At 39.7% G+C, this 288,358-nt stretch overlaps 2 protein-coding genes across 2 annotated transcripts; both read right to left on the reverse strand.

Annotated features, from left to right (window-relative positions):
- Positions 1–40,116: 40,116 nt before the first annotated feature.
- Positions 40,117–234,830, reverse strand: LOC308504800 (contactin-associated protein-like 3). Its single transcript, XM_081066133.1, is given in 26 exon segments — positions 40,117–41,208; positions 46,335–46,406; positions 46,623–46,679; positions 46,682–46,809; positions 46,811–46,846; positions 62,172–62,263; positions 63,035–63,168; positions 64,381–64,611; positions 66,079–66,318; positions 68,154–68,372; positions 70,953–71,123; positions 77,076–77,203; positions 82,666–82,822; positions 86,340–86,537; positions 97,546–97,665; positions 100,942–101,048; positions 106,886–107,057; positions 121,939–122,085; positions 124,756–125,017; positions 127,413–127,556; positions 128,613–128,797; positions 129,385–129,588; positions 144,345–144,492; positions 185,739–185,932; positions 198,651–198,761; positions 234,676–234,830. Coding segments are annotated over 26 exon segments (3,936 nt in total). The 5' UTR covers positions 234,761–234,830; the 3' UTR covers positions 40,117–41,014.
- On the reverse strand, positions 182,988–183,378 carry LOC308504799 (mitochondrial import inner membrane translocase subunit Tim8 A-like; the record flags this gene model as incomplete). Its single annotated transcript, XM_081066132.1, has 1 exon — positions 182,988–183,378. The coding sequence occupies one exon, from the start codon at positions 183,376–183,378 to the stop codon at positions 183,091–183,093; it is 288 nt and encodes a 95-aa protein (XP_080922258.1). The 3' UTR covers positions 182,988–183,090.
- Positions 234,831–288,358: the final 53,528 nt, after the last annotated feature.

Here is a 288,358-nt window from a genome sequence, read left to right on the forward strand (position 1 = left end):
AAATAATGTTAGAATTCCCGAATGGGGTCCTCTACTTTTCTGGAAGTCTCAGGGCACTTTTTGCTCCCCCCGTGGCTTCCTAATGGCACCATGCATTTCCCAGACCTCCTGCCAGTGTACCATCTCCTCGAGGAGGAGCTTTGTATCTTATTCTATTTTACCTTAAGGATAGTAAGAATTACTTAAAGGTTCATTGAATACAAGATGAAGAATAACAATGTCCAATGACATTTCTTTGGGGAAAGCCTCTTGCTCACTAATCACTAAGCGAGGTGTACAATTGGAGGCCTCCTTTGGGAGATCATTGGTGGCTTTGACCGAGAGATGATTCCTGCCTCATTCACCTTCTTGAATAAAAATCCCCAGGGCTCTACTCCGAAGGACCAAGTTAAGTACCTGCTCCAACAGGTGTGGCCTAAGCTATTTACCACTCTTAGCCTGGTATTGCACGTTTCTAAAATGAGGAAAATAATATTTCTTAGCCTCAATTTCCCTGTCTAAGGGAAAATAGGATGGAATAGTAGCTGGTCTGTAGGCTGTGAGAGGGTCATGTGTTATAATCTAGGCAAAGTGCACACAACACTAATAACACTACCTCTGTTTTAAAGATGACCCACAAACACGAGGATGTTCATGAATTAAGAAAATGCTACATACCACCTGAAATTAATAGCGGTGGAGAAGTCACAGATGATTGGCTAGAACTGTGGGTGACTTGACCCTCCCCTCCCCGTTCCTGCGCAGGATCCCTCAACTCTAAGCTTATTATGAAATTGAAATCTGCCCAGTTTACACCTATCCACAAGTATCTCATAATGAAAATGTTCATATTCTACCTTATTTGTTAGAAAAACAAATGCTTTGGGGACCTGGTCATGGGAGAAAACAACTTCAAGTGTTTAAATTGTTTATCATAAGGGCCTTTTAATACAACCAATAGAAAAGTAAGGTTCATTTCTCCAAGTCTTCCTGAATTCACTAAATGTACTTAATCATAATTAAACCTTAAATGATATGTGAGATTAATGTGATTGTTGAGAAAACATGATAAATTACTTTTAGCTACCACCTAGATTTTTAAATATTGGAATACTGGGAGTTTACTTAAGATCTCTGAGTCTATTGAATATTTTATCTCTAAGACAAATATAGGCTTATAGACAGAAAATGGAAGTGAGTGATTTTGCATTTAAATTAAATGTGTATCAATTGATGTGCAGTATAGATGCCACACTAGAACTTGAAAGTAAGCTGGCAGTGAAAATGGAGCAAGGTCATGCTTTGTGATTCTTGTACAAAAATTCTCCACACAAATGAAGCTCGTTGACTCTCTGGTCTTTGTTTAGAACTCCTAAGTAGAAAATGTTTAGGGCAGCACTCAGGTCCTGGCCCTCTACTCAACTATAGAGTGGGCCAGGGCAGTTCCACCCAAAGCAGGGCTGGGACTCTGGCCCAGGTTCCGGCCCTAATCCCCATCTGTGCACAACTGTGGGACTGATTTTTCTGTCAGGCCTGAAGGCCATCTTCCCACTCTCAGAAAGCATCACAGTGGAAGACACTGAGGCTGCCTTGGAATCTGGCAGATTGCCATGTACCTGCTATCTGGGCCCTATAGGAAGACTCTGGTTCTAGATCTTGTTTCCCTTGCCTGAAACTTGCTTGCTTTTATCATGTGAGCTTTCTTCTTTTGAGGATTTGGTGCTGCTTTTAACCACTAATTTCAATGACTTCCATAACCACTTATTGGGACACCTACTTTGTGAATCCCTGCTAAGAATGCAAAAATGAGGAAGACACAATCCTCACCTCCAGACTACAGAATCTACTTGGGACAATAGGAGAAGGAAAACAGAATGTACCAGAAAAGCTTTTGCTAGACAGCCCAGAGCAGGTCAAATCTTATCAACTTCCTTTGAATCACTCTGGGTATTTTCAAACTTACGGCAGTGCATGGCAAAGGTGGCTGCACATCACTGTGCGCGAGGACCTGGCTTTGGTGACAATCCCTAATACTGTAGGTAGGTGTGTTGTGGTTACTAAGTACCCAAAGAGCTTTTATTTTGGTAACTGCACTTCAGTTTTCTATTTCCATTAGTGGGTTGTCTCTATGGGAATATCACTCATGGGCCCCCATGCTCTTCTAGACAAGCAGAGGCAATGAGAAGCTCTCCCTAGAACCTGCATCGTGAAAAAAGGGACACAAAAATAGAAATAATGGATAATTTTCAGCTGTTTCTTAAATTGTGTTAGGTAAAACAATCTTATTTTAATACTTTTTTTTTTCTGATCAAGTTATGGAGAATTTCTGTGGCTTACAAACAAAGAATCCTGATGGACACAGCCTATTATGGCTGGATCACCAATCCTGGGGATGGGTTACCTTATGAAAAACAACATATACCTCGGTGGATGTTAACATCCTCTTCCAAGAACAATGGAATAGCTTGTATGAGATCAACCCTCCTCTCAAGAAACATATAAAAACTAAATACAATTTAAAAGGCGTCTGTTTGACAGTTTTAGAGAACAACCAAGGAATCCAAGAACTGAGGGCCTAAAACTCAGAGCAAAGGGAAGCTTTACTGTCATTATAGTGAGGCCAGCATTCTCACTGCTTTCCCTCCAGGTAACTGCAGTGGGATGCCAAGAAGTCAACAGAATTTGGAGCTGAGAGATTTGACGGTTTTATATGGCTGGGGAAACAAAAGTTGGAATTCAGGGCTTCCAGTCCAGCAAGGACTAAGATTCGGGACAGGGGGAATGATGGATATCTAACCTATATCTCCAAAGATGGGATCAGACCAGTCAATTCAAGGGGCTGGAGGGCCAGGCAACAATGGTCTAGGGTACAGGAGTGTGACTGACAGATCACGAGTGAGCGTTCAGCTCAGTCTGAGAAAACTTACCCAGATCCCAGAGAAATGGGAACCTCTGAAGAAGAGAGGCAGGAGAGAGCTAGGGGAAGTTGAGTGGAGCCAGCACGAGAGCCCCCCTAATATACATTCTCAGGATCTGGCCCATCTTCCAAGTCCCTGCAAGTGTCCACTGCTGTACCCTTCCACATTCACTCTCCAGCAGAATTATGAGAAACAAAGTCTCGTGAAAGAATAAAGGATCTAACTGAATGTAAACATTCCTGGTAGGATAGCACTGCAATCCCAGTTATAGTGAACCTGAAGAAGACCCTCTGACAACTGTCAGGTCTGGGGCTCTCTAATGGGACACTTACGAAAGAACTAGAGAAGAGTTCTAAGGACAAAGAAAAGTAGCTGCCGATATTCTAACCAAATGCATACAGAATGTCTGTTCCTTGTGATAAAGGAGAGTGGGGTAGGTAATGAAGGAAGTAGAACTTTCTGTTGTTGCCAAGGCTGGCCCAGTATTTTTGGGGGAGTTTGGACATGAAGTCTGCCAAGTGCTGTGCTGTCTGTTGGATCTACACAGCCCCCACCCCTCAGGAGTCCTTGTGGGGATCTAACACTCTTGCTCACTGACCAGTCCCTTCATAACTGCCTGAGGGACCTGTTGTTACCTTTACAGGACTCCAGACCGTCAATGCTTCCAGGCCCCTGCAGACAAAGGCCTGCCCCAGACAGTGACTGAGAGACCAGTCTAGAATGGAGCCCCTCTGGCTGAGACCTGGGAAAGAAAATCAGGGAAAAGGACTGCAGATGGGCATGAAGTCAGGGAAGATGGAGGACGGAGGAAGACTTCATGGGACAAAGTGTCAGGGGATATGGAAAGTCTATGAACTTTTGTGCCCCTTCCTCCTTCCAGCTATGAGCAAGTGACAAGTTCTGAAAGTCCAATGAACCTTCTATGCCCTAGACTTTACATTAAAATATCCTTTCTTTCTTCAGTTTTACTAGAGTTAAAAAAAAATAATTATCTATTTACAAATGCACGGGTATTATAAGAGCCCGTAGAAATGGGAATTTAGGAAATGGGGACAATTGTAAAGCAAACTTTGATCTCTAAACCAGATAGTTAAAATCAATTCTGTCTCCTTTCAGGATGTAGTCTTGAGGCCATCTGTATCCTCCCTTTCCCCACCAAAACCAATAATGCTGTGATGGTGATGATCTTAGGTCCACAGAGCTAAGGGTCAACTCCACTTGGATATCAGAAAGGAGGACTTCATGGGGATAGTGACTGTAGAGTGAGATGATGTATATCTCAAACTAATTGCTCAAAAATAACTGTCAACGTCCTTCAGCCAAAGACCACCACGATATCTGGAGTTGAACAAATTGGGTTTATTACTTGTTGCTTGGGGAACTGCGGGGTACCTCAATATGGGGCTGTTAGCTGAATATGTGATTAAGCTTTTTTGGGGTAATTTGGGGGAGGGTCTAAAGAAGCAAGCTTACTTTGGATTGGATATTGTCAGAAATCAGAAGACAATTCTATGATTATCTCAATAAATCTTAAATCTAAAGGGAAGGTAGATTACAGTGAGGATAAAGCTTTAACTGTTAAAGAGTAACAGTCACTTATTTAGTAAAAGAGAAGATGTTTGCTATTTTGTAGGTTGCATGTAATCGTCTCAAGTGGATGTTCTGTGAGAATTGTTTTGTATGTGCATACAAGAGGAGCATAACCGCTCAGCCATAAGCGTCAGACTAGTTTGTAGTAAATTTGAGGTCCAGCCCAAATCCAGCCCGGGTTAGATCAGTTTCTGGATGTCCAAGGCTACTTTTTTCTCTTTCTCAGAAGGGAATCATAAAATCAAGGTCATGCAATACAGTTCCTACATTTTACAGATGAGGCAACTCAGGCCCACATAGATCATGCAACTGCTCAAGGTCACAGAGCTGACACATGTAATATGTAATATTAATATTACATGTAATATGTAATATTACATGTAATAACACATGTAATAATTATAGAACCTAACAACACTGCCAGGTTCCAGACATGTTCTGTAGCATTTCGTGTTTATTATGTCACTTAATTCTTACAGCCACCCTCAAAGTCAGGCATTATGAGGAAGTTAAGGATGGAAAGAAAGCATTTACTACTTTGCCCAAGTCTCACAGCTAACACTCCACAGAGCTGGGATTCTACATGTGACTCTGGATGTTTAGCTCCAAGCCTGTTTGCAGTGCTTCTGCTGGTGGAGAAGATATTCACAGATGATTTTCTGTGTGGTCAGACAACCGGTAGGTCTTCGACTTCTTATCCATAATATTAGTTACTTCCAGACACCCCATATGGAAGGCAATCATTTCTAAGTTTTCTCAAAAGTAAATCAAAGAACACTTAATCAGGAGATCAACTGTCTAAGAAAACAGCCATTTATAAAATAATGTACACAATCAAAAAGTTGAAACACACTCAGAAAAAAGAAAATATCAGTCAAATGACTACTAAACAGAATGCAATAACGATTAACTTGGTAAACTTTGTTTCTATATGCTTGCTATATGAATGCTTACTATTTATCAAAGGGGATAAAGCTTTCTATGTAGACATCTAATTTCTTCCATGTATAAGTCTAGAGAATATTGGCTTTGCTGTTTTTTTGATGAGATAGGGAAACAAACAGTGAAATTCAATGCTGCTATTGATGAGTAGACCATTAATTTAACATTAATCAATGTGACTATTAAGAGTTTATTGAAAATTCATACTCTTGCTTCTATAATAGTGAAGTATAATTAATTATAAAAAGATGTAATAAATATATTTCCTAAATGGATATATAATTAAATTTTAATAAACTAGCTTCTTGTGTATTATATAGTACATAAGGTCATTAGCATTTTCTGAATATACTTTGGGATATACACTTAGTAGTGGTATTTCTTGAAAAATAAAAAATGCAGCGAAGTTAGAGAGTGATATAGATCAAAACCAGTCCTTTCTGTTCCCTGTGTTGGCTATATGTGAACCATTGCCTATTTTGTGAAGGTGTAAATTAAAGGAGAAAAAGGATATTGTAGCTTTTATGCCAGTGAGCCCCTATGGATCTGGGCAGAGCCTGTTTCATTAGGACGAATGTAAAATTGCCACATTAGAGCTTGGTCTGAGCATACTAGAAGGCAATTGAATAATCCATTCAAAATACAAATGTGAATTTTTATAAATGCAGGATTTATGTTACCATTAAATTGTATTATACTTAGATGTGTTTTATTTGTTCCAAGGTTATGTTTGTCAAATCTTACACAGTTGTTAGAGTTATAATGATGGCTCGAAACAGAACAAATAATTGTCTAGTTGTTTCACTATACTGACGAGACCTATGCCTACTTTCATTCTTAGAATAATATATGAAACCATGATTACATTTGCAAATGTGAAGGATAACTTCATTTTGGTGTCTTTGGTTTTTCTTTCTAAAAGTGAGTTTACTATTCATTTGTTCTTATACAAGCCCTATGAGAGTGAATAAAGTAAAGTATTCACTTGTTGTAAACTAGGGTCTGGAAGGTAGAAAATAAAGGAAGTTCCAGTCACTGAGGCGCACATAGAAAGTCAATAGTGAAACTTGTGGTATTTCCCCATTCCCAGGAGCTCAGACTTGGGAAAACTTGTGTTGACAGATAGTCCCATAGCTCCCTGTACACCCAACATGGAGGCAGCTTGTAAATCTAACCTAAAATGAGAGCATGATTCTCAGATGCACGTCAATGAGTCAACTTAAAACAACTTTTGTAATCTCTAGAGCGACCAGTAAGAAGATAACTAAAAAAAATAAAAAAATAAAAAATTCAAGAATTAAACTAAAATGGTAGAATAAAAATATGTATTTACAACAAAAGAAGGCAGTTGAAGAAGAATGAAGGAACAAAAAATGAGAGGCAACATAAAGAAAACACAGCAAATAGCATCTGTAAAGTCAACCATACCAATAATTACATTAGACGTGAATGGTCTAAACACCTCAATAAAAAGACACAAATTGTAAGACTAAATACAAAAAAAAAACACAAAAAACAAAAGTCTGTGTTTAAGCTGTTCGGTCTACAAAGCACACACTGAGACTCAAAGATACAAACAGTTTGAAAGAAAAGTGAAAATAGATGTACCATACCAACAGTAGTCATAAGAAAGATGAGTAGCTATGTTCATATCAGAGAAAATAGACTTTAAAATGAGAAATATCATTAGATAAAAATAATGAAAACATGAAGAAAACATAATAATTATAAACTCATATGGACATATGAACATAGCCTAAATATAAGCAAAGTAAAGCCTGACAAAGTGGAAAAGAAATACAGACAATTTGAAAATTGTACTCAAAGATTTTAATACCTGCTCTTAATGATTGAAAGAACAACTAAACAGAAAATTAAGAGGAATTCAGATTTGAACAGCACTATCATCCAACTCGACCTAACTAAACATAAAAGGACTGAAATAAAAAAAAAAAAGTTCTCTGAACACAGTGAACCTAATTTAGAAGTCAACAACAATTGAAAATTTATAAATACCCGTATATTTAGAAATTTAAAATATTTTGATACTGAATAAAAACAAAAATACAACACATAAAAATGAATGGGATACAGCTAAAAATATTATTAACTTTAAATGCCTATGTGAGAAAAGAAGTGTCTTAAATCAGTAACCTAAACTTACATATTAAAATAGTAGGAGAGAAAAATTGACCGAAAGTAAAGCTGAAGAAAATAAATAATTAAGATTAAAGTGGAAATCAGTGAAAGAGATAAAAGAAAAATAATAGAGAAAATCAATAAAACCAAATTATGTTCATTGAAAATATTAGCAATTATTGACAAAGTTTTAGATAAACTACTAATAAATAAAATAGAGAAGACAAAAAATATAAGAATCAGAGATGCAATAGGGTCATCACTACGTACCCTACAGAAATTTTTAAAGATTATAAGGGAATGTTACAGTCCTCATTATGCCAATAAATTTTGGCAGCTTAGATTAAATGCTCAAATTCTTTGAAAAACAAAAAGTACAAAAATAGACTCAAGAAGAAGTAGAAAATCTCAATACTCTCATAACAGTTAAAGAAAATGAATCCATAATTTAAAATCTTCCGACAAAGATAAATCCAATCTCTAGGGTTTTACTGGGGAATTCTACAAATATTTGGGGAAGAAATAATTTCACTCTTTCACAAAGTCTCAGAAAATAGAGGAGGAAGGAACACTTCCCAACTCATTTAATGAAGCTAGTAGTACTCTGATATCAAAGACAAAGAAATATATCACAAGAAAACATCAAAAAACAAACTATGGATTAACATTCCTCACAAATGCAAAAATTCTTGATCAATTCTTAAGGGGTGGGTGGGTCACATTTCCAGGAGAGATTGAAATTGCAATTAAATTTTAGTTTGCTGTTATGGAGGGAAAATATTCTATTTTGAGCCTGTTATTTCAGTTTTAATACCATATACTAGCAACAAATAATTCAGATATAAAATTAAGAAAATAATTCATAATAACTTCAAATAGAAAAAAGTAATTAGAAACAAATATAACAATATAACAAAAACAATGAAAGACATACATGTTTAAAACTGAATCACATTGTGTATAGATAGCAAAGATTTAAATAAGTGAACATATGTTTCATGTTCATAAATTGAAAGATTCAGTATTGTCAACATGGCCATAACCCCTAAATTAATGTCTAAATTCAATGCAATTCTATCAAAATCTCATCAAGTCTACTGTGAGAATTTACATGGTGATCTTAAAATTTATCTACAAATGCAAAGAACCTAGCCAAACTGATTTTGAAAAAGAACAAAATTGGTCGACTTATATTACTGGATTTTAAAATTTCGTTTAAAGCTGCAGTAGTCAAGACATATAAATTAATAGCTCAGAATCAGAGGTCAAAAACTAAATCCTTATATTTATGGAAATTGAGTTTTGACAAAGATGTAAAGATGATTCAATAGGAAAAGATGGTTTTCCATCGATGGTGCTGGAACAATTGGATATTCACTAAAGAATGTGAACTTAGACCGTATATAACATTAACTCAAAAATGCGTCACAGGGCTAAATGTAAGAGCTCAAACTATAAAACTTCTAGAACAAAAATCTTTGTAATCTTTACTTAGGCACACATCACATAAGCGATATCACAGCATGATCCTGTGTAAGATAACCTTGATGAATAGGGCTTCATCAAAATTAAAAACTTTTGTACTTCATAAGCTCCATTAAGGACATGGTAGAGACAGGGAGAGGATATTTGTATGTTATAATTTGGAAAAAAACTAGTATCCTGGATATATATAGAACTCTTAAAACTGAATAATAAGACAAATAATCCAATTAAATAATGGATAAAATATTTGAATAGACATTTCACCAAAGAAGACATAAATGACTAGTAAGTGCATGAAATTATGTTGAACATTATTTGTCATTAGGAAACGCAAATTAAAACCGCAATGAGATACTACTACACATCCAGTAGAATGGTTATGAACAAAAAGACTGAGAACACCAACGGTTCACAATGCTGTGGAGAAACTGGAATATTTGTTCACTGATGGTGAAAATTTAAAATGGTGTCGACGTGAGAAACGTCCAAACCTGCAGAGAACTCTAATGAGTTTATCAGAGCCAAAATGATGACAATTGCCAGGAAGCAAACTCTCAACGGATTAAGAAAATACTCCAGAGAAAGGCAGTTTTGCAGCTGATTTTATACATTAGAATGAAAGGAGAAGACATACATGAAATCCACTGATGGTAGATTAAGGGGGTGTGAGAAAGCAAAGCAGGGGAATCTCTGGGATTGGATTAAAAGTAAAACAGAGAGACACATACTTCCTTTACACTGGTGGGTTCAGGATAGTTAATAATGAACATTTTACAGCACATAGAAATTGTATTTGGGGAACAGGATAGCAATGAGCCATTCTGTGGGGTTGTGTGCCCTGGAGGTCCAGAAAAAGGGATAACTCTGACATTCCATGAGTGTGTTATCTTAGAAGCAAAAAGACAATAGACAGGCTCACATAAGGTTAAGAGTGACTTTTGTCTAGGAAGCTACATGCCAAAGTGTAACTACCTGCCGTGACCTGCTTTTAGTTAGGAATTTTTATGTTCAGACCATCCTGTGTGGTTACTTTCGGTTTCTGAGTTTGTAGGGCCTGCCTTGCTGGCCTCCTGTTTGCCAGGTTTAGTATGTGGCCCCTTTTCATCCACAATTGTATAGGCACTTTGTAAATAGTTTCTTGAACTTAAAACATACATTGATTATAAGATTCAGCTATTCCACTTATACGTATTTTACATACCTAAAAGAAATGAAAACCTATTTTCACAAAAAAAACATGTATAGAATGGTCACAGCAACAATAGTCATGATGTCCCCAAACCAGGAACAGTGCAAATGCCCATCAACTACTGAGTGAATAAACAAGTTGCAGTTTATCCGTATAATGGAACACATTTCTAATTATTCTATAATTAAAAGGAAAGAACCACTGAAACCAGCTGCAACTTGGATGAGCCTCAAAAACATGCCAAATGAAAGATGTCAGGTGCAAAAGGCCACATATCGTAAGATTGCGTTCAAATGAAATGTCTATAAAAGGCAAGTTTATAGATGCAGAAAGATTAGTTGTAGCCTAGGGCTGAGGGTAGGAGCGAGAACTAACTGCCAGCAGGCACAAGGGAAAATTTTGAGGTTATGGAAATGTTCTAATACTGGATTGTGGTGATGGTTGCACAACACTATAAATTCACTAAAATCATTGAATGAAACACTTATAATGGTGAATTTTGGGGGATCAATATTATATCTCATTAAAGCTGTTAAAAAAAAGATTAATGGAAAAACTCAGTAACAGATCATGTTGTGGTTTTCTATTTTAATTCATAGACTCTTGTGTTTTTTTTGTTCTGTTTTTCTTTCCCCATTTTATTTTGCATATTTCACAGATTTTTTTTGTTGGCCAAACCATTTCTAGTTTATCTAGAAGAAAAAGAGCATCACCCTTTTCTGGGGTGCTGTGGTGTCCTCCGTGTAGCCCCGTAACTCATATTTGCTTCACCCTCAAGTTTAAAAACTGGTCAAGCCACAGGGAAAACAGAGTTTCAAGTCTTCATACTGTTATCTCCAGCCCCGGCAAGCGTCTGCCTGTTTGCGTGGGAAAAGCTTTCTTGTTCTGCACTTTCACTTTTATCTCAGCACAAGTTTCATCTCCCGCTTGAAACCGTCTCTGACTATAGTCTCAGCAAACTGTGGAAATCTCCAGTGTTTCCACGTTCTTATGTGCCAAGCTCTCAAGAGCCATTTCAAACTGTAGAATCTGTGGTAGGTTCTGTCTTCAGCACAAATTGTTAAACCTAGAACTCAGAGACTATACCTTGCTCATGTTTGTGTTATTTTTTCACTGCATGCAGAAAAACAATAAAATAATTTTTATTATGTATTTGAATTGCTAGTTTTAGAGATTAGGGAGTTAAAATAAGGTCTGAAAACCTGAAGTGCATCCTACTGTTTAAAAATACAGTGTTTATTTTGTGGATTTCTCTTAATGAAACTGTGTACATTTTAAGATTATTCCATTTTTATTATAAGTTGTTAACATATATATATATATATATATATATATATATATATATATATAATTGACTTTCACTCACAATATCAAATATTCAGTTCATTATGTTTACTCATTTATGTTGATTTCATCTGGTTCTAAGAGCTCTTTTGTTCCTTAGAAGATTGGCTAATTCACTGAAGTCATCCTCTGACAGACTACTAGATTTGGAGAGAAACCTTGAGTAACAATTCTTGGTAACAGGGCCTTTTAAAAATTGTATTTGTTCCAATGCAAAAGTTTTTGCAGAATTTTTCTTACCAAAAGAGTCCACAACACACACACACACACACACACACACACACACACACACACACACACACTTGAATCCTGCTTGACACATAGCATTTATGTCTTTATAGGTCATTTGGCACCTCAATAACTTGGTACTGTTAGCTGTTTTTTTGTGTATTTGTGAATTCCCAAATTGACCAGAGAACTCCAAGGATTCTTACTTATAGTCATCTTCTTATTACCCCACTCTTCCTAGCAGAGTACCTTACATAAATTGGCATTGGATAAACAATTTTGATTGATTGATTGATTCCTGAGACTTCCATCAATCACTATTTGAAAATGGTAGAAATGATCATCCTGAAATTGAAGCAGCTCCCTAAGAATTATGACTTTATATTCACTTTCTGACTCACGATTATAAAATCAAATTTTCTTGTCAGTCAAATCAGTTTTTAGAGCGATGTAAGTCTAACTCAGATTACCGGTAATTCGAGTTTTGTGCATCTATGTCACTAGATAACAGAAATAACATGAAATAACATGTAACTATCAGAGCCATATATTTAGCTGGCATTTGAATTCACATATGCAACTTGATAACTTCAAGGCAGGTTGATAGTAAAAGTGGATCTAATCAAGACAGCCTAAAATCTTTATTGATTTAAGACCTCAGTGATTTGGGAATTCTTTGAACTCACTTGATTCTCCTCAGAGAACAATAGGGATGAAGGGGATGGAAGGTAATTTAATACCACTTGAATCCACAGTAGAACTGAAAAATCATCTGATACTTCTATTATCAGTTTTGTAACTTACATAGTGAAATTTACCATGTCTAAATCTGCACTGGTAGTATTAACCTATTTCTGATTTTGGATAAGAAGAAAAAGAGACCAGTTTAAAAAATTCCAATGCTGTACCTTAGAATTGCCTGGGGAGGCACTCTTAGGCGATTACATCAGAGTTTCTGGAGGCAGAAACCAAATATCAGTATTTCTTAAAAGGTTCCCAGGTTATTGTAACATGTAGTCAAGTTTAAGAACAAATGCTTAGTAATACATTTTTGTCGATATTTCTCATTGTTTCTAATTATTGTTGGTTAAAATAGTGATGTGGTAAAAACATTAACATATTTTGCTACTTGGTAAAATGCTAAAAATATAAGTTATAATCAGAATGAGATAGCATTTCACATCTGTTAGAATGGCTATTATCAAAAAGACAAAGATAACAAATATTGGTGAGGATATGCAGAAAAGGGAACCCTGTACAGTGTTAGTAAACTGGTGCAGCCACTATGGTGGTTTCTCAAAAAATTAAAAATAGAACTACCATAGGATCCAACAATCCGACTTCTGGGTATTTAACTGAAAGAAACAAAATCAATATCTCAAAAACATATCTTCACCTCCATGTTCATTGCAGCATTTTTTACACATCAAGATATGGTGACAACCTAAGTGTCCATCAACAAATGAGTGGATAAGGAAAATGTGGTGTATATATTCAATGGTATGTTATTCAGCCATAAAAAAGGAAATTGCTACTCGTGATAACATGGATGGACTTTGAGGGCATTATGTTAACTGAAATAAGACAGAGAAAGACAAATACTGGGCAATGTCACTTATATGTGTAAACTAAACTAAACTAAAACAAACAAAATATTCACTGGTGATTACCAAAGGTGGGTGTTGGGGGTCGGTGAGATGGGTGCACATTGTTCTTTCTATAGAGAAGGGAAAGAAGTATGGGCCTGCCTTACTGAGAGGTAAATGGAGCCCAGAGAAAGACTACGCTAGGGGGAACTTCACTGCCGTGTACAGAGCACCAACCAAACAAGAAAGGTGATTCCAGGAGTTAGTGAAAAAAAAAAAAGGAAAAAAAATGCTGTTCAGGTTTTCACCTTTACGGTATCATTGGGCAATATTATTTTATTTTATTTTTTCATCAGAAGTGACCAAACAAATTAAAATGGTGAAACTGCTGTCTAGGACCAAATCCTTGTCCCATCTCTACACCCTGGCTCCCTTCCCAATAGCTCATAGAATGGATCGTGTGCCCCTTATGTTGAGGTGACCAGCCATATGCTCTCGTGCCTCCTTGAAAGAAAAAAAAGAAAAGTATGTTTTTTTTGCCATTGATTTAGCCATATGAAATTCATCTCATTATCCTTTTCTGGGTCTGAAGCTGTTGTCTTTAAAAGTGCCATCTCATTGTGTTTTGTATCAGTTACTGCTGGAGAAATCTGAATAGCTTATGTATATGTTGCGAGAGCGAGGGCAGTCACTACATTTCAGTCTCTTCCTGAAAGCCAAGGGGACATTAATCCCTCCGCAGGGCCCTACGTTTGTCCCTGCATGGTACTTGTGACATGAGTGGGGAGCAAAGTCCTGACACACAGGTTCAGATAGAGTGTGTAACAAATGACCCTCCAGAGAGGCAAATGCTCTGGTAAGCACAGAAGGTTATACAAAATAGAACAGAATTGAATAACAAACCAAGTCCCAGAGTCGATTGAGGTGGAGAAGGTCCCTGGTCTGGGAGAGGTGACTGGGCCCATGTTGGGTCTGTGGAGAGCTGGTCTTGCAAAGAAGAACTTCAGAGAGACCCAGAGTATCGCGGCGTGCACCTCTCAGAGGCTCTGTCGGATCGTCGCCCAGACGAATGTCCTGGAGGGTTGTTCTGGAGTGTCTCCCTCAGAGCCTCACACAGGGTCTTAGGCAGAGCAGCACCCAGTCAGACCACTCATGACGTTGCTCTGGAGTTCTGCTTTTATCCCCTTTGCCTTGGACTTGTTTACTTCTTAGGTGAGAACCAGAAGTTGTTTGCCAGGAGTTGTTGGTGAATGTGTTTATGACTCAATTTTGTTATGCTCAGTTTCACACATAATAAACATGTTTACTTTCACTTTATTCTTATCAGTCTCCCACATGTGCAGTCATAGTCCTGTCCCTACTAATAAACAACTTGTTTTGCAAACCTCAATCCACATATGTAATATATTTTATATGCTCTATACAGTACAAAACTTCTTAAATTTTATATAATTTTGAAACTTTGCTTCTTTGGGGTTGGAGCACACCAGCCACCCCATCTGGCTGTGAGAGCTCTCGGCATGCAGTCTGTGGTCTGGCAGGGTGCTGATTTTTGAAAGTTTCTTTTGCTACTCAGTACTTCCTTTTCGGTGAGGTTTCTGTGAGGTCTGTTAGGTATATATCCTGCAGCTTACTGGCTTAAAATGTACTCTCCTCTAGTGTGGTCTTTTTTGGGGGCAATTGGGGCCAATCGTTCCTCTGTGCATTTTAAGTCTTCCTCAATAATCACCAACTTATGAGCTACGTCTTCATACTCCTATCTCCCTCTTTTGCAATGTGGTTCACTTCTTTAAGTTGGATTTCCTGAGTTCCATCTTTTCTTCATCTTTTCAGGCTCAGTTTTCAATAGCCTTCATACCTCTTTCGCTCTCATTGGCAGCTTTCTTAGCTTTCTGCAACTGTTTTGGTACTGAAAATTGAAAAGTACCTTTAAATATAAAGAACCAGTCCCTCAAAAAAAAAAAGTGCAGTAAAATTCGTAAAGTGTTGAGAGGAAAAAAATATCTACCTAGAATTTTGTACCTTGCAAAGTTATCCTTCAGGAATGAAGGAGAATAGACATTCTCAGACAAACAAAAATTAAGGAATTTGTTGCCAGTAAATTTGCCTTACAAGAAATGTTTTTTTTTAAGTCTTTAGAATTAAGGAAAATAGTATAGGTCAGAAACTTGGATCTACATAAAGAAAAGGAAGAGCATCGGAAAAGAAATAAGTGAAGGTAAAAAATTTTCCAGTGCCAGTCATCCACTAATAGGGCTTCTTAAAATGTACTTTCGTCAGTCTCATGCAACAAAGCTATGGACCTTAGATCAGGGATAGATGGAAGCTGTAATATCCTCGGAATAATTTTGCACTTGGTATGATAATCTGAATGAAGCTATTTACATAGCTGAAAGTAAAAGGGAAAATCACTATGGAAATTCTGTTCCGTTTTTAGAGAGAAAATTGGAAATAAGCCCCCAAGGCTCAAATTCACTCAAGATAAAAACAAGTACTGCTACACTTACTCAGGTAGCAGGATATAATAATAATTTTTGCCTCAAGTATGATAGGCTCTACTTTCTCTGTTGTGTTTTCATAGTTTCCTGAAGATAAATATATATTTACTAACCAGCAAAAATTAAGTCAAAGACTTGTCCAAGAGCTGATAGGCTACCAAAAAAGCGATAGGGCTGTAGAGCCCAGGAGTACATACCTAGATAGAGCAAGGAGAGAAAGCGTTGGGCCATCTGTAATGGAGGAAAGTTACTGTCATCATTGTGTTTAACAAAGAGCCTGCCATAAACAGAACAGTGATAATTGGGGCTTTTGTCTGTAAGAATTTCAACATCTGCTTGTTTGGCCTAAAGCCCTCAGATATGTAGGACAGAGGGAAGATACCTGTTAGAGAAAGGGAGACTCCAGCTTCACATCCAGAAGCTCCTAGGTAGCTTGGAATGGCTTCCATAGAACACCATGAATTTTGGTGCTGAGTAAATATGCCACTCTACCCCTGATGCCATGCTGGGGAGACGGGACTAGGTGTGTTCTGAGAAGCATGTGCCTCAGCACTTTCACTTGGAACCTAATTGCAGAACTCAGCTCAGCTGAGTGTCCCTCATACAATATACACTGACCCTGCTGCTGTGGACATCTGTTTTGTTCATGCCAGGAATCCACGGCGCCTTATAATAAAATATAAAGTGTGGCTGGCAGAAAGAAAACTGGCATACGATTCTCACGTCTTTATGCCTAACAGAATCAAAACTTGGAATATGACAGATTGAAAGTGGCAGGGCCGGTTCTCCCTATACACGGGCTACTGAGGTAGCTATATCTGCAGTCAAGTTCTGCCAAGAGAAACTCTTTTGGTTATGAAAATTGAGCAGCTAGGATCAAGGGAAGAATTTGTTCTTAGTTATGTCTGTATAATCTAAAAGTCACAATTTCAAATAGAAAAAAATTTAAAATCCGCATTGATTAGATATAAAATGAAACAGAGTACTATAAGCCACACACTTAGTGGATTTGCTTTGTTATTCTTAGGCGTCCTTCCATATTTTCCAGGGCCACTTGGTATATGCTCAAGTGACTGCATCCTTAACAGGGACCTGGTTAACATATGTCCTGGATATCCTGCAGGGAGTGAAATGTGTCCAAGCACTTTACTGCATAGTTCTCTATGCTTCATTTCAGCTAATCCATGAATTTTAAAGATAAAACAGCACTGGTTCAATCTGGCTTTTTCTTTAATGAATTAGAATGAAAAAAGTTGAATTGTCCAAAAAGTTTTCCCAAAACATATATTTCAAGAAACTCCTAAATCTATGCTATCTGATTTCCTACTATTTTTTCTTCAAATTCATTAATATTAATTGATACTTAATTATGCTGCTTACTCCTTGATATGGAAAGGGACCCATCAGTGCTGACTTGAGAATAGTAACAATGGCATGTATATATTTAGAACAGAGGCCATGGAGATTGTGAGCACACTGAATGCTGAAGAAACTGAAGGCGCAATACACAGGAAAAATACCAAATTCAGATAGATGTCACACACTAGACACAACTGATTTTATTCTCACTAATCACTAAACCGATTCTACCTTAAAATGTGTTCTTCATACCAGAGGGTAAGGGGGTGGAGGGCGGGTGATGAGGGTAAGGGGGGTCAAATATATGGTGATGGAAGGAGAACTGACTCTGGGTGGTGAACACACAATGGGATTTATAGATGATGTAATACAGAATTGTACACCTGAAATCTATGTAAATTTACTAACAATTGTCACCCCAATAAATTTAATAAAAAAAAATGTGTTCTTCCTCTCCCTTGTCCACATCATAGCTTGTAGATAGAACTAGTTTTTTTATCTAAATTTTATCCATCTTCATGTTCTACTCAAATTCTGCCTTATCTCCAAGCACCCCTCCAATGGCAGCATCTCCTCTGCTTCTAGACTTCTGGCCAGGACAGGACTGGAGCAGGAGGATGAGGGACCCTATCTCCACACGGGTTGGTTATCTTTTCACCTGAAGCAAGTTAACTCGTATTCTTTCTTGAATCTGACCAGGGTCCAAGGCAAGTGAATATTTGTTCACCATTGATTGATTTTTCCACTTTCTCTTCCATACAATTCATTCCATCCTTCCTTTATCTTTCAAATACAAAAACAAAAACAAAACCTACTTTGTTCTCAATGATATTTCTGTGTGTGTTGACTGACCAATAATGCGTGAGTTTTATGAACACTATTCTTGAACCTCTGAGTATTGCTCTCTCGTGTACAGGTCAGTGGTAAGCAGGCACCCAATGAATCTTCCATGAATACCTGTGCCCCCTATTGTTGATTTTAAATTCTCCAAAAATCTTGTTTTATTCTTCTCAGGTAAAATGTATATGACTCTCTTTTGGACTAGATATGGTCAGCTAAATCTCTTGCTATGCAGATTATGGCCCAGCCATAGGATACAATGAACTGCACAACCAACATTGTCAATGGTCCACCAACCTATCTGGTCTGAGGTGAACGATTTCAGTAGTGATTTGCTGTTGGTGGGCTTTTCTCTGCCTGATCAGAGCAACAAAACTTCTTCCATCAGCACAGAACCTCATCAGAAAGAAAACAATAAAAGGAAAGATTAGGCATAGAATATTCTCTCTCTCTCTCTCTCTCTCTCTCTCTCTCTCTCTCTCTCTCTCTGTTCATTGACACCACAACTGAAGTATTAAATGTCTGATAGGTAGCCACCCTCTCTGGATTCAACCTCTTGTTGTACAACTTTATGCAGGTGATTTTACTTTCCTGAACGTTTCCCCATCTACTTAGAAAAATGAAAGTTACATCACAATTGGGAAAAATGGTCTCATTCCTAAAATAAATACAAATATATTTGCTCAGAGAGGTATTGTGAGGTCTCACCATGTACTGTGTTTCCCTAAAAATAAGAGCAGGTCCTATATTAATTTTTGCTTCAAGAGATGCGTTAGGACTTATGTTCGGGGGATGTCATCCTGAAAAACCATACTAGGGCTTATTTTCTGGTTAGGTCTTATTTTCGGGGAAATACGGTAGCTAGCAAATCAGTTTAACTCCTTAAATAAAATAGCAGTGACAGGAGACTTACATTTCTGTGTATAATTAACACATTGATTGATCAATATCCCAGCATGCCCTTTGAACTTCCTGCATGAAGAGGTAAAGAAAAATCAAAAGAAAGTTCAGTTATGGAATATATTTTCATTTACAATTAGGAAGACCTTTCTGTTTTATGAGTTTCAAATATTTTGCATATTCTAGTGTGATAAAACTTCAATTCAATTTAGATCATGTCTACTCAGCACCTGTCAGCACTCTTCTGGGAACATTATGTAGCACCAAGAAGACATTGCTTCTGACATAGTGAATTGAATTACTGAAATCAATAGCTTAGTAACTTGCCAGTTTGGTGTATCAATGTGTATTTTGAATATTTTAAACTCAGGAGATACAATTGTTTTTCTGTTAGAACAGAAAAGACATCCATCAAACTCCTTTTTTACTTTCCTTTGTTGAGATGAGTCTTAGAACATCAAAAATGTTTTAAAAGTCACAAGTGATTGTGGGGCTAAGAGGTGCCGTTTTCTGGAGGCTGTCCCTGGTCTGGGGTAGAATTTACTTAGTGAATACTGACAGTACTGGGAAGTGCTAAGTTCCATTAAAATTGGTCCAAAGGTGATTGGGCATTTTAGGGAGAATGAGGGAGTAGGGAGCAGGACTGAGCAGGGGCTCCAGTAAAGTGAGGGAAATAAAAAATTATACAGTGGGTAAGAAGGTTGGGTTGGTCAGTGAAAGTGATTAGACAGCTTGCCTGGTGGCTGGCAGCTGCCAAGCTTAGTACCTATTCTATTCTCCCACAAAGGCTGGGACCCAGAGGCCCTATCCTTCCTGAGGATTACATTTCAAAGAAATGGTCTTGAGAATGATACTCCTGATTTGTAGAAGATGGAAACACACACATATATATCTATGGGGACAGAGCCCTAGAGAGCAGTTTCCAGGCTCTCGGCCTCACGTGGAGGGGTGCTGGCTCAAGTGCTGGCTCAGATGGCCATCGGTGGTGGCTAGTTGACTGTCAGCTGTAGCCGGTTAGTCAATTGACTACTGATAGAACTGCCGTGACTGCGCTGGAGAGGGAAGTCGGTCGGGTGACAGAAAAGTGGACAGCAGGTCGCACGTCATGTGAATCCAGTCTCCAGGGAGACCATAGTGGTATGACTCCCCTACCTATGGCTCCGTGGGTGTTCCTTTTTGGCCTCACCATGTCCTGCGTTCTTATGTGGGGAGCGGGAGCTGAGACCCCGCAGGCGGCCCCGCACTACAAATGGCACAGCGAGCAGGGTCTCTGAGATGACAATATCTCAAAGAAACAGAGGAAGATTTATAATGATAGGACTTTTTAGTAAATGCTCTAAGAAAGGGTACTCCAGGGCCTATCATCATATGTTGACTAGAAAAAACATAGCATATTCTTTTGAAAGCCTTGAGTTTTATCAGATAGGAACTGTCGTGCAGGGCGGCCTGTGGGGTCTCTGGTCCGGCTCCCCACATAAGAACGCAGGATATGGCTAGGCCAAAAAGGAACACCCATAGAGCCATAGATAGGGGAGTCACACCACTGTATTCTCGCTGGCGGTTGGGTTGGAGACACAGGAAACAGGAGCCACACTATCCACAACCTGCTGTCCACTTCTCTGCAATCTGTAACCCGCGCTCCACCTTGCTAGCTGCAATCCGCTCTTGCCTGCTCAGCTCAGCCACCATCTTCTTGCTAGCCCCCATTTTTTTGCTAGTGTAGCCACGGCAGTTATATTAGTGGCCAACGGCTCACTGGTTAAAGCTGACGGCCAACTAGCCACAGCTGATGGCCATCCAATCACAGTTGATGGCCATTTACTACCTGAGCCAGCACCTTTCTATGTGAGGCCGAGAGCCTGGAAACTGTTCTCTGGGGCTCTGTCCCCACAGGAACTCAAAAGAATTGTTCCAGGGATGGGGCCTTGGGCTGACAGAAAACACAGTAGGGTTGGTAATAAATACCTCTTCCTGCAAGGTTTGAATGGAGTAGTTATGTGCAAAGCATTCTTTTGTAGTTGCCAGTCCCTCCTCTATTCAAGAGAAAGAACAGATCTCTTTCTACAGGAGAAATACTACTTGTCATTCTGAGCTCCTGAGGAAGAAGATAGCTGTTGCTTCTAACCACTGTGTGATTCCAGAGGAGTCAAAGTCACAGAAAAGACAGTAATATCCAAGGCAGGGGTACAACTGTCCCACAGGGTGGCGATGCACTCAAGAGACAAAACATGGCTGTTAGAACTGATATAAAGAAGCTGAGGAATTGCAAAGGGAATTGTTTTTTGTATTTCTTTTTCTGAGATTTCATTGTTAGTATATAGGAATGCATGGACTTTTGTACGTTGATTTTGTAGCCAGCAACTTTACTGTATTCATTGATTGTTTCTAACAGCTTTTTGCTGGAGTCTTTAGGGTTTTCTATATATAGCATCATGTCATCTGCAAAGAGTGATATTTTAACTTCTTCGTTCCCAATTTGGATGCCTTTTATTTCTTTCTCTTGCCTGATGGCTCTGGCAAGGACTTCCAACACTATGTTGAAAAGCAGAGGTGATAGGGGACAGCCCTGTCGTGTTCCTGAACTTAGAGCAAAGGGCTTCAGTTTTTCACCATAATTATGAGATTAGCTGAGGGCTTGTCATAGATGGCCTTTATTATGTTAAGGTATTTTCCTTCTATATTTATTTCATTAAGTGTTTTAATCATAAATGGATGTTGTATCTTGTCAAATGCTTTTTCTGCATCAATTGATAGAATCATATGATTTTTTGTGCTTTATTTTGTTTATGTGATGTATCACATTGATGGATTTGCGGATGTTGAACCATCCTTGTGCTCCGGGGATGAACCCCACTTGGTCATGATGAATAATCTTTTTAATGTATTGCTGCATTTGATTTGCTAGAATTTTGTTTAGGATTTTTGCATCTTTATTCATCAGAGATATTGGTTTGTAGTTTTCTTTTTTTGTGTTGTCCTTACCAGGTTTTGGTATCATGGTAATGTTGGCCTCATAAAATGAGTTAGGGAGTACTGACTCTTCTTCTTTCTTGGAAGAGTTTGAGCAGGATTGGTATTAGATCCTGTTTGAAGGTTTGGTAGAATTCACTAGTGAAGCCATCTGGTCCCGGACTTTTGCTTTTGGGAAAGTTTTGGATGACTGATTCAATTTCGTTACTGGTGATCGGTCTGTTTAGATTTTCCAGTTCTTCATGATTCAGCCTGGAAGGCTATATGTTTCTAAGAACTTGTCCATTTCTTCTAGGTTATTGAATTTGGTGGCATATAGTCCTTCTTAGTATTCTTGCATGATCCTTTGTATTTCTGTGGTGTCCGTGGTAACTTCCCCTTTTTCATTTCTGATTTTGTTAATTAGTGTCTTCTCTCTTTTTATCTTAGTGAGTCTAGCCAAGGGTTTGTCAATTTTGTTAATCTTTTTAAAGAACCATCTCTTTGTCACATTAATTTTTTCTATTGTCTTTTTGTTCTCTATTTCATTTAGTTCTGCTCTGATTTTTGTTATTTCCTTTCTTCTGCTGACTTTGGGTTTCATTTGTTCTTCTTTTTCTAGTTCTTTAAGGTATATGAAGAATGGGTTTTATGCCAGATGTGGTCTCCTTGCCCTACTCCCAGATTTCAGCTTTCTCCCCGCATTGCAACATTCCTATCTGGCTTTTTCAGTCATCTAACTCCCATGCAGCTTTGAAAAATAACTCCCTTATCCACAATGACTGTGTCCACTTAAAAGATACCAATCACCTCTCCAAACTTTTATTGTATCTGAATTCCAGGAATGGTGGTTCTTCAATATCAGTGAGCACTGGTCTACTTTCTTTCTACATTTGCCAATTATTGTGCCATATGTATGCCTTAGTAAGGATGGCTTTGTATCATATATTGAGGCATAAAAGCAGCCTCAGCAAATTTAAGAAGATTGAAATCATACCAAGCATATTCTCTTATCACAAGGCTTTGAAATTGGATAACAACTGAAAGAAGAAAGCAGGAAAAAACACAAATACATGGAGATTAAACAACATACTTTTAAAGAACGACTGGGTCAAAGAAGAAATTAGAGGAGAGATCAAAAGATATACAGAAACAAATGACAATAAAAATACATCCTACCAAAATTTTTGGGATGCGGCGAAAGCAGTTTTAAGAGGGAAATTTATATCATTATAGGCCTACCTCAAGAAACAAGAAAAATCCCAAATAAATAACCTCATGTTACACCTCAAAGAACTAGAAAAAGAAGAACAAGTGAAACCCAAGGAAAGCAGAAGAAAGAAAATAACAAAAATCAAAGCAGAGCTCAATGAAATAGAGAACAAAAAGACAATAGAAAAAATTAATGTGACAAAGAGCTGGTTCTTTGAAAAAATTAATAAAATCTACAAACCCTTGGCTAGACTCACTAAGATAAAAAGAAAGAAGACACTAATTAACAAAATCAGAAATGAGAAAGGGGAAGCTATCACAGACACCACAGAAATACAAAGGATCATTCAAGAATACTATGAAGGACGATATGCCACCAAATTCAATAACCTAGAAGAAATGGACAAGTTTTTAGAAACATATAGCTTTCCAAGGCTGAACCTTGAAGAACTGGAAAATCTAAACGACCATTCACCACTGAAGAAATTGAATCAGTCCTCCAAAACCTTCCCAAAAGCAAAAATCCGGGACCAGATGGCTTCACTAGTGAATTCTACCAAACCTTCAAAGAGGATCTAGTACCAATCCTGCTCAAACTCTTCCAAGAAATTGAAGAAGAGTCAGTACCCCCTATCTCGTTTTATGAGGCCAACATTACCATGATACCAAAACCTGGTAAGGACAACACAAAAAAAGAAAACTACAGACCAATATCTCTGATGAATACTGATGCAAAAATCCTAAACAAAATTTTAGCAAATCGAATACAACCATGCATTAAAAAGATTATTCATCACGACCAAGTGGGGTTCATCCCTGGGGCACAAGGATGGTTCAACATCTGCAATGTGATACAACACATGAACAACATAAAGGACAAAAATCATATGATTCTATCAATTGATGCAGAAAAAGCATTTGACAAGATACAACATCCATTTATGATTAAAACACTTAATGAAATAAATATAGAAGGAAAATACCTTAACATAATAAAGGCCATCTATGACAAGCCCTCAGCTAATCTCATAATTATGGTGAAAAACTGAAGCCCTTTGCTCTAAGTTCAGGAACACGACAGGGCTGTCCCCTATCACCTCTGCTTTTCAACATAGTGTTGGAAGTCCTTGCCAGAGCCATCAGGCAAGAGAAAGAAATAAAAGGCATCCAAATTGGGAACGAAGAAGTTAAAATATCACTCTGCAGATGACATGATGCTATATATAGAAAACCCTAAAGACTCCACCAAAAAGCTATTAGAAACAATCAATGAATACAGTAAAGTTGCTGGCTACAAAATCAACGTACAAAAGTCCATGCATTCCTATATACTAACAATGAAATCTCAGAAAGCGAAATACAAAAAACAATTCCCTTTGCAATTGCAGCAAAAAGAATAAAATACCTAGGAATAAACTTAACCAAGGATGTGAAGGATTTATGTGCTGAAAACTATAAGACATTTTTGAAAGAAATTGAAGATAACACAAAGAAATGGAAAGACATTCCGTGCTCATGGATTGGAAGAATCAACATAGTTAAAATGGCCATATTACCCAAAGCCATATACAGATTTAATGCAATCCATATCAAAATCCCAATGGCATTTTTTAAAGAAATAAAACAAAAAAATCATCAGATTTGTTTGGAACCACAAAAGACCCCGAAGAGCCAAAGCAATCTTATGAAAAAAGAACAGTGCTGGAGGTATCATACTCCCTGACTTTAGCTTGTACTACAGGGCTACAATAATCAAAACAGCATGGTATTGGCAGAAAAACAGACACATAGACCAATGGAATAGAATTGAGAACCCAGAAATAAAACCACATAAATATGGACAGATAATTTTTGACAAAGAAGCTAAAAACATACAATGGAGGAAAGACAGCCTCTTCAATAGATGGTGCTGGGAGAATTGGATAGCCACGTGCAAAAGAATGAAACTGGACTGTTATCTGTCACCATGTACCAAAATTAATTAAAAATAGATGAAAGACTTAAGCATAAGACCTGACACAATAAACTGCATAGAAGAAAACCTACGTACTATACTTATGGACCTTGGGTTCAAAGAGCATTTTATGAATTTGACTCCAAAGGCAATGGAAGTAAAAGCTAAAATAAACAAATTGGACTGTATGAAACTTAAAAGCTTCTGCACAGCAAAAGAAACCATTGACAAAATAAAGAGGCAACCCACTGAATGGGAGAAGATATTTGCAAACAGTTCCTCCAATAAGGGGCTAATATCCAAAATATACAAGGAACTCATGAAACTCAACAACAAAAAAACAAACAACCCAATTGAAAAATGGGCAGAGGACCTGAAGAGACATTTCTCCAAAGAGGACATACAAATGGCAAATAGACATATGAAAAAATACTGAACATCACTAATCATCAGAGAAATGCAAATAAAAACCACAATGAGATATCACCTCACCCCAGTCAGAATGGCTATCATCAACAAGACAAATAGCAACAAGTGTTGGAGAGGCTGTGGAGAAAAACGAACCCTGATACACTGTTGGTGGGAATGCAGACTGGTGCAGCCGCTATGGAAGGCAGTGTGGAGGTTCCTCAAAAAATTACAAATAGAATTACTATATGACCCAGCAATCCCTCTCCTGGGTATCTACCCAAAGAATTTGAAATCATTTATACATAAAGACACGTGTGCTCCAATGTTCATTGCAGCTTTGTTTACGGTGGCCGAGACATGGAAACAACCAAAATGTCCTTCGATAGATGAATGGATAAAGAAGTTGTGGTATATATACACAATGGAATACTATTCGGCGTTAAGGAAAGATGATATAGGAACATTTGTGGCAACATGGATGGATCTTGAGAGTATAATGCTAAGCGAAATATGTGAGACAGAATAAGCAGAGAACCCTATGATTTGACTGATATGTGGTATATAAACTAAAAACAAGACAAACAAATGAGAAACAAAAACTCATAGACACAGACAATAGTTTAGTGGTTATCAGAGGGTAAGGGGGGTGGGGGAAGGGAGATGAGGGTAAGGGGGATGAAATATACGGTGATGGAAGGAGAACTGACTCTGGGTGGTGAACACACAATGGGATTTATAGATGATGTAATACAGAATTGTACCCCTGAAATTATGTAACTTCATTAACAATTGTCACCCCAATAAATAAATTAAAAAAAATGTTACAAAAGAGCTCACCAATAAAGTCAAAGTTTTCCAAGATCTTTTGGAGAGGCAAGATGATGTTTTGGGCCATGTTATTACTGCTGATGAAACATGGATGTGCCAATATGATCCTGAAAGAAAGCCTCGAAGTGTAGAATGGAAGTCAGCCAATTCTCCACAACCAAAAAAGTTCCATCAGTCCAAATCAAGAGTCAAAATTATGTTGATAACCTTTTTTGATATCAGAGGGATTATTCATTATGAGTTTGTACCAACTGGATCTACAGTCAACCCAGTTTACAATTTGAAGTGCTGAAAAGGCTTCATGAAAAAGTTAGACTGAAACGACCTGAACTTTTCACCAACAATTCACGGCTCTTGCATCATGACAATGCACCAGCTCACCTGGCACTGTCTCTGAGGGAGTGTTTAGCCAGGAAACAAACAACTGTATTGGAACACCCTTTCTGCTCACCTGACCTGGCTCCAATGATTTCTTTCTTTACCCAAAGATAAAGGAAATATTGAAAGGAAGACATTTTGATGACATTCAGGACATCGAGTGTAATACAATGATAGCTCTGATGGTCATTCCAGAAAAAGAGTTCCAAAGTTCCTTTGAAGGTTGGTGTAGGTGCTGGTGTTGGTGGATAGCTTCCCAAGGGAAGTACTTTGAAGGTGACCATAGTGATACTCAGCAATGAGGTAATACGACGACAGCTCTGATGGCCATTCCAGAAAGAGTTCCAAAATTGCTTTGAAGGGTTGTCTAGGTGCTGGCATTCATGCATATCTTTTCAAGGGGAGTACTTTGAAGGTGACCATACTGATATTCAGCAATGAGTTATGTAGCACTTTTTCTAAATGAGTTCGTGAACTTGATTGTCAGAGCTTGGATACATTATTAGATTTATCTTTAAATAATATCCTTTGATGACCAGCTATTACAGAAGGGAACCAATAAAACAGTTCTTCCATTTTCTTTTACTTGTAACCTTGAGTTTTCATTGGATATGTCATTTCGATTTTGTCAGGACATACAACATTTTTATTATGTCCAGGCTACAATCCCCACATTTGTTTGAGTCTCAAAAGTAATATATACAAAGGTCATTGCCAAACTTTCTGCTTTATTTTGCTAGCAAGTCTTAATTCGAAGATATTTATTCTCTAAGAGTTTCCTCAATTAGGATTCACAGGAAAAACATCTGAGTTTTTGCATATTCAAAACTATACGACAATTAGATTGATGTATAATCCTGGGTTCAAGTATGAAAGTTATTTTAAAATTCAATATTTAACTAACAATGTATAATATATAATATATTAATTAATAAACTGTATGAATATTATTATATTATACATATTATAATATTATATTATATCATATTACATTATAATATGATATATTATATGCCACAACATTTTAATATATAACATATTAATATTATTAATATTAATTAATATATTGATCATGTTTCTTAATTAATTAAGTTTAATTAATTGTATGTTCATATGTAATTAATTATATGTTCAGAAAATATTTTTTTGTTTGTTTGTTTGTCTGTTTTTTAACCCTTAAGACGGTAGTTGTGGTGATAACCTACTCTTACAATAACAAAAAGAACAAAAGCCACATAATCATGTAAATGGATACACAAAACATTTAACAAAATGCAATACATGTTTACAATTAAAAAACTCAGCAAATGAGGAATAACAGGGAATTGCCTCAATCTAAAAAAAAGTCTTCTATTTCAAAAAAATAAAACAAAACAATTTTCATTTTTAATGCTGAACAACTAAATGCTTTCTATCTTATTTTCGGAACAAGTTAAGGATTCTGTTTTTGCAACTTCTATTAAACAATTTACTGGAAATGCACAAAGACCTTCTAGAAAAATTAAATATTAAAAGCCTCAAGTTTGGAAAAGATAAGTAAAACTGTCTTTATTGACAGATGACATGGTCATGTATTAAAAAACAAAATTCAACTGAGTAAATTTTAAGTAGGTCATTGGCTTTATTCAACAATTTAGGAATTAGGCAGCCTCTGTTATAGCAGATAGAAAGGAGTTCTGAGGAGCTATACAAAATGAATGTCTTTTATATGCAGAAGAAAGCAGGAACAAAAGAGCTATATTAGGCAAAAAGATAGATTGGTTATTGCAGTTATTTTCCTTTAGGGGATGATAGAGGCCTATCTGACAGATTACCTAAACAAGGCTGAGTAGGCATTTCCTGATTGACTGGTTTAGGCTTCCATTTCTTTTTCTATTTTTTTTAATTAAAGTTTATTGGGGTGACTATTGTTAGTAAAGTTACATAGATTTCAGGTGTACAATTCTGTAATACATCATCTATAAGTCCCATTGTGTGTTCATCACCCACAGTCAGTTCTCCTTCCATCTAGGCTTCCATTTCTGACAGAGTTGCAATCAAGTCTTGGTTCTGTGGTGACATAAGACGTAGTTCAGTTACTCCATTTTGAGTCTGCTGTTTTGTTTTTAACACCTGTCTGTAGAAAACTACAAGAGTGGAAGTGAAATCAGGGACATGTTAGTCCAAGTTTATGGGGATAATGTCATGAAGAAAACAGCAGTGTACAAATAGATTAAACATTTTTCTGAGATGAGAGAACACATCACTGATGAAGAAAGTTCAGGGCGGCCAGTAATGAGCAGTTTCATTTTGCAATGAAAACATTGCAAAAATTTGTCAAATTGTGTGTCAAAATAGTCGACTGACTGTTAGAAGCATAGCAGACGAAGTAAACATCAATAGACAAACAGTAGGAAAATCTTAACTAAAAATCTTGGCATGAGTAACATGCGTGCAAAAATGGTGCAAAAGAGCTCACCAATGAACAAAAGCAAAGGAGAGTCAAAGTTCTCCAAGACCTTTTGGAGAGGCAAGATGATGTTTTGGGTCATGTTATTACTGCTGATGAAACATGAATGTGCCAATACAATCCTGAAAGAAAGCCTCAGAGTGCAGAATGGAAGTCAGCCAATTCTCCACAACCAAAAAAGTTCCATCAGTCCAAATCAAGAGTCACAAATATGTTGATAACCTTTTTTGATATCAGAGGGATTATTCATTATCAGTTTGTACCGACTGGATCAACAGTCAACCAAGTTTACTATTGGGAAGTGCTGAAAAGGCTGCTTGAAAAAGTTTGACAATCTGAACTTTTCACCAACAATTCACGGCTCTTGCATCACCACAATGCACCAGCTCACCTGGCACTGTCTCTGAGGGAGTTTTTAGCCACTAAACAAATAACTGTACTGGAACACCCTCCCTGCTCACCTGATCTGGCCCCAATGATTTCTTTCTTTACCCAAAGATGAAGGAAATATTGAAAGGAAGACATTTTGATGACATTCAGGACATCGAGTGTAACACAATGATAGCTCTGATGGCCATTCCAGAAAAAGAGTTCCAAAATTTCTTTGAAGGGTGGACTAGGTCCTGGCATTCATGCATATCTTCCCAAGGGGAGTACTTTTAAGGTGACCATACTGATATTCAGCCATGAGTTATATAGCACTTTTTCTAGAATGAGTTCGTGAACTTGATTGTCAGAGCTTGGATAAATTATTAGATCTTTTAAATCATATTATATTATATTAAAAAATATTATATTATATATTATAATATGTCACAATATTTTAATATATAATATATTAATATTATTGATATTGATTAATATATTAATTAATTTATGATTGTGTATGTGGCAGTTTTTCAGTTATTAGTTTCTAAAATCAGTACTTTTTAATGGCAACAACTTGACCAAAAATCTGTCACAGAATTTTAAGACCTATTAAAACAAAGTTTAATAAGGGAAAAAAAAGTTAAACCCGAAGTATACTTATCAAAATAATTGCATATTAGTCACTACAAGGAATTTGACAGATATGCAGAGCACACAAAATCCCTAATGCTCAGAAGCTAACTCAAAATAGGACAAAGATAAGGAGAATATCAGTATCTGCAAACACATGTTTTCATACAAAGATGTTAAAGCAACTGCCAGGGAAACGAAAGCAAGCAAGACAGATGCAGAAAACAAAAGAAGAGAAAACACAGGTTTATACTTTTGTGCATATGAGAATGATAAGTAAACCTGAATGGCATTCAAATAAAAACAAAATAGAAAAATATTTTTAACCCGACAAACTGAAGGAACCATAAACCATTCATTCAAGAACTACCCTAACTAGGAAATTAGTGACACATGATTTAAGGAAAAGTTCACAATGTACTAATTTCTTTTGGTTGAATATTTAATTAATAACTAAATCCAGTTTTTATGCATGATGAATTATCATGCTGTAAAATGCCATGCTTTCTAGAATCATTTTACTTCATAAAATGTTTACAACCTCAAAAATTCATCTGAAGACAGCATATTAGAAAAGGAAGAAAGAAAATAAGATAAATGATGAAAACACAACAAGCTTGTTTACAAGAAGCTGGACAATTGTGAGAGATATGAAGACAATTCTATGCCATTGATTAAGCACAAAAAGCTTTATGTTTTCTAAAAAAAAAGTTAACATGTTTATGACTATCCCAGAGAAAGAGAGTATCCTATAGTAATCGTTTTCAACTTTAGAAGAAGTTTCTGAAGCAATTTTTTAAAATATACTATTTAGAACCTAATCTAAGTTTCTGATAAATGGGCTTCTCTGTTCCCCATCTCCACAATAAACCATCACTTATTAAAGTATAATGGAATGGAAATGCACAGTTCTTAATTTGTATAATATTTTGATAGAGTTAATAGTGGAGATTCTGAGTATATAGATATGTTAGTAAGGTCTTCTTTTTAGAACTTTGACTAATTATTTTTTCTTAATTAGCTAGAGGCTAGAGTCTAATAGATTTTGTTGGTCTTTTCAAAGAACCAGCTTTTGGTTTTGTTGATTTTCTCTACTGATTTCCTGTTTTCAGTTTTATTGATTTGTGCTCTATTATTTTTTCCTTCTGCTTTCTTTGGATTTAATTTGTTTTCTTTTTTCTCATTTTCTAAGGTAGAAACAGATTATTGGGCATTGTCATGATGGAGGATGATTTAGGACACACTTTAAAATACACCTTCTCTCAACCGTAGCTCACACCCGACTGACCACCGAACAAGTTGAAACTTGTCACACACTGTTACTAAGGTTTGATGCGCCACTTCCCATATTGAAGATCCCTGCCTTTCTGTTGGATGGCACTCAGCAGCAGCATTCACTGTATTTTGTGGTCACAATGGAAAAGCTCCATGTCACACATCACTTCTGGGATACTGCAATTTCTGTCACATAATAATATTACAGAGTGGACTTCTGGCTCTTTCCCAAAGTCAAAATGACAATGAAAGAAAAGTGTTTTGAATCAATTCAGGACACCAAAGCAGCCATGAGAGTGAAACTCACGAAAGAGGACTTCCAGAACTGCTTCAGAAAGTGGCAAAAGCGATGGGAAAAATGTGTTCAAAGTGAGGGGGAGTGTTTTGAGGGGGATTAATGGCAATGTGTCTTTTACTGTAATACATTTTTTAAAATTTAAACATTCACTGTATTGTTTGATCACACCTCATACATGAGTTAAAGTATGTTTTATGGTCCAATCTGTCTTAGTGAATGGTACATGTGAGCTTGAGAAGAATGTATGTTGTTCTATCACTGGATGAAGTAGTCTATAGATGGCAATTATATCCAGTTGATTGATGGTGTTGTTAGTTCAACTACGTCCCTATTGGTTTTCTGCCTCCTGAACCTGTCCAAGTGTTGAAGTCTCCAACTATAATAGTGGATTTATCTATTTCTCTTTGTAATTCTATCCAATTTTTCCTCAGGTATGTTGATGACGCAGAGCATACTTTATCATATGTAATGACCTTTATCCCTGATAACTTTCTTTGTTCTGAAATCACTTGCAGTAATTAGTCTGCAATTACTAATACAGCTACAACTATTTTATCTTGATTAGTATTAGCATAGTATACCTTTCTTCACCCCTTTACTTTTAATCTATATATATTTTTATATTGAAAGTAGGTTTCTTGAGGAAAAGATATAATTGGTTCTTGTTTTTAACACACTCTGACAGGGCTGTTTAATTGGTGCATTTAGACCACTGATATTCAAAGTGATTATTATGATATAGTTGGATTCAGTATCTACCATATTTGTTACTGTTTTCTATTTATTGCCCTTCTTCGTTGTTCCTATTTTTGTCTTCCACTCTCATTCTGCCTTTTGTGGCTTTACTTGAACATTTAATACAATTCCATTTTTCCTCCTTTGTTAGCATATAGATTTTACTTCTGCTTCCTTTTTTATTAATATACTTTTATTACTCCAATCATTTTTATTGGCCCAGTTATATTTGTGCCTATTATTGTAAAAACACCATAGTTCTCTTTTGGAATTAAATAGGTGAAAATAAATAATAAATATATAGACTAATATATGTATTGTACATAAGAAAATGAAGACTTAGATCTTTAATTTGGGAAGAAAGAAGATGAACAAAAGAGATTTAAAATTAAAGACATATTTAAAAAATACAAATGTTAAGGGTAGTATTGGATCTTGAGATTATCATAGTAAGCGAAATAAGTCACACAGAATAAGTCGAGAACCATATAATTTCACTGATATGCGGGATGTAAAACTGAAAGCAACAAACAAACAAGACAAACAAAAACTCATAGACATAGACAACAGTTGAGTGGTTACCAGAGAGTAACAAGAGCAGGGGTTTGTAGAAGAGGGTAAAGGGGGTCAAATACATGGTGATGGAAAGAGAAAAAAAAGTGGCATTGCAATCTTTATTTTATTGATGCCATTCAGGAGACTAAACTAGCAAGTCAGAGGAAAGGGGGAGACAAGGAGAGTGGTCTCCAAAGACCAAGGAGGTGAGTATGTGTGAAAGTATGAAAGGGCTCATAGATAGCCAGGAGAATCAGGCTTGAAGATCGGGCCCTTGGCTGGGCGGTGATGAGGCCCTCTCCAGGAAGAAGGCGGCCAGGAAATTCTCAGGGAATTCAGAGGCCTGCACATGAATTGCATGTTGTTCTATACAGATGAGGCCCACCTGTGTTGGAAACTGTGCTGGAGTTTAATTCTCTTGGAAGAAGTATAGAGAAAGCATCATCTTCAAGTGCACAGGTGAGTTCTAAGGCAGCATCTCATGGCTCTGTGTCCACTGACAAAGAAAGCTACAAAGCAGCTAAGTGTGGCCCTACCTGATCAGCTGTGCTGACCAGCCAGAGGGGGACATGTACCCCACAGCAACAGGCCATGTCAACCCATATAAATTCCCAGGGGGGAGGAAAAACTGGGTAAAAAACAAAAAAGAAACTATTCCAAAGAGATACTGTCAGAAGAGTCCAGGGAAATAAAATTCATTCCCGTAGATGCAGATCTTTTTATATGTATAATCTGCCTAAACAATTATTTCTGATTCTAGTGTGAAGACATGTACTATGATTATTGTTTACCTAATAACTGTGAGAAATAATATGCGTTGACAAATTATATAGCTTTTTATGATGTAGTATATGTTACAGAATAGAAAGTAGTAGAATATTTGTAAAATATTTAGGAGTATGCTCTCCTTCCAGATATGGAAGGCTCAGTGTCACATGTACACCCACATGCTTTTCCCACTCCCCATAAGTTTGGATAATATTTATAAAATACTAGAATTAATACCCACGTAAATCTTTAGGAAACCTTTCCAGTGAATATAAGTCTGTGCATTTTTGAAAAATTTGAGATTTTATGCATTTAAATAAGATAAATGAAGACTGTTCTATTTAGATGATTATTTAATTATTTAATAAACTATGAGGCTTACAGAGTTTCTTCTCTAAATTGGAACTGTGTACCAGAAACGAAATTTTCGTGAAATATAAGTAAAGTTTGTATTTAATCTAAGCTGTAAACTCAAGAAACTATCTCATCTTAAAAAAAACTCAGCTGAATAAAGAATAATCTAAAACATTGAAAAATGTATGGGTAAGGTTAGAAGTAGCATCTTCTGAATGCAGAATTTAAAAGATAACTTAGACATAAGGAAATGTGATAAAATTCAATGAGAAATCTAGAAATATACTACTTTGACGTTTTACTTTCCCAGTAGAGACATAGTGACTAATGCTTGCATTTGGGTCTTATTTCTCCTAGGAATATGCCTGAGTTCCTCAATCCACACATCAGGGGGGAAAAAGAGAAAAAGAAATATCAAGGACTTGTTCAGGGCAATATAACATTTACCTCTACTCCCTCGCCAGATCCTTCTAACAGGACAATAAGTGGATTTTTAACAAGACTCATGACACAGACAACAGTTTAGTGATTACCAGAGGGGAAAGAGGAAGGAAGGTGGTATATGAGGGTAAAGGGGGTCAAATATATGGTGATGGAAAGAGAACTGACTGGGTGGTGAACACACAATGTGTTATATAGATGATGTAATACAGAATTGTACACCTGAAACCTAAGTAACTTTACTAACCATTGTCACCCCTATAAACTTTAATTTAAAAAAAAAAAAAAAAGATTTCTTTTAACAACAACAAAAGACTGACGAGACAGAGAAGAAAACAACACAATTTTGCACATTAGAAAACAAATTCCAAAACATGAACCCAATCCTAAACTGGCAGAGGGGAAACCTGCAGAACTGCCCAGAGCCTCAGGCACCGGTGACAACCCACGCCTCCAGAAGGACGGTGAACCTTCCCTGAAGCAGTGTCCGGCACCAAGACATGCGGCCCCCAGGTCTTAGTGAACCTAAACTCAGAAGTGCCACATCATCACTTTTGCTGTTTCTCCTTGTCCAGCCCGCACTGGAAGGGAAGGGCGCATAGGGTGGGATGCCAGGAGGCAGAATCATTGGAGGCTGTCCCAGGAGCTGCCCACTTCCATCAGTATCACCTTCCTAAGAGAGTCTATGTGAGAAAAGACCATCTTTGGTAGAATTAAGTGAAGTCAGTCTTAGAAATGAAAAATGTTAAATGTAGTTTTCAGAGCTTTGTTAGAGATGGAGCCTGGAGCAAATAATAGAAAAATGCACCCATGCAAAAAAATGAAGATGTTATGAAAACCTTGCAGTATACGTAACTGTTATTCACCTGACTGATTTCTTCCTCTCAAATTCCCAGACTCTTGAATAGCTATTTTAAGAGTTATAGATAAAAGTTCAAGATCTTATAAATGCTGCTTGGCCTCTATTTTACTTGACATGTTGACCTCATTTCATTATTTTCATTTGTCAATCTCCTATAATAGCAGATATCATTGTACTGAAGTTGATGAGTTGACTCATAGCCTTGCTTGTTATATGTTGGTTAATTATGAGAGTTGTGATATTATCCACTATTTAACAGAAAACAATACCGGCTTCTAAACACTAGGTAACATTTTTCATGGATTGTGACTGGAAAATATGCCATAGATTTAGGTATAGATATTTAATTGAAGACAATTATTAACACAATCACTTCTGTTTGCATTAAATAGAACTAAATTTTATTTCAATTTATTTATCTTATTAAGTTGTTTGGTAAGAATTTTATTGAGACATCATCAAAATGGTGGCGTGAGGTGAGCCTCTGTAAAGCTCCCCTGGAGTTTACAACTAATCGAACAACAATAACTACACAAAGGATTCCCTACACAGCAGAAGGCAAGACGAAGAGGCCCACTACTGAATTCACTTAAACGTGGGAGAATCACTTGAGTGGGGAAGAAGGGAAGGGAGAACTGCGGAGACAGAGCTGCGCGGGCGCAGGACGCAGACCTAGCTCAGTGCTCGGAGCCCGCTGCATCCCGGAACTACCGCAGCTGCAGGAGAGGGAAGGACTCGGACTGCTAGGGCTCCGCTTACGGCCCACAGGGCTGAGGGGGCAGCATATAACACGGCTGAACCCAACGCTCGCGGCAGAGACCTCGGAGAAAAGACTGAGGGAAGAAGGCTGAAAACAGTGGTTTAAGCCCTCACTGATGAGCAGAAACAGAAGCCTTAGGCACTGAGACTAGCCGCCCCCACCCGACCCTCCCAGAGCTCGCCCAGTCCCCACCTGCCCGGTGCTAGAAGCGGGACAGTAGCATTGTCAGATCAAAAGAACAGAATATTTGTTGTTCTGAGAACTGTGGACCGCAGACACAGATTCGCAGCCCAACTAGTTCCGGCAAAGGGGAGGGAGCTGTGGAAGCAGGACCAGCTGTGGTGGTGGTCGCCGCCATTGCTCTGGGCCACCTCTCACAACTCACCATGCCCCTGGCCCCACCTATCTGGGTGGATCCCTGCAGGAGTAAACAGAACTGCTGAAACATACGGGCTCTGAATCTGGTGCAGAAAGAGCTTTGGACCTTTAAAAGCCCTCTGCATCACCACAGGGATGTGGTGCCCTATGACCCACGAGAACTATTAACAGAGGAGAAGCCCGTTTCCCAGGGAATCCCACTATTGTGTGAGAAACTGGAATAGTGCACAGAAAACATAGCACTACTGTGTGAGAGAGGAAAAAAAGACTGCAGTCGAGGAGAAAATAAAACATTCTACCAACAAGTATTGGAAAACAAAAGAAAGACCTCTTCCTATCAACCTGTTGCAGAAGCCACTCCTGTAGATGTCTAGGAAGAGAAATAATAAATCAGTAATTGCCAAGAATAACCAAGGCAACAAGACTGCTCAGAAAGAAAGTGAAAAGTCTGCAGAAAAGGAACTTAAAGATATGGAAATCTGTGACTTAAATGACAGAGAATTCAAGATTGCAGTTCTGAAAAAACTCAGCGAGATGCAAGAAAACACAAAAAGGCTATTTAATGAACTCAGAAACGCAATCAAAGAACAACATGAGCATTTTACGAAAGAGATTGAAATATTGAAAAAGAACCAAATGGAATTCCTGGAGATTAAGAACTCAATAGAAGAAATTAAGAATGAAATAACCAGCTTAGGTAGTAGAGTTGACCAGATGGAGAAAAGAATCAGTGACATCTAAGATAGAAACCTGGAAATGACACAGATGGAAGAAGAAAGAGACTTGAGACTTGAAAGAAATGAAAGAACTCTTCAAGAACTTTCTGACTCTATCAGAAAGAGCAATATAAGAATAATGGGCGTACCAGAAGGAGAAGAAAAAGAGAAGGGAACAGAGAATATATTCAAACAAATTCTTGATGCGAACTTCCCAAACTTGTGGACAGAACTGGATCCTCGAATCCAAGAAGCAAATTAAACACCTAATTACCTCAACCCCAACAGGCCTTCTCCAAGGCACATTGTAGTGAAGCTGTATAAAATCAACGACAAAGAAAGACTTCTCAAGGCAGCCAGGGAAAAAAAGACGGTAACTTACAAAGGAGAGCCCATTAGATTATCATCAGATTTTTCAGCAGAAACGCTACAAGCCAGGAGGGAGTGGAACCAAATTTTCAAACTATTAAAGGAGAGAAATTATGAGCCAAGAATAATATATCCAGAAAAGATATCCTTTAGATATGAAAAAGGAATAAAGACCTTTCCAGACATACAGAAGCTGAGGGAATTTTTTTAATACAAGACCTGCACTACAAGAAATACTAAAGGATGTTATTCGACCACCATCAACAGGGACAATTTGTGGCAACATAAAAAGGGGGAGAGTAAAGGCCTGAACCGGAATATGGGAATGAAGAAAGTAAGCATGCTGAAGAAAATAGAATACTCTAAATATCAAACTTTCTTTTACATAAACTTAAAGGTAACCACTCAAAAAAAAATCCAGAACTGAAATATATACTGTAAGAAAACAAGAAACAGAGGGAAACATCATAGAATACCACCACACAGAAATAATAGACAACAAAAAAAAGGCAAAGAAACAATGGAGACACACCGTTACCAGGAAACTAAAGACAGAATGACAGGAAATCCTCACACATCAATAATCTTCCTAAATGTAAATGGACTGAACTCACCAATAAAAAGGAACAGAGTAGCAGATTGGATCAAAAAACTAAACCCAACAATATGCTGTCTCCAAGACACACATATCAGCTACAAGGACAAGCATAGACTCAAAGTGAAAGGCTGGAAATTGACACTCAAGCAAATGGTACCCAGAGAAAATCAGGTGTAGCCATAATGATATCAGATGAAACAGACTTCAGGGTGAAAAAGATAACAAGAGACAAAGATGGACATTTCATAATGGCAAAGAGGACTATACAACAAGAAGACATAACAGTCATCAATATTTATGCCCCCAATCAGGGAGCACCAAAATATACCAAGTAGTTACTAACAGAACTAAAGGGAGAAATTGACCAAAACACAATTATACTAGGGGACTAAATACATCATTGACAGCTATGGATAGATCATCCAAACAGAAAATAAATAACGAAATAGCAGCCCTACATGACACATTAGATGAAATGGACATCATTGACATATATAGAGCACTTTATCCTAAAACATCACACTATACATTCTTTTCGAGTTTACATGGAGCATTCTCAAGGATAGACCATATATTGGGACACAAAATCAGCCTCAGCAAATATAAGAAGATTGAAATCATACCAAGCATTTTCTCTGATCACAAGGATTTGAAATTGGATATCAACTGCAAAAAGAAAGCAGGAAAAACCACAATTACATGGAGATTAAACAACATACATTTAAAGAACGACTGGGTCAAAGAAGAAATTAGAGGAGAGTTCAAAAGATACGTAGAAACAAATGACAATGAAAATACATCCTACCAAAATTTTGGGGATGCAGCCAAAGCAGTTTTAAGAGGGAAATTTATATCATTACAGGCCTACCTCAAGAAACAAGAAAAATCCCAAATAAATAACCTCATGTTACACCTCAAAGAACTAGAAAAAGAAGAACAAGTGAAACCGAAGGTCAGCAGAAGAAAGGAAATAACAAAAATCAGAGCAGAACTAAATGAAATAGAGAACAAAAAGACAATAGGAAAAATTAATATGACAAAGAGTTTTTTCTTTGAAAAGATTAACAAAATTGACAAACCCTTGGCTAGACTCACTAAGATAAAAAGAGAGAAGACACTAATTAACAAAATCAGAAATGAAAAATGAAAAAGGGGAAGTTATCATGGACACCACAGAAATACAAAGGATCATGCAATAATACTATGAAGGACTATATGCCACCAAATTCAATAACCTAGAAGAAATGGACAAGTTCTTAGAAACATATAACCTTCCAAGGCTGAACCATGAAGAACTGGAAAATCTAAACAGGCCGATCACCAGTAACAAAATTGAATCAGTCATCCAAAAACTTCCCAAAAGCAAAAGTCCGGGACCAGATAGCTCCACTAATGACCACTGTCACAAAAGTAGTAACTGGAACAATTCCCATAGTTAATATGAACTCTTTGGTCTCCTAGTACGCAAATATACCTTACTATGAAATGAACTAGTTGATGTTGGATGCACTGTTGGAAACTGACTGCAAGATCCTAGAATCCTGACTACAGTGATAGATTTAGTTCCGATCATACAATCTGCATCTCCCTTAGCGTAAGCATCCTTCCAGTAAGATTCCAAATAGTAACTAGATGAGATGGTAATTCAGGGAATGGTTTGCCCAATCAGTTCAAAATATAGAAAGGGAAATGGAGAGGTTCAGGTCAAAGTGTGACTTTTCCCTTAATAAATAAAAGACAGTCACAAGAAATCAAAAGATTGTTGTGATAACCTTTAGGAAAAGAGAATCACAGGATTACAAAGAAAAATGACCCAATCACTTCACATTTAAAGGAAATAAATTTAGAATTATATTTCATTCAGATGAAATGGATGAAGGATACATGTGTAATAAAGAGTTTCTATATGGGAACAAGTTTAATTAGAATATGTCATTTTTGTGAGATCATTAAGTGATCATTATTATAATCTACAAAGACTATAATGACAAATCACAAAGAAAAATAAGCAAATCATAGCAGATTGATTGGAATGCTTTACACATTTTGCTACCGATGAATTTTCTGTTCGATAGCTAAACTCAAAACTAGAATTTCAGAGCCTACATTCAATACTCAATTTCATTACTAAAATGTATCCATACTGATTTTAAAAAGATGAATAATAAAAACAATCAGCCAAACCCCCCCTCCCCGACCATCCCCAGGTTTCTAATGCATTTTTGCCCACTGGGCTCTGGTTCACAGGAAGTTGGAAACCCAGCTGAAGGCCATTTGAGAAGCACTTCCTGGTTTACAAATGTCATTAGGGGATTGATAAAGGAATCATAATGCAAGTTTCCACATAACATGAAACATTAAAGCCCAACTTTGACTTTTATAAAGTTCTGTACCACATTTTTAACAGAGTAGGGCCACAGCTTAAGTCCTTATTCTCACTTAAAACCCAAGGTCATTATGCAAAATACATTTCAGTTTTAGGAGATCGGGTGAGAACAGTCAGAAACTGCCGAACAGTGATTGATGAGTGCACCTAAGTCATGTTACCTCAGTAGATCATTAAGAAGCCCTGGGCAAAGCCTCCTGGGACCGGGCGTGAGTAGGCTGAGGGCTCAGCATCCCCACCGCCTTTCCCAGGAGGACGAGATTGGGGCTTCCTCCACTGGCAGCTCCTGGCTTGACAAGAAAGTCACATCATCACAGCAGTAAGTAAAACCACTGCCGCCGATCAGAAGAAATACTCTTTCTGGCTTTCATTGACTGTACTTTGCATGTTGAGTTCACGTTTCAGAGCAGCCTCAGTATTGTCTCCATTTTCTGGAATATTCGACTCATTTTTTTGGTATAACCATCTCTGTTGATAAACACGTATTGCTATGGCAGTGGTGCAGAGCAAGGTAAATATCACAACCGCTATCACACCTAGTGAGAGAAGAAAAAGGAAAAACACAGAACACAAACTGTAAACGTTGGCCTAACTGGAATCTATCCTAGCGTCGTTTATATCACACAAACAGATGGTTCCCAACGTACAGTGACTCGGCGTTCGATGTTTTGATTTTGCCATGGTGCGAAAATGCTACTCAGTTAGGCTAAGCTATGATGTTCGGTAGGTGATGCATATTATTAAAACATGCATTCTTGACTTCGGATGTTTTTAATTTACGATCAGTTTATTGGCAATCTCGTCATAAATTGAGGAACATCTGTACAACATCAGACAATTTGAAACCAAGGGACTTATAACGTGAAGGTTACTTCTAATTCCCACAACCTTTAGATACAGCAGTTTTATGCCTTTATCTTAGACAAACCATGACTGGATTTCATTTAGTACAGTCACACTTACATTCAGAAACACAATGTGGCCTCTTAGGTCATGCCCACACTTCATGCTAATGAGCAAGCAGGTCTTAATTATTTTAAGAGTATAGAGTGTTTAGCCCATTCATAGAGTAATTATGTATAAGTATTTTAATAAAATGTGATCACATTTTGGTGCTGATGAACTGCTGACCTGCAGTACTGTGGTACATGTACCGCTATCTCCACCAGGCCAGTGGAGTCCTAAGGGATCTCTGTCTGGGAGTGGGGCTCCACACCTCTGTGCAATCCCCTCCTTTCCTGTGGGTGGGGCCCGTGACTTGCTTTTAACTGGCAAAAAAGGATAAAGACTGTAGCTAATTACGTGTATCTGACTTTTAATTACGTCACGGAAGATTGTGGCACCTGTCTTGCTGGAGTCTCTCCCTTCCTGCTGGCTGTATGGTGGAAAGAGCCATGCTGAGAAACCCCACGTGGCAGGGAACAGCAGGCGGCCTTCTCAGTGCTAAACGCAGGCTCTGGCCATCAGCCAGCAAAATCCAGAAGCTCCCAGTCTTACAGCTGCAGAACACTGCATGTTACCACCAACCATGAGAGGCAGGAAGTGGCTTCTATCCCAGTGCGACCTAGAGATAAAACCCCCACCCTGGCTGATACCTTGATGGCAGCCTCACAAGACCCTGAGCACAGGACCCCAGTGAGCTGTGCCTGAACTGACATGCAGAAACTGTGAGATAAAAATGTGAGTCGGGTTAAGCCGTTTAGTGGGTGGTAGTTTGTCATGCAGCAATAGGTAATTAATATACGATAGTATTGCTAATATTCAGTTAGATGGAAAATAGATTATTTGACATCTTGTATTGGAAATGTTTCAAGTATTGAAAACATTAGCAATGTCAGTGGTTCCCAACCTTCGCTGCACAGCAGACAATAACTCAGAATCTTTGGGTGGGAGACTTGGACATCAGCATTGTTTTAAATGTCTTTTAGATTAATTTAAAGCACTGCCAGGGTTGAGACTGGCCAGCTAGGCTGCAAAATGTTTACTTAAGCTATCATATTAGTGAAAAATGAATGTCCAATCTATACTGCAACAAATACGTAAAAAGAAGAATTCATTAGTCAATATACTTTAAAGATGATTGATTCAGGCATTAATTAATATCTCCAATTAGCAAATGTTAGAAAATTCCTGTTACTGCTTAGTTACGTAAATCAAATTTCTATTGTAAACTGAGCGCTCTTCATTGTACTCTGGGACAGACACAAGCAAGTATAATGGAGCCCAAAACACTCAAAGATTGGTTGTGCGTAATTAGTCACAGGAATTCCTGAGCACTGCTGCTAGGAACCCAGAGCCCTGCTAAGCTGGAAGGAGGTAGCATATTCATGAGTTTGTGAATATTCTTAAATATTCAAAGGTAGACTAACCATGATGTGCAATATATTTTGCATCTCACTTGGCAACAATACTTTTAACTATTTTTATGTTTAGTTATAGAACTTTGCTTTAAAGAGCTATATCATCACCAATTTCAGTGTCAGGGACCGGTCACTCTCAATAATAGTGACCAGGCCACTGGATAATACATACAATTACTGTCAGCATTATACTGAAACAGCCAGGATTTCATGTGTGTGATTGTTTGTTTTATCAGGTTTGGTAAGTTCTAGACAAACTTCTATGTTCATCCAGTATCTAAAGAGATTAAGATAATTTGAATAATGGATCTGATGCATTCCAGAACCTTCCTATCAGCAACTCCCATGTAAATGTGTTTTTGACAGGTTCATGTCTTCCTGCCTATCTACACATGTGTTCCTTTCTCTTTCCATCTATCTGTCTGCCCATTTACACTATGAACCCCTTGCCAGAAAGAAATTCATAGATACAGAGAACAAACTGATGGTTGCTAGATGCGAAGGGGGTTAAGGGGACTGGGTGGAAAAGGTGAAGGGATTAACAAGTACAAATCAGTAGTTACAAAATAATTGTGGGGATGTAAAATATAGCATAGGGAATATAATCAATAATATCATAATAACTATGTATGGGGTCAGATTGGTACCAGATTTACCAGGGTGATCAATTTGTAAGTTATATAAATGTCTAATCACTATCTTGTACACCTGAAACTAATATAATATTGTATGTCAACTGTAATTGAAAAAAAGGAAAGAAAGAAAAGAAAAAAAGAAAGGAAGGAAGGAAGGAAGGAAGGAAGGAAGGAAGGAAGGAAGGAAGGAAGAAAGAAAGAAAGAAAGAAAGAAAGAAAGAAAGAAAGAAAGAAAGAAAGAAAGAAAGAAAGAAAGAAAGAAAGAAAGAAAGAAAGAAAGAAAGAAAGAAAGAAAGAAAGAAACTCTCTGTGATCTCTGGTTTACCTGGTTTGAATGTTGTTTAGGCTAATTTTCCTTTCCTATAGTGTTGCTTTTGTTTGCAAGAGGGAAAACGGTAATGCAAAATGCAGAACATAGAGAAATCCACCTATTGTAATTATCCTTTAAACAGATCAAACATTGTACACGTGGGTACAGTCTGTGATTGGTTAGACAAAGGGCTAAGAACTCTTCCTAGAACCATACACTGGAGGTCAATATACTCAGCAGTTGGCAAAACAGGGAGCAACCAGTCTTTGCACAGATTGAAGCCAGGTGCAAGTGAATTGTGGGGCCCAGGAAACTGAGCTGTTGTGTCCCTGAGATCTTCCCTACTCTGGTTCTCCATTCCATCCATCAGGACTCAGTAGGATTTCTCAGGGGAATGACACTGGCTACTTACTTACTTTGTACATCTTGCCATTGATATTTAGCCAAAAGCAATAAAGCTCCAAAGACCACATTTTTTTTTGTTCTATTATCAATTTGACTATTATCTTTGCTTTCTCTAATAAAAGGGCAACTAAAATATTTTACAAATTTTTGGATTCCTATTCTGAAAATATTAATCACATTTTAAGATGATTTATTTTAAATTAGCTTTTGCATTATAGTGAAATCTTTTCATTAAAAAACCAAATTAGAGTGATTCAGGATTATGATTTAAAATATTCCTTTTAGATATGCATTATGAATAACATTTATGTTTTTTGTGTGTTCTTTGAGTTATAAAATTGGGGTCATATGCCTCACTCATTACAAAAATGAAGTATCTAACATAGCAATGGAAATGTTAACATTCTTAAATAGATTTGGTCAGCCCTTTAAAGCATCTGAATTTTTCCTAATTGTCTGGAGAAAACTTGGGTCTGGATGAATGCAGGTAAATGAACAGATCCTATCTGAACAGGGGAGCAGCCCCTTGAACAATGGACAACCAGTCAATCACCCACTCTATGAGTAATTACCTTAATTTGGGGTAGCAATAGAATAGACAGCAGTTTACTTCCTCCCCACCAAGGAGAGTTTGCAACTGATTCACATTTCAACAATCTAATTAAGTGAAATAAAGTGTCTTTGAATGATGAGGGAGATTTGAACATTCCATTTTTGAGTCAGACCTGGATAAATTCAGTTTCAGAGAATATATTGAAAATAGTTAAGGTGCAATTCTATCTATCTATCTATCTATCTATCTATCTATCTATCTATCATCTATCTATCTATCTATCTATCTATCTATCTATCTATCTATCTATCTATCTAATCTATTGTTGCCTAAGTTAAGATTAACACTAATTAGAAAAATGCTAATTTGCATAGTTTAGCAGTTTCTCCTAATATATGTTTTATTTTAAAATGTTTTGGGCTAATGGACTGAGAGGTGCATGACTATTTTGAATTGAAAAACTAAAAGTAAATGCTATATATACTGTGTTTATAACGAAAATAAGACCTAGCCGGACAATGAGCTCTGATGCGTCTTTTGAAGCAAAAATTAATATAAGACCCGGTCTTATATTATAGTATATTATATTTGCTCCAAAAGATGCATTAGAGCTGATGTCCTGCTAGGTCCTATTTTTTGGGAAAACACGGTATATATATATATATATATATATATATATATATATATATATATATATATATACATACACACACACACATATATATATCACGTGTTTACATATATACATATAAATAAATTTATATATACATATAAATAAATTTATATATATATATATATATATATATATATATATATATATATATATATATATATATCCCCTGACAGCTATCAATATATTAATGGCCATTTTCAAATGAAAAACCTTCTCATTATTCTATAGTTTGGCAACTACTCTTTAAAAAGTGTTTCAGTGGCACCACCAGTTCCTTCGTCAGAGATGCAGAATCCGGTATTACAGGTAACCCCTGTTTGCCACAGCGCTTCTGTAACACAGTTTGGCTCTAACAGTTTGAGAATTAGAGAGATCCTCAAACACGGAACATAATAAAAGCTTAATAGTGATGACGAAGAAAACATTATTCAATACATGTCGTCATACTTTGGGTGAAAATTGCTTTAATCAAGATATTTCACTGAATTATAAAAATATGATACTTTGTGTTTTTGATTTTTGGAGCCTAACCCCTTTTGTAGGAGCTCTTGTTTCGCATAACACGGCAGTTTTAGGGCCCTGGCAGCCGTGCCGCACGGGGGCCACCTGTGCACCACACGTCACAGGGGTGTGGCCTGCCTCTGAGGCCTCCGTGGCGCGGTTCTCCCGTGGGGATCCCGCTGACAGCGACAGCACCTCCGAGGGTGCCCTTCGCGGGCCTGTTACCTCCAATGACCGCGGAGCCATGTCCGTCCGCTCTGACCCAGGGCTCGCCCCCATCTGTCGGTCCAGAACGACCTACAGTAGAAAAAGGCAGAACGACAGGGGGGTGGAAAGGCGGACTTTTGAAAATCCACAAACAGTTGAAAGCAGACAATCGCAGCCATAGAAATGAACGAGAGCCGAGGCACTGAGACTGGAAAGGGCAGAGAAGGGGAAGGCGGACCCACAGAGGACTTCGGGGAGCCTCGGGACGCAGAGCGGCTGGCAGGCCGCGGGCGGAGGGCCACGCACCTGCGCCACCTGCGGGCGGCCGGGTCGCCGCGCGCGCCGGGGCTCCGGGCCCCGCCCCCGGGCACAGCGGGACGCGGCCACCTGTCCGCGGACGGCGACTGGGCCCGGGCGGCCGGGGAGCAGCGCCGCCTGCAGCGGGGTGGCGGGGCCGAAGCGCACGGCGGAGAGGCAGCCGGTGAAGCCCCGCGCCGGCTCGCAGCGTGTCCGGGTCCGCGCCGGGGGCTCTGCGGGCCAAGAAGAGGGCACACACGTGAGGCGGGGCCGCGGGGGGGCCGCGGGCAGGGACCTCTCTGCGAAGCCTGGGCGCGGCCTTCCTCGGGAGACGCGACAGGGCCCCCTGTGCCTCGGCCGAGGACCCGCGGGACGGCCTGCCCGCCGCCAACTGCACTTTCCCCAGCGGCGTTCACCGTGACAAACCAATGAAATCCCCCGCCACTTCCGTTTTCAAATGATCATTAAAGTGGGCAACCTAAATGAGCAAACTAAACAGAAACAGTCTCAGAGATATAGAGGAAAAACCGAGGGTTGCCAGATGCTGGGGGGTGGGGGTGGGGGAGAAGCCGAGGGGACCAGAAAGTGCAAATCAGTAGCCACAATATTGCCACGGGGATACGAAAGACACTTTGGGGAATGTAATCAACAATGTTGTGAAAATTTTGTAAGTGTCAGACGGGCACGTGTCTTATTAGACAGACCGCTTCATGGACGGTGTAGATGCCTGACCCCTGCAGTGTACACCTGAGGCTGAATAATATTGAATGTCAACTATAATTTAACATATATATAGTCACAGGATGTGGAGTACAGCATAGGGAATAGTCAGTGGTACTGTAACAGCTATGAACACTGCCACAGGGGTAGTACATTGGGGGCTTATCACTTTGTGAGGGGTGTAAATGTCTAACTATTAGGTTGGTGCAAAAGTAATTGTGGTGTTTGCAGTTATTTTTAACCTTTTAAACAGCAATTACTTTTGCACCAACCTAATATTACATGGTTTTGTACACCTGAAACTAATAAAAATATTTTAAAAATCATTAAAATGTTTCAACAGGATTTGTGGCCAGTAATCAAGGTGGTCACAGTGAAATGTTTGTCGGGTTTGTGGACAGTAGCGCTCTGGGATCCCTACTGCAGTTCTAATCTTTACACTTCCTAGAGAGCTCCACAGAAAGGGAATGGTGACAAAATACAATGTACCACTCAAGTTTCTTTCTTCAGTAATAGCTATAGAAATGAAGCTAGGTTATTTGTACCCTACCACAGGTGCCGCCTGGGAGCTCCACACCCACTCCCTCTCCACTCCTTCAACAAGGGTGTTTCCCTTTCCATAAATCGAGGCTTGCTCCCCACCATCCTGAACACTTCCCCATTCCCCTACTTCCGTCTCTCCCCAAGCTGACCTAAGAGCAGCCATTACACAGGAGAGCAGAACATCAATTCATTCATTTCAGGGATTAATATGTCCCTCGGTGCACTTGCTCAGTGGACACTATATCAGACTAAGGGCAGTCAGTTGGAGACTTCACATGTTTCCGTGTGTCAGTCAGGGACATGTCCATGTACCCAGCAGAGGGAAACCAGTCACCAAGACAGGGCATGCATTGTCACACATCACCTTCACGGTGTGTAGGCCAGCTTGTTGAATCTCCTTTTCCTGACAACCATAGAACAGCTACCAAGAATTTACCAAATGGCTTCCATAGACAGTGCATTCTGCTAAGCAATTTAGAGAAGTTATTATTTAATGCTCACAGCATAACACCACAAGTGCTTTTATTCCTGCTTTAAGTTAGTAACAAAAGAGTTTAGTGAACGAAGGTGCTCAAGTGGGGAGTGAGGAAGCTGGTTCTAGGCCAGTTGTAGTAACCCCTTTCTCAACAGAATATTGTCTCTTTTACTATGTTAACACCTTTTGGATATGTCCATGATTGCTCAGATCAAGGGACAGGTAAATGGGAGTCATTATACTATTCTTTCTATTTTAATGAATGCACATAAGGTCAACAGAGTATACGTACATATGCTGTAAGTGCTTTTTGGTTGGGGTAATGGCCAGTCTCTAAGTTCATCCTGGGAATCTCAGCTCTGATCCAGTCTTTCGTGGCCTTGTAGTTAAACTCTCAGAGGACAGTCTTTATTTCCTTTGAGTTTAACTTTGAGTTTTTGAGGGACACTGCTCTTTTGTCTCCATTTCCTGAGAAAGTAAATAACCATAGCTTTGTTGGATATGTAGTAACCAATACATACATGCTAGACGCTATGAAAAATAAAGGGCTCTTGTTAAAACTATAAAGAAGAGTGAGGATTTAGAGCAGCATTTAATGGCTTGCCATTACACATTTACACTGCTAGTAAGCAGCTGAAGCAGACTTTTGGACAGGGGCATTTGAACTCTGAAGCCAGGGTGTGTGACCACACTGCAGCCAGCCTCGCCTGGTACATCAGTTACAAAGGGTCACTGTTCTTGGATCATCTCACAGAACTGGTGGGAAGCTCCTGGGGGGCATGTGTTTTATTCCTGTCTCCCCCTGCACTTAGCTTAGTGTCAGTTGCATAGGATGCTTCATACGTTTTATAATCACAGGATTAATTTAGTCCCATGACCACCTTTGCGAAGTCAGTTTGGGTGTTCAAATGGTTTTTAAACTGTGGCACTTTTCAAGGTGTGGCCTGAGGAGTACAGAGAACCCACCTTGTCATAAAAGATTACTGCATTGGCTCAAACTAAAAACGCACTTCCAGAGTTGGCTGCCATCTTGTGCCCCTGAGTTTTACTAAATGTCAGGGTATCTAAAGATATCCTCATTGTCACTAAAGTGAAGCAGCACACCCTGAAGCTTCTCCCTGAAGGATGGTAGAATATGGCACCCCAAAATACGCCACGTTGGCATAAAGGTTATTTTGAGCTAAAGTCACTTGAAAAACAGCAGGTGCAAGAGGGACACTCTTGACCGACGTTTTCTTCCTGAAAGTGGAGATAAAACTTCCATGAAAAAGCTTCCCTCTCTGTACCAGGAGGAAAGAAATATTTTTATCACCAGAGGCGGGGAGTCCAGCCAGAGAAATCTGTACATACAAACCTTGTTAAAATAACTCCTATCTCCCTTTAGTCTCCCCATACATTTTAGTTACCTATTCACAATCACTACTCTTTGTTCAACCTGGTATTAAATACTTGGGCCTATCTGCCTTTGGGGCCTTCATTTTCCAATAAGGGCTCCCACGTACATTTACAAATCTATATGCTTTTCTCCTATTAATCTGTCCTATGTCAATTTAATTCTCAGGCCCAGCCACCAACCCTAAGAAAGGAGGGGTAAAGTTCTTACTTCCCTACAAACTCATGGGAGGTATTTTGAATCTTATTATAGGTCTCTCCTTTTTTCTGTTAAACTTTATCTCACTATTTTAGTCTGTCATTCGTGAAAGACAAATCTGTTCTGTATTTACTCCTTCTGGCTTGATCTAACTTTGAGACTTTCAGCAAATGCATTGGGAGCCATTTGGCCTTACAAAATTCTGTTCAGTGATTTTTAAAGTTTTGAAAGTAAGTGTTTGCTATGTTAAAGACCTCTATATACATTAAATTAGGGGCATGTTTACATTGTTATAATCATAATGAACATCTCTCTAAAACATGTAGCTTTCTTGGACAGGTTGATTATATGAGACATGAAAAAGCTTTATGCACGAGGAATTTCAGGTAGATTCTTAAGTATACTGAAGTAAAATGAGCTTGGGACAACTCAACTAAATGATGGTTGTAAATTAGAACGGTTCTTTAAAGATTACTTTCCTTCAGAATTTTGAATTCAGACAATACATATTTCTTAAAGAAAGGCACTCTTGCTTGTATATACTTGAGAGACTGTAAAGAAGAAATAAAAAGACACTGCAATAGTAACATAGGACTTTTGCAAGGCTAAAATACTGAAAAACAAAAAAACAAACAAAAGCCAAAAAACTACATACAGATCAATTAAAAACTTAAGCTGTTGAGCAAAAAGAGTGACCAGGCAACATTTGCTTTCTTGGTCAAAGTCTGACATGAGTGCTTCCAGACCAGGGTAACACATCCAATCTAGGGCAGGCATTCTCTTAACGAATTAGACCAATTTTGTGGATTTATTTTTTTTAGAAGTAACCTAGCTTCATTTCTGTAGATATTACTGAACTTAGGTTCAGCTGCTTGCCACTTGTGAGCCAGTGATGAAGAGACAAGAGTTGGTGGAAAGAAAAGGTTTATTCAAAATGCGGCATTCTGGGAAGATGGCGGACTCCTGTCTCAAAGGACATCTTCCTCGTTTGGAGAATGGCCAGAGGTTTTTAGGTGCATAAGAAGAAGCAAAATAAAGATGATTCCTGGACACTGATATCTGGAAAAAAAGCAAAGCAAAGCAAAACAAAACAAAACAAAACAAAACAAAACAAAAAGCAATGCTTCCCAGAGTCTGGTTTGTCCCAAGATAGTTATCTCAGACTCTGTTGTAGGAGTGAATCTCAACCTGGTTGCCGGCAAAGCAGATGTCGATTAAACAAATTAACGAGGTATGCATGCAGCCTTGGGAAAACAAGGTCATTAAATCCAGTAGGAGGGGAGGGAAGCAAAGAAATTTAGTTTTAAACTAAATTACATTGTTAATTGAACTAGAGTGTTAAATCTTGACAATAGAAAAATACAGTGTCACTCTTACAGAAATTGTGCTATTACTGAAGAAAGAAACATTGGTAGTACATTATATTGCATTATATTTTCCTGTATTTCAAAAGTCTGTACTTAATATTTATACATATAAGTATATGTGGATTTGTGGGTGTGGGTGAATTTGTATGTACCCAAACAGCCCATCCTTAATCATGCAGATGTAACTCTGTGTGCTCATGCATGTGTGGGTGTGAATATACACGAAAGGTTTAGTTCTCACAGTTTCCTATCCCCTTTATAGTTTCCATCCTGAGGTTATCGCTGTGATTCATTTTTTTATTGGAGTAATTTTCTAGTATTTTCCTCAGATAGGATGCATAGTTAACATTTAATCTCAATCCTTTTTTGTTATCCAAAATCTTTTTTTATATTTGTCAGATAAATTATATATTACATACTTGAGTTGCACCCCATTCTTCATAACAATATAACAATATTGTTCCATCATTTTTCTCCCTATTGTTACAAATGAGAAGTAGGATGCTAATGCCAAAATAATTATTTTTTCATTGTAATAACTTCTGTCTGGAAAGTTTGGAAGATTTTTCTCTGTGGTTTTGTAATTCAGGAATTTTCCTAGATGTGTGTCTTTCCTTGTCAGAATTGATGAGTCCTTTCAATCTGCAAGTTTTCCTTTAGTTCGGAGAAACTGCGTTTTTAAAAACGTATACAATTATTGTCTTTGCTTCTAATTCTTTTTCTGGATCTCCAATTATTTATGTTAGATATCGCAGAGCTAAATTCCAAATAACTCTTATTTTCTCTCCTAATTTCTATCTTTGTCTTTTTGCTCTGTAGTGAGATATTTCACCTACATAATATTCCAGGCTACTATTTAAGGATAATCAGTGACGATTCTTTCCTTTAGACCTTTCAGAGAAATTTTGAAAAATCATATTTAATTCCTAGTGTGTGTGTGTGTTTTATTCAAATCTCCTTGAGTGCCCAGTTTCATCCTAGTTGTTCTATCTTCTTCAATACTGTTGTTTCCTCGAAAATAAGATCTAACCAGAAAATAAGCCCTAGCATGATTTTTCAGGATGCTCGTAATATAAAATAAGCCCTACTGTATTTCCCCGAAAATAAGACCGGGTCTTACATTAATTTTTGCTCCAAAAGATGCATTAGGGCTTATTTTATATTACGAGCATCCTGAAAAATCATGCTACAGCTTATTTTACGGTTAGGTCTTATTTTCGGGGAAATCCAGTAGGTCTAATTTGATGTGGGGAATTTTATTTGTTTTTTTTCTTCCTCCCCACCCCACGCTTGCTTTTAGAGTCCCTTCGGGATGGCCGTATTTACTTATTTATTGGTCTGCTTATTGGGGAGCCATGGTTGGAGATCTTACATCATATACAGGTCCTGACAATGTGAACAGTGCAGCTTCTCTGCCCATGTCAGCAGTGGACCTGCGGGAAGACTGACCACAAAGTGTAGGGAGAGGTCTCTCACTGTGACCCTCGCCCTGATATTGGTAAAAGAGATGTGGCCCGATGATGATGATGACCCAGCTCCTCCTTGGATCTGAAAGGAGCAGCAAGGATGGGCACAGCCACACTGAGCAGTGCTGACATTCCCCTTGGAGGTCCCAAGTTCTCTGCAGGCCAAGCTTTCCTCAGTATCCACAGGCTTCACACTGCACTCTGGCTCTACTCGGCTATTCTCCAGCCCTAGGGCAAATCCCCACCCTCGTTCTGTCATTCATACCATCCCAACCCCTCCTACCTGGCCCAACAGCTCCAATTCAGGGGTACAAGCAGATCGAATTGGGATTGGAGGCAAGTGTTATGGTATAAGTTACCATTGCCTGACCCCGGTCCACACAAAGTCAGCATCAGAGTTAACAGTTGTGCTTAGAAAGACATTAAGTGCAAATCTATCTTCCTTATTAGCTGACTCCTGGAATTCCGTCACTAAGCTTCCTTCTTTTGGCTCAAATGTTTTCTTCCCTTTTAAAATGTAAAGAAAGAAACTTTAGGAGAATAGTTGGTATGTTATTGGAAATTTACACGTGGCGGTGAAAACATTTGATCAAGTCCAGCTTGAGACTGCAGGAATATTAAAAGAGGAAGTAACAGCATTCCAGTCAGTTTCATACTCAGGAGAGGAAAGGAAGGTGGTTTGAGTATGGCCATGAAGCAACATAATGTTTAGTAAAGAATGGCCTAAAAACCAAGGATACACTTCACTTCCACTGCAATTTTGAGTAGAACCCCTAAATCATTTTAGATAAAAACAGAATTAATCAGATTTTTCCTCTTAAAAATGTCTATGGTAAGAAATCTTGACAATCAAATTTCCAACCATTTAGGACATAAACATTCTCAATTATTTCAGGTGTTGGGGAGCATTACACTTAAAATACAGCAGCAAGTTGTGTAGGTGAGATTTTTGCTTTTGTGAGGAGTGGGTGTTGTAGCAAAAGGCCCAGCATGAAAAGGAAGTGCCAAAGAACAGCGGGCAGTGCTTCTGAAATGCACTGGCAGTGAGCACCAGAGCAGGAGGAACAGGAGGCAGAGTGTTTCCAAGATGTGCTGAGGCTCTCAGTGCACCCAAATTCACGAAACACAGAGGATGCTTGTGGAATAGCAAGTAGCAGTGAAAAGCATCAAAAAAGGTAAATATGTGGATAATCTGAAGTGAATACTGACTGCTTAAAACAACAGCAATACTAATATCTTGTGGAAAAAATAACGTGTGAAAGTAAAATGAGAGGTGTAATCAAACAACATGGTGAATGATTACATTTAAAAAAATTGCAGTTAAAGACACATTGTCATTAATCCCCCTCAGAATATTCTCCCTCGCTTCGAACACACTTATCCCATCGCTCTTGCCACTTTCTGAAGCAGTTCTGGAAGTCCTCTTTCCTGAGTGTCTTTAGTGGCACTGTCGTGGCTGCCTCCATGTCCTGAATTGTTTTGACTCTGGGGAAGAGCCAGAAGTCACGCGGTGCCAGATCCAGTGAATAAGGTGGATGAGGACACACCGTTATGTTTTTATTTGACAGAAATTGCCATGTACCAGAAGTGATGTGTGACACGGAGCGTTGTCATGATGGAGGATGATTTAGGCACACTTTAAAACACACCTCTCAACCATAGCTCACATCCAATTGACTACATTGAACAAGTTGAAACTTGTCACACACTGTTACTGAGGTTTGATGTGCTGCCTCCCATATTGAATATCCCTGCCTTTCTGTGGGATGGCACTTGGCAGCAGAGTTCATGGTATTTTGTGATCACAATGGAAAGGCTCCATGTCACACGTCGCTTCTGGTATATAGCAGTTTCTGTCAAATAAAACATTACAGTGTGTCCCCATCTACCTTATTTACTGGATCTGGCACCATGTGACTTCTGGCTCTTCCCCAAAGGCAATATGATTCAGGACATGGAGGCAGCCATGACAGTGCCACTAAAGACACTCAGGAAAGAGGACTTCCAGAGCTGCTTCAGAAAGTGGCAAGGACGATGGGATGAGTGTGTTCAAAGCGAGGGGGAGTATTCTGAGGGGGATTAATGGCAATGTGTCTTTTACTGTAATAAATTTTTTAAATTTAGACATTCACTGTATTGTTTGATCACACCTTGTACATGACAACAATGGCAAAAAGTGTGGGAGAATAAATAAAATGGAAATAAAATATTTTCAGGTTCTTACATAGTTTGGGAAGTGTAAATTAAAAGTAGTAATAAATCAAGGTTGCATAATGTAACCTTAGAAGTAACTGATAAAAAATAATATAAGGAGGTACAACTATAAAAGGAATACAGGGTATGGACAGCCCAAACTGGAAATACCCAGCTGCGTGTCAACATGAGAATAAACCAACTGTGGTATATTAGTGCAATATAAGCGGACACAACAAAGAAAACAAATGAACCACTGTTACATTCAACAGCATGGACAAATGCTAAAAATACTTTGATGAATGAAAGCAGCTAGACTGAATTATCAACCTGCTATTTATTTTGGAGTTGATAAAACAGAGTGAATTTCATTTATTCTAAATAAATGACAATTAGAAAATACCAGACAGATCTTTTCAGTCTGTCTTTTGAACAATTCAGGGTTGGAGGGACCTGATTTTTAGAGTCAGAAAGAAGTGAATTATTCCCTGTTCCCTGCCACCCCTTCCCATCACACCAAAGTATCTCCGGCACTTGGACTAACGCGTGGGAAGAAATCAGAGATGAGATCAGACACCAGGCCCCTTTAACCAGCACTGCCAGCAGAAATTTACTGGAAGAATAGTCTTCAGTAAATAATATCAACTCTTCCTGCAATGACATGTAAACAGTCTCTGCCACCTTTCACATGGCAAGGCAATACTGTCCGAATCCAACATGTTTGCTGCTCCTAGACATTAGCTCTTTTCAAAATTGTGACCAGGCTTGTCCAGCCTCCTCTTGATATGCCCTCATTCCATCTCAGTGGTCCTGAACCCTGGGCCCTTCCGGTTCTCTCCTCTCTCTCTTCCATCAAATCCTGTTTTTGAATAAACTCGTTCACACTTTAGAATAAATGTCAGATAATGGGTCATTGATCCAACTCTCCCAAGCGCATGTGAAGAAAAGGCATCATCAAAAGAAATAAATATGTATTGGATTTTTTTCTTATTTTTGAGATATAAGTCACATACCATAAAATGCACCTTCTTAAAGTGTACAATTCAGTGGGGTTTTAGTATATTCACAAAGTTGTAAAACCATTACCAGTATCTAATTGCAGAATATTTTTATCACTCCAACACAAACTCTGTACACATAGTGGTCACTTTCCACTCCTACCTCCCCTACCCCTATACCCAACACCTGGCGAATCTAAACTACTTTCTATTTCTGTGGACTTGCCTATTCTGGACTCTTCATATAAAGAAATCATACAGTATGTGGCCTTTTGTGTTTTTATTTCATTTAGCATAATTTTTTTCAAGGTTCATCCATGTTGTAGCACATATCAGTATTTCATTACTTTTTTAGTCTAATACTCCATTATATACCCCTTTATTCTTTAGTTGATGGACACTGGGGTTATTCCCACTTTCGGTTATAATGAATAATATTTCTATGAAGATTTATGTATACTTTTTGTATGTGGACATATACTTTCAAATTCCTTGGGTATATACCTGGGAGTGGAATTGCTGGGTCACATGATAATTCTATGCTTTACATTTTAAGGAACGGCCAAACTTTTCTACAGTGGCTGCACTGCTTTCATTCATCAAAATATTTTTAACATTTGTCCATGCTGTTTTATATTCCCCAGCAGTGCATAAGAATTTCAATTTCTCCATGTCCTTGACAACACTTGTTACTGTCTTTCTGATTATAATCATCCTATTGCCTGTGAAATGGGTTCTTGTAGTTTTGATTTGCTTTTCCTTGATGACTAATGATTTTGAGCATCTTTCATGTTGGCCATTTGTATATCCTCTTTGAAGAAATTCAGATTCTTTGACCATTTTTAAATTGGGTTATCTTTTTGTTGTTTAATTTTAAGGGTGCTTGATGCATTCTGTACAAAATTTCCTTACCGGATTTATGCTTTGCAAATATTTTTCTTTGTGTAGGTTGTCTTTTCGAAAGCTTTTAATTTTGATGAGGCCCAGTTTATCTATCTTTTTCTTTCTTTGCTTGTGCTTTTGAAGAACCATTATTTAATGGAAGGCTTTTGAAAATTTTTTATATAAAACTGTTGCCTAATTCAAGGTCACAAAGACTTAACAACTGTGTTTTGCTCAAAGAGTTTTATACTTTTAGCTCCTATATTTAAGTCTATCATCATTTTGAGTTAATTTTTATACATGATGTTAGGTAGGGGGGCAATATCACTTTTTAACTTGGGATATTCATCCAGCTCCAGCACCATTTGTTGAAAAGACTGTTCTTTCTTCATTGAATGGTCCTGGCATCAAAGTCAAAAATCAACTGACCATACATATATAGTTTTATTTCTTGATTCTCAAGTCTATTCCATTGATCATTATCTGCATCCCCATGCCAATGCTACACAGTCTTGATTACTATGGCTTTGTACTAAATTTTGAAGTCAGGAAGGGTGAGACCTCTACCTTCACTCTTCTTTTCAAGATTGTTTTGGTTATTTGGAGCATCTTGCATTTCCATATGGATTTTAGGATCAACTTGTCAATTTCTGCAAAAAAGCCTATTTGGATTTTGACAGGAATTGCACTGAATCTGTACATCAACTTGGGAAATATTGCTATCTTAGCAATATTACGTTTTTCAATCAGTGAACATGAATGTCTTTCCATTTATGGAAGTCTTCCATAATTCCTTCCAATGTTCTGTAGTTTATTTAAGATTTTTATTGAAAATATAACTAACATACAACATAATATCAGTTTCAGGTGTACACTATAGTTAGTTAACATTTATATACCTAAAGAAGTGATCACCGTAAGTCCAGCAACCATCTGACACCATATCACAATATTATTGGTTATATTCCCCATGCTGTACATTACATCCCCATGACTTATTTGTTGGTTTGTAGTTGTTAGTATACATTTGCACTTCTTCTGCTAAAGTTATTCCTAAGTATGTTATTCTTTTTGATGCTATTGTAAATGGAATTTCATTTCATTTCATTTTTGTGTTTTTCATTGCTAGCGTATGGAAATACATTTTTGTATATTGATCTTGTGTCTTTGCCAAACCTGTTTATTAACGCTACCAGCATTTTTTATGGATTCCTTACAAGATCATATCCTCTAGTAATAGTGATAATTTTACTTCTTCCTTTTTAATCTGGATAGTTTTTACTCTATTTCTTGCTTAATAGCCCTGGTGCAAACCTGCACTACAATCTTGAACAAAAGTGATGTGAGTGGACATCCTCATCTCGTTCCTCATCTTAGGTGGGAAGACTTGCATTTTTTCATCATTAAGTGTGATGTTAGCTGTGGGTTTTTTGTAGACTTCCTCTTCACGTGAGGAAGTTCCATTCATTCCTAGTTTGTTCAGTGTTTTTATTATGAAAATGTGTTGGATTTTTTTCAAATGCCTTTTCTGTGTCTATTGAGGTAATCATGTGGTTTTTGCCTTTACAGTGGTACCTCGGTTTTCTAACGTAATCCGTTCCGGAAGACCTTTCGAGTTCTGAAATGTTGGAAAACAGCCGACAGCTAGACCTCAGGATCTTGCACTCAGCAGAAGCCGTGTGACATGTTCCACTTCCGAGGTGTGTTCGAAAATGGAAGCATTCCCCTCCAGGTTTACAGTGTTCGTAGGTGTTTGTAAACCGAAATGTTCATCAATGGAGACATTCGAAAACCGAGGTACCACTGTATTCTATTAACATGGTATATTACATTGATTAATTTTTATATGTTGAACGAACCTTAACTTCCTGGGATACATCCTAATTGGTCATGGTGTATAATAATTTTATGTTATTGGCTTAGACTTGCTAATATTTTGTTGAGGATTTTTGCATCTACATACATATTCCTGTAATTGTACAAACTCTTCGTGTCTTTCTGCTCTGTAACTTTTCTTCTAAATGAGACAAATTCATAGGCAGAGCATAGAAAGATTAACACATGTCACATAAGGCAATGGAGTTTTTAATATTGAAACTCATGCAGACCTCAGTAGGTAATTTCCACAAATTATTTATTACCTAATTCTCTCAAGCTCCACTTGAACATACACTCTTTCAGGAGATTTCCTTTCCTCACACAGAAAGTTGACCTATTAAGGTTTGTCTGCATGACCAAGTTGATTTGAACTATATACAGCTCATTGTATTCTCCCCCAGGAGGAGGTAGAAAGACACATCTTTAGTCTGTACACTTCAAAACGGATTTTTGTTTTGTTTTGATATTTTGGGTTTTAAACAAATTTCTAATGCACAAAAAAACAAAGTCAATAGAATATTAATTATACAAAAGCTTCTAGAGAACTAAAACTTAGCAAAAATGCTCGGGCACCTTACTTGGTTATATTTTAAAGCTCTCATACTTTAAGACTATAGGCCTTATCAGAGTCAAGGCTAGAAAGAAAATTAGAAATCTTAAGATTCATAATTAAGGTAAGAATGTATTGAAATTATCTCATGCTAACTGGGAAAACTTAACCTCGTTCATCATCATTAATAAGACCATTGAAAAACGGGAGAGCAGTGTGCTCATGAGAAGACAATCCTAAGCCACTTTTCCAAAGCACATTAGAGTAGGTATTAACAATGATTGACTAGTTATAAACATTTTATTGTTTATATTCCCTATTATATTGCAAGTGCTTTGGGGGCAGGTACAGTATGTGTTTTGCTGCTAGGCATTTGAAATGTCCAATGAAGTGTAAGTACTACTAGGGACCACCATTTTTTGAATGAATGAATAACTAGATGAGTCAAAATAGCTAGTAAGTACTGATTAACTTGCCACAGCTGGGGACAATTCTCTTTGGAAAATTAATGGCTCCTTTCTTAGCCAATCTGTTGGTCTATTTTACTATAAATTAATGAAAGGTAGTTCAGCTTATAATCTCCAAATATGAACACAAAACTTGTCTTCTTGTACAATTGATCTGGAAGAAGTAGTGGAATTAGTATAGAAGCCATCTTAAAATAAAGCTATGCAAAACATGAAAAGTTTTATTAGTCTTTGATCAAGATGAATACCTCTAGGTACAGATGAAATGAATATTAATCATTTTATTAGACTAAATTGCTTCAGGCTCTAAACTTCATTGCTGAATTTCAACTTTAATTGTAGCCTGAGAGAGAAATGCTTTTGAATATATCAGTCTTGAAAAAAACATTAACATTTTGAATTCCACTCTATTGTCCTCCATATATTAACTTGTAGGACAATAAAATTTACATAATTAAATTGTTATTCTACTTTTTTATTTGTATGATCCCTTTCATATAATGAAGTCTATTTCTTATATCAGTTTCCATTATGTATTGCTATTTCTTCATAGATAATCTATTTGAAGCTCGATTGTCTTTAAAAATAGTCCTTTGTCAATTTCACACTTCCTGATGGTACCTTTCTACCTTGTGTCACAGACATTTATGAACATGCCTCCTCTCTCTCTCCTGTTAGATGGGCATCGAGGGCAGGAAGTTGTGTGTGCGTGTCTGTAGTATTTATTGACCATATCGGTCCTCATAGCTGGGAAGAAAGCACACACAGACATCTGTTCTGGCAACCAAGGAGAGATCAGCTTGCTGGGACAGAGAACCATCATTCCACTCACGACCACACACCCTCCACAGAAGCACAGCTCTCAGGCTTGTATACCCCAGATGATCAACTACTCATTTTGCTCAACCCAAGATAGAAACTATCAGCCAGGGCAGAGAGTAGAGCTCAACATCAGATAAAAGAGGGAGCAAATTCTTCTTCACTTGGATGTTATAAACAATTAGAATATAGTTCAGCTGTCAGCCAAGGATGGTCTCCATCCACTGTTCTCTACAACTCAACTTGGTCTGTGAAGTTTTAGCAATCTCATAACCTTCTCTATCTAAATGTATACTGTTCTTCTCATAGGTAAAAGTTGGGGGAGCAGTTTCTTTCAATTGTCTTTGTGGTTTTCTATACTATGCCACTGTTTTAAATAGAATTTAAACAGCAAAGCATTCTGCACCCTCCTAATGGCTTCATCTGCATCTTAAACAGCAGATGACCAGTTGAGACCTTTCCCTTAGGCTGAACCATGTAAATGTCACCCATCTGTTTTTACCACTCACGGAGTACCGTGGGGGAGCACTAGGATTTGTAAAGTTTCCTGTGTCTGAAAAACACGAAGTCCTGACTTTGATGTTCATCATCTGTTTGAAAGATGTTGATCGCTTTAGTAGTTCCTGTGCTTGTCTTTGAACACCCATTCACGTGCCTTCGCTAACATTCTCAACTTAGTATACCTACATCTATTGATATACATTTATATGTATGACAGAAGAAATGGGTGTGTGTGTGTGTGTGTGTGTGTGTGTGTGTGTGTGTGTACATATGATATGATAGAAGAAATGACCAAAAGAATCAATGTATAGATGGCTGAATTGGTAATAAAGATTCTATCCATTATTTAGGGGTAAATATAGCATTTGAGTATCAAGTACCAGAGCAGGAATAATAAACACGCCACATGATGATTTCCCCCTAAATAACATTTAAATATCAATGAAACGTGTACTTTATATATGGTCACAAAGAAAAGAAATACTTTCCAAGTTTTTATTTCAATTAATTCCTAGTGACAAGGGGAAAAATTAAGGCATAAAAATTTGATGCCTAAATTGTAAAGTATGTTTTCACTTTGGTGCTTGTATGGAGAATGACTGGCAGCCATAAAGAATGTTTGGGTGACATTTAAGGCATGACTTTACAAGAGTAGCTCAGAGCAAGACCACATCTCACCTCAGCCCTAACCATATCCCAAAGCTGATTCATTTGTTTAAAGAAAATAGTCTCTTTGTCTTTAAGATGCAAATCTAAGTTTTATCAGTAAGTAATTTCTGCATTTGACCTGATTAATATATAATTGATACCTTCTTTGATTTTTCTCTTTTCTGAATTATTAGAGAAATGCCAAGTTTCATTATGAGTGATTGCCAAGTGACAGGGTCAGCATGGAGGCATTTTTCAAGGACGGCTCATGGTCCACAGACAGGCAGCACTTACTCATGATTACATGTACACTCAGATAAGAGGACGGCTTCTGCCGGGACTGCCACTCACTGGGAAATCAGGAGTATGACAGGGAGCTGCTTTCAGCATAATGAATGCTTCCTGGTCTGCAACCTAACACTTCCCATTCATGTCATGTGGGAAACACTGTTTCTGCCACTTACCTAAAATCGTCCCCAATGTAAGGGATTTGATAGCATTGAATTCTGTCCCCGATGACAGGATGACTTCTCTCCTTGCATTCTGGTTAACCTAATAAATGTCCCACGAGAAGCAAATATCAAAATGGCAAACAATTTTGATGATCAGGGGATGGGAATCAGAGAGGGATGAAAAAAAAAAAAAAGAAAGATAAAAATAACCCATACATTCCTGCTATCACAAAGGTTAAAGGAGAAAACTTTTTATAAACAATTTTTATAATATCTCAAATTCCACTCCACCTATCCTTTTCCCTCAGATTGTAAAATCCACAAAGAGATGCAATACGTTATTTTAAACCTTCCAGCTTTGACTTATTTCAAAAGGTAACCTGTAACAGGAGCAGAAAATTTCATTATTCATACAGATTCACTATATTAAAGGTTATTTTTTAAAAGCCAGGACAATGCATGATTTAAATACTCTGATGTTTTTAAAATGTATTCCCACTTTAAGCAAAATTTTGTCTTTCTCCTGTACTTAAATTTCTGTAACATTTGTTCTTTTGTAATCCAATTATCACTATGATAAACTAGACAGCACTTCCCTACCAAGTAAAAAACCAATGAGCACAGCTAGGTATTTTAAATGGTCACAAACTAATAATAACTTTGATGGTCTCTTGCTAAATACACAAACATTGCTAAACAGAACAAAACATCTGACTACATTTTTTGTCCTAGCAACACTTAGAAAAGGACAGGGCCAAATGTATATCTCTTTTGTGAAGATTTATTATTAATTTTCTGCATTAGGTCTTACATTCTGATCTGAGCAGCACAATTTTGATTCCCGTCCCTGTTGCTGAACTCAGGCCCTTACCTCTACAGAGACCACTGCTGCTTCTCTGTCAATTGTCACCTGGTGAAACTGCCCATCAGCCAGGCTTTTGACACCAAAGTTGAAAACATCAGGTTCTTGGCGTCTGTCTAATTTATACCTGATCTGCAAACTTCCTAAAGAAGAAAAATAACATTTTTAGCCAAAATAGACTTCTGTAAAAACTGTCCATGCAGCTTCCAACACATATTTTATTTTTATTACTTAATGCAATTTGAATCTGTTGAGCATTTATTTGAATGTACCGAGAGTCACTTTTCCTGGAATAGTGATTATTTATGTACTATTCTAGGGCCAAATTCAGGATCCAATTACACTACTTTAAAATTCAACACCAGAGGGTCTTCTTTTCAAAGTTCTTCCATTTCCTTAACTAAAGGAAAAAGTCTAAGTTAAGCATATGGAAACTCCAAGCTAGGTTGTAAGTTAACTCATGTGGTATTCATATTATTAAATGCTAAAACCTCAAGCAATATTGCATTAACATTCTGTTTCTATAAGCACAACTTCTAATGTGACATTTCAATGCATTTTAATGTATTGCTGACATTTGTATAATCAAATTTTTTTTACACAACCATAATTTTCCCCTAATATTATGCCATAATCAAAAAACGGAGAAAAGAGTGATTTTGCCACAATATCCAAATCTCCCAATCTACACACTGCCCCCGTTTACAGGTGTGCCCTCTACCCTCCAACTCCCCTACTGCCTGTAACAGAGGCAGTGGACTCAAAGACTAGAAAGCTTTTCCAGAAGTTTTCTCTCCTCACTGTCCGTGAGGAAGCTTAAGGTTTGGTTTTGTTCTGCGGTAGGAAAAGGCTTAGAAAGTCCCAGCGGCCACGGATTGGGTGATTCTCATTCCATTTTCCTTTGTATGTAAATATGACACGAATGACTTCTCATCCACTGATGAGGAAACAACAGTTTAATGCAGACGGATACTGGCTTTTAGATGGCTTAATGTACTTTACTTCACTTAGAAAGAGGAAATATCTTCCAGGTATAAAATGAGGTAATATATTTCAGAATGAACTGCAAGACTAATTTATTCATGTACAGAAGACCTTTCAGCAATAACAAGAAGCACAGCTGCAAATCAAATACATAAAATGATCAACCTTTTATGGGAGAAAAGCATCTTAATTTAATCATTGAAATGTTAACTTGAGTGATAAAATTTGGGGTTATAAAGAAAGTAAAAGCACCCAAATAACACAAGAGGGTGTTTCCTGGTTTCCTGGTTTGTAGTTTAGCACCAAAAGGGCCCCCTCATGATGGTCCTAAGTGTTGAAGTCATTCTTGTTCTTACATTAAAGACACTCACCATTGGGGGCGAGGATGACAGACAGGTACTCCTCCTGGAAGGAGTTCACATAGAGCAGTAAGCTGGGTGTCCCAGTCGTCCGGAAGCTCAGTGTGGCCGTTTCCTTGGTCAGTGTCAAGTCCTCAGGAAACAAGGCCACAAAGGAGCTGGAGTTCTTACTGACGGTGTAGTTGTAATGCTCTTGAAAATTGTAGGTAACTGACGAGCCACTTCCAAAATACGCAGAAATTTCTGGAATGACACCCATTTTTGTTTGTTAGTATGGATGATAAGGGGCCACATACTAAACCTGACAAGCTCAGGGGATGCCTGCAAGGCAGGCCCTATAATCTCAGAGACCAAAATTAACCACATAGGATGGTGTGAACATAAAAATTCCTAACTAAAAGCAGATCATGGCTGGAAGTCACGTCCTTGGCCTGCAGCTTCCTTGACTTTACCTTAAGTGAGCCTGTCTATTGTCTTTTTGCACCTAAGGTAACATGCCCTTGGAAAGTCAGTCATCACCTTTTCTGGACCCCTCAGGGCACAACCCACCACACCAGAGCAGGAAAGTACAGAATCCCTCATTGTTGTTCTTGTCCCAATTACCATCTCTATGTGCTGTAAAATGCTATTAACTATCCTGTACTCACCAATGTAAAAGAAGTATCTGTCTCTCCATTTTACCTTTCATCCAATCCCCGAGATTTCTCAGCTTTGCTTTTTCCCACCCTCTTAATAATATACACCGATTGATTTTGTGTAACCCTCCTTATGTCTCCTTCTTTGATTCTAATGTATAAAATAAGCTGTGAAACTGCCATTTTCAGAAGCGTTTTCTTATCCATTGAGATTTTGCTTCCCAGCAATTGTCAGTTTGGCTCAAATCAACTCATTAAACTGCTCTACAGTTTTGGGCGTGTCTTACATCGACATTGCAATATACCGGGGCTGCCAAACAAATGTATACAAGTGGACACTTTGGTCAACGTTGCTCAAGCAATAGTTCACCATAATCAGGAGTGCCTGGACGCTGATGGTAACCACTTTGAGCACCTCTTGTAATTGCAGAAGTCAAACGTAACTTGTATTCATCTTTTGCTATTGGTATATATTATTACGATTTTAATAGTATTTTTTTCCCCTCTCTTAAAACATGTATACATTTTTTGGCAACCTCTGTATAAGTGTAAGGGTTTTGCTTTATGTATATTTAAAGAATATTTTTAATCCTTAAATAACTCAAGAGAGAAATAATAGCATGCTTTGTTGTTGTTTGCTTTTTAATTTATAAATTACAACATTAAAAAAAGTATGGGTAAAAAGATAACTAATCCCCCCATACTACCATTACCCAGGATTGAGTAAAAATATTATTGCTCCCCAAATGTTTCATCTTAGATTTATATAAAATTAAATGTCCAGTGTACATGTATAGTTAAAGGTATTGTTTTCCTCAGGGCGTTTGTTGCACAGAGGTCCTCTGAGAAATTCAGAGAGGACTGATACCATATCTATTAATAACAGAGGCGGTTACCGACTTCTCCAGAATAGAACCATACCTCCTTCCAAATTAGGCAGAGGGATTTGAGACAGAAACAATCAATTCTGTTTCAGCCAGCACGGAGAATCACCATATCCTTCCTTTACAGAAACGATCTTCATAGTCTTTAAGACAGGCATCATTTCCCTGTAACCCTCCTCAGTCACACTCACCATTCTCACAGAATGGCCCATCATAGGCAGAGAAGGCACAGTCACAAGAAACACCTCTGCGTTTCTCTCTACAGCTCCCTCCATTGCGACACAAGTGTCCATAGCTGCTGCAGTGTCCTGGGCACCCTGGCTCCACTCCGGGCGTCATCATGGCTCTTTCTTCCAGATCCAAGGCCAGCCCGTTCAGTTGCAGAGCCCGAATGCATCCCAGGAAGCCTTTCTGTCTGGTTGCTGTCCCACCTACAAGGGAAACATTGCAAATGCAAACGCAGTCCTGGACTCTTACTCCGGATTTCCTCTCTATGTCAAACGGAGGCCACATAGATAATGTACAAAAAGTAATGTGTTACAAGTTTTATGAACAAATAGAATTTTGAAAACATAGGCTGTGATCAAATATTAAGACTCATCGAATGACACTGACTAAACATTAACAAAAATATTTTTTTAAGTTGAACTTGGTAAATATTTCTTCTAAAAATATTTCAAGTTATAGTTCAAAAGATTTTTCCACTCATTGTTTTATAAAGAACAAATTAAAGATCACCAATGATTTTTAAAGTTTAAATCTAAAAACAATGATATGTATAATAGTGGTTATATAATTGAAAAATTTTGCAATATAAAATATTCATATTTAATATATAATGTATATTATAAATTTGCATATATGTATAATACTAATTCTTACTTAGAAGAGCTCTCAATAATACAGCTGTGAAAAGGAATTGAAGAGGGAGCAAAGAAAGAGAAGCTAGAAGGGGGAAACCAAAAGCTAAGATGTCAAGGCTTCCTAACTCCATCCTGTTGGCTCTGAGGTAAGGTGGTATTACATAAACTGAACAACACATACCTCTCTCTATTTCTATCATGTCTCATGGGAGCCTATTCTCAAATATGGGAGCACAGAAGTCACCTAGAGTACAAGCTGAAAATAGATTTGGGGCTTATCCCCAGGGATTAGGTCTCTGTGGGCCTGGGGTAGGTACCGCAAATCTGAATTTTCAATTAGCTTCTTAGGCTTTTGAAACATCCTCGTGGGGATGCTGATTCTAGGTAGATTTTCATGCAAATTTTGTGCCTAGAAACTACATTAATTCACGCTCAGGATTATATATCAGAAAACAAAATTGTTTAATTTGATCCTCAGTTTGATGACGTGAAGTGATGCCTTGACTCAGAACTAGCAGCTGCTTGGAGATGAGTTTTATGGATATTGTGGGTATCCTAAGGCAAAGCAGACTGTTAATTAGTGATTTATATCAATTTTTAATTGGACTGTGTCCTTATTTACTTTAAAACACATGAGAAATGGCCAAATGAGAATTACTTCCTTAATATGTTTCGTTTCCAAATTAAAATAGTTGTCTGAAAAGTAATGTAGCAGACATATTTCTTCTCCCTTTGGGAAAAATAAGCAATAATAAAAAATAAGCAAGTAGATTAAAGGGAAGCCTTCCACTAACTAGAGGTTTAGTCTTTACAGAATGGGCTGTGAGGGTAAACAGCCAGCCTGGCTCTGAATATGACATTTGCAATGAGAGAGCAGAGGTGGGGGCAGGGCTGAGTGCAGCCAGGCTCTGGGCTGAGCCTTGCTGTGCAGACACAGCGAGCTGCCTCTGCTCACCTGGTCTCCTATGGTCTATTTTTAAGGGGACACAGAAGATTCTGTCCCAATTACAAAGCCGGTTCTTTAACTGCACTGAGAAGTAAAATGGGAAAAATGGCTAAACGTTGCTAACTGTTTTGTAAATAGTATCGATAAGACGTAATTGAAACAAACACAAATCATCTATGGTATTGAGTGCGAGCTCGGCAATCTGTCCAACATGGGTCTGGATACCTCTTTCATTTGAATTTCTGTGGGCAAGTCACTGATCTCTCTGAGCCTCCACTATCTCATCTATAAATTGGGTACAGTAATCAATGGAAAGAAATACTAAATACTGAGCTCTTGGTACATGTGCTGATTGAGTAGTTGACCGCACTTGCTATCATCACTGCTTTTATAGTTATGATTTCTCTCTGTCCATCTCTGACTCAGTGCAGCCTGGCTACAGGACAACAAGACTCACCCACAAAGAGCTGGCTGTTGAGCTGTAAGCGGGTGTGCCCATCAGCAGGTGCCGACTGGGTCTTGCTAGGGAGCTGATCCACTTGAAGTGATGCTTCTTTGACGTTCCTCTCTGCCCTCACGTGGTGCCACCGATTATCGTTAAAGGGCGTGGGAGACTGCACTGTGACCTCACAAGGCCCATTCCCCACATCAAAGGAAAAGGTCACTTCTGCAGGAGCTTGAAACATAGATACAAAAATTGCTCAAATTAATTCACAGGGGAGAAAATTTAGTCCCGAGTAGACATGAGAAAAGCAGCATGACATGCTCCTTATGAAAGCATGTTGTGAGAGTGTGTAGGGAAGTTGTTGAAGAAAATTTGCCTTCATTGGTTGATGTTAAATTTTGTCTATTAGCTTTTGTTTGTTACTGCATGTGAGATGATGGTTAGCTTAGGGTTAAAAGAAGTCTGTGCTGTGATTGGGGGTTGAGTAAATTCCCCCTCTGGTCTCATTCTCCCGTGTAGGGGAGATACGAGATGATGTTGCTTTCTGTCTGTTTCGCCAGCATCAGCAGATGAAGTAAAGTAGTAGTTAAGTTATATCAGGACGACGTGACAGGCACATTGCCAGGTTTTGGAAGGCGTTGGGCTGATGGTCCCAAGCAGGAACAGTAGATATTGCTTGTCCGGATGAACACAGCTCTTCTGTGATAATATTCTTATCACAGTAACTGGTGGACCCTCCCGGAACTGGCCATTCCCGGAGGGGGAGGCAGTAACAAGGAGCTTGGCTCTGAGGTACATCTGAGAAAGTGCATAAGACAGACTTCAGGTGACATACAGATTGATTGCTGTCTCAAGAGATTGCTATTCAGAAGATTTGCTATTTTCAGGACTGCTTTTCAGAAGTGGATTGTTTTAGAGTAAGAGATAGTCACCTGCCTCAATGGACAGTAAAGGCTTGTTTTGTTGTTAAGTTATCGTCATTCTAGCATCTTTAGAAATCTGTATGCTGTTTGCAGCTTGCAGCATCAAAAGATGCCCTAATTTCCTGGAACAACACCACCAGCTCCTTGAATAGTAGCCAGAAGAAAAAATAGTTGAAGTAGCAGCCATTTCATCACCGAAGTCTGCGTGGTTGCTCACCCGCCCGATGGCCCTGATGGGCAGCAGCGGCAGCAGTCCCGAGCCTAGGAAGGAAGGACTCGATGGCAGAGAAGAAAGAGAACACGCCCGTGACGGCGCTCTGCGTGGGCTTGCGTGCTGCAGAGGATGCACATCCTGGACCTGCTCTACTTGCAAATACTTCACTGATGCCAAGCAGCATGTACTGAGGGACCCTCCACCACATAAGCCAGCCAGCAGCAAAGTACGCATTTCCGATGGACGGTTCATGGCTTTCTCTTCCCGAGGTCCGATGTTTCACTTGCCTAAATGCCAGCAGTGAAGACAGAGCACATCACACAGAACATTCCGATGGCGATCCTTTCTAGGGGCGACGGGAATAAGTCATTTCTTCCCAAAGTGGAACCAAGCAGCTTTTCCTTGAAGGGGATGGACGGGAGGATGAGCAGTGCGCCCAACGTGCTCAGCCAGGCTGCCGGACACGCGTGGAGTGGTTACAACACTAGTCATTTCTGGACTCTTCAAATGAAGACCCTGTAGAACATATGTTGCCTACATTTGAAAAAACACTGTCCAGTAAGGTATCAAAGCCAAGAAAACAGGGATAATCCTGACCAACGCTTTCACGTGTCCCGCGATGTCTTCCGCCAACGGCCGTCCACGAGACATCGGACACGAAGAGACTGTTGAGGAGCTCGCGGGAACACCCCACTGCTGTCCTTCGCCCCACCCTGCACTCCCCAGGTCGCTTCTGGGGCGGGCGCGACCGTGCCGGGCCCTAACGTCCCGGGGAAGGCGCTGCCGTGGGGTGGGGGGCTTGGTGATGAAAAAGCCCTGGCTGCAGAGGGAAATCAGCGCGGACACGCCGGGTCCCCGGCTCCCCGCGGAACGACTGCTCCCAGATGAGTGCTCCAGAGACCCCACCTCAGGCCGCTTCTTGTGCTGTCGGGACCTGGACCCCTCACCCGGGGGCACCGAAGGCGCCAGCTTGGCTTTGACCGAGCTCACGGCCCGGGCGGGGGGGGGGGGGGGGGGGCGCGCGCACCCTGCGGCGGACTCGGGGGGGCCGGGGCGCCACGCGCGTGGGGGCCGGCCCGCGGGCGGAGCAGGAGGTGGCCAGGCCAGGCCGGGGGGCGCGCCCAGCCCACGCGCGTACGGGCGGGCCCGCGGGCGGAGCAGGAGATGGCCAGGCCAGGCCGGGGGGCGCGCCCAGCCCACGCGCGTACGGGCGGGCCCGCGGGCGGAGCAGGAGGTGGCCAGGCCAGGCCGGGGGGCGCGCCCAGCCCACGCGCGTGGGGGCCGGCCAGCCCCACCTGCGGGGTGCGGCCCGGGAGCGCGGCGGCGCGGGGCCCCCGATGCGCCCTCCCCCCCTGGACGTGCGTGAAGGACGGCCAGACCCCGCGGGCGCGGAGGCCACGGGAGGCGGCGCGCTCAGCCTTCGTAGGGTTAAAGCCCCCCGGGAAGCAATGACAGCAGGGAGCTGAGCTTTGCGAACAAGAATAAACACTGTCTAGTCAGTCCCGGCAGACAATTGTGTAATTCAGTAAGCAGTTATTTGACCAGCTTGGCTTAATGTGCGCTTCACGTCGAGTTAAGGCAGCCCCAGATTGTACACACTTGTGTGTTTCCTGAACCATGGTTTTACTCTCTATTGCTGGGCACCCGTGGCCTTGTCCCGAGTGGGCGACTCACCGCGTAGCTCGAGCCTGAGGAAGTCTGTGATCCCCAAATTCTCTATGAACACCCCAGAAGAAGCTGTCGTCTTGAAAAAGAAAGATACATCAGCGCTAAACTCTTCTCGGAATGGAGGGAAATGCAGGTATGAAGTCTCAGTATTGAAGGAGGCAGAATTCCAAAATGACTCTGTTTATAAAAATTTAAAAAAGACAGTGAATATAATGAAACAATAAAATTATATTTTACATTTCCGACGTGTTTTTTTTTCCATTAAATGCATTAATTATCTATGTAAACCTTCATTTTGTTTTTTTTCTGAACATGTAGCCATGACATGTATGTCCAAGTAGTGATTCTTTCCAGGATTAAGATTCTGGACATGGCTGCAACTGAGTGAAGGGATAATCACTTGGGAAATGGCCTGTGTTTTGTTTTAAGAACAATATTACTTCTTATAATAGAGTAAAATTGACTTTGGGGGGTGAATTTTAATACATGCATTGATTTGTGTAACCAGCAAAATCAGGATAAAGGACATTTCCATCGCCCCAAACACTCCCTCCTGCTATTGTGTTCCAGTCACACCCTCCCCCCACCTTAAGCCCAGGCTGCAATGACCTAGTCTGTCTGTATAGCTTCTTCCCCTTTTCAAACGTCACATAAATGGAGTCATGCAGTATGTAACCTTTTGAGATTGGTTAGCATGAAGCCTCTGAGACTCATTCAAGTCCATTCCAAAATTCCAAGTCCATTCAAGTCCATTGATTTAGTATTCCATCATGGGATGTACCTGTTTATTTGTCCAGATTTGTTGTTGTTTCCAGATTTGATCAATCACAAATAGAGCTGCTATAAACATTAGTGTAAAGGTTTTTGTGTGAAGCTACATTTTCATTTCTCTAGGGTAAATACTCAGGAGAATTCCACCTCTTAGGGTCATATGGTATAAGGTGTGATCAAAAAATATGGGGAACGTTTAAATTAAAAAAAATTATTACAGTAAAAGACATGCTGCCATTAATCCCCCTCAAAATACTCCCCCTCTCTTTGAACACTTATCCCATCACTCTTGCCACTGTCTGAAGCAGTTCTGGAAGTCCTCTTTCATATCTTTAGTTGTGCTGTCGTGGCTGTCTTGATGTCCTGAATCGATTCAAAACATTTACCTTTCATGGTCATTTTGACTGGGAAAGAGTCATAAGTTGCACAGTGCCAGATGTGAATAAGGTGGATGAGGACACATTTATATTTTTATTTGACAGAAATTGCCGTACCAGAAGCAATGTGTGAAACGGAGCGTTGTCATGATGGAGGATGAAGTAAAGACATTCATGAAAGAGGACTTCCAGAACTGCTTCAGAAAGTGGCAAGAACTATGGGATAAGTGTATTCGAAGCGAGGGGACGTATTTTGAGGGGGCTTAATGGTAACGTGTCTCTTAGTATAGTTTTTTTATTTAAACATTCACTATTTTTAGATCACACCTCATAAGTATATGTTTAACCTTATAAAACTGCCAGTTTTCCAGCGTGGCCGTGCCATTTTTAATTTCCATTGTCAATGTATAAGAGATCCAGGTTGTGTCATATCTTCACCAGCACTTGGTATTGTTAGTATTTTTTTTTTTTTTAGCAATATTGGTGTAATGGTTTTAATTTGCCTTCCCTATCAGCTAATGAACATCTTTTCATATACTTATTTGCCATTCTTATATCCTCTTTCACGAAGTATCTGTTCAACTTGGGGAGAACTGACATCTTTCCTATGTTAAGTCTTCCAAACCATAAATACAGTATCTCCATTTATTTAGACCTTTTGATTTTTTTTCTTCAGCATTTATTAGTTTTTAGTTCACAGATCCTCTACATGTTTTTGTTAGATGTATGCCTAAGTATTACATTTTTGGAGCTGTTAAAAATGATACTGTCTTGTAAATTTTGATTTCCAATTGTGCATTGCTAGCATTTATGATTGATTTGTCTGTATTGACCTTGTATTCTGCAATCTTATTGAGTTCACTTATTAGTTCCAGTCCTTTTTTTTTGGTAGATTCCTTGAGATTTTCTGGAATTTCTGGAGACAATCATACATACCATGTTTCCCTGAAAATAAGACCTAGCCAGACCAACAGCTCTAATGGGTCTTTTGGAGCAAAAATTAATATAAAATTATATTATATTATAATTTAATATAACATTATTATATTAATATAATATATTATTTATTATATTATAATAATATATTGTATTTATTATTATTTAGTATTATATATATTATATATATTATTATTTAGTATTATATTATATTATTATATATTATATTATATTATACCTGGTCTTATATTATATTAAAATAAGACCAGGTCTTACATTAATTTTTGCTCCAAAAGACGCATCAGAACTGATGGTCCGGCTAGGTCTTATTTGGGGGGAAATACGGTATATCTTTGAATAGAGTTTTCTTTCTTGTATTCCAAGCTGTATGCACTTAATTTCCTTTCTTACATATTTGCACTGGCTAGGACTTCCAGTATGATAGAAGTGGTAAAATTGGATATTCTTATCTTGTTACCAATTTTAGGGGTAAAGCACAGTTTTTCACCAATAATTATGTTGGTATCTGTTTTGCATATATACCCTTTATTAGGCAAAGGAAGTTCCCTTTTATTCCTCGTTTGCTAAAAATTTTTATTTTGTATGCCATTATAATGTAAATTATGTTGAATTTATTATAATTCAAATTATCATGTTCATACCGATGCAGAAAAAAGCATGTGACATGATTTTTCTTCTTTAGAATCTTAATATGTTTGATTACACTGATTAATTTTCAAATACTGAGTCAGCCTGGGATAAACCCCAGTTAGTGATTCTTTTAAATGTTCCTGGATTATTTACGAATGTTTTGTTGAGGATTTTTGCATCTCATGATACAATTATCTGTATTATTTTTTATTTTGCACTTTCTTTGTTTCATTAGGGTATCTGGGCATTACTGGCCTCATAAAATGTTGGAAATAATTTCTTCTTCTATTTTCTGGAAGAGATTGTGTAGATATGGTGTTATTTCTTCTTTTGTAGAATTCACCAGTGACATCATCGTGGTTTGCATATATTTTTTTTGGAAGATTTTAAGTAAAAATTCAATTCCATTAATACTTTTAAGTCTATTCCAATTGCCTGTTTCACTTTGTGTGAGTTTTGATATTTGGTGGTTTTCAAGGAATTGGCCCATTTCATCTAAGTTGTAGAATTCATGTGTGTAAAGGTGTTTGTAGTATACCCTTATTATACTGTTGATGTCTGTGGGGTCTATAGTGATATCCCAACTTTCATTCCTCATGTTGGTAATTTTTATCTTCTCTTATTTTGAAAGTTTAGCAGTTTTATTGACTTTTTTTTAAAAAACAGAATCGTTGTTTTTTTTTTTTTAATCTCTATTGTGTTTTGCTTTTAATTGAATGGATTTCTGTTCTGTTCTTATCTTTATTATGTCCTTCCTTTTGCTTGCTTTAAGTTTATTTTTCTCTTCTTTTTCTGGTTTCCTTTGATGAAAGCTTGGATTATTGAATTGAGATATTTTTCTTTCATAATGTAAGCATTTAGTATTCCTCTACGCACTGCTATAACTGCATCCCACAGTATATGTTTCATTTTCATTTTCATTCAATTCAGTATATTTTAAAATATTTATTGAAACCTTGACTCATGTATTATTTGTTTGGTGTTTGATTTCTAAATATTTTGAGAATTTCTCACTACATGTGTTATTTTTAGTTTAATTCAGTTATGTCAGAGAATGTATTTTGTATGATTTGAATTATTTAATATTTGTTATTATGACACAGGACATGCTGTATCTAGGTTAAAGATCCTGGGCCTTTGAAAAAAGTGTATATTCTACTTTTGGTAGTGTTCTAAAAATGTCAATTAAATTCAGTTGGTTTGTGGTGACAATTAGGTTCTATATCCTTGCTGATTTTCCCTCTATTAGTCCTATAGGTTAATGAGAAGAGTATTTAATTCTCTCATTATAATTATGGATTTGTCTATTTCTCCTTTACATCGTGTCAGTTATTGCTTCATGTATTTTGAAGCTCAGTTACTAGAATACACATTTAAGATTTTTGTCTTCTTGACCCCTTTTTGTATCAATTTTTTTTTTGCTTTCAAGCAAAGATTTTAATTTAGAAACTCCACCTTTCTTTTAATTAGTGTTTGTGTAGTATATCTTTTTTCCATCCTTTTAACTTATTATGTCATTATATTTGATGTAAGTTTCTCGTAGACAGCATATAGTTGAGTCGTTACAATGTATCTTTTAGTTTGCTTAGACCATTTACATTAAATGCAAATGCTGACACAATGAATTTAGATCATGTTATTATGTTTTTCATGTTTGTTCTAATTTTTGTTCTTCTGTTTCCCCTTTTCTGTCTCCTTTTACTTAAACATTTTTTAGTATTCTATTTTTATTTGTCTATAGTGGTTTCTTTATTTGTTGTCATAGGGATTATAATATATATACTTAATTTTTTACAGTCTTCTTAGATTCTGTCTTTACCACTTCAAGTGGTTTGTAAAACCTTACCATCAATTTCATCCTTTTAGCAAGTCCCCTTTGTGTTGTTGCCACATGTATTAGGGCAAAAATGTAATATTACATATATTACATTTATGTAAATTAAAAACCATATGAGATAATCTATTTTTCTCTTTCAACCCTGAAATATATTTAAAATAACTCAATAGAAGAATGGTATTGTAATGCAGCAATTCAGCTCCCACTACCTGCACAAGAACACAGGACATGGTGAGGCAAAAAAGGAACACCAACGGAGCCATGGATAGGGGGTTCATACCACTATATTCTCGATGGCAGCTCGTCTAGACACAAAAGCAAACATCTGCCAGCACCCCAATGAGGGGTCTTCCTGCACCCCAGACTTGCTGGCGGCCGGGCAAGACAGTAAGTAGGATTAACACGATCCGCAATTGACAATCTGCACTTGCTAACCGTACTTGCTAGCCTCAGTCTGCACTTGCTAGCTTAGCTACAGCAGTTATATTAGCCATTATATTATAGCCATTATATTATAGTGGCTAACTGGTTACAGCTGATGGCCAACTAGTCACAGCTGATGGCCATCTACTACCCGAGCCAGCACTTTTCCATGTGAGGTCAAGAGCCTGGAAACTGCTCTCTGGGACTCCGTCCCTATAGGTATATTATATTTACTCAGATATTTACCATGTCTAATGCTGATTTTTTATTCCTGATGTCCCAAATTTCCTTCTGCTAATTTTCCTTCTGTTGGAAAAACCTCCTTTAGAAATTCTGTTAAAGCATGCTTTCTGGTAATGAATGCTTTCAATTTTCCTTCATCTGAGAATTTCTTTATGTAACTTTCATTCCTGAAGGATGCTTTTGCTGAATATATAATTTTGGACTGGCAATTCTTTACTTTCAGCATTTGAGAAATGTTTTGCCACTTCCTATAGCCAGTACATTTCTGATGAGAAATTCACTGTCATTTGAATTGGTGTTCCCCTATAGATAATGCATCATATTCTCTCTGGCTGATTTCAAAATTTTTCTCACTGTCTTTAGTTTACAGAAGTTTGATTATGATGTATCTGGACATGAATTTCTTTAAGTTTATCCTGTCTCAGGTTCATTCAACTTTCATCTGTCTTTTGCCAAACTTGGAAAGTTTCCTATGTAAACACTCATAATTGCAAGGCGGCATTAATGAACAGGTACATTTGACAGGTTCTGTCCTCTCATTTTCTCATTATCTTACCAATTTTAGACATCTTAGCATGCAGCAAAGTGCTTTATACTCAGTAGGTAAATATTAAATGTTTGCTGACCAAGTGACAATATTCTAGTGGATTCCATGACTTCACGGCAGTAGTCTGATTTAGATACTATAGAAGAGACACCTAATCCAGAGGTAATATATTTTTCTCAATTAAGATGACAATATACACTTATTTTATAAATTAATACACCGTCATGAAATATGGATTATTAAGAAAGACAGTGTTCTTGTGAACCCACGCAGCTAAATTTCTCATGAAACATTGACCTGCATTTATTGTCAGGACTCAAGACTCTTCCTCTGTCACTACTTACTGTCCCCCCAGCAGAGCAGAGGCCCCAATGTATAGGCTGTTTCAGAATGTGGTCGGCCTGCGTCTGTCATCACAACCCGAGTGACCGGCAAGTGCTTCTTACAGGAGAGGACAACTGTGTCGCTGGTCCTAGAACACAAACACAACCACCTTCACCTTCCTCCAAATGACATACAGAGAAGTAAAAGTCTTTTATTGCAGTTCAAGAAGTAGTAAGCTAAATTTGTAAATGCCTAACAGTAGGGAAATCAAATGGCTCATCTATACATTTACAGATATAGAAATGTATTTAATGAGGTCGTCTGAGGACCAGAGGCCATTGTCCATCTCCTTGTCCACAGAGAAGAAAGCTGGCAGGTCCCAAATCCTGTCATGGGCACACGCTTGAGATTACATTTTCAAGGTGATTAAGCACTCATTGCTCTTTCCATTTTAGCCACTGTGTTATACTTAAAAGCAGAACTTACAATGGAAGAGCAACCTGCCTTGAAAAAACACCTGACTGACAAGAGTTAGATTTTCAATTGTCAGAATTTTGTTTTACTAAAGGTTCAGAAATGCCTATCATGGTTATTAGGCATTTCCTTACTTGTTGATGCCATAAATTTAAAAACAAAGACAAAGCAAAATGCTGATTCAAAACCAAGATGTAAGTGTGACACGAAGCATTCTTAACATTAGTGTGTGGGTAATGCATGGAGAAGTGCTCTGTCGGTGACTGTCACCATGCATTCATGCGACTAATGCGTACTGCACATCTTCTATTTGCGAGGCCTTGTGTTTTGGGGATGTGGATATAAAAGCTACCATCGATGTCCCCAGGAAACCTAGTGGACATCATAAATAACAACAATAAAAATATCATCATGTAAGTGACATTTGGGGAAGCATTAATGTTTGTGGTTGCAAGACAACGAGGACTGGATGAGGGGCAGAGAACTGGGTGGTAAGCTGGCTGCACCCCAATGTCTTCTCTGGACAAAGTAAGGAGATTTTCTACACTTTAAAAGCCGTTCATATTTTTTTCCTTGTGTACTTCAATTACATCTGTACTTTTGATTTATGGACAAATAATAGTTTGTCTAATTTATCATTCTGACGACCTGTACCTGTGTAGAACCTTGTTAGTTTTTTAATTCCTAACAATTTCAAAGCCACCACTCACTCCTTCATGTGCAAGTCGAAGCATTAGAATCTGCTGCTTTCTCAGGCCAAACAAAATCGCAATTTTATCGGTTTCAGACTAATAGCTTTGCTGCCTCAAAAACCTGCATAACCTAATAGTTAACCATTACAATCCTGTTTAGCCATTAAAATGTTCTTTTAAAGTGGAAATGTTTTAATTATTAAGATTTTTATTTTGTTTACAAATTTTGACACAGTGACTGGCAGTGCATATTGTAAGATATGGATTACATATCTTGAAAGTTAAAAAACAATGTTTTTGAATTAGGTTGTTTATAAAAATCAGACTAAATAAAACAACCTGAGTTTATCTGGGTAAGCCCCTGTGATCCCTGCAGATGGAGTTACACAGGCAGGTCACCCCAATGACATAACACCTGGCTTTGCTGGGAATGGCTGTCACAAACCAGAAGGTGTCACTGGATTATGGGAAGCCAGTCTGGAAATTAATTTTGTTATAAATGTGGGGATAATGCACAAAATTAATTCCTGGTATTAAATATCAGTAAGTGTTACAAATAAGTACTTTAATTCACGTGATTGTTATTTTGGTAGAATACCCTAGAAGAAAAATGTCAGTGCATTACTTAACCGAAGATTCTTGAATTTCAAAGAACAATTTAAAAGCTACACTTTTTAATGTAGTGAAAAGCTACACTTTTAATTCTGTTTTTACCACTGACAGTGCATATAGAGCCTGAAAACCCTGAAGGAAAATCATAATTCATGTTGTGTATATGAAGTCAGATGTTATAATAGAATCTTTTTCGTTTTGTTGTTTGCAAAGTGCCTTCCTGAATCTGAGGGAATTTTAAACAATTCATATTTAAAAGTTCTTTATTAATACCAGCCATTCCCAACTGCCCATACTTTTACATAAGACATTATTTATTAATTGCCATGGCCACCACGTTCGTTCAGAACTGCCTAATCTATAGTCATATCTGTTTTTTTTCTTGCTTCTCTATTTCTCCCCCCAAATTTGTAAACATTGAATACCTAGACATGATAATTTCTTATAAGTTTTAAACCTTCAGTAAGAGAACTTCCAAATCACCTCCTTTTTGTTTTAGTGCCTAGTGCTCTAGAAATTATTCTTACTGTTCATTTTCAGTAGTCGTGTTTGAGATATAACAGAGCTTTGAGTTGTTGAGAAAGCTACAAGGGAAAAATACTGGGTCAACTTTCACGTCTTATAATTGTTCAGTAGAAAAAGGGACTGGTGACAACACAATTATCATCACCCAGAATTCCATGTTTTGAAAACGCTCGGGCTCTCTGTTGGGTTCTGCTGTGCTTTTGCTCATCTCATTGGCAAACCCAGGCTGTTTTAATTACTGCAGCATCTTCAGTCGGGTAAGGCTGGTCCCCATCCCTTGTTTCCATCTTCAGAATTGTCTGAGATACTCATGGGTTTTCTTTGTAGACAATCATATTTTCTATGAATAATGCAATCTTTATTTCCTTGTTTTCATTTTTTTGTTTTGAATTGCTATATATATAATCATATATATATATAATCATTATAATCAATGTAATATATATCAATATATAATCAGTATATAATCAGTATATAATCAATATATATTATAATAATATATTAATCAATATATAATCAATATAATAATGTATTAATGTATATTAATATATTAATATATAAATATATACATTAATATAATCAATATATATAATCAATATAATAATATATAATCAATATATAATCAATATATAATCTCTATATATAATCATATATATATATAATCATTCTATTATTCATTTCCAACAGAGTTGCATTATAATCAGAGAAACTGTACATATGATAACTATTGTTAAACTTTGTTTTGCTTTATTGAACATAAGGGAAATCAGTTTGCAAAAATGTGCCATTGTGCTTGAGAAAAGTATGTATTCTATAATTTCATGTGTCTAACAAATCAAGCTGTCAGTTTTCATTTAAAAAATATATCCTATTAATTTTTGTCTGCTTGGGTTACCAATTACTAACAGATGTATGTTTAAACATTTTTCTATCATGGTTGATTTGTGAGTTTCTTCTTTCAGTTCTGTCAATAGTTTTCTATATACATTTTGAGTCATTTTTTATTAAAGCATACAAGTTTAGGATTATTAGTTTTATCCAGTGCAATTAAAAAGTGTCAGTATAATAATAGTAATCTTGTACACATTAAGACTTTTAAAATTTACTTACATTTTTTTATATTTTCCTGGTAAAATTTTTTCTAGCATTTTACTTTCAATATTTCTAGGTATACAGACAAGATATACTTGGTTTTAATTCAACATGACATATCTGGATTTAAATGGATATTTTGTAGCATTTATTGTGCATGATTATTCATACATTTTGATCTTATTTCATACTTGTTGCTTCCTCTTCTTTTAAAAATCTTATTTGCTATCTTCTCTTGGATTAATTACATTTTTTAAATCCCATTTTTTCTCTTTCCTCTATTGATTTGAATACTACATGCTCTGTTTCTATTCTTTTAGAAGTTACACCTAAAATTGTAATGCCTACACATTAAGCAATGTAATGCTAATAAATATTTACAAAACAAGTTTTAAACTTCAATGAAATTTTCATTTCTGAACATTCTTTTAGTTCCTTTGTAAAGCACAATCGTTTTTGTTAATAGAATCAGATTTCTTATGTTTCAATTCCATATGTAGTTATATGTTATTCAAGTCTGGTATTTACCTGTTTTATTTTTTAACCTCTGAGTTTATAAATTTCTTTCCTCAATATTGCTGCTTTTGTCTGAGACTTTCTTTATAGGATAACTTTCTTTAATTCTGAAAACTATTCTTAAAAATTCTTTTTTAAGACTTCTTGTGGAGGCTGCTGGTAGTAAATTTCTTCAGAATATGTTTGTCTGCATCTTCATTTTAACTCACTTTTGAAAACAGTGAACACTTAGAATTTGACAGTTGCTTTGCTTTCACACCATGAAGGGAGTGTCCCGTCTGTGGGCGTGGATCATGCTGTTGAGCAGAGTAAGCTGGCTGTCTAGTTGTCTTTCCTTTTAAGGGTCTTCCCTTAATCTTTGCTCCTTTTAACGTTTTCTTTAGTGTTCTTTGATTTTACAATGTGTCAAGATATGGATTTATTTTTATTTATCCTGCATGTTATTCTAGTACTTTCTCAAATCTGGAAATTTCTCAGCTATGTGAATACTGCCTCTTCTTAATTATCTTCAATCTTCTCTTTTGAAACTTAATCAGACACATGTTCAGTCTTCTCCATACCACTCCTCTAGGTCACTGTTTTCTTAGTTACCACTTTGTTTCTCTGTGCTCTACTCTGTCCTTTATTTACATGTATTTTTTCATTTCACCAATTTTCTGATCACTTGTGTCTATCATCTGGTCCAACAAGACTTAAATTTCAATGATAATATTTTCATTTCTAAACTTTCATCTGGTTCTATTGCAAACCAGTCATCTCTGTTAGTAGTATATGACTGTTTTCCCATGTTTCAATGCCAGTGTTTATTTTTCAGACAGCTCACATATTTATTTTATCTTATGTTTTTAATGTATCCATCATCTGTGATTTTTAGGCATCCAATCGGTCTTTGTGGTTTCTTCTGCCTCCACTTCTCTCCTGCAGTGTTGTGTGTAACACTGGATTGGGAGCTCATGTTCGGTGGCATTTTGTCTGTGGGAATCCTGTGAGGCCCGCACAAAAATATCACGTAACTCAACAATAAGCCATTGGTGCCTCCAACCTCTGGCCATGTGTACTTAATTCAAGGATCATCCAGGTCATGTAAATCTGGACGCTAAATCAGTGTGAGGGCAGGTCTGTAGACATGAGTTTTCAGGGAGCTATTTTTTTTTTTCTACCTAGAGTGCTAACTGGAAGATTCATCCTTTTTCACTTTTTCTTTGGGTTTGTAGCCTTTTGAGATCTCTAGCTCTATGGGCAGTTAGTTATATGTTCTATATATCCCCTTTCCTGGACTGAAGGTCTTGTCTAGTTTCTTCTGTTTGGCCGTTTAAAAACCCAACTAGAAATTAGGGGTGTCAGCAAACAGTCCTGGGTCAGCCTTGGGTGGTTTATCTTATTAACTGGGTTAAACTTAACTTTAAGAAGCCTGATACTTTACTTTCAGTGAATGGGAAACATTAATCTAGTATTCCTCTTTTGTCTTACTAGAAGAGTAAAATGGGTCTGATTATTTGTTCACAGGTAAACAGAAATAGCTACCTTTATATTTTAGGCTTCAGGTTAAGTCCATCATATATGTCAAAGTTTATCCTTTTCACTTGCTAGGGAATATGTTATTCTCTTTATTGTACTGTCTTGTCCAATGTCTACCTAAAGTACACAGCTTAAGAAATAAAAAAGTACAGTTTGCACAGGGAAATTATATGGAAATCACCATTCATTCCGGCCAGCATCACAGTTGCAGTAATATTGGGACTCAGTGCAGTTCCCCTCTAATCCACAAGTACACTTTTGAGCATCAGGCAGAGAACCTCCCCAGTAAGTGTGTGTTTCATTGGTTCTTCCAACCCACCAGCTCACTGGGCTTCCATCTGAAAGACAAGTATGAGAAAGGTGACACCTACTTTGGCCCCCACTACCTGCCTCCCCAATAAAGTTCCCTTATTAAAACATATAGAGTTCTCTATTAAAACATAGAGAGGCTATTTTAGAAGTGAAGATATTTTAACTCTGAATAGGATATTTTTTAAAAGGACTTCCAACTCTATAAATATATCTTAATAAGACTTGCATCATCACTATATATTTTTTTCCCTTATTAGAAAATGATCAACTAGTCCCTCACTCATTCAGGCATAATATTTACTTATTTTTCTTGAGGATTCCAATTATGTAATTTATTTGGAAATTACATTAAAAATTGTCATCAGAATAAAAACCAGAGTATATACTGAATCTGAAATCTGTTTGAGATCCTAATAGGCCATTGATAGAATTTAATGTTACTATGCAAAATATGGATTTCTTGCACTATATTCATTAGCTAAATACACTGGTACTTCATAGCATGTCTAGAAGTTTCTTGGAGACACGTGCTACTTTTTATACTGAATGGGTTAGCTCTGTATTTGGAAACCAAAGCAATGGCCCCGAGAAGCCTTCTTGCAGCCTGAGGTGAGTCTCAGGCTCAGAACAACGGTGAGGTGTCTCCAGCTCAGTTCAGGGCAGCCCGCTCCTCGGCACAGCCCACAGTCACGTGACTGCAGCGCCTCAGCTCTAAAGGACCGCGCGGTTCTGCGAAAGGCTCACTGAGGCCAGTTGTGGTTACAGCACAGCAAACGGCAGAGCCCGAGGGTGGAGGGGAAACGGTTTCTGGTAAACAGAGGGAGGGGAGGAGGGGAAACTGAAGTGACATCCATCAGTTGGCTCTGCGAAGATGCCTGTCCATTTCAGTGTGCTCCTTCAAACCCTTAGGATGGTCCCCCACCAAGAACCTGGAATATAGACTAGCCTCTCCTTAAATTGCAAGGCCACTACTCATATGGCTGTCAGTTCAATGAGACTTCTGCTTCGGCTGACAGCCCCTCAGCTTGTAAACACCTCGTGCATTCATTACCGCCCACAGCAGGCCCAGTGGGTGAGAAACACGCCACAAAATCAGTATCAACAGTCTTGTTTTTTTAATGTGTTGAAAACACATTAAAATACATCTACCCAGGGAAGAAGATCCTTTTAGCTCAGACATTTAATAGTTATTTTTCAAAATACCATTTTAAAAACATAATTATTCAACACATTCTTTCATAGATCGAAGAGCAAAGAAATCATTATACACAAATGCACAACTGTGTATTTACATTGGAATTTTTCATTTTCTCTATAAAATAAGAACCATCCATTGTCTTTAAAGGTAAAAATGCCTTTGACTCCAAGATTTCTCTGAGTAACCTAGAGAACTTGCGTAAAAAATAATTCAGAATAACAGGAAAAAGAATTCGAGGTTGGATTGGAAAGAAACAGAAGAGCTGTCAGTGACCAGGGTGCGCGGCTCTGCCATCTCCATCATTTCAGCTGCTGCTTCACTGCCCTTCTCTCCAGCCACAGTTACAATCCCAGTGACGGAGCACCCCCGGGATGGTGCCGTAATGGTTTCCCAGAATCAACATTGCCTATTCTGTAACTTCCTCGTTGGCCACCCATAATCATGTCCCCTGAAACTATCTATAACATAGAAACCTTAAGGATACTGAAGGAAAAATGTTCCAGGACTCTGACAAGACCTTAGGCCCACGTGCTCTATCCCAGCCCGCCTGAAAACCCAAGTGACCACATGGGCGGCGGCCCTGAGGCCTGAGACTTGCTCTGTCTCCTGTGCTGATTAACATAACCTCAATTTCCTGACAACTTCTGAGAATTTAAATAGCAGAAAATTCTTGGGATAGAACTGACTTTTGACTGACATCCTGCAGTCTATCCCTATACAATTCTTAAGCTATTTGCTTCCAGGCTGCAGTCCCCTTGTCCTGTTCTCACATTGCAACATTATAATGAGGGCTCCAGAGGAAGGTATTGTTTATTTTCACTCTCCACACCAGGGTAGGTGGCATCGATGCCCTGCACACCCATTTTGTGTCTACTGATAATGCAGAGCAAATTAGTGCAACAATATTAAGGTGTATTAGGCTACACTATTTGCCTGCCTCATGTCTCCCCTAACTAAGAGCTTCTGGAAATATACAGGTCTGTATTAAATTTGTCTAAATTAAGTTTCTACTGAAAATTCTCCTGTGGCAGAATATAAGAAATGCAAATAACTTGAGCATGTGTAGACGAAGACATCTGTTTTGTTTTTTTAGCAAGTATTCAACAAGTTTAAAAATCTTTTCTCTTTCTGCATTTTCCCCTAACCCCAATGAAATCCTTTTTTGTTGGTGGTGTTTCTGTTTCATGTTTATATCAAAGGGGTGACAGTGAGTAGTCACTTGCAAATCAGTAGGTAGACACCTCCCTGTGGTGTCCACATCCTGGAAAGGACCACATGCTGTACTTGTGAGTGGCATTGGCTGGGGCTCACAGGGTAGTTTGTGTTCTGAGTGTTAACGATAGGCCCCAACGATAGGCCCCAGCACTGCTCTCCCTCTGTCTAGTCTTCCCTGGTTAGACAACCCAATCCGTACTGTTCCATAGCACTGCCTTTCTCTCCCAGAGGCGGCTTTCTCATTCTTCTGGGAACACACAATTTCAGTTCGGTGATCTATTAGGCAGCAATCAACTAAGTACATACTAAACTCTTGGGCACTAACTATAAATTCAATAAACTGGAGAGATGCAATAAAGTAGCGTTTATTATACTTCATGCGATTTATAGATGTTGTCCAATTAAGTCCTGGTGAGGTTAGCTTTAAAGACTCGGAGAGATGAAACAATTTCCCAAGGCACACAGCTGAATGACAAGCTTGGAACTTGAAGTCAGAGGACCCTGCCTACCGCCCTCTGCTCTCTCCACTCCCTGATCAGAGAAGGGGCAGACCAGCCTCTAGGAAAGCAAGGAATTTCATGAAGGCAATGGGGTTGCCCATTCTGACAAAATGAGTTATTTCAAAGAAAAAAAATACAAAAACTGAATGTTTAAGAGTAGATTAGATACAAAAATTGAACTACTCGCAGTTATGTCGTGTGAAAGCGCTGCATGATACCGGCATTGCTCCCTGGTTAATAATCACCCAAAACACAAGCGGCATTGAGTCTATGAAAAAGAATCTCAGGGAATAATCTCCTGCAGATAACTACGCCATGAAGTCATCAGCATTCCCTCCTAAAAGGAAACAGAATGAAGGTGTAGCTGCCTTTCATGGTGGACGAGCACTGACAGTCCAAAGGCCTTGAAAGAAGGCTTTTACTGCCCAGATGAGTCTGAGAAGAGACCTCAGGTCATTTACAGCTTTGAGCAAAGAGCAGCAGATATAGACCTTGCTCTTTGCTCCAAGGAAAAGCATCCTGTAATTTTCAGACCGTGGTTCATAGGGCATAGATTCTCGGGCACTTGTGCAGGCCACTCTGACCTGTGGGAACTCCAGCCCATGAGGGCAGGTTGCTCTGGGTACTCACCATGGTGATGTGAAAGCCTTGACTTCTTGGGGTGGAAAGCCAGCTCCTGTTGGCAGTGGTCCGCACGGTCAGTTATGGCCTGGAGCTGGTCCATGCTGGCCCTGTACTTGAAAACCACAGGAGGGAGGTTCTCTTCATTGGAGCTTTTGGTCCTGGCCAAGTGGGAGCCATTGTGCTGCACTGAGGTCCATGCTGTGTCTTGTGGGCAGAAATGGGGTTGGGAAGGAGAAAGGAGATTGTGACTAGAATAATTAAAAACAAATATGGAAATCAGAATTATCTTCTATGTGAGTTAAGAATTTTATTTTTGCAGCTATCAGATCTCTTTGAGATCGGAATCAAAGCAAGTGGGATTCTTCCAATATTAAAGTAGAAATTCTGTTTATTGCAATTTGTATTACCCTGAATGTAGTTAACATTGTCAGGGAGCCAATTTTTATAATTATGTTATAATATTCAAAGTTATAAATAGATATTATTTTTGGCTGTAAAAATGACTTTTATTGTGTGTATATTTATCTTTTTAATAAACATGTTCCTCATCTGCCTGAACATCTCTTTCTCTGATAATCACAGAAGTGTATAAAAGGAACATTTGAGGAACCAGCAGCCTACATGATCATACAAAATAATAAAAATAAGGATTTTTGACAAAAATTGGGTGATAGTGCATGAGCAACTCAGTCAGTGGCCAGCACTAAAAACCACAGTTCCTTGGAATATCTAATATAATTCCTGGCAGTGACCATAGCTACACAAGCATCTGCCGGCAAATTATGACGTATGCCTATTTCATTGATTACTATACTTTTAAAAGAGATTTTTAAAAAGTTAATACACACTCCACATATTCATAACAGAAACAAACCCACAGACAACAACAAAAACACCTCTTGACTTTCTTACCTTCTCCCATACACCTCCCATCATGAAGGTATACAAGGTCTCACCGTACAAAACAGCCATGGTTCAGGGGTTAAAAGGCGGACTGTGAATTGCTATAACCCAACTATGTTTATAACGTCAAGTCACATAACTTACTCTGTGGTATGTATTTGGAAAAATGATCAGTTTACATGTAAACTTTCCAAATTTCAGAGGCAGGAAATAGTCACATGGAGTTTATTTTTATTATTTGAAGTAGCTATTACATGGACAAGCTTCAAAATCAAAACAGTGCTCCCGGGAAGCCGCTGAGGGGTTCCACTGGCCGCATCCCCTGTCCTGCTGGGGGTTGGGGCCTGGGAGCTGTCTAACAGCCACACAGGTGCTCACAGACCCCTAACACATCAAATACACCCCAAGATCCAGGAGCAGGACCCAAGGGCCATGGGGAGAACGCTGGCTCAAAGCCTATGGAAAAGCATCACAAAATGTGCAAAAACTAGCAAGAACAGGGACAAACTGTGAGGCAGCATGACTAATTCAGTTTCATAGTCAATTAGGAAAAGAGACAACAGGTCCTCCCCCTTTCTCTGCTCACTCAAGGGAGCTCTGAGTGTTTCTATAGCAACTCGAACTCCATAGATTTATCCCCCCTTTAATCATGTTTTCACTAGACTTGTAATATTTCAACATTTTCCTGGAAAATTACCTAAATGGGCCTGGTGTTATTTTCTTGTAATTACATATTTCCATTCACCCTCAGGGTTTCTTCCATCAGAAGAAACAAGGGTAACAGGCAGCACACAGAAGACTGTGTCAGGCTTAGGAGTTCATCGATTATAATGCCATTGTGTACTTTATTTTCATGGTTTATGGCACAAAGAAAAATGATATGCCTGAATAGTTCGTAAAGGCTACTGGTCAGTATGATAGATTTACAGTCTCACATCGTTAAAATGTAGTAACAGAAATTTTTTCAAGTGGAGAAAAGGGAAAGGTTAAAAAGAATCTCAAAACTGCCCTTCTGGAAAGAAGAATTTAAATGATTGCCCTTTCTAAAAATGTTATTTAGAAGACTCCAATAAAAAGACATTATTTTTCCCTAATTTCCACAACATATTATTTTCCTAGATTTCAAACTATTAGTGGGAAGGGACCTTTGAGATGCAACAGTAGCCTTAGCTTTCAAGCATGAGGAGACAGACCCAGGAATTGAAGTGACCGGCATGATGGAAGAGTACTTAGCTGCCATGTACTGTAGTCTGAAGCACAAATCAGATCTGAAGAAATTAATTGTAGTAGTGGACAAATTTAACCAAGATTTGAACTGCCACTGAAGGGGACCACAGGAGAACACATTGCTCCCACTCCCTGGAGCCTTGCATTTGCACAGAAAGGGAGACAGGCGGCGCCCAGCCCCCCACTCGCCCAGGCATGGGAACCTGCTCAAGTTAGCTGGTGGTCGGTTTGGTAAGCAGGACAGAAGCAATAACTGTGACTCACCATATTTGACACCCCCTAGTTTCTGCTTATTTTGCCAAATTATACCCACTTTGCAATTTCCAACACTTCCTACACTTTATAATACGCTTCTGAACTCTATAAGGAGTCTTTTATAGGAAATCAGGTGGTTGGATGGAAAAAGAAACATCTTTTTTGTTACACCTTCAGGTAAACAAATCCAAAGTACAACCACGACAGTTGTTTCCATCTCCCGGAGGAAAAACGAAGAAAATGGACTTCATTATGAAAAGTCAGGTGCCCGTAGAGTTGGGGGGTCTATCCCATTTGACCTGGAAATTGATGTCAGGCAAAGTGAAGGCAAAATCCCTCCTCTCACAGATGCCTGAAACGAAGTCCATTTTGTGTCTAAACACCACCTCTTTTTGGAAATGAATGCAGTTGCCTGCATTTCTTCAGATGGAAAAGGGGTTGTAAACATTCTGAGAAGACTGGGAAGGCAATATGTGACATGATTTAACTCATTGCATTCTATCGCCAGCTAAACAACTGGTCAAGAAGAAGAACTCAGGATGATAAATAAGGACGGATTGATAAAAACACTAGCAGCCACTCCTAGATCCACAACATAATCTGAATACTGCATTGGGCTTTTGAGAAGTCTAGCCCCAAAACAGCCTTCTCAGAATTTCTCCCACTCGGTTACTATTCAGAGAGAAACGTTGTTAGAGCTGGCTGTCCTCTTTTTATCCAGTCCAACTCTCTAGCCACACAGATAAGGAAATGGAAGCCTAGAGAAACTCACTTGCCCAACTTCACGAAACTGTAAAACTTGGCCACACATTTCTGAGCAACCATGAGTTGCTGAGCTTTCTGAATAGGTCAAGTTCTCCTGGGCTGCTGAGGTCGGCATCCTTCCCCCAGCACCTATGTGTCTGAGCCCTCTCTTATATTTCCAATGAAAAACTGCAGGAGGAAACATAACTAGATCATTGGCATTTGTGTGCACATGGAGCTGGTAGTGGCCAAGGGCGCTGCTGTGAATGCCCAGTGGGTGCCCTGAGGAAGACGTGGTAAGCTCCGACCTGTCCCTGCCCAGATCTCAGAGGCATTGGGTTCCACCATGTCATCTGTTTGTCAGAGCCAAAGAGGATTCTGTGTTTGTTTTACTGCGGGCCTGTAGTCACACAGCAGCCTAGCAGTCTGTCCCCTCCAATCTTTCCTTAGGGAAAGGTGACCCTGCGGGATTGTCCCTCATCGGGGTTGAGTTTATGCTACTCTAAGTCTCCAAGTTTGGTCCTTGTAAGCAGGGTCTGCAGTCAAAGACGGGTAAGATTTCTCACGGGAGAAACAACCTAAGCCAGACGGGACCCCCCTAGGACCCCCATGAGCTAATGTAAAGTTAGGAGGTAGCTGTGCCCCTCCTTCTGAGAAGCTGCTGACGCATGCCTCAACTGTTGTCCTTTACCCTCAGGTGTAATGGACCCATTAGAACAATAGCATCTCGCCCCTCCTGTTTGGCTCAGGGGATAATCTTATCTTGTGAGACTTGTTCCCCCAGGGATTGTATGCACCACACCTTGGTCATTTGGGGGATGGTATGCATCGGTTGCTTTGGGACAATTATGGGATTTGGAATGAAGGATTATTGTGTGGTGTAAGAGTTTCGCAGACCCTGCCCCTAATCATGTGATTTCTTTTGTGAAAAATCAATAAATACCCACGGTGACCCGATTCGGGGCTCCAGTCCCTTGAGGCTGTGAGTCCCTTGGTGCTCTGTGATTTAACTATATTTGAGTCTCTGTCTCTTTATGAGAGTTTAACCCTCGCTGCCTCCCTCGCCTTCCCATGGCTTGTGTTGTGCAGGATGCAACACGGGGCAGAGATGACAGCTCTGAGCAGGCAGTCTCCAGGCCCTGGGAGGGGCCCTGAGATAGCACTCACTCCTCACTGCCCCACACCTGGGGGTCTCTCCTGACCAATAATGGGATTAGGGTCTGCACAAGGGATGCCCTTCTTGTCACAATTTCTGGGGCATTGGCTTACTTTTCATGGCTTACTTTCATATTTTCAACACAAGAAAACACTATGAGATACAACTAGATTCCCCCCAGGAGAAGGCAGCAACTACACAGCTCTCTTCCCTTGGGATTTTAGACGATGAGCTTTTCACTTAACAGGTCACACTGAATAGACTTTTACGTGTCTTCTCAGTCACAGTGCAGGCACCTGCTACTCCTCATGAAAGGACACTTACTCAACACCACTTATGTTCTCCAGAGGCGACACATATGTGGGCTTCGCCCAGTGCTGGCACCTCCCACGTATATGCTCAGTCATCATGAGGTGTCACTAGTGTCTGCCCTGGCATTTCAGCATGACAGCAAAAAGGTTTCGTCAGAGACAACGCTATGTACACACTTATAAAATTAGACATGAACAGAGCACAGGGTCATAGTCAATAAGAGATTACGGGTTACAACCCATAATCTAAACATTCTCTGAGCCTCCAATTCCATATTTGGTAAATGGGGCGAGAGACCCAGGCAGCACCTAAAGTCTGAAAGCTCTTTTTCCAGCCATCTTCAAATGCTGAGGCAACTAGCCCCGCAGGCTGCTGGCGTAGCTGCTGGCTCAAAGTCTGTATGTTTATTGTCCATCAAGACCTTCACCATATCCATCTGTAGCGGGCAATGCTGTGTGGCAGACCAAAGGCCGGGAAAATGAACTTTCCCAAAGCATTTGTCTGTTTTCCTCTTTCGGTACAGTGACAGGACTTGTTCTAAAATTTTGCATCTACTGTTTTAGGAGCTGTAGGAGGCCCGCCAGTGGAAGCAGGAAGGATTCTTTCCAGGCAAAACCGACTTAAAAGAGATGCAGGGTCGTGGTGTATGACAGTCATCAAAAAGCAGCTTCTTCCTCTTTTTTCTTCTCTTTTCTTTCCTTTCCTTTCCTTTCCTTTTCTTTTATTTCCTATCCTTTTCTTCTTTTCTTTTCCTATTCTCTTTTCTTTTTTTTAGAATCCAAACATTTCTTTATTATAGAATTTTCTGTAAGAAAACTATTTTCAAATAAAAGTTGCCACACATGATAAATGTACAATCACGCCATGCTTACTGCTATCAGTTTTTTTTTAAAAAAATAAATTTATTGGGGTGACATTGGTTAGTAAAATTACATAGAATTCAAGCGTACAATTCTGTAATACATTATATACTACATTGTGTGTTTACCACCCAGTCAGTTCTCCTTCCATCATCATATATTTGATCCCATTTACCCTCATCTACCGCTCCCTCCCCTCTTACCCTCTGGTAACCACGAAACTATTCTCTGTGTCTACAAGTTTTTGTTTCTTCATTTGTTTGTCTTGTTCTTTGTTGCTTTCAGTTTTATATCCCACATATGAGTGAAATCATGTGGTTCTCATCTTTTTCTGTCTCACTTATTTCGCTTAGCATGATAATCTCAAGATCCATCCATGTTGTCCCAAATGGTACTATTTCATCTTTTCTTACAGCAGAGTAGTACGTAAGAAGCATAGTATTATGGGTCTAGTGGTACCTGTTTTACAGAGAATTAGAAAAAAGTAATAATGTGAGTTATATGTAAGGCAATTGGGCTGACTGCCATTGTTATGACCTAATGCTGGAGGCCTGACAATTGCTGACATAGGAAAAGTTAAAGAAACACAGTTGCTTGGTTTGCGTAAGGGTGACTAACTCAGTGATAATACCCATAAGTGGAAAGTGCTGGATTCCTGCCTTGCTGTGTCAGTTAATCAGGATCTAAAACTGTGTGTGTGGAGGGTGGGGGGGCAGGGGACAGGGGCGCAACAGACCGGTCCTTGGCCCCCAGGTCATCCTCATGGACCCGGAGTTGAGTCACTGCTCTGACTGCAATCTGTCTCCTCCCACAACTGTTCTCATGTGATGTCTGAGAACCAGAGCTTCTGAAGCACACATCTATGAAAACAGAAAACAAGTATGCTGTACATTCAGGTGGGCACATCAGTCTTCTCTCAGTGGGCAGAGCCACTGGGATTCAGTCCTCACCCTGTCATCCAAGAAACTGTGCTCTGTTTCTTTGGTTTAGAAAAGGGAATTGATCTGTTAGCAAATTTGTCCATTCAAAATAGCATACTTTTTTTTTTTTGTACTAAAGGTACTGGAATACATGCAAAATATGTCATAGCATTACATTTTTGAAGGTTATTATCAAAGATATAATTGTTGCTATTGGTTGAGAATCTAATTATTTATGTGTTTTTCCAAGTGTTAGTAACTTTTTGTAATAATTAGAGAATATTTAATTGTCCACAGACATTGTGGCATCGTGGAGAAGGCAAACTTCATAGTGGGAATATTTCCAGGCTGGGAACAGATGACCAGGATCTTCATTTTTCCTCTGTCAATAACTAGATTTGTCACAGGTACCTTATGTGACCCCAGATCAGTTGGATCATTTCGCTGTAACTTTGGTTCATTCCTTGCATTTTCCCCAGGAATGCTCTAGATTTTTTTAAAACTTTTGATTCAATACTTTGTTGCATAGCTTCTGGAGATATTTGTTGGGTCTTTGGATGGGCCTCTGTGCTTCTTTGTACTCAGCACCTTGCTTTCCTTATGGCTTTGAGTTCAATAGAAATCCTTAGTATTTAATATTATTTGGAAATCTTTGCTGAAACATGTTTAACTCCTGTTCTCCATCCTGTTTTGTGTGTGTGTTTTCCACAATCTGTTCGATGTTCCATCTCGATTCTACTTTATGGAATCTTAGCATATTTCTCTTGTCACATAGAATATCTTCTCATGAATATATTCTAATTTTAGGAGTTTTCTTTCATGAAAGTAAGGCATCTATAAACTCTAAAAAACTTAATTACCCAAAAGGCACTCTGATACAATAATCTATATTTACTGTTTATTCATTTGTAATGTAATATGAAGACAGACATAATTATCAAGTTTTCTTTGATAATAAAAATTTATACAGCAATGTCAACCAGTAAATTACGACCCTAATTTTCATGAATCCCTACACACACACACACACACACACACACACACACACACACACACACCTTAAAGCTATTAAAACTTTCCAAGATTAGAGAGTCTAGAAGATACTTAATTTACAGTTTTAATGTCTTGTATTTTACCTCAATTTGTGTGAACAAATCTTATTGCATTTATGGACACACCAGGGCCACGGAGTTTCCGTGGTAGGTCATTAAATCTCACCCAAAGAACCATACACATGGGCATACCAGGCCCATTGCTGGGACAGTGAAATGAATAGTGGCAGCAAAATTCCACATCTGTGCTGGTTTTGTTTCTCCGTCAAAGCCCTTTGCTCCCTTTCCATTTTAATTTTTGTGAAGATAGAGAAGGCTGTGCACACTGAGACCAAAGTCCCTCAACTCCATGACAGTGGTTTCTAAAACCGGGTGCACAGCAGAAGCTCTAGGGAAGCTAAATGAAAGTACAGCTTTTCCTGGGATGCTGCCCCTCCAGGGACACATGTGTGGGGACCATGAGGTGCCCTGTGCTGCTGCTGCGGGATAATGGACAGTGTCCACCAGTGACAGTAAAGGAAGTGGGAGCCCGCTGGTTAAATTCATTTGTCAAGTCACATTCCAAATATATTTTTAAAAGTTTGTACTGCCAATGATGTTATAAGCAGCCGTGGGCTTTAAGATGACATGTTACACTAGTTTTTATAGTCGAGCACACAACTATGAGAATAGAAAACAGGTATGCTGCGTTCAGGTGGATACACAGCCTTCTCTCTCAGCGGCAGAGCCACTGGGATTCAGTCCTTATCCTGTCACTATCTAACCAGATGCTAACAGGCAACCCAAACTTCACATATCCACCACAGAATCTTGGTCTTCCCTTTCAGACGTGCTCCTGCCCAAGAATTTCCCATCTCATTGTGATATCTGCACCTGAGCACACCTTGACACCTCTATTCTCCTCCAGCCACATCCCCTCACTGGCTCCACACTCCAGCCTCCCTCCCCCCCTCCTCTGTTCCTGCCCTACTGTACTTCACCTCGTCCTGGCTCAGTTACTGGAGCGATCCGCTATGAGTCCCCTTGCTTACTCCAGGCACAGCATGCTGGTTACTGGCTCAACCTGTACTGTCTGCATGGGTCCTGGACCTGCCACTTTCCAGCTCCGTGACTGGAGAAGTCACCTTCCGGTGCCTCCATCCCAGTCTATCCAGCACTCCAGGCTCCCGTGGCCACAGGCCTTCTGCACTTGCTTCCTCCCTCTGTCTGGAGACTCTTTCTCAGCTTTCTTAGGGCTGCGTATGTCATGTAGTTGGCTCACATATAACTTTCAACCCGAGTTCTTTCCTGACGCCTCTATTTGAAATTGGAAGCCACCCTACCACAGTCTGTGACCCCATTCTCTGCTTTATTGGCTTCACAGCGCCCAATCCTTCCATTGTGCCACATATTGATTAGGTGCTGTGGAGGGTCTGGTTGCCACCCCACCAGGGGAAGGATATATCCTGCGTCCCCTCTGTGCTTACAGCCTTGCCTGGGTGCTGACTGCACTCGTGTCCAATGGTATTAAGAAGCTTTTTTGCATCTTTTCATTTTTTGCCTTTACTTGGACATTTCTTCAGGTCACCCTGGGGAAGGAAACGATTCACTTCCTCAGCAGACAGTTTTCAATGCCATCATCAGCTATAAACTGACCAGGGATTGATCAGATTTCACCTTTCCCTCCATATTTAGAGGCTCTGGGCATCTAGGGCAGAGGCTTATATATTATAAACTTGCTTATGTGTCATCAGGTATTATCCTAAGTTAACTGTAATCAAAAGCTGAACATCTGTTTGTGCTTTCTTTTTGCATTTTGACAATAACTCATCTTTCCTTTGGTCGGGGGGGCCAAGTATCACTCTGTAAAGGTAACAGCAATTACAGGGAACCAAAACACATCAGTCATTGTATCAAATTCGTATTAAAACGAGTTGCCTTTGAACCAGTTTTCCATTCTAAAGTGGCTTTATAAATATGCACAACCAACCTCATGGCAGAGCCCGGACCACATGTTCACCTGTGATGATTAAAATAGTTTTCTTTTATTACAACTATAAACTGCAGACAATCAGGAAATCAGATCTCAGTTACTCCTCTGGGCAGAAAATGTAACTTCATCTCTGCCTTACCCACCTGTCAACAATCATCAACCAAACAGCTTCAGTCACTCCAACCTTAGTCATCCTGGAAAGTGCCAGTTGGGATCACTTTCACTTTTCTGTAGATGTTGGAATTTTTCAGTGTATATGGAACCCTGCTCATAGGATTAATCCAAGACAAAATATAAGAAAATCTTCAATACGTCCTAGACTTCTGTGGTAATTAAGCACTGATCAAAGGGAAGGTATTACTGGGATGCCAGTGTCTTTATTTAGCTTTCTTTGTTCTTGGCATGCACTTGATCCATGATAATGAAAGCAATACAAAGCAGAAATTGAGTAACTTGAAGTCCTGTTATAACCACTGGAGCCCAAAATCTGGGAAGGTCCCCTTGGCCGTTTTCTCATGTATTTTACTAATCACTCATTTTTCAGTAAAGGTAAGTCAAAGTATTGATTGCTATCATCACACTACAATATTTCGCTGAGTATTTATAGTAAAGAGTTGGCCAAAAAGCCCCAGACAATCCATACCGCATCCACTGGGAGCCCTGAGGGCTCTTGCATTTTCTGTGCCAGCTTCGGGGACTGTATTCAGGCTGGAAGATACACTGGACCCAATTCATATCAAATTATAAACCCACTCACACAATGCTCAGATTTTGTTTCATGTATGAAGTGGGAGTAAGCACAAAAACTGCATGAGGATTTTAAGCTACTCACAAACCAGCGTCGTGAATTTACCTTTAAATAATACCCTCCTTGTGGAAACTGCAACTCTATTAGGGTGACATGTATCCATAATAACAGATAAATCACATTTATAACTAAGTTATAGTTACCTTAGAACCATCCATACTTGATTTTTTTCCTGAACATTGTCTCAGAATTTTCAGTCAAACTATGTGGTTGTTGATGTCCCTGTTATGTCTACAGACCTTTAGACAAACACAGAAAGTATAGAAAGAAGAGTTGTCCCCCTTCTGTTTGTGAAATGTCCTGTGAGCATAGAGAGATTGTGGGCGCGCGCACACACACACACACACACACACACACACACACACACACACGGCGCAATAATTTGTATCAATTCTATTAGGGCAGCTGTCCTTCACTACACTGGAGATTTTGATCTTTTTGCAATCCTATACTTGTAGGCCCAGATGTAAAATTTAAAAGTGTCAAAGAATTAAAGGACTTGTTTATGACATATATGTACTTATCTACCACATACAATTGGGTTTCTAGGGAAAATAAAATATTACTTATACATAGTTGCATATGGACATATTACTGCATGAAGTGTACACAGTTTAAAAAGTTATTATCTCCTACATAAATTCATGTGATTAAAGATTCAAAAGAATACAAATGGATGTTTTCATAAATTTAAAAAGTGAATATTCTCCTGTCTTTAGCACTTATTGACATGAACTGAAAAAGAAAGTTCATCCTTTTCTGTTTCAGGTTGATAAGCAAAGATCTATTGTTAATTTTGCACAAAAAGAACATTTCCAGGAAATAATGATATAACTTTTAATTACCATCTTTTAACATTTAAAACATTATGTTTAATAGTTCTGTGCAATCACATTATGATGCCATAAAGCTGCTGCTAGGCAAATTCTACACCCCCTCTTGTTTGTGCAAACAGTAGGCATTTACATGAGTTTCCCTCTCCTAACAAAGCTCATTAGCATACCTGTCATGTTGCAATAAACAAGAGCTGCTCCCAAAGGGCCACTTCCATCTGAGTCGATATAATAGAGGCCTGAAGAGTCCCCTCGGTGCTTGTGGGCTTCACATGACTGCTCGTAGAGAGCTGCAAAGGACAAGGATCTCAGACAGGGCTGCAATGGCATGGCTCCCTCCATGCTGTCAATGAAGTGGTACTTTCATTTCCCCAGTGACACTCATTCTGCATTAGTCTCAGGGACACTTTCTCCAGGGGGCTGTCCCCCTACTTCAGTCAAGCAACGTGAAGATTCTGAAGCACAGAGCGAAAGCTTTTAAGGGGGATCACTGCGGGGAAGTGTGGATCTGAATCCTGCGTGCTCTAGAAACACAAGATTCTTTTCAAATCTGTGGTAACTGGACGTACTCCAGCTTGGCTCTAGTTCTGCCAACAATATCTGAGCATTTGAAGTACACTGGCTTAACCCCCTAAATAATCTGTTATTATCTAATACTCATGTTGATTTTTTAAAATTACTCGGTAATTATACCCTTTGTTTACTTAAAACAATTTACGTGTGAAGTGCACTTTTTTCAAGATAAATTTTACAAATGAGCAACTATTCTTCATTCAATTTTTAGTTTGTTTTAAAAACATTTCCTGAAATGCAAATGATTATTTAAGAAAATTAAAATTTGAAGAAATATACATGAAACGTGTCGTTGTAATTTCAATTTATGCTGATTTTTGATTGAATTTTTTATATATACAATAAATGTTTTGCTATGTACCAGGCAAGTGACTAACATCTGCAGAGCTGGACTTAGTTACTATTTAGAATACATTTACCTGAGTAACCAACCAAGTAACATCTCTCATGTGCGTCATTTGTTTCCTTAGCAGGAGAAATCCTCTGCTAACCTGAAAAGCAGCTACTTGAGGCTTCTGGGGCAGACGAGCAGACTGGTTCTGGCAGTGCTGGAGTGGGTCTTTAAGCCAGCCCTCATGACGGGACCTGGCATTCACAGAGACAGACTCAGGGAGTGGTCAGGCAAGACCCACAAACCAGAGCGATCCCAGAGGGGCACAGATGGGCACAGAGGGAGAGAATTGACGCCATTCTACACTCACTAGATTATCTACATTTTGAAACTTTGCCTAACTATTTCAAATATTAGAGTTAAGAAAAACCTGCGGACGGGGTGGAAGGATAGTTTTTTTCTCTTGTTACACAATAAGATTAAAGGAATGTTGGTATGTCCCAGGACGTTACAAGAGAAAGCATGCTTTTATTAAATACGGCCAAGTGTCAGCTGTGTCGAGTTAGATGGCTCCAAATCAACAGCACAGCTATTGCCACCTATTCTGAGGGACACACAGGCAGTATGTATTACTTTCCCACCATGCTTGTATGTTGGCCACCCATATTTACACCTCTGTAGATATATAAACATGCTCATAACTCTCATAACTGCTTAGAAGCGTGTCCAGAGGGACACACAGAAATTGATCGCAGGACTCATATTTGGGTTGGGGCTGGGATCGCCCAGAGAATGAGGTAGAGGAGGAACGATTAGGAGGAAACCTGCCCTAAATGCAAATGTTCACATGTATCGATTGTGTACTTAGACCAAAAATGCACTCAGGCCCAAAAATAATGGCTAGTCACTTACTGCTGATTTGACAACATCTCACCGTCATTTAGCATGCCAGTTAGAGAATCACAGCAAAGTCAATTCAATTATTAAACCTAATCGAATGATTAGGGCCACAAGTGAAAAGAATCTTTATATACCAGTAATACCTATTAATTTTAAATCAGCTGTTTGGAACGATGTTTAGATCACAGTTACTGATTAACACTTTAGCGAGCATTCCTTAATCATTAATATTCAGTAGGCATCTGCTTTGCATAAGACACCTTGCTAGGAGCGATGCAGGGCGGGGGGCGGGGGGGGGGTGCTGTAAGAGACTGACCCCAAGCCTAACAGGGACACTGGCCTGGTCACTTAGCCTCAGGTTTCCCAGATGTCCAGCTCCTTTCAAATGAAGATTTGCCTTGGCAAATTCTTACCTGGCATGGTAATAGTAATGGAGAGGCAGGTGGAATTACTCTGGTTGACTTATGGGGTGTTTGGGGGTGAGCCACCTCCCGTGCCAGCCAAAAGGCTTCTGGCTCCTCTGTGGAACCCCCAGGCTGGAGCCCAGGGTTCTCATCCCAGCATCACAGACTGCTGCTCTGGGGTTCGGGTCCCCTAAGGTGGGATACATGACAGTCCATGCTCTGCCTTTCTCCCACACTTGATGCAGAAACAATTAACTAATTCACAGGGAAGACTTCTTAAGAGTGCAAAGTATTCCCCCAATGGGAGGGGTTGAATGTGGTGGGATCGGTGAATCTTCATGCCATGCTCTGTCCTATAGACCGAAAGGGAGGAGAGGTGCTACGATAGTAGGGTTCAGAAATGTCACGTAATACACAAATAAGAAAAAACTAAAACAAAACATAAACAAAAGCCAATCATTAGAAAGCTGTGAGGATTTCAGGGGTTCTGTCATAAGCTTCTAATAGTTAATGAATCAGTGGTCAAAAAGTTTTTTTAAGGTTTAAAATGGACAGAACAATTCTTCAGAAAAGAGACTGGTGTTCAAGATAGAAGAGATGCAATTGGGAGGTGATCAAGAGCCCTGGCTGGGAGCTGTGTGACCTTGAGCAAACGACTTAGTCTTTGTCTTTCCTCAAGTGTAAAATATAGATAATAACAACACTTACCTTCAACGGCTGTTTCAAAGATGACGGGAGTTGAAACATGCAGAGAATTAAAATACTGCAGGCACATGATAAGTTCCCAGCATGTTAACCGTCATCAGTATCACCATCATCGTCAGAGAACATCAAGATTGCATGCTACCTGATCATTTACTTGCTTCCCATCAAAATCAAGAAACCCTGCCATGCCAGCTCCCATCCTGCACTTCTTCTGAGACTCTCCTCATTTAATTTTATAAATATTGAGAATTGGAAACTCATTCTCTTTACCTTGGCAGACAAGACTTGAGAACTAAAATTGGGTCCAACTCAAGGAACAGAGCAAGATATAATATTGTGCATTCTAGATATTTTTGACTATGTTTTATTTTCTTATACTTATTTTTCTTGGCCACATTTTTGTTTCTTTTCTCTCTTTTTCTTTCTGTTCTATTTGATAGGTATTTCTGTTAGTTGCTTTAACATCATTAGGAAATAAAATTGATTAAAAATAAACTGGACAAAACTCGTCTCTAAAATATGTATTCGTTTTGTTGTCACTTTCTAGCCCACAGTTGCAAAGACACAGAGACTTATACAGAAAATAATGAAAAGGAAAATAGAGGTACAAGGAAATCAAAACAGAAAGGAGAACACGTGAGGTGTGAGCTTACGGGAATGGCAGGTCGCACCCGCATAACCAGTGTGTGCGCAGTTACAGGAGAAGGAGTCCCAGGACTGGGAACATTCACCCTTGTGCTCACAGAAGCTGGGCAAACACCTAAAGGAAGACAGACACAACTGCGGTTTCCCACATTCGGTCATGATAAAATATGCATCTCAACACCAATCTGTTACAGTGAAAGACGGATAATGGCAGTGACCTGAACAGAAAACATGAACAAAAATTGTTGGGTCTATCATCAAAGTTTCCTAATGTCCTACCAACGATAGACTAATAAATCCATTAGATGCTACCAAGTGTCATGTGCTTGTGACAGATACATTTTCTGCACGTTATATCAGAAAACGTGTTTGCTTTTTCACAAGGCAAGATTACTTACATACATGACTGGGCTATAAACTGCTTGCAATGGCCCTACCTGCTCCCATGCCCTTGCACCAAAAATAATATCAGCTGAAGAAATGAACAGGATAAAGTGTAACAGAGATAAACGGAAAGCTTACATTTAGTTCCAAAATGACTCCATTAATAGTTTAAAACTTGAATTAGTTCTACTCTATTTCAGTTGTTCTGAAAGTTATGCTGAACCTTCTAGATCTAATCTATGAGCCCTTTCACAACGTTGTATGAAAGCCAGTGTTAGGGAGTTAAATGCAGACCAAAATCTCGGGCAGGAGCTCTGCTCTCAGCAGTCCTCCCTCTCCCCCTCGGTCCCCCTAAGAAGTGGCCCTCTGCTCACTTTATGACACAAAGCACCTGTGAGTTCTCTGCGACTGTTGGTCCATTTGTAGAACCAGCAAGGTGGGGGCAGCCAGGATTATGGTCCACATGAGTCATAAGCAAGAAGTGGTGGTGACCCTCAGAGGCCTGGCACAAGAACCCCTTCCCCGCCTTGGGCCCACAGTCAGCGAAGGAGCTGTAAAGGGGAGGTGTAGCCCCAGTAGGGGTGGCATTGGCGGGGGGATTAGATCTCTTGCAGAGAACCAGCTAGGAAGGCGGGAAAATGGAGGCCCTGGGGCCTGAGTCTGGTCCATCTGGCTCCACCTTGAGGATCTGCTGAGGGAGAAGCCCTTTCCTCCACCTCAAAACTCACCATGCCGACCCTCTGTGGTGGTCAGACATGGCTCTTAAGCAGGATTCTGAAAATGGAGACTAGGGAGGAAGGTTGGGGAAGTCATCACAGCTTTGTCAATAACAAGGAAGATCTACATTAACTTGGAGTGTCTGGGTCCTGGCGAGGTCACACTGCCTCTCTCATCAGACAGTTAAAGCTCAAAATATTGTCACACATAAGCCTGACACATCTGCAGGAGTCATGGAACTTATTAGTTACCTCTTGAGCTCAATGCCCTTTCTTTTCAAGGAGTCAAAGGAATGAGAAACTCTATAGCAGCAACCACTCATGCTATTTAGGAATAACCCCAATTTCATTCAAAAGGACACACATCAATACTTCCTGCTAGGCCTTACAGCATTAAAGTGGCAGAAGCCAGATTCTGTATCAAGAATGAGAAGGTGGGCTTCTTGGGGTAACAGAAGGCTGTCTGTACCCCAGGGATTATGGGACAGGCCAACCCGGGCCCCTGAGCCCCTCCCTGGTGATTGTTGTCCCCACTTCCTTGGCCCTTTAACTCTTTCTTCAGTAGCTGCATTTCCTGAATTCCATCGTGCCTGAGGTCAGCTTTTGTACCCCAAGCCTCCTGCTATCCAGGCGAGACCGAGTGTGCACAAGAAGGACTAGACAGAGGTAGCAGATGCTAGTAAGAATACTAAAGGTCAGCGTGCCTGCCTGTGGAGTGTGCATACACGCCTGTGTGTGTCTCATCTGACCTGAAGAGTTCCACTGCTGGAGACCTGGGATTGAAGGTGAGCCATGGTGTCTCCACTTACACCCAGACAGGCGGGCTCAGTCTGCAAGAGTTTCTGTAGGAAGGACAGCCCTGGCTCCCACACACCCTACATGGGCCAGGTTTCTTCAGGATTTCAGGAAGATGGTGACCAGATGTGGTCACATACATATATCATACATACATTCAGCTTGGATGGGGCTGAACCCCTTTGAACTTTGAAAAACTGCTAAGAGAACAGAGGCTTGAGCCTGGGGGGGGAACCTCCTTAGGCGAGTCACTGAGTCCTTGAGGGCTGTGAGTGGTAGAGGCGGGCACACTCACTCAGAGCAACAGGGAGAATCTCAGATTAATGGGTGGAAAGCCGGTTGTGACAGGTGATGCCAACAGACCATCTGGTGAATGGACAAGGGTCTTGTTCTCAAAAGATTGAATAGAAGCAGGATCCTCTTCTTGATGATGAGGGAAAAGAGAGATCCCTGCTTTGAGATGGAAGCTGCAATACAGTCATGTTTAAGTTTCTTTTGAACTTTAAGATTCTTTGCTTCTATGATCCTCAAGATATCTTAGGATTTAGTAACTGAGCCTCTTGCCTCTCTGTCCCTCCAAAGCTTGTGTTTCTCCTCCATCACTATTCCACTGAGTGATACCAGCCTTCATCCAGCTGCCCTACCACCTCCTGAGGGTTAGCCTGGCTCCTCCCTCTCTATCATCCTGTAGCCATACAGCAAATCAACTCGTGATTCTGTTCACCAAATATAAATCATCCATGCTTTCCGATTCCCTCGTTCAGGCCATCATCACTTCTCCCATGAGCAAGACGCCTCTTATGTGGGCCCTGGCCTCCACTCACACATACCTTCCCTCTCTTTTGGCTGCCCACACTCAAATTATCTTTCACTTGTGGTCAGAGTCCTGTTAAATACACAAGTGGCTCCCTCGCCTCAAGCCCTTCAGTGGTCTTCCAGGGAACTTACATCAACTTCCAGATTTCTCGTTGGCCACAAGGCCTGTACAGTGCAGACCCTGCCCAACTAGGCAGCGCCATCTCTTGCCACGTTCAGTTCCTTCTCAGTTTCACAATGTCAATACCAGCCATCGCTGAATGGGTCACATACATGACTCCACTTTGGGCTTGGGCACAAGGCTGTTCCCTTCACTGGCCATCCCAGCTCTGCGTCACTTGACTAATCACCCACCCTTTGCCCCAGTTTAGACATCTCTTCTGCCTGATAGTCCCGCTTTGTCCCAATACAAAGTAGGCACCCCATCGCATGTCCCGCAGCCCCCCACAACTTCCACCTTAGTTTTTTTACTAGTCTGTAGCAAGAATCGACAAAGTCTTTCTATAAAGGGCAGAATAAGAAATATTTTAGGCCTCAAGGATCCTACAGTTTCTGTTGCAACTATTCCACGCAGATATTCCTCAGACGAAGGAAGTGGCCATACCCTGTCCCAAAAAATGTTGTTTACCAAAGCAGCAGTGGCTGTGGCACTTAGGTTGTGGATCCCTGGTCTATAGCAAAGCCACAGAGCATTGGCCGCAGGGGTGTTTCAAACTGTGTTCGGCAGACCCTCCTGCAGCTGAAGGGGCGGCCTCAGCGGGGCAGGGCTCATCTCTTTTACCAGCTTCTTGTTTTCCTTTTAACACATTGGAACGCTCTAAAATCACACTTGAATAGATTCCATACTGTTTAATGACTGAACATGACCGTGATAATAAAGAATACTTACCTAAAAATGTTTTGGGATAAGATTTTTAAAAATACACTAAAACTTTAGGTTTGTGGTAATCAATTTTCTTTTAATGCTATTTTCTACAAAAAGACAATTATACAGCGTACAATGCTGGACTGAAGGCCCTGAAGTGGAAAAAGTGGCCCCTTCGGCACAGTCCATGCCTTGGGGTGTACAGCAGGCATTCACGGGAGCTGAAAAGAAACCTGAAAAGGACAATGTAACCTGAATTATGTGACATGAGATCCTAAGGTCCAAAATGCTACTGGTGTAAGACACGATCCCTTCTTGTCGCGACCTTGTCCCCAAAGCCTTGCCCAAGGACCAGGCCGCAGGCTGTGTGAAGTGTTGTCAGGAGCCACAGGAAGACAGCACCGCGAGGGTGAGGCCTTGTGAGGCCTTGTGTGGCTCAGGAAGGCATCCTCTGTTCCCTCTCCCGCCCCGGAGTTCAAACATCTTTTCATACAGTGTCCTTTGGGCTAGGAGTGCTGCTGTGTATCATGAGTTACTAATTCCTGTGCCCAAAGGATAGATGTTATAAAACCACCTGCATTTGAATAATAAGTCTTGGCTTCACCTGAGTACCTTTGGACTTGCTCTGGGCAGGCAGGGCAATGGGCTGGGTGGCGGCTGGGAACAGGGCAGAGCGTCTGAAGACAGCCCAGGCGTGGTGTTGGCTTTGTCGCTCTTTAAGTGAGTCTGTTTTATGGTGCACTGGATAAGCATGTGGTAAGCATGATTGAAAGGGCTAAGGAAAATGAACAATTTTAGTATTAAGAGTAGAGGAGATGCTGACAAATATTTTCATACCCACTTACAGAGTTGCCATAAACCTCAGTTTTAAAGAAGATAACTTAACATCCTAGAGGCCTCCACAGATTGGTACATATGTTTGAAAGTCCCTTTTAGATGTCATAAGGAAAATCTTTCTGTTTGGGTAATATATATGCACACACGCATACATATATCATACATACATTCATTGTGTTGGCAGGGGCTAAAAGTCTTTATGCACAAAAAGGGATTCCTTGGGTAAGACATAATGTTGTGAGGAAATTCTCCAGGCACTAAAATAACTTTCTGAGAGCTTCACGTCACTGAATTGATAATGCAGCCACTATCAGTGGGCTGTGACTCCCCAACCCTTTCAACCCTGAAGATTATTCCCATGGGTTGGGGGCTGTACCCCACCAGCAAGCTAACACCTCTAAATCCTCTCCTGATACGACGATGCAGGATTCCAGAGCTGTCTGCAGTTATAACTTACAGAAGATATCGTAAACCAAATGTTCATAATCTGAAAATTAGGATCGAGAGTTTTTGTCTAAATTGCTTACATCTTTTTCGCCCTGCAAATGAACAGAATCTGAATGTCTGAACATGAACATCTGACTAAAGAAATCAAGTTCTTTCTTATGAGTCCATATTCCACATACTGGGTATTTATGTTTTTTAAATACATCATGCACTGCATTTGTAACCTGCAGTTTATTGGACATGACACAGAATTCTAATTACTGCTATATTCAGAATAGATTTACTCCACAAAGTACTCTGCAGACTGTGAACTTTGGGTCGATGTGCAAGGATGTCTGGAGTGTGCTCCTTTAGTCAACATAATGTAATGCATTCCTACTGCAGGGAAGTCAGACGTACCACTCACAGGAAATATTCTAACACGTAACGGCTAAGCTATCGCTTTTAACCAAAATAACTTAAAAGTCAACTTGAATGACAAGATAACCTGAAAAAAGTTTGCAGTGGTTCGCAATTTAAAAGGCTGTTGTTTTAAAGCTTTGCTTTTAAATCTTCTTCATTGAACAGCACTGAAGCAACTGGGTGCTCTCCACTCTGTGTTTATACCATCACTAAAATCCCCGAGGCCTCAACCCTCCTCAAAGGAAGAGTTACTTTTCATTTTCCCTGTAGAAAACGGAGTGTGGGGTGAATCCAGCTGACCACACATGATTTTGATTTATTGGTCCTTAATGTTCCCTTATCTCTTTAGAATAATCTGTTCTGTGCAATGATAGAATTTTAAAATACTCATCAGTATTTATACTTGTCAATAATGATAGCAGCATTAACAGTATTCTGTAAGAATTATATAGCTTAACGTCTTATTCATAAAAATTTGTCTTCTAAGAAAATACCATTTGAAAAGAACAATTGTTTAAAATTAAAGATGTTGGTTTTTCAGTTTTCAGTGTAAATATAATTTTTCCCTATGGAATGGATATCAGGAACAGAGAAGTTTCGAGAAGAAAGTGCACTTTTCTTCATTTGTTTTTATTCCATTATTAAAAAATTGAAAACAGGCATGCTGAAATGACAAGGGGAGAACCTTACCTGTCTGTGAGGCCACAGGAGTCAATCAGGAGGTCACGAAAACTCCCCAGCACCCCCTGCTGTACTGAGATGGGATCCACTGCCTTGTCGCCGATGGAGATGAGCCTCAGGCAACCCTGAAATCCCCCCAGGGGACTTCCACATCCAAAGCCAGAGCTGTTGCTGGGACAGCCTATATGAACATGGAGACACATACAGGAGAGAATCAGTAGTTATGACAAAAATGTTGCACAGTGCTTCTGCAAGATGGCTGCCTCTCCTTGTTTACAAACACATGAGAGTGAGATTTCATAAACTCTTTGGGAAGGTCACTATTACTCATGGATGAGGTGGCGGACAGCTGACAAGAACAAAAGTTTTCAGTATTAGTAAAGCATAAAAATAACAACTATACTCAGGATTCTGGACAAATGAGAGAAAGGTAAGATGTAAAATCCTACTTAATAGAGTTACTGCACATTTAATTTAAGCAAAGCTTAATTTCTTTTTTGAAAGCACACATAAGAAATGACTCCTTTTGACATGATACCAAACTAGATGAACTAAAGGGCACACAACAGTAGAGTCAGAAAGAAATGACAAGCATAATAGGAACTGCTATATTTAAAATGTTTGAAAAAAATTTTAAATTGAAAATGGACCCAATGCTCTCCATTTATCTAAAATGTATGTTACAGATTTACTGTGTGTGTGTATGTGTGTGTGTGAGTGTGTGTGTGTGTGCGCACGCACACTCGTACATGCATGCATGCACAGGCATATTTAAAAATACTTCATAATAACTGGTCTAAGAAATCTAAGAACAGTTAATACTTTTTTAATATATTTTTTTAGAAATATAAAAACAAATATATTTTTAATTAGGCACTTTACTCAAATATCTTTCACCATTAACACAAAAAAATTAACAAGTATCTCACAGTGATATGGCATTGCAAACAATGGAGAAAAATTAACATGATAGAACGTTCCATTAAAAAGGAATGAATGGGCTTTGATTATTTTCAATAATAAAAGTCACATTTTATGAGGTCTGCTGCAGTCATTACCTGGTTTGCTGTAAATTACAAGATGCAATTCCTATATAGTGGTTTTATTTTCTCCCCTTGGGCTTCCCAAGAAGATAATGCTCTTCTGACAATTATGAGCAAGGATATGGCTTTGAAATCAAAATCAAAGCAAGATCAAATCCAGAGCCACCTCCTCCAAATGTGGGGTCAGCAGGATCTTGAGTGCTCTTCCATACTCTCCTGAAGTACCCTCTAAAGGAATCACTTTAGATTTGAGTTCTGCAAGATTAGCAGTGTAAACAAGGAGAGCTGAACGTTAAAGAAAGAGGAAAGAGGATGCAGACATTGGAAACACTTTTGTTTAAAGGCAATGATTGGAGGAAAGAGTGGACACTTATTTAGATCCAAATTCCCATAGGTCCTCCCCCTTTTTCAGGACTGAAGCAGAGGCCTTCCCCAGGAACTGCCCCAGCTGAGGGGAGCTGACTCCCCTGCCATGGACAGCCAGTGTCCAAGTATGCAATGAAGGGGTGCGATACAGTGGTCCACACCCATGTTCTCAACTGGACGTCCCTGAAGGGCAGCGCTGATCCAGAGGCTCCTGGAGAGTCTTCTGAGGCTTCTGCTGCAACTGCACTGCAGTGCCTCTTGTCCCAGCTGCTCACTCAACTTTCCAGGGGTTTCTCCCAAGAATTAACCCCAGGAATCTGCCACATGCAAATGCCCATACAAAGGCAGCTTCTGGGGCAACCCAACCCACAGCAACACAGGATAAAATCACAAAGCATTTATTTAATTGAGTATTTTATTTTCATATGCAAACATGAAATCAGCACAGAATTTTAAAATAATTTTTCATTCCAAAAATTCTGAAGTAAATTTTATGCATCATGTGAAATTTAACTATTTTATTTATTTACCTTATGAAATTATGTTTAATATATATCCTTTGCAGAACTGTTGTCTTTTAACTTGCTAGATGCAATGTCTTTATTATTATTATCATCATCATCATCACCATTATTAGCTTCAGGTGTACAAAACAACATAATGATTAGACATTTACACCCCTCACAAAGTGATACCCCACTCAGTCTACTACCCCCTGACACTGTGCACAGCTGTTACAGTACCACTGATTATATGTTATCCTTTACATCCTGTGACTATGTACAGGTGACTATAGATGTAAATATACATATACATATATATTTATATTTATTTACAATTGATATTCAGTATTATTTTATATTAGTTTCAAGTGTACAACACACTGGTTAGACATTTATACAATTTATAAAGTGCTCCCCATGATAACTCTAGTACCCATCTGACCCATCTGACCATTCATAGTTTTTACACTATTGACTATATTCCCTTTACTGTATTTCATATCCTTGTGACTATCAATTTGTACATCTTAATCCCTTCACCTTTCTCACCCATCCCCCAGCAATCCCTCCCATCTAGCAACCATCAGTTTGTTCTCTGTATCTATGAGTCTATTTCTAGTGTGTTTGTTCATTTATTCTGTTCATTAGATTTCACATATAAACGAGATCATACAGTACCTGTTTTTCTCAGTCTGACTTATTTCACTTAGCATAATATACTCTAGATCCACCCATGTTGTAGCAAATGGTGAGATTTCTTTCTTTTTATGGCAGAGTAATACTCCACCATATAAATATACCACAGTTTCTTTATCCAATTGTCTATTGATGGGCATTTCAGTTGTTTCCATGTCTTGGCTATTGTGAATAGTGCTGCAGTAAACATAGGGGTACATGTATTTTTTTTGAATTAGTGTTTTGGATTTCTTTGGATAAATATCCAGGAGTAGAATTGCTGGGTCATAAGGTAGTTCTAGTTTTTATTTTTTGAGGATCCCCCATAATGTTTTCCACAGTGGCTGCACCAATTTGCAATCCCACCAACAGTGCACAAGGGTTCCCTTTTCTCCACATCCTCACCAGTACTTGTTGTTTGTTGATTTATTGATGATGGCTATTCTGACAGGAGTTGTTGTCACGCAGCAGCCTACCTGTCTGCCCCCTCCTACCTACCTCTAAAGAAAGGAGAGTCTGTGAGACTAATCCTTGCAGGGACTTTGCTTCACCTTTGTGCTTACACCTTACGTCTCCCTGTTTGGCCCCAGAGGATGGCTGGTCAGCCAATGACGAGTAAGATTCCCCACGGGAGGTGGGGGGAAACTCAAGCCAGGCACAGTGGAGTGGGGACCAGCAGGAGAAACCACGGAGTTGACAGAGGTGGGATAGACCCCCATGTTCCCCTGGTAAAGAAGAGCTTCTGCCTCTGTGGCTGCATTCCTTCCCACAATCTGCTTGGGAAGAGAGTCAATGGTGTAATAACATCAGTTCTCCATCTATCCATTTCAGTAAGTTTAAGCATAAAGGTTTTGTCTCTTGGAGAGGTACATCCTGAAATTGATGGTTCAGCTCCTTTCAGGCAAAGGTAATTAGTTCAAATCAGTTTCTTAGTACAATGTGTGAAATTCACAGACCTTGGAGAAAACAATGTTACTTTCTTGTGTGTGCATCAATAAAAGCCACAGGGCCCCATTCAGGGCTCTCAGTCCTTTGAGGGGGTGAGACCCTTGACCCCTGTTTCACAAGTTTCTTGATTTCTGTTTCTTACTTTCTTAACCCTTCGCCACCCCTTTTTGTTCACTCACTTGCCTGTGTTGAGCTAAAGGTGACAAGGAGTGAGGTGGTATCTCATTGCGTTTTTTATTTGCATTTCTCTGATGAATTGTGATGTTGAGCATCTTTTCATATGTCTACTGGCCATCTGCATGTCCTCTTTGGAGAACTGTCTCTTCGGGTCCTCTGCCCATCTTTTAATTGGATTGTTTGTGTTTTAGTGTTGAGGTTATACAAAGGTTTTTTTTTTTTTTTTTTTTTTTTTTTTTTTTTTTATAAAGTTTGGATATTAACCCCATATCAGATGTGGCATTGGCAAATATTTTCTCCCATTCAGTAGGATGTCTTTGTGTTTTGTTGATGGTTTCCTTTGCTGTGAAAAAACTTTTTAGTTTGATGTAGCCCCATTTGTTTATTTTTGTTTGTTTGTTTCCCTTGCCTGAGGAGATACATCAGTAAAAATATTATCAAGGTTAATGTATAAGAGTTTACTTCCTATATTTCTTATAGGAGTTTTGTTGTTTGGGGTCTTAACATTTAAATCTTTAATCCATTTTGAATGTATTCTTCTATATGATGTAAGAAGATGGTCCACATTCATTTTTTTTTGCTAATCTCTGTCCAGTTTTTCCAGTACCATTTATTGAATAGACTGTCTGTACCCCAATGCAAATTCTTGCTTCCTTTGTCATAGATTGAATGACCATATAGGCATGGATTTATCTCTCGGCTCTCTATCCTGTTCCATTGATTTATGTGTCTGTTTTTTATGCCAATACCATGCTGTTTTGATTACTATGTCTTTGTAGAATAATTTGATATCAGGTAGTGTGATACCTCCAGCTTTGTTCTTCTTTTTCAGGATTGCTGTGGCTAGTCAGGGTCTTTTATGGTTCCATACAAATTTTTAATATTGTTCTAATTCTGTGAAAAATGCCATTGATATTTTCATAGGGATTACTTTGAATCTATATATTGCTTTGAGTATAGGGACATTTTAACTACTATATTAATTCTTCCTATCCAAGAGCATGGTGTATGTTTCCATTTATTTGTATCTTCTTTCATTTCTCTCTTCAATGTCTTATAATTTTCTGAGTACAGGTCTTTTACTTCCTTGATTAAATTTATTTGGTTAAAATTTTTTGGTTTTTTTGGATGCAATTGTAAATGGGATTGTTTTCTTATTTTTTTCTTTCTGATAATTCATTATTGATGTGTAAAAATTCAACCAATTTCTGAATATTAATTTTATATCCTGCTAAATTACTAAATTCATTTATCAGTTTTAACAGTTTTTTGGTGGAATCTTTGGGGTCCTCTCTTTATAGTATCAAGTCATTGGCAAATAATGACAGTTTTACTTCTCCCTTTCCCATTTGGATGCCTTTTATTCCTTTTTCTTTTCTGACTGCTGTGGCTAGGACTTCCAGCACTATGTTGAATAAAAGTGGTGACAATGGGCAACCTTGTCTTGTTCCTGATCTTAAGAGGACTGGTTTTAGCTTTTTCCCATTGAGTATGATGTTAGCTGTGGGTTTGTCATGTATGGCTTTTATTATGTTGAGATATATTCCCTCTATTCCCACTTTGCTGAGAGTTTTTAATCATAAATTGATGCTGGACTTTGTCAAATGCCTTTTCTGCATCCACTGATATGACCATATGATATTTATTTTTCATTTTGTTTACATGGTGTATCATGTTAATTGATTTGCAGATATTCAGAGTCCAGAGTGCTAACCATCACACCATGGAAACTGATTTGCAGATATTCAACCAACCATGCACACCAGGAATGAATCCCACTTGATCATGGTGTATGATCTTTCTATTGTACTGCTGAATTCGGTTTGCTAATATTTTGTTGAGGATTTCTGCATCTATGTTCATCAGGAATATCAGCCTATAACTTTCTTTTTTTGTAATGTTTTTGTCTGGTTTGGGAATCAGGGTAATGGTGGCCTCCTAAAATGAGCTGGGAGGCTTCCCACTGTTGGATTTTTTGTAATAGTTTGAGAAGGATAGGTGTTAATTACTTTTTGAATGTTTGGTAAAAATCACCTGTGAAGCCATCTGGTCCAGGACTTATGTTTGTTGGGAGCTTGTTCATTACTCATTTGATTTTGTTGGCAGTAATCTGTTTGTTCAGACTTTGTGCTTCTTCTTGATTCACATTGGAAGATTATACACTTTTAGGAATTTTTCCATTTCTTCCAGATTGTTCAATTTGCTGGCATGTAGTTACTCATAGCATTTTCTGAAATTTTTTTGTATTTCTGTGGTGACCATTGTCACATCTCTTCTTTCATTTTTGATTTTATATATTTGGATCCTAAGTCTTTTTTCTTGATAAGTCTGGTGAAAGTTTTGACATTTTGTTTATCTTTTCAAAGAACCAGCTCTTGGTTTCATTGATGTTTTATATATTTTTGTTTGTTTGTTTTTGTCTCTACTTCATTTACAAGTATTTCCACTCTGATCTTTATTATTTCCTTCCTTGTACTTGCTTTGGCTTTGCTTGCTGCTCTTTTTCCAGTTCTCTTAGGTGTAAAGTTGGACTGTTTATTTGAGATTTTTCTTGTTTCTTTAGGCATGAATGCAAATTCATGCATTGCTATGAATTTCCCTCTTAGGACTACTTTCTCTGTTTCCCATAGATTTTGGGTTGTTGTATTTTCATTTTCATTTGCCTCAAGGGATCTTTAGGTTACATCCTGGATCTCATTCATTATTTATTAGCATGTTTAGTCTCCATATGTTTGTGTGTTTTTCAGGGTTCTTTTGTGTGTGTGTGTGTGTGTGTGTGAGTAATGATTTCTAGTTTCATACCACTGTGGTCAGAGAAGACACTTGATATTATTTCAATCTTCTTAAATTTACTGAGACTTGTTTTGTGGCCTAACATGTGGTCTACCTTGGAAAATGTTCCATGTGCACTTGAAAAGAATTCTGCTGCTTTGGGGTGAAATGCTCATTTAAAAATATTAATTAAATCCATCTGGTCTAGTGTGTCATTTAACGCCACTGTCTCTGTGTTGTACTCTGTCTGCAGGATCTGTCCATTGTTGTCAGTGGGGTGTTAAAGTCCTCCACTATGATTGCGTTACTGTTGACCTCTACCTTTATGTCAGTCAATATTTGTTTTATATATTTAGGTGTTCTTATGTTGGGTGCACAAATGTTTACTAGTGTGATGAAGTCTTGGATTGATCCCTTTATTATTATGCAATATCCCCTTTTGTCTTTTATTATTGTCTTCATTTTAATATCTATTTTGTCCCATATAAGTATTGCTATCCCAGATTTTTTCTCATTTCCATTTGCATGAAATATGTTTTTCCATCTTTTTACTTTCAGTCTATGTGGGTATTTCATTCTGAGGTGGGTCTCTTGTAGACAGCATATGCATGGGTCTTGCTTTCTTATCCATTCAGCTACCCTATGTCTTTTGATTGGAGCATTTAATCCATTTACATTTAAAGTGATTGTTGATAGGTAGATACTTATTGCTATATGGATATTTTATTATTCATATTTTTATCTTTGTTTGTTTTCTCCTTTCTTATGCTTAAAGAAATCCTTTTTAACATTTCTTGTAACAGTGGCTTGGTGGTAATGGGTAATGAATTCCTTTAGCTTTCTCTTGTCAGGGAAGCTCTTTATCTCTCCTTCAATTTTAAATGATAGTCTTGCTGGGTAGAGTAGTCTTGGTTGTAGACCTTTGTTTTTCATCACTTTGAGTATTTCCTGCCACTCTCTTCTGGTCTGCAAAGTTTTCGTTGAGAAATCAGCTGATAGTCTTATGGGAGCTCCCTTGTAAGTAACTAGTTGTCTTTTCCTTGATGCTTTTAGGATTCTCTCTTTGTCTTTAACCTTTGCCATTTTAATTATGATGTATCTTGGTGTGGGCCTGTTTGGGTTGATCTTGTTTGTAACTGCACTTTCTGGGATTGTATCTATTTATTTTGCTAGGTTAGGTAAGTTTTCAGTCATTATTTCTTCAAATAAGTTTTTGATCTCTTGCGCCCTCTCTTCTCCTTCTGGTACTCCTATGCCGTGAATGTTGTGACACTTAATGTTGTCCCACAGGTCCCTCAAAGTGTCTTCATTTTTTAAAAAAATTCTTTTTTATTTTTGTTGTTTTGAGTGGGTGTTTTCTGCTACCTTGTCTTCTAAGTCACTGACTCGATCCTCTGCTTCATCTAATCTGCTGCTGCTTCTTTCTAGTGTATTCTTTATTTTAGTTATTGTACTCTTTATTTCTGACTGGTTCTTTTTTGTGGCTTCTATGTCCTTCTTTGTGCTTACTGTCTCTTTGTTGAAATTCTCACTAAGTTCCTTAAGCATTATTAACCAATGTTTTAAACCCTGTCTCTGGCAGATTGGTTGAGTCCATTTCATTTAGTTCTATTTCTGGACATTTCTCCTGTTCTTTGACTTGAGACATATTTCTTTGTTTCCTCATTCTGGCTGCCTCTCTGTGTTTGCTTTTATGTATTAGATAGATCTCCCATGTCTCTCAGTCTTTGCTGGGTGGCCTTATGTAGTATGCGCCCTGTGTGGTCCAATGGTGCAGTCTCCCTGATCTCCTTGTGCATGTGTTCCAGGAGTGTCCCTTGAGTGTGTTGTGTGTGTTTGGTTGTAGTCGAGCCTTGATTGCTTTTGGCTCATCAGTGGATGGAATGACTCCCAGGCTGACTGGTTCTGCAGATTTGCTATACTGACAATATATGAGTTGTATGGGGCCTCACATCTCAGAGGGGGATTCACCCCTCTGGGATCTTGTGCCTGTTGAAACCTCCCCTTTGGGTGTGCTGCTTGTGGGGCTAACCAGGTAGTGCTCTGGTGTGGTCTAAAGTTGGCTTCCGGGTGTGTTGTTTCTGGTGTCTCTTGGGAGGGGCTCCCATGTAGGCCAGTTTCAGCCTTGCCTGTGACTGTGAGGAGCTACACAGCTATATGTGGTTGGCGGCTGCCTGAGCTGGACCTGGAGGTGTGTGTGGGTGACCTTGCTAATGTCAGCTGCCACCTGCATTGGGCCTGAGGCAGCTTAGCAAAAGGCCTAGGGTTCCCTAGGCTTATTGCCACCTGCCCGCTGCCTGTAAGGCTCAGCTTTTGAAACAGCTTCCTTAGGTGGGCAGGGCTGGTTCACCTGGAGTTCAGAGTACCCCTGTCTATGCAGTTCTAGGTGGGTGGGGCAGAGTTCCAGGGAGCTACAGGGTGTGGGTGGTGGTTTTTATAAAGTTAATGCAGTTTTGGTTCTTGAACGGGTGCCAGGCTAATGACCACTTCACAAAAGTGCTCTGTGGACACTATGGCCAGCCCCCACTTGCCTTAGGCCTGCAGGTCCCTGAGAGCCACCCAAGAGAGGCCACATACAGTGCAGGTTGTGGCTCACTGCCCACCACCAAAAGTTTCCCTGGCACTGTGTTGCTGTAAGAGGTTTCCACAGCTTTTAGGGTGGGGCTGGCTGCTCAGTAGCCCAAAGTGCCTTGGGCGATACAGTACTAGCTGGGTGGGGCTGAGACCAAGGGCATCACCAAGGTGGTGCACATGCATGGATTTTACTATACCACTTTGGTCTCGGATTTGACCTTTTGGGGCAGGGTTCATCACAGAAAAGATGGTGCCCTCCTGTAGTCTACACATGAGGCAGGCTCCACACAGGGATAATAGCTATTGTCCCTCCAGCCCTCATCTGGAAGCCACACAACTCAATCTTTCCCCATATGTCTCTGATGCCTCTCAAGTTGCCACCTCTTCACCAGGTGAGTGTTTGGAAGTGAGTCTGTGTGCCAGTCCTTTAAGAGGTCATCTGGATTTCCAGCCACCTTCTGTCTCACTGAGATGGACAGACAGAGTCCTCACTGATTTTCACTGCCAGATGTGGGAACTCCTCCTCCCAGCATAGGACCCCTGGGCTGGGGAGCCTGGTGTGCAGCTGAGACTCCTCCTTCTTCATGAGGGACCTCTACCATTGAGGTGTCCTTCCTGGTGTTCAACCATTATCTAGGCTTGAGGTTAGCCTCTTTCATATCTCTGCCCCTCCTACCAGTCTCGATGTGGCCTCTTCTTTATAGCCTTAGTTATAGGAGTTCTGTTCAGCTAGTGTTCAGGTGGTTCTTGAGGTTGCTTGGTCTATAATTTATCTGTAATTTTGGTGTGATTCTGGGATACAGTAGGCATAGCGTTTACCTAATCTGCCATTTTAGACCCGAAAACTCCATGTTTTAATTACTTGTCTTTTTGCTTTGTGTTTTCCAATCATTTACATATTAAGGAATTCTATGTAATTCCTTAATTACAGCCTGGGGTTTGAGGTTATTTGATAAGGTTCTTATTTTTAAAATCAAATTGAATAAATAATCTTATAAAGTAAATTTTTGACCATTGTACTTTTATGTGTTTTACATTCATCTTTCTTTGAACTTTTGTTGTCCATTCACTGGTGCCCTTTCAAAGAACAGGAACAGAAGATCCCGTTTCTTTTCATTCCTGCTTAATGGATGCTAAGTTTCTATCTAATAATTTCATAAAAGACACAAAGTTTATCTTTTCTTTCAGTGCCTGAGGCTTTTATGCTTTGTATTTCTGACAAACAGAATTCTAAACAAGCCAAGGCCTACAACGGTTAAAACCATTGTTGGGCCCAATGAAACTTCATGAATTAAACCCAAAGAGTCTTTGACGTTTCAAAAAAGAACTATTTAACGCTACAGTTTTCCTTTAGCATTTTCTTGCCTTATGTGAAAATGCTCACATTTCAATCTGTAAGAGAACTAATGAAGGGTTGAATATATTTGGAAGAAACCTGATATATCTTTATAGGTAACATCTATTCATGGCACTTAGTAACCAAGAACATTAGGATAAAGAATGGAGAACATTAAGCCAATAAATAGTTTTGTGGAATCACTTATTCTTTTTCTGCTTATCTTGCTTTTCTCGAGATCACAAACCTCAAAACCATCCAAAATATACTGTAGTATCTTACTATTTCTGTTACTGTAGGAACAAAACAAAACTAAATCCAGTAGTCACAAGGAGAATTTCCTGAAACTGGATCTTTAAATAAGAAAAGGTCAAACCACTAAGTGCTTGACTTCTCTAGTCATGAGAGAGACATCAAGAAGCAAGGGGTACCATGGTCCTGAACAAGCTCAGGTCAGGAGATGCTCATTCATTCATTGAGAAGATGGCCCCAAGGCCCTACGGTACAATGGCAGAGGGTCACTTATCGATGACCTGATTTGGGATAGAGAACATATGTGGACAGTGAATGCTTACTGTTAAGTTAATGAAACATATCCATTACTATTGAAGAACTGGGCACTTTACGTACCTCTGAGGATTACAGGAAAATTGTCACTTTGTGTCACTGTACCAAAATGGGTCATCAGGTGAGACTTTATTACAAAGTGATCATAGGTTCCCTGGCCTGCTAATGCTTCACACGAGAACCCTTGGGGGATTCTAAACATAATTTAATATTCTCCAATTGTACGGTGCAAAGATACTACTGAATAGCACAAGATTTCATAAAAGGGAATTAATTAAGGCTTGGCTTTCCACTGTCCTTAATAGCAGGCACCAAAAGTCTGCACACAATACACATTAGTGAAACTGCTATTGGAAGACTGAGACAAGGAGGAGAGAGAGAGGGAGAGACAGAGAGAGAGAGAGAGAGGAGAGAGAAAGAGATACCTAAATCACAGAGTTGTAGGACATATAAAAATGCTGCTATTTTGTAGGCAGACCCTCTCACAGTAAGAAAGCCACACTCTGAGACTGCCAGTCCAAAACAGAATACAGACTCCATGTGGTCACAGAGTCTTGGTTTAGGCCTGCTGCCCCGTCATAATTATTGACATCTCCTCTATTCACTTAAGTGTCCTGGTTTGGATAATATTATATGGTCACTTTACCTGTAATAGCAAGGCATACTAGTCAGTTTTTATGGTAAGGCTTTGCAACAAAATTTATTGACTGTATAATGATAAGATAATTGGGAACTTGCAATTAAACCTCTAGCAGGAGAAACAGTGAAGGGGAGGAGTGTCTCAGAACATGGGGTATTGATTTCATTGAAGAATCAAATATCATTAATTGACTTTTAACTAGAGGACCCAGGAATACTTACTTTATTAGTCTCAATATTGCTACAGAGCATGGATTGGATAAAGAGAATTTCCTTGTTAACATCATACATATTCTGGTACTGACAGACATTAATTAAGAAGATAATTCAACCAACAGAGACACTGACACAGACTGCCCTTGGGATTGGATAAAATAACCCTGACACTGAAGTTTTCGGGATGGAGGTTTTACTTAACCTGCAGCTGTCCTGCCCCATTTTACCCAGAGCAAAGCTGGAAAGTCCAGTGGCCCACAGAAATAGGGGGACTGTGAGCAAGGGAGTCCTGACCTGGCATGAAACTTGTGCATGTAAGAAACCTATTGAGGACCAGAATTCCATGTCCCCTGGTCCTAGACCTGCCTCTTCTGGTTTTTCTTGAGTAAAAATAATATCCACCTTTTTCTTTAACCTCAGTAAATCAAAGTGTTTGGTTTTGTTTGTTTGTTTTAGCCTTGTGAAGGCATTACTTGAGTTTTTTAAATGCTATACTTTCTTTTCCCAGGGAAAAAAAGTTGCTGTTATGTTGGTGTAAGATGTACACTTGATTAAGTTAGTTTGAATCAGTAGCTGAAATTGTTCTGTAGAAATCAACTGGGTATTTACAGCTGTGCATATAGAAGTCACTCTAAATTTATACTTTAGTTGGAAATGAAGTGCTGTGATTACAATTGCTCACACTATTTTTACCAGTTGGTGCCAAAACATGATTACAACAGCAAAACAGGAAAGCTGTTATGAAAAAAAGTCACTCTGCTCTCTCATGAGGTGTTTCAACTTTGTAATTCCACTGATTGTAGGGACACTGTTTCTCATTGGAAACTACATTAACAAAACAGTTTTCCTGCACATCAAAATGTGATGAAAACACATCAGAAAGGCCTATTCTGCCTTTTCAGTGCATTGCTCCAGACCTCTGGGGTCCTTCCACAGATGACAGTGGAGCCCGAGGCTGGATCTAGGTGCACAGCCAATGTGACTGCTGTGTGCTCTCGGGCATTCATTCAACTTAATAATTCGAACACGCCACTCAAACTATAGGACATGACTGTTGTTTCACTAAATTGACCAAACATATTAGGAAAGTCAGATAGTTTGTGTATAAGGAAAGTTTAAAAATTATTGACAAGATAACTCTTACCAGCTGTACAAGAATATTTATAACATTTTTATAGTTGCAAAAAAAGAACTGGGAATAATCAAAATGTTCATCAAGAGCAAAATGAGATGGTGGAATAGAGAAGCAAAACATGGTATAATGTGCAACAAACACCATTCAGCAGTGAAAATTTATTAACTAGCTATACATATTCACATTCACACGGCTGGATCGCAAAAGCTAACGCAGAACCAAAAAAAGCAAGTCACAAAGAATGCATCAGTATTACCCACGTTATGAAGTCAAAAGTGAGGCAACACAAAACAATATACATATTTTTAAAGTTACCTACATAGATAGATTTTTTTAAAAGTCAGAGTAATACTTAACTGAGAGCCTAGAGAAACAAGGAGAACTTCACAGGTTTAGTCCTGTTGAATTTTTGGATTTTTGGAATTTTTGCATTCATTAGCCCATATAAGTGCTTTTAAGCAACAGTAGCAGGATTTTTAAAATATATGCCTATGATCTGTTTCAGAGTAACAATGGATTCACACCACGTCAGCATGTAAATATTTATGGGAAGTACTTTCTCTTCTGTGGCTATGCATTGTACATTCTAAACATGTAGACTGTTCAGATATGAAAGATGATTCTGTGACTTGAAAAGCATTTTTTTACTGCTTAATACAGATTAAAAAGTAGTTTATTTTGTATCATTAAATAATATAGCAAGCGTTTTTCTTTCTATCCCTTTTAGTGCTTCAAAATCGTTTACCTTTTAAATTATGGCTCTTGGATAAATTATTTATTTAGTTTTGAAGGAATTTGTTCCTCTGTAGCACTGTAAAATCCATCATAAGTGTAAAAGTTTTAAAAACTATCTGGGTCAGAAATGCACCATATTTAGGGAGCAAGGATAGTGAGCAATCCGATCTGGTAATATGTGTTGCCTGCCGGGCTCCACCTCTCAGTGATGGTTGCTTGAGACGACTTGAAAGGTCAGACACCTTGATTCATGGTTTGTGTACTTGTCGTCAATTCTGAGGAAGGATTTTACACTTTTTTATTGGGCCATTGAGCTGTCTCCATCAGGATTCCAAACTTATTTTAGAAAAAAACAGCTATAAAGTGCATAAGAGGAATTATATCAAGGAGAACTTGAGCCGAGATTAGAAATAAGTCTGCCAATTCCTGTAGCACAGGTTTTCTCCCTCGAATGCCCCAGGGATGGAGGCTCATTCCGTCAGGAGCTCCCCTCCTGGGCTGAGTGGGTACTGGGGAGACAGGATAAAGGCCCACTGAGCATGTAAACACTGCCTGTACTGTAGTCCAGCGGAGATGGCCTGGTGGCCTTGGTCAAATGCATCAAGAAGCAATGTGTGAGCTGTTACCAGCCATTAAATCAATCTCTCCCTCTGTTGTAACTAATATTGCTCTTCTGTACAAACAGCGGGAATAGAATGTTTCTTAAACTTTAAAGTGCAACAGACCATCTGGGACCTTGGTGAGATGCAGATTCTAGTCCAGGAAGTCGGGGAGGCTGTATTTGCATTTCTCCCAAGCTTCCAGCTGGTGCTGGAGCTGCTGGCTCATGGAGCACACTCACAGGAGCCAGGCTCCAAGCAGAAAAAGAGCCAACAGATGAAAGAAGAACACACAGGTGCAGCAACAAAATTGGCAGATTCACTCTGATGAAAGGTTATAAGGATCACTTGGGATTAGGGCCATTCCCTGTAGCAAAGTAGTACAGGAAGGAAACAGAACGTCACCCTGAATGTTCCTGCACAAAATCACCTGCAGGGCATTAAGACACTTATTGCGTAGGCCTCAGGACCAGTTAAATCAGGATCTGTGGGGACGAGCCCAGGTGACTGCAGTGTGCAGCCTAATTGAAAACAATTCCCGACTTTAAAACCAATCTTGTATTTTATGCATGTTCCAACAAGGCCACCTTAATAGACTTGCACTTTAAGCCCCAGTTATCATCTTTGTCTACTCAACATTCCCATTGATTACAACTGAAAAAGAAAAATCATTGTTCAGTTTTCATTTTCATTTAAAACTTCCAGTGGCTTGAGAAGTTAGGAGCTGAAATGATAAAGAAGGTTTGATTACCAATAGAATCCATTCCTTTCACTTACCCCCCAAATAATAGTTGTCGCCCAGATCAACCTGCCCACTCAGGGAATGGGCCATGAAGGCTGCCGCACCATCCACCGTCACATGCAGGTGACTCCCTTTAGCAGATAAGGACACAGAGTGCCACTGCCCATCATTCAATCCAGCACCTGGGGGTGAACAACATGGGTGGGAAGAGATTCCTATAGACTTTACTGATGCCTCTGAACAGTAAGTGCTTGAAAAGAGTGTGGTGCAGATCACTGGGCCACCTGCCAAGGATGATCCGACCTGCAGTTCACCCAGGTCACCCAGCTGGCTGGGGCGAGGCAGCACTCACAGGTGCTGAGCACAGCTGCAGCCTCAGAGAGCTAGGGAGGGGCTTAGGACAGAGGTGGGCTTGGCCAGGGGTCCTGAGGGCGCCCGAAGGCGATGCTGGTCACTTTTATCTGGAGGGTCATGCTGCCTGTGTCAACTCGGACAAGGGGCTCGTCGTGTAAATTCTGTGGTTGCTGAGGGTCTTTGCGTCTGACCCACCAGTTATGGCCTGGCGTGTCTGGGTTTTGTTTTATTCTAACAAAAGTTATTGTGTTCAGTTGAGAATATTATGGCTTACATATATATATGTTTTTTTCTTAAAGTAATGGAGTTGGAAACGGTCACGTGATTGAATTGTTGACTTACTACCAAATGTGCCTGACTCCAGCGTCTCCTACAGACTCAGCTCCTTCCCTCTCTTTCTCTAGATCTACCTACCCATCAAGCATAAAGAGTTATTTCATGTGAGAACTTGCAGAAAGCACTCTAGAAGACCTCCTTGAATTTGTAATAGTCATTTGTCTATGTAATAAAAAAATTGTTTTTAGTAAAATTTGTTCTTCTAATTTAAAAATAAAATTCCTGCATTTATATTCATTTTCTAAATGTATCCCTTATAATTCTCATCCTTTGTTTTTCTTTGGTGTGCTTTCAAATCTTCCCACTTCTGATGAAAGGACAGGCTGTTTTCCAGGCAACACTCCAGTCAAAGAATGATGGAGAACAGACAGTAGATTTGTGTTTGATTTGTGCCACCAGTAAGACGCTACAGCCCTCCAGCCCCTCAGGGTGGGACACTGCGATGGTGCGAACTGGTCTGGGAAAAATAATAACTAAAAGTTATTGAGTTATTATGATCGACTGTACTGTGTTAAGGATTTATATGCATTGTATCACTGGATTCTCACCATAACTCATATAAGTGTCATTTTAAAAAGGAGGCTGCCACGGGAGAACGAGAGAGCTGCATTGAAGACCAGCAGCTGGCACTCTGCAGGGGGACAGTCCTGTCACTCATCGCCCACATGCTCAAATCAAATAATGTATGCTAACAGCAGAGGACAATGACCATGGCAGTAGAGACAGTTTGGAAAAGGGGGGTATTGTGTCATTTCTTACATAAACAGACCACAAGTGAAGACGCACACTCATTGTCTCTTCTTCTGTCGCTCTCACTTCTCCTCTGTTTCTACATCCCCCTCTCTTGGCCCAGCCTCATGAACACACACACACTAGATACTACACTTTGGGCACATTTCTAAATCTCTTCAGAAATATGTTGAGGTAACTATTACGAAAAATTATCTAAAACCTGGAAATGGGCTAAAAGATGTCCAGTCCATGCTGTACATGGTTTGATACTTGGCACAAGGTTTAAAATGCAAAAAAAAAAAATCCCATCTGTATTATTTTTCATCTATTTTAAACGTACAAAAGATCCCTCCTCAAATGCTACTAGAAGATACAGCAACTATCAAGAGAAATTCACCACTGGTTTGCTTCTGAAAAAGAACACATTGCTCTATAAAAGCTTTAACATGAGGCAGTAAGACATTTGTGTAATGTGTAATGTCTCCGTGCCAGCTTACAAAAAAATTGAATGATTAATCTGCATGTGAGTTGGGAGGAGGGGTGGTATGTGCATACATGTAACAAAAATAAAAAAGATTTCCCTTTTAGTTCAGATTACATGTGAACTGTAAATTTACACAAACCCAGATTTAGGCAATTTACTGAATCCTAGCTGACACTATCAGCTCGGTTCATCTGCTGAAGTCTGCAAGGAAAGTCAGCACACTGGTGGTCAGACGCTTTTGATTTATATAAGGACAGGAAAATTTAAGTTTCATTCGAAGCTTTTCAGTCCAAGACTGATAACCGTAGGTCAAGCAAGATTTTTCTTCCACATTCAATATTCATGGAATGACATGCCATGGTCTGCTTGGGTTTAAATTTTTATCTGTTTCAAGTGCAAAATAGTCCCCAAAGTTCATAGATAACATGACTCTAGAAGCGAGTCTAGAAATACATGGGTCCTTCTTTGAAGCCTGGAGCAGAAAGTCCACCCATAGTCATAAGAAGCCTTATCAAAAACAAGTAGCTTAAGGATGCAGAAGCTCTGAAAGAAGAGGGAAAAATTTTAACTTAAAATATTTTGAAAACTAATGTGTTCAAAGACACATTATATTGGTTCAAAGGCAGTTAAAAGAAATCTATTTTCTCAAGACACTCAGGATTAGACTAATCTCTTCTAGTATTTCAATTTCACCTCTAGCTACTAACTAGCAATTTGCAAACAGGTTATTTTTTAAATTTGTTGATAATTATACTTCGATGTATCTATACTGTCACGCTGACACACACAACAGCCTGGAATTCCCCATTTCAAAGGAAAAGGAATCTAATTCCTTCTAGTAGAATTATGAGTATCTTACTGATTCAGTCATTTATTTATTTTAGAGGTACAGTAATGGCAAATGCCTATGTATTATCTCGGAAAGTATTATGAGTACTTTTATTACCTGCCGTGACGTCCCTCGCTGAATGTCCAGGTTGGGAGAGACTCAGTTTGAGCTTTCCATCATTAAGAACAAGGGTGAGAGCCCCTGACCCATGTTGAAACTGACTGGTCAGCAATGGTCCTGCTCGGTTCCACGTTCGAAATTGGAAAGTAACAGACACTTTGTCCTTTCCGGAGATGCGTGGCAGAGCCAAGTAACTCCTGGAGCTCAGAAAAGTCACGGGGACAGTTTGAGGGTATGAACACGAGAAGGACACATTTCCCTGTGAATACAGTGAAAGAGGCTTTAGGAAGGCGCACTGAGGACACTCCTATTTCTTTAACAACAGATTTTACTGGATGTACAGATATTTCTTATCAACCTCCTAGCAAACTAGGACTTTAAAAATAGCCTCCCCCATCCAACTTAAATCCAAGTTTACCATATAGGTCCCTCAAACCAAAGCACTGTTTCAACTGGGTAAGCCTGTTTCTGAGTCTCATGGGGAATTTTCATTGTCTCCATTTCTCAGCATTTGCAGTAGAACCTGGAGCCAAACCTTTGCCAGGCTTGTGCTGGGCATGGGACACAATGGATGAGACTGTTTTCTTCCCTCCAGGTGTTGATGTTTTCATCCACTGTGAAGGTTGGCACGAAGACCGCCTACTCCAAGAACTTTACAGAGCTCGCCTTATGTAAATGTGATTATAAGTGTGCCACTCAGGTGACGGATACATCTTACTCTAGGTGGGAGGTGTGCTTTTGCATGCCTGCAGAAAACGATGTGGCCAGGCTGGGCATCTCCAAAGCAGGCTGGCCATCTCACTGAAGCTCTCACAGGCTGCGTTTCCCAGGGAGGTCACCCAGCCTAAGGTCTGACCTGCCTAGCAGGCTAATGTTTTAGTTTTCATATAACTCTGTCTTAAAAAAATACTTTTTATGACTAGATTATCTCTACTGCTCCAGGAGAAAACTTATTTTTAATCACAGTGTTTGGATGAAAAGAACTTAATGAAATTCCAATTAAGCTCTCAGCAAGAGTGTTTCCCTGGGATTGGAAATTTTTCATAAATTTCTTATGGAAGAATACATGCTCAATCATTGCCTTTCCTCTCCAAAATATATTAACTTACCAGATACCAATGCATACTATAAAGTCACTATAATCAAGTCATGTGCTATTCGTATAGGAATAGACACATCAGTGAAACAGAATAATGAACCCACAAAAAGATCTTAGAATATACGTACAATTAGTATGTAAGACAGTTATGATTCAACTGTGTGGGAAAAATTTTGGGTTAGTTATTAAATAATGTAGAAACAAACAGGAATCCATAAAGCAGAATACAAAAATAAATGAGGCTTATATTACATAAAGAATAAATTCCAGACAATAAAAAACTTAGTTTTTTAATTTAAGAATAAATAAATGAAACCAATTTAAAAATTCTTACAGGAAATTCATAATACCATATATACATTCTAGGGTTTTAGAGACATTCCAAAGCAAGACTGAATATTACAAGGCTATAGAGAAACACATAGACATATTGACTCCATACAAATAAAAACACATCATAAATTTAATATAAAATTTATAAATCTGAAAGAATATTGGAACCACAAGTGACAAAGGTTATCTATCAAATATAAAACTCTTATAAATTGACAAAAAGTTTTTAAAAAATAGGCAAAATAACAAGAATGAATAATTACCAGGAAAGCAAACCCAAATGTACAACAAACATGTGAAAAGATTATTTAATTCACCAGGAGTCTTATAAAAATGAAGTAACAATGAGATATTAGTTCATGTCTACTGATCTGGTAAGAGTCTAAGAAATGTACAACACATATGACAGGCTGAGATGTGACAGAAGGGCTCTGTCACACATTGCTGGTGGAAAGTGCCATGTTACAGCTTTCAGGAAAGTAATCCAACAACATTTATTAAAATTTAAAACTGTATAAAACTTCCAACTAAGAAATTCTACTCCTGGAACTTTATTCCATCAAAATAAAAGCCCCAGTGTGTGAAAACACATGTGCAACTATCGCTGGACGTGGCATAAAGCAGAGATAAAGCAAATGCCTTGAGTAGGAAAGGACTAGAGAAATAAAAGCACACTTTCATAATGGAGTGTGACACTGCCATTCTCACGGGGAACTATACCTGAGAACTGGAAAGAGTTTCCACGAGGTATTGCTGTGTCAGAAAACAAACATGAAGAAAAGCTTATATAAAACAATCCCATTTTTGTAAACGATACCAAATGTGGAGGCATACAGATTAATAAATGTGTGTGAGTATGAAGCTACCAATCTATAGAAGATTTAGTTATTATGGACCACACATGGAAGCAGAAATGCTAGCTTAGTAACATGAGGGCTTGGTGGGAGGACCTGCCACCCTGCGGGGAGAGAAGAGAAAGATGGAAGAGAAAATCAATCAGAAAGAAAGACACAGGCTTAAAACGTCTATAGGTGATAGCACTTTACCATCTTTGTACAATTATGCATCTGTTTCCATACATATATAAAACGTCAATCAATCATGAACTGAAAAGTACATACGATGTGTACCTTCCCACTTTTAGAAGAGATATTTCACACCTGAATCAATCAAGCTAATTGCAGTTGCCTTTTCTCTTCACCTCTCATTTAGACTTTCTTACCATGATGAGGATCTGTGGTTTGTGTTTCTTGGACAAGTCAATGATATCCACTCCATTATAACAGAGATTTTCAAAGCAGCCATGAAAATTTTTACGTGGTAATGCCACTGATTTTCCATGTCCAGGAATCCCTCCAAAGCTGATCTTAGAAAGAAAAAACATGACATAAATAATGTTGTTTAATGATTTTCTGATCACCTCCTTAAAACATTTCTGATTAGCAAGTATAGTGACAATTATTGCAAATCTACCTGGCATTATTTTACATTATCATATTCATTTCAAAGGAAGTTTTAGATGCAGATTTATCAACGTTTTATTTACTATACTTAAATAAATAGTTAAATATCCTTCTTACAATTTACTAGTCATATGGCTCTGCCATCTTTGTTGATGAGGAACATTACATCTTTATTTCCATAATAACTCTCCATCTGTGAGGCAATGTAGCCTACTGCGATGATATCCTACTTTCTAAACCTTTCTAGCACCCAGAATTTAGGGTCCTGGCCTTTGTCATGACTCTGATAGGTTAGAATAATAAAGCAACTGATAATCTCATTCAAGATGAGGCTCACCAGCTGGTCTCCTCTGCTGAGGCCACTTATACAAAATGAATGCTGAAATCACGGGCTTTGCTCTGACAGATGTGCTGAGCAGGATCGGCAGAAAAATGCTATATATGAGCATAGGTTAGGTATATGTGAGCAACATGCTGCAGGGATTATTAGGCTTTTAAAATCCCCAAGAAATGGAATTTTAAGTTATGTGCATTTGGCTCTATAAACTGATTACTTCTCCAAGTTATCCTAGATCACTAATTCTGTTTAGGATTGCTCTAAAACACAAAGAAATCTCCAAGGTAACTTCATAGACCAACATCAGACATAATGCAGAAGAACTGTCCAAACAAAAGCAATTTATAATGCTGCTGATTGTGTTGATAGCTCTTCACGTACAGATTTTCTGACTTTAATGACTACTTATCTCACGTGAAGATTAACATCTGTAAGGGAGACGAAACGTCTCAAAAGCACGTGCATGTGTGTCCCGCAGTATGATCATCACCCTTAGGGAATATTTCACCAGATTTCTGAATTTCTAGGAAGCAGTATCTCTGTATATAGTAGTATTTTCCCTAGACGGTTATATTGCATTTAAATGATAAAACCTGTAACACGTAAAAAGCAATTTTCACACCTCATAATCAAGATCCAAGTAGCTGGACTCTCCCTTTGCCTGGAAACGATGAGTGTGCCTGTCCACGGTGAAGCTGACATGCGTGCTGAGGATTTCAATGAGGACATGGTGCCAATGCTGGTCATCCAGCAAGCTGCCCAGGCTGAGGGTCACACTGGCGTCAGGGGAGGGCAGGTTAGCATTGCCTGAGGAGAGAGGAAAAGGAAATGACCACCCAGTTCAATGTCAGGATTTCTAGTTCTCACACCAGTGCCACTTTCCTCACATCCTTTTATCCCAAGAACTGGTCAGCTGGTTTCATCTTAATCTGAAACACAATCTTCTTTCGATTGCGAGTAATTTCTATCTTATTTTCTTTTATTATTGCTTCCCAATTTTTCATTTTCCTTAAAGATACTTTCTTCCCAGGACCTCATTAATAGTACTACCTCAAAAACTCACAATGATCCACCCTTGTCTTTAGGATATTATCAGGTTATTTACTGAGAACCTCCTGATGGTCTTATACAATAATCAAGCTATAAAACTTTTTACATAAAAGCACATTCAAGGCATATGTATGCTGCTCTTAGCACCGTTCCACTGTAGGGGACCATGTTTCCGTTGGTTTACACCTATTGCTCCAAAGTAATTATTTACAGGGCCTCTGTTATTACTCAAAAGCATTCTGGTTTCAGGATAAATTAACTACTTAACTGTGAAAAAATTAAGTATACATAGAAACTTACATGTAAATAATCATATTTAAAAAACATCTCCTTGTAGTTTTTACCTGAATTAAGTAATAAGATGAGTTTTCCTTTAACTAACTCCAGGGTGATGTGTTTGCCATTTTGTCCTTCTCTGTGGAGTAGAATCCCTCCATTCTGCCTGGTTTTAAATTTCAAAGAAAAAACATCTTTTGTTGGACTCATGGTGTTCTGATTGAAGGTGTACAGCAAGGAACTTTTTCCATCAAAATTAACCATCTCAGATCCTACAGTGAAAGACATTAAGAGATAATCTAAGTATAATATATTAGCACACTGAAATGTGTAAGTCGACACACATATACGAGTATGTGTACATAGTACAGCTCTGGTTTGTTTTACAGGGGGGAAAAAACGCTACTGCTGATTTTCTCCTGATACTGGACATTGATATACCTAAACTTCACTCTTTGCCTTTTCTGACATTTTCTCCAAAATGTATCGTCTAGAAATATTTCTGTTGGGTAATTCCAATTGTGCCCATCTTTGTATTGGCCTATTTTCATCCTGTAAAAAAGGAAGATCAGGAGGGAAGGTTGAAGTCATTCTCCCCCGAATGAAATCTCCACGCATATTTTTTAATCATTCAACATTACTGATTTTTTTTGAAAGGTTAGAATGGGTCTCACACCCTGGTAAAAGGTAAAATATCAGTGTCACTCAAGGTAAATGACTTAATTGTGAACCAGTAGTTTTGGCTTTTAATAATTTACATGAGCAGTCACTTCAGTGTGCTGTTATCTGGTCATAAGACTCACATAGACACACTAGGTTTACTAAATACCACTTTAAACTCATAGTAAAGGGTCTCCAGTAAACTGGAATATATTTTTCTCAACAGGTTGGCTCTGTGACAGCACAAAAGGGCACATCTATTATGTGCTGCCCCTTAAGAGATGGTGACGGTCATTCCACTGCAGCACGTCATCACCATGATGCTGCCATTTTGTCTTAACTTCTGACAATGTCTGATTTTTCCAACTATCAAGGTCACTTGCGTTCAGTTTATATGAAAAAGTTATATTTTATCATTAATGTAAAAAGAAGTAAGTCAAACTAATTTAAGATAGAACAAGAGATATACAAAGGCATTCATATTGCCCAGAAAAATCTACTTTTCACTTTTCACAAGTAAAAAGAAAATACATAATTGTCCCTTAAAAATACATTTGTGTAATAAATGAAGATGCAAGAAAAAGCCAATAATGTCTGAAGCTGATGTCTTTTATTTACTTTATTTAATGACACAAAAAGTTGTGGCTAATGTATACTTGGACCTGCATTTCATTCAGATTAACCAAAATGTTTACAATAAACCTTTTATGTTCAAAACTCAAAAGAATTATCCATTTTATGCAGATACCTTTTGAAAGTTTCAAAGTTTGATTCACATGCATAGTGGAAAATGCATAAGCACTGTATTATACCTAAACACATGTAAACTAAACAATTACTCTTCATTGCATAGTTGAATAAATGTGGCTGATAAAAATATTACTGTCAAATTCAAATGTCTTTAGAATATTAGATGACAACAAACTAATAAAAGCTTGATAATGAAGAATTAAAATGCTTTCGTATTTTCACAGTGTAGTTTATCTGTTAGTTACTGAAAGGCAATGATGATAATTAAGGCTTATTTTTGCAGCTATCTATTAAGAATTTTTTTGTTCCATAAATGATTTTACCAGGATTATTTTAATCAAAGAACTTCTGTCCTCATTTTCCCTGTTGCCACTATTGTTGTGTAATAGTAATATTGGTCCTCTAGACATAGGAACCTCCCGGAGGAGTGTCTGTTAAACACAGACTTGGGCCCCATTCCAGAGTTTCTGACTCAGCAGGTCTGGGGTGGGATCTGAAAATATACATTTCTGATGAGTTCTCTACTGATTTTGACCCTGCTGATCTGGTGACCATATTTTGTGAACCACTGCTCTTAAAGAGCTTAAATTACATTTCCTGGAACATTCCCCTCAGGCAAAGTGGAGTAGTGAAAAATTTATTGGGTAATAGAAACACCAAAAAATTGCCTTAAAACTCTTTGTCCTAATGTTTTGACCTTTTCTCTAATGAGATCACTAATACTCATACCTAGAACAATTAACCACATGTTAATCATCAAATTATATCTTAAGGACACAGATTCAACATGCATTTTGACAGATTTTTTTAAGACTATGAGTTGACTGAATTATAATATAGATAGGTAGTCAACTGAGTAAAACAAAAACCACTTAAAAATAATGTATTTTGCAGTAGTCCTAGCAGTTTAATTAAAATCTTAAATGATAATAAACTTAAGCTCAATGTGGGGGTTAATAAAAGATAGATAAAACTCAGGAATTGTTTTTAGAAGTCTGGAATATTGGGGTGCTGCTTCTTTTCATCTGAAATTATCCATATCACTCTGCAGCCTGTTTTGATATAGCCCCACAGGCTAATTTTTAAGGTTTCTCAAAAAACAAGCAGAAAACAAGGACTAGGTGGCAGAGAGCACATGTACCCAAAAGACTTGAATACCTGTTGGTTGGCCCTTTAGAGAAAATGTGTGCCGGCCTCACTCTGCAGTCACCAGCCATGGTTACTATGCCTGGTTCTACTGTTTAGTGGTGGCTGTGATAAGAACCAGCTCACAACCAGACATTTTGCAATCCTTCTTTGATTTAAAAATCAAAACCCTTATTTTATATAGGAAACCACAAATTTGATTATTTCTGCTGACCTGCCTATGATTATTGCATAATTCAATATATTTCATTTGTGGCTATTCTTCAATATATATTTTACAAGGTGAAATATAGGTCAATAATTTGGGTCCTGGTTACATAGTCCTGTGTATAATATAAAAGATTGTTTTTTATATAAACGGTCTTCCATAGCTTCAAATTCTGTTTTGGCAAGGATTTTGCTTTGGCATAATACAGTTTTGTTATTACAAGACCGTTTCCCCCCATCTCCTCCCCACTTGACCTAATTTCCTTTCATTCCACAAGGAAGCTCTGTTTTCATTAGATACTGATGTAGCACCTACTATGTGTCACACACTGTGCTGGTTGCTGGGACAGAACAGACAGGACAGATACGGGCTGGCCCTCTGGGAACTCACAGTACTCCCTCACTTCCTAAGTTCTACTATCATGAAAGAAAGCATTACTCTAAGAGCATCCTAGAGTCTTATGTGGGTTGCTAAGGAAACTACAGTGACAAGGAAACAGCTTACAGCTAAGGATGGAAGAAGGGACATGGAAGAGCTCCTCCCTGGTGAAAGTGTTTGGAAAGCAAGAATGCAATCTAGGTACGTACTAATCACATAATACACGACACCGAAAATTTACAAATAGGCATCTGAAAGTGGTTGATCATGGTTCAAAAAATGGGCCACATTTTTAATGAAGAAACCCTCCAGTTAAACCCACATAATAAATAAGAATAGACATTATCACAACAGATGATTTAAAATGGGAATATTTAGACTGGAAACTCAATTATAGGCCTCGGCAAAGAGAATCCATTTTATAAAATGTCATTTATTTACAAATGTACACATATCAACCTGAATATTTGAAAACAAATTGGCAAGTCAATAAACATAAAATAACAATAAAAACAAGTAAAATAAGCTCTAAATGCTCAGACATGATTTGTAAAGGCAATGACTTTTTCAAAATGTAAAATTATACAAAAATATCAAATTTGGGATGGAAAGTGTTTATCTTAATAAGCCGGCAGCAGCAAGCTCTTCGAGTATGGATGGGGAGCCCCCCACTAATCAGCGGTTCCCCTGACCCTCATACCACTAATCATAGAATGACCTGGAGAAAGCAACCTTCAAGTCTTAACACTCACTAGTAATGCTAAGGGGACGTTGTGTCTGTCACTCCACTAACGTAAGGTTTCTGCTGTTGGACAATTGTAAGAGCACAGAAAAATTTATATGTCCATAATAAATACAAATAATTCACTATAATACTTATTTGAATGACACCACCAACATAATGCATTAAATTACCACTTAGCAACACAATTAACTCTTACAAAAAGACTTCATGAACATATTTTTGTATGTAATTCAACTATTTAAATAATTGGGTTACTTGGAATGGAGTTTACTTATTATTCATTAAAATAGGAAGCAATTGCTTCCCCTATTATAAGAGTACAGAACCTACATTCCAAAAGAGTAGGAGGAAATGTAATACTTAGTTGAAAGTAGGAAATGTTTTTCAAATTTGATGTAATTTTAATTTATAATCAGTTTTATTAACTGAGGTTATATTTTGATGACTTAATCACTAACAGTATTAGTAAAGAAGGGCCCACAATTAGGGAAACGATCCATCTACCAGTAGTGAGACTACATTTGTGCTGATTTATTTACAGCCTCTGAACCTGGTCCCACAAACAGAGCTTTACAACATAGAGTAGTAGCTCAGAGAAAGGACTGTGGAGTTGTCTTGTGAGGGTTTGAATCTTGGTTCCATTGTGGAAAACCTGCTTAACCTCTCTGTGCCTCAGTTTCCTCATTGGTAAAGAATAAAGGAGTCTTTCCTGAGTAGCACTGATATGAGTATAACCACTTAATGTCTATCTATACAGAGTGTACAGCAGCAGTACCTGAAAGACGGTAAGTCCTTAGTGGGTGTTGGTTACATTACTATTGGTAAACCATTAGGCAAAGAAAAGGAGGTACAACAAGAATTGATCAAGCAAGAAAAGAGAGTGATGCCTAAGAGATGTGACACAACAAAGATGAGCTGGGTGACTCCCTATCACACTGCCATGAGAGAGTTTCCAGGTCTCTGAGCAGAAAGGAGGAACTGAGGCAGAGACCAGCAGACTCCCTGAGTAGAGGAGACAGAGTGACGAGGCTGGTAAAAACAAAGCATCTAGAGTCCATAGGCGGAATACAAGAGGAGAACAGACAGCACCAGTGACCTGGAACACACCCCTCTTGAGCATGTAACAAAGTTCATCATTGCATGCAAGTGAAGAAACTCATCAAAACTGGGAAAAGGACCATCTGAAAGGGTGAATAGGAAATAGTGCTAACATGCACATAGTGCCCATTCTTATCATGCAGACTGGAAACCTCATAACTCACTGTCATTGGGTGGAGTTTTCAGAAGGGTCTTACCTTAGTAGTGGGAATAATTTGCCCCAGAATACACACTTCTGCGGTGTGGGCTAACAAATTTTAAAAAGATAAAATCCCTTCAACTCAATGTGTCCTTGAATAAAGCTCAAGCATATGAGAACACAAAAATATCCAGCATCCAACAAACATAAAAATCAAAATCTCTGGCATCTAATCAGAATTTTTCAGGCACACAAAGAAGCTGGAAAGTGTAACCCATAATGAGGAGAAAAAAATCAATCACACATAACTGACATAGATATTATAATTAGCAAAGAAAGACATTAAGATAGTTTTTATAATTCTCATCCATATGTTCAAAAAGTCAATAATTTGGGGAATGTAATCAATAATGTTGTAAAGATTTTGTAAGGTATCTGATGTACACGTGTCCCATTTGGGAGACCACCTCAGGGAAGATGTAGATGCTTGATCAATGTACTGTACACCTGAAGCTGAACAATAATGAATGCCAACTATAATTTTATATATATAATGTGATGGTTCGGTGCGATGTCGGAGGGATAGTGGATGGGGGATGGGGGAGGGGAGTCCACAGTGTGAGGGATATAAATGATGAACGTCTAAGTATTACCTTGTCTTGTGCACCTGAAACTAAACAAAGAAAAAAAAAAGAAGTCAATTAGATACTCAAAATATACTAAAAAAGTGAAAATTGCAATATCTAAAATGAAAAATACATTGCATGGAAGTGTATTCATAGTCAGGTTAAAGACTGCAAAAGAGGGGATTAGTGAACTTGAAGATATAGCAATAAAAATATTCTAAAATGAAAGACAGAGGAAAAGATAATCATTTAAGAAAAAAAAAATCAGTGAGGTGTGTGACAAAACAAAATCAAACAACCTGGTATGTGTTTTTTCTGATATACGTAATTTAGTCCCTTAAGGAGAAGGAAGAAGTGATTAGAAAAAAATATTTGAAAAACCAATGGCTAAAACTTTCCAAACCTGACAAAAACTATAAACCTACCATTTCAAATAGCCCAGTGAACTCCAGACAGAATAAAACAAAACCAAGGCATATCAGATTCAAATTTCTCAAAACCCTAAAAGCAGCTACATAAAAAAGGACGTGGTACTCTCAGAGAAACATATACAGATGGCTGCAGATTTCTCACTGTGAAGGATGCAAGTTGTAAAACAGCGAAGCAACATCTTGAAAGTATTGAATGAAAAAAACGTCACTCTAGAATTCTATACTGAGTGAAAATAACTTTCAAAAATGAAGGTGAAATAACATTTTTCAGACATACGAGTACAAAAACTGAATTTCTCATCAGCAGATCCATACTACTACCAGAAATGTTAAAGGAAGTCTCTGAGTCAGAAGAAAAATGATACATGGAAATATGGATCAATACAAAGGAATGAAGAACACCAGAATTGACATGGAGACTATATATATATATATATATATATATATATATATATATATATATATATATATATATAAACAAATCTCTTGAGCCAGAGGTTACTTCAGTCTCACCACTTCCACCCCTAGCCCAGGGCACTGCACATCCACCAGGGCTGGGAAGCAGAGCACACTGAACATTCCATCCAAAAGGTGCTGTTAACAGTAGCTATCTCAGTGAGAGGCAGCAAGGGAAGGCCAGCGTTAAAGCCAGCCTGAGACTTCAATGCTGGTTAGGGAGAAGTACTGACAGGCCAACCAGCTAGCCACTCTACAGGGAGGACCCAAATTCAGAGGAGCAATCGGAGGACGCATCTCTGGGGAAGAGACATTGAAGCGCAGACCTGAATGATGGGATGTAGACAGACAAGTGAAAAAATTGGGAAGAAACACTTCAAACCAGGTAAAATACGTGTGCAGAGGAGAAGAGACTTTCTTGATGATTCTAGGTTTGCATTATGTGGGTGAGCTGAGCTAGAGAAAATTAAAATAATTTAGGGTATGATTTGGAGGCAGCATATGCAAAATTTGGCATTCACTGGACGTATAGGGACACAGATGTGCCAAGGGTGACTCCCATGTTTCTAGTGTAAGTTCCAGGTGAATGACGGAATCATTAACCCAGGAATACTGGAGGAAGAGTAGGGTTAGGGGTGGTCAGGTAAGCCAGGTTAGGAAGGCAATTTGGAAATCATTAAGTTTTATATACTTGTGAGTGAATAATGTTACTAATAGCATATCACTTCTGTTTTATTTATAATTGGTCCTACTGTCCAAATCTGAGGTTTTTCAGACATCACAGGTCATTTCAAGCTTCAAATTCTGGTAACAAATTATAACATTTAAAAATAACAGTTTAAATGCCTAGAAGCTATTTTTATACCTTTAAATTAATTTAATTATTATAATATAATCCAACTTTGCTTGTTCTGCTGTACTTTATTAGTTGTGTATTAATATGTCTTTCAATATTTACCTTTAGCAAAAGCCTTACTTAGATGCAATAGTTTGTTCATAACGTTAATTTGGGAGGTGATTAAAAATAAATCAGTAATTATGTAATAAATGCAATAGAAATCAAATAAATTAAAATAGCATTAAACAAAGGCTTATTATATCAAATAATATAAGAGGCTCTCCTGTTTCACATGATTTTAGAGTTAATATTATTTTAACTTTAATATTATTAAATATTAAAGATTAAAATATCAGATAAAAACCATGAGGCTAAATTTAGAGAAATTTATCATTTTTTATCTTTCAATCAACAGCTATCTTCTATTTGTACTTTGACATAAATTGACAATCAGAAACCCATTCCCAAATTCAGCTGGGCTGCAGAGAAGAGAAATTTCTCCCCACCTGCACCAGCCCCTCAGCAGGTGGGGCAAACATTGGACCTCAGTCCTTACTCAGCATGGTGCTGTGACAGGAGAGAAGTCCCATAAACTTGTTTGGAATTAAAAGAATACCTTTTCTAATGTAGTTGGACTATTTTCTACTTTTCATAACTGGACCTGATGACACAGGTCAGCATTCTCTCATATGACCAAAGACTATTATTGATTAACTTCCAGGTTTTTTTCTTCATCAAGGTGACTACTTCCACCTTCATTCCATGTTCTTCTATGAATGCATTTTGTAAACAGAAATCTACTTAGAGTAGGACCAATACTGAACAGAAGGAGGTTGTATATGTAGACTCTTCTCTCAATATTTTCCTTAAATGTTTCAAAATACACATTCTTTATTCTTATAAAATGCAACAGCATGTTTATAAATACCAACACATGTTGAGACCATTAAATAAAACCTATATATTTTTTCATTCCAACAGTCAATATATTTTTTTAAATAAGCAACATTTTAAAACAACCAATTACATGTTCTTTTCCCTTCTCTTTCCTTCTTACCCATTTTATTTTCAATGCCTGATTTGACACAGGGCTGGAGTGTCACATAGATAACTGGCAGACCTCTCCATGGGTACTCAGCTTTCTGTGCCCACTTATTCCACGTTCCTAATAATTCATCCTTCCTTCCTTCCTCCCTCCTTCCCTCCTTTCCTTGTTTTCTTCCCTCTCTTATTCAAACAACAAACACATTAATAAAGATAACATTAGGGATTCTGGTCAAGATGGCAGAGTAGGCAAATACTATGCTCACCTTCTCTCATGACCACATCAAAATTACAACTAAACTACAAAAAACAAGCAAATAAACAAACAAACAAACAAAACTATCATTGAGAATCACCTGAAGTCTAGCTGAACTGACACCCTACAACTACGGACATACAGAAGAAGCCAGCTCGAGACTGGTAGGAGGGGTAGAGACATGAACGTGCTGGTTCCACAGCCATGTGTGACCATTAAAAATCAGGAGGAATATCTAGGCTGCAGAGGTCTCCCCCAAAGAAGCAAAGGGTCCCAGCACCACATGAGGCCGATTTCCAGTACCAGGGAGAGAAGTCCCCATAATTTCTGGTTGTGAAAACCAACAGAAATTATGGCTCAGTGGGACGTAGAGTGTCTGGAGTCCCAGGTGTTCCTCTTAAAGGGACCATGCATGGACTTTCACTCTGACAGAATCACTGGCTCTGAGCTCCAGTGTTGGGGCAGCAGCTAGAGGGGTGACAGAGACATACTGGGTGGGGGGGAGGGAAACAGAGTTATCTGGCTTCATGACAAGAGCTAGAGGGGCAGCTTTCTCCTGGATGGAGGAGCTGGCAGAAGCCACTGTTTCTTTGTTGAGCCCTCCTCCTTCCCAGCATGCAGATGCACTCGACTGCCATATCTGAGTCTCTATCACGTAGGCTGGCACCATTTGTTGGACACATCCTGCTGATTCTGAGACCCTGCCCCACCCAACTTTCAGGCCCACCCAAGCAGCTTCCAGTGGCTTTTTCATATAAACGCCTGCACTGGCTCAAGCTGCACTTTCCTAAGATCTCTCAGAAGTTCTCAGAACCCAGACAAGCATCATCTGGCTTGAGCGTGTCCTGTACCTCTGGTTGAGCAGCCCTAAGCCCAGCACTAGCGGCAGCCATCCTTGGCTCATGGTTGGGCCTCTCAAGGTAATTCTAAGCATAGCACGGGTAGCAGCCATCTGCAGATTGCTTTGTGGCTCCTGCCAGGAGGCCCTGCAGGGAAATGGGCTGAAGTTGACCTGCAGTGGGTTCCCTCCCAGGTGGCCTTGGGGCTGGCCCAGCCATGGTCGGCTATGAAAGGAGCTGGAGAATCACTCAGCCACCTTCAAGGATGACACACCCAAGTCGTGGATTGGGCAGGCACCAGAGTCCTGCTGAGGCAGATCCTGCTCTCTACAGTCAGCCCCTGTACTACAGCTCCTCCACTGTAGTCACGGCCAGTCCTCACAACCAGTGAGCTCAAGGGTCACCCCCCCCCCATTAATGTGCAAACAGCAACCAAGTCTCTACAGCAGCAGGGCATACAAAATCCTCACAAGGGACACACCTGGAGTGTGTGGCTCAAGGGACCAGGAAGACTGTGCCACTTAGCCCCACAGCACAGCTACTACATGAGGCCACCCTACTAAGACCAGGAGACATAGCAGCCCTACCTAGTACATAGAAACAAAGGGAGGTACCCAAAATGGAGAGACAATGAAACATGTCCCAAATAAAAGAACAGAACAAAGCTTCAGAAAAGAACTAAACAAAATGGAGACAAGCAATCTACCAGATGTAGAGTTACAAACAATGGTTATAAGGATGCTCAGTGATCTCAGGGAGAACGTCAACAAAGAAATAGGAAACATAAAAATGGAGATAGAAAACATAGAAAAGAACCAGTCAGAAATCAAGAATACAATAAAGGAAATGAAAAATACATTAGAGGGAATCAATAGTAGATGAGATGAAGCAGAGGATCAAATCAGTACTTTAGAAGATATGGTAGTAGTAAACACCATATCTGGTATGGTATGCAATGGTAACAATCAGAAAAGCAAAAAGAATACAAAAAAATGAGGAGAGCTTAAAGGGTCTCTGGGACAACATCAAGCATAGTAACAGTCGCACCATAGGGGTACCAGAAGGAGAAGAGAGAGAACAAGAAATTGAAAAACCTATTTGAAGAAATAATGATGGAAAACTTCCCTAACTTGGAGAAGGAAATAGATATGCAAGCCCAGGAAGCACAGAGAGTCCCACATAAGATGAACCCAAAGAGACCCAAACCAAGACACATCATAATTAAAATGCCAAAGCTTAAAGACAAAAAAAGGATCATAAAGCAGCAAGAGACAAACAGTTACCTATAAGGGAGCTGCCATAAGATTCTCAGCTAACTTCTCAGGAGACACTTTGTAGGCCAGAAGGGATTGGCAGGAAATATTCAAAGTGATGAAAAGCAAGGACCTACAACTAATATTACTCTATCCAGCAAAGCTATCATTTAGAATCAAAGGACACATAAAGAGCTTCCCAGACAAGAAAAAGCTAAAGGAGTTCATCACCACCAAACTAGAATTACAAGGAATCTTGGAGAGATTTCTTTAAGACGGGAAAAAATAAATATATGAATAATAAAATGGCAATAACTATACATCTATCAATAATTACTTTCAATGTAATGGATTAAATGATCCAGACAAAAGCCCGGGAGGCTGAATGGATAAGAAAACATGACCTTTACATATGACGCCTACAGGAGACTTACTTTAGATCAAAAGACGCACACAGACTGCAAATAAAGGGATGGAAAAAAACATTTCATGAAAATGGAAACAAACCAACAAACAAGAAGCTGGGGTAGCAATACTTATACCAGACAAAATAGACTTTAAAATAAAGACTATAAGAAGAGACAAAGAAGGACCCAGTAATCCTACTTCTGGGTATTCAAAACTACTACTTCAAGACACTACTTCAAGCAGTGTCCCAAAACGCTATTTCAAGAGGATGTGCTCTATATGTTCATTGCAGCATTATTTACAATGGCCAGGATATGAAGGCAACCGGGGTGTCCCTGAAAGGATGAATGGATAAAGAAGAGGTGGTACATGTGTACAATGGAATATGACTCAGCCATAAAAAAGAAGGCAATCTTGCCATGGACCTAGAGGGTATTGTGCTTAGTGTAGGAAGTCAGACAGTGAAAAACAAATGTCATATGATTTCACTTATATGTGGAATCTAGAGAATAGGGTAAATGAACAATGAAACAGAAATAAACTCATAGATACAGAGAACATTTTGATGGTTGCCAGATGGGAGGGGGTTTGGGGCTAAGTGAAAAGAGGGAAGGGATTAAGAAATTCAAATTGGTTGTTATGTAGTAGTCATGGGATGTAGGGTGTAGCATAAGTAATATCGTTAGTAATATTGTAATCACTATTTATGGTGTCAGATGGGTGATAGATGGCAGGGGGTTGAGGGGCAGGATGAAGAAGTAAAGGGATTAAGAAATAGAAATTGGTAGTTACAAAATAGTCATGGAGATGTAAAGTATAGGGAATATAATCAATAATATGGTAATAACTATGTATAGTGGTACCAGGTGGGTACTGTTGAATAACTATGATGTACACCTGAAACTAACGTAATATTGGATATTAGGTATATTTTAATAAAAATCTTAAAAACTAAATAACATTACAAAAAGATAAAACTACATTACAACAGCACGGCTAGTACAGACTAATATGATGGGAATAGTACAAGCTGTCCAGGGAGCACCTGAGAATATCACTGAACATGAACATGAGGAGTAAAAGTAGATGACAAAAAGGAAAGGTCAGAAGAGACTCAAGAGGTCTACAACAATCTCCTCACAGAAACAAAGGTGGATCTGGGGAAAGTGCCTGAGACCTCAGAGACCTGCCTCAAGGATGTCAGTTTGAAATGGATCAGACAGTATGTATTATAAATGTTATTGAAAAGTTAAGAAAGTGGAAGAAAACCCCAAAAGAAACCTTTGTAGAGAGAAATGCAAGGCCTAGAACAACTGTGTAGGGAATGCCGACATTGGACGGAAGGGGCAAGGGAAAGTGGAGAAGAGCAGGGCCACAGAGGGCCTCCTGGGGGACCCTTTGCCTCAGTGTGCAGGTCAGAAGGACCTTAAGAAAACCCCAACATAGTTCACCCCCATACATTAGAAATGGAGAAAGGGCCTTTCAAGTAGAAAAATGTATATGCCAAGCCAGGAAGCTATGAAAGTGCACAATGTTCAAAGGAAGAATGAGTATCACTGTAAATGAGTATAAAGAAATAAAACTGAAAGGAGGTTGAGTCTAACAGACATTATATGCCATGATGCTTATAGTTTGGACATTTTCGCAGTATCAACAGAATGGTGGAAATACAAATAAAAAAAAAGTAATTTTCACTTTTGGCTTTGAACCATACCATTAAATTACTGTCAAAAATAAAAATGCAAAGCTCTATGCTTGCACAACGATTCTTATTAATAATAAACTGAAGACAATCAGAGGCACTGTTATTAAGGGACATACACTTCGTGCTGTTCGACAAGCAGTGGTGATTACTGTCTGTCTGCGTTCTTACGCTACATCTCCTGCTGCACAACAGCTCACGTTTGCCGAAGGTGAGACGCACACTGGTTGCCTGACAGCTGCATGGCTGTGGACCTTCTGTGGACCACACATGAGGCTTTGATCTTCCTGGTACCAACCTTAACCCAGGGCACTGGTGAAACATCTCGGGAAGAACATCAAGCTAATGGCAACCCCATCAATGAGCGTGTTCGGCTTTGAAGTCGGCAAACCTGAAGTTGTTTCCAGAGTAATGGGACAAGGAAAAGCTAATTTCCCGGGATCAAAGAGCAACTCCAAGTATCAGGCATCCTAACTATTGCAGCAGTGAGCACATTCATGGGTCCCAGAAACAATAGGAGAGAAGGAAGTGACCAATGGAAAGGGGAGAAAGGTTGATGGGAATGAAACACCATCTATGCTAAGTGTTCCATGGAAATATAAACCCTAGAAAGCAGAGGCAAGTTTAGGAACAAAAGTGGCATGGCTCATATCATCGGGAGGGGGTGACGGAAGCTGGAAAGGCTCTGGGGTGTGGGATGGGACTGCTTCAGTAAGCCTCACCTTCAGAACCACTCGCTGTCTGTGGGGTTAGTAAAGTGCACAAGGTATCATTGCTCGTCAACCACTCACCGCACCCCATGTCTGCACTAACAGAGCCCTACGACCCCACTCCCACAATTTATGTAGGCTCTCTCCTCCTATAATTCCGCTCCCTACTTCCTTTCTCACAACCTATGTCCTTCAGTTTGAAATCTGACTGCTGGAGAGATTCTTTTTCCAGCCTAACTGACTGACCACTCCATTCTACAAGCCCCATTTTCATGTTACAATATTTTACATTTGTTGTGCACAGTTTTATAACTTCCCATAAAACCTTGACTACAAAAATGAATAATTTTAGAAGCATCCCTGCACCCAATACCTAACACAGCTTTCTACAAATAGCAAGTGTTCAATAAATTCTTATATGAAAAGTGAGGGAATAAAGAAATGAATACTAGTTATGAGAACCAAATTTAGATAAAAGACAGATTCATTTTTATATCTTAGATCCAAGAGGTAACAGTTCCAGGAAACATCAATTTTTTTAAGGTTCAGCTTCTTCCTCCAGCGAAGCAATGGTTGCTATTATACCAAGTTCACTTGGCTAGTTTGGAAGTTGAATGAGAAAATGTCCATTGGAGATAAAACCTGACACACTAAATATTCTGTATATAGTAGATCTTATTACACTTCTCTGCAAAGCTCATGCTTTGACCAGATACAGAGTAATGTGTGACCGAACCCCCAGCCTTGTAAGATGTTCCCACCCAACTTGCTGTTTAGGGTATTCTCCAGTTTTCTAGAAGAATATTTTTTAAATTAAGTTTTCATTTTGTGCTAATTTGTGAGATACCAATACATTCTGGCTCTTCCAAATGATGCCTGTGGAGTTAGTCCACCCATGTACTTCATTGAATGCGTTTATGCCTGTGTTTGTGTTCACACTAGCTGCCAGTTTTACTACTTTTATCATTGTTGGAGAAAAGAGGGAAGACACAATATGCACAAGAAGGTTGCCTGGGGATGTAAGTAGAGAAAAGTGGGAGTGAGAAGCAAGTCGCTGTGGGGTACAGGGAACGTGCGAGTACTGCAGCCACCTTGAGGGTCACTTCAGTGTCAGGAACGGCACCATCAGTCACAGAAATGACTGTGTTGATTCAAACTCCACTCATGTGATGAGGTGCCTACTATAAGGCACGCGGCTAACTCTAAAGGCGTTCCAATAAAAACCCGGTTCTATGTACTCAGATATACAAAAGGCTGAGTGAGTCAAGTTCGGCTTCCACTTTGGTGTTCCGAGCACGTCACGGGGCCGTGGGTGTCAGCCGGGGAGCAAACACCACTTACTGTATGCACATCCGTACACCTCGACCCGCATCCCAATCCTGCCCTTAGGATTCCAGCCTAAGGGGAGGAAGCGCAGGAACCGGGCTTCGAAGGGAGGCTGCAGTCTGTAGTGGACCACACTATCTGCGTTTGTGTTTCCTGGAAAACCCTGGGAGAAAGCAAAGAAAGGGATCAATGTGTCTGCAGAACACCCTCTTCGCGTTGTCGCCTCCCATGCCAACAGACAACGTATGCTTCACTCTGTTAATATGCAAAAGGCTGCCAGCTTTAAGAAACTGCAGATGTTTCAGAGGGACATCACAGCCTCTCCTTTGCTCTGGATTAGTCACCATTGTCTAAGTTTTCCTTATTGCGAGGCAGTTTAAATTCCCTCAGCACCATTCGACAGACTACAAACCTGCTACCCTCAAAGGCTTACTTTTACAAAGTGGTTACCCTCTAAACCCTTGCCCTAATCTCCAAGAGGTCAAGACACCCCAGTGCAACTTCCCAGCCAGGGCAACAAAGCATGAGAGTAACTTCCAGGATGTATGAAAGGAAACTTAGATCCTACCATTTGAGAGCTAGAAAGGACCTAAGAAGTGTTAAGGGGTACTAACCCCTTAACTTATAAATACAAAACCAGCATTTAAGCAGGTAATAGTTGTCTGCAGGTAGAACAGCTATTACCTAGCACAGCCAGGACTAGGGCCCTGGGCTGTCAATCCCAATGTTCTCTGTGTGCTGTCCGGCTGCCCCAAGTCATCAGCATTGAGGGAGGGCCTGGAGGAAACACCACCACACCCGTCACAGGACAGACATGTGCTTTGTCAGTCACAGGCATCTGGCTTCACGCCAGGAGAGGCAGCATGAGAGCACATTGTTAGAAGGGACTCCTTTTGCATTTCTCAGAGAAATTCAAATGAAAACCACAATGAGATATCACCTCACCCCAGTCAGAATGGCTATCATCAACAAGACAAATAGCAACAAGTGTTGGAGAGGCTGTGGAAAAAAAGGAACCCTCATACACTGTTGGTGGGAATGCAGACTGGTGCAGCCGCTATGGAAGGCAGTGTGGAGGTTCCTCAAAAAATTACAAATAGAATTACCATATGACCCAGCAATCGCTCTCCTGGGTATCTACCCAAAAAATCTGAAAACATTTATCCATAAAGACACGTGTGCTCCAATGTTCATTGCAGCTTTGTTTACGGTGGCCAAGACATGGAAACAACCAAAATGTCCTTCGATAGATGAATGGATAAAGAAGTTGTGGTACATATACACAAAGGAATACTATTCGGCGTTAAGGAAAGATGATATAGGAGCATTTGTGACAACATGGATGGATCTTGAGAGTATAATGCTAAGCGAAATAAGTCAGACAGAAAAAGCAGAGAACCCTATGATTTCACTGATATGTGGTATATAAACCAAAAACAACAAAAGAACAAGACAAACAAATGAGAAACAAAAACTCATAGACACAGACAATAGTTTAGTGGTTACCAGAGGGTAAGGGGGTGGGCGGGGTGGGTGATGAGGGTAAGGGGGATCAAATATATGGTGATGGAAGGAGAACTGACTCTGGGTGGCGAACACACAACGGGATTTATAGATGATATAATACAGAATTGTACACCTGAAATCTATGTAAATTTACTAACAATTGTCACCCCAATAAATTTAATAAAAAAGAAAAAGAAGGGACTCCTGTCTCCTGGTGTTCTTTGTAATGTAAGTGCCAGCATGCAGGGAAACCAAACGTGGGGGTGCTGTATCTATACATACGTAAGGATTATGGATATGTTACTGATGATGAAGGATTTTTTTTAAATGGTAAGACTTACATATACATGAGAAAACTTACAAAATACAGGACAAACTCCAGCACACAGGGACAGCAGCCTGTCCACACCGCCCTAGCAAATCTCCCTTACAGTGTTTACTAACACACTCTTCACTTTCACATGTAACCACAATATGTGGGTGGGATTCAGCTGAAATAATTGTAAAACAAAACACAACAAAACTTAGCTGCTGAAAGACTTTTTAAAAGGGTTGATGGGCCACTGCTAGCCAGAAAAGGACCAGGTCCTGGGGCCTGCAGTCGGAACCAGCAGCAGTGCTCTGTGGAGAAGGCAACATGTCCGGCATCTTGGAGCTGACAGGCTCTTTTACACACCACGTGGGCGGAAGAACGATGTAAGTGGTTCAGAAAGAATTTACATTGGCTACAATAAAGGCAGCAGGAAAAGATGGGGCGGGAAAGTTCTGGGAGAGATGCAGAGTCCTTAAGGAAGTGGTATTTGCTGCTTCTGGATGGGCTGTGGGCAACAGTCTGGAAAGTTCATGTGTAAGCAGAATGCAGAGGCTCCTGGGGGTCAGTGGAGCCCGCCTATTCTCTTTAGATAATCTAGGAAATTGCCACCTGGAAGTTAATTCAAAGCTTCCACAGTACTCAGGAATGTAAGCAGCCTTTTGTTTGGCTCTGCAGTTGTTAACTCATTAACCCCTTCTTGTCTCTTCCTTCCATCCTCTGCCTGATATAATTTAATTTAGGACCTCTCAGAATTTTCTTCTTGCCACAATTTTGGTTACCCTCGTGAGAAAATCCACTCCTCCCTCACCCCTACTGCCTTGCTCCCCCTGCAAACACGAACACCTGTTGGAAAATCACCACCACTCATGTGTAAATAAGCCCTCTTGTGGCTGTCTCCAAATCCATCCAAACGTTGGGCTTCTCTCTCCCGCCACCTCAGCAGAAACCGGCTGGAGCCCAAGGAAGTCCTGTGATGGCTTCCTACGTATAAACCAGGCCTTGCACTCACGCCTTCTGCTCTGAGCATGTTAGAGCCACAGGGCCAAGCTTCAGCCTTATAAACTTTCTCCCTCTTTCTAAAATTGGTGTGACTGATTCTTCATCAGAATCATAACCAATTTCCCCAGATATCCAATGTCACAATGAAGCTGTAACATCTGAAGGCGTTCCTAACCTTAACACAACATCTTCACAGAAAACACTGCCCCATCCAAGGACCCAAACAGTTTATGCTCTAAAAACAAGAGGAAGGGACCTCACGTGTGGTGTGTGTGTCTTTTGAAATGTACTGTCAAATGTTAACTAAATGCTATCATTTTTTTGGAACTCACAGTCAAAACATAAAATGTAGTGCTATTTTGGGGAGCTTCACCTTCAAGTTCTGCACTTTCTGATGTCACAAAGATTTATTACCCAAAAGTCAAAGACGTGCACATATACTCCTTCATCGAAGTTTAATAAAATTAAGGAACAAGAGTCGTCATTTTCTTATACTCGTGCTCCTTGGCACTAGAAGGACAGACTCACCTACCAGTCTGTCCTTTAATACCAACAGCCAGCTACAATTATGCCACACAGCAGCAGAGCTCTTCTTAGGTCAACCAAGAATGATAGCTACCTGGTTATTTAGCTTTATGAAACACTGGGCCAGTCTTAACAACCAAACCAAACTAGTAATTGGGTGTGTAGGCCATGACCAAAGGGAATCTTCCTTGGTATAAATAGATGGAACTGCGAACATAGAAAACTCAAATGTAATGAGAGCGCAGGTCTCAGACACTATAATACTACTCCTTGGCTAGTGAATGAAACTCCAATGTGGAGGCAGTCAATCATTTGTCTCCCATTCAATGACAGTGTCACCTTTGATCTACAGCATCCTTATCTCCGAGTTAACAATTGCATTCAGGATCAGCTAAATTCTTTCCCCTGCCTCCATGCTCCAAGGCACTAGTTAAGAATACCCACACCCGCCTTTATATAGAGAGCCTGGGACGATGTAAGTAGAAACAGCGTTTTCCAGCGTCATCACTTCCGAACTTGTGGTTTTAGCTGGTACCATCTGCTGCAAGCCACAGTTCCTGTACCTACAAATCAGTTTGGTAAGACCTATCTGTAAAGGTTGGTTTAATAATTATGTGAGATAATGTCTGAATAGTGATCTGCCCGCCGCCCACCTGGAGGTAAGAGCTGCGGTTGTGGCCATGGCCGGTGTTCTGATTATCGTTAGTGTGTTTGGCAGAGATAGCTCACCTGCCAGACTCTGCATCCCATTCTTTACATTTTATCTCAGGCTCAATGCCCAAGACATCCAGAAAAAAGAGTCAACAGAGGAATATCGGCTGCCGCATTAAATACAATCCCAACACTCTAATTCAATTTAAGACATAAAGTTGATATTTACTTTAGTGGAGCTGACAAAAAGTTTAAACCTTAGCTTTAACTATATGATGAAATTATTTCTTGGGAGTGATATTTAAACAAATTATTTTATTTCCCTTATATGCTAGTATTTTCTTTTATAAATTATTTATTTTTTTCAGTTATAGTTGACATACAATATTATTTTATATTAGTTACAACACAATGGTTAGACATGTACATAATTTATGCAGTGATCCCCCTGATTAGTCTAGCACCCAACTGGCACTATCCATAGTTGTTGCCACATTATGGACTATATTCTCTATGCTGTACTTTACATCCCCATGACTATTTTGTGACTACCAATTGTATTTATTAATCCATTCAATGTTTGCACCCAGCTCTCCCACTCCCCTACTTTCTGGCAACCATAAGTTTGTTCTCTGTATCTATGAGTTTGTTTCTGTTTTGTTTATACATTTATTTTGTTCTTTAGATTCCACATAAAAGTGAGGTCATATGGCATTTGTCTTTCTCAGTCTGACTTATGTCACTTAGCATAATGCTGTCCAGGTCCATCCATGCTGTTACAAATGGTAAGATTTTATTCTTTTTATGACCGAGTACTATTCCAATGTATATAGATACCACTTCTTTTTTATCTAGTTGTCTATTGATGGGTGGCACTTAGGTGGCTTCCATACCTTGGCTATTACAAAAAGTGTTGCAATGAACATAGGGGAGCATATATCTTTTTGAATTAGTATTCTGGATTTCTTCAGATAAATACGCAGAAGTATTGAAAATCGCTAGGTCATAAGGCAGTTATATTTTTAATTTTGGGGGGAACCTCCATACTGTTTTCCATAGTGGCTGCACCAATCTGCAATTTTACCAACAGAGCACACCGGTCCCCTTTTCTCCACATCCTCGTCATCACTTGTTGTTTGTTGATTTATTGACGATAGACATTCTGACAGGTGTGAGGTGGTATCTCATTGTGGTTTTTATTTGCATTTCTCTGATGATCAGTGATGTTGAGCATCTTTTCATATGTCTATTTGCCATTTGTATGTCTTCTTTGGAGAAATGTCTATTCAGGTCCTCTGCCCATTTTTAATTGGATTATTTTCTTTTCTTTCTTTCTTTCTTTCTTTTCTTTTCTTTTTTTTTTTTTTTTTGGTGTAGAGTTGTATGAGTTTTTAAATAAAGTTTGGACATTAACCCCTTATCAGATGTATCACTGGTGAATATCTTCTCCCAGACAGTAGAATGTCTTTTCATTTTGTTGATGGTATCCTTTGCTGTGCAAAAACTTTTTAGTTTGATGTAGTCCCATTTGTTTACTTTTTCTGTGGTTTTCCTTCCCCAAGTAGATCAGAAAAAAAAAAATATCACTAAGAGAAATGTCAGAGAATTCACTGCCTAGGTTTTCTTCTAAGAGTTTAATGGTTTCAGGTCTTACATTAAAGTTTTTAACCTATTTTGAGTTTATTCTCGTATGTTGTATAAGAAGGTGGTCCAGTTTCATTTTTTTGCATGTTATCTGTCCAGTTTTGCCAGCATCATTTACTGAATAGACAGTCTTTACCCCATTGTATATTCTTGCCTCTTTGGTCATAGATTAAATGACTATATAGGCATGGATTTATTTCTGGGGTCTCTATTCTGTTCCATTGATCTATGTATCTGTTTTATGACAATACCATACTGTTCTGATTACGATAGCCTTGTAGTATAGTTTGATATCAAATAGTGTGATCTCTCCAATTTTGTTCTTCTTTCTTAAGATTGCTGTTTGAGTTCTTTTGTGGTTCCATATAAATTTTAAGATTATTTGTTCTAGTTCTATGAAAAACGCCATTGGTATTTTGATAGAGTTTGCATTGAATCTATAGATTGCTTTGGGTGGTATGGACATTTTACCAATGCTAATTCTTCCTATCCATGAGCACAATATATGTTTCCATTTATTTGTATTGCCTTCAATTTCTTCCTTCAGTGTCATAGATTTCCTAGTACAGGTCTTTTACCTCCTTGATTAAATTTATTCCTATGTATTTTATTTTTTGATGCAATTGTAAATGGGATAGTTTTCTTAATATTTTTTTGTGATAAACCATTTTTGGTGTATCAAAATGCAACCAAGGATATGGTCAACATGGTGGAGTAGGTAAATGCCATGCTCACCTCCTCTCAGGACCACATCAATTATAACTAAACTACAGAACAACCATCATTGAGAATCCCCTGATGTCTAGCTGAACATAATTTCTACAACTAAGGACATACAAAAGAAGCCACCTCAGGACTGGTAGGAGGGGCAGAGATGCAAATGGGCTGGTCCCACACCTGTGTGTGACCATTAAAAATCAGTAGATAACTCAGCTGCAGGGGTGCCCTCTGGAAGAGCAAGGGGCCCAAGCTCTCCAGCACATGGTTTCAGAGCCAGGGAGAGAGAAGTCCCCATAATTTCTGGGTTTAAAAACCAGCAGATTGTGGCTGAGTGACACGGAGAGCAGCTGTGGTCCCAGGCACCTCTCCTAAAGGGACCGTGCACAGACTTACTCGCTGACAGACTCACTTGCTCTGAGCTCCAGTGCTGGGCAGTAGCTCCAGGGACATACAGGGGGGAACTGAGTTACCTGGCTCAGAGTGAGGGCTGGAGGGGCAGCTTTCTCCCGGATGGAGAAGCTGGTTTTTTTGTTGAGTTCTACCTTATCTCAGTGTGCAGACACAGACCGTCAACATATCTGAGTGTCCATCAACCTAGCTAACAACATTCATTCACCCTGATTCCATGAGATGCTGCTCTACCCAACCAAGCCTCTTTCAGTGGCTTTTCCCTATAAACGGCCTGCCATGGCTCATGATGTGGACTTTCCTAAAATCTCTCAAAGGTTCACAAAACCCAGACAAGCAGCGTCTGGCTTTAGCATGTCCTGTACATCTGGCTGAGCATCCCTAAGCTCAGCAATAGCAACACCAGCCTTGGTTCATGGCTTGACCTCTCGAAGTACCTCCAAGTACAGCACAGGTAGCAGCCATCTCTGGATTGCTTTGTGGCTTATGCCCGCTTGCCCAAAGCAGGGCACAGGCTGCAGCTGAACTTGGCCTGCAGTGGGGCCCCTTCAAGGAAGCTCTGGGGCTGGCCATTCCATGTATACAGCTTCAGACCTAGCCAGGGAATTACCTGACCAACTGCATGGACGACACACCCAAAGAATAGATTGGGCAGGCACCAGAGCCCTGCTAAAGCACATCCTGCTCCATAGGGTCAGCCCCTGCACAACAGCTCCTCCACTGCAGTCACGGCCAGTCCTCACAACCAAACAGACAAGGAAAAATCCCTCCCATTGATGTGCAAACAGCAACGAAGGCTCAACTATAAAAGGAGGGCACACACGACCCACACGAGGGACACCCTGCAGTAGCTGGCTCAGGTACTGAAAGGCAGCACCACTGAGCCCCATAGGGCACCTACCACCAAAGGCCACTCCACTAAAACTGGAAGACCTAACAGCCCTACCTGATATTAGGTTGGTGCAAAAGTAATTGCTGTTTTTGCAATTACTTTTAAACTTTTAAACTGCAATTACTTTTGCACCAAACTAATACTTAGAAACAAACACAGGAGGCAGCCAAAATGGGGATACAAAGAAATATTTCCCAAATAAAAGAACAGAACATAGCTCCATAAAAGAACTAAACAAAATGGAGACAAGCAATTTATAAGACACACAGAGTTAAAAACACTGGTTACAAGAATGCTCAGTGATCTCAGTGTGAACTTCAAAAAGAGATAGGAAACATAAAAATGGAGATAGAAAACACAAAAAAAGAACCAGTCAGAAAAAAAGAATACAATAACTGAAATGAAGAATATGTTAGAGGGCATCAACCATAGATTAGATGAAGCAGAGGATCAAATTAGCGATTAAGAAGATAAAGTAGCAGAAAACCCCCAATCAGAACAGCAAAAAGAAAAAAGAATCCAAAAAAAATGAGGAGAGTTTAAGGGCCCTTGGGAAAACATCAAGAGTAGCAACAGTCGCATCATCGGGGTACCGGAAGGAGAAGAGAGAGAGCAAGGAATTGAAAAACTATTTGAAGAAATAATGATGGAAAACTTCCCTAACCTGGTGAAGGAAATAAATATACAAGCCCAGGAAGCACAGAGAGTCCCAAACAATATAAAGCCAAAGAGGCCCAAACCAAAACACATCATAATTAAAATGCCAAAGCTTAAAGAAAGAATCATAAGGCAGCAAGAGACAAGCAGTTAGTTACCTACAAGAGAGCTCCCACAAGACTGTCAGCTGACTTTTCAAGAGAAACTTGGCAGGCCAGAAGGGATTAGCAGGAAATATTCAAAGAGATGAAAAGCAAGGACCTACAATACAACCAATATTACTCTATCCAGCAAAGCTATCATTTAGAATCCAAGGACACATAAAGAGTTTCTCAGACAAGAAAAAGCTAAAGAATTTCATCAACGCCAAACCAGAATGATAAGGAATCTTGGGCTTCTTTAAGATGAAAAATATAATTAAATATCTGAACAATAAAATGGCAATAATTACATATCTATTACCAATTACTTTAAATGTAAATGGTTAAATGTCCCAATCAAAAGATATGGTGGCTGAAAGGAAAAAAAAAAATGAGACCCTCCATATGCTGCCTAATAGAGATTCACTTCAGACTGAAAGACACACACAGACTGAAAGTAAAGGGATAGAATAAGATATTTCATGAAAATAGAAACAAACAAACAAAAAAAGAGCTGGGCTAGCAATACTTATACTAGACAAAATAGACTTTAAAACAAAGGGTATATAACAAGAGACAAAGAGGGACCCGTAATCCCACATCTAGGTATTTGTCCGAAGAAACCCAAAACACTGCTTCAGGGGACATGTGCATCCATACATTCATTGCAGCATTGTTTACAATGGCCAAGGTGTGGAGGCAGCCACGGTGTCCGCCAACGGATGACTGGATAAAAAGGTGGTACCTATATAAAATGGAATATTGCTCAGCCAGGAAAGAGAACGGGTTCTCGCCATCTTCAGTGGCATGGATGGACCTCGAGTGTATTGTACTTAGTGGAGTGTGTCAGAGATAGAGAGATGCAATGTGATTTTGCTTATGTGGAATCTAAAAATCAAAATAAACAAAACAGAAACAAAGCCATAGATACAGAGAACATTTTGATGTTTGCACAATGGGAGGGGGTTAGAGGGTGGATGAAAAACAGGAAGGAATTAAGTACAAATTGCGTGTTATAAATTGGTCATGCACATGTAGGGTGTAGCATAAGTAATATAGTCAATAATATTGCAATATCTAAGTATGGTGTCAGATGGGTACTAAATTTATTGGGGTGATATACGGGAGTGGTGTTGGGGGGCAGGGTGAAAATGGTGAAGAGATTAAGAAGTACAAATCGGTGGTTACAAAATAGTCATGGGAATGTAAAGTAAAGCATAGGGAATATAGTCAATAATATAGTAATAACTATGTATAGTACCAGATGGGTACTAGATTAGTCAGGGGGACCATTTCTTAAATTGTATAAAGTGTCTAACCATTATGCTGTACACTTAGAATTAACATAAAATAACACTGAATGTTAACTAATTGAAAAATTAAAAAGGGAAATAAGAAGTTCAAGGTATAAAACAAGTCATGGGGATGTAATGTACAGCATAGGGAATATAGTCAATATTATGGTAGCATGATATGGTGTCAGATGATTGCTGGACTTATATGCTGATCACTTCTTCAGGTATATAAATGTTGATAACTATTGTGTATATCCAAAACTAACAATATTGTGTATTACCTGTATTTTAATAAAAATCTTATAAAATGCAACTGATATAATTATCAATCTTATATCCTGCTATCTTACTGAATTCACTTACCAGTTCAGATAGTTATTTTGGAATCTTTAGGTTCTCTACTGTTCATTGATTTGAACCAAACTTACATTCTGGGAATGAATCCCACTTGATCATAGTGCATGATCTTTTTAATGTATTGCCGAATTTGGTTTGGTAATATTTTGTTCAGGATTTGTGCATCTATTATCATCAGGGATAAAGGCCTATAATTTTCATTTTTGGTAATGGCTTTGTCTGGTTTTGGAATCAGGGTAAAGTTGGCCTTGTAAAATGAGCTTGGGAGCTTTTTCTTCTCTTAAATTTTTTGGAATTACATTATCTTTGTCCTATATAAAACTATCAATAGCTCTTTTGGATACAAATAAATGATACATTTCTTTAAAGACACAGAAATAAAATAAGTTTGGTGTAGATTGGATCTCTACTAGCATGTCACTTACATTTGGGGTTTATTACTGCAATGACTCATATTTTGTACTAAACTAATGTTTATTATTTTAAGTCTGCTATAATTTGTTATTCTGTTATTTAGATTATATAATTTTGCTTTGGTGTGTCTAGAACAGGCATGAATGCACAGGCCAACTTCTGTGTTGAGGTTGAATGTCAGGAAAAAAAGCCCACTCTTGCTCCCTCTAACAACTGAGAAATGAGGTCCCATAGGAATAGAAGAAATGTTCACTATCCATAGAAGCACAGCCCTTAGCAGTTCCTCAGAAGCTCTGGCTCAGGTTCAGAGTTTCACTAGTGGACTTGGCAGTCCGATTCACAGTAGAACTTCGAGAATGTGCTTTGGGAAAATCTTTCTCTATCGTGTTACCTGTGTGACCTTGGGGAAGTTTGCATTTTCATGCTTAGAGTCAGAACAAGAATATCTATCCTACAATTGTGATGAGTTCATATAAGGAATTTTATAGACATAATCTAACCATTTCTTTATAGCATCCCTCTGCTAGCTATCACAGAATTAAAAAACAAACCAACAAAACCCTTCCACCGTTGAGTGTCACACTTCAGTTTGATGTGGACTCAATATTCAATACTTTAATGGCATCACAGTTCAACTTTTTATCCAGTATTAAGAACAGTGTTTGATAACATTTTCAGTTTTCATAAGCGTGTTCTTTATATGTAAAAGTTACTGGAGTCTGTGGTTTGCAGTCCACTTTCGTGTTATAAACGTGTTTTCAAAATAATTTATTTAGGAATTGATGACTATGCTGAAAAACTGCCAACTCCCCATTTAATTTGTTCAGCAGTCACATGATTGGGATCTTAACAATCATGAGAAAGGATCAGTATGAGGGGCATACGGGGCTATGTATGGTCTCTGGTATAATATGAGTCATCACAATTCTATGTTGAAGTTGATAAATGACCTTTAAGATGCCTATTATGAATTTGTCAGTTTAGGTTTAAAATATTTGTGTCTTAAGAAAGACTTTTACATCAATACTTTATTTCAATAATGCTGACAGAAATGGGTCTGAATGATTTTAAAAATAAATAAATATTAAGTATCTACTCAGTGCCCTAGGAAATAAGGGATTCATAATTCAAGAACATTGTTAGCTGTTTTCAGAACATAACTTTTGCTGGCAAAGAGGTTGAAAACAGAGAGAAAGCCAGAAAAAATATCTCCAATGACGTCAAGACCATATTTTAAAATCAGTGTAAAATTATTGAAAACAATGCTAGAACACTGCAAATGAAAGTATACATAATTGGATACATGGGCACAAATTTATTTTTTGGAAAATAAATTAGCTTCCAATATTTGAAGAGCAACACAAAAGAATAAAATGAAGTGTAGCTGGTGTTACAAGCAATGTCTCAAAGAAGTGATGACTAGAGTGCATATCTTATTAACAACTTCAAGGAATTAATTAATGAAATTAAAGGAATTAAGTAAAGCATTTAACTGTGAGTGTAGACAGTTTTGAGCCTATCCAAAGAATAGCACTATCTCATTATCCTCCTGTATATGTTGAAAATAGGTGATTAGTACAACGTTTAGGAGGTTTTCTCATTGAAAAGTTCAATCGGCTAGAAGTGATACCACTTTGTGTTTAGTGGTATCTGAACATTAAAATTTTTAAAGGTAGGATATTCATTAATTACTGTTATGCGATGAATTATCCCCCCTACCCCAAATTCATATGTTGAAACCCAAACCCTCAGTCCAGAATGTGTCTATATTTGTAAAAGGGTCCTTTAAAGAAGTGAATAAGGTAAGATGCGGCCATTAGAATGCACCCTCATCAAATCTGACCTGTGTTCTCACTAGAAGAGGACATAGGGACACAAAGAAACACCAGGGCAGTGTGCACAGAGGAAAGAGCAGGTGATGACAGAGCAAGAAGTTCTGTAACCCAAGGAGAGAGGCCTCAAAAGAAACCAACCCTGCCCACACCTTGATTTTAGACTTCTGGGCACCAGAACTGTGAGAAAATTGATTTCTCTTGTTTAAGCAGCCCAACTATGATATTTAATCATAGCAGCTTGAGCAAAATAATACTCTTAGCATCTGGATTAGCCTGTGGAGGTATTTCTGAGTGATCAGTGAGTCTCTCTGGCGCTCAGGGGCCACAATTCCTTATACTTATAATCTTTAAGGACTTACAAAATTCGGGTAATATGTTGGTGCCATGTTAGTCACGATTGTCTAAGTTTGCCTTATTTCCAGGGTAGTTTAAATTTCTTCAGAGACTGTCACTGCTGAGCCTGGTTCTGGCAAGTAGAATGCACTCAGTAGCATTGTTGCAATTCAGGAATCCTTCAAGCTTAATCATATCTGACTGTTGACTTCTAGTACGAGTGTCTGGCTGAGGAAAAGAACCATGCAAATGCCTCTTAATTAACTCTGACCATCCTCAACCACACTCTGCACACAGTCTATGCCTAACAGACACTTGGGAGTGGACTCAATCTTCATGGCTAATTGGCCATTTTCAGGCCTAGCCCATTCTCTCTAGTGCAGGCTCCTTGCTCTGCCCTATAGACCAGCCCTGTTACGAGGTGCCTTCTATGAGTTCACCATACTTAAGCACCTTTCCCACTTTGGGGCATTACTTATTTTCCAAAAACGACACATTAAATACCTGGCCAGGGGATGACCAATTCTTAGGTAACGAATGAGGGGCCTTGGTGGTGCATGCCTCAGGACCAGAGCCACCAGAGCATCAGGACTTGGTGTGTTCCATCCACCTCAACGCAGGCCCAACCAGGCATTTTCACATAAGAAACTGAGGGCAAGAAACCAGATCATCTTATTTAAATAATAGACTATGAGATTGAACGAAAGCTCTGAAGGGAAGCAGAACATGTCATCCCAAAATATTACACTTTCCCATGTTAATTATTTTGAATCAAAGTTACTTGAGAAACAGCCAGTGCAAGGACACTCTGACCTTCCTTTGCCCTCCTGAAAGCAGCAGAAAGTCTCCCCTGTGAAAGTACCCTCCCTGGACCAGGAGGAGGGAAGACATTCTCATCTGCAGAGACAGGGAATTTGGGGCCAAGAAGGCTGTATGAACAAAGCTTGTTATACTAACCCTTACCTTCCTAGTTACTTCTTCACCTTTAGCACCCAGAGCCCAACCTCCCCATCTTGTCAATTCTTCACCACCTTAACGTGTCTTTGACCACCTTCTTACACTGGTCACTTCTTCGGGTCTTCAAACTCTTGTGAAAACTCCCAAGTACAGGTAAAAACTGTAAAATGTGTATGCTTTTCTCCTGTTAAACTGTCAGTTCAATTCTTAGGCCCAGCCAGAGACCCAAAGAGGGGAAAGGAGACGTTTTCCTCCCTTATAGCTCCAAGGTGAGAAAGTTGGAAGAGAAAGAAAATAAACAATTAGAAACAGAAGAGAAAGTTCTCAGGACCCACGTGAAACAGTGATAACACTGCAGGCCTGACTCCCATTCCTAGAAAAGTCCCATTCTGCTGGCCAGGTTGGCGCCGGGCTGGTGTTCAGGAACTTGGATTTTGGGAGGGCTGCCATCACTCCCAGAACTGAAACTAGTGGCTCCTTGTTGCCTAGGCTGTTTGGACGAATAGTGCTTCATGCAGAACACCTGCTGTCCCTTTTGAGTCTGGAATTCTGGTATGTGCCAGGCAGAGGGTGCCTACATGCCAAACCTCCCATGAAAGCCCTGACTTCTAGGCTAGGCTCGCTTCCCTGGCTGGCAACATTTCACAGCTGCGGTCCTTACTGCTGGAGGACTTAAGCAGGTCCTGTGTGACCCCACTGGGAGAGGCCTCTTGGGAGCTCCCCCCTTGTTTCCTCTTCCCCTTGCTGATTGTGTTTTGTATGCTCTTATCGTAATAAATCACGGCTGTAATTACAACCCTATACTGAGTCCTGAGTCCTCCTAGTGAATCATGGAGCCTGGGGGTGTCTTGGGGACCCTGACTCAGGACCAATCAAAAGGAACCAGCAGAGGCAAAGAATCGAGAGTAGGAGGCAGCCTGGAGACACTCCTTATAGGACACAGGTTGCCTCCATCAGACATGCACGGAACTAGCTCTTAGTGCCGGATCCGTCCCTTCCACCTGACACAGACGGACCTTTGGTACTAGGAGGAGACCTCTTCTGCACATCTATACCTTCAAGCAACAATCAGGGAGAGTCTTGGCATGATAGGCTTTTACCTTCCAAGAACTTTATTTAGCATGAAGGCAGCTCTGTGAGGTTACCTCAAGACGTCACTCATGTGGGGAGTTCATTGCTTCTGACAATGAGATTATTAGCATGCTTTCAATAAAATGTGCAAATAAATAAATGTGTTAATGTCTGTTCTAACTGTTAGATTTGGGTAGACTAGAATAGGCTATGTATGGTAGGATGAATTCTTTGGTGCACCAAAGGCCAAGGGAGGAGAAACAGATAGTCATCAGTCCCATTTCTCATCCCTCCCAAAAAATTACCGTAACTAGGTGTGGTTATGAATGTTGACTAAACCTCTGATTTTCGTCTCTTCCTGTGAATAGCCCTCCTCCCCTGTGAAGGCTCAGACCCCTACATCTGTCCTTAGCTCAGAGTGGCAGATGGCAGATATGCTGTAATTGCCTGGCTGCCTCTCAGTTCCTCATGTCTTGGTGGGGCTCCTATACATACAAAATTAAATTTGTTTTTCTCCTGTTAATCTGTCTTATGTCTACTTAATTAGTAGAACAGCCAAAGAGCCTGGAAGGATAGAAGAAAATGTGTCCACCCCTATATACATAGATCATTGTTATACACTTGAAACATATACAATGTTATATGTCAATTGTATCTCAATAAAAGTAGAAAAGAAAACTTGCACACTAATGTTATACATCTTGAACAAAACTCCTTTTTAAAATAATTTCTGAGGGAGAGTGAATGCTACTGAGCAACTAAATCGTTCTGAGACATTCTGCATGGATTTTAGTTACTTCCAAGAGGCTGAATGTCCCTTTTAACATTGGGGGGAAAGTGGAATAAAAACTGTTGCATTCAAAATTTTCTTCTCAAATGACAATATTTAGATTTATTCTACAATATGTTTATTAGGAAAACATACCATTGTTAGGGTCCGGAGTCAACCCCTCCTCAAGTGAACAGAAGTCACACGATAATGCAAGTCACACAGCGAGGTTTATTTCCAGCTAGCTGGGGTCCGAGTATCTGCCCGACGCAGCGGGTTTCAACAAGGACCCCAAACACTTAAAACTCAGGGTTTATATAGCATTTTCAAGGCACACAGTAATTAAACTGCAGGACTTACATAGCTTTAAGGAGTATATGATAAACTGCAGGACTTACACAGCTTCAAAGAGTATAAGATAAGCTACAGGGCTGCTTGTCTCCTTGCTGTCACTGCCCACATCTTGGAATTTATAGTCAGGTTGTGTTTACACTTAGGTTGTTTTTCAAGCCAGGGGCCGTTAACCCTGACCTTAAGATAGCAGTTTTCATGCTAACAGTCTCTTACACCATCACAAGATTTTGCTGTCACCATAAAACACAATAACAGTCCTTTCTAAGTGGTAGTCACGTTTGTACATTTAAAAAAAATGTTAAATAGGATTTAGCCAAATATGTTTGAAAATATGTCAAAATCATAGCTGCTTTTCAACTAACTACATAGCTAAGACTGGGTAGTTTTTGTGACAAAACAAAGATGGTCTTTCCTTAGCATTTTAAATTGAGTCAGCAATACTGTTAAACCAAAATGATTAGGGCCACATGATTCACACTCTTACACAGAAGAGTTAAGCTTAGAACAGGATAAAAGAAATATACATTTGGAAAGTCAGTGGAAATAAATGTAAGTTCTTTGCCACATATCGCCACTTCTTAGGGAAGATAAAAGGCTGTGAGTGGGTCAGAGCTGAGGTAAGGCGATGCTTCATGGGTTTCTCTCTTTTCTGCACATTTTTACAAAGAGAAGCCCTGACTGCCCTTTATTCTTTCTTTTATTCTTTATTTCTTTATTCTTTTTAGGCTTTGTCCACAGAAATCAGCCTTGTAAGATAATGTCTTCTTCCAGAGGGGAGGGCAAGCATGCTTACTATCCAAAAGATTCTGGTCCCCAAAAGTTAGCTCTTGTAGTATGACCTCCTGCGTGTGCACGTGCCCACGGGGCTGATCCACGCGGCCGCTGTGAGACAGGGTCAAAGGGACTGAGACAAACACGCTGAGGCTCGTGCTGCCTGCCGTGGCTTCTGGGTAACAAAGTAAGCAGCAGAGTCCTTTGTCTCTGACCCACGGGACTTGCGCCTTCTCCCGACGTCCATGAAACCGACAGGCTAACCTCAGCCCCATCACAGACCTGGATGAAAAGATTAAAGGTTGTCTCCCAGGAGGCGCATTAGAGAATGTCTGTGGAGAGGCGCATCTGTAAACAGTATCTTTAAGTTGCCATGGAAACATACGTGTGTATGTGTCGTCTGCTAGTTTACGTTTTGCTCTTTTGTTGGTTTTGATTAATGGATTATAAATTATTCTTTGTGGACTAAAAAGTATTCATTTTTAAACATGGCATACAGCCCATCATTTATTTTTTAATAAAAAATAACAAAGGAAAAACAGTACGTGGGCCATTGTCTTGTGGTCTCTCTAGTCAGAAATCCCCCGGTGACATATAACATAAATAACAGACATAAACATACTTGGCCAGAAAATTCAAGTAGTGCATAAAAGTTTAAAGAAGTCCCTCTTTCTCCCAGCCACCTACTTGAATGTTTTTCAGGGTTTACTATGATTGTCTGTTACTTTTGCATTTACTTTCTTTTCAGATCTCCTAGCAGGGCTCCCACAGTTCAAGACGGGGCAGATATCAGTTCCTGCTTTAGTCACAGTAGCCCCAGGCCTGTGCAGATGGGACCCTGCCCATCGCTGACAGTGTTCTAGGGACGCCCCAGTCCCCACCCAGGCAAGGCAGAAAGTTAGTAAATCCGTCCTCACTCCTCCTGCCAACAGAGAAGCTTGCCAGGCCCACGAGGACGCCAGGCTTTGTCCACGGAGGCCTCCCTCCCCTTTTCTCCTCCAAATGGGGAGCGGGGAGAGATCCACCTTAACCTTTAGAAGGGCAGATCAGGAGCTCCTGTTTGCTTTAGCCATTTGGAGGCGGGATCAACTGAAGACACTCTGCGAACTGCTTACTGTGTATTTTTAATTAACATGTGGCACAATAAAAAGCATGTATCTCATTAACTATATACCATGTTTGCTCAGTTGGAAACACTATATTCTATTCATGTAATTTCAGTCTTCAGCACTTCTACAGTAATATTTCTGCCTACATAAAATTTTACAAAATTGGAAGAAGCCTATCTTATGTTATGTGTGTAACCCAGATTTTTTCATTTTAAAATGTTTATATCAATAGCTTTGATGATTTCACTAATACTCTCAGGGTGTGTTTTGGAGTCTTTAAACATGCAAATTAAGCTAGAATCTTGGGCTTTCAGAGTCGGAGGGGTTATGATATTATTCACTATTCACTAAGCACTTGCTAGTGTCAGGGAGGAAACACCTTACCTCTGCCCTCTTAGGTTCAGTAACAGGGGGCCTATGAATTAAACTGACAAAAGACCGATTAACAGGAAAAATTCTTTATTCATATATACAGGAGCTAACAAAAGAAGTACCTAATTCCCAAATGGGTAATGTTAGAGGCTTATAGACTCAACTTAGTGGGGAAAGGGGATGGGGGGAGAAAGGGTTTCTACGGGAAGAACCAAAAGGTTTCTTTAGAAAAGACAGATGGGTTTTTAGGAGAACAAACTGGAGATAAGAAAGTTGATGAAAATGTTTGTTTAAGCAGGTGCAAGTGGCCTTTCTTTCTTCTTTGTGAAGCAGCCCAGAAAGGGGATTTATGGTACACTTGGTTTCTCTCCTGGAGTCAGACCGGCTCCAAAGAAGAAACTCATGGCAGCCTCATTTGTCAGAAGTTGCTGCTTTTAGTCAGATAAGGAAAGCTCTGAGGAGGCTTCTTTCTACATCTAGGATTCTCAAGTGTCTTCAGCTTAAATAATCTTCATACCAAGTCTGGGGTTCCCAGTGGGTCCCCACCCGAGGTGCTCCTCCCCATGTGTCCTCACCATTGGCTCCTCACATCTGTAACTCACGTGAGGCAGTGCCTACACTTTTCCTTGTACAGATTATAAAACTGGCTCAGAGGGACTCAGTTACACACCCCAGGTAAACAGCTGGCCAGTATCAGATGTTTACCCAGAGCGGTGTAACCCCAAAGCACAAGCTTTTAGCCCTTTGAGATCTTAGACATCATGTGATCAAACCCTCGTGATTTTATTTAATAAATGTGTTTACCTTGCTATCCATCACTAAATGTGGGATCCCGGACAATTTCCTTAGCCCATTTGTGCCTCAGTTTCCTCATCTGTAAAATAACAATACTCACTTCAGGAGCATGCTAGGAGGAGCAGTGTCAAAGAAGTACTAAATAGCTGCTATTAACATTTACTTTATAGACATCAATGCATTCTAATAAAATACTGAAAGACTAAGTATGTAGAATAAAACATGTAAATCATCTCTGACCCACCTGCCCACGCCCTCTCCAGGGCTCACTGACTCAGTGGACGTACTTTTAATCCTTTCACATCAGAGTCATACACATATTTTATTTGGACAAACACCAGTGACTTAGTTGTCTTCATGTATTTTAATTAAGACGGGATCATATTTTGCTAATTATTCTCCAACTCCCTTATGTCCTGTCAGTCTTTCCATATCATTCCACCTCAGCCTTGCCCACTCGTGTCAGGAGTTGTATGCTGTTACCCTGAGTGGACATGAGTCCGTGATGTGCCCACGTCACTGATGAACTTCCAGGCCGCTGTCAGTTGTCTTGCTCTTACAGACCATGCTGCAGTGAACATGCTGGTATATTTGGGGGTGGGGGCCAGAGGGACCCTGAAATATAGATTCCGAGGGGTAGTGCTTCTGCCTGAAACTTTTGTACGTGGTAAGTAATCACTTGTCACCTCCATGAAGGGGACTGTTTATGCATCATTCCAAACCAATGTCTGCTGGTATTTTACCACCAGGCAACAAAAGACCATCAGTTTCCAAAACTTAGCAAAGTGTACATTGCTGAAAGTTTTGTATTAGCTTTTGAAATATCCAATCTAATCCAAGACATAAGAAAATATGGTACCAATTGATTCAGAAAATAATGACGACGACGACGTCCTCTGTGTGTGGAGTGCACGAGGGAAATCCTGAACCAAACACTTTGCTTACATCCCTTCACTTACTTGTCATAATGACATCGTCACTTGTCTAAATCTGTATTCAATCCTGTTCAAAATGTAAGGATGACTTTGTTGAAGTTTTCTGGCTTATAAAGAAAACTTGTTTATTTTTACTTCTCTTTTGTATAATTTCAGACATTACACTGAAGGTTTAGAAGAAAATTCCCTGTTTCTATATGGTAGATCTTCCCATGTTTCATCACAAGGCTTAGCAATACAAATTTCAGAAATGCAAACATCATATCACATCTAATATCATATATAATGTTCTTTATAAATAAATAAAAGCAAGGATTTCTCTCGTTCAAGAAAACGCTAGAAAAACAAGTTAGCAGAATTAAGGATTTAAGCCAAACATCTGGTTAACAATAGGCTCATACAGGTGAACAGAGATCTGCAGAAGACAAAGTATAAAGAAGAGCCACACAGATGCACACATCAACTTTATAGTCACTGGACAAACTATGACATATGATTTGAAATGGTCACTCTCTCAAAATATGCCTTCTATTCCTCCCCATAAAGTCTGAGGGGCCACCATGGCATTAAATACTGATGTACTGCAAGTCTCAAAAGCTTCTCAATCTTAAGAAGTCTCTCTTTGAAATGTCACTCCCCTTCTGTGGCATTCTTTTACCTCAGGGTCTCTCGCCCATTTATTCATCCGATGACACTCACTGAAGCACAATTACAGCAGGCGCTGTGTAAGACTGCAGAGGGCAGTGACAAAGGCCGCTGTGCTCCTTCCCTAGCAGAGCTGATAGGTTAACCTCCTTTATTCCTACCTGAGGGCAACTACGCAGACGCAGATGGAGTGGGGAAATGCTCCCCACTGAGCAGGTAACAGGGAAATGACAGAACACTTTCTTTGACTGCCTTACTATTCCGCCTCGGGCTGCTTCTGTGGACAGAACATAAAACACGTGGAAAGGCGGTGCCAGGGTAAATGGTTTTTACACCAACTGCTTCTAAGATAGTGTTATGGTCTTACAATTTCTCACTTTTATTGTATACCTGTCTCTGCTCTGAGTACATTTCCGGGGAACATTTTAAGTGAGCGCTCAAGTGAAGCAATAAAAATGTACTGTAGTGTGATCAAGTGGGTATTTTAATGATTTATAATCACGCTTCTAACATACAAAACGCTGCACACTTCACAAGTTGGGCTTGTTAGAGTCAGATAAATTCATGAATGTGTGTAATATCTATTATATTTCTGTCCTGGGCTATTTTTCTTTAAAATTTTTATAGCTGCTTTAGAGGTGCTTATAAGTAAAATACTTCGACAATTTTTTTTTCATTTTAAATAACCACTTCAAATGTCGTAGAAATATTGAAAGATATGTCTCCCGTTCTCACGCCTTGAAGAAGCTCTCTAGTTTGTACTTTTGAGTATGCTATGTAGTGAAAGTGGCCTAAGCGTGTGGGGGGTGTCCTGATAGGGGAACAGCATTATCAGGTCGCTGTCTGTTGTCTGTGGGGTTCAGTTGAGCTCAGAGTAGCAGCTAACCTCCTCCACTGCTCTGTGTGGCTTTGCCTGTCCTGTCACTGGTTCTGTCTGCCAGCCTCGGAGCCCTGGCAGTTTAAAGGCCCCCCGGGATCCATGGTCTGCCATCCCGGCTTCCAAACTGGACCCATTAGGAGAGCCCCGGGGACTAGTTGAGCTGCCCACAGGGTCCCTCCATGAGCTGGAACAGTATGGCTGCTGAGCAGTGCTGCCCCGGGAAGTACCTGACTCCCCACCCCCCGCAGGCAGTAATGGATGCCCAGAAACTGAGGCTCTAGGAGCTTTCTGCTCATGGCATCTTTACAGGCTATAAACATTTGCTTGTGGATGTGTTAATCATATGCTTATATCACATACAACTATCCAGTCTTAGAATGTATGGTTTTGTGAATTTAAAATTATTTTGCAAAAATTAGAATAGGTGTCCTTGCTTTTAAACATCACTCTTTCAATGTGGTATGAAGAATAATGTGAAATATGTTGTACCAACACCACCACATTACCACCTCTCTCTCCAACCCCCGCCTCCTCCCGGTCCCCCACCCCCCACTGGATGAACGACAATACGCTCTATACACACAAATCTTTTCTTACGAGATGGCAGCTGCTCCCACCTGGAAATACAGTAAATACTTCACTCACATTTACCGAAAACTGGTGAGAAAATACACTGGGCACAGACTCCGGGGACGCGCGGGCAGAGGACCTGAAGAGACATTTCTCCAAAGAGGATATACAAATGGCAAATACACATATGAAAAAATGCTCATCATCACTAATCATCAGAGAAATGCAAATGAAAACCAATATGAGATATCACCTCAACCCAGTCAGAATGGCTTTCATCAACAAGACAAATAGTAACAAGTGTTGGAGAGGCTGTGGAGAAAAAGGAACTCTCATACACTGTTGGTGGGAATGCAGATTGGTGCAGCTGCTATAGAAGGCAGTGTGGAGGTTCCTCAAAAAATTACAAATAGAATTACCATATGACCCAGCAATCGCTCTCCTGGGTATCTACCCAAAAAATCTGAAAGCATTTCTCTATAGAGACACGTGTACTCCAATGTTCATTGCAGCTTTATTTACGGTGGCCAAGACATGGAAACAACCAAAATGTCCTTCGATAGATAAATGGATGAAGAAGTTGTGGTATATATACACAATGGAATACTATTCGGCGTTAAGGAAAGATGATATAGGAGAATTTGTGACAACATGGATGGATCTTGAGAGTATAATGCTAAGTGAAATAAGTCAGACAGAAAAAGCAGAGAACCCTATGATTTCACTGATATGTGGTATATAAACCAAAAACATCAAAAGAACAAGACAACAAATAAGAAAGAAAAACTCATAGACACAGATAATAGTTTAGTGGTTACCAGAGGGTAAGGGGGGAGGGGAGAGGGAGATGAGGGTAAGGATCAAGTATATGGTGATGGAAGGAGAACTGACTCTGGGTGGTGAACACACAATGGGATTTATAGATGATATAATACAGAATTGTACACCTGAAATCTATGTAAATTTACTAACAATTGTCTCCCCAATAAATTTAATGAATTTTAAAAAAAGCTATTTCATAGGTCCCTTGATTTTTTTAACCTGTTCAAAACCTAGTATTTAATTGAATAGCAATATATGCATATAGTTTGAAAATGGCACTTGTTGCCTATTTCTAGCCTCTAGTCCTTTACCGAGAGTGAGAAGTGTTATCAATTTATTATGGATCCTTCTAGATATATTCCCATATTTGTACGGACATAGATGTATATGTTCACTTTGGGAATTTCAAATGGAAGCACAATATACACATTGCATTTCATTGTTTTAAAAACTGTTTCTAAAGCTCATCATCAATAAATATATTTACCTCATTCTTTCCAAGAGAATGAATCCCATAACCTATTACGTGTGCATAAAGTGGAGCTATTAATTTATGTATGTGTTCATCTATTCCCAGCAAATTGGGTCATGACTGTAACGTCCACGTGATCAGTTTTCTCACCGGCACATTCTGTGCAGCCCCAAGTGCTCCATGGGAAGTGGACTATACTGCGGAGATGCAAAGTGCAGCTCTTTTTGGATTGTCATTTTCAGAGTTCTGAATAGTGGGTGCTTTTATTTTCCCCCAGTTTCATTTATTTTATTTCTCAATAAAACAGTGGGTGCTTTTATTTTTTAATTTATATTTTTATTTTTTATGGATATTTTTTTTGCTTTTTTTAATCTTTTTTTTTTTTTTTTGCTTTTTATTAGTTTCAGGTGCACAAGACAAGGTAATACTTAGACGTTCATCATTTATATCCCTCACACTGTGGACCCCCCACCCCCCATCCACTATCCCTCCGACATCGCACCGAGCCTTCACATTATATATATAAAATTAGAGTTGGCATTCATTAATGTTCAGCTTCAGGTGTACAGTGCAGTGATCAGCATCTACATCATCCCTGAGGTGGTCTCCCAAATGGGACACGTGTCCATCAGATACCCTACAAAATCTTTACAACATTATTGATTACATTCCCCAAATTATTTTTCAAAAACCCTGAGGCCATCTGTGGTTACCTCCTGTTTTCTAATCCCCTCACCTTCCCCCTAATCCCGACCCCCCCGCCCATCTAACAACCGTTAGTTTTTCCTCTTTGTCCCCAAAACTGTTTCTGATTAGTTCATTGACTTATTCTTTTCTTTAGATTCTGCATATAAGTGAGATCATATGGTACTTGTCTTTCTCTTTCTGACTTATTTCACTTAACATAATATTCTCTATGTCTGTCCATGTTGCTGCAAATGATAAGATTTCTTTCTTCTCCATTGTACAAATGTACCACAGTTTCTAGTCCAGTCATCTACCGATGGGCATTTTGGTTGTCTCCATGACTTGGCTATTCTGTATAGTGCTGCAATAAACATAGGAGTGCATACAGATTTTTGAATTAGAGTTTTGGATTTCTCTGGATAGATACCTAGGAGTGGAATTGCTGGATCATAAGGTAGTTCCATTTATAGATTTTTAAGATACCCCTTTACTGTTTTCCATAGTGGCTGCACCAATCTGCAATCCCACCAACAGTGCACAAGCATTCCCTTTTCTCCACATCCGCACCAGCATTTGTTGTTTGTTGATTTATTGATGATAGCCATTCTGACCAGAGTGAGGTGGTATCTCATTGTGGTTTTCATTTGCATTTCTCTGATGGTTAGTGAGGTTGAGGATTTTTTCATATGTCTGTTTGCCATCTGAATGTCCTTTTTAGAAAAATGTCTCCTCAAGTCCTCTGCCCATTTTTTAATTGGGTTGTTTGTTTTTTTGGAGTTGAGTTGAGTTTTTTTATAGATTTGTGATATTAATCCCTCATCAGATATATCATTGGCAAATATCCTTTCCCATTAAGTAGGATCCCTTTTTGTTTTATTGATGCTTTCCTTTACTGTGAAAAAGCTTTTTAGTTTGATGTAATCCCACATGTTTTTTCTCTTACTTCCCACGCACGAGGGGATATATCAGTAAAAATCTTACTCCGGGTAATGTCTGTGAAATTTCTTGCTATATTTTCTCCTAGATATTTTGAATTTATTTTTGTATATGATGTAAGGAGGTGGTCCAGCTTCATTTTCTTGCATGTGTCTGTTCAGGTTTCCCAGCACCATTTATTGAACAGACTGTCTTTACCCCATCGTACATTCTTGCTTCCATTGTCATAGATTAGATGGGCATATAGACATGGATTTACTTCTGGACTCTCTATTCTGTTCCATTGATCTATATCTGTTTTTATGCCAGTACCATGCTGTTTTGATTACTGTAGCCTTGTAGTATAATTTGAAGTCAGGTATTGTTATATTTCCCACTTTGTTCTTATTTCTCAAGATTGCTGAGGCTATCCGGGGTCTTTTATGGTCCCATATAAATTTTAGGATTATATGTTCTATTTCTGTGAAAAACACCGTTGGTAGTTTGATAGGAATTGCATTGAATATGTATATTGCCTTAGGCAGTATGGACATTTTAACTATATTAATTCTTCCTATCCATGAACATGGAATGTGTTTCCATCTATTTGCATCTTCTTTCATTTCTTTCTTCAGTGTCTTCTAATTTTCTGAGTACAGATCTTTTACTTCTTTGGTTAAATTTATTCCCAGGTATTTTATAGTCTTTGGAGCAATTGTAAATGGAATTGTTTTTTAAATTTCTCTTTCTGATATTTTATTATTAGTATATACAAATGCAACTGATTTCTGAGTATTAATTTTGTATCCTGCTACTTTACTAATTTCATCTATCAACTCTAATAGTTTCTTGGTGGAGTCTTTAGGGTTCTCTATATATAGTATCATATTATCTGCATATAATGATAATTTAGCTTCCTCTTTACCAATTTGGATGCCTTTTATTTCTTTTTCTTGTCTGATTGCTGTGGCTAGAACTTCCACCACTATGTTGAATAGAAGTGGAAATAGTGGGCAACCTTGCCTTGTTCCTGATCTTAGGGGGAATGGTTTTAGCTTTTCCCCATTGAGTATGATGTTAGCTGTGGGTTGTCATAAATGGCCTTTATTATGTTGAGATATAATCCCTCTATTACCACTTACTTAAGGATTTTTAACATAAATGGTTGCTGTATTTTATCAAATGCTTTTTCTGCATCTATTGATATCATCATGTGAATTTATTTTTCATTTTGTTAATGTGGTGTATCACATTAATTGATTTGCGGATGTTGAACCACCCCTGCATACCAGGGATGAATCCCACTTGATCATGGTGTATGATCTTTTTAATGTATTGCTGAATTCTGTTCACCAATATTTTGTTGAGGATTTTTACATCTATGTTCATTAGAGATATCGGCCTGTAGTTTTCTTTTTTTGTGGTGTCTTTGTCTGATTTTTGGATCAGGGTGATAGTGGCTTCGTAAAAAGTGTTTGGGAGTCTTCCCTCCTTCTGGAATTTTGTAAGAGCTTGAGGAGAATAGGTGATAATTCTTTTTTGAACGTTTTTAAAAATTCACCTGTAAAGCCATCTGGTCCAGGGCTTTTGTTTGTTGGGAGATTGTTGATTACTGATTCAATTTCTCTGGTGGTAATCAGTCTATTCAGGTTTTCTGTTTCTTCTTGAATTAGCCTTGGAAGGTTGTATGCCTCTAGAAAATTGTCCATTTCTTCCAGATTGTCAAATTTGTTGGCGTATAGTTGCTCATTGTAGTTTCTTAAATTTTTTTGTATTTCTGCGGTGTCTGTTGTCACTTCTCCTCTTTCATTTCTGATTTTATTAATTTGGGTCCTCTCTCTCCTTTTTTAAATGAGTCTGGCTAAAGGTTTGTCAATTTTGTTTATCTTCTCTAAGAACCAACTCTTGGATTCATTGATCTTTTGTATTGTTTTTCTGGTTTCTATTTCATTTATTTCTGCTCTGATCCTTATTATCTCCTTCCTTGTGCTCCCTTTGGGCTTATTTTGCTGTTCTTTTTCCAGATCCCTTAAGTGTGAAGATAAACTGTCAATTAGTGATGTTTCTTGCTTCTTTAGGTAGGCCTGCAGTGCTATGAATTTCCCTCTTAGTACTGCTTTCGCGGCATCCCACAGATTTTGGGTCGTCGTGTTCTCATTCTCATTTGTCTCGAGATATCTTTTGATTTCTTCCTTGATCTCCTGCTTGACCCATTCATTATTTAGTAATAAGTTATTCAGCCTCCATAATTGGTGTGTCTTCCAGTTTATTTCCTGTAGTTCATGTCTAATTTCATAGCACTGTGGTCAGAGAAGACAATTGGTATGATTTCAATTTTCTTAAATTTATCAAGACTTGTTTTGTTGCCTAACATGTGGTCTATCTTGGAAAATGTTCCATGTGCACTTGAGAAGAACATATATTCTGCAGCACTGGGGTGAAATGCTCTGAAAATATCGATTAAATCCAAGTGGTCCAATGTATCATTTAAGGCTGTTGTTTCCATATTGATTTTCTGTCTGGAGGACCTGTCCCTTGTTGTCAGAGGTGTGTTGAAGTCCCTACTATAATAGTGTTAGTGTTGATCTCTGTCTTTATGTCAATCAGTACCTGTTTTATATATTTAGGTGCTCCTATGTTAGGTGCATAGATGTTTACTAGGGTTATGTCCTCTTGTCGGATCGATCCCTTTATTATTATATAGTGCCCATCTTTGTCTTTTAATATGTTCTTCATTTTAAAGTCTACTTTGTCAGATATAAGTATTGCAACTCCAGCTTTTTTCTTGCTTCCATTTGCAAGAAATATCTTACTCCAACCCTTCACTTTCAGCCTGTGTGTGTCTTTTGATCTGAGGTGAGTCTGTTGTATACAGCATATATAAGGGTCTTGCTTCCTTATCCACTCAGCCACCCTATGTCTCTTGTTTGGAGCATTTAATCCATTTACATTTAAAGTGATTATTGATAGGTACATAGTTATTGCCATTTTTTAAATTTGTAGTTAGATTGTTTTCATCTTTCTTCTATTTACAGAAGACCTTTTAGTATTTCTTGCAATGCTGGCTTGGTGGTAATAAATTCCTTCAGTTTTTCTTTTCTGGGAAGCTCTTTATCTCTCCATCAACTTTAAATGATAGCCTTGCTGGATAAAGCAATCTAGGTTGTAGGCCTTTGTGTTCCATCACTTTGAGTATCTCCTGCCACTCCTTCCTGGCCTTCAATGTTTCTGTAGAAAAGTCGTTTGATAGTCTTATGGGAGTTCCCTTGTATGTAACCCTCTGTCTTTCTCTTGCTGCTTTTAGGATTCTCTCTTTGTCTTTAAGCTTTGCCATTTTAACTATAATGTGTCTTGGTGTGGACCTGTTTGAGTTTGTCCTGGGTGGAACTCTCTGCACTTCCTGGGCTTGTATGTTGGTTTCCTTCATCAGGTTAGGGAAGTTTTCGGACATTATTACTTCAAACATATTCTCAATCCCTTGCTTCCTCTCTTCACCTTCTGGTATTCCTATGACGTGCATGTTGTTGTGCTTGATGTCATGCCAGAGGTCTCTTAAACCATCTTCATTGTTTTTTATTCTTTTTTCTTTCTGTTGTTCTGTTTGGGCGATCTCTTCTAACTTGTCTTCTAAGTCGCTGATTCGATCCTCTGCTTCATATAACTTGCTGGTAATTCCTTCAAGTGAGTTCTTAATTTCGGTAATTGTGTTCTTTAGTTCTAGCTGGTTGTTCGTTGTGATTTCTACATCCTTCTTTATGTCTTCTCTAAGCTCCTTAAACATTCTTATCATTAGTGTTCTAAACTCTGTCTCTGATAGATTGGTTACTTCTGTTTCATTTGGTTCCAGTTGTGGAGGTTCCTTCTGTTCTTTTATTTGGGACATGTTTTTTGTCTCCCCATTCTGGCTGACTCTCTGTGTTTGCTTTGATGTATTAGGTAAGATACCCTAGAGTTCTTAGTTCTTGCTGGGTTATCTTATGTAGTATGTGTCCTTTATATTTGACTTGCACTACTTTGTTCTTCTCCTCTGCATGTGCTCCAATGGTGAGTCTCATGTTGTGTACATTGTCCTGTTAAAGAAGATCTTTAATTGCTCTTTGCTTGTGAGAAGGTGGGTTTAACTCCTAGCCTGACTAGTTGTGAGACTTGGCTCTGCCCACCACAGGGTGTTCTGCTGGGTGAGGGTTGACCACTTAAATGAGGTTTGGCCTCTGCGGGCTCTTGTGCCTGCCGAGAATTCCCTCTGGGTGTGTGACTTGTAGGTCAAACCCGGTAGTACTCTGGTTTGGTCTGGAGTTGGCTTCTGGGTGTGTTGAATCTTGTGCCTCTGAAGCTGAGCCCTGGCAGGGCAGTTTCAGAACAAAGCAAATCACCAAGCAGAACAACAACAACAAGATAACAAAGAAAAAAAATAAAGTATATTCACATGTAAAAACAATCAACAACCCCCACTGAACACAGGCAAAGATATAAAGAAATAAAGACAAAACAAAGCAAAACAAAACAAACAAACAAAAACAAAACAAAAAACAAAACAAAAAGAAAAGAAAAAACAAAGAAACAAAGCAAAGCAAAACAAGAAGCAGCACCAGTCTTGGCTTAAGCCCACCAAGTAATCTCCAGGTTGTCCTCCGCTGTGCCAAAGAGGCCCCTGCCTATTGCGCACGTAGCGCCGGTCACCTGGTGCCCAGAGTTAATTTGGGACTGTAAATTTAGATGCGTGGGGCTATGGGGCCTGGATGAGAGTTTTTAGAGAGTCAGTGCTGTTTCTGCCCTTGCCTGCACATATGCACGCTGAGAGTAGCACCCACCAGACCTATGTCCAGTACTCCTGAGCCTTAGGACACTTCATCCATGTGTGTGTGGGGGGAGGGGGCGGGCAGGAGATTTTTGAGCTGCTGAAAGCCAGAAGCTGCCTCTGCCGCTTACTGCTGATCTCAGGGAGTGCCTCTGCAGTTGCACTTGACCCGCCCCAGGCCAGCCAGAAAGGGTGGGGGCTGGGGACGGAGGGGTCTTCTCTCTCCCAGGCCAGCCACGTCACACTCCTCCCGCAGGCCCAAAAAGGTGGTGGCTGGAGGGTGGAGGAGTCTCTTCTCTCCTAGCCCAGCAAAAATCACACTCTTCCCAGCCTCTTCCGTGGGTCAGAGCTGCCTGTCAATCTTCCCAGTGCCTGAGCACTGAGGCTCTTCTGTAATCTGACACTATTCCTCAATTCAGGGGCCAGTTTAAGTCTCTGAAAGGGCAGGGGTAGGATTGGAAGAGTCGGGGGCAGGGGCCCAGGTGTGGAGTCTCTGTTCTTTGTCTGCCCTTGGGCCCACCAGCTGCCCGCCCCGGCGGGCGAGATCATCCGTGGGACGCAGGGAAAGAGCCCACCTCCTGGCTTTTGTGTTCTCTGTTCTGCCCTGGGCTCCCGTGCGTCTTTGGAGCTGTGGGTGCTGCCACACTGCTGCTGTTGTGGGCGCGCTGCCAGGCCGCGACTTTACTGGGAGAGTACGAGTCTCCACTGGGGGAGTGTGCGTCTCCACTTCGCGCCCCTCTCTCCTCCCCCGCTCGCCCAACTAGCGCACCCCTAAGCAAACCTTCCACGAGTCTGTTAGCTGTTCTCCTGGCTCTTGTGTTCTCTGTTCTGCCCTGGGTCCCGCACGTCCCTGGAGCTGCGGGCGTCGACGGGCCGTTGCTCCGCCGTGGTGGGGGGGCCCGTTTCCACTTTGCTGACCTGCCTCTTCCCCTGCTCGCAATTAGCGCGCACCTTCAAGTAATTCTTCCACGAGTCTCCCAGCTGTTCTGCGTGATGAGCAAAGAACTCCTCGATGGGTTATATGTCCCGTTTACAACAAGATCCGGAGGAGAACTCAGAAAGTGCGCCCCGCTGCAGCCATTCCTATGACATCACTCCAGTGGGTGCTTTTAGATACGTTTATTTAATTTTATAGAAATTGCGTTCCAAGAGCTCGTGCCTTTTCCCACTCCTGCCAGCACTGAGACAGCTGCATCCACATCCTGGAAGAAGAGGTGCCCTTCCTGAGTCATGTGAGGTTCACCTGCACAAATTTATCTCCAACATGAATCCCCGGGACTGTGGTGAGGTGGTTGCAGTGTAGCCAAACTGCCTGGGTTCAGATCCCTGTGACATCATAACTAGCTCCATGGTTCGGGGATAGTGAACGTAAATTCTTCTTGCCTCAGTTTCCTTATCTGAGAACTGGGCATAAGAGGCCGTTGTGAGGATGTGTTGAATAAGTATATATAAAACACATGAAGTACTGCCTGGCACTCACTAAACACTCAGTATAGGTTAACTCTTCCTACTGGTTTAATAGTTTTATTTGATTCTGTTTTCAATCTTAGCTTTGTGCTAAGTGGTACCCAGCGATATCACAGACCTGATGTGCTGCTTACATTTTATGCTAATAGTAACAATATTAAGTAGTACGAAACAACTAGATTTAAGGTTTATAATGCATTTTCCTAATTTATGGGAATAATTCCCTTTATTACTAATATTTTTACCAATTGCTTTGGCTATTCCTGCATGCAAACATTTCAAAATGAAATTTAGAAAAACAAAATTTTCATTTTATTTCAGGGTTAAGTACAGGGTGAGTACACATCATGACATTATCAACTCCAGACAGCCAAGGACAGGGATTAATCCCAGGTTTCTCTTATGCCCCTTAATGATGTTCTAAATACTTTTTGGAGCATTTCTTGCCAATTTTATTGTTTGTGATTATATTATAAACGAGGTCCATGCTTCCTTTACTTTTTGGTTAATTACCCGCAGGTAAGAAGAGAAATTACTTAATTTTTGAAATCACTCTCATATGGAGCCACATTAGTGAGTTATTCTATTTTTTAATTATTTCTTGGGCATTTTGTAAGCGCAAATGATGATTTATCTTCATTTCTAATTTTTATGCCTGTGTTATTTCCTTCTCTATTTGAATGCACTTACTAACTTGTGAAAATGAGGACAGAGACTTTGGAAGCAGGGCCTAGCACACTCACCTCTTAAGGTCATATAGAATAAGTGTTTTAAAAACCTCTATTTTCTCAAAAGTTAGGAAGCTCCAAATTGATTCTCTCTGGGACCAAATTATGAAACAAAGCAGAAGTAGAAGTCTGGGATTTTATCGGAACATGAAGAAAAATTAAGGGAAAGGACTACTTTTTACTTAAGAATCACAATTCCTTTATGAAGACAACTACACTCAACAGGACCCTCACCATAGAAACCTGGCCAAACACTGAGCTAGACTAGCTCAGACTGGTGGGCAGGCATCTATTTCACATCAGTGTTAGTACTGTTCCCTGCTCAATACTCTTCAATCAGTGATACTAGAACAAGTAGGTAGCCATCTGGAAAAAATAAATAAATCTGGATCCTTACCTCATACCTTAAACAGATATGAAATGGATTGAACCACGAGTAAGCAACCTACAGCCCACGGCCAAATCCAGCTGTCTGCGTGTTTTGTAAATAAAGTTTTATTGGAATACAGCGACACTCACGCATTCATATTCTGCCTGTGGCTGCTTTCACATGACAAAAGAGGAGCTGAATAGTCACAACACAGACTGGATGGTATACAAAACTGAAAATATTTAATATCTGCTCCTTTTACAGAAAAAACTGCCTGTCCCCTTTTCTAAATCAGTATTTCTCTCAGTCTCAGATCTTTAAACATGCTTAGATGGCAGCCAGCTTCTCAATTGCTACCCGAACCTTACTGCTCTGAAAGTGTGAAGTTTGCTGATCAGAAATTCTCATCTCAGTATTTTGAGACTGTGATAATATTTAAAAATAATAAGAATCAAAGCCAGTCACACCTTTTGCAAAAATTTACTATTTATTCTATTATTGCTTATGTCTGTACAAATTGACAAAATGCTCTGCATCAAAGTGATACATTTTTGTTACATTATTAAAATAATTTAACTGCAAGAGGTGTGGTGCTGCAGAGCGCATAAACCACGGGTGTCATGCAGAGCTGTGAAGCAGCAGTGTTGCAAACCACTCCACCTCCACGGGGGGGCCGTTTTCTCAAGGCCCCATCGAGTCTGGTACCCAGCCACTTGAGTCTTTTTTGTCAAAACTATAAACCCAGGAAATCGTCCGCGGAGAGCCTGAAGCATATACCATATTTGTGCATTCTGTATAATTACACTGTGTGTGCAAGTCGTAGAGTGCAACTGTCACTCCATGCTAGACCCACTATTAGCACAACACCCTGTGAAGGAAGCTCAGCTGCCCAAACTGCAATGGGCTAGGAAGAATTTTCCAAGAAATCCTGGTGGAGATGCTCCCTGAGGTGAACTGTTTTCCACTTTTCTGAATCTTGGCTCATCAGCGTTTCCTTGCAATGTGTGTGCTGCCACAGCACCTCCTGCCCCTTTATTTCTCTTAACAAGAATTCACTTTTTCCATCATTCACTTTTCTTACTTAAAACAAAAACAATATTTATTTTTGTGTTCTCCTAAATGAATTTTAAAAAACCTACTTTTAAAGCTATCTTCCAACTCAGCCATACTCCATTCATATTATTGCTTAAAATCTACTTTTTCATTAAAATATATCCTAATTTCCACATTACTAACACAATTCTGCAACCAGTTTGTTACATAAAAAGTAAAGTTACAATTTGTAACATAGCTTAAGAATTGCAATTTATCTCCTTATATATTTAAAATTCTATTTGCCCACCACATCCCTTCCTCCCAACTTGATAACAGGTGGCCATGCAAGTGAGCAAAACTGTTACTTTTGCAAAGCAGTCAAGTGAGTACAAAAGATACAAAGATTAACAACTGTAGTCCCTGACTCCAGAATTGATGCAAAATAAGCCTGAGATAGATAAACATAGTGTCAGAGGAGTAACGTGTGAGAAATGAAAGAGGAAAGTCCTAGGAGTAGAAAAGACAGGGAGCCTCCAAGTAATTTGAGCAGAGTGAAGCTTTTTGTGTTGGGGAGAGTTGTAATGGATGGAGATGGAAGGAAGGATGTCAGCACAGAACGCAGCAGCCCTGACAGCAAAGAACCCCAAGCCTGCAGGGAGCCATCTGTTACTTTGTTGGAGCAGCTCCGAGGCCCCTGTATTTATCTGCCTCAACCTTTGCAGCTGCTCTAATGTTTCCCACACATCAAGTCTATTGTCCCCGAGACCTGCGGTTTTAAGGGCGAATGGGATCTCCTCTCTCTTGGGCTTCATCCTTGTACAACTTTGTGGGGAAGCTATCAAGCCTCTTGTTAACTTAGATGTGGCACCAAACCCTCCATCACATAAGCAGCATCCATAGCTGGCTGAGTTTTCTGTGTCACTTAACTACCCATCGGTTTGAGGTCTGCTTGAGAAGAGTGACGTTTCTTTAGTCCAGCAAAACTTTTTTGAGAGTTTCATAGACCTAGCCCTCTGGGGAGATCAATTCCTGACCTACTAGCTCTGTCAGAGCCCGGAGGGGGGGACACGCATGGAGAATGCAACTGTGGTCCACAATGGTGACAGGCACCAAGCTGTCCACACACAGTTACTGCCACAGGGATCAGTGCCCTGTGTGTGAGGAGGTGGTGCGCTGGGAAGGAGACTACCTTCTTCCCAACAAGGCTGACTACATAGAAGGGACAGATGCAGAATCGGTGAATTGCAGTATTGCTCCCATTCTACTGAAAACCAACCAGTCCCACAGCTGAACTGGGAAGTGGTGAGCCTGCAGTTGGCACAGGACTTAATGTCTGAGCTGACAGATCCTGCAGACCCTTCTCGGCACCCCCTGCAGGAAGTGGGGCTGCAGGATAACAGTGAGGGAGCTCCAGCCCAACACCCACGTGGAATATTGTAGGAGTTCTGCCCCCCCCCACCACGGACCTGTTCTGCCCACTGGGGATGCTCACAGACCCCAGACTCTGAGCAGAATGGTGAACGGAGACCACAGTTGCTCCCTAGTCTGGTCCAGAGGCCTTGAGGGGAGCTCAGAGCTCACATGAGGCTGGATTTCAGCTTACTGGTTTGCAAGGGCTGCCTCATGAAATTCTCCTAATAAACCAAGGAGTCACAGGATATCAGTCTAAGTGTTTGCTAGTTTATTCTCAGGGAAGCAGTGGAAAATGAGCATCCATGAAGTTGATCAGTGATGGCTGATCCACTATGACCCTCAGCAGGACTCTGGCTGTTTCCTGACTTGGCTGGGCTGCCTTTGTACTCACACCTCCCCTCCTGCGCGAGCTCACCAGTGGGCATTGTCAAGCCACGTGGGTCCATCAGCGCCCAATGGAAGCCATCACTGCTCACATCCGTGGGATGTGCACATTCTTCTGGCCCGATTCAAACAGGGACATCTCTCCCGTGATTTCCAATGAGGGCACTTAACCTGAACATCAAAAAAGCATGTGTGTCCTGAGACATAATGTGTCCCTTGGTAAGAGATGACGGTGCCTTTTCTGTCATTTAAAACACATTCCCGTATGTATTTCCATTGAAATAAAAAAGCCTCTTCCTGTTGGGATGGACTTCATAATTCAGAATATTTGTGAAATTTACTGGATGGTTTTCACATATAAATGCAGTTCAGCCATGGACGCAGTCACTCATCAGGAACAAATGTCAACGTGAAAACATCATGTCTTAACTGAACAAACATCTTTACTGAAGAGTATCCATTTCAAAAAAAACAACGTATTTGGATAACTGACTTGCAGTGATTGCTTCTGCAGCCCCCAAATCCCTTAGCCAAAGACTGTGTTTCAGTTTTAGGGGACAGCAGAGAGGCACACATTGCGATTCATACACTAACTCACACCGATGGCGAGCACAGCAAAGCTTGTGGATACTTGCCCAACCTCATGTGGGTTTTCAGTAATGAGTTATGATACATCTTCCTCTCAAGGGTTTTCTTTTTGGAATTTGGAATTATAGATGAAAGAGCGTTGACATGTATGAATAGACAACGTTGGCACAGATAGCAGACAGACCCAGATGAACATTAAAAAAAGGAGCACACATGGAGCATTCACCAAACATAAAGGCCAGAGAACGAGTAATTTCAGGACTTTATAAAAGGAGAAGTAGGCCTCCTGGGAAGAAAGCAGATGCCGGGTCTTTCCTCCTTGGGGAGGCTGATGGCAGTGAGGTCCCCAGCCAGGGAGGCCACAGTGGGTGAGGTGCACAGTAGCCAGAATAGGGCAGTCCCCTCTCATGGGGTTGAGCCCTGACACAGCACGCTGAGCAGGTACCCCGCAACATGGCTTTGCATGACTTGGAAACAACTTCAGATCCAGTGAGAGCACGTGTTTGAGAGGGAGGGGTATCCAATGCAGAAAGAAAGAAACACTCAGAGATGTATAAATACAGTGTGGGGGGCAGAACGGTCCCAGTGAGGTCTGGGCCCGTGTCTGGAACCTGTATGTTCCTTTCCATGGCAGAGGGGAAAGGAACTCACTTTCCTTGCACATGTGAATAACATCAGAAAGACTGTCCTGGACGACCCATGTAAATGCTGTCTAACCACGTGAACCCTTGAAGTAGAGAACTTTCTCCAGCTGGAAGCAGAAGAGGAAATCAAAGAAACGTGACAGAAGAACGAGAATGCAGAGAGGTTTGAAGGGGAGAGGGACTCGCCCGGGGCTGCTGGAGTGGGCCACAGAAAAAGCACAGGATGTGCAAACCCCTAGGAGCTAAGATGGCCCCAGGAGTCCAGGTTTCAGCCCTACACCCCAGGAACGTGAGTGGATGTGATCAGGACAGTCAGCAGGGCCGGCCGGCTGGCGAGGCTGGCCGTTCCAGACCCCAAAGAGAAGAGTGGGTCGCTGTACCTAACGTTTGTGCAAACGGTGTGGTCTAGCTCAACACTCGCCTTCCTTCTGGGTGTCTGGAGTTTTGGTGCTTGCAACGCAGAGGATGCCGACTTAAGCAGCCCCAGAAAACACCTGGGTGCTGAGTCTCCACTGTGCTTCGTTAGAGACGCATAGTCGGCAGCACGTCACGTGGGCTGTTGTAATCATTGTTGGGGGAACTCAGCACGTTTTGTGCGACTGACTTCACTGGGAGCAGACTGTGGCAGCTTGAGTCTGGTTTCCTCCAGACCTCCCTCCGTGCACCTACGCCTATGCCTCTGCTCATGTCGCTCTGTATTCTTCTGCTGTAACAAATCATAGCCGTGAGTGTGACGACACACTGTCCTGTGGGTCCTCCGGGGAATCATGGAACCTGAGGACGGTCCAGGGGATCCCCAGACAGCGTGGAGGAGAAGTCTTCCCCAGAGTCTCCGGGAACAAGCAATGCAGCCTTGCCAACACCCTGGGCAGAGGACCCAGGCACGTTTGCAGACCTGAAACCCACAGACACTGATATAACTCTGTCCTGTAGCAGGCCATTAAGGGTATGGTGATTTGTCATAGCAGCAATGGGAAGCTAAAAAAGTGACAATGTGATGAACGCATAAATTACTTTCACTGAAAAAGAGTGTAAACATTTCAAAGATTTTTTTTCTTTTTTTAAATCTTAAATTCACCTTCAAGTTCATGTCAGCGATTCATATCTGAAACAACCACCTTAAGAATGGGTAGGGCCTCTGGTAAGGTATGTGGTTTATTAAAAGACCAGCTGACTCTGTGAGAGGCTGGAGAGCAGCCAAGTCAGCCCGACCTGTACAAAGAAGCTGTAAGTATAACAGTCATAATTATCCACTGGTGAGATTCACCATCAGTAGTGTCCAGCCAGACCCAGAGTAAAAGATGGACCCACTGAAGCCGTGGTAATGGATTCAGAAAATACAGGGACTTTCCTTTCCTAAAGGAGCTCAAAATATAGGAAGGAGAAATAGCCACGAGTGAGTTTCAAGGACAGCTGAGCTGAGACAAGGGCTACAGAGAAGGGCAGAGCAGGGAGCTCAAGGAAGGCAACCAGCCAGAACGCAGACTCCACTCACTCCTTAACTCAGTAAACATTTCCCAACTTTCTGCTCAGTCCCAGGCCCCGTGAAGTGTTTGGGCATGCAGGGAGGGAAGGCGGGTCTCTGTTAAGTGGGCTCAGTGGCACTGGGAGACAGCCACTCCAGCAGCCTTCACAGCGTGACTGACAGGACAGGGGTCCACATGAGTCCTCACCTGCGTAGTCTATAATTTTTTATTTTGTTTTTGAATCTTGTAGAAGCTTTTATTTCAGTGATCAAAAGAATGCAGTAAATGGAATCTATACTGATTAACATATAGGCATGCACCTCTACCTGAAACTGCTATCAGTTTTTGACAGGCCTAAATCTTTATAACTTATTTAGACGTATCTTTGAATTTCTTGGACCCTGATACACAGGGTAAGTTAACTTCTTCCTCGTGGCAGTTTAGTAATGAGAATTATGTTCACTGGCTAGATTCCTTTATACCTAAAGGCCTCTGGACACTGAGGCTGCCTGTACTACCCTCAATCACAGCATGAGGAAGGGAGATAATGTAGAAAGCTGAATTGCATGAACATCCCATAATTGTTTTTTCCCAGCACTGGTGGTCAAAACACTAGATAAGGAGGTCTACAGTTAAGTACCAAGTTATTCTTCCCCCACTGCTGCCCTTTCTCAGACACACAAAGATGTACATCAGGGTCCCCAGAAATGAGCACTGCATCCACACAAATGACAGATTATACCCATGTGGTCCCACTATCAAATTATAGAAAGCAGTTAATGGGACTTTGAGAAAAACATTGTCCCACATACAGTAATATGCATCTAGTAAAGTTTTCCATTCATCTATCAATTGTTTTCACAAGATTAACATTAAAAAAATATATATATACATATGACCCCCAAACCCCAACACACAAAAAATTGGTCTTTGTTCATTCTCAGATGACAGGATGTCCCAAGAGTGACAAGAGTGGGAGCCTTTTTTTCAACCATTCCATCAACCACTCTTCATTTCTTGAACTACGTTCCTTTTCCAAAAAGATAATGCTAAAATCAGTCAGAAAGGCTTTCTGAAAAAACTGGCTTGGATTTCTGGGTCTGTTCCAGTCGATTGAACTGGCTTGTATCAATGAAGCGCTCAACGCAGTTCACAAAACAGGCCTCAGCCCGACTTTCCAACTTTGGCCCAGGCTTGTCCATGCACTTCTCCCAACAAAGTTCCGTCATCTGCTGCACCAGCTGCTGGAAGCGCTGTTTCTGAGTCTCCACCTCAATGAAATGCTGCAGCTGCGGGTCCACGGAGCCCAAAACCGCCGCAAAAGAAGATGAGGAGGAATCCATCGTAGCGCAGCCATGCGTGCAGAGATGAACTCCACCAACTCACCGACCTTCACGTCTAGTCTAGAATTAATAAGGTCACTATTCTTGACACTACCGCCCCAGGCACCTGACTGGCAGCTCTTCCATATGGTCCCTCCAACTTGTTTAACTGAAAGTCAAGAATTTTCAGGTTCCCAATCATTTATTGGGATGGGAGGGCAAAAATAAAAACCTTTATTAATACAACTAAAAATAAACATGCCTTAACTATCAGTCACTTAATTTTAAAAATCAATATTCAGTTTTGAACAAAAGTTCTTTATATGACTCAATGCTTCATTAAGCTTTAACTTTCATTTTTTTTAAATGTATTGGGGTGACAATGGTTAGTAAAATTATATGGGTTTCAAGTGTACAATTCTATAATACATCATCTATACATCCCATTGTGTGTTCACCACTCAGAGTCAGTTCTCCTTCCATCACCATGTATTTGACCCCCTTTTTCCCTCTTCTACTACCCCCTGAACCCCTTACCCTCTGGTAACCACTAAACTGTTGCCTGTGTCTATGAGTTTTGTTTCTATTTGTTTTTAATTAATGTTTATCTTAACCCTTTACTTTGTGTCCTTAGAATTAGCTCAGCATTAAGATCTACTTCTGATCCATACACATGCAACTGCTTGTTTGGGAATGTTAAGTCAGACAGCCCTACAGACGCAGACAACTTCCCTCCCACTTTGTTCTTTAGTCGAGTGTTAGATAACTAACTGTTCTTCTTGATTCAATTTACATCAACATGTACTGACGAATTATTAAGAGCTCCGGAGATAAACAATTAAATAGACCACAATCTATTAAATTATAATAAGCAACAGAGTTATAAGAAAATTCAAATGAGGGCAGGTTGATACCCAACAAATATCATTTTGTTGTCTGTGTGAGGAAGACAAGCAATGTGCTAGGATGTAATGACTTTTTAGCTGATACTTTTCCTCTTACAATGGCAATTAAGAAAAAAGAATTTTAAAAAGTTACACAACGTCCTTAGCATTAATTAAATGGAAGCTAACTACATTTTTTATTGTGGTAAAGAACACATAACATAAAATTTACCGTTTTAGCCATTTTAACTGTCCAGTTCTGTGGCATTAACAGTCACATTGTTGTGCTACCATCACCACCATCCATCTCTAGAACTTTGCATCTTCCCAAACTGGATCTCTGTCCCCATTAGACACTGACTCTCGGTCCCCTTCCCACAGCCCTTGGCAATCATCTAAACCACTTTGAATAACGAGAACAAAGTAGTTTCATGTCTACCTGGCCAATCCTCAGGCCACACCCCTCCATTAGCCCCGCCCCCACACTGCTGCAAACACTACACAGACGCTCGCGTGCAGCGCTGTACTCTGAGAGCTTCTCATTCAGAGCAGACTGTGATTTACAGGCATAAAATGGTAGCTACATAACTGATTACAAATATTTTAATATTCAAAAAGTTAAACAAACAAAATTTAAATCTTCTAAGAGAAGCATGGATATGCAACCAGAAGCAGGAACAATGTCACTGATGCAAAGTACAGTTGACCCTTGAATAAAGTGGAGGTTTGGGGCGCCGATCCTACTCCCACTCAAAAACCCACATATAACTTTTGACTCCCCAGAAACTACAGCTGTGTCCTGCTATCCATGAGGAATTCGTTACAGGACCCTCAGGGACACCAACACCCACAGATGCTCAGTCCACTACGTCAAACGGTACATGTCCACCCAGTCTGCCCTTCACATCCACAGACCCAACCGCGGATCAGAAACAATGCAGGTATTTAATGGGTCAGCTGTCATTTAAAGCAGTGATGACTGCCGAGGATCCCAGAGATCTAGGGCCCATGAATTACAAGGGGCCACACGGTGCCCAAGGTCCTGGGGGGGCAGCACTTGTGTCCTCGTCACGTCCTCCACAGGGACACTCTCCATTACATGTAGTTTTAAATGTTCGGGTTTTTCCAAAATCTCACATAACCAGAGGACATAGAAGAATGAATTTACTTTATTCAACAATGCTGAGGCAATGCAAACTACTGTGTCACTGAACAAAAATAAAGTAGGTTGGGTGTGACTTCTTTATTCCCTAAACGGTTTAAAGGAATAATGGGAAGTCTTTTCCATATTTCAATGTTACTAATTGTTTTACTTATTTCGTAAATTATACATGGAGAACGTGTTTTAAAATGTCATATGTCTTACATTCACTCGAAAACATTTTCAAGCAATTGAGGACGCTCCATTTCTATATATGATCTGATAGGTTTGCTGCAACATGCACTAATTGACATAGTTCATACTGTGACAGACTGCTTTTCAGTAAAGAAACATACCGAGAGACTTTCTTCTCGCCGATATTGCTTCCAGTTCCTCCCACTGTCACTGAACATCAGGAGGTAGCTGGTCACCCAGTCGGAGCTCCCGTATCCTCCTTGGGTGGCCACAGCTGTGACCTTCATTCTCTCTCCAAGGTCAATCTGCAGCCACTGGTATTTATTTGATACAAGTGGGGTCCAGCCACCAGCTCCTTTTTGTAAAAACAGAAACAAGAAAAAATGGTAAGGAGAAAGAAAAATTTAAAATCTATATTATCTTATAAGAATGTGAACATAAGGGAAACTTGTGCAAAGCATAGTTTCAAACGCTGGAATATTTAACCCCTCATAATTACACACACACACCCACACACAATGAGAACACAGACTGAGTATAAATGGAAGAAGCCTACACTAAATGCTTTAGTTTTCAGCTCCTGACTCCTAACTCTCTGAGGGTCCAGGGTCCCATTACATGAAGTCCTCAATGCGACAGGCGGACACCACACACCATGCCATCACCTCAGTGCGTGGAAGTCATATTTTTACTGACCTTCATGCATGACTGCCCTTTGTTGGATGGACACAAAGGAAATACTCAGACCATGGAGGGACTAGAAAACCTTAATTCTGGATTCCTGACATTAGGAAGCACAGTGTTGAGTGCTGGGCTAACAGAGCTGTTACGGCATTCCCCTGCGCTCACGGTACTTACAGACTCGGAGACAAGTACACAGTTCTAGGAACAACTCCAAGAGCAATGTGGTAGGGGCGGAGGTGAAGGGGGTTTCTGTGCAGGGACAGAGCATTCTGAGAGGGCAGTAGGGAGGGAGACAGCTTGGATTGAGTGGATGAGAATCCTCGGGGATTCAAGACAACAGGTGCAGAGGAGAAACCTGTGCTTTGTGAGATACAGCAGAACGAAGGGCATCTGAGGATGTATTGCTGATATATTTTGTGTTTCCAGTGTAATAAAAACATGAGTTGTTGAATTTATACTTAGATTTATCAACTTGAATTGTCTAATTTTAAATTAATATAAAATATGAAAATTGGGAACTAAATTTGAAAAGCATTCTGAACCTGATATTTTGATAATTATCCATATCTAGAAAACAACAGTGTTTTGGAAACAATCCCTAATAAGACAAAATTAGCTTTAAAAAACATTTCCCCCCACTATTCTGACACTTAACTTGAAGCTCTGCTAACAAGGTCTGACACTTCTGATAACACTGGTTATCTTCTCATTTGGAGCCATTCCTGACACCTACATCGTTTACTAAAGCCATTAGGACTGAGCGCAGTGGGGGGTCTACGTCAGGAGGTGTGTGACTCGGTTACCAGATGGCTCACGGAAAAGGGGAGTGGGCACTCACACTAGGACACGGAAACATCGCTTGGAGGTGGCACAGCTGCTTCCTCACCACGTTCTCTGTTAACAGCACAACCTTTAGTAAAATCTAAAGCTTACAAGTTACTTAGAACCCAGATTCTTTCTAAGATTTCCTCATTTTCTGCATTAAATCTCTGTGCGAATACTCAACATTTCCCTTTCAGTGTACCATAAGCAGAGTATCTATTCCTTTGATCCAGAATCTTAAGTATGCTGCAATTTTGGTTGTTCTGTAATTCATTTTTTAACTTTATATTTTGAAATAATTCCAGATTTACAGAAGAATTGCAAGGGTGGTATAGGGAATTCCCAACTACCTTTTATCCAGTTTCCCTGTTCTTAACATTTTACATTACTACGGTACTGTTATCAAAACTAAGATATTAATTCTGGTACAATATTAATGAAATGACAGACTCTATTTTGATTTCTCCAGCTTTTCCATTGACACCCTTTTCTGTTCCAGGATCCTACATTGCATTTAGTCACTGTGTCTCCTTAGGGTCCTCCAACCTGTGACAGTTTCTCAGTCCTTTTTGTCTTAGATGACAATCTTAGCTCTCACCCAACACCTTTCTGCCAACTTCTACTGTTTTGTCCAGGCTCCCATCTAACGTTTGATACATGGGAAGTCCTTCTGGGTTCTAGCTGGGCTTGAACTCACAGACCAAGGTAGCATTACCCTGCACCTGCTCATACTTTATAATTACTGCCCCCCAAAAGTTAAAAAGTAGGTATTGGCATTTAGCTGATCGTTTGAACTTGGAGGATCTACATTTGAAATTTTATGAGTCTGTTTAAGTCTCTGAGAAACTACTAAATGTCCTGTTTTGGTCCTACTTGTTAGTATTAAAGTTCTAAAAATATGCTGATACACTTTTTTTTTGCATTTCACAATCTTTCTCAGCCATTTTTAATTTCTCAAAGCCAGGAGTCAGCATTAAAAGGGTACCAACTGTGCACAGGAACACAGCGGAGTAAAAGGTACTGGTCTCCGCCATGTGGCCCTGGGACCTGCCTCTCCCACAGGTGCAGCTAGCTCTCTGCCACCCAGCCTTGAACACCTGTAGGTAATCGACCTGGAACACTTCCCATCCTTCACCTGAGGAAGTACTACAGCTACCTGATTAACTAGGAAATCTGATAAAGTCATGAAATTTCAGAACCCCCTGTGTTATAGGGCAGCCATGGTAATCCCCAGTCCCCTGCTAGGTGGTGACAGGAGCTGCTGGGCATGCACTGACTTTTCTAACATTTCATAAAATGTCAAATGTACAGACTGGGAAATACACAAACACAACTTAAGGACTGAGAGGGTGCATGAGACAGCTGACCGACTGGCGTGGCGACCACGCCGTGCAAGGGAAAACAGAACGGAACAGAGCACACTGACAACGTTAGAAGCGGGGTTGGAGCAGAGCTGCTCAACAAGCCAGCAGGGAAGACCATGGTTCTTAAACTGGTCAGCTGGTGCTGCTAAATGCCTCTCATCTTTTATAAACTCCACGTGGGAACCAACACCCCGAAACAGAGCCAGAGGCTCCTAATTACTGTTTTGGAATCACCAATGTTTAACCCACAAGCAAGGCACCTACCCCACCCCAGCGTTTCCGCTTCACACACCGTAGACTGTCTTTCTCCACTGCCACCTGCCTCTCTTCCTCCACAGCCCCTTAGCTGAATAAAGCATCACAATTTACACAAAGGAAAACACTTCCAGAGAGCCCAACTTGCATGGAACCAGGATCCAAAGCCAGGGATGTCACCAAACACAAACTATCCTTCCTGCTCTTAAGGAAAGTGTGACAGGTGCCCACCAGGGCAGCAGTGAGGGTGCAACAAGCCCTGTGAAGCACCTAGCACTCTCCCCGCCATACACTTGTCATGGACCAGCCGCTGCTTCCAGAGGCAAGAGGGCACGCAGCAGGGTGCTGTACGTCTCGGTCATCTCATTACTGAATGGCTGGTGCCTGCCACTTTATACGAGATAAAGGTGAGACAATGACACGCATGTGTAATGTGCTCAGGACCCTGCCAAAGCCTCGCAATTCCTCCCACACCCAGCCGGCGGGACTGGTGCAGGTCTCTGCTTTGCAGTCGCTTTAGGTTCTTAAGAGGATACTTTATTCAAGTTTAGCTCCTTCATCATTCCCTACCCCTAAATACATCCCCACAGTTATTCAGCATTGTTTGCTATGGATAACCAGGCTGTCTTTTATACTGAAACTGGAAGCTATATCAGAAGGTTTCTGTCTCTAGTTATTGCTGTGTGATTGATCGGCTCAGACACAGACAGTGACACTCCTTTGGGGAGAGAAAAGGCTCAACAGGAAGCTCTCTGCTGGGGCTTTAATTACTCTGGCCACTGATCATGCTGACAATGACCACTGCTCCTGGTGGCCACGTGGCATGCACTGTCATAAAGACTGTCAGCTTTGGGCAGAGAGAAAAATTACCCAGAGGTGAAAAGTAAAATAAGCTCATGCCTTCTTCAAGTTTCAACGTGTCCCAGAATACAGATAACAAAGGAGCAAAAGTCAAGGGGGTTTATTTGCAGTGAACAGACCCCCACCCATCATGAGAGCATCTACATGCCAAGTGACTATAATGCTAAATGGAAACTGTCGTCGAGTGAAGTTTTCCTCCAAGATGGTTACTACATTGTCTCAAATCTCACCTACCGTATTGCCCTGAAAATAAGACCTAACCGGAAAATAAGCCCTAGTGTGACTTTTCAGGATGCTTGTAATATAAGCCCTACCCCAAAAATAAGCCCCAGTTAAGACCATCAGCCAGCCAGACAGACGCCTTTAGTATGTCCGTTGCAACACATTACGGAAGTATTGAATTATAAAATAATAATATTAATATATAATTAAATATAAATAAATATTATTGACATTAATACTTAAAATAAATGATAATTTAAATTATAATTAAGTATTTGTAAATACCCAAGTGGATGCCTTTGGACGAGAGGTAAACACCTATGTAAACAGATGAACTTGAGACTTATTGCCAAATGACCAATCGGAGTACAGACACAAATAACGTGCGCACTTGATAACAAACGGACGTGGTTGTGTCTAATATGAATCTTCATAATTCAATATGTCGTGTTGTAACGGACGTACTTAATGCACTCGTGTGAAATAAAGAAACGTTTTCTGAATTTTGGTGCCTGCAATTTTTCATCCCTTTTGTGTGGACCATCATTCTTAACTGTCATCATTTTCGTTGCCACTCCTGTCTCGTAAGTCTTCAATTAACACTTGATTTAATGGTAGATTTAAAGGGAGTAATATTTTGACCCCCAGACAAGATGAGTGCAAAAAGAAAGAGCTATTCTGTCAAGTACAAGAAAGGAACTGTGGAGGACTCCCGGGGCAAGAATCATACGGCTTTCTGCAAAGAGGAGAAGTTGGATCTACAAATGGTCCGAAAATGGTGAGCAGAGTACGACAACCTCAGTCAACAGGTAGACGAGGGAAATACTAAGAAGAGCAAGTGTGGATCAGGTCGGCAACCACTATTTCCTGAGCTAGAAATCATCCTCTGTGAATGGATTGCTGACAGGAGAGCAAAGGCTTTGGTTGTGTACGGGGCTGATGTTCAAGCATTTGCCCTTCCAATGGCACCACAGTTAGAAATACCCCCAGAAGAATTGAAAGCATCACAACACTGGCTGGATGGCTTCCTTCAGCGATATGGACTGTCTCTAAGAACATCGACAACACTGTTCAAGCTGGAAGATACTGAAGTTATTAAACGTGCACTTGTATTCAAGTCCTTTGTTGATGGCATCGACTTTTCTAAATACCAGCTCTCCAACATGATTGTAATGGATGAAACTGCAGTGTTTCTGGGCCAGGGATCTCAAATGACAATTGATCAGAGGGGTGCCTCATCAATCTACCTCTACTGGTTATGAAAGTGCACGTGTTACCTGTATTTTGGCAATTCGTCTGGATGGAAAGAAAGCCCCACCTCTAATCACCACTAAGGGCAAGAAAGATAAGGTTGAACGTATTTCAGGCCATTTATGTTCTTGAAACCGAAAAAGCCTGGTGCCCACAAGCAGTTATAAGGCAGTGGGTCGATTTCATGCTGCCACTTGTTTTGCGAGGTGGCCAGAGGTCTGCTAGTCTGGGATTCAGCCAGCATTCACCGCGTGTGCTAAAGACATGAAGAACTTCCTTGCAGAGAGAAGAATAGATCAAATAATGATTCCTGCAGGAATGACCGCCTATCTCCAGACTCTTGATATTGCAATAAACAAGCCATTCAAGGGCGATTTGCGCATGGAAATCAATGACTATATTGAAAATAGAATGGAGAGAAATCAGCGTGGAAACTTTGTGAAGCCTGGCCTGCAAGAGGTCGTGACTTGGGTGAAGAATTCATAGGATAAAATCACTGACAGCTTGTTGCCAATGCACCACGAGCTACATGGACAAGAAGTGCTCATTTAAGGAGAGCTCTGTTGCTGGACATGAGAGATTGGGGCCAATGGTTCTACAGGAAATGGAGTCGCAAGAAATTCAAGCCGGAATTCGGGGTTTGGAGAGTTATGACGATGTTCCAGAAGATGGCATGACTGTATTTGAATAAATGTAGATTTTTGTACATGAATAAATGTAGACTGTTCTACATGAATAAATGTAGATTCTTGTACATGAAAAACTAAGACATCCCCTGAAAATAAGCCCTAATGCATCTTTTGGAGCAAAAATTAATATAAGACCCGGTCTTATTTTCAGGGAAATGTGGTAGCTATGTGTCTTTCTTTCCTCACTCACATGTGTCTTAATTCACAGAAGAGTCATTAAAAGTTCTAGGTGGGGCCCAGAACTTCTGAGTGGGAAGAAGGCGAGGGAAGCAGGAGCCCATCTTGCTTTCCCCCTGAAAGATGACAAGTGTCCCCAGGAAAGAGGAGCTGGTGGGTGAGGGGGTGCTCTGCCAACGACCTCCCCTCACTGATCTCTGGGCTTGCCATGCTGAAACTTTTTTTAGATCCTGCTTATGTTGATGAGGGGAATTTAAATATTTACTTCAGTTCTGATTTCTTAGGAGGTAATTCCAGCTGTCTATATATAGTATTTCTGGCTCTCAGGTTGTAGAAAAGGCAGAAAGCCTGCCTGAGAACGGCCAGACAAGCTCTGGTTCCCCTTGGCCGTGCTTCCTTGCACCTGCCGGCAGCCTGAGCAAGGAGGAGGGCAGCTTCCCTCAAAGTGCATCCACAGGAAAAAGTCACACATGGCTGCCTGATTATAGATAGGACTCCTGTCCAAAATGTCCAAAATGGCTTTATAAATTAAGAACTCAAAAATAAATAAATAATACGTGTATCCTGATCAATTTGAGATTCACATTAAATGCCGGTGACACTGACAAAAAAAAAGCACCTTGTGACCATTCACGGGAGACTCCCTAAAGCTCTGTGTGCAGTGTCCCCAGGGGTAAGTTCAAGTTCAAAGTACTGAACATTCACTATTGCAGCTCTTTCTTCTTCATGTAAACAAAAATCTATTGATCCCATGTAATTTGCTTTGCTTTTCCCACATACACTCGTGACCAAGTTTTAAAGGAACATACAGTAGAGGCAGTCAGATATGAGTTGATCTGAGGTTTTTCAGCTCTCATTTGTTTGAAGTTCTGCATTGACAAATATGTGAGATGACTGCTAATTTCTCACTTTAGAAATAAAACAAAAATTGCCCCGAGAGCCTATAAACATTCTGAACAGGTAGTCAATACCTGATTCATGCCTGAATAAAATGTGTGACTGAGCTTATCTGTTCATATCCCATAAAATCGTCATGTTTATGAGGAGTGCAGCTCCGGGATCTGGTCTCATTCTATGGACACAACGTTGTGCATCGGGCAGAGGCAGCCTGGGTTACTGAGAACACCTACGTCCGGGGTCATCTCAAGGCCAGTCCGAACAGCAGCATCTCCCTGTGATGTGTACAGATGGGGGCGGGGCCAGGCTGCCTGGCAAGGAATCCATCACTCCCCCCACCAGTGCTCCACTGCTGTTCTTCAGGCAACACCTCCTTTCTTTGTTTGTTTGTTTTTAATATAGTACTGTGTAGAATCATGTCAGGAAATGCAAGGGTGAGATGCTCAGAGATAAAACCATCAGAACTAAATTATCTATCCATTTATGATTACTCAGTCAGCCAAATTTTTTCTAGAGGAAAAAATTCCATTGATGGTAACACTTACATTTTCTTTAATGATGTTATGTAGCTTAATTTATTACAATCTGTAAGCACACTATGAGAGCCTTGGATAAAAAGAGGCATGTACAGATTACCTATTATACAAAATACAGTATTATAATGTGAATGCAAAGAGCATGAGGTCTCAGCCTCACAAAATGTAATAGGCCACTTCTGGGCCTAAGTTGCCAGGACAAAACCATCTGATGCTCATTTCCCCCTTGGCATGGTGACCCAGAATCCCTCAGGCCATCAAACGGGACAGAGCAGTTAGCTGCAATCTGACTAGATCTAAACAGAAGGTCAACTTGGCAAGGACAAATTAAACCTATCATCCCAGCTGCAGTCTGCGCTCAAGCTAGAAACCAAATGAGATGCAGTCCGACTTCAAGAAGGCAGGAAGTGACATGCGACAGATTCCATAAGGGACAATGACCTGTCCTCTAGGAATACAGCCTGACCAAGAGTTCTACCCCCCACAGGCTTCAGGAGCAGATGCCAAGTAACCCACAGGGTTAAGAAATAACAAACTACCCTCTCAGCAGACGGCACTTAGCCGAGACCCAACGCGGGAGCCCGGCCACCAACCCGCACCTGGAGCCACGAGCCCTCCCACGCACCCAAATACTGCGTCCGAAAGAAGATAGAAAAACACAAAGAAATCTGAGCATCCCTGAAGGCACTCACCCATCCAAAAGAGGCTACTGAATCTGAAAAGGACTGAGTATCACCTTATTCTGCGGTAATTCTATAATTTGGGCTACTTGATAGACAAAAATAACTGACAACACTGCCTCCCTGAAGGTTGCTGACACCACTGAAAACATGCTGGCTTTGTCCTGGTTGGTCTCACCCAGCACCTCAAGCTCCACAGTGGGAACATGGGGACTTTGGAGCTGGCAAAGGGCTGTGGGAGAATCCAAGCCGACGGGCTGTGTGTGGCGTTCCCCGAGATGACCGTACGGCGGCATCTGCACCACCCAGTCCCCCCACGTGACACAGTCATGCCTTTCACGAGCTGTGGTTAACAAAGCTCCAAGGCCACCGAGCTCCATGCTCTGTGCGACAGTGCACAGCCATGTTTCATGTGCATGCCATGAAGGTGGCCTGTCCACGGCTCTCAGTGCCTGGCTGCATCTGTGGGGTCATTTAGTTAAAAAAAAATCAGAACAAACGGTGGCTTAAAAACAGGACGTGTATTGGCTACAGTGTATCTAAAAACTTTTAGGAAAGACAGACAAACAGAATGTAAAATCTGAAGTCCAGAGGCGAAGATTTCCCAGTACATTCTTAGGCCTTTATAAAAATCTGGTTTGCAAGCCTTTTATTGTGATTTGAATTGCTCTAGCGTTTGGTTAAACTGGCCATTCTATCAGACTCCTAGACTGTGAATAAAAGATAAGAATATACAAAAACTGTGATTTTGTTAAAAACAGGAGGGAAAAGTTCACCATTAGAAGACTTGCATCAAACATTTTGATGTAATATTCTGGTTTATATCAGGAGTTCAAGTACTTTTAGATCTAAAATTATTATTTACTCTTTCAATACACTTTGTTAACATTTCTCTGTTAAAAAACAGTGAATTTTACATCATATCCTATTTGGGATATTGTCCCATACTGTAAGAAAACATTTAAGTATCTGATAGCCATACTAAGTTAAAATCAGTTTTCTTTATTTTGCTAAAACCTACAGTAGTAACTTGTACTAGTAATTGTAGTTCCTACATTGAGATATGAATCTTAATGCTGAGGGTAATTTCTAAAATACTCAGCTGTTAGTTGCATTAGAGTATTAGACACAACCTTTCCTGGCTGCACCACCAGATAACAGTCTGTGTTTTGAGGAAATACACTCAATGTCTCGACATGGGAAAGGTGGAGAACCACAGACAAAAGAAAACGTCCAATCAGCTTGTCTCCATCTACTTTCTGTCTGCAATAAACAATACAGCATTCTGAAATGTCTTTTTTGATAAAGTTAAAGCAATCTCGTTTGTACTGATGAAGTAACTCGCCACATTGGAGTCATGATTTTTAGCATCCGCTAAATGAATAGAGTGGTCCTTCTCTCTGAGAATGATAGCTTACACAAGCATTTTGAGGAACAAAAAAGAGGACAAAATGCATGGATGCTTCTTCCTAGTCAATTTCAAGTAACTTCTGGCAAGACCACACATCTCACCACCATGCCTGCACTTACAGATCACGTGACTGAAGAGAAGATGGGATCGAGAGTTGGGGAAAAAACATCTGAAATGCTACTGAGTCCGCCTGATGAAGGGTTACCTAGAGGAACAATAATTATAAAAACAGAAGGCTATTTTCACAAGCAAATTATAGAATGAAAGCCCAGCATGGCTTACTATAAGATAGCTTTTTGCTTTTGTTTTTTAACTTGTGCCTGGATAAATTTGGAGTACAAAGTTTCTTTAGGAGATTTTTGAGAAGACAAAAATTAAGTCAATATTATAGCATGTTCTTATTTAGAATACACAGTCAGATTTTAGCAATCTTAGTTTTTTTATGAGAAATATTAGGTAACTTGTAATTTTAGGAAATACCAATATTAATGGAGACAAAATTGGCCAATATGAACAGTCAAACCTAATTTTCCAAGATCTTTACATTTTTATCTAATGGCTTCAATTTTCTTGAGCAGGTACCTGAATAAATGAATGTGTCTTTGTTTTACTTCTTAAAATCTATGAGTTTTGAGAAATTGTACGTTCAGGCATTTGGGGATGCTAACTTCTCAGCAATTTTATGTTCCCTTTGTATAAAAAGGTAAGGCATATGACATCATGGGAACTTCAGACTTCAAAATGAGAACACAAGAAGGACCAGACTGGAGATTTCAAAAAGTAATTCTGGGAGCACTTTGTCCTATGTTGCGCGATGATAGTAACCCGTTAGTTAACCATCTCCACAGCAAACGGTGTGTCCATTAGGGAGCTCCTGGAAACACTGACAAACATGTGGTGACACTCTCAGGATACAGTTTCTCTCCTCTTGGGCTCTGAGTGTCCCTGGAAATGCCTGGACCTCCCCCAACTTCTCTACTCATCCCTCTCATGGACCTCATTCTATTTATCACAAAGTCTTTTGTAATAAATATTTTGCTATTTTGCATAAATTAATAGGAAACAAAATAGATACATATATAAAATGTGTAAGTAAAAAATAAATACATAAAATAGAAAACATGAAATGTACAATAAATTCTAATTAATATTTGGTGTGTTGAATTAGTGAAGTACTTTAAAATCACAAAATACCTTTAATTTTGAATTATTTGGGTTCTGGGATATAGTAGCTCTAATTTACACACACACACCCCAGAAATTACGTATAGACTATTCTCTTAGTACCTTTATGTATCAGGTAGCTGCAGTGATCTATTATACATAACCCTCTTCGTGGAAGCTGTGATAATCTGAGACATGTCTAATTCTTATTAAAAATTTTGGAAGCTTGATGACTTCTGGGCAAAATCAGAAACGAGAAAGGTAAAACAGATCACCTTCTTTTAAACCTCCAAATATGATAACACAGAACAAGGAAATTTTAACTGTATAATCAGGTAGTCTAACATAATTGTCGTCACTAGATCACACAGAATTTGCATAAAAGGTAAAAGTACTGCATATCATCACCACTGTTATAACCATCCACAGTTTGCATTATAATACTCTCAACTCCAGCGAACTGAGATGTTCTCCAGCATTTATAAAGGCAAAGGAAATCTCAGGACAGACTCTGGGCTGTTGGCTTTTAACAGAACATACACATAGATGACCCTTCAGAAGGAATACTGATAAATTGTGCCATCTGAATCAGGCTTTAGAAATGGGTATAAAACCATGTGGTAATAACCAGGAATACTTAGCGAAATGCACATCGCATGCAATCAGAGTAGCAATAGTCATAAAAAATCTCATCAGTTAATTACCGCTCTCTTAAAAAAAATTAATTGTAATTTACAAAGAGAGTGGTCCGAATACAGCACTAAGCTTTATACTTACCGTTTTATGACTGTTTACCATATTCTGAATGATTAATTTTTTAAATTAAGTGTAATAGAAATAAGTTAATCTTAAACTTCAGAATTTTTCCTCCTGATATTTATAAACTTCGCAGTGGCATCATACTGACAGCACTGGAGGCCGGAATCATAAGGATATTCTGAACGTGAAATTGGAAACACAATACAAGCCCCTTGTGCTTCTTTAAACTAATTAAATATGGTGCTTATTTAGTTTTTACAATCTTTGGGCAACCACTGGAAAGTTTAGATGTTAAGCTGATATTACAGCAACCACTAGATCAAAAATAGTTAATTTGATAATTATTAATTGAAATCAGGCTTCAATGAGAAGATATTTTCATGGGGTACTAAAATGATCATGAATAATGCTTAGAAGAGTAAATATCAGGCCATAAAATGCTCCTGCAAGGTAAAAGGCCACGAGAGTGGACAATTAATGGACATGCTCTCCCTCCAAGCTCACTGAATTTTGTCACTTGTTCTTACTCTTGCCTACCAATCTGTTTGATCACTTACTAGGCTCCCCATTTGATTTTTTTTTTAAAGGCCCAGTAAAAATTCAAGCTCTCCTTAAACTCTGATCTGAGAAATATCAAATTAAGGGAGAAAAACACTCATTTCCATATTAACATAAGCAGAATTTACAACAGTGAATTTACATGGAACACGGTTAATTTTAAATTTTACTTTCTGAATTAATCTTTCATAGAAAATTAATCTATCCCTTAAAAAGGTAGTGAAACATTCGAGTGTTAAGTGTATGTACATAATCACTCCTTTGCCTCACTTCCCACCAAGCCCCGTCCTGGGATGGAGCTGTTTTTCCATCGTATCCCAGGCAGCCTCACAGCTCACAGATGCCATCAGTGGCATGTTTGGTTTCCCGCCAGTGGCTGTGACACTGGCTGATTCATCTGCTGTTTCAGTTATTCATGGACAGCACATTTGACCAGTCACACTTCCAGAGCCTGTTCTAAAACTAAATAGGGAGAATAAAATTGGAAATCATCTAACTCCAGTAACTCCCTTCTGATTTGAATCTCACTTATGATCATTTGTTGACAATCAGTAGGGAAGGAAGATATCAAAACAATAAAAAATTGATAATAAACAAGAGAAAAGCAAGCCAATAATAAGATGAACGTACTTTCTTCAATTTCACTAAACTCAGTATTAACCAAGAATATTAACTAAGAATGAAAACAATTCTCTCTGAGAGAGAATCATGGTAGATTAACAAGGAAACAGTGGCAGGCTCACCATCTCTGCGATTGAGACTTGCAAACCCAGGCCCATGGCCGCTGGACAGCTCTGAGGAGCTGCTGAAGGACACGCGAGGCAAGGAGGACGCCAGCGGAGTTTCACAGTCAGCTGTGAAGAAAATCCACGTTCCGGTTAACACACTGCTCAAAACGTTCCTGCCCTCTTCTCTTCCTCCCTTCCTCTCTTCCTCCCTTCCTTTCCCCTCCCACCTTCCCTTCTTTCTTTCCTTCTTTTCTTTCTTTTTAGTGAACATGCTAGGAAATGCTAGGACCTGTAGTAAACATCAGTTTTGATCACAGGTGTGCTAGCAATGGTTGAACAACAGGATTTTCAGAAAGATAAAAACCCACATTGGTAGTATTTGCCGCTTTCCATGCAAATACTCCTACCATGGCCAATTCAATGCTATCAACATGTGGAGTTGGAAAGAGATATGCACACATCACATTACATAGTATTTCTAGCATGCAGATACGAGGTATGTAATAACTAACCTCAACAGCATAGATAATCGTGAGATGCCATAAAATAAAGTAGGAAGTGGTGAGTTTTGAGGATTTATTACTTTTGTTTCTTGATTTACTTAATTATAAGCTTCTATAATTTAATTGTTAATAATGACTGTATTTTAACAATTTATTGCAAAACTCATGAAAAGTTAATGATTGGTTCTCGCTAGCTGCTAAAACTTGGTTCCAGCACACTGCTCCTCAATGGGGAAATATTAAAACTATTTCTTTTAAAATCAGGAAGAACACTTTAATAGGCATCACTGCTTCTTTTGAACATTGCACTGAAAGTCTTATTAGTACCTAAGAAAAAATTTTTAAACTAAAACCAGAGGAAAAAAAGCAACTGTCATCATTTCCAGATGATATGATTGACTAGGCAGAAAATCCAACAGTAATTGGCTAGCTTAATAGCTCAATATCCAAAATCTGATTAAATGTATTCTAAACTCTATCCATAGTTAGAAAATAAATAGAATAGCAAACAGTAACAACACACATAAAGTACTAAGAATGAATCTTACAAAATTATACAAGACATTTATGGGAATTATTATAAAAATTGTGTTGTACTGAGACATTACAGAAAAACTATACATAAAGACTACAATAATCACAAATAGGGAGACTCAGTATTTTCAAGGTATCATTTTTTCCTAGTTTGATGTAAAGATTCCTTAGAAGTCTAATCAAAAAAACCCAGGAGGGTTTTTCTTTTTCTTTTTTAATTAAAATTTATTGGGGTGACAATGGTTAGTAAAGTTACATAGATTTCAGGTGTACAATTCTGTATTACATCATCTATACATCACACTGTGTGTTCACCACCCAGAGTCAGTTCTCCTTCCATCACCATATACTTGATCCCGTTTACCCTCATCTACCACCCTTCTCCCCCTTTACCCTCTGGTAACCCCTAAACTATTGTCTGTGTCTATGAGTTTCTGTGTTTGTTTTTTTTTAATTTGTCTTGTTCCTTTGTTCCTTTCAGTTTTAAGGCACAGAGTAGCAGACTGAATCAAAAAAACTAAACCCAACCATATGCTGTCTGCAAGAGATACATCTCAGCTACAAGGACAAGCATAGACTCAAAGTGAAAGGGTGGAAATTGACACTCCAAGCAAATGGTTCCCAGAGAAAATCAGGTGTAGCCATAATGATATCAGATGAAACAGACTTCAGGGAGAAAAAGATAACAAGAGACAAAGATGGACATTTCATAATGGTAAAGGGGACTATACAACAAGAAGACGTAACAGTCATCAATATTTATGCCCCCAATCAGGGAGCACCGAAATATACCAAGCAACTACTAACAGAACTAAAGGGAGAAATTGACAAAACACAATTATACTAGGGGACTTAAATACATCATTGACAGCTATGGATAGATCATCCAAACAGAAGATAAATAAGGAAAGAGTAGCCCTAAATGACACATTAGATGAATTGGACATAATTGACATTTATAGAGCACTTCATCCTAAAACATCAGACTATACATTCTTTTCAAGTGTACATGGAACATTCTCAAGGATAGACCATATATTGGGACATAAAATCAGCCTCAGCAAATTTAAGAAGATTGAAATCATACCAAGCATATTCTCTGATCACAAGGCTTTGAAATTGGATATCAATTGCAAAAAGAAAGCAGGAAACCACAAATATGTAGAGATTAAACAACATACTTTTGAAGAACGACTGGGTCAAAGAAGAAATAAGAGGAGAGATCAAAAGATACATAGAAATAAATGAGAAGGAAAATACATCCTACCAAAATTATTGGGATTCAGTGAAAGCAGTAATAAGAGGGAAATTTATATCATTACAGGCCTATCTCAAGAAAGAAGAAAAATCCCAGATAAGTGACCTCAGGTTACACCTAAAAGAACTAGAAAAAGAAGAACAAATGCAACCCAAAGTCAGCAAAGGAAGGATATAATAAAAAATCACAGCAAAACTAAGTGAAATAGAGAACAAAAAGACAATAGAAAAAATTAACACAACAAAGAGCTGGTTCTTTGAAAAAAATTAATGCAATTGACAAACCCTTGGTTAGACTCAGTAAGATAAAAAAAGACACAAACAAAATCAGAAATGAAAGGGGAGCAGTTATCATGGATACCATGGAAATACAAAGGATCACCCAAGAATACTATGAAGGATTATATGCCACCAAATTCAATAACCTAGAAGAAATGGACAACTTCTTAGAAACATATAACCTTCCAAGGCTGAACCATGAAGAACTGGAAAATCTAAACAGACAGATCACCAGTAACGAAATTGAATCAGTCATCCAAAACCTTCCCAAAAGCAAAAGTCCTGGACCAGATGGCTTCACTAGTGAATTCTACCAAACCTTCAAACAGGATCTAATACCCATCCTGCTCAAACTTTTCCAAAAAATTGAAGAAGAGTCAGTACTCCCTAACTCATTTTATGAGGCCAACATTACCCTGATACCAAAACCTGGTAAGGACAACACAGAAAAAGAAAACTACAGACCTATATCTCTGATGAATACAGATGTTAAAATCCTAAATAAAATTCTAGCAAATCGAATACAACAATGCATTAAAAAGATTACACATCACGACCAGGAGGGTTTTTCACAGAATTTGAAGTAGTGAACCATGTGACTTGCCATGGGGTACAGATATGATTTAGGAGGTCTGTAATGATGAAGAGAAAAGAAATACACCGTTATTTTCCATAATGTCTAGCTAAAATTCAGCATTTCTTCAGTTAGGAATGCAGACAAACCACAGCATTTTCAGTAGTGCCTGAGCATGTGGTACCAATGTAAGTTATAGATATTTTTATTGTTGTCAAATATTATAAATAAAATAAAATAAAAATATTTTATTATTTTTATTGTTGTCACAGATATCTATAAATAGTGTTCATGTTCCTCGTTACCTAACCTAACAGTATTTATTAAACTCACCACCAGATTTTGTTATTTGATGTGCTAATAACTAAGGAGACTTTCAAGAGAATTGATTTTCTTTGTAATTCTATGTATACATTTTACGTGTTTGCAAACATTGCTCTGAGAAGGGCTCCCAGGCTGCAACAAAGTGCCAAAGGGATCTGGATGGCACCAGGAAGGGCTAAGAAGCCCGCGTGGAGGGTGTGGGCACAAGAAGTACAAAACTGCTGAGTTATTCCTGGGGCATTATTAGCTTAGCGATTTCTCATAAATTCAAAAACAACAACAGCGTGCTGAGCAGACAGGCCTGTATCATTCCCTTTGTGAGTAAAGAGGTCGCAGGAATCTAACCAACTTCCTCAGTCACACATCGGGGTGGGAACTAGGGAGGATCATCTCCTTAAATGGTTAACTTGGGAAGCTGGCTCCTTTCCCTGCCTGGGCAGCAGCACAGCTTCTTTTATGAGTTTGCCCAGACGCTGCCCCCTCTGTTCACACCTTTGTCATCCCACCACTTTGGGGTCTCCCCTTACTGGGCTAGAAGCTTAATGAGGACCAAGAGTGAATTCTGGAGCCAGTCTTGGGGTGGGGAGGTGGCATTTACCAGTTGTCTGCTGTTGGGAGGTCACTCTTCCTCCCCAAGCCTCAGTTTTTTCATCTGTACGAAGGGGATAGTAATATCACACAACTAATAAGGTTGCTGAGAGGATTAAGTGTTTGGTTTTATTATTTCCGTTATGGTAAAACAAGTCCTCACATATTAAAAGTATCTTCAAACTATTCTATAAGGATATTTTCCCCATAGAGAGATAGAGAAGGCAGTGTTCAAAGTCCCAAACCATATTGTCATTCTTTATTCTTTATTCTTTCCTGAAAAGGAGGCATACAAAGCTTAATTTTAAAAAAAAGAAATGAGAGAGAGAGAGAGAGAAGTAGCTTTTGTGATGTAATCTTTCTTTCTGAGCAGCAATTTTATATAAGTTTTTAAAAACTGATAATTTTTTATAAGCATAACTTAGAAGCTTTAAAATCGGTTGCTTCAATTTACTCCAAGAGTTAAATTCGAGAATGCATGTGGTCAAACACTGGGACGCCACATCCCGTGTGGGGCTTGGAGAGGAGCGGCTCTGTGTTTCCGGTGCATTCATCGTGTTTCTGGCAAAGTCACATCCAGGTAAGGGGAAAACGCAGATGCCATCCAAAATCTCTGTTAACTGCCATTTGCAATCTAAAATGAATAAATTTTATACTGAGATTCCTAGAACAGAAACTGTTAAGACCTAGTATAATTGTCATTTTCTGACATCATTATAAAATATTTGAACCCCACTAAATGAATAACATTTTATCATTAATCTGATAAGATTTCTATCTAAAAAGGCGAATTTTGAAATGATTCAAAACTACAAGAATTATTCACAGATAATTGTTTTTAACAAGTGAGATGGCAAAACTACAGGAAAAAAACAACAGTTTATCAGGGGAAAAGCAAGCAGAGCAGATAATAAGCTTATAAGAATTAACATATGAATATAGAATATTATACTTAAATAGGCTAAAACAATGTTATTTCTCTTCATAATAACCACTCATATTAATAAGAAATGATTCTATGAAATAATTTCAATTTTGAAATGCACTTACTCCTTCAAAAGTTCAAAACAGTACTCAGGTTAGGTTCTCAGAGGAGCTCAAGAACTCAAAAGGAAAAGTGCTGATTCATTGTAATGTGTTTTATAGAAAAAAGCAACACACTACAATGGTTCGTGTTTCATGTATGATTCACATCACAGTGCTAGGGCCATCCTATGTACACACTTATATAATAAATTTGCATTTATGAAATACTCAGACCTTGTCTCAGTATTTCTATATATTATAATGCTGTTTTAATCAACAGGTTTATTATTTAGCTTGCCAAAAAACCCAGCATTACACTAAAATTATAAAATGATATCTCAGCTTCTATTTTTAAAAATTATATATTATGTGTGTGTGTGTGTGTGTGTGTGTGTGTGTGTGTGTGAATGTATTTTTTTTCCAGGTGAAACCTTAGAAATTTGGAACTTTCCACAGCTGGGGAAAACATAATTGGCTTAGTTCTCCGAATCTAACCGACAATCTGAGTGTTTTCCAGGCCGTTGACCTCCTTATAAAACTACTTGAATCTACCCCTCCCCATAAAACACAATTGCAGACAGACTTCAATAACTACAGCTCATTGGTAATGCATTTGCGCTTAGTTTCTTCTGTACTTTAAAATTCAGTTTACATATGATTGTATATAAATGGTGTCTTTTCAGTCTGTATCATATTCTGAACTAGATTACAACTTCCCCAACACAGAAAACACAAGTTTGTTTGTTTATTGCTTGTCTCTCCTTCCTCAATGTATCATAATGGACTCCGATTCATGGAACTGAACAGAAAGTGGGGTATAAACTGCCGGAACGGGGCTTCCGGCCCTACGTATGTGCTCCTTCCAGCAGGCAGCTCAAATGCTAACAGCTGCTGATACCACTATGTGGAGCATCTGGACTCAGAAGGACCTGTACATACCTGGGACTCTTTCGCTATCAAGAGGAGTGAGGCCTGGAGTTAGTCTGTAGCTCCAATACCCTCTGTTCCTGCCCATTAAGGCCTCTGAGAACTTTGTGAACTCCTGGGGCCACCTCCTCAGCCTTCCACAGCATGTGCATTCATCTGCATGCAGATTCCTGATCCACGTCTTTACTACTTTGGAGCCCGGTTCTGAACTTGGCCAAGTGTTCCGGGCACTGGTCGGTTTCCAACCCTCAGATACACACCCGGTGGACAGGAGGTCATAACCCCTTAGAATCTACAGGCCATTCTAAGCTGGCAGAGGATGGTCCAGTAATCTCTCTGCATAATTCTCCAGTCCCATCTCATCTGGCCCGCCTTCACTTACCCGGGAAAACGCATGCTGCAGAAGGCTCCCAGTGTGTTCATGTCTGCAACTGCCCCACGTGGGTCTACACTTGGCCCCACTGTGCACACCATGAGTTGGAAAACCACACCAGACCCGGTTGTTTAATTTTGTTACCCTCAAGGCTCAGGTTGATACGAGTTGGAATGGAAGAGATCAGAGGCGATTTCTGATCTCTTGTCTGTTCCAATGATTTATGCATTCTAATAACAGAACACAGTTATATCTTTGCCAGAGCAAAGTCAGAAATAAAACATCACTCCAAGTTCTTGGCTAATTTATTTTTGTCGTATACGCAGAGCGTTTATGCCTAGTCATTAGCAGAGTCCAAAGTTAAGCACTTTTATTTTTATTTCTAGGCTTCCTTTCCTACTGTAGCACGTGTTGTGAATGACTTCAAAGGTTTGGTTTAGCATCATAGTATTAGCTCAGAGATGTTTAATGGATAGGTCTAGATCTGGATGTTGCCTGTAAAATCATTACTCAGTGTTTAAGAATTCACATTTCATTGTAAATCAAATACTAACAGTATAAGAACAATTTGACCTTAATTTTAGTTCTGCAATATAGGAAATTAATGTCCATTAATTAAGACTATTAGGTTGCATTTGGTATAAATTTAAAACAATTGTTCTTATAATTAAATTGTACCTCATGTTCCCCACAGTTGAGTGATTTCATACTGGCAGCACGAAGAGGGAGATTTTCCTTTTTAAGATCATAGCATTGTACAATACCTTACATACTTTTTGAGAAATTTTTAAATTATAAAACAATATATTCCAAATGCTGAAATCCAAACGGCAGAGAAGATTTAGCTAAGCAAGTACTTGTTAATAAAAAAAAGTTTCCTGCCTAGTGATCAGGTTTTAAACTTCCATAAAATCTGTAACTCCAATACACAAAATCAGTTTTGAAAAGCCTTCCTTTTAGAGCAGAAATTAATGAATCTGAAAATAGGAAGTCAATGGAGAAAATCAATGAAACCAAAGCTGACTCTTTGAAAAGATCAATAAAACAGAGAAGCCAGGCTAGTTTAGAAAAAAAGAGAGAGGAACACAAATTACTGATATCTGAAATTAAAGAGAAGACACCACTACAGATATCACGGACATTAAAAGGATAATAAAGGAATCATATGAAAAACTCTATGCCCACAAATTTGATAATCTAGATGAAATGGATCAGTTTCTTGAAAAATGCAATCTGCCAAATTCACACAAGAGTAAAGACAATCTGAATATATATATATATATATATAATAACACATATATAACATATATGTATATATTAAAGTATAACATATATGTATAACATATATATTAAAGTATATAACATATATATAACATATATGTAAATATATATAACAGTATAACATATATATATATATTAAATAATTTGAAAAAAATAATTCAAATAATCACTTGAATGATATAATAATAACCTTCCAAAACAGAAAGGACCAGGCACAGATGACTTCACTGGTGAATTCTACCAAACATTTAAGGAAGAAATCATACCAATTCCCTACAATCCCTCTCAGAAGATAGAAGCATAAGGAAGACTCATTCTATGAGGACAGCAATGCTCTAATACCAAAACCAGACAGATATTATAACAAGGCAATTTACAGACCAATATCTCTCATGAACATAGATGCAAAATCCTCAATAAAACATTAGCAAATAAAATCCAACAATATATAAAACAATTGCATACCATGAACAAGCAGAAATTTATCCCAGGAATGCAAGGCTGATTCAACATTTTAAAATGAATTAACATGATCCATCATATCAACAGGATAAAAACGAAAAAATCACATGATCATGTCAATAGACACAGAAAAGTATCTGACAAAATCCAACAGCCATTCAGAGTAACATCTCTTAGTAAACTAGGAATAGAAGTTAACTTCCTCAACTTGACAAGGAACAGTTACAAAAACCCCACAGTTAACATCATACCCAATGGTGAAAAACTTGAAGCTTTCCCACTAAGATGAGGAACAAGGCAAAGATTTCCCCTCTCACCACACCTTTTCAAATCCTATTGGAAGCCTTAGTTAATGCAATTGGACAAGAAAATGAAATAAAAGGGACATACAAAGAGAAGGAAGAAATACATCTTTGATCACAATGACACGATAATTTATGTGGAAAATCCAAGTAAATAGGAAAAAGAACTCCTAGAACTAAGTGATTATAGATCACAGGATACAAGATACCTATCTATCTACCTATCGATCGATCAATTGATAAATCACATAATAGCAATGAACAAGTGGAATTAGAAATTTAAACACAATGTCATTTACATTAGCACCCTAAAATATGAAATACTTGGGTAAAAGTCTAACCAAGTATGTATAAGATCTATATGAGGAAAACTACAAAACTGTGATGAACAAAATCAAAGAAGAACTAAATAAATGTAGAGATATTCCATGTTCATGGATAGGAAGACTTAATATTGACAAGATTTCAGTTTTTCACAATTTGATCTATAGATGCAAGGCAATTTCAATAAAAATCCTAGCAAGTTATTTTGTGGATATAGGCAAACTGATTCTAAAGTTTATATGGACAGGTGAAGACCCAGGAGATATCAACACAGTATTAAAGGAGAGCAAAGTTGTAGGACTGACAGTACCTGACTTCAAGACTTACTATAAAGCTACACTAATCAAGACAATGTGGCTTTGACAAAATAATTGAAAAATAAATCAATGAAAAACAATAGAAATTGAAAAATAAATCATTAACACACCCACAGAAATATAACCAACTGATCTTTGACAAAGGAGCAAGAGCAATACAATGGAGCAAAGACAGTCTTTTCAACAATGATACTGCAATAAATTGACATTCATAAGCAAAAAAATAAACTAAAATAAAATCTCCACATAGATATTTCACCCTTCACAAAAATTAACTAAAAATGGACCACAAATCTAACTTCAAAGTACAAAACTATAAAAGTCCTAGAAGATAACATAGAAGAAAATCTAGATGACCTTGTGTTTGGCAATGCCTTTTTTACTTTTTTAGATACAACACAAAAGGCACAATCCAAGAAAGAAAGAATTGATAAGCTGCACTTCATCAACATTAAAATTATCTACTCTAAAAAAGACACTGACAACATAGTGAAAAGACAGGAGGAAAATATTTGCAAAATTCTCATCTCATAAAAGACTGTTATCCAAAATATATAAAGAACTCTTAAACTCAACAATACAAAAACGAAGAACTCCATTAAAAAACAAAAATGGTCCACAGAATTTAACTACACTTCACCAAAAAAGATGTCAAATAAGCATATGACAAGACACTCCACATCATACGTCAACAGGGAAATACAAACTAAAACACAATGACAGGGAAGCTCCCATAAGACTATCAGCTGATTTCTCAACAGAAATTTTGCAGGCCAGAAGGGATTGGCACGAAATATTCAAAGTGATGAAAGGGCAGGACCTACAACCAAGATTACACTACTCAGCAAGGCTATCATTTAGAATCAAAGGACAGATAAGCAGTTCCCCAGATAAGAAAAAACTAAATGATTTCAGCACCATTAAACAAGTATTGCAAGAAATGTTAAAGGAACTTCTTGAAGAAGAAAAGATCAAGAGTCAGAAGATGGCAGATTAGGTAAATGCTATGCCTACTGCATCACAGGATCACACCAAAATTACAAGTAAATTGTAGAACAATCAACCTCAAGAATCATCTGAAGACTAGTTGAGCAGAACACGTATAACTAAAGATATAAAGCAGCCACATCGAGACTGGTAAGACGGGTAGAGGCATGAAATGGGCTGACTCCAAACCCACAGAGAAAAATTGAATGCCTGTAGAGAAACCTCTGTGGCAGAGGTCCCCTCTGAAGAGGGAGGAGCCCCCCCAGCCCCACACCGGGCTCCCCAGCCCAGGGGTCCTCCCAGCCTGGGAAGAGGAACTCCCATGGCATCTGACAGTGAAAACCAGCGAGTACTGTCTGCCCTTCCCAGTGGGGCAGCAGGTGGCTGGGAACCCAGATGCCCTCGTGTAGAGCTGACATATGGACTTGCTCACTGGTGGGCACTCGCCTGGTCTCTGGTGGAAGGGGTGGCAGCTCAGGAAGCCCAGGGATTTGCGGAGAAGGACTGAACTGAGTACCTTTGTTGTGGGAAATGGAGGGATGGGAGCCATTGTTTTCCCTGTGTGGAGCCTGCACACATGTGGCTTACAGGGGAGCACCATCGTTTCAGGGTTAAACCCTCCTCCAAAGGGCCAAGTCTGGGACCACATTAGTCTGGTGGAATCCGTGTGTGCGCACTGCCTTGGTGAGACCCTGGGTACCCCGCCCTTGGCACAGCTGGTGCTAGGGCACCTGGGAAACTCCTGACTGCTGGATTGCTGGTCCTGCTCCATGGGCTGCAGATTAAAGTAGTCAAGGGTCTGTGGTGGCCCAGAAATGTTTGCCAGAGGGCATTAAGCCAAGTCCTGTGCCAAAGGGTAGATGGACAGTGGTGAGCCTGAGATGGGCAGTTGCTGGTTGTAGTGTTCTCAGGGTGTTTCTGTAGGGTGGTCTGTAGGGTGGTCCTGGTCCTAGCATGGGTACAGAAGCTGAGGCTGCAATGAATTTGTAGAAACCAGTGACCATACTCCTTAGCACCCTGGAACCCCATCCCGCCTACCTAGAGCTGCATTGCCAGGGGCACTCTGGATGCCTGAGTGGCCAGCCCTGCACCCACAGCCATGGAAGAGGTTTTTTTTTATAGCACTGGATAATCTGCGATGGCCGGGAGATTTTGGTGAAGAACAGTGATCAAAAAACTGCACTGCAGCCACTCAGGGGCAGTTTTGGGAATTTCTGAGTCTGAAGTGGAGGTTGGCTACAGTTGTCCTCGAGGCACTGAGGTGGAGGCTGGCTACAGTGTTCTCAGGGCCCCAGGCAAGGTGGTCACAGGCTGGGCACTGGCATAAGAACTGAATCTGCATTAACGTTGTAAAATCCACTGTTCTTGTCTTATGACTCCCTTGAACTCCACCCCACCCAGCTGGTGCTGCATCGCCAAAGGCACTCTCAACACCAGGACAACCAGCCTAGCACACACACCTGAGGAGCCTCTTTCAATGGCTGGGCCTTACGGGGAGCTGGTTGGTGGCAACAGGCATAGGGGGCTCTGGGCCTTTTGCTAAGCTGCCCCAGGCCCATTATTGGTGGCAGCCAGTCTCAGTTCACAGCAAGGCCAGCCCATGTTCCTCCAGGTCCAGCACAGGCAACAGCCAACCACATATAGCTTGGAGGCTCCTACCAGGTAGCCACAGGCCAGTAATAGGCAAGGCTGAAATTGCCCTGCATGGGAGCCCCACACAAGAGTCACCAGAAATAGCACACCCAGAGGCCAGCTTCAGACCACACCAGAGCACTACCTGCTTAGCCCCAGAAGTGTCATAACCAAAGGGGGGTCTCAACAGGCACAACAGGCTGCAGGGGCAAAGCCTCTTCTGAGGGGTCAGCCACTACACAGCAGCTCATACTCTGTGGGTGTAGCCAATGCTCATAGTCAGTCAGCCTGGGAGTCAATCCCGTCCCCTGCTGCACCAAAAGCAATCAAGGCTCAGCTACAACAGGAGAACACACACAACACACTCAAGAGACACTCCTGGAACACATGCACAGGAGATTAGGGAGACTGCAATTTGATTACACAGGGCACATGTTATTTAAGGCCACCCAGCAAACACTGAGAGACAAAGAAGCTCTATCTAACACATAGAAGCAAACACAGAGGCAGCAGAATGAGGAAACAATAAAACATGTCCCAAATAAAAAAAGTGGAGAAACCTCCAGAAGTGGAACTAAATGAAATGGAGGAAACCAACCTAGCAGAGACAGGGTTTAAAACACTGATTATAAGAATGCTTAAGGAACTTAGTGAGAATTTCAACAAATAGATAGCAAGCACAATGAAGAACACAGAAACCATGAAAAAGAATAAGTCAGAAATAAAGAATACAATAGCTGAAATGAAGAATACACTAGAAGGAATCATCAGCAGATTAGATGAAGCAGAGCATCGAATCAGTGATTTAGAAGACAAGGTAGCAAAAAAAAAAAAACACAGTCGGCACAACAAAAATAAAGGATTTTTGAAAATGAAGAAACTGTTCACATTATAGTGGTACCAGAAGGAGAAGAGAGGGAGCAAGGGATCAAAAACCTATTTGAAGAAAAAATGACTGAAAACTTCCCTAACCTGGTGAAGGAAATTGACATTCAAGCCCAGGAAGCACCAAGAGTCCCAAACCAGATGAACCCAAACAGACCCACACCAAGACACATCATAGTTAAAATGGCAAAGGTTAAAGACAAAGAGAGAATCCTAAAAGCAGCAAGAGAAAGACAGCTAGTTACTCACAGGGAGCTCCCATAAGACTGTCAGCTGATTTCTCGACAGAAATTTGCAGGCCAGAAGAGAGTAGCAGTAAATATTCAAAGTGGTGGAAAACAAGGGCCTACAATGAAGACTGCTCTATCCAGCAAAGCTAGCATTTAAAATCAAAAGAGAGACAAAGAGCTTCCCTGACAAGAAAAAGCTAAAGGAGTTCATTACCCACAAGCCAGTATTATAGGAAAGGTTAAAAGCACTTCTTTAAGCATAAGAAAGGAAAACACAAACTAAGACAAAAATATAAATAATAAAATGGCAATAACTATGTACCTATCAATAATCATGTTAAATGTAAATGGATTAAATACTCCAATCAAAAGGCATAGGGTAGCTGAGTAGATAAGAAAAAGAGACCTATGCATACATATGCTGTCTACAAGAGAGCCCCCTCAGATAAAAAGACACACAGAGCCTGAAAGTAAAAGGATGGAAAAAGACATTTCACACAAATGGAAACGGGACAAAAGCTGGAGTAGTAATACTTATACCAGACAAAATAGACTTTAAATGAAGACTATAATAAATAATAAAACACAATAATAAAATAATAAAAAAAAATAATGAAAGACAACGAAGGATATTACATAATAATAAAGGGATCAAACCGCAAGAGGACATAACCCTAGTAAACATCTATGCACCCAACACAGGAGCGCTTAAATATATAAAACAGATATTGACTGACATATAGACAAAGATCAATAGTAACACAACCATAGTAGGGGACTTCAACACACCACTGACACTAAGGGACAGATCCTCCAGACAGAAAAGGCTGCTGCAGTAACTGCAGCCTTAAGTGATTCAATAGACCAGATGGATTGAATAGATATTTTTACAGCAGCAAAATATATATTCTTTTCAAGTGCACAAGGGATATTTTTGAAGATAGATCACATGCTAGGCCACAAAACAAATCTCAATAAATTTAAGAAGACTGAAATAATATCAAGCATCTTCTGTGACCATAGTTCATATAAAACTAGAAATCAATTACAAGAAAAAAATCTGAAAAACACACAAACACATGGAGACTGAATAAAATGCTACTAAATAATGAATGGGTCAACAATGAGATCAAGGAAGAAATAAAATGATACCTGGAGACAAATGAAAATGAAAACACAATGACTCAAAATCTATGGGATACAGTGAAAGCAGTCCTAAGAGGGAAAGTCACAGCAATGCAGGCCTACCTAGAGAAACAAGAAACATCTCTAATCAAAAGTCTATTTTCACACCTAAGAAAACTGTAGAAAGAACAGCAAAATAAACCCAAAGGGAGTACAAGGAAGGAAACAGTAAAGATCAGAGTAGAATAAATGAAATAGAGACCAAAACAAAACAAAACAAAAAACAGTACAAAAGATCAATTAAAACAATAGATGTTTTTTTAAAAAAGATAAACAAAAGTGACAAACCTTTAACCAGATTCATCGAGAGAGGACCCATATAAACAAAATCAGAAATGAAAGAGAAGTGACAACAGACACCAAAGAAACACACAAAAAAATTAAGAAAATTATGAGCAACCATACGCTAACAAATTATACAATCTGGAATAAATAAATAAATTCCTACAAGCATACAACCTTCCAAGACTGAATCAAGAAGAAACAGAAAATCTAAAAAGACTGATTACTACCAATGAAATTAAATCAGTAATCAACACGCTCCCAACAAACAAAAACCCTGAACTAGATGGCTTCATAGGTGAATTTTACCAAACATTCAAAAAAAGAATTAACACCTATTCTCCTCAAACTATTCCAAAAAATCTAGCAGGAGGGAAGGCTCCCAAGCTCATTTTACGAGGCCACCATTACTCTGATACCAAAATCAAACAAATACACTACAAAAAAAGAAAAGTAAAGGCCAATATCCCTAATGCACATAGATGCAAAAGTCCTCAACAAAATATTAGCAAACAGAATTCAGCAATACATTAAAAACATCATACACCATGATCAAGTGGGATTCATTCCTGGTGTGCAAATTTGGCCCAATATACACAAATCAGTTAACGTGATATACCACATAAACAAAATGAAAAATAAAAATCATATGGTCCTAACAATAGATGCAGAAAAAGCATTTAACAAAATCCAGTATCCATTTATGATCAAAACTCTCAGCAAAGTGGGAATAGAGGGAACATATGTCACCATAATAAAGTCCAAATATGACAAACCCACAGCTGTCATCATATTCAATGGGAAAAAGTGAAAAGCATTCCGTTTAAGATCAGGAAAAAGACAAGGATGTTCACTTCTACAACTTTTATTCAACATAGCACTGGAAGGCCTAGCCACAGCAATCAGACAAGACAAAGAAATAAAAGGTATCCAAACTGGAAAGGAGGAAGTAAAATTGTCATTATTTGCAGATGACATGATACTATATATAGAGAACACTAAAGAATCCACCAAAAAAAAAACATTGGAACTAATAAATAAATTCAGTAAAGTAACAGGATACAAAATTAATATTCAGAAATTGGTTGCATTTTTATACACCAATACCAAAGTATCAGAAAGAGAAATTAAGAAAATAATCCCATTTACAATAGCATCAAAAAGAATAAAATACCTAGAAATAAATTTAACCAAGGGGGTAAAAGACCTGTACTTAAAAAATTGTAAGACGCTGAAGAAATAAATTGAAGGTACAAATAAATGGAAGCATATACAATGCTCACGAATAGGAAGAATTAACATCGTTAAAATGTCTATACCACCCAAAGCAATCTACAGATTCAATGCAATCCCTATCAAAATAGCAATGGCATTTTTTACAGAACTAGAACAAAAGCTTAAATTTTGTATGGAACCACAAAAGACCTCAAATCTTGAGACAGATGAACAAAATTAGAGGTATCATGCTACCTGATATCAAACTATACTACAAGGCTACAGTAATCAAAGCAGCATGGTACTGGCATAAAAACAGACACAAAAAATCTATGGAACAGACTAGAGAGCCCGGAAATAAACCCATGACTATATGGTCAATTAATCTACGATAAAAGAGGCAGAAATATACAATGGGGTAAAGACAGTCTCTTCAATAAATGATGTTGGGAAAACAGGACAGATACAAGCAAAAGAATGAAACTGGATCACTTTCTTCCACCATATACAAGAATAAACTCCAAATGGATTAAAGTCTTAAATGTAAGATCCAAAACGATATAAAACTCCTAGAAGAAAACATAGGTAGTAAACTATTTGACATTACTCTTAGTAATATGTTTTTCGATATGCCTCCTCGGACAAGAGAAACAAAAAGAAAAATAAACATATAGGACTACATCAAACTAAAGAGTTTTTGCATAGTGAAGGAAACCATCAACAAAACAAAAAGACATCCTACTGAATGGAAGAAAATATTTGCCAATGATATATCTGATACAGGGTTAATATCAAAATATATAAGGAACTCATACAACACCAAAAAAATAATAATCAGATTAAAAAATGGTCACTAGACTTGAATACACATTTCTCCAAAAAGGGCAGACAGTTGGCCAATAGACATATGAAAAGATGCTCAACATCACTAATCATCAGAGAAATGCAAATAAAAAACACAGTAAGCTATCACCTCACATTTGCCAGAATGGCTATCATCAATAAATCTACACACAAGTGTTGGCGAGGATGTGGAGAAAGGGAACCTTCAAATAAGTCAGACAGAGAATGACAAATGCCATATCATTTCACGTGTAAGTGGAATCTGAAAAACAAAATGTAGGGAGAATAGAGTTAGTCAGGCTTCCCTCCCCCGACCAGCTGGTGACCCTGGCCGGCCTGTCGGTCAGATAAGATAGAAGGTCGAGCAGGAACCGTCCATTGTGATGTTACTGTTTATGAACTCTCCTGTCGGCACCTTGGCTGTATGCCTCCTGTGTCTCTGTATGGTATAAAGGGGTCTGATCATTTTAGGGGATGGCTGGAGCGAGGAACGGAGACCGAGGGCTGTGGCAGAGACACGGTTGAGAAGATAAGCTGTATTGTACGGGGCTGCTGAGCAATGGGACTGTTGGACCTGTGCCCAAGGGCGCATGCTATGGGGTGCTGAGAAACAGGATGCTGTGAGTTATGAGGCTGCTACTAGCTACAGGTTGTAATCTGAAAATGACCAGCTGTGTGCAATAGTGAGAAACCCCTGGCTGGTCCCAGGAAGCCAGTAAATAAAACATGTCTGCTTTGCCTCCAGCTCCATGTATCCTCTCCCAGCTCCCCGAGTCAGACACCTTACCCCCGGGATACCACCCATTCGGACATTGACATGACACAAAATAAACAAACAAAACAGAAACAAACTCATGGATACAGAGAACAAACTGATGGTTGCCAGATGGCAGGGGGGTTGAGGGGCTGTGTGAAAATAGGAAGGGATTAAAGTGTACAAATTGCCAGTTATAAAAACAGTCATAATATATAATAACTATGTATGTTGTCAGATGGGTAGTAGACTTATCAGGGTGATCACTTCACAAGGTATATAAATGTCTAATCACTATGTTGTACACCTGAAACTAATATAATATTGTCACACGTCATATGTAATTAAAAATTTTAGTTATAAAAAAAACACAATGAGACCCCACTACACAACTATTAGAATGGCCGCTATCTGGAACACTGACAATACCACATGCTAGCGAGGATTCAGGGCAGCAGCAGCTCTCACTCGGTGTTGATAGGAATGCAAATGGTACAGCCTTTTTGGAAGACAGTCTGATGGATTCTTACAAAATTACACATACTCCTTCTATACCCTCCAACAAATCTGATCCTTGGTATTTACCTGAAGGTGTTGTCCACTTATGTCCACACAAAAATACGCACACAAATGTCTATAGCAACTTCATTCATTGACAAATCTTGGAAGCAACCAAGGTGTCCTTTAGTAGGGAATGGATAAACAAACTGTGGTATATCCATATATTGGAATATTATTCTGCAACATAAAGAAATAAGCTATCAAGACATAAAACTGATAAACAGGGTAGGTAAATATGATAGAAATGAGTGGGAAAGGGAGAGACCCAGCGCAGGTTACAAAGCCCATTGCTGCAGCTCCTATTTAGGTCCAGGACCCTTACATCTGCCCTCACTTAGGGCACCCCTGCCTTACTGTCCCAGCAGGATTGCAGGCTCACACAGCCACTTTGAAGGCTGGCTGCGTCAGGCAGCTGCCAGGGAACACTTACACAGAAAAGGACAAACAGGAGACTCAGGGTCTCACCACTCCCAAGTACAAAGGGGAGGGGGAACAGAGAGGGGTCGCTCCTCAGCAAGCACATGAGGTCTGCATTAAGTCCGTAGCTTGGGAGGACATGAGGTGAAGCACGCAGTAAAGGATGTGTATAATTCTGTAGCTCGGGGACGGGAACTGGCCTGTCCCACAGTCTGAAACAGGGGACACTCTGCCTTGGAAGGTATTTTAGACACAGGGAATGGAGAGGGGACGCCCTTCTCCCCCGTCTCCTGCTCTGTCTTTTCTCATAGATGGATAACCAGAACTCCGTCAGGAATCTCCCCTCAGCTGTATTCTACTACACTGGAACAAGTTTGACCTGAGACAAGAAGAAGAAGAGGCTCATCTTCCTCTACAATATGGCTTGGCCGCAATATAAATTAGGGGACAGAGATAGAGAAAGCTGGCCTGAAAATAGCAGTCTAAACTATAATACCATCCTACAACTGGACCTCTTCTATCGCAAACTAGAAAAATGACCAAAGGGTCATATGCCCATGCCTTTATGTCCCTCAGAGATGACTCAGACCTCTGTTGCCCTGGTAAGACAGACCCTTCAGTTCTACCATATTAACTCATCCACCCAGAGGTCCTGATCTTGGGGACAGTCCAACACATGTCCTCGGAACCCCTCCCCCTAAGGGACCACAGGAGATGGCATCTCCTACCTACCTCTCCTCAGACCCACAAGGACCTTTGCCTCCATTCCAGGGTCCCCTTGTGCCCCAAAGATCTGCCCCTTCCAGGAGGTAAGGGGAGGCCTAACAGGCAGCTCTAGGAGGGTGCAGGTCCCCTTCTCCATCCAGGACCTCCTCCAAGTAAAGACAGACTTAGGGAGCTACTCAGAGTCTCTCACTAAACGTGCAAATACAGATTCTGATTCTCCTGAGAAGGAATTAATGCTCAAAGAACAGTTCATTACTCAGCCTGCCCTACACATTGGGAGGATTGGCCAATGGACATGTTGGTTGATAGCATTTTGGTTGCCAACAGAAATTAAGGTTCCAAGGGTTATACATTTTAATTAATATAAAGATGATGTATGTTTTCAAAAACACATTTTTTAAGAAACTAAAAAAAAACATAGTTTATCCTGAGAATAGTTATTTCTAAATAAGTGAGAAGAAACAAACTGAGAGGGACTAGAAAACTTATAAAAGGTTTCTGAAAAAAAAAAAAATCTTGAAAAAAATTTTATATATGGTAAAATAAATATGGTAATATATATGGTAATAAAATTTTTTATTTGGAAAAATAAATATGGTAATATGTATGGTAATAAAATTTTTATAAGGTAAAATAAGTTTAATTAAATGAATTTAAATAACAAAAGTAAGCTGGTACAAAATTAGAGTTAAGTTTCCTCTCTCTGCTAAGACAATTATTAGACTATTAGTCTGCTACTGATATTATAAGAGCTTTCTGCCTAAAAAAACAAAAATCATATAAATCACCAAAATAATTTTCTGTGTTTTATATTATCTTAATTAGGTCCATGGTTTCTCCACAATAGTAAGAACTAAGTTTCACTAATAATTATATAAATTCTGTATTTCGAGACTGCTAGAGTTCACGTGTCCTTCTTGGTATCAGGTACAGGCCAGTGTAAGGAAGCGTGGCCTGACGTTTTCCCTAACCTGACAAGATGTTATAATTGTGACCCATTGGTTACATCTTTTTTTTTTTTTTTTTTAAGATTTTATTGGGGAAGGGGAACAGGACTTTTTTTCCAAGTCAAGTTGTTGTCCTTTCAATCTTAGTTGTGGAGGGTGCAGCTCAGCTCCAGGTCCAGTTGCCATTGCTAGTTGCAGGGGGCGCAGCCCACCATTCCTTGCGGGAGTCGAACCGGTAACTGAGCCATCTGGGAGCTCAGCGGCAGCTCAGCTCAAGGTGCCATGTTCAATCTTAGTTGCAGGGGGCAGAGTCTCCCATCCCTTGTGAGACTTGAGGAATTGAACTGGAACCTTGTGGTTGAGAGCCCACTGGCTCATGTGGGAATCGAACCGGCAACCTTCGGAGTTAGGAGCACGGAGCTCCAACCACCTGAGCCACCAGGCCGGCCCCATTGTTACATCTTGATAAAAAGGCTCAGATCCTTCCATGTTTCCCTGACAATAAAACCTAACCAGACCGTCAGCTCTAATACGTCTTTTGGAGCAAAAATTAATATCAGACCTGATATAATACATTAGATCCAGTCTTATATTAAAATAAGACTGGGTATTTATTATTATATTATATTATCATATCATATTATTGACCTGGTCTTAAATTAGATTAAAATAAGACCAGGTCTTATATTAATTTTTGCTCCAAAAGACACATTAGAGCTGACGGGGTCGGGCTAGGGCTTATTGTCAGGAAAACACAGTACACAAGGACAAATAATTTATTTAAATATCTTTAACAACTCAGACAAAAACAAAACAAACAAAAAAAAAAAAAAGAGGAAAGAAACAACTAGATCACAGACAAGGCCAGAGACAGGCCAGACTTTTGGCTGCAGTTATAGACAGGCCAAGGCCAGAGCCACGTCAGGGCCACCCCAGCAGCCCCAGAAGAAGAACAGCAGGTAAAGGAGCCTGCTTTGGACGTGCGAGCTCAGACCATGGCAGTGAGGGGTGTCCTACTCCTGCAAAGCAGCGCTGCCCCTGTGCAAATGAAAAGGGCACTAGAGAAGGGACCCTCGTCCCCTGCTTTGAAGGGAGCAGGGATTAACCCCTTCCCTATAAATGGCTGTGACTGACTGAGGTTCCCAGCTGCTCCCCTATACCCCCCAAAAAATGCTGTTCTCATCACAGGGGAGGAACTGCAGGTCACCCTTGACATGACAGGTAAGCCTGTTAATTTCCTGGTTGATATGGGAGCCATTCAATCTATCTTGATGGCTCACTCTGGACCTATTTCCTCTAAAACCTATTTGGTTATGGGGATAAATAGAGCCCCTAGATTTGGGTTCATACTCAGCCTGTTCCTTACCATTGGCCTATACCTTAGGGGAAATAAAAAACGAGCAAATCAGACTTGAAAATGGACTCTGGAAAGCTCTGTCAAGAAACCTTTCAGCCATGGCTTAACCTTCTACCAATAGCTCTGTTGCAGGTTCGAGTACACCCACAGGCTTCCCTATAACTCGGCCCTTATGATGCTTTCCATGGGAGGCCTTTCACTGTGTTACTTTCTTCCCCTACAGCTGTCAAGGTGCCAGGAGTCTCTAGCTGGATCCATCACTCCCGGATAAAACCCTGGAAAGGTGATGTAGGAGAAGATGTGCCATCTGGATCCCAGTGCTCCTGCAAACCACTGGAAGACCTCAAGTTATTATTCAAGAAAGTGCCACTAAGTATTAATAACTAACACCTGACTACTATTTACTATTTGATTTTCCTCCCAGCTCTTATTCTTTTTTTACTTATATCCCTCCTGGTACCCCGCTAAATAATTGTTTCTTATACAATGAGGCTAAATTGTCAACATGATATTAGTTCTCCTAGTTCTATTACATTCCCAGCCCTTTCATGGAGAATGGGAGACTAACACCCTTGCAAACTTTCCCAACATAATTGCAAAGGGAAATGGACTCTCGGACTGCTGGACATGCCACACGCAGCCCGGAACACCCCTCCTCTCTCCAGTTTCAGTCTGCCCATTTTAATCTCAGCCTTACGTTTCTTTCAAGGGTCCCCAAGGAGTTCCCTTGGTTGTCAGGTTAGACCCCTCAGCTACACGTCTGGGCTGCACTCACCTCACCCCACTAGTTAATCGGTCTGATACAACTAGGGTCAGAACCTTCAACTGTACATCCACATCTAGCCCTTGTCACTTCTGTACATATCGAGAGGGAGGCTACCTCTTGTCTGTCCAGTCCCCTTATTAGCCTATTACCTTTGACATTTCTAGAAGGGGCACTCCAAATACTACCTTCTGGTGTCCAGCTAGTCACACAGCTCATGACGGACAGGCAACAACATCTTAGAAACTTCACCACCTACCTCCAAGAGCAAGATGGGTACCAACAGGGCCCAGGGATGCTGAGCTGAGAGGAGACCTTTGCTCTCCCCAATACAACAGAGCTCCTCCTTGGGGCCCAGGTCTTGACCACATGGTTTAAGTCCTCCTCCCACATCGAGCTTGTACCCCCCTCCAGGGTATTTATTTCTCTGTGGTCCTCCTCAAAATGAACTACCCAACGAAAAGTTGCCAGGTGGGGTATACCACCACTCTCCTATCGCCCTGGCTACACATACATTGACAAGTCTCAGTTTGAAGGACGTGCCTTAGGCCTTTGAGGCATATCAATCACGGTTCATAACGTCACTCACCCCCAAGCCAAACAGGCCGTAGGACTCATTTAGTTGGTACTGGGGCTGCCGTTGGTCTAGCAGCCCCTTGGGGAGGATCTGCCTATCGCGAGGCTACTTTAACCACCCTAACAAAGTCATAGCTGCCCTAGCTCAAGGCATCGGAGCCGCCCTCCAGAATCTCCAGGGGTGCCTGGATTCGTTTGCAAATGTTGTCTTTGACCACTGACTAGCCCTTGGTTACTTATTAGCTGAACAAGGGGGAGTATGTGCGGTAATTAGTAAGACTTGTTGTGCTTATGTAAATGCCACCAGTCAAGTAGAAGAAGATATTAGCAATAGCAAGATCTATCATCAGGTTAAATGGCTTCATACTTTATAAAAAAATAAAAAATCCAACGACTGACTCCATTGGGCAGGCGGTAAAAGACATTCTACCTTCCATGACTTTGTTTCTACCCTTATTATGGCCTTTAGTTTGTATGTTGCTTCCAGTGCTATTTAGCCCATGTCTTTTTAATCTACTTTTCACATTTATTTCCTCCAGATTACAACAGTTCCATTTAAAAATGATGGTCCTCCAGGGATTCCAACTTGTCCCTCCGGACACAGAGGACTCTGATTTATACCAGTCTCCTCTCAACAATGTCGCAGGCAGCTTTCGCCTCCCATCTGCCAAAATTACAGGGACAACACCTCTTTCCTCCTGACGGAGAGCAAGAGGATTGGACCCTGACTATGACATCGCCTCCTTTCAGCAGGAAGTAGATACAGAAGAGACACATTGTCCCCTTTCCTAAGAGTTCAGGGTCTCAAACTCTTGAGAGGGGAATGATAGGATGGGTGGACAGAAATGAGTAGGAGAAGGAGAGACCTAGCCCTGGATAGACAGCCCCTTGCTGCAGCTCCTACTTAGGTCAAGATTCCTTGCAGCTGCCCTCACTTAGGACACCAATGCCTCATTGGCCTGCCAGGATTCCAGGCTCACACATGACCCTAAATCAAAGGGATGTATTGTTAGAAGAGAGAGAGAAAGAGGGGGGGAGAGGGAGAGACAGACAGAGAGAGAGAGACTGAGATCGAGAGAGCATCCCGCTTCTCAGAATGTACACCCTGCTACTCAGGGCCGTTGTAACGAGTTCAGACAACCTTGGGAGCAAGAAGGGAGTACTAGGCGTGCCAGATGAAAGAATGAGAGGTGCTGGAGGTGGGGGTGAGGGTGGGGAACAAGTCTACCCATAGAGATAAAAACCCTCACAGATGTAAGGAGAGCCTGTGTCCCTCTCTTGGATCAGCCAGCTCCATGTCTCAGAGTGTACTTGCTTTTTCTAATGAACTTCTGGCTGTTCTGTGCTGCACAGACTGTCTCTTGACTGCATTCTTTTTTCAAGAAGACAAAGAGCCGAGGTACAATGTCATTCCCGGTAACAAAACGACATGTGGCCACTTGACTGCATTAAGTAAAAGAAGCCAGTCTGAAAAGGCTACATGTATACTGTACAATTCCAGCTATATCATATTCTAGAAAAGGCAAAACTATGGAGACAGTAAAAATATCAGTGGTTGCCAGTGTTTAAGGGATAAATAGATAGAGCACAGGGGATTTTTAGGGCAGTGAAACTACTCTGTATGCTACCACAACGGTGGAGAAACGTCAGTATACATTTGTCCAAACCCACAGAATGCACGACATCAGGAGTAAACTGTGAATTATGGACTTTGGGTGGCTTTCAGGTGTCAGTGTAGGTCCATCAGTTATAACAAATGTACCACTCTGGGGGGAGGGGGGTTGACAGTGGAGGACGACATGCCTGTGAGGGTGGGGGGTGGGGAGAGGGGGCAGAGGGCACATGGGAATCTCTGTACTTTCTGCTCCATTTTGCTGTGAATTTAAAACTGCTCCAGAAAAATAACCTATTAAAGGGTGGGGGGAGGCTGCTGTCTCTTTACCAACAACCTGAGACATCACTTGAGTGAAGGCTGAGGAAGGAGATAAATGCATAACCTTAGAGTTGTTTTTTTTAAAACAAACATAGAAACAAACAAAAAAAAACTTACATTTCCAGGATCCTACTTCAAAACTTAGCTTTTGCACTTGCCCTTGCAACTGAAAGAATCAAGTCTATTCCTTCACGGTTTTAGAATCGTGCAACACTGTGTATGTAACTCTACGGAAACTTAGAGGAACCAAAGCTGTGAAAGGAGAATTGTTTGTTTCCTTCAGATCGTCCTGCTTCAGTACCCTAAGAAGACAAGGATTTAGACCTATTTAAAAGGCAAATTTTAATAATCCCAATTATTGTTCACCATGGCCAATGAAAACTTATATTCAGCAAAAGAGACAGATTCCCAGTGACAGGGGTGGTTCTAAATTACAACAAGAGCTGCTTTAATGAATCAGCCTACTTCTCTCATAGGATCTGCAGGTTTTTCTAAAGAAACAACATTTATCTTTATTTCTTCAACTTCCATTGCAATGCCTGGCGCATGGTAGGCACTTGATAAATGTTTACTGAATTCAATTAACTGCAAATTGGAAAGCTACAACTTTAAATCTCCATATATGTTATATATCAACCCTGAACATATATTGACCTTAAAGCATTGCGACAGCCAAATTCCTTCTAACAGGAAAAGCATGCCATCTTAATTTCCAGACCTGGTGCGGGGTAGGTATGTGATAGCGGAATGAAGGAAAACAGAGGAGAGGGGCTCTCACTAACAGAAAGGGATTGCCCACAAAGCACTGACTACAAGACATTTTTGCTCCTCCTTAAACATGACATGGCAGTAAAATTCAACAATCCACTGCACTCACCTATTTTTCAGAAAGAATTCACAAACGGAAAGAAGAGAACATTTCTACATTAGGAGAAAGTAACATTTCTAGATTTGTCAAGATTGTGCAATTCTGTGCAATAAAATTCAGGGTAGAAATAGACAAAGCAGAAGTTTTACAGACACTGACACCCAAAGGACCCTTTTCATACATTAAATTAGATGGCGTCCCAATATACTAGTGAGAGTGAAACAGGCATTCTGGCTACAGGGTACCTGGTAGGGGCTCTCCCAGGGCCCCAGGCAGGACCTCTAACCCCTTACATCAGCGTAATTATCACCAAACTTGAACAGGAGTAAAAAGCACAGGGGGCATTTTAAAAATTGGCAATTCCTCACCCCGCCCCTGAAGTTCTGATTTAGTGCATATTTTACTTTGAGCCCATCAAACCAGAGCATTTTCAGATGCAACTGATGATATCTGTGAACTCAAGGCAGACACACTGTTCTTGAGAGAAGGAAATGCACGCCGCTCAGGACAGATGCTGCGAGATGTCTGCGATGGATGAAAACTCGCTTGTGCCAGAAGAGCCGGACAGCTGCTCCACGTGGCCTATTAGGTTCTGTGGTTAGCATTTAGCAGTGTTGGAAAGTTGGCTAGTGCAAGACACAATTTCAAAAATCTGAAACCCTCCCAACGTAGTGCCCGGAAAGACACACTTGGGAAACTCAGCTATTGACTCATATTAGTATTGATATTGCCCTAGATATTTCGTTTTGAAAGATTTTAAGTAGCCACAGCTCGTTAACTGAAGAACTGCCTTGCTTGCATATAAATCTGAAATGTCCATTTTAAGGGACAAAGTCTAATATTCCACAAGCTATACTCGAATTGTTAAAATGGTCCCAGAGCAATGAAGTGTGCATCTTTTAATTCTTCTGCTCACACACTGTTCACATGAATTACCTAGATACCTGTATTGCAATTGTCATCAATCACAGTTTCACTCTATAAATGTTACTTGTATATAAGTCACTTCATGGAGAAAGTACCTAATAAATATTTCTTGAGTGAAAAAATCATTTATTTTGAAAGTTTAGACTAATTTCTTATCCTTTAAGTTTCTCAATTTTCTCCGGTGAAAACTGGAGACAAAATCATTTAATTCTTCCTGTTACATGATTGTAGAACAATTGAAAACTGTTGCACAATTTTTTAAATCCCACAATGAACATGAAAGGATTAATTGTTCATGCTTCTAGAAGACCACGTGACTTAAAAATGCACAAAATTTAACAAAAATATCTAACAACTGTAGTATCATATTTTCTGGATGTTTTCAGAGAGAATCACTCACCTCTTCACTCACTCAACAAATATACATATGGAGAACCCACTGTCTCCCAGGACCACCCTGAGCTCTGTGGATTAGGGAGTTGGAACAACCACAAAGAAAAATGAAGCCGCTGCTCTTTGGAGCGTGGGCGAGGGTACAAATAAATAAGTGCTTAGAGCTTCAAGGGGAGGGGGCCAAAGGCCCAGTGGAGGAGAGCATTCTCCCTGTTAGTGCTGCGGCGGTCTGACCTGGGTCATGGAGCTGCCCGCAGAAAGCTGCCTGAGCGCCATGCAGCATGGACAAGACTGCCTGAAAGGTGAGAAGAGGCGTACCCTGATGGCACAGACTGCATCCAACCAACTATGCGGACATGAAACCCCTCTTTGTTTAGGTGCATTTGATTGGCTCCTCTGTCATTTATCACCGAGAGATGTTGGCCGATACCCCAATCCTGACACTCCAATTTCTATCACTCCACATACAATCAAACAACCATTAAGGCCTGGAAAGTGTTCTTTCTGTGCGGCGCCACTTGGTCATTCTCGCTGCCACCATCCCTCTCAGGCCCTCCCACACCTGTGAGATGAAGTGACAGTGGAAGACCTCTGAGAGAATGGGTCCCCTGGGAAGCAGTGACGGAGGAAGGACACCTTGATGAAGCCAAACCCATGCCAGCTGAACCCAGTAATCACTTGGCATCACAGCCGGTCATCCTCCATCCAGGAAAGTGGAGCAGGAAGATGCTCATGGAGGTTCTGCATAGGGGCGCTGGTGTGGGGCCGAGGAGGAGCTGGCAGGGTCATCCCTGGAGAATGGGACCATGACACAATATATGTCCTCTAGCCTACAAATTGTATCTTCCCACTCCCTCCTGCTTCACCTTGTAACACTACTCACAAGGTAAAGGATCTTTTTCTAGGCAAACATGCAGTCTGTCTCCCAACAAATGACAGGTCACTTACAAGAAGGAATGAGATTAATCATCAGTAGTGATGTATATCTCTCAAAGATCAGGTTTTCGGGTTAGTGGTTAAATTTTATTCTTATGATCAAGGAAACCAATATTGTGTCTTCTTATTCTTGAACTATATATAGTTCAAATCGATCATTTGATTTTATCTAATGGGTAACTGACTCTGAGACCATCAACTCTACTGTGTACTATGCCTGAAAAATTTTTTTCAGTAAATTTCCTTGTAACTTTAAGAAAGCAAAGAATAATTTGGTGTTCGCTTCCTTAAACTCTCTTACTTAAATAGAGTTTAAATATATCTTGAACTCTATTCAATGTATCCTCCTCAGTTCCCCAATTTCGTTAACTCTCAGCAATGATCGTGCGTTTCACACCATAGCAAAGGATATGCCCTGAAAGGCCAGATTTTCCTGTCACAACTTCCATGAACTGATGTATTGCAAAGAAGCCAAAGAATCAGACATGGAGCAGCTAGTTAACTTGATGACATTACAGAGCTATTTATTTTTTCTGTTTATGTTGTATTGCTTTTAGTGTGGTGATGTTCCTATTCTGGTGTCTAAACATAGAAAACACAGCAAAAAGTCAAGCTAAATAACAAATCCTTAAGTTGATTACCTGCAAACATTTGAACAGATGTCTATAAGTAGACATTTATTTTTCTTAAATCAGCCAAATCTAAGACATTAAAAAGGTTAAAAGTTTTTACAATACTTGCTTCCATAATAGACATTTTGATTAAAGTCACTTTAATGACCTGAATCAAATCACTGATTTCTAATGCTAATCAGTTTCCCTTTATTACAGCTAAAGGCCTGAGATCAAACCCTTCCAGCCACCTCAGCACTGTCCTCACAGGGGCCAGGACCTGGGTAGGCCTCAGAGGCCTGTGAACTCGGGAACACAAAGCAGCTCAGGAATGGGAAGGCAATAGTTTCACCTGGGCCGGGGTGGTGTTATAGTTCTTAATTGCTCACGTGCTCAGAAATTCAAAGTGGAGAATATTTTGCCTGGTACCAAATAGGAAAGAATGCAATTCCACTAACAGAACTGCCGCCTAATCCACTATATGCCTCTCTGACAAATACTGACAGTGGTTTTTAATTCCTTCAGCAGCTTTGTCTACCATCCACCTCCCCCAAGGGACACGATAATTTGCACATGTACACAGTGATCACTCTGCTCCTTTTGCCATCAATTCACCACTCCTAGAAATAGTGTGTTTGGCTTGACTTTATCAAGCTTTCCGGTTACCTGAGGATTTGTAGATGTTAAATTAAAAACTAATTACAGCCTTGAGTACTGCAGGTAGCACCTGACTTAATGTTTCAAGGCAGCAGGTTAGTGCCACATGAATCGAAACAGTAATTTCACTGCTTGCTCACAAGCCCAGAGAAATCTTCTGCCGGGTCTTGAACACGCCAAGGAATGGGATGATACTGAAAGGATAATGAGGACATGAGGTCTAAGCCTCAGCATTCAAGTGGCTACGGAAGGTCATAGAAACTGCCACAGATTCCAAACGGGGCTGAAACTAGTTCCTTCCTCCCACAGGAACACATGGCATACAATTTCCTTCTCCGTGGGACAATCGTGAAGGCAGGTGACGGAACCACAAGTGAGACAGTATTTAAAAGTCACATCTTAATAAGATTTCAGACGAGATAAATTTAAATAACTGGCACACCATTTATCTCAGCCCTTAGAATGACATCCAAAAACACTGTATTTGTCAATTAAAACAGCAAACTTTTTTCACGTGGTTCTCCACGAGTTGGATAAAACTGACACACCCTCCATGAGTATCTTATCCAGAAGTACTACAAAGCAAAAAGTTAATAAAAGGCACATAGAAAGGATATATCACACCATTTTTTCATTTGCGATTTACAACCTTCGAGGGAGGTTTTTGGGTTTTTTTGTTTGTTTGTTTTGTTTTTTACTGGTCTATTAAATGGGTATATACAGAAGGTGCCAAAAAATGAGTACACATTTTAAAAAAGGAAACAACTGTATTAAAATCGTAATACTTGTTGGAAGTAAAATCAATCATTCCCCAAAACACCTTCTGAGAGAACGTCATACTACACATTGCCACCGTAATTCAATTCAACTTCGAAAAGTAATGCATAGATCACATCTCTTCAAATGTGTATACATTTTTCTGGCACCACCAGTATTTAAATAAAAATTCTATAGTTTTTAATTTTAAACTACTTAAAATGTCAAAGGCTTTATGTTTCAATTATATTTCAAATCAGTAATACCCATTATGTAGAACTGAAGGAGGATATTTTTTCCTTCTGATGCAAGCCAGACTCCCTGTTATATTATTGCAGAGCAAGCTTTCCAATGAACAAGAAACCAAACTAAGCACAGTCATTATCACACAATATTATATGCACACCTAAAAGACATGTGCACTCTGTGTCAAAGCACTATTTTCAAAAGGGAAAAACACAACTCCGACAACTATAAAACAAATGCAGACCCAAGATTTATAAACTCACCAATGAATGATCCAGTAAAAGAACGTTTTGAGAAACTGGGAATTTACAGGCATTTATAAAATAATGTTAGAATAAGATTGCTAGTTTACACAAAAACTGATTCATGTCCTACTGGGCAATAAAACCATTTGCACCTGAAAAAAAAAAAGAACTCATCAATTATAACTTATAACTCAGTGTCTAAATTCTAATCAAATACTAGTAAATGACCAAGTCAAACTTGGGTACATTCTTCCACATAATTAAACAATCTTGTGGGCCTATTAAACAATGCTTCTACATAAGGTCAAAGGTCATGCTGTCATACCCTCTTAGTCCAGGATTCACAAGTTACAGTAACTTTCTTAACACATGATAAAAGACATTTAAAACACATAATCCTGTGCCACAGAATTCAAACTAGGAAAAACAAGTCTTTATATTTTGAAAAACATATTATATTTGGTTTAATTCCTTTCAGAAATAAGCAGATAAATAATTCAGTTTTCAGAAGTTATTCAATAGAAGGCGACAGACGCCTAAAGCGACCAGCGCCACACGGGGATAGGTGGCAGGTGGCGTGAGGACACTGAAGTCACTCTGCAGAACACCATTGAAGCCAAGCCTTTAAAGGTTTTACAAAGTAAGTGGAGAGAAGATCCGAGGTTAATTTCATCTTTGTTATTCAGAAAACTGGAATTTCAGGTAAACCTTGGATCTAGTATTCAAAATTTTTGAGCTATTTTTATACTTTTATATCCAAATTCTGTTTTTGATTTAAAGGGAAATTTTAACCGAAAATTTACTCAGCTAATTGAAATTTGTCTGTTAGTGAATATGTTTAAGAACTTTCAAATGATTTGGGTATTTTTTTCCCCAAATCAACTCCAATAAAAAGCGCATTTTCTTAAGCTCCAGTCCTCTCCCTGTAGCACCCTTCCCAGCCTGGAATGGTCACTCATAATGTGTCTTCAGGGTCAGGGTTATTCTGTTTGTTTCTGCTTACTTTCCCAAAATTGTATAAGCCTCAGGCCCCACAAAACTTGGCTCTACCTACCCCTGCCTATCACTCTGTTGACAGGCACGTGACTATGGAAGTTTTTGGAGAGAAAATGTTTTTGTTTTCTCAAAGTCTTCAGAAACATCCTGACTTCAATTTATGGGAAGTGTATTCAATTACTATTCACAAGGTTCTGTTTGCCAGCTCGTTGAAGGCTCTTTCCAAAAAGTCCCAGCTCCAGTGCCTATGAAAGCCCTCACTCAGCCCTATATCCTGACTCCTTTTCCCCAACATTTTACTACATCCACAAATGGATTCACTGCCCCTCTACATCACACTGATGAACTTGGAAGATCAAATTCTCTCTAGAGAAACACTAAGCACGCTACTGAGGAAAGAAGAGCCTGAACCAGTTAAAACGTCAGCAGGACTTTAGTCCATATTAGCCAAAGCGGAAACTTCCCTGTAGCCTGTATTGAACCTCTAGCACTCATGACATTACGGGAGATGGAATGGCCTCACTTAGAAATAAAGAATGTTTACACTTAGTAAGAAATTACAAAGAATCCATGCCCACTGAACTGACAAGATTTCTGCAAATCAAAATCCTAGAGAAGAGACTTGTAGACATTTGCTGAAATAAATGCCCATCATTTTATACTTGTTAGCAATTGTAACATTATGTTCAGTTCCTCCATTCTGCACTCATATATTTTTATACCAAATAACTGAAGTCAATCATGTTATTGGATTAGGATAATTTATACACTGCAAGTGTCTATTAGATCATATATGTATGTTGTTTATATTTTAAAGGGATAATATTTAATCCCTTTAGTGGGATAATTACTATTACAGGATTATACTAATACACTTTCACCAAAGATGATACAGAGTGATGCCTTGGCACAAAAGGAGTTAACGCTCCAATGAAGAAAGGGTTCAGATCTGACACAAATCTTCAAATTGAGGTGCTAATATGTTTATTGCTTAGGTCAAGTGCTAGGTATGCATGAAGTTCATGGGTTTGTTACCCATAATGGCCATCAAAATGGGCTTGATCTGGACCCCCAACCATGGGCAGACACACCTCTCACTATGTATGCAGGATGCAATGGGAAGAAGAGAGGCACTAATGGACAAAAACGAGTCCAGATTTTCACTCTCAGAAGAGCGATTCAAAGAGTATGCCCCACCTGCAGTGGGCCAGACATATATTTTTTTCATCTTGCAATGAGAAGGGCACTTTTCACAGGGGAAAGAAACAGAAACAAGCTTCTAGAGAAAATTACAAGTACTAGTATGTAACAGGGTAGGATCGACTCTGTTATACCAAATTGAATCCCTGGATCAAAAAATTTCACAATTTATATCCAATATCAATGATTGGAATGTGTAGAGGAGACATGCACTATCAGGTATACCTTATACTTCATTTGCATAGGGAAATAATTCAGCTGTAAATTAACTTCCAATTGTATTGTTCGGAAGGCAGGGGGAAGATGAACATTACTCCTCAGTGATGGCAACCCAGGAGACAGACTTACAATACTAAACAAGCTATCAAAGGTTGACATTTTCTTATTCTGATTATATTTCTTCTTCCTCTCAAAAGGCCTTGAAATTCATAAAGAAATAGTACTTTCACAAGGATAATTCTAAAGCAGAGAGCTATCACTTTCCTCCCTCCAATTGTGCCTCTTTGTGAGAAGGGAAAGAACTGCCTACACAACTTCTAGAAAACAGGACTCTAGCTTGGAATCTATACTCACACTTTCCTCTGAGCTCCATTCAGAAAGACATCTTCTTATAACACACTCACCTTGACAAGGACAGAGATCAAGAGGGCAGACCAGGTAGCTAGCTAACATTTTTAAAATATCAGGCCCAGGGTGGCTGGTTGGCTCAGCTGGTTAGAGCACAGTGCTCATAACACCCAGGTCACCAATTGGATTCCCACATTTGGCCAGTGAGCTGCGCCCTCCACAACCAGACTGAAAACAATGACTTGACTTAGAGCTGATGGGCCCAGGAGAAACACACTTGTTCCCCAATATTCCCCAATAATAATAACAATAATAATAATTATTATTATTTTATATATACATATATACATATATACGTATATATATATGCATACATATGTGTATATATACATATATATATATATATATATATATATATACACACATCAGGCCCTCGGTCCTATTTTAGAGGATGCAGTCCATTCAGTTTCATTTTCAAAAAGACAGAGAATGAAGAGAAAAAATAAAAAGCCTATTATCTTGACCATTTAGAAACAATTTCCCCCTGTGCAGAATCCTCCTGACTTAAAATGTCCCATTGATGAAAAAGGTTCATGTCAAAATGTGTATAACCTCTGAGATGTCAGATGTTTTAAGCAAGTCCTGCTCCTTGAGGAGATGTCTGATGACAAATCCTCACCCAGGCTGACGCCCTGGCTGACTGATTTACTGCTGAAAACTAGCTATAGAGTAACACTGTCATTGGGACCATGTGGGAAGAAGATAAAGCTCTTTAAAAAATTGATATACAGTTCTCATTAATTTCTTATTAGTACTCAAGAATATGTCATTTTTGTTAAAGTCGTGTCTGAAAAGATTGAGTTTTTAAATATTTCTAAGTAAAAAAGGTTAGCCATCAAATAGCATGAGCAATGCTGACGTTCACCATTTCTTGTTCATAGCCTAACTCTCACTCTGATGGCGAAGTCTTCCATAGAATTTCTCAAATAATAGGGGAGGACTAGACAGACCCCTTTACCTTCACTCAGTAATAACAGATTTCAAATAATGTTTGAACTACCTTGGTTATACACACATATGCAATACAAATACACAACTTCCAATTATTCAAGAGTTAAAGACAAATTGAATCGGGCAAATTAGCTGATCGAGACCACAGTGAGATTCATTCACCATTATTTCTACTGCTACAAATGATACTGTCAAAATGAGATCACCAAGAAATGGTCAAATGCACTTTGTGTAGACTATGAATCTTTAAATCTACAAAGTGGTTTAAATAAATATATACTTGACGCTTGAAGAACTATCAATAGCCATATTTGTGGTGATCGAGGATTCTAACTTTAGTATCTAAAATGATATTAGCAATGCAGATTTACACAGGGACTTTAATTTGACTATTGAATAACAGTAGTTAACACATCTAAATAAAAAGAGGCTGAAATATGAAAACTAGCATTGGCATCAGCGAGAGACCCAGACAGAATGACAAATCCAATTTACACACAGATATCTGCATGGATATTGAGACATGGAGCACCTCAGAGGACGTGAGTCCTAAAAAGGACGTTCAGTGTAAAAGAATGTGATATCTCCACGGATTTTAGGGAAGAAACTACAAATAGAAATATAAAGAAATATCAAAACAACTGATCTTGTCAATATCCTGTAATTACAGCTAAGGAAACCAGAAAGGCAACAGGGCACTCTGTTTCTCTCTGATTTCTGAAGCCATCTTTGCTTTAAGTAAAGTGACCTCCAGTGACTTTTTAATTGTACTTCAGTGTTGTATGTCGAATTATTCTACACTTCATTTATACAAGCAAATCATTTAGTACTAGCCATTTTAAATTTCTTAGCAAAATGAAAAATGTTCTGTTGCAGGACCTTAGGATTAGATTTTATGTAAATACCTAATTTAAATCATTCATGAAGGTTGTTGCAGAAAGCTAAATTCAAATTGTATCTGAAATACAGGGCAGTATTTGCATAAAGGAGACTAAAGCTCATTTTTAGGAGTGAGTCACACACATAATTTGGCATTAAGTGAGTGAATACTAAATGATGACAGTACAAAATCGGCACAGCCTCCCTGCATATAAGGGTGAATGCCTGGGAGGGTAACTTTGCAATGCTTTTCATTTGGTGGTGAACTTCCTGGTGATGGCAGACTTGGACCCCCAAGAGCTAAATCTGGATGCCCAACAGCAACGTCAGTTTCCCAAGAAGCCTACTAGCACTTTGTTGAAAAGCACACAGGTTTTTCCAATAACCCACAGACTGATTTAATATAAGTGAATATATACGTATGTAGGTATAAATATATATATATATATATATATATATATATATATATATACTGCTTCTTCACTCTCATCAAGAATATATATATATTATATATATATATATATATATATATATATATATATATATATATATATATATATATATATAATGAGAGCGCGCTGGGAGGGTGACTTCCTTAAAATTCCTCAAGGAAAGAGAAGCCCCGTGATGGGCCGTCAATCTCACGAACACTTTTACAGCTTGTTCTGATTCCCGGATTAAACGCTTTGAGGCCGGCCGAGACCGGGCTAGCATCTTTAGATCAGACTCAGAGCGCTGGTCCAGAACAGATCCTCACCGCAGGACAAGCCGGAAACACACGTCACAAAACACGAGCGGGTACCCTTGTAAATAAGCCTGAACAGCAGCGGTTTTCCCTTTGGCGGGGACTTTCCCCAGGCCGTCCGGGGGGCTCTGCGGGAGCCCTGGCACCCCACCCGAGCCCTGGGTGCACTCGGAAGGGCGCCAGCGGCAAACCTCAGTGCTGGTGCAGGACCGCAAGGCCGGCCGCGGTCGCCCTTCCCGCCTCAATGCTACGAAATGCATCTGTACACAAATGCATGGCTCCACTGGCTGCTGTTCTCTTGTTGTCTCACGCTACTCTCCCGCTGGGCTCTCCTCGCGTCCCAACACTCGCACGCACATTTTAGGTTTCACTAGAACTTGAGCTTCCTCAATGAACGTTCAATACAACCGTCTAGGATTCAGCTCAGACAAAAACGGTCAAACCCGGCTTCGCGCATTTCAGGCGTGACAAGAGGAAAATCATCATACACCATCCTGTCTTGGCGCTGAGGCTTGGAGATGCTTTTTAAATGCCTCATTCCCAGAAACAGGCTAGGGACTCCATCTGTAAATGTCCATTAAAAACACGAACACAAAGCAGTGTTGTCGCTATAAGTTTGGAAAGGCGCACTGTACTCACAAGTGTCCCCTGCCACTCCTGTGCTCCGGGGCTGAACAGACAAAAGGAAGAGCATCCCGAGAAAGGCTCCCGCCACAAGCTTCATGGTCACAGTTGCCGCAGCTCCGCACCGCGGAGCCAGAGCCGTCGGGCAGGGCAGCTGCTCCGCGCGGGCCCGCCGCGCCCTCCCCCGGCCCTCCCCCGGCCCTCCCCCGGCCCTCCCCCGGCCCTCCCCCGGCCCTCCCCCGGCCCTCCCCCGGCCCTCCCGCGCTCGGGGCGGCGCGCCCTGCGATCCGCGCAGCCGCCGGGAAGCGCCCCCACCTGCGGCCACGCGCCCCTCCAGCCCTGCCCGCTCCGCCCGCGCCCGCCGCGCCGAGCTCCGCGCTGCCCGGGCGCCCCCGGCGGTGGTGGGCGGAAGAGCGCGTCGCACCGCCGACCGCCTTGGGCCTAAAACCGCGCCCTTGGAGATGGGGACAGGTCGCCAAAGCGCGGCGCTGCTCCTTCGGCCGCGCCTTTCCCACTCTCCACAGCTGAGCAGTTCAATGAGCTTCAGGCTGAGAGGCCACTGTGATGATGCCTGAGCCTTAGCATTGAGCCTTAGCATTGGTGCCAGTCATTTTTTTAGTTGAAAACGAGAAGTTAAGACAGAAATAACTAATCAGGTTTGAAGAAAATATTTACATGTATTGAAAACCAACGTAAAGAAGACTTTTTAAAACTAATTTAATGAATCATTAAAAACACCTTAATGGACCTTATTATGGTTATCATTTTGCAATATATACAAGTGTCAAATCATCACACTGTACACCCTAAACTACAGTGTTGTATGTCAAGTGATGTCTCAGTGAAACTGTACAAATAAAAATATAACTCCGTTTTTTAAAAATTAAAAATGCACCGTGCTCCTGCTATAGTGTCAGCATTTTATTATGCATATTCCTACTCGGATACTTGACAGTTATGATCAGTAGATACATAAAACCATAAACTGGCATCCTGGGAGAAGGAACATTATTCCAAATATTATCACACATGAAGTGAAATTATGCTAAGTAGGTGAATTGACTAAATTGATGAAGACTTCTGAAACAACTCCTATCTTCTGTATGTGTATTCCATTTCAGTCATGTTCTTTATGAAGAATTCCCAAAAGGGACATACTGAAAAATGATTGAATATAAAGGAAAAGACATCTTCTACCCCCCCCCAAAAAAAGAAAAACAAACAAAAAAAGACTCCATAGCCTAAAGATAGAAGCCAGGTGGCCCACGAAGAGAAAGGATTTCAAGACCTGTGACTGAAATTAGTTTTCAGCCTCGTGGCCTCCTTGACCTCCTGAAAAGCCTGCCAGCAGATGTAACTGAAGTAGTCAGGAGCATGACATCTCGGGGTCAATACTCTCCTAAAACTGTGTACCAAATGGAGACAAATGTTGTCACGCAGGGGACCCTGCTCGCTGCACCATTTGTCATGCGGGGCGTCAGGCGGAGTCTCAGCTCCCGCTCCCCACATAAGAACGCAGGACATGGTGAGGCCAAAAAGGAACACCCACGGAGCCATAAGTAGGGGGGTCATATCACTATATTCTCACCAGCCACATCCACCTCTGTGCAATCCGCTCTTGCTAGCCCCCATTCTTTTCTGCTAGCGTAGCCACAGCAGTTATATTAGTGGCCAAATGGCTTACGGGTTACAGCTGACGGCCAACTAGCCACAGCTGATGGCCATCTGATCACAGTTGATGGCCATTTACTACCCGAGCCAGCACCTTTCTATGTGAGGCCGAGAGCCTGGAAACTGCTTTTTGGGGCTTTGTCCCCACAAATGTGCTGAGACTTGGTAACAGGCCGCAGGCATTCTTGCACCTTCCAAAGTCATCACACTATGAAAGGAACTTGAACCTTTAGCACGGCCCCACTTGCCTGAGAATAAGCAGAAAAGCTGTTTTTATTATTCCTAATTTGCACCCCGGGAAAAAAACGAGAATGAAAAATTCAAATAGCTTGCCAAGGCCACATAGTTAACAACTAGAGGGGCCGAGAATTTGACCAAAATATGTCACCTGATCCCAGGTTTACAGCTTTCTCCACTCCCACTCAGGGCCCCCAGGAATGGGGAACATTTCCACCCACCCCAGTAGTTTGCAGTGGGAAACACTGACAGCAAATCTTGCTCAGAAAATGCACTGGGAAACTTGTGAAAAGCCAGAGGCATTGGAGTGACTTTCATTCATTCACAAGAGACCTCCAATACCTGCCCTGAACCTGAATACTCCTAATTTTTAAAAACAAATATAAATTAGTGATTTCTATTAGGGTTTAATATATTGTTTTAACAACAACCTATATACCAGGTATGTGTGTGTGTGTTCTAAATAAATGGTTATAGCATTCTTTTGGAGTAAATATTGCTATGGTCATTTAACATAGACGTTATCGCTATGCTCATAACATAGATAGACTGGACCTCAGAGACTTTAATAGACATCTTGAGAGTCACACAGCAAGCCAGACTAGGAAGCCAGGTCAGCTGAGCTCTGAAAACCCCTCCTCAAAGCTTCAGTGTCTCTAACAGAATAGTTGTCACCTGTGAAAACTGTTTTCAGTTGTTCACAGGAAATCTATTTAAAATGGATTAGCAGACACCTCAATAATTGATGCCAATAAAACCAAAAAGGACAGTGACGGTGAATTACTTGAGCAGGCACAAAAAATGGATTTGCAAGTCAGAGACGAGAACAGCCTAGAAGGGAAAGGGACTGTGGGTCCCCACCCCTGCATGCTGGACAAGAAACACGGGTGTAATGCAGGGACTCAGCTCCCGCGCCCCATACAAGAACGCATAATATGGTGAGGCCAAAAAGGAACACCCACGGAGCCATAGGTAGGGGAGTCATATCACTATAGTCTTGCTGGCAGCTGGGTTGGGGACACAGGAAGCAGGAGCCACACTGTCTGCAACTTGCTGTCCACTTCTGCAATCTGCAACCCGCACTCCGCCATGCTATCTGCAATCCATGTTTGCCAGCCACCATCTTCTTGCTAGACCCCATTTTTTTCTAGCGTAGCCACAGCAGTTATATTAGTGGCCAGTGGCTTACTGGTTACAGCTGACAGCCAACTAGCCACAGCTGATGGCCATCCAATTATAGTTGATGGCCATCTACTACCCGAGCCCGCACCTTTCCATGTGAGGTCAAGAGCCTGGAAACTGCTCTCTGGGAGTCCATCCCTACAACAGGCCAGCAGGCCAACACTGGGGTCCATCACATGGCCTTCCAGACAAGGGGAGCCCCAGGTGAGGAGAGTGGAAGAGACTATGCAGAGCAGTGCCCAGGGCAAGGCCTTGCTCACAGGTGGCCCATGTGGCTCCTGGTTTCGCTCTCCAGCTGTCTCCTTGAGGAGGAGATGTAGTGGCTATGCTCCTCGGTTTCCTTGATATAAAATGGGGATCAGAACGCGTCATGGAGCGATTATGAAATCCCAGGTTTGAAACCTCCACAGAGGGCTGCAGCCTGCCGAGCACTCCATGAGTGGTGTCAGCCTCAGAGCTGCCTGGGGCCCTGGCACCCACCAGAGATCGGCTTGTTCAAGGCTCAACTGTATTCTAAGGGAAGCTGAACCCAAGCATTTCCTGACCTGAGTTGCTCTCCTTCCTACACACCTGGATCCAGTGCATCCCTGGTGGGAGGAAGGTCTGACTCGACAAACCCAAGTGATGTCCCTTCTCAGATTAAAACATGACTCCTTTATTTTCCCTTCTCAGTCAGCAATTTTCTCCCTATAAATTCTAACGTCTGCATGTTTTAGTTAAATCTTGGAATGCATTTTAACTTCACTCTCCTAATGGGAACAGATTTATCATTAAATGTCCTGAAAGTTGGAATGCTGTGAATAAAATACAATAGTATTTCCATTAGGAGTATTTTCCCCATAAACCCCAAAGCAACAAATCCTAAAGAACAATTATGCAGAGACAGACTCCAGGAAAACAGATGTCACATGTGTGATATACGAGAACACACACTGCATGCATCTTTGCTGGTTCTCCCTGATGATCTGTGTGCCCTATAATTAGTCCTGAGAAGCTGGGGTTTTAACAACTGAAGAATTATGCACCAAGGTGCATAAATCTAAGTTACCAGAATAGTCAACCTCATATTTCTTTCAAATCCACCCTGCTTTAGCCCCGTAGGAGTTTGTGGTATCTGACACTGGTATCTGAGCCTTCTTAGAATAAACCACAACTGAGAACTTGAAGTGTAAAAACAATACTGCACGGTATTTCTGAGAGTACTTAGGGAAACATTCCACATAATTACACAGAGATAATTACACACACTTTTCCTGACACTCTGGCCTGGATAGAATCAGAGAAGCTAAAAATTAAAATGATACTCATTCAGGTGGCCAACTTTTCACCCAATTCAAACACCACAGTCTCCAATATTGTCCCTGCATATGTCCACCAGTGTAACAGCTAGGGCACAGACCTGAGGAGAGAAGGGACGTGCGGGGATTTCCTCCGACCACACCACAAAGACAGAGAAAGTCACTGAATCAATGTGGGGACAGAGCCAGGAGTGCAGTTTCCAGGCTCTCGGCCTCACATGGAAAGGTGCTGGCTCAGGTAGTAAAGGGCCATCACCTGTGATTAGATGGCCATCAGCTGTGGCTAGTTGGCCATCAGCTGATCAGCTGTAACCAGTGAGCCATTGGCCACTAATATAATTGCCGTGGCTACGCTAGCAGAAAATGGGGGCTAGCAAGAAGATGGTGGCTGAGCTAGCAAGCGCGGATTGCAGTTAGCCCGGCGAGTTGCGGATCATGTGGCTCCTGATTTCTGTATCTCCAACCCAGCTGCCAGCGAGACTAGAGTGGTGTGACTCCCCTACCTGTGGCTCCGTGGGTGTTCCTTTTTGGCCTCACCATGTCCTGTGTTCTTATGAAGGGAGCCGGACAGGAGGCCCCACATGACACCCTGCATGACACATGGCGCAGTGAGAAGGGTCTCCCGCATGACAATCAACTACGTGAGTTTCCTGCACAAAATTTTCTTTTGTTCTTTAAAAAAATTATCAAGATATATTTGTAACTTTTGAACAAAATTTCTAACTTTGTGGAAGATATAAAAGGTAACTGAATTTTTCTTCTTTGGGATAGGAGGAGTGTGGCAAAGTTGAGTGTATCCTAAAAGTTTCTTTTTTAAAAAAATTTAAAATTAACAGATCACGACATGAGAATTTTAAGAGTCATCCTTGAAGGGGCAACATTTCTAAATATAATTTTACACATTAAGAATATAAATTGTACCTCTTTCAATATAGAAATTAAAAAAATAAATGCATTTGGATTGAGAAACCTTATTTACTAAATGGAGCATTTAGTATAAAAAGGAAATTTCAACCTACATACTGTACCAGTTTTAGTAGAAACTGAAAGTGAATTAAAAATTTTATGTGTTTAGCTGTTGCAATTGTTAGGCTTAGTGGTGGAAAGCTAAGAAACTCTTTCAGAAGTATATACTTCAACATCTTTAAGTACTATCCTCCTCAAAGAAGTTAAAGAAATGTGAAAAACAACATTGCAGGATGACAGAAGTAGTAATATAATCGTAAGCATCTGATTCCAGGTATCACACATACCTTCTAAATTTGGTTGAGAGTAGAATTGGCTTTAACCTCAATGTGAAATCTCCTGGGAGGCACCGAGTTATTCACAGATGCAGAATACAGACCATATCTTGTATGTGTCGTCAAGGAGAACCAGTTCGTTCTTCAGAGAGATAGGAAACATGAAAATTCTGTTATTTTCCTTTTAGGTTAATACTTGGATATTTATTAACCTATATAAAAGTTCTAGAAACTTTTAGTGGTGAGTATTGCACAGCACTGTGAATGTCACGCTTGTGAATTATATAAATTATATTAATTTTATCTTCCTCTTTTTAGTTCAAGGGCTTAAAGTCCTATAATGGAAATGGTCCTTATAAATAAAATTCATGCTGCTGTAATCTCTGGTGAATAAATGTTATCAGTTTTGTTAAATTTGCATTTGGAACTTACTTTGACAATAAAGCACACTCCAAATTGTGCAGAATTTATGAATACTGAAACTCACCACAAAGAGACCACACCCACCAGGGTGGCTATAATAATAATAATAATAATAATAATAATAATAATGATGATGATAGGTGATAATAAACATTGGTGTGGATGTGGAACCCTTAAAAACTGCTGATGGGAATGTAAAACGGTGCAGGTGCTCTGGAGCAAAGTATAGAGGTTCCTCAAATACTCATACATGGAGATACCACAACACCTAGCAGTTACACTCCTAGGTACACATACAAGAGAAATGAAAACACGTCCATAAAAAACTTGTGCATGAACATTCATAGCAGCATTATTCACAGTAGCCAAAAGGTGAAAACAATCCAAATGTCCATCAACACATAAATGGATAAACAAAATGTAGTCCACGATAGAATACTATTCAGCCTTAAAAAGAAAGAAAATTCTGACACATATTATAACATAAATAACTTTGAAAACATTGTGCTAAGTGAGATAACACAAATAAAGTCACAAAAAAGAAAATAATAATAATAATAATAATAATAATAATAAGTGAACCCATTTAAACGAGGAACCTGGAATAGACAAATTCATAGAGACAGAAAATAGAACAGTGAAAAAAAAAAAGAAAATAGAACAGTGGTTACCACGCGCTGGCAGGGGGAAGGGTGAGGAGTTAGTGTTTAATGAGTACAGAGTTTCAGTTGGAAAAGGTGAAAAAGTTCTAGAAACTGTTAGTGGTGAGGGTTGCACAGCACTGTGAATGTAATGCCACTGAATTATATACCTAAAAATGGTTAAAATGGTAAATTTTATGTTATGTATATTTTATTCCAGTAAATAGTAAGAAAAAACAAATAGTCTCATAGATACAAAAGTTGTAGCTTTAACAGATCTATAGATCTTCATTTAGATTAATTTTAGTTACTAAAAGGCTGACTGGGGGAACAAAGAACTAATGAAGTGAGTCATACTCCAACAGGGGGAAACTTGACAACCTGCTAAGTGAAAAGAGCCAGACCTAAAGGACCATATATTGTGTAATTACATTGATATGAAATGCCCAGAAAAGACAAACCTATAGAGACCAAAAGTAGATTAGTTGTTCTATAGGGCTGTGGGGGGTGGAGGGCGGGGTTGGCAGGGGGGATTGGAGGATGACAGCTAAAGGCAGAAAGATTTTCTTTTTAGAGTAATGAAAATGCTCTAAAATTGATTGTGGAGATGAATACACAAAGCTGTGAATATACTGAAACCCACTCAATTGAACCCTTTAAGTAGGTGAACTGTGCCGTAGGTAAACTACATCTCAAAGCTATTTTCAAAAGAGCACATAAACTCTAGAAACAGGTTGAATTCACTAACATCTATTTTACCGGAGCTATTCCAAATAGAAATTTAACTGACAAATGAGAGTTAGAAACCATAAGCAGCAGCCATAATGATGTTGTGAATCAAACTCACACCTTGGTGGTAGATACACTGAGTCTCAGGGCCACATTCATGGTATGCCAGGTGTTCAGGTCTCAAACTCACTTGGCTGGGGAAGCTGGCTGGAGGCTGAGCTGGAATTGCCCTTCTGGAATGACTGGCTCGAGTCTCATCATGCAGCAAAGGAGCCCAGGCACCTCTCACAATGGTGGCATGGAACAAAGGAAACAGAAAAACAAGTCTATTCTGAGCCTCTTCATGTGTCACACTGGCTAGTATTTCGTTGATCAAAGCAAATCCCACTCACTCAGAATCAAGGGTTAGGAGGACGGGTTTTGCTGCTGCAGTGGAAGGGAGGAAAAAGTCACGTGGCAAGTGGGTCAATCGAGAGGGTGAAGAATAGGGACCATTAAGGCCTCCATCTCCTGCCTAGCATGTGATATTTGCTAGGAAAACATTAAATGGAACAGAAATTAAATATTTCCCATCTCTCAGCTTTATCCCTATTTTTACTTAGAATTGTACCAGAAATTTTGAAATGCTTTTCTCAGTTTAATCTTGATTTAGATAATAAACCACATTTAAAATTTTTGTCATTTAGTTTGAATAATGGCTGCATAATTCAAGTACTAGATTTAAAGGCAAATAGAACCTAATTTGTACTAATAGCAAATTCTGATAAATGCCACTGGATGATACTGTATGTGACATTAGCAGGATGACTTGCTTTTGAATTACAGGAACTTTTAGCTTTTGCAAGTATAACTACTTTTTAAAATGCTTTTCTAGATTTTCTTGTCTTATCACAGACATATATGCTTATATGTACAAGTATAATTGGCATAGGGAAATATTAATAACTACCCCCTACACACAGGCACGCACACACACACACACACTCTCTCTCTTCCATTGACCTATTGCTATTTTATTGAAATAACTGCTTATAATTGTCTTTCTTCTTATTCATACACCCATTTATAAGACTAGGCTCATTTTATTTATAATGTAATTATAATGTGATGTTAGTCTGCAACTGTGCTAGGATAAACTTCTGTATTTTTCATTTCCAGAGAGTGGTTCTGATATAGGTGATGTTGGATCTGCCGGCAGTTTCTGAGTGCGGGCCGGGATCCTGTCTCGTGAAGCCGAAGAATGGAAACACGGACCAGGCAGAGGCAAAAAGTTTTAAAAAGAGGATAGTTTATTAGAGGCAGGAGAAGAGGTTGCAGCGCCCTAGCAGGAGGGGGTCCCGAATGGGGGGTGCCCCATGGCTGAGGCAAAAGCTCTTACTTTTATACCTTCCCTTGCCTGCTTGAGGAAGGGGAGCTGTTTGAAGAAGGGAACTTGTTTGAAGAAGGGAACTGGCGCCTTCTAATGAAATTCGTCTACCAGGTTTGTTCTGCTTGCCCATCCTAAAGGAATTAGCAAAGTAACCCACTCTTATCTATCAGATCTGCTTATTTTGTCAGGCCAAAATGAATTTTATGATTAACCTCAAGGCCTTGTTACATTATGTCCTGGAGCGAAGGAGTGATTTCAAAACCTGAAGTTTTAGGAATGGCTGTCTTTTCTTTATTCCCCCAGGTACCACCCTGTCTACCTAAGGACATGCTAACTCTCCTGTATCAGTTCCATATGTAGAATACAAAACCCTTCTTTTGCCTCTCAATCTAAAACCACTTTTAATCCCACATGAGTCTGGTGGGGTAGGCCTTCAAGACCTCCTTTTTGTTGCAACATTCTCTACTTGATGGACTGTATTCTTTACATTAATTAAATGACAAATGTCTACATTATAGTGTCGGGTATGATTTTTTATCCACATGCATAAATCAAAAGAAAATGATTATGTAGAGTTCAAGAAAAAAGAAAAAGAAAAACAAAGTGGTTGCTGTGATTGTATTTTTGAGGAGTGATTTCAATGTGGTGGCTTGAAGTAAGAATCTAAAGTTACTCCCTTAATTGTAGCTGTCAGGAAATAGGCCAGGGCTTTGCCTTTCAAATGCCTCCCCTTTCATGGGTTTCAGTTCCCACCCAGGAAGGTTAGTGGTGCTGAGCAGCAGAGGTATGAAGAAGGCTTACAGTACCCTCAGCTTCAGGAAAACCCCCACCCATTTGCCCCCGCCTTGGGGTTTGGGCAAAAAGACAGAGTTCCCTCACACACCAGAGAACACGAGAACCGACTTCTCACAGCATAGCACGCCTTCACCAACATTCTCTGGAAAACAATTCTGCCCCTTTCAGAGCCAGCCTGCAAAGTTGTTTGAACAGGAATACAAAGCCAAACATCCTTTAGAACGAGTATGTACTTCCTGAATCCTGTGAATTAAGCAAACTACTTTATGGCCACATTCTTCTAAAGTTTATCTCTAACAATGCTTATTTACTATTCAAGTAAGTACATAGTAAACAAGCAGAGTTTTTCTTTGAATATTTTTATACTGAATTAATAGAAATAATTGGGGGAGTTAAAGGACTAGAGGATAATAAAGAGTAGTAAACATTAAAACATTTAACTTATACTATGCAGGATCCCTCATCTCTTAGATGTATCATGTCATGATGTCACCAAACACTCAAATTTAAAGCATTCTATAGGTGTCTTTTAAGACCTTTCTTCTCTATTGTCTTCAATGTCCGGCCCTTTACAGAAAAGCTATACCAACCTCTTGTGGGAGGCAAACTCCTGAAATGACAATTTCCCCAAATTGTCAAATGCTGGCTATCCCCCATCTTTCCATAGGCATGCCTGATACTATAAAGCTGAAAATATGTAGGATATTAAATAAGTGATATTGTTTCACTCAATAGATTTAAGCGTGAGGCAATAATGTTATTTTAAGAAAAAATAAAAAGAGCTTTGAGAAAATTTTGTGTGGATCAACCACATTTGTGTTTCAGAACTCCAGAGAGCCTCATGGCACACTTTCATTTCTCAGCACAGTGAAGCAGACAAAAAGAGGAAGAATTAGGGAAAGTCACATCCACCCAGGGAGTAGCCCTTCCAATCTTCAGTACACACCTCCCAATCTTCAGTACAGCATTTCCTTCCAGATATGGCTCAAAGTGGCTTAAGGAAGCAATTGTTTAATTCCCGTGTGGATACCTGAGCTTCTGCAAGAATGAGGAAATTCTATGATTAATCTCCAACTTGTGGTTTACAAACTTAAGCGCCAACAAGGAGCTGGAAATAAGTAGTCAGTCCACTGGAAGGAAGGATTTTGTTTCTCCTGGAACCAACGCGCTCCTAGGGCCTTGGGTTGAAGCCATTTAGTGGGTGGATAATGTGAGATAGGTCTGGGGTCCAAAGTCACCCCATACTGCTGATACAGACGTCTGGCAGGCACAAGGTAAAGTTCACACAGGAGCTCAAGGTTTCAAAACCTAGTCTGCAAATAAAAAGGACAGGGAAGACAATTCCATTTCCAACCTACCTGCAAAATGTGTGCAGGTAATTTTCAGATTCTGAAATGTCCAAGGAGGAGACAGGTCCTGTGTTGTCACCACTGAGAGTGCACCGACCTCTCTGAGGTGTAACCACTCTCAAGGGAGCACATGATCGTGTTAACTATCCTGTAAAGCAATCATAGAGCTTTCCTCCACCTTCATGTAATCTTCCTTAGTTTCCTCCCTAATTCCAAGGCCTCCAGTTAACAGCAGCTAAGGACTGACAGGCTGGGAGAGAGCCCAGTTGGGGCCAAAGCCAGGGACCGAGACCGGCCAACATGATGGAGGGAATTCCTAAATGTGTATGGTAAAGAACCCCCCATACAAATCCTCCACGCCACGAATAGTGTATTAGAACGGAATAAGAAATCAAAAACAGGCTGGTTCGCGTAGAGGAGAGAACAAAATCAAGTTGAGTATACTTGTGCAAAGAGATGGTGCAGTCCCACAGGCGGGGACCCAAACCTTGGAGCTATGCCCCTCACCAGAGCACTCTACATTTTTAATGAGAATAAACTCACTTGTATTTTATAAAAGCACTTAGGTATTTTCCTAAGGTAATTTCCTTCTATAAGTGGACAATTTCAAGATCAGGTATTATTTTACCATGGGGCAGCTTGATGAACTATCTGGGACTGTGTATTCCCAGTAATATCTAGTCTCCTAAATATTGATCAGGTGAAGAAGAGAAAAACCTTCATAAATTAGTATTAAGAAAAACTATCCACAAACTTGGAAAAAAGCTAAAAAGATTTCTGCCTGTTCTTTCCAGGGCTTGATGGTCAGGCCTACCAGAGGCCTGGGTGGGTCTCTAGGCATGTACCTTTGTTCCTTTGTTTGACTAGCTATTTTCTATTGATAACAGTGTTTTCTAATTCTGAAAACATTGATGTTAACTTGTAGAAAAATAATTCTTTGTCCAGCATAGATACAAATGATTCCTGTCTGATAAAAAAGGTAATCCCCAAATGTTAGAATGTTAGCTGGTTTTCCCTGTGGAACACTAGCTTTTTTTTTATCTGAAATCAGTAATCTTGTTTAAGAATTCTCTCCTCAGCTACTAAAATGCTTCCACCCCATCCAGTGCTCTTGAAGCAGCATTGCCATCATGCTGGTTCTCTTATTAATGAGTTAATTAAATCTATAACATATACTCACTTTACGCTTACATGAAAGTCATGAGTTTAATTTTTGAAAATTAGACTTTGATAGAGAACAAATATGAGAGCACTGCAGGCACGAGTCAATCAACAGTGGGCATATGCAGTAAGGACACCTGTGTGGACATGGACACATTGTAAAACTGGTTGCTTTCAAACAGTAGCTCTGCAGTCTTTTCCCTGATTTTATTTGGGTTCATAAGAGCTAAGATTTGACAATATCTGGTGTGAACAAAAAAATGGGCTCTGTAATAAATCCAACAAGCTCAGTGTCCAGAAGTAACTTTTTAGGCAGATTTGATCATAAATTCCTAACGGGGCAGGTTGTAGTGGACAGTCAGGCCCCGGGACTATAAAAGGTTTATCTTTGCTGTAAGCAAGCCCTGTCCATTGTTTTGTGCATCTAGGTTAACACACCTTTGAAATGCCAGAGTAATCTTCTTACACTCTCAAGGGAGCACATGATCTTGTTAACTATCCTGTAAAGCAATCATAGAGCTTTCCCCCACCTTCATGTAATCTTCCTTAGTTTCCTCCCTAATTCCAAATGAATTGCAAAATTGTTATTTTCCAGAGCATTTTGGGATCTTGCCACCAAGCACGTTGTCAGTTCAGCTCAAAAAACTCGAATGAACTTATAAAAATGTTCTACAGGTTTAGAGTTCTTACATCGACACCGGTATATATGCTAAGTTTCTCTTTTAAAAATATGTATGCACTTATTTGTCTTATGCCACTGAAGTGTTAGACTATGCCATTTTCCATAGGGTGGTGCATGCCTAATGCTTTGTGGTTGGGTCTAGTATCTAGCTCCCATCCAATGTTGAGATTTGTTCTGGAAAGTTAGAGCCTATAGCTCCACACTTCGTGGGCCTACCTTACTCACCAGCACCTCCCTGCCTGGCTGTTCCTGCTGTCTGCCCTGGGAAAAACCCACCACTGCCCCACTCTTCCTCTGGCTTCCCCCTTTCCTGGGGAGGCTAGACTGCACCTGTGCCCCTGCCCTGATCTTTGCTTCTCTTCCTCCCTCCCCTTAGCTCCTCCTTCACCAAGAGTCAAATTCTTCCCCTGTGAAGGGGCTATTTCCCTTGCATAATTTGCATTGTAATTGCTTTGATTAGTGGATATTGACCCTGTCCTACTATAAAAAGAAAAAAACACAAAAAACAAAACAAAAGAAACTAATCAAACACCTGAGATGGTGGGTGGGGTCAATTCTACTATTATGAGCCAAGGATAGCTGAGAGGGGACTGATTTCATAAAAGTGCTCATGAATTTTTTAGTTATAAAGATTTTTGTGTTTATACACCATTTAGTAAATATAGGGCTTTGAAACTGAATTTTAAAGTAAAAAGACTCTGTGTTATTGAATTCAAAAGATATTTCTACTTACTGTTTTATACTAAAATATATTGAACTAGGTACAAAGGTAAATAAGACATCCCACCAGATCTCAAGAAAGTCACAGTTCAATGGCGCTGATAGACATATGCACAGAATATATGAGATTTTTTCACAAATGTCACAGACATACAAACCAGGTGAAATCAGGGCATAATTAGGGAGAGGTACATAATGACTTCATGGGTCTAGAAAGGCTTTCAGGGGGCATGAAAACTGAACTGGCCTTTCAACAATCACCTAGACTTTGGTGAGTCAAACTCTAGTTGGGAGAAAGGATATCCAAGTGGGGATACAGCCTGTGAACAGCTGAGAACGCATTTCTTTTCTGTGACCATAAAAACATAGCTTTCAGTGACAGTTACTATTTAGATGTGATGTTATTCAAAAGACTTATTTTTACTTAAGTTTTTCTAGAATAAACTGAGGCTATATTTAAATTAGATTCCCTCAAAAATGCCATTACTTTTTTATTTTGATTAAAAGAAGCATATCAAAATGTACGCCTGTTTAACAGTATACAATAAAAACTTGATTACCCTGATGTCAAAGCAGTGTTGTCTCCCTTCCTTAGCCTCCTTGCATGCCTCACTACTGTGTGGGAAATGTCACCCAGCATCTGCCCGGGGGTCGAGCACAGAGGCATAGCTGCGAGAATGTACCCAGTGGAAGTAGGATGGTCTGGTACTATAGAGATAAAATTAGCAGCTATCAGAATATGGGATTATAGGAAACCAATTTATTAAACGCTATTAAAAAGTGCAGAATTATAGGAGCTCAACATGAAAAGTGTGCGTACAGGGAAAAAAGGAGAGCGTTCTGGACCCAGGACTCATCCACAGGATATGTGGCTCTGTAGAGGAGTGTGGGCAAGGAGGAAGGAGGCTGGCAGTGAGAACTGGAGCATGGTGTATGGAGAAGGAAGTGAGGAGAAGGTAGGGTTCCCGGAAGACACCGAGACTGAATGCAAATGGAGTGCTGGTGGATTGCACCTGATTGGCTTCCTGAGTCAGAGTTCTTTTTATATGTGGTCTGGCCATTGTCCATGTGTATAGTCCGTCTTTCAGTGTCTTCCAGGAAAACAACCCTTTATCTGTAGTAACTGGCCCAGTAAGGCAACCTGCTATAAGTCACACTTGTAACTATAAACAACTCAGGAAGCCAAACAGTAACTTATGTAACAATCAGCCCCAGATGGCCAGGACTTGATTAATAACCAGCAGCTTCCCTAATTTTTGTCCCACTTCCAATTTAGGACCAAGTAGAAAAAACCAGCTATGTTCTGCTAGCCAGTCACATGGGACACACTGCTGGTCTCAGCAGCCTGCAGCTTCCGGGTGCCAACAGGGACCCCCTGAACCTGCCCTCGTCCACTAGGAAGCCTCCCCCACGCCTTTGCCTGCCTTTGAGTCTCCGTCAAACACCAGTGATGGTGGCCACCTCCCTTGCTATACTGAGCTCTGAATACATGGCTCATTCTCATTAATGGGTGGGTCTTCATTTATTTCCACAACACAATAGACAAGTGTTATCAGAATGCAGGAGTGTTTAACTGGATGGGTCATTGTGGATGGGCTAAGATGAGGGAGAAACCTGTGCTTGGTGATATGGACGTCACTGGTGACCTTGTCATTTCACTGGATTGCTGGGACACAAACTAGATTTGAGTAAATCAAAGGATTAAGAGGGATTGAGAAAGATGACACAGCCAACACGTAAAATTATTGTGTAAAAAGTTCACTTAGAAGGAGAAAGAATTTGTAAAGTACAAAAAGCGGAAATACATGGTTTCAAACAGCCTTTTATAAAATGGGAATAACTAGAACACGTCTATCTCATACTAGGAATAACCCTGTTTAGAGAGGCATATTGGTGATGTCAGAAAGAACAGAACCAATTAAAGACACGATGTCCAGTGGGCAGGAGGCAGAAATGGAAAGATTTGTCTCTGAGAAGGGAAGGGGAATTTATCCTCAGAAGGGAGGGAACAAGATGTGTGTAATTGCCAGTAAGAAGGAGGAGTTGTGGAGAGAAGAGAGAATAATTCCAATAGCTTCTATTCTCTTAACGAAGTATAGAGGAAAACTATCAGCTGAGAGAGAAAGGGAGGCTAGTTGGTGGGGCCTTGTCACAGACATTTAGAAAGCAGCTTACTGGAAAGTGTAGTAAGATCTCACAGCACAATTCAATGTGATTCCTGGTTAGTGACCAAAAATTTTAAAGTGAGGCTCATCAGTCCAGTAATGAGTTTGCTCCTACTGTTTTGTTCAAAGACAGAAAAGTTTATACTGGTGTTGGACAGGGTTGGGTTTAGGGGGAGGCATGTATGGAGGCAGAAGAAAGACAGAGTTGAGGTTGTGCCCGGAAAAGACTATAATGTGGCATGATGGAGTCTAACTTAAACAAGGAGGGAAATAAAGGCAGGAATTGTGAAAAACCAGTCACAAAGTGCTGGATCTGGCTTTCCAATGAGATAGAAAATACTGGAGTAGAGATTCTGAAGCAATTGTGTTGGAAGGATAGAAAATGTAGTTGAAGTTTGAAATATTTAATAAGGAGATTTTTGGTAAGGGTATAAATTGTGGGGATGATCGCAACTTTGAGGGTGTGACAGAGATGAAACTGATGGAGTTGAGGAAATTACTGGACAGGGAAATAGATATAAATATTTGAAGTCATAATTAAAAATACTGTAACTTGTGTAACAAATATTGATCCCAGCTCTAAATCTCAGGGGTGCAGAAAATGTGACAACATTTTGTGTTCTTATTTTCCATAAATTCACTCAGGTGAGATTCCAGGCTCCAATGGTTTAGGTGGAAGATACTCCCATCTTTCTGTCTCTCTTTCCAGCAGAGTCACTCTGAGGTCCCAAATGTCCCTGGAATGAGTTCTAATTTGTCCCCTCCCAGACACAGCCTCTGCAGGTACACACTCTGCCATCCCTTTGAGATCTTGCTACCTTCTTGGATATTGCTGTCCTCTGTTCCTCTATCTTCTCCTTCTTTCTTACCCTCTGAGACACTAGAATTTTTCCTGAAGATGGCTTCAGGCTTCTCTTGTGTTAAGCCCAGTAGACAACCCGAGGCAAAGAATTACAGAGCCAAATTCCCAGAATAAAATGAGAGAGGAGAGGAAATGCAGGAAGAAGAAACAAGATTCAATGTTTCTGTAAATTATTCTGAAAAAATTAGTATAATCTTGGTGTTTGCGATTATATATGGCATATTCTGAATATAGTAAGAATATTCCAAAATGTAAATTGACATCTGTTAAAATAAGTGAATAAAATCATTTCAATCTCATGATGACTTTTCAGGTGCCTGTACAAAAATCTAAGCACATAATGCCTACATAACGAAATATTATTATTTACTTTATTTATTTACTACTTTTAGTCATAAGTCATTACAGAGTAATTTCCTTTCCTACTAACAAATGAACAGAAGAAAACAAAAAGGAAATTTTATTTAGTTTAAGCTTCTATTCCACTTTAGGATTTAGAGATAATTACAACATATACATTCAATCAAAGGGAGCTCTCCACACATGGGAGAGGGCAGCAGAGCTATAATTACAAAAATACCACCATACCTAGTGGGGGTATTCTTATTAGGCCAAATAAAAACCCTTAAAAGCTAGAAATTGAAAGGAAATTTAATTCTCGGGAGGTGTCCAACTCCCTCCTGCCCATCTTTGTAGATTCCTGGGGTTGATTCACTATTATCTTTCCTTTGGAAAGAATTAGACTCTAAAAGTGTAAATAAAAATCATGTTGTCAGTATTTCATTGTTGGTGCCACCGCTGTAAGGGTTTTCTCTCTGGCTTGATCTGAGTGGTGCCCCTGTCTTCCAGGAGTGGTTTGGGGAATCTGACACCACGTTGGCTCCACCGTAGAGGATGGTGGGTGTCACACACCAGTGACACCGGGAGGATCTATCATGCATCACAGTGCCAGGATCATGAGCAGTAAATGGAATATAACTTGGGGGTTTCAAGCTGTTTCATACTATCTTTGAAAATAAAAGTAAATATTGTAAAAATGTATATGGTGAAAAGACTGGAAAGGGCTTTACAGAGGCGGCTCTAACAGCCCCTGAGGTCGTGAAAACACTGAGAGCCAGTGTGCGCCCCACAGACTCAGTGTCATTCTGCCTCAGCTGCTTGTCCTTGGTAACTGAAGCTCCCGGAACCTAAGCTTCCCTTCTTATTAAAAATCTTGGGGACATCATCAAAACAGCGGCGTGAGGTAAGCCTCTGTAAAGCTCCCCTGGAATTTACAACTAATCTAACAACAATAACTCCACAAAGGACTCCCTGCACAGCAGACAAGCAAGACGAAGAGGCCCACTACTGAATTCACCTAAAGGTGGGAGAATAGCGAGTGGGGGCAGAGGGAAGGGAGAAGTGCGGAGATGGAGCCGCATGGGCGCAGGACACAGACCTAGCTCAGTGCTCCAAGCTCGCCGCATCCCGGAACTACCGCAGCTATGGGAGAGGGAAGAACTCGGACTGCTAGGGCTCCGCTTACGGCCCACAGGGCTGAGGGGGCAGCATATAACACGGCTGAACCCAACGCTCACGGCAGAGACCTCGGAAAAAAGACAGAGGGAAGAAGGCTGGAAATGGTGGTTTAAGCCCTCACTACTGAGCGGAGAACTGAAGTCGTAGGCACTGAGACTAGCCGCCCCCTCCCTACCCTCCCAGAGCTCGCCCCACCCCCAACTGCTCGGTGCTAGAAGCGGAACAGTAGCATTCTCAGATCAAAGAACAGAATATTTGCTGTTCTGAGAACTGTGGACCACAGACACAGATTCACAGCCCAACTACTTCTGGCAAAGGGGAGGGAGCTGTGGAAGCAGGACCAGCTGTGGTGGTGGTCACCGCCATTGCTCTGGGCCACCTCTCACAACTCACCCCGCCCCTGGCCCCACCTATCTGGGCGGATCCCTGCAGGAGTAAACACAACTGCTGAAACATACGGGCTCTGAATCGGCTGCAGAAAGAGCTTTGGAACTTCAAAAGCTCTCCGCATCACCACAGGGACGTCGCGCCCTATGACCCAGGCGAACTGTTAACAGAGGAGAGGCCCATCTCCCAGGGAATCCCCCCATTGTGTGAGAAGCTGGAATAGTGCAGAGAAAACATAGCATTACTGTGTCAGAGAGAAAAAAAAAGGCTGCAGTCGAAGAGAAAATAAAACATTCTACCAACAAGTATTGGAAAACAAAAGAAAGACCTCTTCCTATCAACCTGTTGCAGAAGCCATTCCTGTAGATGTCTAGGAAGAGAAATAATAAATCAGTAATTGCCATGAATAACCAAGGCAACAAGACAGCTCAGAAAGAAAGTGAAAAGTCTCCAAAAAAGGAACTTAGAGATATGCAAATATGTGACTTAAATACAGAGAATTCAAGATTGCAGTTCAGAAAAACCTCAAAGAGATGCAAGAAAACACAGAGAGGCAATTTAATAAAGTCAGAAACGCAATCAAAGAACAACATGAGCATTTTACGAAAGAGATTAAAATTTAAAAAAAGAACCAAATGGAATTTCTGGAGATTAAGAACTCAATAGAAGAAATTAATAATGAAATAACCAGCTTAGGTAGCAGAGTTGACCAGATTGAGGAAAGAATCAGTGACATCGAATAGAAACCTGGAAATTACACAGATGGAAGAAGAAAGAGACTTCAGACTTAAAAGAAATTAAAGAACCCTACAAGAACTTTCTGACTCTATCAGAAAGAGCAATATAAGAATAATGGGCATAACAGAAGGAGAAGAAAGAGAGAAGGGAACGGAGGATATATTCAAACAAATTGTTAATGAGAACTTACCAAATTTGAGTACAGAACTGGATCCTCAAATCCAAGAAGCAAATAGATCACCTAATTACCTCAATCCCAACAGGCCTTCTCCAAGGTACATTGTATTGAAGCTGTCTAAAATTAACACTAAAGACAGAATCCTCAAGGCAGCCAGGGAAAAGTAGACGGTAACCTACAAAGGAAAGCCCATTAGATTATCATCAGATTTTTCAGCAAAAACTCTACAAGCCAGGAGGGAGTGGAACCAAATATTCAAACTATTGAAAGAGAAAAATCACGAGCCAAGAATAATATATCCAGCAAAGATATCCTTTAGATATGAAGGAGGAATAAAAACCTTTCCAGACATACAAAGCTGACGGAATTTTCTAATACACGACCTGCACTACAAGAAATACTAAAGGAGGCTATTCGACCACCATCAACAGGGACAATTTGTGGCAACCAAAACATAAAAACAAGGAGAGTAAAGACCTGAACCGGAATATGGGAAAGGAGAAAGTAAGTGTGCTGAAGAAAATGGAATACTCTAAATATCAAACTTTCTTTCACATAATCTTAAGGGTAAGCACTCAAAAAAAAAATCCAGAACTGAAATATATACTGTAATAAAAGAAGAAACAGAGGGAACCATCATAGAATACCACCACACAGAAACAATAGACAACAACAAAAGGCAAAGAAACAATGGAGACACAGCCTTACCAGAAAACTAAAGATAGAATGACAGGAAATCCTCACGTATCAATAATCACCCTAAATGTAAATGGACTGAACTCACCAATAAAAAGCCACACAGTAGCAGATTGGATCAAAATACTAAACCCAACCATGTGCTGTCTCCAAGAGACATATCTCTGCTAAAAGGACAAGCATAGACTCAAAGTGAAAGGGTGGAAATTGACACTCAAGCAAATGGTACCCAGAGAAAATCAGGTGTAGCCATAATGATATCAGATGAAACAGACTTCAGGGTGAAAAAGATAACAAGAGACAAGATGGACATTTCATAATGATAAAAAGGACTATAAAACAAGAAGACATAACAGTCATCAATATTTATGCCCCCAATCAGGGAGCACCAGAATATACCCAGCAACTACTAACAGAACGAAAGGGAGAAATTGACCAAAACACAATTATACTAGGGGACTTAAATACATCATTGACAGCTATGGATAGATCATCAAAACAGAAAATAAATAACGAAATAGCAGCCTTAAATGACACATTAGATGAAATGGACATCATTGACATATATAGAGCACTTCATCCTAAAACATCCTAAAACATCAGACTATACATTGTTTTCGAGTGTACATGGAACATTCTCAGGGATAGACCATATATTGGGACATAAAAGCAGCCTCAGCAAATTTAAGAAGATTGAAATCATACCAAGCATATTCTCTGATCACAAGGCTTTGAAATTGGATATCAATTGCAAAAAGAAAGCAGGAAAAAACACAAATACATGGAGATTAAACAGCATACTTTTAAAGAACGACCTGGTCAAAGAAGAAATTAGAGGAGAGATCAAAAGATACACAGAAACAAATGACAATGAAAATACATCCTACTTAAATTTTTGCGATGCAGTGAAAGCAGTTTTAAGAGGGAAATTTATATCGTTACAGGCCTATCTCAAGAAACAAGAAAAATCCCAAATAACACAAAAATTCCTAATAAATAACCTCATGTTACACATTAAAGAACTAGAAAAAGAAGAACAAGTGAAACCCAAGGTCAGCAGAAGAAAGGAAATAACAAAAATCAGAGCAGAACTAAATGAAATAGAGAACAAAAAGACAATAGAAAAAATTAATGTGACAAAGAGCTGGTTCTTTGAAAAGATTAACAAAATCGACAAACCCTTGGCTAGACTAAGTAAGATAAAAGGAGAGAAGACACTAATTAACAAAATCAGAAATGAAAAAGGGGAAGTTATCACGGACACCACAGAAATTCAAAGGATCATGCAAGAATACTATGAAGGACTATATGCCACCAAATTCAATAACCAAGGAGAAATGGACGAGTTCTTAGAAACATATAGCCTTCCAAGGATGAACCATGAAGAACTGGAAAATCCTAACAGACCGATCTCCAGTAAAGAAATTGAGTCAGTCATCCAAAACCTTCCCAAAAGCAAAAGTCCTGGACCAGATGGCTTCACTAGTGAATTCTACCAAACCTTCAAAGAGGATCTAATACCAATCCTGCTCAAACTCTTCCAAAAAATTGAAGAAGAGTCAGTACTCCCTAACGCATTTTATGAGGCCAACATTACCCTGATACCAAAACCTGGTAAGGACAGCACAAAAAAAGAAAACTACACTCCTATATCTCTGATGAATACTGATGCTAAAATCCTAAAGAAAATGTTAGCAAATAGAATACAACAATGTATTAAAAAGATTATTCATCATGACCAAGTGGGGTTCATCCCTGGGGCAGAAGGATGGTTCAACATTCGCAAATCCATTAATGCGATACATCTCATAAACAAAATAAACAAAATAAAGCTTGTACTACTGAACTACAATAATCAAAACAGCTTGGTATTGGCAGAAAAACAGACACATAGACCAATGGAATAGAATTGAAAACACAGAAATAAAACCACATAAATATGGACAGATAATTTTTGACAAAGAAGCTAAAAACATACAATGGAGGAAAGACAGCCTCTTTAATAAATGGTGCTGGGAGAATTGGATAGCCACGTGCAAAAGAATGAAACTGGACTGCTATCTGTCACCATGTACCAAAATTAATTCAAAGTGGATCAAAGACTTAAGCATAAGACCTGACACAATAAACTGCATAGAAGAAAACATAGGTACTAAATTTCTGGACCTTGGGTTCAAAGAGCATTTTATGAATTTGACTCCAAAGGCAATGGAAGTAAAAGCTAAAATAAACAAATGGGACTATATGAAACTTGAAAGTTTCTGCACAGCACAGCAAAAGAAACCACCGACAAAATAAAGAGGCAACCGACTGAATGGAGCAGATTTTTGCAAACAGTTCCTCTGGTAAGGGTCTAATATCCAAAATATCCAAAATATACAAGGAACTCATGAAACTCAACAACAAAAAAACAAACAACCCAATTGAAAAATGGGCAGACGACCTGAAGAGACATTTCTCCAAAGAGGACTTACAAATGGCAAATAGACATATGAAAAAATGCTCAACATCACTAATCATCAGAGAAATGCAAATAAAAACCACAATGAGATATCACCTCACCCCAGTCAGAATGGCTATCATCAACAAGACAAATAGCAACAAGTGTTGGAGAGAGCTATGGAGAAAAAGGAACCCTCATACACTGTTGGTGGGAATGCACACTGGTACAGCCGCTATGAAAGGGTAGTGTGGAGATCCCTCAAAAAATTACAAATAGAATTACCATATGACCCAGTAATCCCTCTCCTGGGTATCTACTCAAAGAATTTGAAATCATTTATACATAAAGACACGTGTGCTCCAATGTTCATTGCAGCTTTGTTTACGGTGACCAAGACATGGAAACAACCAAAATGTCCTTCGATAGATGAATGGATAAAGAAGTTGTGGTATATATACACAATGGAATACTATTCGGCGTTAAGAAAAGGTGACATAGGAACATTTGTGACAACATGGATGGATCTTGAGAGTATAATGCTAAGCGAAATAAGTCAAACAGAAAAAGCAGAGAACCTTATGATTTCACTGATATGTGGTATATAAACCAAAAACAAGACAAACAAATGAGAAACAAAAACTCATAGACACAGACAATAGTTTACTGGTTACCAGAGGGTAAAGGGGGTGGGCGGAGGGAGATGAGGGTAAGGGGGATCAAATATATGTTGATAGAGGGAGAACTGACTTTGGGGTGTGAACACACAATGGGATTTATAGATGATGTAACACAGAATTGTACACCTGAAATTATGTAATTTCATTAACAATTGTCACCCCAATAAATAAATTTAAAAAAAAAAAAGAAAAGGAATAACATGGGTAAAAAAGCAATAAGGTAAGACAACACAGGATAATTGTAGATAGGACCTTTAACAAGAAAATAAACTAAGTTTTTAACTCATGTATTCTGATGGAATTTAATGAAACCCTAAGAAATCTTCAGAAAGTTATGGTAAAAGGCGATACCAAAAATTAAATATAAATTGGAAACATTACCATATTATCCAATATATATCCATAGGGTATTCTGCATTAAACGAGCAATCTTAAGAATGAATTTTTGATATTGAAAATTAAAAGACTCTTTCCTACCTAAGCAGGGCACTTGGTCTTAAGAAATGTAAACATCGTCCATGTCCTGAACGTGGCCTCGGTTCACTGAACTCTGTGGGACCCAAATGAAATTTACTCAGATCACTTCCTCCTCTGTCTGTAGCTTGTGAGGCTGCTGGCTCATCCTTCCACTATCCTGTATGTAGTCCCCAGTGCCACCTTGCACCTTTGCTGTCTGTCCTCTGTGATTGTGTCTTCTGTCTCTGACATCCATTCCGCAACACATCAGTAAGTATTACGCTTGGATGGGCAATGTATGGCTCTTGAACCATAGTCCTAGCATGCCTTTATTCATTTTGAAAACCTCACTGGCTCCCTGTTCCCTAGACAATGAAGCCCAGCATCCACACCATGTGAGGCCCACCATGTGCCATCCTAGATACTTCTCAACCTTATTTCTGTCTACTCCCCTAAAACCACCTTGCACCCCACAAATCAGGCAAATCCAGTCCCCAAACTGATGACACAAGTAAAGAGTTAACAGGAGCAGACCTGCCAGCTGGCAAGATGGGACAGGCAAGGAGTTAACAGGACCAAACTTGTGGGCTAACAGGAATGAGCTTAAACATTAACTGCTTGGTCTGTCTCCCCTGGCCAGCACTGCACCTGCAGGCTGACGAGCACCTTATATCCATCATAGGTGGGAACAAAATAGTTCCCAATCGCAATGACAACCCCCTACAAACTAACAATCACCCATCATGGATGGGAACAGAACAGTTCCCAATCACAACAGCAACCCTCTGCAAGCTAACATCCATCATAGTTGGGAACAGGACAATTCCCAAAAGAAGACAATTGGAATGGCAGTCCCCTCTTCAAGCTGACAAGAACCTTACAACCTGCTTAGAAAAATATAAAACCCCAGCACTCCTTCTCATCAGTGCAGCTGTCTCCCATCGGACTCTGCCCTGGCACAACTCCATTTGCCAGTATCTCTCTCATAAACCTCTGTCTCCGCAGCTCTCCCTCTCAGACTGCCCTGGCAAAACTTCTGCCAGTTCCAAACAGAACTCTGTCTCTCCCTTTTTGACTTTCATTAAATCTTTTCTCTGGATACTCTTGTAGTCTTGTAAATGCTTTTACATTCTGTGAATGACCAGGTATTAATTCTACACCAAGACACAAACATACACCCAAAGTCACCAAAAGTCACTGCAAGCACTACTCTTTCCTATCGCTGTTTCTATGACTGGCAATTTCCTCATCTTAAAATCACTTTTCCCCATATTCATATTCTTTGTAGACTTCAAAACACAGTTTGCCATAAACACTGTGGCTATATACAGCAGAAAGCCAGGCTGTACAATGTGAACTAAAGCAAGGGTTCCAGCGTATGTACCACCCTTGGAGCCCCACCTCCAAAGATTCAGGTAGCCTACATCTGTGCCTTTAAAATGCCTTCCCTAAGGGACTCTGTGAGCAAAACCCCAGCCCTGCAGAGGCCACACCACTGTCTTGGAGGCACCAGGCAGAAACAACTGATGGCAGGCCCTTCGCTCCCTTCCTCTCTTTGTTCTTACAAGGATCCTTCATCACTTCCCACTGATTACTGACATGCAAGCTTCACCCCAGCACGAGACTGCAGGGCTTATTAAGAAGGACATACAGACTTGTCTGAAATAAATACAGAAATGGAGCCATGTCCTCCTCACCCCAGGCAGATGACTCATCTCCTCTGACTGCTGTCACATTACATCTGGAACACAGCAGTCACAGCAATCCTTTCAAACTTGTTGCAGGGTATTGTTCCTGAGCTGTTTCTAGTGTTGTTAGTCCCACACTTCTTTTTTTTATTATTCTTTTTTTTTAATTGGTTTCAGGTGCACAAGACAAAGTAATACTTAGATGTTTATCATTTATATCCTTTACACTGTGTGAACCCCCCTCCCCCATCCACTATCCCTCTGACATCACACAGAGCCATTACATTTCCACTGTCTCTATTCCTAATGCTGAACTCCGCTTCTTGTAAGTATATACATACATATATATACATATATATGTAAAACCATAGTTGGCATTCATTATTGTTCAGCTTCAGGTGTACAGTGCAGTGACCAGGCATCTACATCATCCCTGAGGTGGTCTCCCAAATGGGACACTTGGCCATCGGATACCCTACAAAATCTTTACAACATTATTGATTACGTTCCCCAAATTAATTTTCAAAACCCCGTGGCCATCTTGTGGTTACCGACTGTTTTCTAATCCCCCTCAGCTTCCCCCTTATCCCCACCCCCGCGCCCATCTGTCAACCCTCAGTTTTTCCTCTCTGTTTCCAAAACTGTTTCTGATTAATTCATTCACTTACTCTTTTCTTTAGATTCCGCATATAAGTGAAATCATATGGTATTTGTCTTTCTCTGTCTGACTTATTTCACTTAACATAATGATCTCCATGTCCATCCATGTTGTTGCAAATAGTAAGATTTCTTTCTTCTTATGGCTGCGTAATACTCCATTGTATAAATGTACCACAGTTTCTTAATCCAGTCGTCTACCGATGGGTATTTCGGTTGTTTCCATGTCTTGGCTATTGTGTATAGTGCTGCAATAAAGATAGGAGTGCATAAAGATTTTTCAATTGAAGTTTGTGATTTCTCTGGATAGATACCTAGGAGTGGAATTGCTGGATCATAAGGTAGTTCCATTTTCAGATTTTTGAGATACCTCCATACTGTTTTCCATAGTGGCTGCACCAATCTGCAATCCCACCAACAGTGCACAAGCGTTCCCTTTTCTCCACATCCGTGCCTGCACTTGTTGTTTGTTGATTTATTGATGATAGCCATTTTGACTGGGGTGAAGTGGCATCTCATTGTGGTTTTTATTTGCATTTCTCTGGTGGTTGGTCAGGTTGAGCATATCTTCACATGTCTGTTTGCCATCTGTATATCCGTTTTAGAAAAATGTCTCTTTATGTCCTCTGCACATTTTTTAATTGGGTTGTTTGATTTTTTTGAGTTGAGTTGAATGAGTTTTTTTATAGATTTGTAATATTAACTCCTTATCAGATATATCATTGGCAAATATCTTTTCCGATTCAGTAGGATCCCTTTTTGTTTTATTGATGGTTTCCTTTGCTGTGAAAAAACTGTTTACTTTGATGTAATCCCACGGGTTTATTTTTTCTCTTACTTCCCTCGTGCGAGGGGATATATCAGTAAAAATCTTACTCCAGGTAATGTCTGTGAAGTTTCTTCCTATATTTTCTTCTAGGTATTTTATGGTTTCAAATCTTACATTTAAGTCTTTAAGCCATTTTGAATTTATTTTTATATATGATGTAAAAAAGGTGTTCCAGCTTCATTTTTTTGCATGTGTCTGTCCAGGTTTCCCAGTACAATTTATTGAATAGACTGTCTTTACCCCACCGTATATTCTTGCTTCCATTTTCATAGATTAAATGGCCATATAGGCATGAATTTATTTCTGGACTCTCTATTCTGTTCCATTGATCTATGTGTCTGTTTTTATACCAGTACCATGTTGTTTTGATTACTGTGGCTTGTAGTATAATTTGAAGTCAGGTATTGTTATACCTCCCACTTTGTTCTTATTTCTCAAGATTGCTGAGGCTATCTGGGGGCTTTTATGGTCCCATATAAATTCTAGGATTATATGTTCTATTTCTGTGAAAAACGTCTTTGGTAGTTTGATAGGAATTGCGTTGAATATGTATATTGCCGTAGGCAGTATGGACATTTTAACTATATTAATTCTTCATATCCATGAACATGGTATATGTTTCCATCTATTTGTGTCTTCTTTCATTTCTTTCTTCAGTGTCTTATAATTTTATGAGTACAGATCTTTTACTCCTTTGGTTAAATTTATTCCCAGGTATTTTATAGTCTTTGGAGCAATTGTAAATAAGATTGCTTTTATAATTTCTCCTTCTGATGTTTTATTATTGGTGTATACAAATGCAACTGATTTCTGAGTATTAATTTTGTATCCTGCTACTTTACTAAATTCATCTATCAGCTCTAATAGTTTCTTGGTGGAGTCTTTAGGGCTCTCTATATATAGTATCATATCATCTGCACATAATGAAAATTTTACTTCCTCCTTGCCTATTTGGATGCCTTTTGTTTCTTTTTCTTGTCTGATTGCTGTGGCTAGAACTTCCAGCAGTATGTTGAATAGAAGTGGAGAAAGTGGGCAACCTTGCCTTGTTCCTGATGTTAGGGGGAATGGTTTTAGCTTTTCCCCATTGAATATGATGTTAGCTGTGGGTTTATCATATATGGCCTTTATTATGTTGCAATGTTATCCCTCTGTTCACAGTTTCTTAAGGGTTTTTATCATAAATGGCTGCTAGATTTTATCAAATGCTTTTTCTGCATCTGTTGATATGATCATGTGATTTTTATTTTTCATTTTGTTAACGTGGTGTATCACATTAATTGATTTGCGGATGTTGAACCACCCTTGCATACCAGGGATGAATCCTGCTTGATCATGATGTATGATCTTTTTAATGTATTGCTGAATTCTGTTCGCTGATATTTTGTTGAGGATTTTTGCATATATGTTCATTAGAGATATCGGCCTGTAGTTTTCTTTTTGTGTGGTGTCTTTGTCTGATTTTGGGATCAGCGTGATAGTGGCTTCATAAAAAGTGTTTGGGAGTCTTCCCTCCTTCTGGATTTTTTGGAAGAGCTTGAGGAGAATAGGTGATAATTCTTTTTTGAACGTTTTGTAAAATTCACCTGTAAAACCATCTGGTCCAGGGTTTTTGTTTGTTGGGAGATTGCTGATTACTGATTCAATTTCCCTGGTGGTAATCAGTCTATTCAGGTTTTCTTTTTCTTCTTGAGTTAGCCGTGGAAGTTTGTACGCGTCTAGAAAATTGTCCATTTCTTCCAATTGTCAAATTTGTTGGCATATATTTGCACATAGTAATTTCTTTTTGATTTGTTTCCACTTCTGGAGGTTTCTTCTGTTCTTTTATTTGGGACGTGTTTCTTTGTTTCCCCATTCTGGATGACTCTCTGTGTTTGCTTTGATGTATTATGTAGATACCCTAGGGTTCTTATATCTTGCTGGGTTATCTTATGTAGTATGTGTCCTTTATATTTGACTTGCACTACTCCGTTCTTCTCCTCTGCGTGTGCTCCAAAGGTGACTCTTGTGTTTTGTATATTGTCCTGTTAGAAAAGATCTTTAATTGCTTTTTACTTGTGAGTAGGTGTGGTTAACTCCTAGGCTGACTAGTTGTGAGACTTGGCTCTGCCCACCACAGGGTGTTGTGCTGCGTGAGGGTTTACCACTTAAATGTGGTTTGGCCTCTATGGGCTCTTGTGCCTGTAGAGAATTCCCTCTGGGTGTGTGACTTGTAGGTCAAAACTGGTAGTACTCTAGTTTGGCCTGGAGTTGGCCTCTGGATATGTTCAATCTTGTGCCTCTCAAGCTGGGCCCTTCAAGTAATCCTTCCATGAGTCTCTTAGCTGTTCTGTGTGAGGATTAGAGAGTCCTTTGATGGGTTATATGTCCCGTTTGTGATAAGATCCGGAGGAGAACTCCTAGTTCCACACTTCTGACATGAAATGTGTAGGGCTTTTCCACACCAACCACCAATTATCTGAATCTCTGATATCAACTGGGTGCTCAACAATCCAACTAGTCCTGACACTGACTACCCACAGTTTGGGCGGATCCCACAGGTTGAGGGCTCCGTCTCACAAAACTGTCCCCACTGCAGGTGCCAGTCAGAAGTCCTGGGCCACTCACACCTCTGATCAACTGCTATATATTGACCCCCTCCTAAGGTTTGATAGTTTGATAGAACAGCTCACGAAATGTAGGAAAGTGCTTTACGTATTATTACTGGCTCATTATATAGGTTACAAACCAGGGACAGAGAAATGGAAGAGGTGTGATACAGGAGAGCCCCCTCACCATGGAAATTTTAAGCCCCCTCACTAAAGGAAATTTAAGCCTCCTTTTTCCTTGTTTCAGAGCTCCTTATGTACTGGTTTTAATCACCGTTCTAACCAGTTTCTCAGTCCTACACTAAAGATTGCTCCTAGCCTGAATCACAGAATGTTTCTCACCGCTACCTATTAACTACTTAATAGCCTGTGACTTACGCTTGTTAACTGTAATCATTGTAGGCCAACATTCCCTCAAGGCATTCCAGACCTAACTCTTGGATAAATAAACACCATCCCAGGGACTAAATGGATTTTAACACTCCTCAGGCCAGTCCATACCTAACCCATGGGTGAAATAAGATAATCGGAGCCATCACTTTTAAGTTATTAACCAACATCTGTCTCTCTTCATCTAGGGGCTGTTGGGATACAAATTATGTCCCTGCAAGGCTTCCAGTGCACCCCAACCAAGGAAGAAGAGACCCCCCCTTCTTTTTCATTATTTAAGAACAGATAGGGCAAGAGTTTCGTGAATCCCCATTAGGTAGGGACAGCTCTAGCCCCCTTCAAACGCTGTAAAAGATACAGAAGAAAGAGACCTCCCATCCTTCAACTCCCCATAGAGATTTATGGGGATCATGTGTCTCAGGAGAAATAAGGCAGGCAGTTAGAGACAGGCAATTGGGTCTCTGCATTCCTGCACTTCCAACACAATCTATGGGGAGCACCACCTGGAGACCTCCCAGATTTAGCTCTTATCTTCCATAACCATTAACCACTGTGAGGATCCTGAAAAACAGTAAATTACACCAGTCCTGTGCAGCAGAATGACCACCATTTCATGCCAGCCTCATTAAACCATCATTGTAATATCAGACGTATGCCCCATAGTTCATGAATATCATAATAACAGATTGAACTCTGGGAAGGGACATGCACAGTCTAAGAGGATGAAGTAACTGCCCTTATTAATCAGAGGTGTCAATCAAGCAGATCTGTACCTGGAGAGGAATAGCTCATACTAGAGAAAAAAAAGAATTAAAACCCCAAGTCCTCCCCAGCTGTTGCATGTTGAGCCTTGGTTTTGTTTGGAGCCCACCCCAAACCATTTGGAGTGTACCTTTTCTTCTAATAATGGCCTTGAGCCGCTTTTCTTTGTGCTCATCTGCTCTCAATTATTTGGAGTGTAATATCTCTTCTAATAAACTTCTCTTTCACCACTTTACCTCTGTGTCTCATTCAATTCTGTACTCGAGATGCAAACAACCTGGGCACTGCAGCAAAGAGGGCCCATCCTCTGGTAATGTAGCAGTTAGCGTTCCCGCCTCTCATCCAGGAGGCTCTGGCTCCATCCCTGGTGTGGAAACCAAGTGTGGGCATTACACTGGAGAAGGGCTCCTCCAGGCTGGCAATATGTATTTAAATAATATGTCATAAAACCTCTCGGTACATAATGATATAATAAATATGAGAACACCCACCTCTAATGCTAACTAACTTATTTTCCTAATTGTTAGGGTCACTCCCTGCTATGATCCCATCACCAAGTGAAATTTTAGGGCTATTCCTTTGGGCAAAAGAAATAGTGACGGGGGAAAACATGTTAGTAATTCTAGTTGGAATGAGAAACATTCTCTTAATAATCTAATGCATTCTTTGTGAATCTGATTTCTCTATGCTTAGGTCTATTCAACTACAAAATTGTCAGATTTTGGTTTTTGTAATGTTTAATCTTCCAGGATTCTTAGACGGAATGGTTAGAAAAAAATTGCACATGTACAAAGTATACTTGGAGAATCTGAGATGACATTCACTGCATTTGAAAAAGGAAACAAAGGACGTCATAGGAATGGTGGCAGCGAGGCGCTCTTTTTGAGATCTCCTCCGGATCTTATCACAAATGGGGCATCTATAACATATCAAAGGACTCTGCTCATCACGTAGAACAGCTAAGAGACTCGTGCAAGGATTACTTGTAGGTGGGCAAATTGGGCGAGCAGGGAAAGAGGGAAGGGAGCAGAGTGGAGACACAGCCTCATCCGCAGCCATGGAGACGTGGCCCACATCCACGACTGTAGAGACACAGGGGATCCCAGGACGGAACAGAGAACACAAAAAGCCAGGAGGTGGGCTCTTTCCCTGTGACCTACAGCTGATCTCTCCCACCGAGAGGGCAGCATATCCAGCATTTGAGGCATAAACCTCAGCTGAGACCTCCAGCTGGGCCTTAGGTCAGACAAAGGACACAAACTCCATACCTGGGACAATTTTCCCACTCTCCCAATCCTTCCCCCGCGCTTCCAAAGACTTAAACTGGCCCTTGAAAGGAGGAGCAGTGTCAGATTAGAGAGGAGGCATAGAGCTCAGGCTCTGGGAAGACTGGCTTGCAGCTCTGACCCAGGGAAGAGGCTGGGAAGAGTGATTTTTGCTGGGCTAGGAGAGAAGAGACTCCTCTATCTCCAGCCACCACCTTTTCTGGTCTTTGGGAAGAGTGTGACATGGCTGGGCTGGGAGAGAGAAGACCCCTCCATACCCAGCCCCCACCGTTTGTGGCCTGCCTAGGGGAGGGCAATTACAACTGAGGAGACCCTCCCAGTGTTCATCAGTAAACGGCAGACACAACTCTGGGCTTTTAGCAGCTCAGAAATCTCCCGCCCATCACACACACACACACACACACACACACACACACACACACGGAAGAAATGCACTAAGACTCAGGAGAACTGGGCACAGGGCTTGTCGTGCTGTTCTCAGTGTGCATATGTGCCGGCAAGAGCTGAAACTGGACAGACTTTGTAGAAACTACCATCCAAACTCCATAGCCCCACTCATCTAAATCTACAGATCCAAGGTCATTCTGGGCACCAGGTGACCGGGTCTGCCTGCACAATACACAGAGGACTCTTTGGTACAGCAAAGGACAAACTGGAGATTACTTGGTGGGCTTAAGCCAAGGCTGGCGCAGCTTTTTTTGTTTTGTTTTGTTTTTATATCTTTGATATCTTTGCCTGTGTTGAGTGTGGGTTATCAGTTGTTCTTACATTTGAATGTATTTGATTTTTTCTTTGTTGTTGTGCTTGGTGATTTGCTTTGTTCTGAAATTGCTCTACACCAGGGCCCAATTTAAGAGGCACAAGATTAAATACACCCAGAGGCAAACTCCAGACCAAACCAGAGTACTACCGGTTTTGACCTACAAGTGACACACCCAGAGGGAATTCTCTACAGGCACAAGAGCCCATAGAGGCCAAACCTCATTTAAGTGGTCAACCCTCACGCAACAGAACACTCTGCTGTGGGCAGAGCCAAGTCGCACAACTAGTCAGCCTAGGAGTCAACCCCACCTACTCACAAGCGAAAAGCAGTTAAAGATCAACTTTAACAGGACAATATACACAACACAAGAGTTACCTATGGAGCACACACAGAGGAGAAGAAAGAAGTGGTGCAAGTCGAATATAAAGGACACACACTACATAAGATAACCCAGCAAGAACTACAAACCCTAGGGGATCTACCTAATACATCGAAGCAAACACAGAGAGTTGGTCAGAATGGGGAAACAAAGAAACACGTCCCAAATAAAAGAACAGAAGAAACCTTCAGAACTGGAACCAAATGAAATAGAGGTAACCAACCTATCAGAGACAGAGTTCAGAACACTGATGATGAGAATGTTTAAGGAGCTTAGAAATGCCATAAAGAAGAATAGAGAAATCATAATGAACAACCAATTAGAACCAAAGAACACACTAACTGAAATGAAGAACTCACTAGAAGGAATTAAAAGCAGGTTAGATGAAGCAGAGGATCAAATCAGCGACTTAGAAGACAAGTTAGCAGAGATCACCCACACAGAAAAACAAAAAGAAAAAGGAATAAAAAACAATGAAGATGGTTTAAGAGACCTCTGGGATAACATCAAGCGCAACAACATGCATGTCATAGGAATTCCAGACGGTGAAGAGAGGAAGCAAGGGATTAGAACATATTTGAAGTAATAATGTCTGAAAACTTCCCTCACCTGGTGAAGGAAACCGACACACAAGCTTAGGTTGTGCAGAGAGTTCCAACCAGGATAAACCCAAAGATGTTCACACCAAGACACATTATAGTTATAATGGCAAAGCTTAAAGACAAAGAGAGAATCCTAAAAGCAGCAAGAGAAAGACAGAGGGTTATATGCGAGGGAACTCCTGTAAGACTATCACATGACTTTTCTACAGAAATATTGCAGGGCAGGGGGGAGTGGCAGGAGATACTCAACGTGATGGAAAACAAAGGCCTACAACCTAGATTGCTTTATCCAGCAAAGCTGTCATTTAAAATTGAAGGAGAGATAAAGAGCTTCTTAGAAAAGAATAAGCCAAAGGAATTTATTACCACCAAGCCAGCATTGCAGGAAATAATAATATTGACTGACATAAAGACCGAGATCAACAGTAACGCTATCATAGTAGGGGATGTCAACATACCTCTGACAACAAGGGACAAGTCTTCCAGAGAGAAAATCAATATGGAAACAACAGCCTTAAATGACGCATTGGACAACTTGGATTTAATCGATATTTTCAGAGCATTTCACCCCAGTGCTGCAGAATACACGTTCTTCTCAAGTGCACATGGAACATTTTCCAAGATAGACCACATGTTAGGCCACAAAACAAGTCTTGCTAAATTTAAGAAAATTGAAATCATACCAATTGTCTTCTCTGACCACAGTGCTATGAAATTAGAAATGAACTACAAGAAAAAAAACTGGAAGACACACCACTTCATGGAGAGAGAATAACATGTTACTAAGTAATGAATGGGTCAAGCAGGAGATCAAGGAAGAAACCAAAAGATATCTCATGACAAACGAAATTGAAAACACGACGACCCAAAATCTATGGGATGCCACGAATGCAGTCCTAAGAGGGAAATTCATAGCATTGCAGACCTACCAAAGGAAACAAGAAAAATCACTAAGCAACAGTTTATCTTCACACTTAGGGATCTGGACAAAGAACAGCAAAATAAGCCCAAAGGGAGTATAAGTAAGGAGATAATAAAGATCAGAGCAGAAATAAATGAAATAGAAACCAGAAAAACAATACAAAAGATCAATAAATCCAAGAGTTGGTTTTTGGAGAAGATAAACAAAATTGACAAATTTTTAGCCAGAGTCATCAAAAAAAAAAGAGAGGACCCAAATTAATAAAACAAGAAATGAAAGAGGAGAAGTGACAACAGATATTACAAAAATACAAAAAAAATTTAAGAAATTACTATGAGCAACTATATGCCAACAAATTTGACCATCTGGATGAAATGGACAATTTTCTAGAAGCATTCAACCTTCCAAGGCTAACTCAATAGGAAACAAAAAACCTGAATAGACGGATTACCACCAGAGAAATTGAATCAGTAATCAACAATCTCCCAACAAACAAAAGCTTTGGACCAGATGGCTTTACAGGTGAATTTTACAAAACGTTCAAAAAGGAATTATCACCTATTCTCCTCAAGCTCTTACAAAAAATCCAGAAGTAGGGATGACTCCCAAACAGTTTTTACAAGGCCTCTATCACCCGGATCCCAAAATCAGACAAAGACACCACAAAAAAAGAAAACTACTGGCCTATATCTCTAATGAATATAGATGCAAAAATCCTCAACAAAATATCAGCGAACAGAATTCAGCAATACATTAAAAAGATCATACACCAGGATCAAGTGGGATTCATCCCTGGTATGGAAGTGTGGTCAACATCCACAAATCAATTAATGTGATACAGCACATTAACAAAATGAAAAATAAAAATCACATGATCATATCAACAGATGCAGAAAAAGCATTTGACAAAATCCAGCAGCCATTTATGACAAAAACCCTTAAGAAAATGGGAACAGAGGAATCATATCTCAACATAATAAAGGCCATATATGATAAACCCACAGCTAACATCATACTCAATGGGGAAAAGCTAAAACCATTCCCCCTAAGATCAGGAACAAGACAAGTTTGCCATTTTCTCCACTTCTATTCAACATAGTGTTGGAAGTTCTAGCCACAGTAATCAGACAAAACAAGAAATAACAGGCATCCAAATCGGTAAGGAGGAAGTAAAATTGTCATTATATGCATATGATATGATACTATATAGAGAGAACAGTAAAGACTCCGCCAAGAAACTATTAGAGCTGATAGATGAATTTAGTAAAATAGCAGGATACAAAATCAATATTCAAAAGTAAGTTGCATTTGTATATACCAATAATAAGACATCAGAAGGAGAAATTTAAAAAACAATCCCATTTACAATTGCTTCAAAGACTATGAAACACCTGGGAATAAATTTAACCAAAGAAGTAATAGATCTCTACTCATAAAATTGTAAGACATTGAAGAAAAAAATGAAAGAAGATACAAATAGATGGAAACACATACCATGTTCATGGATAGGAAGAATTAACATTGTTAAAATTCCATACTGCCTAAGGCAATATACATATTCAACGCAATTCCTATCAAACTACCATTAACGTTTTTCACAGAAACAGAACATATAATTCTAAAATTTATACAGAACCATGAAAGACCCAGGATAGCCTCAGCAATCTTGACAAATAAGAACAAAGTGGGAGGTATAACAATACCTGACTTCAAATTATACTACACGGCTACAGTAATCAAAACAGCATGGTACTGGCATAAGAACAGACACATAGATCAATGGAACAGAATAGAGCCCAGAAATAAATCCATGCCTATATTCGACAATGGAAGCAAGAATGTATGGTGGGGTAAAGGTAGTCTACTCAATAAATGGTGCTGGGAAACCTGGACAGACACATGCAAGAAAATGAAGCTGGAACACCTCCTTACACCATATACAAAAGTAAATTCAAAATGGCTTAACAACTTAAATGTAAGATCTGAAACCATAAAATTCCTAGAAGAAAATATAGGAAGAAATTTTACAGGCATTACCCGGAGTAATGTTTCTACTGATATATCCCCTCATGCAAGAGAAGTAAGAGAGAAAATAAATATGTGGGATTACATCAAACTGAAAATTTTTTTCACAACAAATGAAACCATCAATACAACAAAAAGGGATCGTACTGAATGGCAAAAGATGTTTGCCAATGATCTATCCGATAAGGGGTTAATATCCCAAATTTATAAAAAACTCACTCAACTCAACTCCAAAAAAACAACCAACCCAATTTAAAAATGGGCAGAAGACATGAAGAGACACTTTTTTCTAAAAAGGACATACAGATGGCAAACAGACATGAAAAAATGCTAAATGTCACTAACCATCAGAGAAATGCAAATAAAAACCACAATGAGATACCACCTCACCCCAGTCAAAATGATTATCATCAATAAATCAATAAACAACAAGTGCTGGTGAGGATGTGGAGAAAACAGAACCATTGTGCACTGTTGGTGGGATTGCAGATTGGTGCAGCCACTATGGAAAACAGTATGGCGGTATCTCAAAAATCTGGAAATGGAACTACCCTATGATCCAGCAATTCCACTCCTAGGTATCTATCCAGAGAAATCCAAAACTCTAATTCAAAAAAATTTACGCATCCCTATGTTTATTCAGCACTATACACAATAACCAAGACATGGAAAAAAATGGCAATGCCCATCGGTAGATGACTGGTTTAAGAAACTGGTACTTTTATACAATGGAGTATTACGCAGCCAGAAAGAAGAAAGAAATCTTACGTTTCCAACAACATGGATGGACCTAGAGAACATTCTGTTAAGTGAAATAAGTCAGACAGAGAAAGACAAATACTATATGATCTCACTTATATGTGGAATCTAAAGAAAAGAATAAATGAATGAACTAATTAGAAACAGTTTTAGAGACAAAGAGGAAAAACTGAGGGTTGTTAGATGGGAGGGGTGTGGGTTTGAGGGGGAAGGTGATGGGATTAAAAAGCAGTTAGTAACCAGAAGATTGCCATGGGGTTACAAAAGTTAATTTGGGGAATGTAATCAATAATGTAAAGATTTTGTAGGGTATCCGATGGACACTTGTCTCATTAGGGAGACCACGTCAGGGATGTTGTAGATGCCTAATCACTGCACTGTACACCTGAAGCTGAAGCTGAACAATAATGAATGTCAACTACAATTATATATATATATAGAGAGAGATATGTATATATATATATATATATGTATGTATACACTTATGTGCATATATATATATGTATGTATGTATATCCTTACAAGAAGTGGAGTACAGCATTAGGAATAGAGACAGTGGAAATGTAATGGCTCTGTGTGATGTCAGAGGGATAGTGGATAGGGGGAGGGGAGTTCACACAGTGTAAAGGATATAAATGACAAACATCTAAGTATTACTTTGTTTTATGCACCTGAAACTAATAAATAAATAAATAAATAAATAAATAAATAAATAAATAAGGAAACAAAAACGTCTTCCTCTCATAAGAAATTTGATCTTTTCCCATAAATAGAGATATACAGAAAATTTTGAAATCAGAAAGCAAAACTGATCCTCATTAGTCAGATGAAAATTTGGGGACATTGTATTGGGGTATGGAAAATGAAATTTAAAAATTTAATTATATTTAGATTATATATATAGATATAGACATAGAGTTAGATGTAGATATAGATAGATATCTATCTATATCGAGATAGATAAATATATATGTATACACACACATCACCTCAAATAAGTTAATCTTGAGAATAAATTGTATACATAGACATCCATACACAGATATGAGTGAGTTTGTGTCTATATAGCGTGAATATAGGTTTGTTTAGCAAAACCTGGAAAACTACTTCAAAGGAATAGTTTCAGAAAAAAATGGCAAGAAGTGGCATCTTACACAGCTCATCGGTGAGGAATTTGTATGGCGGTTCCTTTATATAAAAGCATAATTGATTAAAGATCATTGGTAATCTCTAGCCCCTCCTCTCTCCCCCTCCCTGTATTCTCTACTCACATGATTGGTTTTCACATAATTGGTTTTTTTCCCATCTTGTAACAACCTACACCCACCCCACAAGGCATCTCATTAGCAAACAAAAGACCCTCTTATCGCTCAAGATTCCAAGGATTTTAGGAGGCTGAGTGTCAAGAACCAGAAACAATAACCAAATATATACTTCATATCACAGTTCCACTACTCAAAACCCTCTAGTGGTCCCAAATCACGTAGAATACAAGCCAAAATTATTACAATAGCCTGAAAGGTCCAGCATGATTTAGCCCCTTTCAAAACTCATCTCCTACCATCCTTCCTTCTTTCATTCTCTTTCAGCCACAACCACTCCTCAAACATACCCGGCATGTTCCTGCCTCAGGGCCTTTGCACACACTCTGCCCCCTGCCTGGAACATGATTTCCAGATATATGAGGCTGACTGTCTCATCACCTTCAGATCTCTGCTCAAGTGTCACTTTGTCAGGAGGACTTTCTTGACAGGAAACAGCAATCTTCTCCCTGGCACTCCTTTTCCCCTCCTCCCTTTTTCTGCATGCCATTTGTGACACTCCATGGTTCCCTTGTTTGTTTTTGTGTTGTGTATCTCCCTTCCCTTCCAGCACTGAAAGTCCTGAGAAGACTCCTCTGCTGGGTTCCTTCTGTCTTGGGCAGTCAGAGCACCCCAGGAATCAGCACCCAGAGTGTGCTTCTGTACTGCAGGGAAGGGAGGGAGGCTGCCTGGAGCCAGGGGAGAAAGGGTTGAGTTCAAAAGTCATCTGGGAAAAGAAATTATGATTGTAGTCAGTATTTTTTAAGAAACTGCCATATCAAACATTGAAATTGTAACATTTTATTTTTGCAGCTTTATTCAGATGTAATTGAAATACAGAATTGTGTAAGTTTAAGGTATACAATGTGATAATTTGATACACATATACATTGCAAAATGATTACCACCATAATGTTCATTAATGCATGCATTATTTTATATACTTATAATATTTGTATGTGTGTGGCAAGAACATTTAAGATTGACTCTCTTAGCAACTTTCAAGTATACATACAGTATTAACTATAGTCACCAGGCTGTACATTAAATCCCCAGAACTTATTCGTCTCATAACTGGAAGGTTGTGCCTTTTAACAAAACACTTTGACCCATTTTCCCTCCCCCTCAGCCTACTCCCCACCTTCAGTCTACTTTCTGTTGCTATGAGTTTATCTTTTTTTTTTTTTTAGATTCCACATATAAGTGAGATCATACAGTATTTGTATTCCTGTCTAACTTATTTCACTTAGTGTAATGCACTCAAGGTCCATACATGTTGCCCCAAATAGCAGGGTTTTATTCTTTTTTTTTTTTTAGTGGTTGAATACTCTTTCATTGATAAACTTTCTTTATCCTTTCATACATGTCACTTAGGTTGAAATCGTAACATTTTAAAGGACACTAAGTAATCGACACGGGTTAGAAAATATAGAAGAAGTCCCATTTATTCATACGGATTTTTACATAAAAGTAATCCCCATATATCATGGCACTTCTATAACATGGTTTCGCTTTAACATGGTTTGAGAATTGGAGAAATCCCCAAACAACACGGAGCGTAATAAGAGCTTTTAAGAGCAAAAAATTTCTCATTCAAAATTAGGAAAATCTCCAAACAACAGGGATCGTAAGAAGAGCTTTCAAGAGCAAAAGATACCTCATTTGAAATTTTTTATTCCAGTGTGGATGTCGTATCAGATTAGACTGCAGAATTTTAAAATTCATTAGAATTTTCAATCCGTTTGGCTTGTGGGGCATGAAGTTCAGAGGATGAAGATATCTTGTCAAAGAGAAAACGCCCTTCGTTAATGGTGCTTAGTACTGATGAGGAAGAAAACATTATGTATATAATACATGTTAATATGTTACTCCTTTTTTGTGCTACGTAGTTCTTTGTTTCCTATAACATGGATTCGCAAACACGATATTTTAAGGAAATCAACAACCGTGTTATACGGGGGTAACCAGCATTTTAAAGGCAATTTTTGCCTTGATTTTTCAATTCTCCAAATTTTCTACTTGTACACTTTTGTGAGAATATGTATATTTTGAATATACAACCTCAGCACCCTCTCAGGCCCAGGGACCTATTGCCCCAAGGGGCCTGTGCACCATTTGAGAGGAAAATGGGTCTGTTGCAGAGGGCAGGGAAAGGGAAATGCTAATAGATTGATGGGTTTCTTAGGAATCCAGGCAGTCTCAGGGATGAAATAAGCCAAGACAGGAGGCCAGGGGCGTCTCAGTGTGGTCCTGAGACAGGAGAACAGGGTCAGCACTGCCACTGTCCACCCTGGGTGAGGAGCACTCCAAGTCAGTTGGAAGAGATTGAAGGACTAGCCCTGAACTTGAGGGGAACCTTCAAATCACAGCCAACAATGACTGAGGCTTTGTTTTACTCTAGCTTGTGCAGAGCTGTAAGGTAGGGGTTATTCTATGCTCCTGAGATCTGGGTGGGGCCCTGGAGTCCACAACCGCAGAAGTCAGCTTTGTCTTGACTATCGATGGTGGGGCAAGGGCTACACCAACTAGAATGTGTTCCTTCAGATCAACAGAGACTTAGTACTAATTAAACTCAAGAGCATTACCAGTGAAAACCATGAAATGCATGTACTGGTGCAACAGATCATACATTTCAGTATTTTTGTTTCAATGACTCTTCAAAGTTGCTTTGTTATTTTATTTACTAGATTACATTTAGTTTAAATATAGGCTGGATGAAGAAACACTCAAGTTTAAATTGGTAATTTTTATTTGTTTTTCTTCTCTTCATGGTTACTTGTTCACAAGGTTGTCTTTAAAGTCATCATAATGTGGTTGGTCAGGATAATAAGTATACGCATAATAAATAAGCAAAGAATTAATTTTAAATAAATAAATAAATAAATAAGCAAAGAATTATTTTAAAACCATCAGAGTATTGTCAGATAGAAGAGCACGTATCAACAGATAAAGACTTTAAAACTACTGGTGGGATTATGTCAATTTATTTTTGAGCTATTTCTTGATATTTTACAAATTGGGAGATTCATGCAGTGGTGTGTTGCAGGCTGCTTAGTTAGGCGGGATTTTATAACAGTAAACTTCACGTGGAATTTTAAAGAACTTAGTGTGACAGCTGGCTTTTATTTTTAACATTTCCCTTTAGAAAAGAAATTCCCTTGACTTCTTGGATGCTTAGGAAGAGCTGTGAGTGAAGGGAGATGAACTTCAAGATGTATCATAAATTTGATTTAAGCATCTGCCATGTCATGTTTAGGTACCATACCTCACTTAGGGAAAAAATGGAGTCTGCAACATTTAATTCTTAAATTTTTAGTTTTACTTTTTATTTTTATTTAATTAAACTTTTTATTAAAGTATAGCTAATGTACAATATCATATTAGTTTCAGATGTACACCACAGTTATTCGACATTTTTGCACCAGAAGTGATCACCGTGATAAGTCCAGTACCCATCTGACACCCTACCGCACTGTCATATTATTATTGACTATGTTCCCTATGCTGTTCATTACATCCCATGACTTATTTTTTTTATATGTGGAAATTTCAGCCTCTTATTCCCCTTCTCCTCCCCCCGCCTTTTTAAATTTTCCATTACAATTGACATTCAATATTACTTTATACTAATTTCTGGTGTACAGCATAGTAGCTAGACATTTATATAATTTAAGAAGTCTAGTACATACCTGGCACTATACTTAGTTATTACCACACTGTTGACTATACTATGTATGCTTCAGTTTACATCCCATGGCTATTTTGTAACTACCAATTTGTACTTCTTAATTCCTTCTCCTTTTTCACCCATTCCACGCAGCCTCCCATCTGGCAACCATCAAAACGTTCTCTGTATCTATGAGTTTGTTTCTGTTTTATTTGTTTGTTTATTTTGTTACTTAGCTTCCACATTCAGGCAAAATCACATTGCATCTGTCTTTCTCTGATATGCTCTACTGAGCACAATACCCTCCAGGTCCACTCACCCTGCCCCAGAATGCATTCCTTTCCATGGTTGAACAATATTCCCTTGTATATATGTACCACCTTTTTCTCCATTCATCCATCGATGGGCACACAGACTAGCTCCAAATATTAGCCACTGTAAACAATGCTGTAATGAACATATGGAGGCACATGTTCCTTTGAAGCAGTGTTTTGGGTTTCTTTAGATAAATACCTACACCTGAGATTACTGGCTCCTTCTTTATCTCTTGTTATAGCCATTGTTTTAAAGTCTATTTCGTATGGTATAAGTATTGCTACACCAGATTTTCCACCCCATTTCTATTCTCATGAAATATCTTTTTACCATCTATTTACTTTCAGTCTGTGTGTGTCTTTCTATCTGAAGTGAGTCTCTTATAGGCAGCATGTGTAAGGGTTTTGTTTTCTTGTGCATTCAGCCACCCTAACTTTTGATTGGATCATTTAATCCATTTACATTGAAAGTAATTGTTGATAGATTATTCCCATATATATTCGTTCCTTAAAGAAATCCCTCTAAGTTTCTTTGTAATACTGGTTTGGTGGTGATAAACTCCTTTAGATTTTCCTTGTCTGGGAAGCTCCTTATTTGTCCTTCTATTCTAAATGATAGCTTTGCTGAGTAGAGTAATATTGGTTGTATGTCCTTGTTTTACATCACTTTGAATATTTCCAGCTAATCCCTTCTAGCCTGTAAAGTTTCTGTTTGAGAAATCAGTTGATAGTCTTTGGAGCTTATGAGCTCTCTTGTAGTTTACTAACTGCTTTTCTCTTGCTGTTTTTAAAATTCTTTCTTTAAGCTTTGGCATTTTAATTATGATGTATCTTGGAAGTTTTCCATCATTATTTCTTCAAATAGGTTTTCAATTCTTTGCTCTCTCTCTTTCCCTTCTGGTACCCCTATGATGTGAATGTTAATATGCTTAATGTTGTCCAGAGGCCCCTTAAACTATCTTTTTTTTTTTCTTTTTTCTTTTTTCTGTTCCAGTTGGGTGTTTTCTACTGCCTTATCTTCTGCACTGGTATATTCAATTTCTGCTTCATTTAATCTACTGTGGATTCCCTCTAATGCAGGGGTGTCCAAACTGCGGCCTGTGGGCCAACTGAGGCCCGCGATCCACTTTTTATTGGCCCACAGCAAATTCCAAAAATATATTTAGTTTACTTAAATAAACCAGGTGATGCAATACGTACTTCAGCTTGAGTGAGTGGCCTGGCTGTTTGTGTATTTTACCAAATATGGCCCTTGGTGAAAAACGTTGAAAAAAGTTTGGACACCCCTGCTCTAATGTATTCTTCATTTCAGTTTTTGTATTCTTTATTTGTGAGTGGTTCTTTTTTATGTTTTCTATCTCCATTTTTATGTTTCCTGTCTTCTTATTCAAGTTCTTCTTGAGATCATTGAGCCACCTTATAACCAGTGTTTTGAATTCTGCATCTGGTAGATTGCTTGTCTCTATTTTGTTTAGTTCTTTTTCTGGAATTTGGTTTTGTTCTTTTGTTTTGGACTTGTTTCTTTGTCTCCCTATTTTGGCTGCCTCCCTTTGTTTCTCTTTATTAGGTAGGGCTGCTATATCTCCTGGTCTAAGTAGAGTGGCCTTATGTAGTGAGTGTTCTGTGGAACAGTCTTCCTGGTCACCTGAGCAGGATGTGTCCTATATGTGAGTTGTGTAGCCACTCCTGTTGTAGTTCAGCTTTAGTTGCTGTTTGCATGTCAATGGGGGGGATTGACCCTTGGGCTGATTGGCTGTGCGCACTGGCTGTGACAACAATGGAGGAACTGTTGTGCAGGGGCTGACCCTATGGAGCAGGATGTGCTTTAGCAGGCCTCTGGTACCTGCCCAGTCTGACCTTTGGGTGTTTCATCCTGGAGGCAGCCAGGTGATGCTCTGGCTCGGTCTGAAGCCTCTTTTTAGACTGAAGAAAGTTTACCCAAATACTGATGTAAAATCCATGAACAAATCTTTTATTGTATTTGGAGATTAAATTGTCACCATAATCCAATGATGGAATTATCTACAGTTTAATTAATAATATGCATTCATGCATTGCATAATGATATTTTGGTCAAGGACAGATTGTATATACAGTGGTGGTTCCATAAGATTATAATGGAGCTGCAAAATTCCTATTGCTTCGTGGCAATGTAGCCGTAATAACATCATGGCACAAAATAACATCATTGCAAAAATCAACAAGGCTGTGCTAAGATGGCAAACAACTGTAACCTGGGTGAGGATGAGAATGACATAGAGGGGTTCCTAGAGGGAATTCCTGAGGAAATGAATAATGAGCAATTGTTGGGGCTGGAACAGAAACGCATAGCTGAAGAAGAGGCAAGAGAAAAGGAAACTGCAGGTGAGGAAGAAGGAGGAGAAAAAGGAAAAGGAGGAGGAAAAAAAACAGGAGGAGGAAGCGGAGAAGGAGAACCTCCAAGAAATTTCACGAAGTGTTTAGAAAAACCTTTTGCAAACCTTAAGAAGATCCTTAAAAAGTTTGGAAATTCTGACCCAACCACCAAAAGGTTTTTGTTAATACAGAGGAATATTCATGGTGCATTATCTGTTTATAAAAAGCAAAACTATGATAAAAAAAACACAAATAAATTTAACAAAGCACCATGGACATATTTCTGGAAAGAGTGACACCTCCTCAAGAAGAGCCTCAGGCAGGCTGTTCAGTAGGTATCCCAGAGGAAGGCATTGTTTTCACAGGAGATGACAGCTATGTGGCTGTTACTGCCCGTGAGACCTCGCAGTGGGACAAGGGTGGAGGTGGAGACAGTGATATCGATGAGCCTCACCCTGTGTAGGCCTGGGCTGATGTGTGTGTTTGCGTCTTAGTGTTTAACAGAAGAGTTTATAGAGTAAAAAAATAAATAATAATAATAATAATAGAAAAAGCTTATAAAAAGGATATAAAGACAGAAAATACATGTATTTGTGTTTTAAGCTAAGAGTTATTACAAAGTAGTTGAAAGTTAAAAATATTAAAAGTTTATAAAGTTAAGAAGTTAATTTAAGCTAAGGTTAATTTATTACTGAAGAAAGAACATTTGTAAATAAATTTTCTGCAGCCTGAGTGTATAGTGTTTGTAAAGTCTGCAGTAGTGTCTAATAGTACGCCCTAGGCCTTTACACTCACTCCACACTCACTCACGGACTCACTGAGAGCAATTTCCAGTCGTACAAGCCCCATTCATGTTAAGTGCCTTATACAGGTGTACCATTTTTTATCTTTTATGCCATATTTTAGTGTACCTTTTCTATGTTTAAATATGATTAGATACACAAAGACTCACCATTGTGTTACCACCACCTACAGCATTCAGTACAGTAACGTGCAGTATATGCTTGTAGCCCAGGAGCAATAGGCTGTACCATATGGCCCAAGAGTGTAGTACCCTGTACTATGTATGTCTGTGTAAGTGTGCTCTATGATGTTTGAACAGCAATGCATTTTTCAGATCATACCACAGTCATGAAACAATGCGTAACTGAAATCTATAGTTTAATTATAGCCTAGTCATAGCTATCACAATATATTACCTAATTAGAATTAAAATTTAGAAATATTTCATTTGGCTTTGACTCAGTGGTCAAAGTGGCAGTTTAATATGTTTAGACAGTTAATCAGTTCAGGCTGCCGTAACAAAATACTGCATATTAGAGATGACTTAACAGGAATTCGTTTCTCACATTTCTAGAGATGAGAAATCCAAGATCAAGGTGTCAGCAGTCAGTGTCTCATGAAGACTCTATCACTGTGTCCTCACATGGCCTGTCTTCAGTGAGTGTGGGTGGGCAGAGAGAGAGAGTGAGAGAGAGAGACAGAGAGACAGAGACAGAGGCTGTAAGAGTTCTCTGACGTCTTTCCTTATAAGGTCACACATCCCAACATGTATCCCAAGGCTCATGACCTCATCTAAAGCTTATCACCTCCCAAAGGACTCATTTTCAGGTACCATCATGTTGGGGGGTAGAGTTTCAACATATGAACTTTGGGGACATAGACATTCAGTTCGTAACAGAAAATAAGAGGACATTGTTATGCTTTCCACTGTGTCTCTGAATCCTCCCATAACTGTTCTCTAAGGAGATGAGTTACTCATGAAGTAAATCTGACATCATGAGTTGATTTTCAAGAAGCACTTATAAAAGTGCCTAGGCTGGCCCCTGGTACCTAAGAAGTGTTCAATAAATGTGAAATCTCGGGCCGTTGTCATTGCTGCTACCTACTTTGTTTTATCGTCTCTATAGAACCCCACCATTTTCCATCCAAATACGTCACAAGAAAGAGTTAACGTATGTTCAGTTAGAATACGGATGGCCCTTTGCTTGATAAAATATGTAGCTTGCACCCCAACTGATGTTAAAAGCGTTCACCTCTAAATCAAATGGATATTTGAAATATCAACTATATCTTTTAAATTGCAACTTCTGTGGCTATCGTAAGTGCTCTTATTTGTATATGACATTCCAAGGTTACTTTTTATTTGAAATGAAACCCATGGTGTCATAGTGAAGACGTTCATCATAAATTTGCACTTAAGAGTTGATTAATGGAAAAATACATTCTAGTAATCGACTAAGTTTCCATACCACCTCAAGAAAGTAAGGAGATATTGCCCACAGACAACAGAAAGCACACAGTGAACTGTGTGACACGTGCCTCATGCATTAATCCGTTATGCCTTTAGCATAACACCACAAACAAACAAATGAAAAGAGTCAAAAACAAAGTAATTGCTGTTCGAAGGACGGATCACTGGGAAAGACCTAAGCAATGAGCACCTATCTGGAGAGCAGCTTATATGACGAGCAATCAAATTTGGAGCCCCCCAGCTGGCTCCTTTTCCTCATTTGAGGAATGAGCTCATTGACTGTCCTTCTTGAGACTTCCAATGTGGAATGAAGAACTCGCTGTTGGGAAGAAAAGCAACTCAGCAGGAAGCCACCACTGAGTTACAGATTTCTGAGGTCAAGAAAGACCTCACCTCCTGCCTCCAGGTTTATACCCTTGCCTTATTTCTAAGTAAGATCATTTCCAGAGAAGAGTCAGAAAGTTTTCTTTATAGCATGATAGGTACTTTTAACCCTCACTATCACCATGCATTTGTGTAAGGAAAGAGCAGAGATGGGACCAACCTGGGCAGGTGACTTTGTCTGTTTATGTTTTTAACATGCAGCTCTTAGCACCGCACACGAATATAAAAGGAGATGAATGTGGAGTTTATGTGATTAAATCACTGGTGAAAGTCTAGGGTGCTGTTCCAGCCTTCATCCTATTACCCCCACCCCTGAGGCAAACAGCAGGGATCTGGTGGCTGTGGAATTCTGTCTGAAAATCACTGACTGAGGAACTATGTAGAGAAACAAGAATAGCACGGGGGAGGGGGAGGTAGTAGCACTATTCTCCACACAGTCACCAAAGTGGCCTTTTATACTAATAAATGGATTGTGTCACGCCCCTATCAGTCCCTTCACAGGCTTCCTTGTATTACACTGTATTTTTTGTCTTACCTCTATTTTGGGAAATCTCTCATAACAGTCACCTTGCTTAACACTCCCCAGCCCACATGGGAGAAAGCTCATGCTATTTGGTGTATTATAAAAGGCCTTTCATGTTTTACTTATTTTCTGCCTGTTCTGACTTCACCCAACCCCTGACACCCTATTCCCAAAATGTCCCTCCTATCTGCTTCTATCCGCCATGCACATTCACGCTTCAGTACGTTTGCTTCTGCTGCTGCCTTTGCTTGCCTTCAGGCACCAACACTTTTAATTCTTTGAGGTCATATTTAACAGACAAGTTTTAATGGGGTTAATACATGAAGTCAGACAAATGCTTCTTAAGTTCCTTTAAACCTGGACTCCTTAGAGAGTCTTTTAGAACCTCTCTTTAGGACTGGGGGAAAATAAAGGAAATAGAGTTTTTTAAATTTGCATATAAGTTAGAAGTCATTATGGTCCCCTCACCACTGATTGTGGTTCCCTTAAATGATCATGAAAACAAGGCTGTGAAACAGTGGTATGAAGTTGGAAACAGTGTTAGAGACAAAGGGCAGCGGAAATGGACAGGTGGACAGAGGTGTGTAGGAGGGTTTTTGTAGGTAGTGGGAAGCGTTGCAGGCCTTGACCAAGGAATAGGCCAGTCAAGCCATGTTTTAGGCAGAAAGTCGTTTCTCAGGAATGCTAAAGATGGACAGAAGAGGCTAAAATTACCGAGATGAATTAATAAGTTATTGCAGGAGTTTTTGAAATAAAGGGTGTGTGGCTGGGGGCATAGAAGTGCAAAAAAGAAATGGGTTTTATAAGGAAGCCTCCATAACAAAATCGATTAACAACAAACAACTAAAAGGACACAACGATTGAAAGTCACATGAAGAACAAGCCTACATTTTAGACACAGAAAATAGCTGAAGGAAGCCTGAAAGGACAGATGATTTCAGGAAATGATGATGAGTCTCATTCTCAAACACAACTGTAGTGTTTGCACCGTGAAGAGGGGGCCAGTTGGACGTAGACAAATAGTGCATGCCCGTGGCCCCCAAGCCCGGGTGTAGTGTGAGTGATCAGAGTCGGGTTTTCCTTCTCTTTGCTGACAACTAAGACTCATATGGTCCCTCAGCTCTGGACACTCCCTACGGCCTTGGTGACGGGGGAGTGGGGGCTGGTGAGGACTGCGTGCTGCTGTTGGAGTCTGTCAGAGCAGGACCCGGCTAGTCCCCTGTCTTTCTTCAAGTATCACCAGGTCTTTAGACAAGGTGAGGCTCAGGGCAAGGCGCCTCTGGCACTTTGTGCTCAAGGGGTCTATTTTCTTCACTCCTGGTGCTGTGGCTGCCAATAAAAGTAAGCAATCTCACAGCAAGCAGGTGAGGGATGGGCAACACCGAAAATCCTGAAGACTCATGCACCGCTCTGTGACTCAGTCCTCATGACCATTGTCTTGGAATCGAGGATCCATTGTCTAGACAATGACTAGTCACCGACTTGCACCCTACCCTACCCAGTACCAGGCACAGCACCAGGCGGAGATGCCTAACAGGCTTTCAAATGAAATGGCTTCAAGCACTTTAAAAGCACCTGTCTACCTTTGGGTGTGTCCAGGATTCTGAGTATCCACGATGCTGTTGTCCAAGATCCCTTTCTGTGTGTTACATTATATGACCCAGCGTTGTGCAGGGCGGCCTGCGGGGTCTCAGCTCCCGCTCCCCACATGAGAACCCAGGACATGGTGAGGCCAAAAAGGAACACCCACAGAGCCATGGATAGGGGAGTCATACCACTATGGTCTTGCTGGCAGCTGGGGTGGAGATATAGGAATCAGGAGCCACATGATCAGCAACCTACCATCCACTTTTCTACCAGCCAACCAACCCCACTTACTAACTGCAATCCGCTTTTGCCAGCTCAGCCACCATCTTCTCGCTAGCCCCCCATTTTCTGCTAGCGTAGCCACGGCAGTTATATTCGTGGCCATTGGCTCACTGGTTACAGCTGATGGCTAACTAGCCACAGCTGATGGCCATCCAATCACAGTTGATGGCCATTTACTACCTGAGCCAGCACCTTTTAGTGTGAGGCCGAGAGCCTGGAAACTGCACTCCTGGCTCTGTCCCCACACCCAGTTTGTTCTTAGTTGGTTTTAATTACAGGTATACGTCACTTAAGAATGGTGATATGTTCTGAGAAACGCATCCTTAGGGAATTTCATCTTAGGCGAACATCATAGAGTGGTTTTACACAAACCTGGATGGAGTAGCCAACTACACAGCTGGGCTATCTCATACAGCCTATTGCTCCCAGACTACAACCCTGTACAGCTTGTCACTGTAGAAAACAACATAAGACTAAATCAAGCACCAGAGAAAACGATGCAATCAGCGACGAGGTAAACAAGAGATGTATGAGAGTAGTCCCCGAGTAACACCACATGCTATTTACAGCAAACCTCTTTCTTTAAGTAGAAAGGGTACACTCTAAAATAACAAGTGTAGTACAGGTGCTGCCTTGTTCCGTGAGACAGAACCGCCACCACCATCGCTGTCTCTGACGCAGTTCAGCTGAGTACCACCACCTCGACCATGCCAGGGGAGCTGCAGTGTGGCCGCCAGGCCAGTCAGCTGCACTGCTGCACCTTCTTCCCGCCCCCCACACCCACGATCCTCCACTGCACCCCCGCTCCCCATCCCCGCTGCATCTGGCCAGCCAGGCCTCATGGTGATCTGGGGTAGCCGTCGGCTCAGCTGCTGCACACTGTCATGGGCAGCGCCCTGACAGGAGCCTCCGGCAGGGGAAGCTCAGACCCCGCCCAGCCTGCTGTTGAGCAGCGCCCCCGCTCGTGCTGCCCCCCAGCAGCTGCAGATGGGGCCCTGTCCCTACGAGATCACACAGCTCCTGGACTGCTCTACCACTCAGAGTGACCTGGCCCTGTGCGAGGGCTTCAGTAAGCTCTGAAGTCGTGCAAGTACAACCCTGGTCTGAGCTCCCTGCTCTGAGGGGACCAGGGCAGTGACAGGCTGGAGCTGATTCATGGGCCAGCCATGCACTCACCCCCACCCCTTCACGGACAGACCCACCAGGACATATACATCATATTGCAACTTGGATTAAGAGTGAGGAGGGGGTTCTCACCCCAAGATGACCTAAGACACAAAGTGCAATTAAAATAGTTTCTTGTAGATCCAAAAAATCAAATCAAACCAAATCAAATCAGTATAGTATAGTAAATACACAAACCAGTAACGTAGCTGTCTATTATCACTATCAAGTATTCTTTACTGGACATAATCATATGTGCTATGCCTTTATACAGCTGCTGTGCAGCACACGCACGTGAGTAAAGCATTGTGCTCCAATGTTAGGATGGCTATAGCATCACTAGGTGATGGGATGTGTCGGCTCCACTATAACCTTATGGAACCGCCCTCATAGATGTGGTCCGGTTGTCTGAAAGATCCTTACTCAGTGCGTGCCTCTATCAGGTTCTTTGCCCTATTGTTTTATCGAAAGACTGTTATGTAGTCAAATCTGTCAGTCTTAAAAATGCCTTGCATAGAACATCATTACGAACAATAGTTCAATGTTTCTTATACTTCTTGCAAGGTAAGTTTTCTTAAAACCTTTTTATTTCAAAATAAATTCCATTTAATTTTTATTTAGATTTACAGAAGAGTTGCAAAGAGCAGAGTTCCCATGTGTCCTTCACCCAGATTCCCTAATGTTTTCTTTGTACATTTATCAATACTGAGACATTAACATTGACATATAAGTATGAGCTAAACTACAGACTTTATTTGAATGTAACCAGTTTTTCCACTGATGTACCAGGATCTGACTTTCATTTAGTCATATTGATGTAGGATTGTTGCTTAGTGAGTGCCGGGGTTCTAGTCTCGTGGAGCCAAAGAATAGATACACAGACTTCGGAGAGGCAAAAGTTGCACAAGGAAGATAGTTTATTATAGCAAGCAAAGAGTTGCAGCTCTTGAGTGTGGAGGGGGTACCCGAAAGTGGAAAGCCCATTAGCCAAGGCAAAAAGCTTGTGTTCATATACTTCTGTTTCTACATGGGAGGGGGATGTTGGGATGTGGGTGCGCATGGACGCAATATTTCCCAGACTCGCTCTACTGCTCAGCTTGGGGGGAGACCATTGAAACAAACCCATTTGTCCCTGAGTGATTGATGACATTTTTGTCTGGTATGGTTGTCCAGGTACAGTTGCCCTGTGTTCTGTTTTTGTTCTGTTTTTGCTCAGTCTACCAAGGAATTTCTAATGGCCCGATGTCATACTAACGAATCAGTCTCAATATGTTTACTAAGTTTCTTCAACCAGACAGTTTACCCATCTGTCATTTAGTCATATGTTTACTAAGTTTCTTCAACCAGACAGTTTATACATCTGTCCTTGTAGCCCCATCGTGAGTTGTAGACTACTGGTCAGTTATTTTGTACATTATCAAAGAATTGAAATGTGGGACAACTACCAAATGTGAAACATACATGTAATTGGAACATGAGAAAGAGAAGAAAAAAATTAATAGAAGAAATACTTAAAGTAACAGTGATTGAAACTTCTTCAAATTAATGTACAGCACAAACTCACGGATCCAGGAAACTCAGAGAACAACAAGCAAGGTAAATGTGAAGAAGAAAAAAAAGGAAGAAAGAAAACAACTATATGAAAATCATATATATGGCTGGAAATCAAAGATTAAAAATATTGAGAGTATAATATTTAAAATTTTGAAATTCATTAGATGCAATAGAAAAACAAAACAAAACAATTCAAATACAAAAGGGGTAGAAGATCTTAATAAATATTTTTCCAAAGAATACATGTAGACGACCAAAAGGTACAAGAAAACATTACTAATCATGAGAGAAATGCAAATCAAAACCACAATGATATATCGCCTCACACCTGTTACAACAGCTAGTATTGAAAAACAAAACAAGAAATAACAAGTGGTGGATAGGATGTGGAGAAAGGGGAACTTTTGTTTAGTGTATTGTTGATGGGAAGGTAAATTGGTGTTGCCACTATGTAAAACAGTATGGAAGTTCCTCACAAAATTAAAAATAGAACTACCATATATTCTAGAAATTACAATTCTGAGTATTTGTCCAAAGGGTATGAAAACACTAATTTGAAAATATATACGCACACCTGTGTTGACTGCAACATTATGGAAACAAGTTCCCATCAATGGATAAATGGATTTAAAAACATCGATCGATAGATAGATAGATATTCTAATATTCTATCTATATATAATCTAATACATATTATATATAATCAAATATATATGATAATAAATAAATATTGAAAGAGAAAATTCACCAATTTAGGATTCTGCACCCTGGGAAATTGTCCTTTAAAATGAAAACAAATAAAGACTTTTTCAGACAGACAAAAATTAAGAGAATTTGAGAGTACATCTACCTTGCAAGATGACATTGGCCAGAAGCTCGGGGCTACATAAACAAAGTGATATATCAGAGAAATAGTAAACAGAGATAAAATAAGTTTGAAAATTATTCTATTCTGAATTGATAATAGGTAGCGTGTTTTTTCCAAAATGAAAATGGCAACATAGATAGCTGATAAATTGATGATAGATGATCGATAGATCGATAG

Source organism: Rhinolophus hipposideros (genome assembly GCF_964194185.1).
Source record: "Rhinolophus hipposideros genome assembly, chromosome: 11".
Taxonomy (NCBI): domain Eukaryota; kingdom Metazoa; phylum Chordata; class Mammalia; order Chiroptera; family Rhinolophidae; genus Rhinolophus; species Rhinolophus hipposideros.